The following is a 288,358-nucleotide window of genomic DNA, read 5'->3' on the forward strand; positions in this document are numbered from 1 at the left end:
GCCCCTATGCTTTGGCATATAGTTTTTACTTTTTTGTGGGCACAGATTGCAATACCAAAAAGTTGTTTTATTTAGTTATTGTTTTATTGATACTGTGATTTATTGTTACCATTGTTTCCTTTTCAGGTACTCAATTCAGCTGCAGCACGCATTTATTTATTTTGACAGCAACAGGGATTGCTCTCACAATACGTAAATCTGTGACTCCAGCGCTGTAGGAGGTGATTTCACCACCACAGTTAAAAAAAGAGCATATATGCTGAAGCATAGGGGCAGGGGTGGACGTTTCGGTATATATTTTTATATTTATTGTATGCCCATAATTAAAAGTGGGTGGATGCAGAGCAATATTCTAATGGTGGGGATACCATGGATCAATCGATCTGAATGGAGAAAGGCTGCATGAAAAAAAAGAACATTACAATATATGCCCAACAAGGACCACCAACATACTGGTATGTTGCTGGACTTTGAGTGATTATACCAGAATGATGCCCACAGGTTTAGTTATCATCTTGGTAAAGTTTCTTTTAGCCAGCGGTCGGCTTTTATGTAAAATCAATCCTAGTGGCTAAATATGGTAGACTGCTTTTACAAGCAATGGGAGGGAACGTCTCCCCTCCCCCGCCGTCTTCCATGGTTTTCTCAGGCTCTCCTGTCCCACCGGTGAACCTGAGAATGCAGCCGGTGGTTCCGCCATCTAACCATAGAGCTGATTGGAGACCAGAATGGCTCCAATCAACTCTATGGCCTAAAAACCGGAAGCTACGAGCATTTCATGACTTAGGTTTTGCCGGATATAAATCAGTGCCATTGGGAAATTGGCAAAGCATTTTATCACACCGATATTGATGTGGCAAGATGCTTTGAGGGCTTAGGAGAGATCTAGGGTCTAATAGACCCCTTTTTTGTCAAAAAAAGATACCTGTCACTACCTATTGCTATCATAAGGGATATTTACATTCCCTGAGATAACAATAAAAATGATTAAAAAAATGAAAGGAACAGTTTAAAAATAAAGAAGAAAGCAAAATAAATAATAAAAAAAAATTAAAGCACCCCTGTCCCCTCGTGCTTGCGTGCAAACAAAGGCGAATGCAAGCATCATGTATATCACTGTGAATGTCAGATTGAGGGCAGTAATTCTAGCAGCAGACCTCTGTAAATCTAAAGTGGTAACCTGTAAAGGCTTTTAAAGGTCTTTAAAAGTGTATGAAGTTTGATGCCGCTGCACGGATCTGCATAAGTTTAAAGCATGTCATGTTTGGTATCTATGTACTCGGTATAAAATCGTCTTTTTTTTACCAAACATTCGGGCACAATGGAGTGTTTTTGTGCATTAAAATTTAAAAAAATTGAAACACCAACCATTTTAATCTGTAGGGCCTCTGCTTTTAACAAATATATAATATTTGGGGGTTCAAGGTAACTTTCTAAATATTTTTTTCATGTAAACAAAAAGTGTCAGAAAGGGCTTTGTCTTCAAGTGGTTAGAAGAGTGAGTGATGTGTGGCATTAGCTTCTAATGTTGTGCATAAAATGCCAGGACAGTTCAAAACACCCCCAAATGACCCCATTTTGGAAAGTAGACACCCCAAGCTCTTTGCTGAGAGGCATGTTGAGTCCATGGAATATTTTATATTTTGCCACAAGTTTTGTGAAAAAATAAATAAATAAATAAATAAATAAATATATATTTATTATATATATAAATATATATATATTTCTCCCAAAATACATTCTGTTGCTTCACCTGAGTATGGGGATACCACATGAGTGAGGCTTTTTGGGAGCCTAGCCACGTACAAGACCCCGAAAACCAATCACCACCTTCAGGCTTTCTAAGGGAGTACATTTTTAATTTCACTCCTCACTACTTATCACAGTTTTGGAGGCCCTGAAATGTCAAGATAGCACCCCCCCCCAAATGACAGCATTTTGGAAAGTAGACACCCCAAGCTATTTGCTGAGTGGCATGTTGAGTCCATGCAATATTTTATATTTTGCCACAAGTTTTGAAAAAAGTTTTTTGTTTTTTTTTCCACAAAGTTGTCACTTAACTGATAAATTACTCAAACATGCCATGGGTGTATGTGGAATTACACCCCAAAATACATTCTGCTGCTTCTCCTGAGTACGGGGATACCACATGTGTGAGACTTTTTGGCAGTCTAGCCATGTACAGGACCCCCAAAACCAATCACCGCCTTCCGGGTTTCTAAGGGCGTAAATTGTTGATTTCACTCCTCACTACTTATCACAGTTTCGGAGGCCATAAAATGCCAAGATAGCACAAACCCCCCAAAATAACCCCTTTTCGGAAAGTAGACACCCCAAAGTATTTGCTAAGAGTCATGGTGAGTATTTTGCAGCTCTCATTTGTTTTGGAAAACGAAGAAAGAAAAGGATTTTTTTTTTCAATTTTCAAGCTTTGTGACAAAAAGCGAGATCTGCAAAATACTCAACATGCCTCTCAGCAAACATTTTGAGGTGTTTACTTTCCAAAAAGGGATCATTTGCGGGGGTTTGGTGCTATCTTGGCAATCAATGGCCTCTAAAATTGTGATAGGCAGTGAGGAGTGAAATCAACAATTGTTGCCCTTAGAAAGCCTGAAGGCAGTGATTGGTATTCGGGGTCCTGCAAGCTGCTAGGCTCCTAAAAAGTCTCACACATGTTGTATCCTCATACTCAGAAAAAGCAGCAGAATGTATTTTGGGGTGTAATTCCACATATACCCATGGCATGTGTGAGCAATATATCATTTCAGTGACAACTTTGTGTACATTTTTTTTCTTGTCATTTTTCAAACACTTATGACAAAAAAATAAAGTATTCAATGAGTATTCAATGAGCTCAACATGCCTCTCAGTAAATTCCCTGGGGTATCTACTTTCCAAAAAGGGGTAATTTGGGAGGCGTTTTGTACTGCCCTGCCATTTTAGCACCTCAAGAAATGAGATAGGCAGTTGTAAACTAAAAGCTGCTTAAATTCCAGAAAAATGTACCATAGTTTGTAGACGCTATAACTTTTGCGCAAACCAAATAAATATACAGTTATTTAATTTTTTTTTTACCCAAGACATGTGGCTGAATACAGTTTGGCTTAAATGTATGACTACAATTGAGTTTAGTAGTTTTCCTTTATAACAAAAAGTAGAAAATATCATTTTATTTCAAAATGCTCTGTCTTTTTTTGTTTATATCGCAAATAATAAAAACCACAGAGGTGATCAAATACCACCAAGAAAGCTGTGTATAGTTGGCACCCCATGTTTGTAAAACCTGAATAAAAATATACCATTCGTTTGTGCCGCGTTTGTGCTGATTTGTGCCGCAAAATATGAGCGTTTGTGCCAGTTCGGTTTCTGAGATATTAAACTTTCAATTCAATGCAAGCCCCACCCACTTTGCACCCCATGTTGTTGAATTTTAAAAACCAATGCACCATTCGTTTGTGCCACGTTTGTGCTGGTTTGTGCCACAAAAAATAAACGTTTGTTCCGCTTTGGTTGCGGAGATATTGTGCGTTATATTTGCTGAAACCCCGCCAACTTTGCTGAAACCCCATGTTGCTGAATTTTAAAAACAAATATGCCATTTCTTTGTGCCACCTTTGTGCTAGTTTGTGCCGCAAACATAAACATTTGTGCCAATTTGGTTTCGGAGATATTGAGTGGTATATGTTGTCAAACCACACTGACTTTACACCTCGTTATGAAATCTTACATACACCTAGATTTATTTGTTCGAGGTTTGCGCAGATTTGGTGGATATTGTACATGATGTTTTACTTCACATGCGTAGTCTTGCCACCCCCACAGGGATCCCCCCTTCCGATTCTTTAGCGCTAACTGGAAGAAGAGACAGAGGAGGAAATCTGGGGAGGGGGCAGGCACAGCTGGCTCTGGCTCTAGTGAGGCAGAACCAACTGTCAATTAGGCGGCAGGGTGGATCTCGACAGTATTGTTGGGATCTGTCCTGGCTGCATCGCGGCTCTGCGCTGTCAGGATATAGTGGGTAATAGCCTGCCACATGCACATGAGTTTTTTTTGTCACAGGAGAACATACTATATGTCATCTTGTGAACAAAAAGAGAACTAAGGCCAAAAAAGGTTGGGCCATAGTTTTCTTTTAACAAAAGTTTAAACCAGGTGTTAACCAAGCAAAACAGCACTCCAGCAAATTCTCTTATATAAGTCATTTCTTTTTTTGATTGCTTTTTTTGAAAAACATTGATGTCAGTAAACATTCTTTTCCTGACAGACTCCATGGCAGACTACTTTTGGGTTAACCCCGCCTACTTTCCATTGCTATAGGACCCCACTCCCATAAATTTGAGCTCACCACTAGAGACTGTGTAATTAGCCAACTCATGACCAAAGGGTGGGAATTCTGTCTGCCAGGAAAGGAAAATTAAGGTAAGTATTTGATAATAAATTTTCCTTTTTCCTGACAGACTTAATGGCAGGCTACGTGTGGGAAATAGCCAAACCACATGGGTGGGTATGCTGATAAAAAGAAGTTTAATTCTTCCTGTCAACTGACTGGATTCTTAAACCAAAGATTGAAGAGGATAGAGAAGCAGGTTCTATGCAATAGTGTGACATAAAGGTATTAATGGAGGCCTCTGAAGATGCCTTGTAGATGACATCAGGAGCCACATGCCTCCATACCCCTGATATAGTGTGCTGTCACCGCCTCTGGAGGAGTCAGGCCCTTAGCCCTATAAGCCTGCTAGATAGACTGGATGAGCCAGGTCGCAATCGTTCTGGATGAAGCCCGTTTCCCCTTGTTGTTGCCGGAGTGTAGAGCAAAGAGGAAGTCGGAGCATCAAAAGGAGGAAGTAACTCGTAGGTATTCCTTCAGCATTTCGCCTACATCCAGAGGATGAACTTCAGAGGAACTTGGGGTTCTGACTGTAGGTAGGACAATTTCTTGGTCCTCATGGAACACTGAAGAGACTTCAGATTTGAGCCGAGAATAGGGATGAAGGTCAGAAATGGTTCTTCGTGACTCAAGGACCCAATCTCAGAAACAATTTTAGCTGAAGTAATGGCTACTAGAAAGGCGACTCTTGCAGAAAAGTCCTTAATAGAAAGCGGGGCAGATCCCGCACTGCTTAGCCCAGACAGTGAGTCGAGGACCAGGGGAAGATCCAATCTGGGGAATCTTGGTCTTCTTTGGGGCCTGAGTCTTGTACCCCACAGAAAAACTGCAGAGTTAGATGGTGAACAGCCCATGATGTACCAGAGAAGGCCGGCTTGGACCCTGAGAGAGCTGATGGACAGAGACAGATCTAGACTGGATTGAGGAAAGCTGAGAATATCCTGGGATTCCCGGATCCCTGAGAGTAAGAGGTAGCAGGTCCCGGAAGCTGACCTGGGTCAGGAGGGGAAACCATGGCCTGTTTGGCCAGTAAGGTGCTTTTATCACCACCTCGACCACCTCCACTTGAAGCCTCCGTAAGAATCTGAGGATGATCGGGAACGGAGAAAGGTGTACACCCTGTTGAAGCTTCCACTGATCTGTCAGGGCATCTATTCCGAAGGCCTGGCTGCAATGGCCCCGAGTGTAATAGTTATTGATTTTGAAGTTGCAGGGGGATGCAAATAAATCTACTTCGGGATTGACTGCCAAGTACAGGATCCACTTGAACGTCTGCGCATGCAGTAACTACTCGTTGTTGTCCAGCTGAGTGCGCGACAGGAAGTCTGCTTTGACATTCTAGACTCCAGGGATGAAGACTGCTGAAATATTGGCCAGATTTTTCTGAGCCCAGGACATGATGGACTTGACATCTTGGAGCAGAGTAGAGCTCCGAGTGCCCCCCTGTCTCTTCACATATGAGATCACTGTGGTGCATTGTCCATCTACAGTAAAACTGACTTCCCCTTCAGGAGATGAGTGAAAGATTGGAGGGCAGGCCAGGCTGCCCATAACTCCAGGACATTTTGGCCTGGGTTGTGAAGATGGGTACCCCACTTGTCTTGAGCAAGTTCTGTCCTGCAAAGGGCTCCCCAACCAGCACCACTGGCATTGGTCAAGACTGTGACCCACGAGATGGGGGTGATGGAGTGGCAGGTGAGCAGATTTCTGCACTGGAGCCACCAGAAGAGGCTGTTCCTCATCACTGAAGTTATGTGAATGGACTGATTGTCATCCCCAAATTTCATTGTTGATGAAACCCTATCTGAAAAGGGCGTAATCTCTCCAAAGACCACTTGACCATGGAGGTCGTAGAGACCATTGTGCCAATAATCTTTAAGCATTGCAAGGCTTTTAGGTGTGAAGAGCTCAGAGCCCGTGAGATTCTTCCTTGAATGACTGGAATCTTTTCCACGGGGAGAGAGATGGAACTTTCTACCATGTGGAACTAAGTACAGTATATCAGGCTCTGGACTGGTTCCAGATTGCTTTTTCCCCAGACGTGCTGAAAGAGAAGCAGACGCGCCCCCACCCGACCCGCCTGGGCAGGCCCAAACTCAAAATGGCTTAGCCGTCTTTTGTCCACTGGATGCCTGGCTCTTAGCGGGCTTCTGGAAGGATGCCTGTCTTCTGCTACAATTCCTTCTGATATCTAGGCTGGGCCTGTAAGAGCGTGCTTCCCTTGAATGCTCAGTACTATGTCTTCTGTGCTGAGGCCTTTTCTGATTGAACAGATGCCTAACCTGAGCCAGGAAGCCCGACCTCCCACCTGTGGCCTGGGCTATGGCGCTCGTTATGAGTGTGAAACGCGTCAGCTGATCCCTGTACACTTCTGCTGTAGTGTTTTGTATTCTTCCATGATCCAGCTTTTTATCAATAAAAGCACTTATCAGACCGGTGTGCGGCTTCCAGTTTTCCTCAGTTTCACTGCTATGGCGCTATCCAGCTTGTCACCAAGCAGCGAGGATGCTTCAAGGGGATGCTACACCAGGCCTGCTTGGATGCTGGGTCAGCGAGCCAGGGGCGCAACCACAAGGCCCACTTGGCCATGACCGAGGACAGCATAGTCTGGGCCGACAGGCAGATAAGGTCGATTGAAGCCTCCCCCAGGAAGGCCACCGCCAGCTTCAGCTCCTGGATTACCGAGCCCCTGGCCAGTTCTTCTGAGACTCCTCTGATCATGGAGTCTACATTCTCCATCCAGACTTCCATGGTCTTGGACAAGGCCACAAGGGCCAAGGCGGGTTTGCAAGCCATCCTGACTGACCCATAAATCCACCCATAAATCCTTTTAAGATCTTGATCTATTCTTCTCTCAAGCCCATCTTTGAAGGATACCACATCTTCCATAGGAAGAGTGACGTGTTTAGCTAGTCACATCAGAGCTGTGTCTACCAGAGCAGCGTTTTCCAGATATTTCACTTCCTCAGCCTTGAAGGGGTATAACCTGGAGGTTCTACTTGACATAGAGGTCTTCCTATCTACCCTTCTCCATTCCTCATTAATAATATCCTTTAATTCAGAGAGGAGTGGAACATTGGAATTTTTTCTCTCCAGATGCTTAAAGAATTTCTTCTGTTTAGCCGGGGGGGAGTAAAAGAGTGTTCCCATTTAAGGGCCTCTTTGACCACTTTAATTAGTGGAGAAACCAGGGTGAAGTCAAAGCCTCTGACAAACTTATCTCCCTCCATTTAACTGTGCGAGGAATCAGGGGAGGAATCATAAGGCTGGAATGGGCCTGGATCCTCCTGGGCCTCATCAGCCAGGGAGCCAGATAATGTGGTGGACTGGCTGTACGTGTAAGATGTACCCCACTCTTTGGGGGATTGTTGCACCACCCGTTTGACCAGCGTCTCCATTTGCCGGCTTTCAGCAATCTTTTTCCCGAACGCCTTGGCATAACAAGGGTCACATAAGGACTTGACTTCCAGGACCCGGGTCCCACAACCCCAGCAGGATCTGTGATCAAAACGGCTGTCGTGGCGGTGGGTGTGGTGTTTGGAGGAGGAATGGGAACATCTCCTCTGTTGGGAGGAGGAATGGGAACATCTCCTCTGTTGGGAGGAGGAATAGGAACATCTCCTATGATGTTGGGTCCTAGACGGAGAGTCACATCTGGACCTTGATAAAGTAGGTGGGCATTGTGGCCTGGCAAGGTCCCTGTCATCTTGGACAGTAAGCTGATGGTCTGACCTGGAAGGGCTAAAAAAGGGAGAAGGGATAATGTGATGTTTAGGGAATCAGTCCATCTGCATGTGGACCTGGCCCTCCCCTTCTCATGCCCCACATACCTAGAGTGTGAGGGTTGGCCGCACGGAGGCGGTGATCTGTCCATGGAACCCTGGCAGATGAATAGGAAGCGATCCTGCAGCTTTGTAGGAGCACTTACATGTCCTGGAACAAAGAATTACAAATAGCAGTGCAGCTTCCCCTTTAAGAGGCATGTTAGCCCCCTTCCCTCTTTTACCATAGCCCCAGGCTAAAGCTAACCATGATCTGGGAACCTGGTGTCTGAGGAGCTGACGCAAGCTGCCTGTAGTAATACTTAGAATGACAGGGCTCTCAGGGATTCAAACATCCCCGCTGGAATGATGTCACCGTCATGCCCGGACTGTACCTGTGCAGTGGCGACCTGCCGTAGAGTGCCTGCACTGCCGCCGGGACCCCTGCTGTACCACGCATGCACAAAACCAAGCCTTGGCTTCGTCTGAGGATCGCACATGCGCAGTAACGAGCAGGGGCTGCGACCCAGAAGAGGGAGCCGAACCCTGGAACCCACTTGCATTCCAGGCGTCATAAAAGCAAAAAGAAAAAGAAGACAGTGAGGCACATGAGGGAAAAACAAACAGGGAGCTTTTACAGACAAAAACTGCTGCCATGGAGAATCTTCAGACCTGCCAGCCATTCCACCGAGCCCGGGCATATGAAGGCCATCCCCACCACAGGACACAGGGGCCTGGAGCCACACACCCGCCCATGGCTGGGCCCTGGGCTATCTTGAAACTGCCCGGCATCAACTTCCATGATCAATTTTGGACATCCATAAACGTAAGTGCATTGACTTGTACATTTAATGAGGAGGACAAAAAAGGAACGCAGTCTCTAGTGGTGAGCTCAAATTTATGGGAGTGGGGTCCTATAGCATTGGAGAGGAGGCAGAGTTAACCCATACGTAGTCTGCCATGGAGTCTGTCAGGAAAAGAATCTTTACTGTCGTAGATGTTTTTAAAAAAAAAGCAATTAAAAAAGGAAGTGACTTATATAAGAGAATTTGTTGGAGTGCTGTTTTGATCTTGGTTAACACCTGGTTTAAACCTTTGTTTAAAGAGAACTATGGCCCAACCTTTTTTGGCCTTGGTTCTCTTTTTGTTCACAAGATGACATATAGTATGTTCTCCTGTGACAAAAAAACTCATGTGCATGTGGTGGGCTATTGCCCACTATATCCTGACAGCGCAGAGCCACGATGCAGCCGGGACATATCTAGACAATACTGTCGAGATCCACCCTGCCGCCTGATTGACAGCTGGCTCTGCCTCACTAGAGCCAGAGCCAGCTGTGCCCGCCCCCTCCCCAGATTTCTTCCTCTGTCTCTTCTTCCAGTCAGCACTAGAGAATCAGAAGGGGGGGATCCCTGTGAGGGTGGCAAAACTACTAAAATGTGAAGTAAAACATCATGTACAATATCCACCAAATCTGCACAAACCGTGAACAAATAAATCTAGTTGTATGTAAGATTTAATAATGAGGTGTAAAGTCAGTGTGGTTTGACAACATATACCACTCAATATCTCCGAAACCAAATCGGCACAAACGTTTATTTTTGCTGCACAAACACGTCAAAAATGAATGGCGCGGGGCATGGCCGACCGGAGAAGAAGATGGATGCTTAAGATCACAGCTCGTCAGCCAGGGGAAACAATCCAGTGCAATAGGCCACTATCACAACCCCATTCACAACCATCCTTGCTCCAAGCATTAGGAGATCAAAATGCAGTCGTCCAGAAAAAGATTTACAGACCACAAGCCCCAGAAACTCACAGAATTCGCCTACAAGACGGCGAGCAGTGAATCCCAAGATGGCGCCGACCGGCCGCGCCGCAAGATTCCTATACGGACCTCCCGGAGCCATCCCAGACGAACGACCAGTTACAGGTACCGCTGGTGAGCTCTCCCATCCCCCAGAGTGTGACCCTCTCCCTGGCAGCCCAGCAAAAGCTAAAATGTGGCTGGATACGCCGCCGCAGCGGACACGCAGCGCCCGCAAATTGAGGCCCAGGCTCTTATTCACTTCTCCCTTGACCAGGCCTTGCACTTCTCCATGGCCTCCTTCCCTACCTCAGGCCAGCCAGTCATGGACACTACCCTGAATTACATGCTAATCTCCTTGCAGACCTCCCTCATGACTGACCTCTCTTCCCTGTTTCACAAAATCACCTCTGACATCCACTCACTAGATGACAGGGTGACTAATGCTGAGAGAGGCCTAAATGCTTGTACCTCCACAGTGAATGAAGTCATTGATACTTATGATGCTGCTAAAGAGGAACAGTCGTGGATGTGCCCCAAGCTGGCCGATTTAGAAGACAGGTCCCGCAGGAACAATGTCAAGCTGAGAGGCATCCCCGAGACAATACTACCTGCGGACCTACCACACTATGCAAAAGAATTGATGCATATCGTAATACCTGAAGCGTCTCCGCGGCATGTTATAATAGACAGGATTCACAGAATCGCTAAACCAGCCCCCCTAGCAGCCTCGGTCCCCAGAGACATACTGATGAGGGTCCATTTCTACCACATCAAAGAAAAACTCCTCATGGGAGTCAAAGCTAAATCGCCCTTACCAGTTCCCTACACAGGGATTCAATTTTTCCGTGACCTGTCTAAGTACACCCTCCAACTGAGACGTCAGATGAACCCAATTACCAAGGGCCTGCAAAACCACAAGATACAATATAAATGGCGATACACAGCTACCATCCTCATTGTGCGAAACGGGCAAACTCACACAATCGGAGATCTTGACAAAGGCGCCTGAAGCTCCTCCACTCCTGGGGTATAATTCCAGAACTACCCAAATCAGCTCCACATGACAGAGGATCAACTACATCCCGCAGACATCTGGACCGCAATTTCAACCTCTCCTTCCTGTGTTAATAACTTTTTGTACCCCCATCTAGAGGTCACCACGGTGCTTAGCACCCCCTCTAAGTTCCTTCTTGTTGAACCAATATCAACATTTGCACTGAACCCTCCACTAACGGATCACTCTACAAGTTTCTTTTTTTATTGTTTCTTTTTATCTCAGTGTTTTCTCTTTGACTCTCACTGTTTTGAGACCTAACATATTGTTCTATTCGCAGTCTCCCAGTCCACCCTACTTTCAGCCCTTCGGACAGCCACAAGCCTACTACTGAATCTCTCTCCCAGGAACCTTTAGAACCAAACTACAACGTCTAACTGTAAGTGTTGTTGCATAACACTCACCATTCTCACACCCCGAAGATGCTGTTCACTATTCTTTCACTAAACGCCAATGGGCTTAACCACCCTGCCAAATGCCACTCACTCTGGAGAACCGCCACGGCCCTCCACAGTGACATTCTCTGCGTCCAGGAAACCCACCTATTATCCTCAAACTCCCCTCTTTGTAACAACAAACAGTTCCCTCATATTTTTCATGCATCCCACTCTACTAAAGCCAGAGGGGTCATGATTGCGATTAAAGATACAGTGGAATTCCACTTCCTACATGTCATACCGGACCCTGAAGGTCGCTTCATAATCCTTATCTGCACCATCAACCGAGTATCCTACACCATTATCAATACTTATGCCCCAAACACCCACCAAATGAAATTTCTACGCAGAGTGCTACGCACCGCCAGACCCATCCAAAAAGGCCACCTAATTCTCTGTAGTGATTTCAACCTGGTTCCAGACTTGTCCATAGACTCCACCTCAGCAGCAAAGAGGCGTCCCTCACCTCTAAAGAAATTCATCTCCTCCCAAGATCTATACGACGTATGGCATTGTCACCATGGCGCTGAATGAGACTTTACTTTTTTTTCCTCTAGACATCGCTCGTATTCGAGAACAGACTTGTTTTTAACCGACAAATGGATATTACAGAAAATCTCTGTGTCTGCGATCCACACCATGACATGGTCGGACCATGCTCCGACCTCAATTACAATACAAGACTCCAACCTACAAAGCAACACCTTTCTCTGGTGAGTAAACAACTATATTATTCAACACGCCAAATATAAGCCAGAAATACATGAGAGGAATGTTAATTAAATGAAGTTCTTATCATAAACGAAAGAGGACGCAGCGATTAGATGATCTGACAGCTCAAATAGCAGCCCTAGAAACGAGACATAAAACAGACCCTGGTGACCCACAGACGAACCAACTACTATCCCTAAGACAAGAACTGAAAACCCTACTTCTCCACTCCTATGAATTCCTCCATAGGAAAATGAAAGCGACTACATACTCCACCTCTAACAAAGCGGGCAAAAAACTTGCACAACGCCTTAAAGGCACACGTGCCGAAACTAAAATAACCCAATTAATCCACCCTCACATGACTACCCCACTAAGCAATCCACAAGACATAGCTGACGCATTCAGCGCCTACTATGGAGACCTTTATAACCTGAAACGAGACCCCCATACCCCACAACCCACAGAGGATGACATTGACAATTTTCTCAGCAACCTTGACCTACCCAAACTGACTAAAGAACAACTAACTGCCCTTAATGCCCCATTCACGGAACTCGAAATTAAGACATCTATTGACTCACTACCTAATGGTAAAGCACCAGGCCCTGACGGTCTGACAGGGGAATACTACAAACAATTCACCACACACCTCACCCCATACCTTACTGAACTCTTCAACCACGCTGCCTCCTCTTCCACCTTTTCGAAAGAATACTTAAAAGCATTGGTTATAACGATACCGAAGCTAGAGAAGGAGTCGAACGTCCCCCTAAATTTTCACCCAATCTTATTACTCAATCTTGACCTCAAACTATACGCTAAAACGATAGCAACTAGACTAAATTACATTATGCCCATCCTTATCCGCCAAGACAAGACGGGGTTTACAAAGGGTAGGCAAACCTCAGATGCCACTAGAAGGATGATCAATCTCATTCACCACACAGAATCCACTGGAATGCCTTTTCTGCTCCTGTCTCTGGATGCAGAGAAGGCGTTCGAAAGGGGAAACTGGTCATACCTCAAGACAGTCCTCCAAAAATTTGGGTTCCAAGGCAATATCCTGAGCACCATTATGGCACTATATTCCAACCCCGAGGCCCAGGTGTACACAGAAGGCATGCTTTCCTGCCCATTCCCCATCACAAACGGCACGCGTCAGGAACACGTCCGTTCTCACCCCAACATTTCAGGCCTTCAAATTGGCACCTCGCACCATAAAATCAGCCTATTTGCTGATGATGTCATCCTCATTCTTACCGATCCAACTTCCTCCCTGAAACACACCAGTAGTAAAATTGCGCTTGCTCCAAATGGTAAGCCGCTAACACCGCAAAAAGAATAATTGCCAAACAAATCAATAGAAACCAAAACGTGTAGCGCTAAATGAAAGACACACCTTCAAACTAATGAGGTGAAGAGCTAGTGCTCTAAATAAAATTTAGCCAAAAAAATATAGATAAAATGTCCATCACTTGAAGAAATTGAATATAAATAATAAAGTCCGTGAATATAGAGACTCTAATAATCACCACTTGTGAGTGATGTGTAAAGTACCATCACCAGCGTATAGCTATAAAAGTCTTAAAAAGATAATGCACAGCTGGTTCCTAAATAGTCCCACATATATATGTTGAATAGTGCGTGGATGGACCAACTTTTAAACATCACACCACGGTGTCTTAAAAAATGTGCAATTCCCGCAGCCAGTGAAGATGGGGGCTTACCGGAGGGTTTGAACCCAAGACAGTATATACTGTGAGGGTCAAACCGGCTTTTATTGCTCACTGGCAATAGGAGGAAGACCTTAACAGCCTGGAGATGAAGGGATCACAGGGGGCTTCAAAGACGTGTCTTCTCCAAATGTAACGATGGATCTCCCCACATATGGCTCATACAGGATAGAAAAAGGGCCACATAGTGTGATACCGTAAACAACGTATTTTATTGTAAAAAGAAATACACTTACATTTTAAGATGATAAAAAGCGCTTGTACATAAAAAGAAGGCGGCAGTGGAGTCCTCCCGACGCGTTTCGTCTAACAAGACTTCGTCCAGGGGTATCCCTCCACTGCAGCCTGACTCCCTAATATAGGTACTGTAATCCTCATGATGTGACTCCAGCCCATTCAATTCCGTAGATTGGCACTTCTGGGTTGCCCAAGATGGCGGATCCGCGTGCGTTCCAAGCCTCAGTTTCATGGGTGTACTGTGCGTTCCACCTCCCAGTAATGTGGCCCAATATTCCCAATATACCAAATATTGCTAAGGTTCCTATTAGTATAGTATGACAAGAGTGATGTTAGATTCTATGTCCGCTCATATCTGGTGATTGAAGTGTTGATTGTCTCCTAGTATGTACGGAGACGAATCCCAGCAAATCCCGCGATATGACGTCTGAGAGAACCTGAGAGAGAACCTGACGGGAAGTTTGGGTGGGCCATGTTGACAGCTTTATCAACACAGCATAGACAAATCAAAAATATTATGAGGAAACATTGGGGCATCCTTAAGCAAGACAATATTCTGGGCCCACTTATCCCAGAAGAAGCCAAGGTTATTTTTAGAGGTGTACCATCAATACAGGGTCAGATAGCCCCTAACATCATTAATGCCCCCACCCGTCCCTCTTTCTTTCACGATTGGACTGGCTTTTTTCCATGCAGGAAGTGTGTGGTATGCCAGCATAACACCGTGAGGACGCGTAAAGTGACGGAGTTCACCTCCATGGCGACGGGAAGGAGATACACTATAAAACCATTCTGCACGTGCAGCACCAAATATGTAGTGTATCTCATCACCTGCCCCTGCCACAAACAAAATATAGGTCGCACCACCAGGACATTCTCCATTAGAGTGGGGGAACACATTGCCCTAATTAAAAGCAGAGACCCTAAACATACGGTCCCGAGGCATTATAAAGAATTCCATGGTGGAAATCCAGACGGATCACAGTTTGTCATTATTGACAAATATACACCACCATGGAGAGGGGGTGCCAAAACAAGGGGGGTATCTCGTCTGGAAATGTTCTGGGCGTATGAGCTACAGACATTTGCCCCTCTAGGGCTAAATGTCGAGATAGATGTCAACGCTTTTCTAGATCAATCATAATGTATTGAGTCTGTGGTTTGCTGGTACATCTGTATGTTCTGATTGTAAGTGGGTTCTATATTGGATAGTAACCACAGATGTGAATTATGTATACTTATGTGAATCCAGTTCATTGAATTCCCTGTGCTTAGGATGCTGTATGTGTTACATACATATGCAGCGTTTCATATATTTTTATATATAACCTGGTTATGCCCATCCGGCTATCGATATAGCCAGGATTTTTGTCCAGATTATCTGTGATTTCAATTTATTAAAACGGGAATATAGAGAACATACACCCATACATATGGGGACATATTTGGGTTAATTCTCATTATTTCCCATAGTTGGAACGCAAGCCACCTTAGAACAAGGCTTATAGAAGCGCACTTCCGTTCCCGCGTCGTGACGTCACGACGTCATATCGCGGGATTTGCTGGGATTCGTCTCCGTACATACTAGGAGACAATCAACACTTCAATCACCAGATATGAGCGGACATAGAATCTAACATCACTCTTGTCATACTATACTAATAGGAACCTTAGCAATATTTGGTATATTGGGAATATTGGGCCACATTACTGGGAGGTGGAACGCACAGTACACCCATGAAACTGAGGCTTGGAACGCACGCGGGTCCGCCATCTTGGGCAACCCGGAAGTGCCAATCTACAGAATTGAATGGGCTGGAGTCACATCATGAGGATTACAGTACCTATATTAGGGAGTCAGGCTGCAGTGGAGGGATACCCCTGGACGAAGTCTTGTTAGACGAAACGCGTCGGGAGGACTCCACTGCCGCCTTCTTTTTATGTACAAGCGCTTTTTATCATCTTAAAATGTAAGTGTATTTCTTTTTACAATAAAATACGTTGTTTACGGTATCACACTATGTGGCCCTTTTTCTATCCTGTATGAGCCATATGTGGGGAGATCCATCGTTACATTTGGAGAAGACACGTCTTTGAAGCCCCCTGTGATCCCTTCACCTCCAGGCTGTTAAGGTCTTCCTCCTATTGCCAGTGAGCAATAAAAGCCGGTTTGACCCTCACAGTATATACTGTCTTGGGTTCAAACCCTCCGGTAAGCCCCCATCTTCACTGGCTGCGGGAATTGCACATTTTTTAAGACACCGTGGTGTGATGTTTAAAAGTTGGTCCATCCACGCACTATTCAACATATATATGTGGGGACTATTTAGGAACCAGCTGTGCATTATCTTTTTAAGACTTTTATAGCTATACGCTGGTGATGGTACTTTACACATCACTCACAAGTGGTGATTATTAGAGTCTCTATATTCACGGACTTTATTATTTATATTCAATTTCTTCAAGTGATGGACATTTTATCTATATTTTTTTGGCTAAATTTTATTTAGAGCACTAGCTCTTCACCTCATTAGTTTGAAGGTGTGTCTTTCATTTAGCGCTACACGTTTTGGTTTCTATCAACTTCCTCCCTGGCTGAAGTACAAAAAGTGCTCCATTGGTTTAGCTTGGGTTCTTACTACAAAGTCAACACGACCAAATCCTTCATACTAGAAATCAATATTGATGCCACCATGAAGAACCTCCTATAACTACAATACCCATTTACATGGGCAAGTAATGATATATCCTACTTAGGCATTTGACTACTGAGAAAGACCAAAAATCTCTTCTGTAATTTCCTTCCTCTCCTTCAGACCATCCAACTAACTTCACAACATATAGCAAAACATGAACTCTCCTGGACAGGAAGGCTTGCGGCCTTTAAAATGATATGCCTCACCCAAATATTGTACTTCTTCAGGACTCTACCCATTCCACTACCCACCACATTTTTCAGGTCCCTGCAAACAATATTTAACAAATGTCTCTGGAATGGCAAAAGACCTAGATGCGCCCATCTAACACTGACCAAACATAACCTAGCGGGAGGCATAGGTTCTATAGACTTCATAGATTATTACTTAGGAGCCACCCTAGCTCAATTACCCAGCTGGTTCCAACCCTTCCCGACCACATTATGGGGACAAATAGAAAATTTCTCTCTCACCCGACCCAACCTGAAAAATTGGCTACTAAGCAACCCTCTTGGCGCTCCGATCCCAATCTATTTCTCCGACCACGAAGGCCTCAGCCCATGCGTGGAGGAAATCAATCACCCTCCAAGCATACACCCCCACCAATCCGCAATTTAATATTCCTTTGGACACCCTCCTGCATCTGACACCTGACCTCCTACTAACACCTTGGACCCACAAAGGGATTCACTCCCTACAAAACTTGCTTCAAGGTAACCACATTAAACCCTTCTCCCAACTTCAAGCCAAATACTCCCTTCCCGCATCAGAATACTTTACCTTTTTACGCATACACCATTGCATCCGTAATTCACCCCTTCCCCTATACAGCATACACCCCAAGACCTGGGAATATCTCACCAATCCTGCCACAAAAACCAAGGGTATCTCCTACTTCTATAATAGTCTTCACCAAAAACGCACCTTCTCCAAGCTAAACTCACACCACAGGTGGGACATTGATCTCGCATGCACCCATATGGACGCACAATGGCAAACAGCACTCCAGACAGTTTACAAAGTCACCAAATGCGCGGCACTCTGGGAACTCACACAGAAAATATCCTTAAGCTGGTATATCACTCCAGCCAAAATGGCATCCTTTGATCCCTGAAACCCTAACACCTGTTGGAGATGCAAATCTTCCACAGGCGACATTCTCCAGATCTTCTGGACATGCCCCAACCTACAAAAATATTGGGACGACATCTTCAAACTAATATCAACCATAACTAAAATCACGATGCCCCTCGCCTGCACTTGCAATCCTAAACCTAACCATTGACAACATCCCCCATCCACTCAGACTTGTAGAAACTCATGTACTCCTGGCAGCCAGACTCAACATAACCAGACCAAGGAGGTCTGATAAAACCCCGACCATATCCCAAGTCATCAACATAATAGCCCTACACTTCAGCTATGAAATCACAACAGCCTCCAGTAATGGTTAAATGGCAAAAACCCACGTAAACTGGCAACCATGGTCTGACTGGGTGGACACTGCGCCTGTCACCCACATCCAAAAAAACACAGACCTCTTCCTCTTGACCGAGCAATACCAGTAATTTTCTTAACAGTTATGTGTTAAATGCTCTAACAAGTTACTACTGGGAATTTCCAATTAATATGCAAATTATGGTGACGGGGTCCTCTCCTCTCCTGTGACACTAATGCTCCCATTTGGGGTGCCACACTAGGGGAGGGAACTGTCCAAGCCCCCAGGAAATTCCAGACTGCACGTTTTCTAATTGTTATGTATTAAACCTGTTAGTGGATTAAAGTTAAAATGTTGTAATATGCACACCGATGTCGTTACATGGTGCACAATGCTTAATTGTACATTGTATTGTATATGTAAAACCAATAAAATATATGGACAAAAAAAATTAATGGCGCGTTTATTTTTTAAATTCAGCAACATGGGGTGCAAAGTGGGCAGGGTTGCAGCAACTATAACGCACAATATCTCCGCAACTAAAGCGGCACAAACGTTTATTTTTGCGGCACAAACCAGGACAAACTTGCACAAACAAATGGTGCATTTGTTTTTAAAATTCAGCAACATGGGGTGCAAAGTGGGCGGGGTTTCAGCAACTATAACGCACAATATCTCTGAAACCAAAGCGGCACAAACATTTATTTTTGCAGCACAAACCAGCACAAATGCATCTGAAACGCAGCACAAATGAATGGTGCATTACTTTTCAAAATTTAGCAACATGGGGTGCAAAGTGGGCCGGGTTGCAGCAACTATAACGCACAATTAGGGATGAGCCGAACACCCCCCTGTTCGGTTCGCACCAGAACATGCGAACAGGAAAAAAGTTCGTTCGAACACGCGAACACCGTTAAAGTCTATGGGACACGAACATGAATAATCAAAAGTGCTAATTTTAAAGGCTAATATGCAAGTTATTGTCATAAAAAGTGTTTGGGGACCCGGGTCCTGCCCCAGGGGACATGGATCAATGCAAAAAAAAGTTTTAAAAACGGCCGTTTTTTCAGGAGCAGTGATTTTAATAATGCTTAAAGTCAAACAATAAAAGTGTAATATCCCTTTAAATTTCGTACCATGGGGGTGTCTATAGTATGCCTGTAAAGGGGCGCATGTTTCCTGTGTTTAGAACAGTCTGACAGCAAAATGACATTTTGAAGGAAAAAACTCATTTAAAACTACCCGCGGCTATTGCATTGCCGACAATACACATAGAAGTTCATTGATAAAAACGGCATGGGAATTCCCCAAAGGGGAACCCCGAACCAAAATTTAAAAAAAAAAATGACGTGGGAGTCCCCCTAAATTCCATACCAGGCCCTTCAGGTCTGGTATGGATATTAAGGGGAACCCCGGCCAAAATTAAAAAAAAAAAAATGACGTGGGGTTCCCCCTAAATTCCATACCAGACCCTTCATGTCTGGTATGGATTTTAAGGGGAACCCCGCGCCAAAAAAAAAAAACGGCGTGGGGTCCCCCCAAAAATCCATACCAGACCCTTATCCGAGCACGCAACCTGGCAGGCCGCAGGAAAAGAGGGGGGGACGAGAGTGCGGCCCCCCCCTCCTGAACCGTACCAGGCCACATGCCCTCAACATTGGGAGGGTGCTTTGGGGTAGCCCCCCAAAACACCTTGTCCCCATGTTGATGAGGACAAGGGCCTCATCCCCACAACCCTGGCCGGTGGTTGTGGGGGTCTGCGGGCGGGGGGCTTATCGGAATCTGGAAGCCCCCTTTAACAAGGGGACCCCCAGATCCCGGCCCCGCCCCTGTGTGAAATGGTAAGGGGGTACAAAACTACCCCTACCATTTCACTAAAAAACTGTCAAAAATGTTAAAAATGACAAGAGACAGTTTTTGACAATTCCTTTATTTAAATACTTCTTCTTTCTTCTATCTTCCTTCATCTTCTGGTTCTTCTGGTTCTTCTGGCTCTTCTGGTTCTTCCTCCGGCGTTCTCGTCCAGCATCTCCTCCGCGGCGTCTTCTATCTTCTTCTCCTCGGGCCGCTCCGCACCCATGGCATGGGGGGAGGCTCCCGCTCTTCTCTTCTTCTTCATCTTCTTCTCTTTTTCTCTTCTTCTCTTCTTCATTTTCTTCTCCGGGCCGCTCCGCATCCATGCTGGCATGAAGGGAGGCTCCCGCTGTGTGACGGCGCTCCTCGTCTGACAGTTCTTAAATAACGGGGGGCGGGGCCACCCGGTGACCCCGCCCCCCTCTGACGCACGGGACATGACGGGACTTCCCTGTGGCATTCCCCGTGACCTCACAGGGAAGTCCCGTCAAGTCACCGTGCGTCAGAGGGGGCGGGGTCACCGGGTGGCCCCGCCCCCCGTTATTTAAGAACTGTAAGACGAGGAGCGCCGTCACACAGCGGGAGCCTCCCGCCATGCTAGCATGTGTGAGGAGCGGCCCGGAGAAGAAAATGAAGAAGAGAAGAAAAGAAGAAGAGAAGAAGATGAAGAAGAAGAGAAGAGCGGGAGCCTCCCCCCATGCCATGGGTGCGGAGCGGCCCGAGGAGAAGAAGATAGAAGACGCCGCGGAGGAGATGCTGGACGAGAATGCCGGAGGAAGAACCAGAAGAGCCAGAAGAACCAGAAGAACCAGAAGATGAAGGAAGATAGAAGAAAGAAGAAGTATTTAAATAAAGGAATTGTCAAAAACTGTCTCTTGTCATTTTTAACATTTTTGACAGTTTTTTAGTGAAATGGTAGGGGTACTTTTGTACCCCCTTACCATTTCACACAGGGGGGGGCCGGGATCTGGGGGTCCCCTTGTTAAAGGGGGCTTCCAGATTCCGATAAGCCCCCCACCCGTAGACCCCCACAACCACCGGCCAGGGTTGTGGGGATGAGGCCCTTGTCCTCATCAACATGGGGACAAGGTGTTTTGGGGGGCTACCCCAAAGCACCCTCCCAATGTTGAGGGCATGTGGCCTGGTACGGTTCAGGAGGGGGGGGGCGCACTCTCGTCCCCCCCTCTTTTCCTGCGGCCTGCCAGGTTGCGTGCTCGGATAAGGGTCTGGTATGGATTTTTGGGGGGACCCCACGACGTTTTTTTTTTTTTTTTTGGCGCGGGGTTCCCCTTAAAATCCATACCAGACATGAAGGGTCTGGTATGGAATTTAGGGGGAACCCCACGTCATTTTTTTTTTTTAATTTTGGCCGGGGTTCCCCTTAATATCCATACCAGACCTGAAGGGCCTGGTATGGAATTTAGGGGGACTCCCACGTCATTTTTTTTTTTAAATTTTGGTTCGGGGTTCCCCTTTGGGGAATTCCCATGCCGTTTTTATCAATGAACTTCTATGTGTATTGTCGGCAATGCAATAGCCGCGGGTAGTTTTAAATGAGTTTTTTCCTTCAAAATGTCATTTTGCTGTCAGACTGTTCTAAACACAGGAAACATGCGCCCCTTTACAGGCATACTATAGACACCCCCATGGTACGAAATTTAAAGGGATATTACACTTTTATTGTTTGACTTTAAGCATTATTAAAATCACTGCTCCTGAAAAAACGGCCGTTTTTAAAACTTTTTTTTGCATTGATCCATGTCCCCTGGGGCAGGACCCGGGTCCCCAAACACTTTTTATGACAATAACTTGCATATTAGCCTTTAAAATTAGCACTTTTGATTTCTCCCATAGACTTTTAAAGGGTGTTCCGCGGCATTCGAATTTGCCGCGAACACCCCAAATTGTTCGCTGTTCGGCGAACTTGCGAACAGCCAATGTTCGAGTCGAACATGAGTTCGACTCGAACTCGAAGCTCATCCCTACGCACAATATCTCCGCAACCAAAGTGGCACAAATGTTTATATTTGTGGCACAAACCAGCACAAAAGTGGCACCAACGAATGGTGTGTTTGTTTTTAAAATTCAGCAACATGGGGTGCAAAGTGGGTGGGGTTTCAGCAACTTTAACGCACAATATCTCCGCAACCAATGCAGTACAAATGTTTATTTTTGCGGCACAAACCAACAAAAAAGCGGCACCAACGAATGGTGTGTTGGTTTTTAAAATTCAACAACATGGGGTGCAAAGTGGGCAAGTTTGCAGCAACTATAACGCACAATATCTCTGCAACCAAAGTGGCACAAACTTTTATTTTAGCAGCACAAACCAGCACAATTGGCGCATTTGTTTTTAAAATTCAGCAACATGGGGTGCAAAGTGGGCGGGGCTTGCATTGAATTGAATGTTTAATATCTCAGAAACCGAACCAGCACAAACGCTCATTTTTGCGGCACAAATCAGCACAAACATGGCACAAATGAATGGTAAATTTGTATTCAGGTTTTACAAACATGGGGTGCCAACTTCACACAGCTCCAAAAGAAAGCTCTATTTGTGGGAAAAAAGGACACAAATTTTGTTTGTGTACAGCATTGCATGACCACGCAATTACCAGTTAAAAACATTGCAGTGACAAATTGCAAAAAGTGCTTTGATCATTAAGGGGTAAAACTTTCCGGTGCTGAAGTGGTTAAGGGGGGATATGATCTACATGTATAACTACATAAGTGGTCCATATAGTGAAATTGGTGTAGAGTTATTCACCTTAAGGTCATCACAGAGGACAAGGAACACTCTGTACATCTAGAGGAAAAGAGATTTAATCTCCAAATCCGGAAAGGCTTCTTCACAGCAAGAGCTGTGAAAATGTGGAATAGACTCTTTCAAGAGCTGGTTCTGGCCAGATTGTTTTAGAAAAGCAAATTGGATCATGCTTTATATGGGGGGGTTGCCTTCCTCTGTTCCTCTGGATAACTTGAATTTTTTTTTGCTAAACTTTACAGTCACTTTAAACTGTGTACAGTTTGTGTTATATTCGCTGTTCTTCTTTAAAATAATAAAAAAATATTTGAACAAGAAAAAACGAAAGTGTCCAAAAATAGAAGTCCTTTGTAAAGTCACACAAATAATGAAGAATTTTCAAATGTGAAATACTTTAATATTTTGTAATCAGGTACCACCACCTCTTATGGGTACATAATCACTTTATCTTATTGATCTCTAAAATAAATTGTCTTATGAGCAGATCTCTTTTAGAGCCTGGATAAGGCTGTCACTCCATCGATGTTTCCAGATCGAATCAAGCATCAAGGATCAATACATATAACTGGCTCAAAGAGATACAAAAGGAAACACCATAGCGCTCTCTGCTAATCAAAATATTTACTGAATAATAATGAACAAAAATGCACTTTAAATAACATACGCTGAGAAGCCATACTTTGGGGGAGATGATGAGCCTGCCACTGCTAGAAGTGATAGTCTGATTCCCAGCCATGTAAGTGAATGGGTTGGGTGATATCAGTGGTTGGTTAGAACGCAAGTAGTAAGTAAGCTGCTGCTTCCTTAACAACCATTGAAAGATGGGATAGCGGTGATATCATTGCATAAATATGGTCATGTGATCATATTTAGGCAATCATGTAACCCGCTCTGTTCCTCCATCCATTTACCTATATGGCCTAAAAGTGAAGCCATATAAGCCATATAAGTGAATAGGTTGGGTGATGCCTATAGTTAATAAATGACTGCTGCTTCCTTAGCAACTATTGCTAGCCACAAGCTGTCACTTTCAACCACGCTGAATGCCCTAAATGTTAAAGGGTAACTTCACTTACATGGGAAAAAAATATCAAGTAAAAAAAATTTGTATAGCATATAAAATTGCGCCTTAAGTCATATTGTAATTGAATGTTATTAAAAATAATCTTTTCTTTTCAATCTGCAGCTCTGTAATCTTCTGTAAAATGCAACGTAATATGGCTACCTGGAGGTGTTCTGTACACAGAATGTGTACAGAATGCCCCCCAGAAACATAATGTCCTGCTTGTGTGATTGGCTCACTGATTTTCCCAGACATCTACACTAAGATACAAGTCAGATTTCAGGCATCCTCTGCAACAAAAATGACATTTTTGGTAAGATACTCCCAATAGGAAATCACGACTAAAGGTATGCAGACCCTGCAATTTTCCTCATTAGTGCCCTTCAGGTGCAGCAGCTGATTGAAAATTATGAAACCACTCCCATACAGAGTCACTTACTACATGAACCCAAACACACAATGATTCTTTCAGGATAACAAAAGGTAGGAATCTGCAACAGGGTTTGTTAAAATCCTTATAATGTACATAGATCACTCAGAGGGGGATGTTTTTTTTTTTCAACAAAAGCAGAGTTGCTGTTTTAACGTTTGGACAAAAACTAAACTCATCCATACCTGCTACCTATGCTATGGCAGTTTATAAGATAATATAGCAGTGGTAGTAGCAGAAAGACTGTTCTAAGAAAATTCAGGAATAGTGTGACTAAACTGCATGCAATCTGTGATGAAATAGGTTGTGAGTTTCCTAAAAAAACAGAACACTCACTTTTGGTTATGTGTTGTTTTGAGCTGACATATACTGTACCCCTTGTGAGGAAAAAAGCCACAAAGCCTTCTTTACACTAGCAGTTGTGGGGTGGTAAAACCACATGGTTAAGCTGAAGTTTTGCCTCCCCTCCATCCACTCCCCTTCTGGCTGCAAAGGCAGTGGAAGGATATATGTATATTCCATGATTGCGATGCTTTGCATCACAGCATGGCAAAAAATATCCCGGCTGAATGGTGGCGCCCAAAACCACCCCGCAACTGCATGCAATGCTCGTGGTTGCAGTGTGCTAGTGTGGGATTCAGTTGGTTAAAGCATGTGTTGGAGAGGTGATACAATGCCTGCTCACTGCATGCTAAATGCTTTATACAAAGCAACTACTAAAAATAGCCCTAAAATTTACTTTTTCCATGTAAATATACAGTATATACTTAACATATTAAAGGTATTGTAGATATCAGATACTTTTCTTTTACTTTCTGATGGAAAATGTGTGATAGGACCTTGTTGTCGGAAATTCCAACCGTGTGTGGGCTCCATCACACATTTTCCATCGGAATTTCCAACACACAAAGTTTGAGAGCTTGCTATAAAATTTTCCGACAACAAAATCCGTTGTCGGAAATTCCGATCGTGTGTACACAAATCCGACGCACAAAGTGCCACGCATGCTCAGAATAAATTAAGAGACGAAAGCTATTGGCTACTGCCCCGTTTTATAGTCCCGACGTACGTTAGAACGACGTACGTTAGAACGATCAGATTTTCCAACAACTTTGTGTGACCGTGTGTACAGGGCATTAAAGTGTTATTAAACCCAGTAATGAAAAGAAAATAGTTTATCTGTTCCCCCAAAGTGCCCATAGCTTATAAATCCACGGATACATGATAAACTGCAGAGTTTCTCCAGTGCTGACAGTTCAGGAAGGAGGAGATTTCCACTGCAGCCTGTATACATGCCCATATGTGTGATGTCAATATCATGTGACCTAGCTAGCTCTGAGAACAAGAAAATGTTCTCTCCACCATAAAAGACACAACTGAGCATGTGCACGTAGGCTACCCTGTGTTAGCTGGCCTTCCCCAGATAGACCATGCAGGAGGGGAGGATCTGTGCATACAGGATAAAACAGCCTTTTTACACAATGCAGAGGATTAACCCCTTAAGTGCCACAGTTAGTATAACAAACATGCTGTGCTGCATATACAGACTGATTTTACTGTTGTGGGTTTAGTAACACTTTAAGCTCTTTTTATTTACTGTGTGGTGGCTGTACACTGGTTTATTTCCTCATTAAATACCACTTGAATTCATCCTATATACAAAATGAGTTGTAGTCAGGTGAAATGTTGTCATAGCTAGTGAATGCTATTATACATCTCCTAACAATCAATCATCCATAGCAGTGATTCTCAACCAGGATTCCCCCAAAGTTTGCTAGGGCTTCCTTCAGCATTGGGCAATTTCTGCCTCTCAGATAAGTTCCCACTGACACCATTGATCTTTTTAGCTATCTGTAAGGAGGTAATTCTTCCCAATGATCACAAGTGTAAGGACCATTCTTCCCACACTATTGTATCATGAGTTGTAGATTTCTAATTTTTAGCAGGGGTTCCCTGAGACTGGAGAACTATTTCAAGGGTTCCTCTGTGTTGAAAAGGTTGAGAAAAGCTGATCCATAGCATGGCTGATTTAAAAAAAGCGCTTACACTTGTATTATTTAAATTCTCCCACTGAACCTAATGCCCTGTACACATAAGCGGACTTTTCGATCAGACTGGTCCGACGGACCGAATCCGGCGGGCAATCCGAACATGTGTGGGCTTCATCGGACCTTCAGCGGACTGTTTCTGTTGAAAATCTGATGGACTTTAGATTTGGAACATGTTTCAAATCTTTGTCGGAACTCCGCCGGACCCAGTTCCTATAGAAAAATCCGCTCATCTGTATACTAGTCCGACGGACGAAAACCAACGCTAGGGCAACTATTGGCTACTGGCTATGAACTTCCTTATTTTAGTCCGGTCATATGTCATCACGTACGAATCCATCAGACTTTGGTGGGATCAGGCAAGTCTGTTCGTTCGAAAGTCTGTCGGAAGTCCATCAAAAGTCAGTCGAAAGTCCGTCGGAAAGACTGTCGGACCTTTGTTGCCTAAAAGTCTGCCCGTGTGTACAGGGCATATGGCTCTGAGAACTGTGAATAACTAACACATTTAATAAGTAAAGATGTTAAACTCCAGGATGAGCAAACATTGTCTAAATACAAGAGGCATGTATATTCTTACTTGAATCTTGGTGATCTTGTGTATTGCTTTCAGATCTGTGCAGTAATTCAGTGCAAAACTTTGCCTTTGTGCAGGAGCTTCCTGTAATAAACACCAGTCACTGCTCTCTCTCCTTGGGTTAATGGTCTTGTCTCCGCCACCTCCTGTAATTTTCTGCAGGCAATTTGTAGTGGGTATGTCTGCTGGGCCACTTCCACAGCTCTGCTTTCTGCACAGGATCATGTCACTGCTACGTTTGCAAGGTAATAGCTGGGCTTGCAAGGACATTTGGTAAACACAAAGTTGATTTATATCCATTGTGGCTATGGATGAATATATTTATATGAAAGGTTGTGTGCTCCAACTTTAACTTTAACTAAAAAGAGTTGACTTTTGTACAATTAAATTGCAAATAGTGCCTGGTTAACCAAAAGCCAGTGTACATTTGTTCTGATGGGTTACATTTTACTGTCTAAATGCAATTGTTTTCCAAAGATTAGGATGGTGCTAGGTTCTAGCACCATTTTACCAAGCAAGTTTACACACATGCATGTTTAGCTGATACAAACATTCACCTCAATCATTCTGTTTTTAAATATTCCAACCACCATCACTTTTAGTACAAAGAGCTAATGCGTATTAAAAACAATTATTCTATGTTTAAAATTATTTTCAATAGAGTAAAGGTATAACCTTTTACCGTTTCTTTTTTTGTTTGCTTTTTTTTTTTTATTGCTGTTTGTGTCTCCACTGTCTCTCTATACTGATTTTCATTGCAGATGGAACAGACAATGAGGGAAAAATCTAAAATTCAATTGTCACTGGAGCAGGGATCCAGAGGGTATCTTCCACTGTTGTCATTTGACAGTTATTTAAGAAAGGATTTACCTTACTTTGGAGATATTTCCTCAGTTTCTGTTGTATCTCCAAATAGGGCATAAAGGGAAATCATGCCAGTGGAACACAGACAAAAAGAAGAAAAAAAATAGAAACTTGATCATTTTATACTCTATGCAAAAACAAAACAAACAGAACAATTTATCTTTATTTATGTGCTGCTCACCTTAAAGAACCATTGAATGTTTATTGTAGTACGGCGATGCACCAACATACCTTAGAGGTTTTCTTTTTAAACATTATCATTATTTAACCCTCAGTCTACCGGATTTTTTGTACCACCTTGCACCGCCAGGGTCCAGTGGGTCCTGTATTATAGTTTGGTACATATAATGAATAATCGTTGGAACACATAATGAATAATGCCGCGTACACACGGTCGGACTTTTCGTCTACAAAAGTCCGACAGCCTGTCCGACAGACTTCCGGCGGACTTCCGGCGGACTTTCGGCGGACTTGCAGCAGACTTTCTAACGAACGGACTTGCCTACACACGACCACACAAAAGTCCGACGGATTCGTACGTGATGACGTACACCGGACTAAAATAAGGAAGTTCATAGCCAGTAGCCAATAGCTGCCCTAGCATGGGTTTTTGTCCGTCGGACTAGCACACAGACGAGCGGATTTCGGGGTCCGTCGTAGTTACGACGTAAAGATTTGAAGCATGTTTCAAATCTAAAGTCCGTCGGATTTGAGGCTGAAAAAGTCTGCTGAAAGTCCGGAGAAGCCCACACACGATCGGATTACCAGCCAGCTTTAGTCCGTCGGCGTCCGTTGGACTTTTGTAGACGAAAAGTCCGACCGTGTGTACGCGGCATAAAAGTTTTAGTATGATTATTTGTATTGTGAAACGGGGTAATTATGAATTTGGATTATAATTTTAGCTAGTAAAATAACGAATGACCATGAAATACTAAGTAATGCTTACTCATTTGGTAATTACAGACATCTCAAATCTCCCGCAAATAGAGGGAGACTCCCCTATTTGGATGCGGGCTCAGGGATACCCACAAGCGCCGGGTGATCTCCTGGCTGAGCCTTTCACTCAGAAAGGCAGAGCAGCCTGAGCAGCAGAATGTTACTGAGCTGACACGCAGCCGCTTCCCTTCCCAGTGTTATCAAATAGACAGCACCCCTGGCTTCCCTCTAGATGTGCACTTCTCCCTTCCTGCCACTGGGGGCTGCTTGTATATGCAGGTAAATTGGAATGTGATTTTAGAGCATCCCCAGTTTGCTCTAGCCGAGTCTGACTGTTCTTCATGTCCTACACCCCAAGGTATGCCACTGTATGACACTGTAATGTATATTGCAAATATAAGTTTTCAGTAGATTATGCCAAAAGTCTTTATAATATTTGATGTTACAATGGCAGTCCTAGTGGATTCCTCTGTGAAGAGCAGATTGCTGGGGATATGGCAGGAGAACATAATATGACATTATACATTTTATTGCAAATTTAACTTGAAGTTTCCATGTTCCAGTACTTACAGTTTTGCACTCTCCCTTCTCTCTGATGCAATCAGTACTCATTCAAAAAACATTTAGTGTGCTTTCACACTGAGGCGTTGGGGGCGTTGCGCTGCTATTTTTAGCAGCACTTTACCGTTATTTTGTCGGCGCTATTCAGCCGATAGTGGGGTGCTTTTAACCGCCGATTAAAACCGCCCACAAAGCGCCGCTGCAGCGACGCTTTGCCGGTGGTTTGGTGGTGCTTTGCTGGTGCTGCCCATTGATTTCAATGGGCAGGGGCACTTTAGGAGCGGTGTATACACCGCTCCTACAGTGCTGCAAAGATACGGCTTGCAGGATTTTTTTTACCGTCCTGCAAGCGCACCGCTCCAGTGTGAAAGCACTCGGGCTTTCACACTGGAGACACAGGAGAGGCTCTTTACAGGCGCTATTTTTAGCGATATAGCGCCTGTAAAGCGCCTCCGTGTGAAAGCAGCCTTACTAGTAAAAAAGAAAAATAAGAGACACAGAATTCCTATGTATGTCAAAAATGGCAAACTTTAATACTTTAATTGATACTGATCAGGCTGCATTTAATTGGGGGGGGCGCCGGCGCGTCACCTCCCTGAAATGAGTTTGCCACCTCCCTGAAATGAGTTTTTGCAGGTTGGGATGTCTGTGATAATAAAATGTATTCTCCATATTTTGAGCACTAACTGTGAAGAGTATTTCGTCTTATATTATCTTGCACATAAATTCACAGATAACAATAAAAATGATAAAGTAATTGTCAATTGAGAGAAACATTACATTGTGATATGTAGGTGTAGGACATAGGTGGTTAGAAAAGTTATGCTAATTTGATGAAAAAGTTTCACTGTCCACAGTTCAAACACACCACTTTCAGATGTTCTTGACATACATTTTTTTTACGTCAGGCCCCTCAGATACTCCAGTCAGTGCTTTCCCAAGATCTGTAAGGAAAACCTTCTTTTTGTGCAATTTACTTGCATTCCAGTCTGGTTTTAGCAATATCCAGGTAATGTAGGCATTGATAGCACTATCATCCAACATCTAATAAAATATAACCATTGGCCATCTTCTGGTCATTTGTTTAGTACTGTAAGTACGAACCATCTGGTCCAACGTATCAAGGCCTCCTTTTGTCTCATTGTATGACTGAATTATCTCTGGGTTTTTGTCTTCTTGGTTTTGACCAGTAGGTTGGGAATGCATTAAGCTCAAGAGGGTAACAACTTTGTTTTTCTTGGGACAATATGATGCAATCATCACCTTTCATCACCTTGCCATCATCTTTATGGAAACCAAACAGAGTAGAGTAGACATTTCGTTTTTTTGTGATCATGAATTGTAAGTACACGAGTGCTGTGATTGCACATGGGCTGCGAGTGCACGTATGCTGCGAGTGCATGTGGTCTGCAAGTGCACATAGGCTACGAGTGCATGTAGGCTCCGAGTGCACATGGTCTGCGAGTGCACATGGTCTGTGCGTGCACGTAGGCTGCAAGTGCACGAAGGCTGTGAGTGCATGTGCTCTGCAAGTGCACGTGATCTGCGAGTGCACGTAGGCTGCGAGTGCACATGGGCTGTGAGTGCACGTAGGCTGCGAGTGCACGTGGGCGGAGAGTACCTGTGTATTGTCTTGTTGAGTATGTGTGTATTGTATTGTTGAGTATTAGTGTCAGGAAGCTAGTTGTTAAGTAATTTGGACAAGGTATAATCCCCAATCCTCATCAAATTAGTAGGTACGATGCCCAGTTGATGTGGAAATGCGACTCGGTGTACATCTTGCAACATGTATGAGTTCCTTGATCATCTGATCAAGGGCGAATACTGCTGTGCAAAATGTAAGCACATTGTTTCCCTGGAAGCCCAAGTTCTGAATCTAGGGAAGCAACTGTCAGCACTGAGAAGACCCTCCATACTAAAGGAGAGCTGGGAACGTACTTGGCAGGTGTCAGAAGGGGCCAGCACAGAGGTGGGTGAAGACAAAGAAGTGTAGGCACTAGAAACAAGTAGATGGGTGACAGTCAGGAAGGATAGAGGGGGAAGTGTCAGGGAGGCCAATCCTGGGCTGGAGCATCCCAATAAGTACGCTCCATTGAGTGACATTGGTGAAACCGGTCAGGGACCAGTGCTGCTGGGGCTGAGGGACTCTCCTAGCTATCAGGGGAAGAACCCCTCCAGTGAGAGTGGGAGGGAAGCAAAGGGAAAGGATGGACAGATTAGGGAAGTAAACAAGTGGCTGAGGAGCTGGTGTAGTAAGGAGAGGGTTCCTGGAGAACTGGGCCGACTTCTCAGTCGGTCACCAGTTCTATAGAAGGGACGGACTGCACCTAAATGAGGCGGGTGCAGATCTGCTGGGAGTGAAGATGGCCGAAAAGTTAGAGGGGTTTTTAAACTAGGCGACAGGGGGAGGGTCCAGAGGTAGAGATAGTTAACAATGAACATATTCCAGAGGGTAGTCATCCCAATAAGTACGCTCCATTGAGTGACATTGGTGAAACTGGTCAGGGACCAGCACTGCTGGAGCTGAGGGACTCTCCTAGCTGCCAGGGGAAGAACTCCTCCAGTGAGAGTGGGAGGGAAGTGAAGGGAAAGGATAGACAGATTCTGGTGGTAGGGGACTCAATTCTTAGAAGGACAGGTAGGGCAATCTGTGACAAAGACCTGAAGCGCCGAACTGTATGCTGTCTACCGGGCGCTCGGGTTCGGCACATCACGGATCTAGTGGACAGATTACTGGGAGGGGATGGGGAAGATCCGCCTGTCATGGTGCATGTTGGCACCAATGACAAAGTCAGAGGCAGATGGAGTGTCCTAAAGAACGATTTTAGGGACTTAGGAGTCAAATTGAGGAAAAGGACCTCTAAGGTAGTATTCTCAGGAATACTACCGGTACCTCGAGCCACACCAGAAAGGCAGAGGGAGATTAGGGAAGTAAACAAGTGGCTGAGGAGCTGGTGTAGTAAGGAGAGGTTTGGGTTCCTGGAAAACTGGGCTGACTTCTCAGTTGGTCACCAGTTCTATAGAAGGGACGGACTGCACCTAAATGAGGAGGATGCAGATCTGCTGGGAGTGAAGATGGCCAAAAAGTTAGAGGGGTTTTTAAACTAGGCGACAGGGGGAGGGTCCAGAGGTAGAGATAGTTAACAATGAACATATTCCAGAGGCTAGTCAAAAAATTCATGCTTTCAGATTTATAACTGTCTAATTAGCAGTAAAAAAAAAAGTCAAAAGTTCTTATTAAATAATAATAATAATTTCCATTAGAAAAACACAATACAAACTACCTACAAGGTCCATTTTATCCTGCCGGTAGACTGAGGGTTAAAAGTTACAAAGAATATAACAGAATATGTAAAAAGGAAATCAAGACTGCAAAAATTGAAAGACTGCAAAAATATTGTAAAACAGGTTGCAAATAGACAAACCCCCCAAAATTATTCAAAAATAATAAAAATGTCAGGTCTGAGCATGTATCCCCTTTATCAGGTAATTTTGAGTTTGTTACTGGAGACATAGAGAAGGCACATTTATTAAACAGCTTTTTTTAGCTTTGTGTAGAAAAGGAAAATGGGGAAGCTCAGGTTGGAGGATTATTGGGGATACTATGGACATAACCCCAAATTCACCTCAATGGCTCAAAATTGACATGGTCCTGAAACATTTAGACAAAATTAGGGTGGATAAAACACCTGCACCAAATGGCTTACACCCAAGGGTCCTCAAAGACTTAAGCTCAATTAAATATAAGCCATTGTTTCTAATTTTCAGAGCATTTTTAATGACTGGCATGGTACCACTAGATTGGCGTATTGGTGCCCATATTTAAAAAGAGTTTAAAATCTTTACCAAGTAGCTACAGACGAGTTAGTTCAAACTCTAAAGTCAGGGGAAGATAATTGAGATTTTATTAAAAGTTTTTGCTAGAAAATAATCCTTTAAGCAATAGTCAGCATGTATTCACAAAATACTGAAGTTGTCAAACAAATCTGATCTCTTTTTATGAGTAGGTAAGCAAAAATGTAGACAAAGGAGTGGCTGTGGATGTAGTATACTTGAATTTTGTCAAAGCGTTTGACACAGTTACCCACACCACACAGCTAATGTGTAAATTAAAGTCCACAGGCTTGGAAAAATCACTTTGTAAGTGGATAGAAAACTGGCTAAAAGACTGTGTTTAGAGAGCAGTGGTTAATGACTCATACTCTGAAAGGTATTGGGACCCTTGCTTCTTAATATATTTATAAATTATATAGGGTCTAGTATTAAAAGTACCATTTCAGTGTTTACAGATGACACCAAGCTATGCAGTGGAATTACTTCCTTACAGGATGTGTGTAACTTACAAGCCAACCTTAATGCACTTAATTGGGCAACTATGTGACAAATAAGATTTAATGTTGATAATTGAAAAAATATGCACTTGGGGGCTAAAAGTGTGCATGCATTATACATACTAGGAGGAGAACTTCTGGAGACATCAATAGTGGAGAAGGATTTGGCTGTTCTGGTAGACAGACTTAATAATGGCAAGCAATGCTAAGCTGCAATTTCTAACACTAACAAAATATTTTCTTGTATTAGAAGAGGTATAGACTCCAACAAATCTTTAGTAAGACCTCCTTTGGAATATGCAGTTACATTTTGGCACCAGTTCACAAAAGGATATCAGTGAACTGGAGAAAGTGCAGAGAAGGCCAATCAAACTGATAGGAGGCATGGAAGAGCTCAGCTCAGCTATGAGGAAGGATTAGCTGAACTTCATTTATTCTCTCTTAAAAAGAGGAGATTAAGAGGGTATATGATCAACGTGTATAAATACATAAGTGGTCCATATAGTGAACTTGGTAGAGGCATGGATTTCAATTTTTTTTTTTTTTTTTTTGAAGCACATGATTAGAGCCTGAGGCTCTTATTGGCTTAAAAAAATGGTAAGCTTGGGGCGCAGGGCACTGTGCCCTGAGCCCATCCAGATGTGTGACAATAGCGACTTAATATTCACTATTATCTTCCTGCTTCTCTTCCCGGCCAATCAGAAAGCGGGTCTTAAGACCTGATTGGCCTAGAGGAGAAGCGATCATATTGGTCCCGAGGAGAAAGCCGCCAAGGAAGAGGAGACGCAGAGTGAAGCCACCAAAGAGGAAGACACCAAGGAGGAGGAGACTCAGGAAGGACCCGAAGCTGCCTGTGACCTACTGTAGATGGGGTAAGTAGTGGTCGGATGAGCGAGCAACGGAGGTGTGGGGGGTTTGACTGATCAACCGACCGAGCAGGGGGTGGCGGGTGATTTTTTGCCGCCTCCACCCAAAAAATGGAGCACCAGCCATCACTAGAACTTGGTGTGTAGTTTACAGAGGACAAGGAGGGCACTCTTTACCTCTGGAGGAAAGAGATTTAACCTCCACATAAGGAAATGCTTCTTCATGAAAGAACTGTGAAAATGTGGAATATTGTCCCTCAAGAACTGGTTCTGGCCATCTCAGTGTTTTTTTTTTTTTTTTTTTAAAGCCTAATGCATTGCTAAATGCACAAAATATAACAGAATATTAATATTTAGAGGTAATGATGACATGGGTAGTTGATCCAGGGAAAATCTGATTGCCTCATGTGGGATCAGGAAGGATTTTTTTTTTTCCACTGAAGTGAATTGGATCATGCTTTAGCTTTATTGGGTTTGTTTTTTGCCTTCCTCTGGATCAACTCTGGGTATAGGATGGTGTATTTGGAGATTGATTCTCTTGGTTTTCTTGAGATATTCTTTTTTATTGGTTGAACTAGATGAACTAGTGTCTTTTTTTCAACCCGACTAACTATGTAACTATGTATAGCAATGTAGGCTATCCCATGTCCACCACTGTTTCTGTGCTCCATGTCTGCTTTTAGTTTTACTAGTTTGATGCACCCAATATGTATTTTCAGATCATGTGCACCTATGAGGTTGGATCAGACTTTGTTTTAAACAATTCTATGACTAAAGCTGTTTGCCAAAATATGGAAGCTTCTCTTGCTGTAATTTTACCGGTTGTGCTAATAAAAGCTATGTTTTAGCAAGGACATACAGTACATCGAGTGTGTGCCTTCATATCTTGGATTAGTACCGCTTGGTGCAGATCAGTACCCAGGGCTGCAGCACTGATCTCTATACTTACCGTGTACCTGGCTTCAGAAGTGGAGCCTGGTTTTGGAACTGCTTGAAATAAAGAAACAGAGAAAGAAAATAAGTTGCTTATGTACATTTCAGTTTGTTTGATAATACTATTTTATCTAAGAAAGATCATTTGGGATGATTTACTGAAAGAGTTGAGGGTTATTCGCAAAATAAATAGTGGAAATATTAATTGCAATTACCCAATTATGTTTGTATGAAATAGGTAAACAGGAATTTGCATTTCACATAATTGAATAATTCACATATTGTGTAAAGATTCTAAACTTTTTCATAAATTAGTCTCATGTGGCATTTCTTGATCATGTTTATTTGATTTCCTTGAGGTTAAAATGAAAAAAGATCCAGTCTTATGGGTTGAATATGTTGATTGTTTTCATTGAGGTGGCAGCATGTGAAGTCTAGTCTATTCTATTTTCAATGTAATATTTTATGGCATAAAGGAAAAAAATCACTTGAATTAAGATTTCCTGAAACAGCTATAGTTTGTAATTGTAGTCTTAACTTGAGTTTATTTACACTGATTTACACTGAAGTACCTGTTTGCAGCATGTCAAAACCTGTTTGGGACATGCTAAATAAAATAAAAAATGAACTGAGTGAAATGCTCATGAAATCTAAAAAGAAGTTGATGCAAATGTGATTTGTGTATTGACAGATTTCCATGTAGTTTGGGTTAGGTTTATTAATAGTTAGCAGTTAAACTAAATATCAGTGATCTGTTTGACATGGAAAGTTATTGTTAAGACCCCTACTCCTGGGATTTCTGGCTAATGTTTTTGAATAGGGCATCTGCTCTGCATTATTTCTGGGACCCCTTGTTCTTGAATTGCCAGCCTTATGCTGATTTATGGGCTGACTGGCATTGCAGAAGGCTCACAAAAGATGGGGAGAGATACTAATCTGCCAATTTTATGAGATGCCTTGTCTTTGTATTTTTTTTTTTTTGTTTTCTCTTTTTCACTTAAACTTAGTTTTTTTTTTAATAACAAACATGTTATATTTACCACCTCTGTGCAAGGGTTTTGCACAGAGCAGCCCTGATCCTCCTCTTTTTGGGTGCCCTGTCAGCGCTCTTGGCTCCTCCTCTTCATCGGGTGCCCCATGGAGACCCCTATTTCCGGGGGACACCAGTGTGGATGCGCTTATGAGTCCCGCTGCTGCATCCATTGACACAGACAGCAAGAAAAAAGGCCCCACCTCCCGCTCCCGTGTCACTGGATTTGATTGACAGCAGCGGGAGCCAATGGCTCCCGCTGCTATCAATCTATCCAATGAGGTTGGAGACAGTGGCTGGAGCTACCGGGCTCGGGTTTGGCACTGGAACAATCAGGTTCAGGTAAGAAAAAGGGGGTCTCTGCGGGCCAGCTTCAGCACAAAAAGGTTTTTCACCTTCATGCAAGAATGCATGAAGGTGAAAAACCTTGAAACTTTACAACCCCTTTATGGCATTATTTTCCAATCTGACTTTTATCCCCTGTGTTCCTGTCTCTCCTGCTATTCGTGGTGCTATATGGATACTGCCTTGAATAGTCTCATTCATCTTTCTTGTGTTTTGCTTTATATTCTGTGTTTTATATCTTGTTTTCAGTTGAATATTTTATTTATATTATTTGCAAATCTGATTTTAGGAGCATTTTCTCATTAGGTTGAACATGTTAAGGGAACTGTGACACCTTTTTTAATATAATTCATAGCTTTATTATACTTAGAATGATATGCTAAATATACAACCCCTGGCAAAAATTATGGAATCACCAGTCCCTGAGGATGTTCCTTCAGTTGTTTATTGTTGTAGAAAAAAAAGCAGATCACAGACATGGCCAAAAACTAAAGGCATTTCAAATGGCAACTTTCTGGCTTTAAGAAACACTAAAAGAAATCAAGAAAAATAATTGTGGTGGCCAGTAACAGTTAGATTTATAGAACAAGCACAGGGAATAAATTATGGAATCACTCAACTCTGAGGAAAAAATTATGGAATCATGAAAAACAAACAAACAAAATAACACTCCAACACATCCCTAGTACTTTGTTGCACCACCTCTGGCTTTTATAACTGCTTGCAGTCTCCGAGGCATTGACTTAATGAGTGATAAACAGTACTCTTCATCAATCTGGCTCCAGCCTTCTCTGATTGCTGTTGCCAAATCATCTTTGCATGTTGGAGCCTTGTCATGGACCATTTTCTTTAACTTCCACCACAGATTTTCAATTGGATTGAGATCCGGACTGACGTTGACCTTATGTGTCTTTCTTCAAGGAATTTTTTCACAGTTTTTGCTCTATGGCAAGATGCATTATCATCTTGATAAATGATTTCATCATCCCCAAACATCCTTTCAATAGATGGGATAAGAAAAGTGTCCAAAATTTCAATGTAAACCTGTGCATTTATTGAAGATTTAATGACAGCCATCTCCCCAGTGCCTTTACCTGACATGCAGCCCCATATCATAATTGACTGTGGAAATTTGCATGTTTTCTTCAGACAGTTGTCTGCATAAATCTCATTGGAACGGCACCAAACAAAAGTTCCAGCATCATCACCTTGCCCAATGCAGATTTGAAATTCATCACTGAATATGACTTTCATCCAATCATCCACAGTCCACAATTGCCTTTCCTTAGCCCATTGTAACCTTGTTTTTTGTGTTTAGGTGTTAGAGATGGCTTTCTTTTAGCTTTTCTGTATGTAAATCCAATTTCCTTTAGGCGGTTTCTTACAGTTCGGTCACAGATGTTGACTCCAGTTTCCTCCCATTTGTTCCTCATTTGTTTTGTTGTACATTTTCTATTTTCAAGGCATATTGCGTTAAGTTATCTGTCTTGACGCTTTGATGTCTTCCTTGGTCTACCAGTATGCTTGCCTTTAACCACCTTCCCATGTTGTTTGCATTTGGTCCATGTTTTAGACACAGCCGACTGTGAACAACCAACATCTTGTACAACACTGCGTGATGATTTACCCTCTTTAAGGAGTTTGATAATCCTCTCCTTTTTTTCAATCGACATCTCTGATGTTGGAGCCATGCTTCATGTCAGTCCATTTGTTGCAACAGCTCTCCAAGGTGTGATCACTCCTTTTTACCTACATACTAACAAGCAGATTTAATCTGATGCAGGTGTTAGTGTTTGTAATGAAAATTTACAGGGTGATTCCATAATTTTTTCCTGAGAATTGAGCGATTCCATAATTTATTCCCTGTGCTTGTTCTATAAATCTAACTGTTATTGGCCACCACAATTATTTTTCTTGATTTCTTTTAGTGTTTCTTAAAGCCAGAAAGTTGCCATTTGAAATGCCTTTAGTTTTTGGCAATGTCTAATCTGCTTTTTTTCTACAACAATAAACAACTGAAGGAACATCCTCAGGGACTGGTGATTCCATAATTTTTGCCAGGGGTTGTAGGTACATGCAGAAACAAAATAAAATGCAGCTAATAGACTTAGATAAAATTATAAAATAGAGGGTTTTTTTTCATTAAATAATGGCAGAATGCATCAGATGTTAACAATCTTCCATAATTTATAATCTTAAAACTGAATCCATAATTAGGGGTAAGAATTTCAGTCATCACTTGCCCTCTTGTCTCTGTCCTTAATCTGGGAAAAAGGAGGGCTCATCATGATAACTGGAACACACATGCAGTGCTGCAATTATTTTCAATTAAAAAACTAGATGATCACATGCAAATCACATGAAAATAAGCTCTATTGTTGGAAGATGCTGGGTGAAGGTCAGTCTGTTACAAAGGCAGAATTTATCAATGCACAGAGTGATTTGAGCTAATTAAAAAGCAATTCATGAAATTCATTAACTAGACATTTAAAGCAGAGCGAAACAGAGGGTAAGGAAAAACTATAGTCTTGTGAAGTTAAATGTATTTTTGAATGTATTTTTATAGTGTTTCACATACTCAGTATAAGCAAATATGTTTTATGTTTTATTGATACTTTTATCCATTATTAAAAAAATATTAATTTATGCAGATTTTGCTGTTTTTTTTTGCATAAACATTTTATTAAATGTTTAAAGGAGGTGCAACAAGACAAAAAACACAAGCTCCACATACATTGCACAATCATATAAATGGGATATGGCTAACCCAATAAGTCAAGAATTTAAAAAACCTACCACATGGTAGGAGGAGGGTCTCGTACTAAGAAGGCCCCTCAATAGGAGTATGGCGTACTTATGTTAGCATTACTAACATCTGACCCAGAATAATGGAACCAGCACCTGAGACAGCTGGGAAATGACCACTATATAAACAGTGAGAAACATATCCTTTATGTAAGGGTAGAGTGATCACTCAACGGTAAAGAACATGGACATAGTAAGCGTCTATCTTAGGCCTTTCCAGCTTCTCCTGTTTTTAGAACTAGGTAATTTATTTCTAAAAAAAAATTACAGCTGGTTTGGTTGCTTTGGGTAAATATTGTATATCAAAAACCATAAGTGCAGCGCTAAAATTACATAAATTAAACGTACTGTACAGAGCAGTGTAGTTTTTACTGTATTAAATTAAATGTACTGTACAAGCAGTGTAGTTTTTAAATAAATATGCACAAATCAGTGTGCACCACCATGTGTTCAAATCAAAGTCCACATTAGCTTGAAAAAATTAATGAAAAAGAATCCATAATTGAAGAAAAACAGCTCAGCGATAGCAGTCATCCAATCATAGGGAAAGAGGGGATAAGTGTAGATTTCCAAACACCACCAACTTGTCTCCAGTTGCAAAAACCACACAACACCTTACAGAGTGTGTTATTCTCTAATGGCCAGGTATACTTGAAACCACATGTCAAATGAGGATGCTGTATTGCTGCCAAAAGATTCTAAGCACACATACTAATGGCTGGCAGCAAATTTTTGTATCTCAGTCAGCTCTTGAAGAAGTCTATTCCACAGCTCTTACTGTGAAGAAACCTTTCTGTATTTGGAGATTAAATCTTTTTTCCTCTAGACGTAAAATGTGCCCCTTGTCCTCTGTGATGACCTTAAAGTGAATAACTCAACACCAAGTTCACTATATGGACCACTTATGTATATGGACCACTTATGTATTTATATATGTTGATTATATACCCCCTTAATCTCCTCTTCTCAAGAGAGAATAAATTCAGCTCCTCTAATCTTTCCTCATAGCTGAGCTCCTCCATGCCTTGTATCAGCTTGGTCTCCCTTCTCTGCACTTTTTCAAGTTCCGTGATATCCTTTTTGTGAACTGTTACCCACAGCTAAACTGCATATTACAGATGAGGTCTTACTAATGATTTGTACAGGGGTAAAATGATCTCTCTCTCTCTCTCTCTCTCTCTGCTGTCCATACCTCTCTTAATACAAGTAAGGATGTTGCTCGCTTTGGAAACTGCAGCTTGGCATTGTATGCTATTATTAAGCCTATGATCTACCAGAACACCCAGATCCTTCTCCACCACTGATTCCCCCAGTTGTACTCCCCCTAATATGTATTATGCATGGATATTATTAGCCCCCAAGTGCATAACTTGACATTAATCAATATTTAACCTCATTTGCCATATAGTTACCCAATTACCCACTTCAGCCCCAAAAAGGGTAACCCTTATTGACCAGGCAATACGGCACTGCGTTACTTTAACTGACAATTGCCGTGCGATGCTGTACCCAAATAAAATGTTTGTCCTTTTTTCCCGACAAATAGAGCTTTCTTTTGGTGGTATTTGATTTATCAATATTTAACCTAATTTGCCATATAGTTGCCCAATTAACCACTTCAGCCCCGGAAAGGATAATGCCGCATACACACGATCGGAAATGCCGCCAGCAAAACTCTGATGAGAGCTTTTTGTCGGAAAATGTGACTGTGTGTATGCTCCATTGGTCTTTTGCTGGCGGAATTCCAGCCAGCAAAAAATTGAGAGCATGCTCTCTGTTTTTCGGTTGGGGAAAGTTCCTGTCCAAAAATGCAATCGTCTGTATGCAATTCAGACACGCAAAAATCACACATGCTCAGAATGAAGTACGAGATGGAAGCGCTCGTTCTGGTAAAACTAGCGTTCTTAATGGAGATAGAACATTCCTCATGCTGTCAAGATGCTGTCAAGAGAGCATGCTCTCTGTTTTTCGGTTGGGGAAAGTTCCTGTCCAAAAATGCAATCGTCTGTATGCAATTCAGACACGCAAAAATCACACATGCTCAGAATGAAGTACGAGATGGAAGCGCTCGTTCTGGTAAAACTAGCGTTCGTAATGGAGATAGAACATTCCTCATGCTGTCAAGATGTCCTGTTTTTTTGATTATTTTAAAATTATTTTCTTGTGCTCTCCATATTTTTTTTTTGTGTCAAGTTTCCACAACAACACTATTATATAGGAGGTTGGTTGTTGTCCCTTGTTAATTTGACATTGTATTGTTGAAATGTACCTGCCTACTCACAAACAAACTGTCCTTTTTGAAGAAAAACACATAGGCAAGTATTTTCATATAAAAAAATCTACATTTATTCTGGCTCATAACAAAATAAAGAGGAAGGCAATGCTGGAGAAACTGCTTGAATATGCAAAGCCTTTGTACCCCAGGGCACACATTTACTCTTTGTAACTAAAAATTGGTAGCCTGAGAAGTCCATATAATAGGGAGCACAATCTGGTCCAGGACTCCCAGAGATCATGAACAGCAGCAGATGACATATATGTCCCCAGGCTGTGGTACTACCACAGCCTGTGTCTTCTGCAGCCTTCCCTCTATGCTTCCCTGCAGCCTTACCTGCAGCCTTACCTGCAGCCTTCCGTGGAGGCTGTGGCTCTGGAGGTGGACTTCTGGCAGGAGGAATAGGAGGAGGATGGGTGAGCACACATAAGTGCATGTTCTCACCAATTTGGCCCCTAAACCCCTTCCGAAGGGACTGAATAAGATTCTCACACATGAAGCGTTGGCCCTCCTCCATTTGATGCAATTTTGCAGCTACATAGCAGGCCTCTTCAGCCTTGGGGGGTGTTTTCAGGGCTGCATTAGCCTCCTTAATGAGGCCCAGTGCTGCCTCCTCCAAGTTACTCCCCTTCCTGACCCTTTTTGTTGTAAGGTGGAGGGGAGGCACCTGGGATTGGGTGAGGCTACTGGGCCTGGCCACCTTCTGGCTGACACCACCGCCTCCTCCTGGCTGACACTTACCCCCGCCTCCTCCTGGCTGACACTTACCCCCACCTCCTCCTGGCTGCCATATTCCAGAGCCTCATCCTGGCTGAGGTCTTCCTGTGTATGAAAAAGGGACAGTAGTTTTTGGTTCATCAATCACACACAATTTTCAGCTCATGACTGTTGCAAATTGAATGTTAATAAACTATTATGCCCCGTACACACGGTCGGATTTTCCGATGGAAAATGTCCGATCGGAGTGTGTTGTCGGAAATTCCGACCGTGTGTGGGCTCCATCGGACATTTTCCATCGGATTTTCCGACACACAAAGTTGGAGAGCAGGAGATAAAATTTTCCGACAACAAAATCCGTTGTCGGAAATTTCGATTGTGTGTACACAAATCCGACGGACAAAGTGCCACGCATGCTCAGAATAAATAAAGAGATGAAAGCTATTGGCCACTGCCCCGTTTATAGTCCCGACGTACATGTTTTACGTCACCGTGTTTAAAACGATCGGATTTTCCGACAACTTTGTGTGACCGTGTGTATGCAAGACAAGTTTGAGCCAACATCCGTCGGAAAAAATCCTAGGATTTTGTTGTCGGAATGTCCGAACAAAGTCCGACCGTGTGAATGAGCTCAGCATCATTCATTTGTTAGCATTAATAACATCTAGTTAACACCAATAATTTTCGGACAATAAATATGTTCAAAAATACTATACATGGCTCCAGCTGGGCTCCTCAATTTTTTCCAGGATGGAAGGGCCTGGTTGGTCCTTGGAAGCCTCAGCTGGGCTTGAGGGAAGGGTGGATGAAAGTGTAGAAAGTGATTCCCTGGCTTCAATCTGGTCTTCCAGAAACCACATCCTGTTGTAGTACCACAGACTGGGTACATCCTTTACTGCTACTCCTGATCTCATGGAAGCCTGGACCTTATTAAGCTCCTTCCTATACGTGCTTCTCAAGCTACCAATTTTCTGATCCACAAACTCGATGTCTGCGTCGGGGACCTGTGTCTTCACAAATTGCAGCAGTTTCTCCAGCAATGCCTTTCTAGCTGGTTTATTTTGATATAAGGGGTTTTTAACCTTCCACAAGTTTCTCATATCTCTGTACCTGTCTATGAACTGGCCCATGAATTCAGGGTCTTTGAATTGTTTCATATTTGCTGCAAGACAAAACACAAGACAAAAACACTAATATCAGGTTAAACTCTCCCAATCTTATCCCAATGTAGCTGTCAAGTTAGTCTCGGGGCCGGCTGGCCTGAGGCGTAGCTACTAAAGATAGGCTCAAAAGTCTTGGGGTCTACCAATCCAGGGATGGTCCTGTGCTGTCTTGACTGCAGGAAGAAGCCAAGCAACTGGAGAATCCAGGGGAGGACTTTTCAGGAGAGGACTGTGCGGTAAGGCCGGTGCCTCTAGAAGAGCCTGGAGACTCAGTTGGAGGATGCATCCCAGGTCACATACCACACAGTTCCGTAAGTTCGGAAGAAGGGAACTGGTATTGTGTGATCAAGCCTTTGATATTGCAACAAGTCGCTAATTACCCAATCCTGTGGCAGAGGGTTGTGTAACAGTTACACCAAATCTTAAAGTCTGTGGCAGAGACTATGACCGAGCATCACATCGGCTGCTAGGTCAGTGAGAGAGGCCTGTCCGGTGGTTGCTGAATCCAGTTGTGGATGCTATTGCCCTCTGGATCAAAGAGTGTTCCTGATCTGCAATTTCAAGGTACCTGAATTCTCCCTAAACCCTCCATCCCTCCATTGCAAGAATCTTTCTTAAATAAAGCGTTTAAGAAAGAGACTGTGTGTCGGAGATGAAATTACTAAAAAGAACTCTTTAATGGGACCCCTATGACGGATATGGTGACAATATGGTGACAACAATACAGGAACGTTAAGACCCAATTTAAACCAGCAGCTCCTTTCGGGGGTAAGTGCTACACCAATATAGGCCTCAATCTCGAATCAGTATAGACCACTGATGTCCCAAGTTAAAATGTTACCTACGCATAGGCGTGCCCACGGGGTGTGCCGGGTGTGCCTGGGCACACCCTAATCCCCCCAGCACTGTTTAGCCCCATGCTGTCTGTATCCGATGTGCAATGTGTACCCTGCACTGCCTGTGAGTCAATATAACATTGTGCCGATATTGGGGCTTGAAAGATCCGCTCAGTGTGACACTGTCCTGTATGCAGAGAGAGAGAGGAGCTGTCAGATTTCATGTATGATGTCGGGGTGGGCGGGACCAAGCAGGTATCTGAACACAAGCCAATGGGATGGGGCCACTATGTGTATGTAGCCCCGCCCCTTTCTCAAGCTGCTCGATTATTGGCTGATGTTCAATAGATGCTTGGTCCTGCTCGGATGTCACACAGGCACAGCGAGCAGAGTGAAGCTGCCTCCCCCTCCAGTGTTTATGTGTACACAGGGGAAGGGGACCTGCTGTGCCTGTGCCACGCTGATCTGAGGTACTGAATGGGATGGGGGATCTGTCTTTGCTGAATGGGGGGGATCTGTCTGTGCTGAAGGGGAGGGTCTGTGCTGAAGGGGTGGGGTCCATCTGTGCTGAAGGGGGAGATCTGTGCTGAAGGGGAGGGTCTGTGCTGAAGGGGGGGTCTGTGCTGAATGGGGGGGCCATCTGTGCTGAAGGGGGGGATCTGTGCTGAAGGGGGATCTGTGTTGAAGGGGGGGATCTGTGCTGAAGGGAGGGTCTGTGCTGAATGGGGGGGGCATCTGTGCTGAAGGGGGGATCTGTGCTGAAGGGGAGGGTCTGTGCTGAATGGGGAGGGTCTGTGCTGAATGGGGGGGCCATCTGTGCTGAAGGGGAGGGTCTGTGCTGAAGGGGGGGTCTGTGCTGAATGGGGGGCATCTGTGCTGAAGGGGAGGGTCTGTGCTGAAGGGGGGGATCTGTGCTGAAGGGGGATCTGTGCTGAAGGGGAGGGTCTGTACTGAAGGGGGGTCTGTGCTGAATAGGGGGATCTGTGCTGAAGGGGAGGGTCTGTGCTGAAGGGGGGGATCTGTGCTGAAGGGGGGGATCTGTGCTGAAGGGGGGATCTGTGCTGAAGGGGAGGGTCTGTGCTGAAGGGGGGGTCTGTGCTGAATAGGGGAGATCTGTGCTGAAGGGGAGGGTCTGTGCTGAAGGGGAGGGTCTGTGCTGAAGAGGGGGGATCTGTGCTGAAGGGGGGGATCTGTGCTGAACGGGAGGGTCTGTGCTGAATGGGGGGGGTCCGTCTGTGCTGAAAGGGGGGGTATGTGCTGAAGGGGGGTAAGTGATGAAGGGGGGTCTGTGCTGAAGAGGGGGGTCCATCTGTGCTGAAGGGGGGGGTCTGTGCTGAATGAGGGGTCTGTGCTGAGGGGGGCTGTGTAATGAAAAGGGGTCCAGAGGTGTAGGGTGCTGTCTAATGTAAAGGGGTACAGTGGTGCAGGGTGCTGTGTGATGTAAAGGGGTCCAGTGGTGCAGGGTGCTGTGTAATGAAAAGGGGTCCAGTGGTGCAGGGTGCTGTGTAATTTAAAGGGGTCCAGTGGTGCAGGGTGCTGTGTAATGTAAAGGGGTCTAGAGGTGTAGGGTGCTGTCTGATGTAAAGGGGTCCAGTGGTGCAGGGTACTGTGTAATGTAAAGGGGTCCAGTGGTGCAGGGTGCTGTGTAATGTAAAGGGGTCCAGTGGTGCAGGGTGCTGTGTAATGTAAAGGGGTCTAGAGGTGTAGGGTGCTGTCTGATGTAAAGGGGTCCAGTGGTGCAGGGTACTGTGTAATGTAAAGGGGTCCAGTGGTGCAGGGTGCTGTGTAATGTAAAGGGGTCCAGTAGTGCAGGGTGCTGTGTAATGTAAAAGGGTCCAGAGGTGTAGGGTGCTGTGTGATGTAAAGGGGTCCAGTGGTGCAGGGTACTGTGTAATGTAAAGGGGTCCAGTGGTGCAGGGTGCTGTGTAATGTAAAGGGGTCCAGAGGTGCAGTTGTGGAGAGGAGGTACACAGTAGTGACAAAGAGATATTGAAAGATGCAGAGGTATGCAGGAGGCACAGTGGGGTGTTTTTACATTTTAACGTGGGGTGGGGGGTTCCAGATATAGGATCCGTCCCGGGTGCCAAATGCTCTAGGTACGCTCCTGGAACCCCCCTCTCCTCCCCTCTCCTCTGTCAGTGCCTCCAACTGCCACCTGTCTGTGCCAATCAGTGCCAGTGCCGCCTGTCAGTTTGTCAGTGCCAATTAGTGCTTCCAGTCAGTGCCACCTATCAGTGCTTCCAATCAGTGCCACCTGTCAGTGCCAATCAGTGCCAGTGCCACCTGTCAGTGCCAATTAGTGCTTCCAATCAGTGCCATCTGTCAGTGCCAATGAGTCCCAATCGGGGACAATCAGTGCTTCCAATCAGTGCCACCTGTCAGTGCCAATCAGTGCCAGTGCCGCCTGTCAGTGCCAAATAGTGCTTCCAGTCAGTGCCACCTGTTAGTGCTAATGAGTGCCAAGTGCTTCCAATCAGTGCCACCTGTCAGTGCCACCTGTCAGTGCCAATGAGTGCCACATATCAGTGCTTCCAATCAGTGCCACCTGTCAGTGCCAATCAATGCCAGTGCCACCTGTCAGTTGCCAATTATCAATGCCAATCAGTGCTTCCAATCAGTGCCACCGAGTGCCAATCAGTGCCACCTGTCAGTGCCAGTGCTTCCAATCAGTGCCATCTGGCAGTGCCAATCAGTACTTCCAATCAGTGTTACCTGTCAGTGCCAATCAGTGCCAGTGCCACCTGTCAGTGCCAATGCCGTCTATCAGTGCCAATCAGTGCTTCCAATCAGTGCCACCTGTCAGTGCCAGTCAGTTCCACACCAGTGCAAATGAGTTCCACCTGTCAGTGCCAATCAGTGCCGCTTATCAGTGCTGTTAATCAGTGCCCATCAGTGCACTGAGTGCAGGGAACGGGGTGATGAACTCAGCCGCCAGGCACATTGTCCCATGGGGGTGCCGGCCTGGTGGGGCACAACTGAAATCTGTTGTTTATTAATGCCACATGCTGATTTTAGTATAACAGGTAATTACCACACTACTATTTACAATAAACTACTGGAGGTAACAAAAAAAAGTGTAATTGAAAGGCTTGCCACTAAGCACTGTTATGTGTTCCCACACCACACAATAAAAAAAAAAAAAAAGTGCAGCGCTAACTTACTGATCAATAACTTAACAATAATGGTGGAATTCTCTAATGTATGGAAATCTCAATAAACTTCAATATTATCACAATACCGATCTCTGTGATACGCAACTTCACATAATACACATCAAGCTGAAAACAAGACATACTGTATAAAAATAAGCTTAGCAGGGATGGTGGAAACCCCTCCTATAGATATTTACCATACAGATTAATCTCAAGTGAAACAACCTTTTAGTTGGGAGGTTCCCACCATTATAGCACTTTGGAATTTTTATTTTTTTAGATTGTTACACTTAATTTTAGATGTTTTAGTTACTATTATAATGTGAATTTTTGCACTTAAAGGTAATTTTCCACCATCCACGTCTTTATGGACCTTGCTTTGTGCACTGGTGCGCAGTCATGTTGGAACAGGAAGGGGCCGTCCCCAAACTGTTCCCACAAAGTTACTGACACCTTAAGAGTTCCCTTCACTGGAACTAAGGGGCCAAGCCCAACCCCTAAAAAACAACCCTCCACCATAATCCCCCCTCCCCCCCCGCACCATAATCCCCCCTCCACCAAATAATTTGGACCAGTGTACAAAGCAAGTTACATAAAGACATGGATGAGTGACTTTGGGGTGGAGGAACTTGACTGGCCTGACTTCAACCCGATAGAACACCTTTGGGATTAATTAGAGCGGAGACTGCGAGCCAGACCTTCTCAGACAACATCAGTGCCTGACCTCACAAATGCACTTCTGGAAGAATGGTCAAACATTCCCATAGACACACTCCTAAACCTTGTGGACAGCCTTTCCAGAAGAGTTGAAGCTGTTATAGCTGCAAAGGGTGGGCCAACTCAATATTGAACCTTGTGGACAAAGACTGGGATGTCATTAAAGTTCCTGTGTGTGTAAAGGCAGGCGTCCCAATACTTTTGTCTGTTTGAGCTTTGGGGTGCACACCCTAATGCAATAGGCTGCGCACGCCTGTGTACCTACGTTATAACGTTCAACGCTTCCTCCACTCACAGATCGTACGTACGACACATGCGTGTTGGCTTTATATACACTGCGCATGCATGAAACTCCGCCCGCGTTGCCGGCCCCTGACCTTCTTTCTCGAATATTCCCCGCCCCTTCTCTTTCGTTGCAGTGGGAGAGGAACATGGCGGAGACACAGCAAGTGCATAATAGCAGTAACGAGGAGGAGGAAAGCCCGAAGCCCGAAACGTCCCGATCCCGCAGGAGATTTAAGGCCTCAAATATGGCCTTTGTAGAGATGGTGGACATCTTGAAGAGGGCGGGAAGTATGGACCGCACCTAAACCCAAATGTGAGAAAGGCCAAGATCATGACTAAAGTTGTGAAGAGTCTACACAGGAATTATGGGGTATGACGATCCAAGGAGCAATTGAGGAAACGCTGGTCAGACCTCAAATTGAGGGAGCATTATCAGTACAGAAGGATCAAGAAAGTGCTTCTAAAAAAGTAAGTAGTTGTTGTGTGTTTTGATTATTATTATTACTTGCATGCTGCCCCATGTTCTTTTCTTTACTGTTGTACAGTTTAAAATGGCTACTTTCATGTTCATGGGCACAGTAATCGGTCGTAGGAAACATTGTTCGTTTGCCAACTAAATATGATGGTTTGGGCAGATACAGGGTTAACTACATTTGGTCATGCTAATTTGTATTAAAAGAAGTTTAGGACATTGTCGTCTAGATGTGTTTGAAACTAGAAAGAATTGTAAACTTGATTCAGTGTAATGTAAGGAGAGGACACTCAGCAGCTGTTTACACATCTGGACTCAGAAGCACTAGTGTGGGACACAAGAACAAACTTTTTATGGTGTCCCACACAGGTACTCCAGTGGATACTAGGGGTGTCTCCATGTGTAAAACTTGTTCAAAAAAGGTAAGTATTCCAGCTTTGGTAAGTGAAAAAATCATGTCTTCAGCTTGGAACTCTGCCAAAACAGACAATTGTACCCCACTTCCAAACAATGTTTCATATTTCTATTTCTGGCCTCAAATATCTGTGTGCTAAGTATACCTTTTGTTTAATTCTCATAGGGGAGAAAAGACTCCGGACGTCTGAGAACACCAGGAAACCCCCACCTCCTGAAGAAGGGGAACAGAGGACACCACAACCTGAGGATGTGGAGGAAGGAGAGGTGGTTGAGATTGTCACCACAACAGGTGAGTGTCTGACACCACAGATTCAGGTAATAGATGTATGCCTGCATATTTATAATACATGATGTGTATTTTTTCTTTTAGGTGATGTGCATGTTGTGGAAGAACAATCTACTCATTTCATGACTGACAGTGCACAAAGGCTAATCCAGGACATAATGTTTTGTAGTCAGAATTTAGACCTCATCAAGCAAAAAACAAATGACATAGAACAAAAACTGAAGATCATGACTGATGTACTGGGAAGAATGTAAAGAACAACAAAATGACACCATTTTCTACTTTTGGAGACCAATTTTTTTTCTATTTTGTAACATATTTTAAAAGCCAAATTTTAAAGATGCACACAGTGTGTCAACTTGTGCTATCTGCCATCAGAGGATTTCAATGTACGCGTTTTGTGGGTGCAACCCCTTCCTCGTAACTCAAGTAGGTGAGAGGAAGTGGTTGCACCCCCAAAACACGTCCATTGATCCCCCATGATAGAAGATAGCACATGTTGTCATTAGGCATGGGATCAGGAGGGAAATCCCCAGTTTGACTCCCAATTTGTGTGCATCTTCAAAATTTGGCTTTTACAGGGGGACATCATCCCATCTGATGAAGGCAATAGCAACACATTTTTGACACTATAATGTCTGATATTGCCTTCAGTTTTTCAATGTTGAACTTTGTAAGTTCCTGAGTTGTGTATGTTATGTTTTGAAATATTCCTGTTTATGTACTAAAAAAATATTTTCAAGGTAAAACTTAAAAAAAAAAAAAATGTTTTAAAAAAAAAAACTTACAACGCACATGTGAATGTGCACAGAGTAAAAGGTTTTATACTCAACAATGTGTGGCTTCTTCTTTTAAAGCTCAATACCAATGACAATGGGTGTGTCAGGGAGCTTACCTCGGCAGGCGGAGCGTCCGCGGTGGTGTGCGTCTGGGCGCGTCGGCGCGCGTTGGCGCGCGCGTTCTCGCGGACCTCGCCGTGCGTGTTCCTCGCGGCACCGGCGCATGTGTTCAGGATCGTTCCGTTGTGCGCGCCGGTGTGCGGGGGCGCGCGCCCCGGCACACACAGGCACGCGCGCCCGCCAACGCCCGCGCGCGCGCCCCCGCACACCGGCGCGCACAACGGAACGATCCTGAACACATGCGCCGGTGCCGCGAGGAACACGCACGGCGAGGTCCGCGAGAACGCGCGCGCCAACACGCGCCGACGCGCCCAGACGCACACCACCGCGGACGCTCCGCCTGCCGAGGTAAGCTCCCTGACACACCCATTGTCATTGGTATTGAGCTTTAAAAGAAGAAGCCACACATTGTTGAGTATAAAACCTTTTACTCTGTGCACATTCACATGTGCGTTGTAAGTTTTTTTTTTTAAAACATTTTTTTTTTTTTTAAGTTTTACCTTGAAAATATTTTTTTAGTACATAAACAGGAATATTTCAAAACATAACATACACAACTCAGGAACTTACAAAGTTCAACATTGAAAAACTGAAGGCAATATCAGACATTATAGTGTCAAAAATGTGTTGCTATTGCCTTCATCAGATGGGATGATGTCCCCCTGTAAAAGCCAAATTTTGAAGATGCACACAAATTGGGAGTCAAACTGGGGATTTCCCTCCTGATCCCATGCCTAATGACAACATGTGCTATCTTCTATCATGGGGGATCAATGGACGTGTTTTGGGGGTGCAACCACTTCCTCTCACCTACTTGAGTTACGAGGAAGGGGTTGCACCCACAAAACGCGTACATTGAAATCCTCTGATGGCAGATAGCACATGTTGACACACTGTGTGCATCTTTAAAATTTGGCTTTTAAAATATGTTACAAAATAGAAAAAAAATTGGTCTCCAAAAGTAGAAAATGGTGTCATTTTGTTGTTCTTTACATTCTTCCCAGTACATCAGTCATGATCTTCAGTTTTTGTTCTATGTCATTTGTTTTTTGCTTGATGAGGTCTAAATTCTGACTACAAAACATTATGTCCTGGATTAGCCTTTGTGCACTGTCAGTCATGAAATGAGTAGATTGTTCTTCCACAACATGCACATCACCTAAAAGAAAAAATACACATCATGTATTATAAATATGCAGGCATACATCTATTACCTGAATCTGTGGTGTCAGACACTCACCTGTTGTGGTGACAATCTCAACCACCTCTCCTTCCTCCACATCCTCAGGTTGTGGTGTCCTCTGTTCCCCTTCTTCAGGAGGTGGGGGTTTCCTGGTGTTCTCAGACGTCCGGAGTCTTTTCTCCCCTATGAGAATTAAACAAAAGGTATACTTAGCACACAGATATTTGAGGCCAGAAATAGAAATATGAAACATTGTTTGGAAGTGGGGTACAATTGTCTGTTTTGGCAGAGTTCCAAGCTGAAGACATGATTTTTTCACTTACCAAAGCTGGAATACTTACCTTTTTTGAACAAGTTTTACACATGGAGACACCCCTAGTATCCACTGGAGTACCTGTGTGGGACACCATAAAAAGTTTGTTCTTGTGTCCCACACTAGTGCTTCTGAGTCCAGATGTGTAAACAGCTGCTGAGTGTCCTCTCCTTACATTACACTGAATCAAGTTTACAATTCTTTCTAGTTTCAAACACATCTAGACGACAATGTCCTAAACTTCTTTTAATACAAATTAGCATGACCAAATGTAGTTAACCCTGTATCTGCCCAAACCATCATATTTAGTTGGCAAACGAACAATGTTTCCTACGACCGATTACTGTGCCCATGAACATGAAAGTAGCCATTTTAAACTGTACAACAGTAAAGAAAAGAACATGGGGCAGCATGCAAGTAATAATAATAATCAAAACACACAACAACTACTTACTTTTTTAGAAGCACTTTCTTGATCCTTCTGTACTGATAATGCTCCCTCAATTTGAGGTCTGACCAGCGTTTCCTCAATTGCTCCTTGGATCGTCATACCCCATAATTCCTGTGTAGACTCTTCACAACTTTAGTCATGATCTTGGCCTTTCTCACATTTGGGTTTAGGTGCGGTCCATACTTCCCGCCCTCTTCAAGATGTCCACCATCTCTACAAAGGCCATATTTGAGGCCTTAAATCTCCTGCGGGATCGGGACGTTTCGGGCTTCGGGCTTTCCTCCTCCTCGTTACTGCTATTATGCACTTGCTGTGTCTCCGCCATGTTCCTCTCCCACTGCAACGAAAGAGAAGGGGCGGGGAATATTCGAGAAAGAAGGTCAGGGGCCGGCAACGCGGGCGGAGTTTCATGCATGCGCAGTGTATATAAAGCCAACACGCATGTGTCGTACGTACGATCTGTGAGTGGAGGAAGCGTTGAACGTTATAGCGTAGGTACACAGGCGTGCGCAGCCTATTGCATTAGGGTGTGCACCCCAAAGCTCGTCGTTTGGCGCCAAGAGCCCCATTTAACCCGGTGTGTTCTTGTGTCCTGTGCTGCCTAATCAACAGCTAGTCGTCCTAGAGCCTGATTCGTATCTCTCCTGTTCCTGAAATACCTACTGACCCGGCCTTGTCCCCCGATCTCTCCCTGAACTCTGCCTGCATCGACCCCTGCTTGTTTGACCATCCGCTTGCCTGTTCCTTTGTACCTTTGCTGACCGTCTGTTACCAAACCCGGCCTGTCTCCTGACCATCCGTCTGCCTGCTCCCTTGGATCCTATCTGCTGGTCTGCTTACTTCCAGCCTGTTGTCCTTGCAAAGCCTGCTCAGCTCTGTGCCTGTGTTCCAGCCTCCTTCAGCCTACTCACCTGTTAACCCTGCACTGTCTGGACTGCTATACTGGGACTACAATACAGGCCTTCATACCACTCCGTACTTTCGTACCCGTACTTACTCTACCAGGGGGCCGATAGTCGGAGGGTAAGGGAGCCTCCTCTCTGCCCGACAGGACTCGCCGGTCTGGTAAGTAGGAGCCTGATAGTATTAGGCAGCCATGACCGAGTCCGGGCAGGGGGCTTCCCCCATGGACGAACTTTGCCGACATTTGGCGGGGTTAACCCAGGCAGTGAAGAGCCTACAAGAGGGATACTCCAGCCTGGAAGAACGTGTACAGGCCTTGTCCGCACCTACCGGTCCACCAGGGTCCGCAGCAGCCACCTCAGCACCCTCCGTGGTCATGTTACCTCCTGAGCCAAAAGTACCAGTACCTGAAAGATTTCTCGGAGACCGAAGTAGGTATCGTGCCTTCCGGAATGCCTGTAATCTCTACTTTGCCCTATTGCCACGCACGTTCTCCCTTGAAGCCACTAAGGTGGGCTTCGTTATTTCTTTACTTTCTGGTGAACCACAAACATGGGCTCACCGACTTTTGGAGCAAAAGTCAGTCATCTTGGATAGCCTGGAGGCCTTCTTTGGTGCAATGTCCCAACTATACGAAGACCCTCAGCTTACCGCCACCGCAGAAGCCTCCCTGCAGGCCCTTCGTCAGGGCCGTCGAGCAGCAGAAGACTATGCCGTCGAGTTCAGACGATGGAGTTCTGACACTGCGTGGAATGACGCCGCGTTGCGCCATCAGTTCAGGATGGGGTTATCAGATCCCCTCAAGGATGAATTGGCACGGGTAGGGGTACCACAGACCCTGGAGGAGCTTATCAACCTGTCCATCCAAATAGACCGAAGATTACGAGAGCGACGTGCTGAAAAAACCACCAATACCTTTCGCCCCACCTGGATGATTCCACAAGTACCCTGTCCTCCCAGCAGATCTCTCGCTCCTCCACCTGCCACAACCAATGAAGCGCCAGAACCTATGCAACTCGGTCTATTCCACCCTTCTTTAACCCCTGAAGAGAAGACACGCAGACGGGCACACAATCTCTGCCTCTACTGTGGGGAATCCGGGCACTACGCCAACGGCTGCCCCAACAAGACACGTAAGTGTCGCTCTGCTGATCGTATCTGTGCTACTGTTGTACCCACTGTTGGCTCGCATCTAACCATTTCTGTCACTTTACAGCTTCCCGGAGAGGCCATCCAAGTCCCAGCTATCATTGATTCCGGAGCCTGCAGCTGTTTTATCGACCGGACCTTTGCCTCCCAACATGCCATTCCACTCCAACCCAAAACTCAAAGCCTAGCTGTTCATCTTGCAGACGGATCTGCTCTCTGCTCCGGTCCGGTCACTCATGAAACTATCCCTTTAGAAGCCATCATTGGCCAACGTCACCGAGAATATCTTTGTTTGGACGCCATCTCGTCCCCCCTTTTTCCTGTCATTCTCGGAATGCCTTGGCTGCAGGTGCACAACCCTCAAATCAACTGGGCTTCTGGTAATGTCAAGTTCCTCTCTGGATATTGTCTTCAACACTGTTTACAGGGGATTGGCCGTGAGGGTACCCAACTCCTCGGTCTACTTCCGGATGTTGATCTGCTTCAAGCTATCCCTGAGCCTTATCAAGACTTTGCGGACGTGTTTAGTAAAAAGGGGGCAGAAGTACTACCTCCACACAGGCCCTATGACTGCCCAATTGAATTACTTCCAGGTACCGAGGTACCCTTTGGCCGGATCTTCCCCCTGACTGAGCAGGAGCTGGGCACCCTGAAGCAGTATCTAGATGAAAATCTGAAGAAAAAGTTTATCCGCCCGTCCACCTCCCCGGCCGGTGCGGGCTTATTCTTCGTGGAAAAGAAAGACCATTCTCTGCGGCCATGCATTGATTACCATGAACTAAACAAGATAACTATTAAAAATCGTTATCCACTCCCTCTGGTACCTGAACTATTCCAAAGGCTGGGCACTGCCAGAATCTTTACTAAATTAGATCTTCGGGGTGCTTACAATCTAATCCGCATCCGAGAGGGTGATGAGTGGAAGACAGCGTTTCGCACTCGCTTTGGACATTTTGAGTACCAGGTTATGCCCTTCGGTCTCTGTAATGCCCCAGCAATGTTCCAGCACTTTGTAAACGATATCTTTAGAGAAATCTTGGACCTCTACGTCATTGTCTATCTGGACGACATACTCATCTTCTCCTCTTCTTTGATTGATCACCGCAGGCACGTCAGGAATGTTCTTGCCCGGCTCAGGCAGCACGGCCTATACGCTAAACTGGACAAGTGTGAGTTTGAACGTCGGAGTATTCAATTCTTGGGACTCATTATTTCGGTAGATGGAATTAAGATGGATCCACAAAAAGTGTCGGCCATCCTGGACTGGCCTGCTCCTACAGACAAGAAAGGGGTCCAACGCTTCGTAGGATTTTCTAATTTCTACAGGAAGTTTATTAAAGACTTCTCTAAGATCATTTCACCAATTACTGAACTTACTAGACAGGGGGTACGATTCTGCTGGTCGCCCCGGGCACAGGCAGCTTTCGAGAAATTAAAGGGACTGTTTACTTCTGCTTCTATCCTCAAACACCCGGACCCTGCACTACCGTTTGTGCTGGAAGTGGATGCATCGGAGATCGCGGTAGGGGCGGTACTTTCTCAACGCCAGGGTCCCAAAGCCCTCCTGTTTCCCGTAGCATTCTTTTCCCGTAAACTCTCATCGTCTGAGAAGAATTATGACGTGGGAGATCGGGAACTGTTGGCCATCAAGGCGGCTCTGGAGGAATGGCGCTATCTGTTGGAGGGTGCTGTACATCCGGTTCTCATCTTTACCGATCATAAGAACTTGGAATATCTAAGGGCAGCCAAGCGACTTAAACCACGACAGGCTAGATGGGCACTTTTTTTTTCCCGCTTCTCCTTTCATATTACGTACAGACCCGGATCCAAGAATGGAAAACCTGATGCCCTATCACGAATGTTTCACGATTCCAAGGAAATTGCTCCTCCCGATACTATTTTGCCAGCAGGAAACTTCTTACTCCTCCAGGAAGATTTAATTTCCAGGATTAAACAGGCCTCCTCTGAAATTCCCCTACCTACCGGAACCAGTTTAAATGACGGGTTGCTCTGGCATGAAGGCAAGATTTTTGTACCTGAAAAACTTAGAGTGCTGATACTGGAACTATGCCATGACCACAAGCTGGCGGGTCACTTCGGAGCTCGGAAAACTTCGGAATTGGTGTTACGCACCTTTTGGTGGCCTTGTCTCCTGGAGGACTGTAAAAGGTATGTGGGTTCTTGCCACACCTGTGCCCGGAATAAATGCAACCGCTCAAGGGCTTGGGGTTTATTGAGGCCCTTACCGATTCCTGATAGACCTTGGAGAATGTTGTCTATGGACTTCATTGTGGAGTTGCCCCCTTCCGAAGGTTTCTCAACCATCTTTGTGGTGATCGATAGGCTATCCAAGATGGCACACTTCCTCCCTATGAAAGGCACTCCCACAGCCGTAGAAACGGCGAAAATATTAATCAAAGAAATAGTGAGATTACATGTTGTATCCGATCGGGGTGTCCAATTCACCTGTCCAATTCACCTCCCGGTTCTGGAGAGCACTGTGTGCCGCCCTGGAAATTGAATTAGCGTTTTCCTCGGCCTACCACCCTCAGACGAACGGCCAGACTGAAAGAACTAAGCAGACGCTGGAGCAATACCTCCGTTGTTTTTCTATATTTTCGCAGGACGACTGGGTGTCCTTGTTACCGGTCGCTGAATTCTCATATAATAACTCCCTGCATTCTGCCATTAACCAGACTCCTTTCTTTGCAAATTACGGATTCAATCCTTCTTTCCTTCCCAGTTCTATTCCGGAATGTACCCTACCCGCAGTAACGGAAACAATGGAGTTCTTCTCTAGTAACTGTAAAATCCTGCAGGAAACCATGGCCCAATCTCAGGCATCCTTCAAAAGGATGTTTGACAAGAAAAGGCGAGGAGAACTCGTCCTTGAGCCTGGCAACCAAGTGTGGCTCTCCACAACTAATCTAAAGTTGGCCTGTCCCTCCAGGAAGTTGGGACCTAAGTTCCTGGGCCCGTTTCGGGTGAAAAGAAAGGTGAATGATGTTGCCTTTGAACTTTGTCTACCAGAGTCTCTTAGAATTCACCCGGTCTTTCACGTGTCATTATTGAAACCAGTTGTACCTGATCCCTTTCCTGACCGTAAGGCCAAGCCACCGGAGTCTGTTTTGGTCAACAATGAGGAGGAGTTTGAAGTTGAAGCAATCCTGGACTGTAGGAAGAGGCAGAATCAGCTCCAGTACCTCATTAAGTGGAAGGGGTATGGACCCGAGGATAACTCTTGGGAACCCGAGAGTAACCTTCATGCTAACGAACTGTTACGTGCCTTTAAGAGCTCCCATGCACCCAGGTTGGCCCAGCTGGGCATCCGGAGGCTGCCCTTGAGGAGGGGGCACTGTCAGGGAGCTTACCTCGGCAGGCGGAGCGTCCGCGGTGGTGTGCGTCTGGGCGCGTCGCGTTCCCGCGGACCTCGCCGTGCGTGTTCCTCGCGGCACCGGCGCGTGTGTTCAGGATCGTTCCGTTGTGCGCGCCGGTGTGCGGGGGCGCGCGCGCGGGCGTTGGCGGGCGCGCGTGCCTGTGTGTGCCGGGGTGCGCGCGTGCACGTCGTTTGGCGCCAAGAGCCCCATTTAAGCCGGTGTGTTCTTGTGTCCTGTGCTGCCTAATCAACAGCTAGTCGTCCTAGAGCCTGATTCGTATCTCTCCTGTTCCTGAAATACCCACTGACCCGGCCTTGTCCCCCGATCTCTCTCTGAACTCTGCCTGCATCGACCCCTGCTTGTTTGACCATCCGCTTGCCTGTTCCTTTGTACCTTTGCTGACCGTCTGTTACCAAACCCGGCCTGTCTCCTGACCATCCGTCTGCCTGCTCCCTTGGATCCTATCTGCTGGTCTGCTTACTTCCAGCCTGTTGTCCTTGCAAAGCCTGCTCAGCTCTGTGCCTGTGTTCCAGCCTCCTTCAGCCTACTCACCTGTTAACCCTGCACTGTCTGGACTGCTATACCGGGACTACAATACAGGCCTTCATACCACTCCGTACTTTCGTACCCTCTGTTTACTCTACCAGGGGGCCGATAGTCGGAGGGTAAGGGAGCCTCCTCTCTGCCCGACAGGACTCGCCGGTCTGGTAAGTAGGAGCCTGATAGGGTGTTATTTAATAATGGAAAAACCACTTGGCACTACAAGTGCACTAGGAGAACCTAGGAGACAGCTAAAAGAAACACAAGCAGTAAATAAAAATCAAGATTTCACAAGATCAAATTTTTTTTTAATATCTAAAATAATTACAAATTTGCTGGCATAGCAATGGCCCCCCTACCCATAAAATAATCAACATATTTTTGATGCACTTCACGGGCTTTTGGGGGGGCAAGCCAGGATGGCCAGTTTCCAGGGCCGTCAGTGGATTATTTGAAAATCCGGCCTCAGGCCCAAATGAGGCAACATAATTCGGAGCATTTCTCTTCAAAAAGTTGTGAAGTATGCAGAATGCTAGAACTATGTGGCTAAGTTTGTACTTTGCCATATTTATTGCCGTAAGAAATAGATGGAACCGGCTGGTCATTATCCCAAAGGCTTTCTCCATGACTCTTATGGCTCTGGCCAGCCGGTAATTAAAAACCCTCTTCTCCGGGGTGAGGGTCCTCTGGGGAAATGGCCTCATCAGGTGATCACCCAGAAAAAATGCTTCATCAGCAATAAAAACAAATGGGAGTCCTTCCACGTTCTCTTCCGCAGGTGGCAAACCCAAGCCACGAATCTGGAGACGTTGGTAGAACTCGGACTGGGCAAAGACTCCACCATCCGACATCCGGCCATTCTTCCCCACGTCCACATAGAGAAACTCGTATGTCGCCAACACCACCGCCATCAACACTATATGAAACCCCTTATAGATAAAATAGTATGACCCTGAGTGGGATGGTGGGATGATGTGGATGTGCTTCCCATCAATTGCCCCTCCGCAGTTGGGAAAGTCCCAACAATGAACAAATTGGGAAGCCACAGTCTGCCATTCCTGTGGCATTGAAGGAAACTGTGGATTCAAAAAAGAAAAAAAAAATATTAGTACTTTTGCACATAACATTGCAAGCAGATTAAACACAAACATTCTTGGCCAACATCAGTATAACATTTATTTTAGGAGTATTTAAAGACAAAAATATAAGGTCCACTTATCAGATTCCTCACCCCATCTTATGGCCCTTTGGAAACATTTTGGGGGGGAGGGTTATAAATGAGTTTTATACCCAAAAAAAAACCTCTGGCACTCTGCCTGAATTTAAGGACAACAATAACATTTGTACACATTTTAGGGGGTGTTTAGGGTAAAGCACTACAATGGAGCTGACAAAATACATTGTTAAGTGACTAGGTTAGGTGTATATGGGCTCAGGATAGCATGCTGGGGATGTTAGTGAAGGCAAATATGCATGAAGGACAAAAAGGAGCATTAAAAGCTTACAGCATGCATGAGGACAAAGGGGACATTCACAGCATATTCCAATCATGGTAATTAGGGAATGATGAAAGAAATACAATACATTAGCATACATTAAATACATAGAACGTGATGTTAAAGGAGAAAACTTAGCCTAATATAGTCCTTATGCAGGACCTGTATGATGGCAGAATAGGTCTCTGGGATAATTATCTCCAGAGCTTGGGGAGATGCCTGTAGAGAACTTGAGGTCCTGTAGACTTCTCCCCGTCGCCAAGTACCGCAATGTGGCGACTAGCCTCTGCTCCGGAGTGATGGCTTGCCGCATGCAGGTGTCCTGCTTCGTAATATAAGGGGACAGCAAAGCCAACAGACTGTGAAAAAGGGGGTCCCTCATCCGGAGAAAATTCCTGAAATCATCAGGGTTAGTCTCCTGGATCTCATGCAGCAAAGGCATATGAGAGAATTGGTCATGCTGGAGCAACCAATTCTTGGTCCATGAACTCCTCCCCACCCTGTTCATGGACTGGGCTTGAGTCAAAGCAAGAACCCCAACACCAAGCTCCCGCACAGCGTGAACTCTACAATGAGCACATACCCGCAACATGGCTTCAAAATGGTCGGCTGGTCAGAACGAACTAACAGAACGCACTGAAGAACAGAAAGGCCTGTGAAGAGCGAGCTGAAAATCAGAAACAAGCGGACAAGAACGCACTGAGGAACAGATACAAACTGACTACACGCACTGAAAAACAGATACAAACCCACAAGCACAGACTGAAGAGCAGTAATGGACTGAAAAGCACGAAAGCTGAAAAGCGGGAATCGTCTCTCATCAAACTTCTACTAACACGAGATTATCAGAAGGAGCCCAAAGGGTAGCGACTGGGTATTGAACTTACATTTTCTAGTCCCGCCGTACGTGTTGTACATCACCTCGTTCTTGACAGTCGGAATTTGGTGTGACCATGTGTATGCAAGGCAAGCTTGAGTGGAATTCCATCTGAAAAACCATCCAATTTTTTTCGGACGGAAATTCCGATCGTGTGTACACGGCATAACCCTTAATGCCCAGGCCATTTTTTGTGATACGGTACTGTGTTACTTTAGCTGACAATTGCGTAGTCGTGCAACACTGTATCCAAATAAAATATTCTTTTTTCCCCACAAATAGAGTTTTCTTTTTGTGGTATTTGATCACCTCTGCAATTTTTATTTTTTGTGTTATAAACAAAAAAGACCGACAATTTTGAAAAAAACATTATTTTTATTTTTTTATTATTTATAAAACATACCCAATAAAAAAAGTTTAAAAATCAAAATTCCTCATCAATTTATGCCAATATGTATTCTGCTACATATTTTTAGTAAGAAAGAACCCCAATAAGCGTATACTGATTTATATACGATATTGACATATATATTGAAGCGTATATTTTTTTTACTAGTAATGGCGGTGATCAGCGATTTTTAGGGGGCCTGCAACATTGCAGCGGACAGACCGGACATTTAACTGACATTTTTGACAGTAGTTTTTTGGGAACCAGTGACATTATTACAGTGATCAGAGCTAAAAATATGCACTGACACTGTACTAATGACACTGGTAGGGAAGGGGTTAACTTCAGGGGCGATCAAAGGGTTGACTGTGTTCCCTCAGTGTGTTTACTAACTGTATGCGGGATGGGCTGCTTGGGACAACACACAGATTCATCTTCCTGCATAGCAGAAAGACAGGATCTCTGTGTGATCCCCTGTCAGAATGGAGATTTGCCTTGGTTACACAGGCAGATCCCTGTTCTGTCTCTGTGGGGAACAATCGCGGGCGGCCGGCAGACATAAAGTCCGCCGGACCCACTGATTGGCTCACCCGCTGGCCAATGGGCACACGTGTGCCCATAGATCACTGTGTACGAGCCCGATGTACACCTAAGGCGATTCGTGCAGCCGAGCCAACCTGCCACAGTACAACTGTGGCGGATGGTCAGCATGCGGTTAAACAGTGCATTGAAGTCAGCTTGTAAGTTGGAGACATCCTGTAAGGACGTTATTCCACTACATAGCTTGGTGTCATCTGCAAAGACTGAAATTGTACTTTTAATCCCAGACTCTATATCATTTATAAATATATTAAAAAGCAAGGGTCCCAACATTGAACCTTGAGATAATCGCTGATAACACTAGACCATTCAGAATAAGAATCATTAACCACTACTTTCTGAATATGGTCTTTTTGCCAGTTTTCTATCCATTCACAAACTGATTTTTACAGCCCTGTAGACTTTGCCTTAAACATTAGCCATGTGTGGGGAACTGTGTCAAACGCTTTTTCAAAATCCAAGTATACCACATCCACAGCCACCCCTCTGTCCAAATTTTTACTTACCTCCTCATTAAAAGAAATCAGATTTGTTTGACGGGGGGCAGGAGGCGGAGCCTAGCGGAGCAGACATGCATTGTTAGAGCTCCACACCGCTGAGGAGAGAAGAGAAGGACAAAGCGGAGCCTGCAGACTCAAAAGGTATCCATTTGAACCTTTTTGCCCCTGGGAACAAACTGTGAAAGTTTGGGCAGGAAATATGGTACTGGGAGGAAACCGTGGCAGAAATAAAAATCACCTCACAAAGAGCTCACAGGCACTCACTGCAGCTGAAGCAGCTCCAGTCACCTCACAAGATACAGCATCAGGGCGCTCTCACAGACAGAAAATGTCACAGCAAGACTCTCCATTTGAGTCAGATACAGAACAAATCCTCTCACAAACTTCTCCACAAGCCTCCTCAGTATCCCCAGTAATATTATTACAATTTCAAAAGATGCTTCATAAGGCTTTAAAACAAACCTCAGACCAAATAACAAAAAGCCTAACCAAAGAAATAAGAGAGCTGGGAAACCGCACCGCAGCCTTAGAAATAAAAATGGATGAAATTGAAATTACAACCCAAGAAAATATAACAGAATTGGAACAATTAAAAAAAGAGAATTTATACTTCAAACTAAGCTCGAAGATTACGAAAATAGAGCCAGACGTTCAAACTTGCGCATAAGGGGAATACCTGAAACTGTGACAGACCTGCAATCTACTATTACTGCTCTATTACAAGAACTAAAGCCAGATATCCCTATTGAACGTTTAGAACTGGACAGAGTACACAGAGCCCTCACAGCCAAAAAGAAAGATGGACCCCCACGTGATATAATCACAAAATTTCATTATTACAGAACGAAAGAACAAATACTAATTGCTGCAAGAGAAAAAAAGGAACTTAATTTTCATTGACACAATTATCAAATTTTTGCTGACCTATCCCAACTTACTATTACTAAAAGACGATCCATGAAACCCCAACTAATGGAACTGCAACGCCACAACATTATGTATCAATGGGGCTTCCCCTTTTCAGTCAGATTTAACTACCAAGGTACAATTTACAGAAGCAGATCAGCAGATGAACTACAACAAACCCTTTTAAAATTAAATCTGACAGAACCCACAAGCAGCAACACTCCTACACGCAGAAAAATGGCATCATCTTCACCTTCAGGCAGCACTCAGAAAATTTCAGAACAAAATAGGAATCATCATTCTCACAAAAGAGGCCGTTATGCCACATCATCCATGGACCAAGAAGATTCAATGGACTGACATCCTAATTCCTGATATCTCTTCATTTATTATACTAAGAGATGGTTCTCTATAAAAAACCTGTATTTATAACTGAATGTAACTGCATTCTGATAGTCACACACTGTGTGGGATCATGTTACATTCCAGTTATATTTCTTATTACTTCTGATTCATATAGCCTTTGAATATATAAGTGAAATAAGGAAATTCTTGTTCAGTTATATATTATCAGGTAATAATAATAGATTTATTACTTTTTAGGACAAATATGTTCAATAATCCAGAAGTAATGGAAGCTTTTTCTTTCTTTTCTTAAAGCAAATATATTATTACCTAACTAGCTCCTAGAATTATGTTTTTGTTTATTCTAATCTGAAGCAATACAACCTCAATTTTATGAGTTAACATATCTAAACAGTTACATATGAATAAAATATATAATTATTTACTCTAAAAGGGTTAAAATCCCAAAATAATTCAAACTATCTTCATCAATACCAAAGTTATTAACAGTACCTTTCTAACTGAATTATTTAGCCTAGGGCAAGACTAACCATATACAACCACCCTGGAATAAATAATTTCAACAAAAACTATATTCTGCACTCCAATTAATGAAACATCATTTTGATGTCTTTTGACATAGCACTTCTCTCCTGTAAGCGGAAGATCCGTGTACCCCCATTAGCCCTCCTCATTCTCCCAACCATATTATGTGGGAGTGTGACGAAGGCACTTATTCCCCTGAGAGAGATATTTATTCTCTTTCACGGGTAAATTGTGATTACTTGCAAAAAATAATTTATACAATGTATCATCTAATCTCATATGTTTTTTGTTTACTCTTTACTCCAGAATTCACTGGTTTCTTTTCTATCTATTCATCTCTTCAGTTCACACAGGTTGATCTGCGCAGTCAGCTCTGCATAACAAAAAGTAAGTCAAAACTATTTGATCTATTGCCATGGCACCACTGAATATACTTTCCCTGAATGTTCAGGGAATAAATGTCCCTCAAAAAAGGACCAAAGCCTTCCGTACTTTCCATAACAAGAAGGCTCACATAGTATGCCTCCAAGAAACACACTTCACCAAAGATTCTACTCCAAAATATATTTCTCCTTTTTATCAACAAATTTACACGGCTTCTGCCTGTACCAAGCAAAGGGGAACTCTAATTGCATTTCACCGATCCACACCATTCACCTTATCATCAGAAATTAAAGACCCAGAAGGTAGATACCTGATACTCATGGGTTATATAATGGATACAGCAATCACGGTGATTTCCTACTACGCTCCTAACAAACAACCTACACCATTCCTCTCACATATATTACAAGTGATTAATACACACAAAATAGGAACAGTGATAATGTGTGGGGATTCGAACCAGATCCTCCTCCCATTTCTAGATAAATCACCTTTTACACCATCCAAAATAACCTCTAGATTACCTTTTTTCTCAACTTCTTTCCAAATACAATCTGGTAGATTCGTGGAGAGAAAGTAACCCAATGAAAAAGAAATTCACTTATTTCTCGCACCCTCATCAAACCTTCACCAGAATAGATCATATTTTTCTAACAATAGGAATGATACCAGAAATTATTGCATCAGATATAATTCCGATTCCGTGGTCTGACCATAATGCAGTATACACTACTATAGCCTCAGCCATACCAAAAGCGCATGACCCAACGTGGTACTTACCGGACATAATGCTCAAACACCCACTACATCAGATGGCCATTGAACAAGCTTTAAAGGAATACATATCAATTAATAATACAACAGACATCTCCCCAATAACACTGTGGGAAGCTCATAAGCCTGTCTTGCGTGGTACAATACAAAGACAAATGGCACTATTTAAACGGGAACGCAAAAATCTAGCAAAAAAACTAGAACTCAATTTTAATGCAGCCTACATATCATTTCAAGATAATCCATCTCAGAGTACAAAATCTCATCTGGAAAAATCTAGATTGGAATACGATCTATTTCTCACTGAGTCAGTTGATAAATCCCTCAAACGCTCCAAACACAATTTCTACATGAATACAAACAAACCAGGTACATATTTGGCTCGGGCATTAAATTCAACTAACAAATCTTTCAAACCAATACGTTTGAAATTATCAAAAAATGTTTACACTTGTAATCCAGTTAAAATAGTCCATAAATTTCACTCACAACTTTATACAAGACAAACAATGAATTTAATCCTACAGAGGCTGAATCCTTCTTCTCAAAAATAACCTTACCTGAGTTATCTCAGAATCAAAAAAGCAGTTTGGATGAGCCTATAACTATAGATGAAGTTGCTAACGCCATAAAAGACCTAAAACTTAACAAAAGACCAGGCCCAGACGGCTACTCGGCTTTATACTATAAAACATTCTCAGAAATACTTTCTCCCATTCTCACTAAAACTTTTAACAAACTTCTAGATGGACATTCTTTTCGGCAAGAAACACTAATGGCAATTGTTTGTATGATCCCAAAACCCCTTTCTGATGATACTTCCTGTGTGAATTATCGGCCTATCTCTCTGTTAAACCTCGATATTAAATTATTAGCAAAAATAATAGCAAAACGCCTCAATAGCATTATAGGAAAATTAATACATAGAGATCAAGTAGGCTTCATGCCAAATAGACAGGCAGGCGATAATATACGCAGGGCAGTGTTATTGGCACATATTGCTAAAAAACAGAAAATCCCTTTATGTTTTCTATCTCTCGATATTAAGAGGGCATTTGACACAGTATCCTGGCAATATATGCAATATTCATTACAAAAATGGGGTTTTGGACCCCACTTTTTAACATGGATCAAAGCATTATATAATAAACCCAAAGCCTATATAAAATATGCTGGATACAAATCTGAAGCCTTTAATATCGAAAGAGGTACCCGACAGGGTTGCCCATTATCTCCCTTATTATTTGCCCTTATACTCGAACCCATGGCCCAATACATCAGAACAAACCAAACTATAACTGGCATTGAAGTAGGAGGTATTACACACAAATTATGTATATTTGCAGATGATATATTACTTTTTCTATCATCACCACAGGTCTCTGGTCCTAACTTAATACCAGCTCTTGATGGATTTGCAGCCCTATCCGGCCTTATGATTAATCCTAAGAAATGCCTAGTGCTTAATATTTCACTCACAAACATGGAATTGATCCCGGCTAGGGCTGCACTCCCATTCACATGGGCAGAAAAATCAATCCCATATCTTGGAATTCATTTAACAGCATCTCATTCTGACTTATTCTCAACCAATTATCCTCCTGTATTAAGACAGATCACAAATCTAATAAAACAATGGTCGCAACTTCCTTTATCCTGGATGGGGAAGATTAATGCAATCAAAATGACTATTCTACCCAAACTGCTTTATCTATTCAGAGTCCTCCCTATTCCAATTCCTTCCTATTTTTTGAGAATAGTACAAAAAAGAGCAACTTCGTTTATATGGGGCTCTTCTAAACCATGTATACCTATACACACACTACATCTTCCCAAACATAAAGGAGGCCTGGGATACCCTAATTTTACTAACTACTACAGAGCAGCACATTTGGCCAGTCTGTCCAAATACCATGCAAAACAGGAAATCCCATTATGGGTATTTATAGAGGCTTCAGAAAATGACCCTCTGTTAATATCAAATTTATTATGGCTTGATCCTAAAGACCGCTTTAAAATTCATAATCCCATAACTAAACACTTCTTATCTCTCTGGGATAAACTAAAAACCAAATATCAGTTACAATCTCCACACAATCCTCTCCTTTCTTTTATCAGAAATCCGGCCTTTTATCCGGCATGGATCTACCCAAATTCTTTTAAAGCTTGGACAACATCAGGCATTCAGACACTAAATGACTTCATAGCATCTAAATCATTCCTTTCATTCCCATCGCTTAGAGAAAAATATGATCTACCAAACTCTGAGATATTTAGATATCTCCAAATCAAAAATTTCTATACACCATTCCTAAAGGGGGATACACCATTATCCCAATTATCCATTTTTGAATCAATCTGTACAAAAGATCCATTTGCTAAAGGTACAATTTCATCACTTTATAATCAATTATATGGAGTAGCAAATCTTAATAGACCCTCTTACGTTCAGAGGTGGGAGGAGGACCTGGGATGAACTTTAGAAGACATGGACTGGTCTAACATATGGCTCACATCTAAGTCATCTTCACCCAACATCTTAGCACTGGAGACAAATTATAAAGTCCTAACTCGCTGGTACCTTGTACCCGCTAGAGTGGCAAAATATTCACCTAATACCTCAGCTCTTTGTTTTCGAGGATGCCCAGAAATAGGCACATATTTACACATATGGTGGACGTGCCCAGTAATCCAAACCTTCTGGAAGGAAGTCTTCGTGATTGCATCTAAAATATTTCAAAAAATAATACAACCAGATCCATATTTAACTTTACTTAATCTAAAACCGGAATGGTTAACACTCTCTCAATTCAAACTAATGATCCAACTAATAACGGCTGCAAAACAAACAGTGGCCAAGGCATGGAAATCTCCTACACTGGTACTAGCAGAAACAATTCACAGAATGAATAATACAATGTCCCATGCTAAGATGGTAGCCATCGATCAAAATCAAATTCCAAAATTTGAAAAACTTTGGCATCCTTGGATAAAACAACAGTTCCTGTCAAACTTCAATGACTCTGTCATGTTGCCATGGTAACAGATTAAATGACTTACAGAGACACCCATTCTAAGGCTTCAAAGAGAACTAAAAAGAATAATAAACTGACGAGCGGGACAACCTTGTGGACCATACCTCTACCTTTCAACCCTTTTTCTTCTTTCTCTTTCCTTTTCTCCACCTTACGATTAAAGCTCATTATCAGAATTTATTTGACCTATATACACTCTACTTGTAAACAATATGTATAGTAGGTATAAATCATTTAAATACCTACAAAAGTAACTAAGGAAATTATATATATCTTTAATTTAGGTTTACGTGAACCCAATGTTTAATATTTGAAATTTCATGATGTTTACCTATATAAACCCTACTGTAAAACAATGAGCTTACTTTATAGATCCTTGTAAACTTACTTTATGTATCTTTATAACATTGTATACTCAATAAACTTCTTTTGACAGATTTGTTTGACAACTTCTGTCTTTCATTAATCCATACTGTCTGTTGCTTAAAATATTTTTTCCAGCAAGAATTAATCTATGTGGTCTTTTATTAAGCTATCCAGTATCTTTCTGACTATAGAAGATAAACTAACAGGTCTATAGTTACTTGGTAAAGACTTTGATCCCCTTTTAAATATAGGCACCACTTTAGTCTTACGCCAACCCAGTGGTACTATTCCAGTCATTAAAGAGTCCCTAAAAATAGAAACAAGGGCTTTGAAATGACAGAGCTCCAAGGGCCTACATGCTCATACCTCACCTTTTTGCTATTAATATATTTGAAGAATATTTTGAGTTTTTTCCTACTATCTTTTGCAATCTGACATTCATTTTGAATTTTTGCAGACTTTATTTCCTTTTTACATATTCTGTTATATTTTTTGTAACATTTAAATGATGATAGTGTTCCTTAATTTTTATATTTTTTAAAAGCTCTTTTCTTATTATTTATAGATTTTTTACCTCTGGCCATGAGCCACATCGGAATATATTTTGCAGTGTGTTCACATACAGTCTTTTTGAAGAATTCCCATTTCTGTTCTTTGTTCATTGATACCAATATTCTTTCCCAGGTTAAAGTCTAGTACACACAAGCTGAACATTGCGCAACATCGGCTGATTGATTAAAAACTGACTGACATTCAGCCGTACCTACTGAAGCCACCCAAATTTGGCCGGCTTCTGTCGGACAAGCATGCTGGAAAACCAGCTGCCAACTGGCTCCCAATTAGCATGCTTAGCCAGTGGCTGAGAGCGCTGACCGTAGTGTTCTGGCAGGGTGCATCAGAACAAAATAGCTCAGCAGGGGAGATCATTGTACTAACATTGGATTGTTAATACAGTGGCTCTGCCTGGAGCTGTTGTTTATTTTTTCATTCAACCCAAAAAAACTAGTGGTGTGTACTAGTCTTAAGTCTTGCAGAGCAGCTCTCATTCTTGGAAAATTTGCTCTCTTAAAGTTTACTGTTTTAAGTTTCAATAGATTTTTATTAAAGTTTATACCAACAGGTAAAGCAAAAAAAAAAAGAAATACCATACAGGTAGCAATCATATACATAGAAATTTGCTATTATTATTTCAGGTACAAAAATATTTACATGGATTACTTCTTGGTTAGGTCTTAGCTGGAATTATATATATATATATAAGGTAGCAAGACAGGATTGATTTTTGGTATATTTCTAAATGTGCACCTCCTCCTTCCTGGCACCCCAATGGGAACACTCTGTGCCCTGGTGGGTGAATGCACATTCTATTAATATCTTCCTATCTCTATTACCCCCATATGGACCTAGTTGCGTATTTGAGATGTAATTGTACTAAGGTGATGTTATGCTCCAACTGTATGTAAAATAATAGATATAGGGAGAGGTGGTAAAGAGGCAGTTTTACTTAAAGAAAGATATCTAGAATAGATATATAAGGGATGTATGAACTAGGGATGGGATTGGGATGTGGCAGCGCCTGCTTGTGGGGTATGTGTACTTTTGAGTTTTGGGTTTCTAGTGGTCTATAGAACATAGTGGGAGATTTTCACGTGGTACCAAATTTTTTATACCAAATCTGTCCATGGTTTCCAAGTCAGACTTTTGGATGTGTAAGCGTTTTGGGAGGCCGCAAACATAAGTTCATATGAGATGTGAAAGTTAGTGGTTCTGATCATATCTCTGAGAGTTGGTGTTTCAACTTTCAACCATCTTCTCGTCAATTCGAGACGAGCGTTGGTAAGGATCTGGGTGACTATATTTCTAATAGAGTGGGGTAATGTGTCTATTCCTAATGATAAAATAGGCATGTTGGAGTTATGATAGAATTGGGCTTTAGTAATACGCTCTATGAGACGGAAGACATCTGACCAATAGTTTCTCAATCGTGGACATGACCAAAATATGTGTATAATGGAACCTCTTTGGCCGCACTTTCTCCAGCATAGTGGAGATATATGAGAGTTGAATCCCGCCAACCATGTAGGGGTTAAATACTATCTCAAGAGTATCTTTTGGTGTAATTCCCATAAGTTAACACTTCTGGTGGCTTTGTATATGGACGAGATTGCTTGTTTCCATTGCTCTAGAGTGTAGGATGTATTAAATACATTTCCCAAGTCCTCATGGAAGTTGTCTTGCTGAATATTGATTTCTGGTGTAGAAGGTTATAAAATGCCTTTGATAGAGGTCTTAGGATTTGTGAAGTATAGATAAACCTTCCATAAAATATTTGTATTGGTATCACCGATGGAAAGTTTACTGTTTTTAACTTTGCAAGTGTTTGTTGCTTATAGCTTACATTAAATGAAATCATGTTATGGTCACTGCTACACAGATGTTGTTTTGTATGAAAATTAGTAATAAGCTCTGCATGGTTTGAGATTACCAGGTCCAGCAGAGCATCATTCCTAGTCGGGGCCTCTATGAACTATACCTTCAAATTGTTTCGTAATAGGTTTCTAACCACTTCAGCCCCGGAAGATTTGGCTGCTCAATAACCAGGCCATTTTTTGCGATATGGCACTGTGTCGCTTTAACTGACAGTTGCGCGGTCGTGCAATGCTGTACCCAAACAAAATTGATGACTTTTTTTCCCACAAATAGAGCTTTCTTTTGGTGGTGGTATTTGATCACTTCTGTGGTTTTTATTTTTTGCGCTATAAACAAAAGAAAAGCGACAATTTTGAAAAAAAAAACACAATATCTTTTACTTTTTGTTATAATAAACAGCCCACATTTTTTTCAAAAATGTTTTTTCCTCAGTTTAGGCTGATATGTATTCTTCTACATATTTTTGGTAAAAAAAAAAAATAAATCGCAATAAGCGTATATTGATTGGTTTGCACAAAAGCATCTACAAAATAGAGGATAGATTTATGGCAATTTTATTATTATTTTTTATCGGGACTGCGATATTGCGGAGGACAAATTGGACATTTTTGACACATTTTTGGGACCATTGACAATTATACAGCGATCAGTGCTATACAAATGCACTAATTACTGTTTTCCCGATAGGAATTGGTTCCGTTAGAAATATTTAGAACGTGTTCCATTTCCAGGTCCATCAGAATTTTCGAAAAAAAAAGTCAGATGAGTCATACACACAATCGGAATAGACGATGAAAAGCTTGCATCTGACTTTTTCTGTTGGATATTCTGCTTGTGTGTACGCGGCTTAAGGTGAGCATACACACATTAGGGGGGAGCACCTGAGTGAACACGCAAACATGAGTTGTATCACCAGCACAAGCTGTGAATAATTTTGGAATGGACTTTATTATTTAATGATGTTATTATTCATATGAAATGTTTTCATATCTGTTTGCACGTAGCACTTTTTGTCACCGGATCACTTTAATTATTTTCGCATGTATTTGGATCACTATATTTGATATATGAAGTTTTTGATCCTATATTGTATGAAATTTTTAGAGTTTGCATGATAACACTTTATTTGTTCATTTATTAACACTAAGGCCCTTTATATATTCTAGTATATATTTGTATTATAAGGTTTATGATGTTTTGATTACATGCTTTATGGTAAAAATATTCTTTTGCACACAAACATTTTATTTATTTTGTGTTATTGCAATAAGGCACTTATGCTAACATCCAGATAGCGCAGCATTTCCTTTATAAATATTGCTTTTGCACGGTCGTATGGGACGTGATCAGTGCTAGCAGCTGTCCTGAGAGGAGGTGTTACATATTTACATATGGTAGCTATCAAGATTTATTTGTTTTAGAATTAAAATCTCCCCATTAATATCACTGTCCCAGCCCTTGCAGCCATTTCTTTCTGTGCAAGAAGCCAAATCTCCACCTCCTCATTAACACTTCCACCTCTCCACCTCCTCATTTAACAAACTCAGATGATTACTTTTGTAGTACGCACATCTATATGCAGTTCCACCTCATCACACTGTCCATTAACTAGGTCCTCATTCACACTCTCTTTGAGATCACTTCTCACATTGAGACAGACGCCACCACCTCTCTGTTTTACCCCGTCTCTCTGAAAGAGAGCATTGTCAGTAATATTAATAGCCCAGTTATGTTAAGAATGAAGCCAAGATTCAGCAAAACCAATTAAATCATAGTTCTCTTTATACACTAAAGCTTCCAACTCACCTATTTTGCTTGGCAGACTTCTGGCATGTCATTGTCACATTTTGCACACGTAGTTCGCATATTTGTTATTTGAGTACAATTAGTACCATTTCCAATGGTTGTTTGTAACATGGGGAACTTCTTATCACCTTCCATATGCCCTCTCCTATCTTTCCCCATTCCACTCACCAATAGGGACTGGCCCCTGTCTGACCTGTCTGCCTCATTATCATTTCCTAGCTAGGTATAAAAGTCTTGTGAGGGCAATGTACACATCAGGGGGGTACAGTTCCTCAGTGAGACTCCACAACAGACACGTCAGCGGGTTCACCTCCAGTTGAACTTGGTATGTTTTGTTAATTTTGGTGACAATTATGTTCCAATATCTCGCCAGCTTGGGACATCTCCAAAGCATGTGGATGAGGTCACCTGGATGAGCCTGATATTTCAGACATATGGGAGTTTCTTGTCTACCCTGTTTATGTAGCTGTGCAGATGTATGATACATTCGGTGCAATATAAACAGGTGTGAAAGTCTCTGAGCCACGGATACCGACACCAGTGGCCCCACCCCAAGAATTTGATCCCACTGTTTGCCATCAATGGGACCAACATCTCTCTCTCATCCCTCCCTGCAGGGTAAAAGGTTAGGGCTTGTATATGCGATAAGAGATGGGTGTAGATTTGAGAGATGATACCCTTTTTCTCTGGGTCAGTGTATATCAATTTCCTATAATGTGGAGTCCTCTAACTTCAGATTAGAGTATCTACTCTGGCATCGCACAGCATGCTGTAGCTGTATGTATTGATAATGATGACCTTTCAGCATTGGGAACTCCCGACTAAGCTTAACATATGTTTTCATGACAGAGTTATTTAGTATTTGGGTGATGTATCTAATCTCTACCCTTTCCCACACTGGTTGTTTAACAACCTTAGCTAGATCTTTGTAAATGCAGTTCTGCCATATAGGCATTTGACGAAGAAACCCAGTCAATCCCAATGTATAGGTTCAAGAAAAAAAGTTGCACTTTAACATTTCAAGCTACAAAATGTTCATACAAAATGTCACATATTTATGTGAAAAATGTCATACATATTTACAATATTGAGGTCCCTGCTAAAATAGCTGAGATAGCTGAATATATATATTCAATAAAGTCTTATGCAGTGGAGAAAGAGATGCAGAGCCAAGGTGGTAAAGGGGTAGAACCCCAACACCATAAACAAAAATGCCTGCTTACCAGATAGTTATAGACCTATAGAAAAGCAGCTGACCTTTTCTATAGGTCTAACTATCTGGTAAGCAGGCATTTTTGTTTATGGTGACGGGAACACGTGGTGACAACAACACATGGATTTCTGAAAGTTGTGGACCTTGATTGGGATTAAGGAGTGTGGCGTTTCTACCCTCTTACCACCTTGGCTCTACATCTCTTTCTCCACTGCATAAGACTTTATTGAATATATATATATATATATATATATATATATATATATATATATATATACACATCTCTGCCATTTTAGCAGGGACCTGAGCAACTTTTTTTCTTGAACCTATGCTTTTATTGTGATATCACATATGAAAGTTGCTGCTTATTATTCTTGTTTTCATGTTATCTTATTCATCTAATTTGTAAGTGCGGTCTTTCCTCCTACTAACAATCCCAATGTATGCTTGACACTTTTCCAGAGTTTCATCAATAGCTGAACTGTGGGGATATGAGATGGGACCATAGAGAAGCCCATTTCCATATGGGTTTAGGCTAAATATCCTGTGTCAGAGCCAAGTAGCAGATCCCTGGAAGAGTCTACCGCTGCAGTGAGATCCCAGACTTTAAAGTGTTGTAATTGGGCTGCAAAGTAGTACATTTGTGAATGTGGAACAGCCAATCCAACCTGATCTTTGGGAAACTGAAGTGGCAAGTTTAATGCAAACCACTCCACCTCTCCAAATGAGAGCGCTGAATTGCAAGTCTATGTGTTAGAACCAGTACTGTAGTATCCAGATCAGGCGTTATGCAAAATGTACAGTAATTGCGGGACTCAGATCATCTTTATGATGTTTACACGTCCGGTAACTGTGAGCAGTAGTTTATGTTTAAATTTTTGAAGTATGGGTTTCAGAGTCAAGGCAATGTATTCCCATGGGTCCCCGGTCACTATTATAACCAGAGACCTGAATGAAGTAACTACCTGTATTTAAGATACATCCTCTGGCAAAGGTGCCATAAGAGGATCCAACAGGAAAAGAGCTGACTTGTGCTAATTTATGGTGAAGCCTGATAAGTGCCCAAACTGATCAATCAGGTGCATCACCGCCCTTAAAGAGTCCCCAGTATCTCTCAGATACAACAGAGTGTTGTCTGCGTACAGGGAGATGTTGTCCTCCCTCTGTCCTCTCCAAAAGCCCACAATATTCGAGGAGGCCCACACCATAGCTGCCTGGGGTTCCAATGGAAGGGCAAACAGCAGGGGCGACAATGGGCACCCCTGTCGCGTACCACGAAACAAAGTAAAGCATTATATATATCATTAATCCGTATTCATGCCGTGCTTGTAGCATATAAAAGGTTTTTTGTTTTTTTTTCAAAAAGATTATTGAATTTTCAGGTTTTACAAACAAGAACAACAGAACTGTAATCATTACATCAGGTATACGTAGTCGTACAATCGACTGCAGAAACATCAATACATATCACGTTTCTCATGCAACGCTCATTTACACTTGATAGGATAGAAATAAAGATAATTCCGCGCTTAGGATAAAATAGGTATGCAGCCTCCCATAATTACACCCCCCCAAAAATAGGGGGTGATATATAAATAGATAAATGAAGGTATGGGGTAAGTGGCACTCCCTAAACTAGTGGGAATGTAATCCCTATGTAAACACAGACATAGATTCACCACATAAGTGTGTAGTGCTCTAAACCACCTAAAGTAATTGGGGTGAAATAAATAAATGTAATAAAAGGTAAATAATACCACAATGACTGTGTATCAGTGAATAATTATCAACAATGCATCAAGCTGTAATAGTATTGCAATGTGTACAATACCGCTACGGTAATGTATTCAATAATGTATAAAAAATCCTGCTAGCAACAAGAAAAAAAAAAAGAAAAGTAGGGGAAATATCACCCAAAAAATTCCTCTAATATCAGCAGAGGTATTGACAAACAAAAAAAAAAAAAAATGACCGTGAGTGACAAATATAGTTCTAAGTGCTATATGTCCAACTCAGCAATGTAAAAAGCAACAATGTGAAAAAACCAAGCAAAAAATATATATAAATGACGAATAGAAAAAAAGCTCTAAAATGGCAAAGTGTTCATGCAGGAAGGTGACTCTTGTGCTTCATCAAAATCCAGTGACTTCTGTGATCCCCCTTAAGGGTCCCCACTCAGCAGCTCTTGATACCCTTACAGGGGTGATGGGCATGTATCAATAAAGGTGGATGGCCTCCTGTGTCAAATCAGAACGTCCACATGGATCCTCTATTCAGCACAGCCTCCAACACCATATCCAGAAGATGGTACACTGTCTTCTTATAGTCACATCCTCATAGGAAAAGACAGGGCTCCCATAGTGTAGTAGTTTAAAAAACTTTAATTTAAAACTAAATATAAAAACAAATAATTCCCACCAAGGGGACAGTCTAAAAATCACACACTATAACATATGGTAGATAGCGGTGTCCAGGGAGCGATCAGCGCAAACGGCTCTCAGCGTGTGCATCAGCTGTGCTCCAACTTGTTATCATGATGCCAACCCATGCTTAAGAGGTTTGCAACGCCTACATCTCATCCTGCAAATCAAAGGCCCAGGCTGGGTTATTAGCCACCTGCATATTTGGCTTACAATCTGGTAAGCATGTTTTTCACAAGGTGATGGTACACTTCCTGTGTTTATTCACTGGTGAACATCTATCAAATCTCCAGTTGGTCACAATATTTTGAACATTTTTTACCTATTCATGATTTTTCAATCACTATTTTTGAACTTCACTAGCGTGATTTTCTCGTTTTTTATCTGGGTGAGAAATGTTACCCTCCAAAAAGCCAGGAAGGAAATCGGGGTTTTGGTCTAGTGGGGTCATTGGACCAGGTGAGGGGTTCAGCTCCAGTATGTTACATGCTGCTTTGAACGTAAGTAGCATGGGGCCTGTAAGAGGGTGTGTAGAGTTTGCCTTGGGGATTGATTTGAAATCAATCCAAGGTAGGTGGGCAAGTGGTACTTGAGCAAAGGATTCCTCGATTGTAATCCAAACTTTAGTGGGTCTATGAATATGCCAATCCATTATTCTGGTAAGGTGACATGACCATTGATATCTGTGTATGTCAGGGAGTCCTAGTCCTCCTTTCGATTTGGGGAGGGTAATTTTTTCCCAGCTTAGTCTCAGAGATTTGGATGCCCAAATGAAATTTCTGCATAGTCGTTTGTAATTCATAAAGAAAGATAAGGGGTTTTTGATTGGGACTGTCTGAAAGAGGTATAGGATTCTGGGCAGGACATTCATTTTTAAAATAGCTAGTCGGCCAAACCATGAAAAGTGTCCCGAATTACATTTGTGGAGGTCCTGCTGGATAGTTTTGACTATAGGTGAGTAGTTCCTTTCGTAGAGTTCGGATAATTTTGCTGGAATTTGGATACCTAGATATGTAAGGGCGTGTGGTTCCCATCCAAAAGGGAAGTTTGCCTAACATTGTGAAACCACGATTGAAGGGAGGGAGATATTCAGGGATTTTGATTTTGCAAAATGTATTTGTAGGTTAGAGATAGAGTTGAAGTGGGCAAAGTCCCTAAGCAGGTTGGGAATGGTGGTTATGGGGTCAGAGAGGAAGAGAAGAATATCAACCACGTATGCCGCGATTTTGCAGTGTTTGTTTTGGATGTCAATGCCTTTAATGTCTGGGTTAGCCCTTAATTTGCGTAACAGGGGTTCCAGAGTGAGTACAAAAATCGGGGGGGAGGGGGGAATCCCTGATGTGTACCGTTCGTTATGGAGAAGGCGTTCGACAGGCGTCCATTGACTCTGATTCTGGCAGTGGGAGTAGAATATAGTGCCATTATCAATTAAGTGTGCAGGAAATCCCATATCCTGTAATTTAGCCGTCATGTAGTCCCACGCTACTCTGTTGAACGCCTTCTCCACGTCGATGGACAGGAAAAAGCCCTGTTTAGAGGTAGTCATGAACCAGTGGTGAATGTTGATAGCCTTTATGGTGTTATCACTGGCTTCTGGTCCAGGGATAAATCCTACCTGGTCCAAAGAGATCCGTTTGGTGAGTAGGGGTAGTATGCGATTGTCAAAAATTTTAGCATAAAGTTCCATGTCTACATTTAAGAGGGATATGGGTCAGTAGTTGGATACTATCGTGACATCTTTGCCTGGTTTAGGTATAAGTGTTATGTGGGCTTCAAAAATGTCTTAGCTTGGGAAGATGAAGATAAAGAATTAAAGGCCTTAGTGAAGTGGGGGGTGAGTATGTCAGAAAAAGTTTTGTAATAGCTCACTGTTAGGCCATCCGGTCCAGGGCTTTACCTGTTTTAAGTTATTTTAGGGCGGTTAGGGTTTTGTCTGTTGTAATAATGTGTTCTAATTCCGCAGAGTCTTCTGCTGAAATGGATGTTGGGCAGTACTGTTTTAAGAAGGTGTTAATCAACTCAATTCGGTCTTTGGTGTGTCCTGTTGTGTGTGTGGGGGGGCAAATTCTAGAGTTTAGAGAAGTACCAAACAAACTGGTCTGCAATATCTTCTGTGGTAACAAAAGTTTTGCCCAAGGGATCTTTAATCGTGTGTATGGTAGATGTTGCCTTTTTATGCTGTAGGGCTCTAGCTAACAGTTTCCCTGATCTATTCCCATATTCATAAAACAATTTTTGCGTTAGCAAATATTTGCGTTTCAACGTTTTGCCTAATTCCTCCAAAAGCTCTTCTCTGGCCTGCAGGAGGTCGACAAGGGGTGGCTAATGACCATTTGTGGGCACGTTCCAGGACCTGAATTTGTGTGGATAAATCAGCGATGCAAGCTTTTCTGAGTTTATTTCTTTTGGTAGCTAAGGAAATTAGTTCTCCCGGATTATGCATTTGTGTGCAGCCCAAATAGTAGCGGACGTGGAGTCTACCGTGTCGTTCTCTTTAAATTAGTGTGAAAGGTGTGCAGTAATTTTCTGAGACGCTTCTATGTCAGTCAGTAAAGAATTGTCAAGGCGCCAAATTGCGGGTTTTGTGTGTGTCGTCCGGAGGGTCAGCGTCATGGAGATGGGGTTATGGTCCGAGAGCACCATAGGGTCTATGGTTGCCTTGGATAGGAGTGTGAGATCATTTTGAGATAGAAAAAAGTAATAGATTCTGGAATACTTGTCATGTGCTGATGAATAGAATGTAAAGTCTCGTTCATTTGGGTGGAGCATGCGCCATGTGTCATGTAAGGCTAATTCTTTAAGTTGGGTTTTAATTGCACGTAGGGCTCTATTGGTCATGGAGGAAGCTCCTATGGAAGAATCCTGAGCTGGAGTGAGAGCTACATTGAAACCACCTCCTACAATTAATATACCTGAATAGAAAGATGTGAACTGTTGTAAGGTTGTACGAAAAAAAGGGTACTTGATGTTTGTTAGGTGCATACATATTTGCTAGTGTGATGGGTTTGTTGTGTAATGTCCCTTTTAGGAAAATTAATCTACCTTTGACATCGCGCTGGACATCCAGTACTTGAATGGGACATTGTTTTGATATGAGTATCGAAACCCCCTTGGTTTCTGAGTCTTCATTGGAGGCGTGGTAAACTGTTGGAAAATGGGTTTTGTATAGTTTGGGGATATTGTCCGATTGAAAGTGTGTTTCTTGTATAAAGGCTATGTGTGCCTTGGCTTTCTGCAATGTGTAGAGCAATTGAGATCTCTTTTCTGGGGTATTAAGCCCACGGATGTTGCTCGTGCACAATTTAACCTGGAAAGAGGGCGTGGCCCTATTAAGTTGTCAAGTTAGGGGTAGCTAAGTCTGCCATTAAGGAGAGGGGTGGTGAACTTTGCCAAAAATAAAGGGGGTCCACCAGATATTTAACCTATAGGCGAGGCCGTATAGGGTGGGGGGGAGAAAACTATCTAGCCTTCTCGATGACAAGACGGGCTGGTAAAGTACAGTGAGCTACCAGTGTGGGCCAACTTAACTGTAAGCCAACACTGTATTGCCCTACTGTGTGGGGGTTGATAAGGACCTAGCGGAGAAGAGTCTTCAAGGGTGTGGGGTGACCCACCGCTGTCAGGTCATGGTACTTATGGGTGGAGGTATAGACTTTGGGCAGGGGTTTCACTGCTGAGGTAGTCCAAAAGGAGTGGATAACAGCAGTGATATTGGATGCGTGTGTGACCTTTCGATGTGTGTGGTGAATGTTTGCAGCTGTGGCAATGAGACATATCCCTGTCTCTTTACCGTTGCTCCTAATCCAGGGTCTCTATTGTGTTCTGTGGCCTCAGTGTCACAATCTGAGTTCATTGTGGGATATTTAAGTGGTTCCTGCGTCTATTATGCTATAAAAATAAAAAAAGCACATTTCATACTGAAACTTAAACTTATATGTCAGAAGGAGAACCTCCAGTACGACCATGTAAAACAATAACATATTATTCCAAACTGAAAAATGGCAGAAATCTGCAACTGTAAGGTTAGTCACCTATGGGGTCATCAACCGTATAATGCTTAGAGACCTACAGGGCCTACAACCAGCCTGTCATGACAGTATCTCCCAGCGTCTGCCAGCACCTAACTCCAGTCATTTATAGAAAGGGCTTGGGCGAATGTCATTCCTTAGGAGTGCCCATGCAACATGTAGTGTCATGTAGGGAGAAATCTAAGGATTTGCTAGGGTTCTTAGTAAACCAATACTATTTACTAATCACCTGCACCGCCCATGAGGGGGCGACCTGTCTGAGTATAAATTCAATGTAGGGCCAAAGCAACTAATCGATTATGCAATTAATCAACAACGAATCGATTATGAAATTAATTGATTACTATTTTTATAATCGATTAATCGGGCCGTAACATAATAGGGTTAAAAAAACTAAAATTAGCCCTCTATAGTACAGAAAGAGCAAATAATTGCTACTGTAAATATTACTTTCACTGTTCCACAGCAAAAAAAGGAACCCCTTACAGTAGTGATCAGTCCCGCTGAGCTCTCCGGTATCTAGGGGAGTCGGTAGGGCTGGATCCACGGTTCAAGCCATGATGTTCAGCCTGGTGTCTGGGGCTGGACGGGGATCTTCTCCTGTGAAATCTGGTATCCTTAGCATCCATAGGTCCTTCTTGCGGGGAATTCCTCCTTGTAGCTAAATGGCGGAAGTTGGCATACCAGGCAGGGACCTCAACCATAGGGATCCCTAAGGTTTCACCTAATGGACGTAGGTCTTCAGGCACTTTCAGTAGAGCTGTGTGACCCTGGTATGTAGCAGAGAGGCAGATGGGGAATTCCCATCTGTACTGGATCCCCCTAGAGCGTAAGACGTCTAGGAGAGGCTTCAGATCCCTGCGGTGTTGGAGCGTGATACCGGATAGATCTTGAGAGATCTGGATGGTAGCCCCTTCATTCGTGAGTTGTTGTTTGCCCCTTGCCTGTCTCAGGATTTCCTCCTTCAATTCGTAATCCACAATGCAGCAAATTATGTCCCTAGGGGGGTCCGTCTCCCTCCCCTTGGGTCTAAGGGCTCTGTGTATCTTTTCCATCTTGATCGCAATTTGGGGCTGTCTGTTAAGCAGTCCATTGAACAGGCTTGTGACTGAGGAGGAAAGTTGTTCCGTGCCTATTGATTCAGGCAAACCACTGATTCTGAGGTTATAGCGGCGGGTTCTATTGTCAAGGTCCTCCATATGCCTCTGGAGTTTCCTCAGTTGTAGGGTGTGAGTGTCCACATTCCTGGTGGTCCTGCAGAGGACCGCTTCTTGGTGCGCTGTAACCCTTTCTACTTCATGGACCCTGTCAGCTAGCGTGTGTATATCCAGTCTCAACTCTGAAATGGCGGCTGACAGGGTATCCTTTATGTCAGCGGCGATGGTCCTCAGGTCCTGAATGCTGAGGTGTGGCTGAGGGGGATTGTCCCTGTCTCCTGACAATGAGGGGCTCGTCATGTGAGGTTCGGGTGGGGGTCCCGACAGTGATGGAGAGGTAGTCTGTGGAAGTCTATGGCGGGACGCTGCCATATTTCCCTTCTGTGTCCTGAACTTCTTGGGAATGTTCTGGCTCAAACCCCCATGTTGTTCGTGGGGGAGTGGGATCGTGAGGCCGAGGAGTGTAGGGAAGCCGTCCCCATGGTCTGGCTAGGGTCTGGGGTGTAAATACCTCCATGTGGAAAGAATAAAGGCTGACAGCGGCGGGAGCTCCAGGATTATGCGGCCATCTTCCTGCTTGGCCAAACCACGCCCCTCCAGCAAATAAAAGTTGTATCCAAGATATGAATCTTTTGCCTAGACTGAACTAACGCAGAACCGCCCATAGGTAGTTCCACTCAACTCTGTCAAAGGCTTTGGCAGCGTTGAGGGAGAATATAGCTCTGTTGCCCGGGTTGTCTGCAGGGATTTGAATGTTTAACCACATCAATACCGGGCCATGGTCAGATGGGATATCCCATCCTGGGCGGGCATCATACGATGTCCTTGGTTTCTGGCTGCTCTTGCGGGCCCCCAGGGGCCCACAGCGTGGTGATCGGGGATGAGGTGTGTGCCTCGGACACAGCCCATCCCAGATCCGTGTAAAGAGCCAATAAAAAATGGCTCTTTACCACGTGACCGGCACGCACAGAGAGGTGATCGGGGAAGAGGATTGTCACCCTGACACAGCCCAACCCCGATCACAGTAAAGTGCCAATGAAATTAGTTCTTTACCACGTGACCAGCTGTGTCCAATCACAGCCGGTCACAGAATGTCAACAAACCGTGGTAACGAGATGTTACCGGGTTCTCCTCCTCACACACCGATCGTGTGTGAGAAGGAGATTGCAGTAACATCTCGTTACCTCTTACAGTGTACACCATTCACACTAATTGCCGCCCCAATACCCCCCCCCAATAAAGAGTACCTGTCACCAGCCATCAAAGTACCTGTCACCACCCATCAAAGTACCTGTCACAATTCGTCTGAGTACCTAAGTACCTGAGTACCTGTCACAGTCCATCTGAGTACCCGAGTACCTGAGTACATGTCACAGTCCATCTGAGTACCTGAGTACCTGTCATAGCCCATCTAAGTACTCAAGTACCTGTCACAGTTCATCTGAGTACTCGAGTACCCGAGTACCTGTCACAGTTCATCTGAGTACCCGAGTATCTGCCACAGTCCATCTGAGTACCCAAGTACCTGTCACAGTCCATCTGAGTACCCGAGTACCTGAGTACATGTCACAGTCTATCTGAGTACCTGAGTACCTGTCATAGCCCATCTAAGTACTCAAGTACCTGTCACAGTTCATCTGAGTGCTCGAGTACCTGTCACAGTTCTTCTGAGTACCCGAGTACCTGACTACCTGTCACAGTTCATCTGAGTACCCGAGTATCTGCCACAGTCCATCTGAGTACCCGAGTACCTGTCACAGCCCATCTGAGTACCCGAGTACCTGAGTACCTGTCACAGCCCATCTGAGTACCCGAGTACCTGGTACCTGGTTTATGTAGAAAAATATGGGTGGCAAGAATATGAATGCAATCTATACACTGGAGGGAGAACCTCTGGGGGCATCTAGGATGGAAAAGGACCTGGGGGTCCTAGTAGATGATAGGCTCAGCAATGGCATGCAATGCCAAGCTACTGCTAATAAAGCAAACAGAATATTGGCATGCATTAAAAGGGGGATCAACTCCAGAGATAAAACGATAATTCTCCCGCTCTAAAAGACTCTGGTCCGGCCGCACCTGGAGTATGCTGTCCAGTTCTGGGCACCAGTCCTCAGGAGGGACGTACTGGAAATGGAGCGAGTACAAAGAAGGGCAACAAAGCTAATAAAGGGTCTGGAGGATCTTAGTTATGAGGAAAGGTTGCAAGCACTGAACTTATTCTCTCTGGAGAAGAGACGCTTGAGAGGGGATATGATTTCAATTTACAAATACCGGACTGGTGACCCCACAATAGGGTTAAAACTTTTTCGCAGAAGAGAGTTTAATAAGACTCGTGGCCACTCATTACAATTAGAAGAAAAGAGGTTTAACCTTAAACTACGTAGAGGGTTCTTTACTGTAAGAGCGGCAAGGATGTGGAATTCCCTTCCACAGGCGGTGGTCTCAGCGGGGAGCATTGATAGCTTCAAGAAACTATTAGATAATCACCTGAATGACCGCAACATACAGGGATATGTAATGTAATACTGACACATAATCACACACATAGGTTGGACTTGATGGACTTGTGTCTTTTTTCAACCTCACCTACTATATAACTATGTAACTATGTAACTAACTCCAGCAATTTCTCCAGCGCTGCCTGCCTCTTTTGTTTATTATTGTATTGGGGGTGTCTGACCTGCCACAGACAGGGCAGCTCCCTGTATTTGTCTATGAACAGGGAGAGGAAGTTGTGGTCATTGAAGCCATCCATTTTATCTGCAAGTCACAACACAAGACAAACCCTAATGTCAGGCGAAACGTTCCTAATCTTGTTACAATATAGGCCTCAATCTAGAAGCAGTATAGGCCCAAGTTTAGATCTTACCTTTGTTATCACGATCGGCGTCTCCGATACTCCTTCCTCTGCTCACAGATCGTACGTACTACGCGCGCATGTTACGCTTTATATACACTGCGTATGCATGAAACTCTGCCCGCCCCTGATGTTCTTTCTAGTCTATTCCCCGCCCCTTCTCCTTTGGCACAGAGGGAGAAGAGCACATGGCGGAGACAGAGCAGGTGTGTGCTAATTACAGCAACGAGGAGGAGGAAAGCCCGGAGCCAGAAACGTCCCGATCCCGGAAGAGACGATTTAAGGCCTCAAATATGTCCTTTGGGGAGATTTTGGAGATGGTCGACATCCTGAAGAGGGCTGACTATGACGGGAAGTATGGACCTTACCCCAACTCCAATGTCAGAAAGGCCAAGATCATGGCAAAAGTAGTCAAAAGTCTGCAGAAGAATTTTGGGGTACGACGATCCAAGGATCAGCTCAGGAAGCGGTGGTCAGAACTCAAAATCAGGGAGCACGAGCAGTACAGAAGGATCAGGAGAGTGCTGCAAAAAAGTAAGTAGTTGTCCTGTGTTCCTATTCTTTATTTTTATTATGTTTGTGCTGCTCCATGTGCTTTTCTTTACTGTTGTACAGTTTAAAATGGCAACTTTCATGTTCATGGGCACATTGTTCGTTCGTATGAAACATTGTTCGTTCAGCCTAGAAAACACCATTGTTTTGGCCATATGCATTTGAGTACATTTTTACTAGCCTACTTCTCTTAAAATAATTTTGGAGTCTAGATGGGTTTGGAACTAGAATGAAATGCAAACTAGATTCTGGGTAAGGAGAGGACACTCAGCAGCTGTTAACACATCTGGACGCTGGAGCACTAGTGTGGGACACCAGAACACCCTTTTTATTAGGGGACCCACACAGGTACTCCAGTATATATTATCAGGGTGTCTCCATCTGTGAAGCTTGTACAAAACAGGCAAGTATTCAAGCTTGACAAAGGAAAACAATATTTCTTCATCTTGGAACTCTGCCAAAATAGACAATTGTACCCCACTTCCAAGCAATGTTTCATATTCCTCTTTCTGTCATCAAATATCTGTGTGCTAAATATACCTATTTTTTTTTACATAGGGGAGAAAAGACTCGGAGGACACCACTCAGCAGAAGAGACAACAGACCCCCCACCTCATGAAGAAGTTGAAATCCCCCAAAGCCAAGCAGAGGAGGAAGGAGACGTGGTGGAAATAGTTTTATGGGGGGGAGATGTTTTGGACAGGTAACCATCGCCACTTCATTGAGAGATGAATTCCTAAATAATGTGTATTACTTTGGCCAGCCCCTCCTTACTTTACACTATTGGCAGCCCACTGCACAGGTAAGAAGTGTCATAATACAAAGATATAAATACACATTGTACACATTTTAGCACATTTTTACATTCTGCTATTACCTATCAAGATAATAATAGGATACAAAAACTTTAAACAGTACAATTTGAAATTATTCAGGCAGGCCCTTGCACTACATGCTTTGGGGAATTCATCCATACCACAAAAGAGGTGGGTATAGTGTGTATGGGTTTGACAAAGTCAGCAGATAGAGGATTGGTATCAGCTGAGTTAGCAGTTGGGGGGTAGGGAGGGTTCCAAATGATTTTGGGACACCAAAAAAAAGCCTCTGCCACTCTGCCTGAATTTAAAGCACAAATCACATTTTTACACATTTTAGGTGGTGTTTGGGCTAAAGCACTACTATGGAGCTGACAAAATACATTGTTAAGTGACTACACAAGGTGAATATAGGGCCAGGAGAGCATGCTGGGGAGGTAAGTGAAGGCAAATATGTATGAAGGACAAAAAAAAAAAACAGCATGCATGAGGACAAAGGGGACATTCACAGCATATTACAATCATGGTAATTAGGGAATGAGGAAAGAAATACAATATATTATCAAACATTAAATACAATAAAATGTGAAGCAAAGGCATATAACAGAATTCTTGGAATTCTTGGTCCATGAACTCCTCCCCACCCTGTTCATGGACTGGACTTGTGTCAAGGTAAGGACCCCAACACCAAGCCCCCACACAGCAAGAAATCTACGAGGAGTACATATACGCAACATGGCTAGAAAACGGTCGGCTGCTCAGAACGCAGTAGCAGAACGCACTGAAGAACAGCAAGGCCTGTGAAGAGCGACCTGAAAATCAATAACGAATGAACACGAACACAATGACAAGTCAATTGTACTTGCTGCACGCACTGAAGACCAGATACAAACCCACAAGCACAAACTGAACAGCAGAAAATGATCTGAAAACTAGACATGTGCATTCGTTTTCATCCGAATGCATTTTCGTCCGAAATTCAGGTATTTTCGTTATCGTTTTAACAAACGTAAGTGCAGAATCCGAAAAACGAAAGATCCAACATAAACAAATGCTTTATTTTCATTTTCCTTTCTACAACAGTTCGATATAGATAGGAGATTCGACATGATGATGACAATAACAATCTGTGTCCATCAAACCTGTGGTCGAATGTGCCTAACCTTAACTCTATTAGTCCAAGATTATTCTACATAGAGAGAAAAGATTCAACATAGAGAGAAAAGATTTGACGTAGGGGAGAAAAGATTCGACGTAGGGGAGAAAAGATAAATAAAAATAATGATTAAGATGAATGTTATTGGCTGATTGTAACCGAAGAGGAGGAGCAGTAAAATAGCTAGAACTAAGTACACATGTACTTTGGCTTATGGTGTCTGTTGAAAGTTCTAAGAAGATTCGACTGAGCAGGTAGACTATACGGCGTTGTACAGTTTAGCTGCTCCATCGAATCTTCTTTGAACATTCGACAGACACCATAAGCCTTCAATGACAGATTCGACCTTAATTTGGATTTTCGGACGAATGCAATTTTTAACGAAAAACAAAATAAGAAAAAACGAATTTCAGGAGTAACTAAATAAATTTATTTTTCGGACGAAAACAAAATTCCAAAACAAAATATTTCAGTGTGCACATGCCTACTGAAAACCACGAGTCTGAAAAAGCGCAAATCGTCTCTCACCAAACTTTTACTAACACGAGATTAGCAAAAGGAGCCCAAAGGGTGGCGCGCTTGGTTCAGAACTGCCCTTTTCTAGTCTCGTCGTACGTGGTGTACGTCACCGCGTTCTTGGCGATCGGAAATTCTGACAACTTTGTGCGACCGTGTGTATGCAAAGCAAGTTTGGGCCAACATCCATTGGAAAAAATCCATGGACTTTGTTGTCGGAATGTCCGATCAATGTCCGATCATGTGTACAGGGCATTACAGGTTTTTTCTTCAATGTCCTTTTGTCCTTTTTGTTTTTCCCCTATCAAGTGCACAAGGTGAGCAGCAGACCCTTCTCATCTCCTCAAACAGAGTCGCCAGATGGAAGTCCGTTCACATCCCTACCAGGCCCTGGTCTATGCCCAGGGCTTCCTGAGAGACTGTTTTTTCTCAGGCTTACAGAGTTTTGAACTCTTTTTTCTTTTTTTTTCTTTTGATTTTTCTTTTTTGGTTTTCTTTTTTACTTTTCTTATTCATGTCTAAAGATGTGTTTCACAGATTGAGATTCCATGGTCGTTATCACCTCATTTTAAAAGGGTTTCAACTTGGGGTTTGTATTCCAGCAGTCAGAGGTGAAAAAATGCTTGTTATTATCAATACCCATAAACTGCAATATATACACTTTTAATTTCTTAATACTTAAATGCTTATACTATCAGATGTTTCTACACTAGCACTACTCTAAATAGATCACAACCATGGCTCTGAAAATTATGTCCTGTGAAAGGCTTGGGCTCCATTAGTAAGCGCTGGATGGCCCTGAAGGATTTCAGGACCACGGGCGCAGATGTGGTGATGATCCAGGAGACCCACTTTTGGGCAAACGGATCATAAAAATTTGCCTCAAGGTTCTTCTCCACCTCCTTTCTTGCCTCTGACTCCACGGGCAGGGCGGGAGTGGCAATCTTGATCAGAAAATCGTGCCCTGTTAAGGTTAGGAGGTCTCACGTGGACCCTCATGGGAGATTTCTTATCCTAGAATGTGAATACATGTCTACCTCTTTTACACTGGTTAATTTATACGCTGCAAACACGGGCCAGATTGACTTCCTCAACAAACTTTTTGATACTCCCCAATATCGCTCACAACCTTTTATGATAGTTGGTGGGGACTTCAATCTGGTCATGTCACCCACTAGGGATAGACAAACCCTTTTCAGTACTGTCCCATCCAAAAGAGTATTGTCCCAAGCCAATGCCTTTCGTAAATGTATTAGGTCATGCAGACTCTTCGACTCATGGAGGATAAAACATCCCTCTGCTAAACAATTTATGTTCTATTCACCGGACCATAAAATGTACTCCCACCTTAATCACTTTTTTATCTCAGCTCCACTCATCCCTTATGTGGTTGAATCGGATATTTCTCCCATTACATGGTCGGACCATGCGCCCATTATGTTAGATCTTATGCTATCCCAGACTTATACCAAATCTTGTCATTGGCGTCTTAATGACCACCTTTTGCAGTCTGATGTATCCCACTCCATCCTAGCAAATGGCTTGAAAGAATATTTTTTACTCAACACTGGATCAGTGTCTCAGATTTCTAGACTGTGAGAGGCACACAAGGCTGTCTTCCGAGGTGCGTGTATAGCTGAGGGCTCTCGGCTGAAGAGAGATAGAAATAGTCTTTTACAGTCCTTAATGTCCGCTCTAGTAACTGCTGAGCAGGGGCTTTTGGGTGGTCCCACAGTGATGAGATTACATAAAGTCATTCATCTCAGAGAACAAATTAAATCAACAAAACTTAACAAACCAGCTAGGTCCATGCTGTGGACAAAACAAACATTTTATGAATTCTCCAATAAACTCCACAGGATGTTAGTAAACAAGTTATGCCCTTGTCCATTCAACTCATTCCCTGACTTTCTTCAACAGTCAGATGGATCTAGAACACACTGTCCCCGTGAGATGTCCAAAATTTTTGGCAAATTTTACAGCAAACCGTATAATTGCCTGACCCTGGAGAACCATTTTGATTTTACCCAAGAAAATTTTGAGTCCTTTTTTCCAATATAAAGCTACCGAAATTATCTACAATGGATTTGGAGAGTTTAAACGTAGCAGTGTCAGTTGAAGAACTCTTAGCTATAATTAAAAGTCTCCCATTACACAAATCTCCCGGTCCTGATGGCTTGCCCTACTCCTACTACAAATCTTTTTTTGACATTCTATCCCCTTCATATGCTAGCTTATATGTATATATATATCATATATATATATGATTCCCTCCTTAAGGGTACTCCTCCGCATTCACATTTCTCCCATTCATTTATTTCGGTTATCCCTAAGCCTGGAAAGGATCCCTCTATGCCAGATAACTACAGACCCATAGCCCTCCTAAATTCAGATTACAGAATATTTACTAAAATCCTCGCTTCTTGACTGTCCGGGCTCATCCCCAAACTGATACACAGGGATTAGGTGGGTTTCATGCTCGGTAGGCATGCGGGAGATAACACCCAGCATACAATAGACCTAATAGACCTTTTGGATAGAACTTCTCGTTCGGCATTGATTTTGAGTTTAGATGCACAGAAAGCTTTTGACAAGCCAAGTTGGCCCTACATGTTCGCCACTTTAAAAATATACAGTTTTAGCGGTCCTTTTCTAAAAGCTTTAGAGGCCTTATATTCAACTGTCACAGCACAGGTGCAAATGTCATCCTTTCTGTCTCCTGGCTTCCCCATGACAAATGGAACTCGGCAGGGTTGTCCTCTTTGGCCACTGCTTTTTATCCTGTGCTTGAAACCCCTAGCTGAGTCTATCCGTATACATCCAGATATACGTGGGGTGGTGATGAGACAGGGGGAATATAAATTATCATTATTTGCAGACGACATTTTGCTTACTATCACTAACCGGTTGATATCTCTCCCCTCGTTACATAAACTATTGACCTCTTTTAGTGCTATTTCTGGATATAAAGTCAACACTTCCAAAACTGAAGCCATTCCTATACATATTCCAACGCCATTATTATCCCAACTCAAAGAATCATACTCTTATAAATGGTGTAACACCTCTCTCAAATACTTGGGTATCCTACTTACCCCTTCTTATGCCTCCCTTTATAATACTAACTTTCCTCCTCTGATATTGGATATTAATAAGTCTCTGTCGAACTGGACCAAATATCCCCTGTCCCTCTTAGACAGAATCAATGTTTTAAAAATGTCTATCCTACCCAGACTGCTCTATTATTTTGAAACTCTCCCAGTAGCTGTACCTGCTTCACAACTAAAAGCACTTCACAGGATTTTTCTAAAATTTATATGGAATGGCAGGGCTCATTGCATAGCGAGCTCCGTGATGTTTTTCCTTAGATCCAGAGGAGGTTTGGGAGCTCCGGATATTACTAAATACTATCATGCCACTCATTTAAGGGCCATTACCTCTTGGACTTCCTTACATGCACCAAACCAATGGACTGCATTGAGAAAGGGGTACTCTATCCAGTCCACCCATGCTCCTTGGTTTGGGGAGCCCCCCTTCTTTGGATCCCATATATAAACATCAGCGCACTGGCCCAATGGCACTAACTTTAACCATTTGGCATCATTGCCTCAAACGCTATTCCCTTATGTCCCCCTGCTCTCCTCTTGTGAATGTATTATTCAACCCTCTTATTCCAGACAGTATGTCCCTAGGCAGGATTTTTCCATGGATAAATGTTCATCTCTTCCAGCTCCGGAACCTGGTCCATCCCACAACGAGGAAGCTGCATACTTTCAACACTTTAGGTGAAAAATTTGATATACCATCACACCTCTTCCACTTTTACCTACAGGTTAGACACTTCTTTCATTCTAAATCGCAAACCCTGACCCTAGATAAGCCAACTACTTTTGAATACCTGTGTGCTCAAGACCCTCATCAACTGCATTTAATTTCCTGTATTTATCGTATCCTCCATGAGTCAACTCCAATCACAGAGACCTTGCATCATTATATGAGCAGGTGGTCTCACTTAGTGGGCCGTCCTGTCACAATACAGATGTGGGATAGGACTTGGTCCTCTACTTTTAGATCTTCCAAATGTGTCACTCAGAGGGAGACATCCATTAAGATTCTCATGTTTTGGTATAGAACTCCTGATGTAATTCATAAGTATGGTCCCTCAGTCCCGCCGCACTGTTGGCGGTGTGGGACTGATATAGGCTCCCTATTTCACATCTTTTGGTAATGCTCCTTGATTCAACCCTTCTGGCGTGATGTACATTTTCTTATACAAAAGGTGGCTGGGGTGTCCCTTCCTATGGATCCTTTGAATTACCTATTGGGTCTGCCTTCTCTAGGTGTATCTAAAAACACAATCCCACAACGAGGAAGCTGCATACTTTCAACACTTTAGGTGACCTGCATTGGACCTGCATTGGATAACCAGGTCAATGGAATAAGCCAAGAGGCTTATTCCATTGACCTGGTTAACCAATGCACCTCCTTCGTGGTCTAGATTTCTACATTTGGTGGCTGAGATTCGGACAGTGGAGTTTCTAACGGCCTCAGTACATGACTGCATCCCCCAATTTAATAAAATATGGGAACCGAAGGACCTTTCGGAATTCGGTACCCCCATGCTACCAAATACGCACTAATCTTATATTGATTCTACATTGATTGTGTACATGGCTTAGATTGACCTAGAGGTTCTAGATTCTTATCCATAATGCGCTTATTACGTACATCACAAGGAAATGATCAAATCCACACTTGTGCCTAGTTTCTGTGAACACTTTTCTTTTTACTTATAATTGTTACATTCTATTTTGGTTTCCCTTTTTACTATGACTGTTTAAAATGCACTTTTATTGATAGTGTAATGTACATTTTGTTACATTTTTGTACTTGTTCTTTAATATCCCAATAAAAATACAATACAATTACAAAAAAATCCTGCCTGTTTTCACTTTTCTATTTTTGGCCTAAAGTTTCACTTTAAAGAACAGAATAAACACAGTGGTGACAAATCATTTTAATCTAACACAGAAACTTGACAGAAAAATGCAAATATATATTACTTTATATATACTGGATGTTTGGACTGGTCCTACATTGCTGAATACCAAATACATTTGTACAGAGCTCTCTGGCCATAGTGGAGAAAAAACTTTTTTTCCAGAAAATAAGAAGAATCCAATTCTTTTTTCTAAAATAACATGAAATTCACCAAAGCAATTGGTATCTATTGTGAAAAAATATGTGCAGCGCTTAGAGGTGTAACTATATAAATGGGAATATAACATGAAGTGACTAGTAAGAAATTCACTGTGAATGGTGAAAATAATCATACAATTGTGATAAAACAAACAATGCACAAAATTGTGAAATAAACAAGGAACGAAAACTCTGATTGTGCTTGTGAAACACAATAAAATGTGGTACCTAGTCCATATGCTGAATACATAAGCAATGGAGAAAGTTCTTATATCTCCGATTCCAGATGAACTTGACTGGAGTGTGGTCCTAGTGGACCAGTTGGTATGCCAATTAACCTTTTCCAGAGTATTTTCTGGCTCACCTTGTGCCGTTTATCGCATCATCTGCCCAACTTGGTAAGTGTGCTTGGCCAATCACTTTGAGTCAAAGCCTACTTATTTTACTCTCCTCTACATTGAGTATATTCTACAGGCAATTGTCGCATCTGTTCCTGACGAGTGAAGCTATTCACGAAACGCGTCGAGCTATTAGTTACATCAGATGCCACATTCATCAGTTACCTCCTGATATACCTGCATATCATGTGATCACAGACACAGTTATCGGGCATGCCACCTTTGGCATTTGTAGGCTATTCTATTGCTTTATATGCAACTACCCTACTATCATGTACCCATTATGATATGTGTTTCTTGATTGTACTCTGTATCTACCATGCCTATTTTTTGTGCTATCTATATGTGTGCATATTATATGAAATCTTTTTCAATTACTACTATGTTACGAATTAAATACTCTTTTACCCCTACCTCCACATTCCCACTGCTTCATTTAAAGTCCCAAACTTCCTTTGCTATGTATCTGAAATAGGGATGGAGACATTTCACCGTGCCTCATTTAAAGTCCCAAATCCCCCACATTATAAATTATATACAGGGATGGAAGCAGTTGGAAATTGGATTGACAGTGTTCCCCTGCCATCCACGTGTGAGGATTGCTCTTAAGATGTGCCACGTGCACACGGTCGGAATTTCGGGCCGCAAAAGACCGATGAGATTTTTTCATCGGAAAATGCGACCGTGTGTATGCTCCATCGGTCTTTTGCTGGCAGAATACCAGCCAGCAAAAAATTGAGAGCATGCTCTCAATTTTTCGGTTCGGGAAGAGTTCCTACCCGAAAATGCGATCGTCTATGGTAATTCTGACGCGCAAAATCCCTACACATGCTCGGAAACAATTCGACGCATGCTCAGAAGTATTGAACATCATTTTCTTGGCTCATCGTAGTGTTGTACGTCACCACGTTCTTGACGGTCTTAATTTCAGCGAACTTTTGCGTGACCGTGTGTATGCAAGGCAAACTTGAGCGGAATCCCGTCAATGAGAAAACCGATCGTGTGTACGCGGCATTACTCTTTGTATAATATTTTGTTCATCCAATAAAATCTTTATGGAAAAGGAAAAAGTGATCACAGATACAATAAAACCAAATAAAGCAATGTGGGAGGCACAAATGTGCTTGGGCTTGCACATTTGTGCCTCCCACATTGCTTTTATTCCGTTTTATTGTATCTGTGATCACTTTTTATTACTTATCTTGCAAGCTGTTGTAAGACGTTTAAGGCTCAATAAACCATAATTGTTTGATCTGCACCATATGGAGCACCTTTTTTTCTTTTTCTTTTTTTCTTCCCTTCTTCATTTTTTACTTCGCCACTTTTGACTACCTTTCCATCACCTACACGTGGATGCGCCTTGGATACCCTTGGCTGCTGGTCGTTGGTTCTTTCCGGTCCTGTGTCTTGGAGTTGCCTATCATCGCACCCAATGTGATACCCTCAGGAGGTTTACAAGCTCTTTTGACCCACTGCCGTATGGTACGTGTGTCCACCACAGTCGGTAAGAGTACCTTATCGTGTTTATCTTATCTCTGGAAAAAGGTTGGCATACCAACTGGTCCACTAGGACCACACTACAGTCAAGTTCATCTGGAAGCGGGTCTATAAGAACTTTCTCCATTGCTTATGTATTCAGCATATAGACTAGGTCTCACGCTTTATTCTGTTTCACCAGCACAATCAGAGTTTTCGTTCCTTGTTTATTTCACATTTTTTTGTTTTATCACAATTGTATGATTATTTTCGCCATTCACAGTGAATTTCTTACTAGTCACTTCATGTTATGTTCCCATTTATATGGTTACATGTCTAAGAGCTGCACATATTTTTTCACATGCCATTCTGAACTTTGTTTGTTTGAGTGTCAGCTGCTGTATAGACACTTATTAGTTTGCACTGAGGTTTAGCGCAGTATACCCCCCCCTTTTTCCACTAAATTGGTATCTATTGTTTATTTAAAATTTGATAAAACTTACATTGCTTTTGATAATTTTTTCTTCCATAAAGATTTTATTCAAAATTACAAGGTAAACATACCAATCACGCATAGATTTACACATCAATAATACACAAGGACATGAAAAAAAAAGAAAACGGGGGTAAAAATAGCAAGATACAGTAAAATTAAGCTTATGAAAGGGCCTCGTCCAGGGATACAGTAACAGGCTTTCCAGGTTTTCACATAAATCAAGCTTCTGAGGGCAGAGGACCCTATTTTCATATTTTCACCTCCCCCCTCCCCCCCGACTGAGGCAGGGGTAAGGAGAGCAAACAGAACATATTCCTGGACTCAGGCCAGCCTGATCATTGACTCAGTAAGGCAAACGGGGTGCTGGTGAGGGTACGTAAAACATGTTACATAGCAACCGAAGAGTCTGATTCCATCAGGTAACCAGAAGGTTTACCAACGAAACCAGGTAGATAGAAAGAAAAGAAAAGAAGTATTCAGAAAGAAAGAGAACTAGAGAGAGAATAAAAGGTAGAGGGAGGGGAAAGTAAGGGGATGTCTCCACACCTCACCCACCTGCCATGGGCTGCAAAAGGTTTATCATACCTGTCATATCTCGTCCATTATTGAGTGTATTGGCGATATCTATCTTTGGTTATGAAGTGGGTCCAACAAGCCCATATAATTGGAAATTTGTGTATTCTATCTTGAGAAATATGGATAAACTCCTCCATATCCCTTATCTTGGATATTCTCGTGAACCAATCCTTAATCGTTGGAGTGCATGTGGAACGCCAGTGTTTGGGGATGCATAACCTTGCTGCATTTACCATGTGCATGGCTAGTTATTTGTGGTAAGTTTTCCTAGGGAGAGAGGTGTGGTGTAAAAGGAATTGGGCTGGGTTATAGTCCAGAGAGAATGTAGGGACATGAGCAATGAGGTCATGGACCTGTTTCCAAAAAGGATGGAGTTTTTCGCAAGACCACCATACGTGTAGCATAGTGCCCACCTCCCTCTCGCAATGCCAGCAAGTATCAGGGATATCGGCAGAGAATTTATGGAGACGGGAGGGGGTCCTATACCACCTAGTGAGTACCTTATAGCCATTTTCCTGAATGGCTACATTCAGTGAGCCCTTGTGGGCATATTCATGGATTCTGGACCAGTCCTCATTTGTCAGCTGCGTTTGTAAATCTTCATTCCATGACACCTGTGACGGGGCTGGAGAATGGACCAGATCCTCCAAGAGGAGTGCGTAAATGAGAGAAATCAAGTGTCGTTGTGGAGATTTGCGGTGACAGAGGGCCTCAAAGGGGGTTAAAGGTCTCATCCAGCATGTCCGATGGGCCTGGGTTTCTAAAAAGTGTCTAATTTGTCTATAAGTCCAAAATGAAAATGAGGCTGAGATAGTCATCGTCCTAAGTTTATCTAGGGGAATGGGTTTATTATCACAGTAGAACTGAAGGGCTAATACGTCTTCAAAGGGCCAGTTGTTGCGCAGGAAATTATTAGGCTCCCCAGGGGGGGAATGCAGGATTCCCCCTTAACGTGGTCAGAGGGCTGGGATAGTAGTGAAAGTCACGTTCCGAGATGTCTTATTAAATGCTAGAAGAGAGGAGTAAATGAGGGCGTGGATAGCTAGTTCATGTGGCCAGGGTAAAAGGTGCAAGGGTCGAGACGAAAAAGCTTTTTCAAGGGTTACCCAGGCCTTATCAAAGGCATGTATATTTCAGTCTGCAATCCTGGTGAGGTGACATGCAGTATAATATTTATGCAAGTCTGGCAGTCCGATTCCTCCACTCTGTTTATGCAGGTAGGTGATTGCTTCCTTCTCCCAATGGAAGGGGAATGCCTCCCGAAAATGGGATATCTCCTGTGTTGGAAGAGTGATAATAAGGGCATGGGATTTTGTGTAGTTAATTTTGAGTATTGAGATTTTGCCAAATAAAGAAAGGTCTTTAAGGAGGTTTGGTAGGGAAGTTCTAGGTGATCTTAAGGAGAGCAAAATATCATCGGCAGAAGCAGCAACTTTGAATTCTCTCTCTTTCACAGTCACTCCCTGGATGTCAGGATTTAGTCTAAGCTTGTTAAGAAGAGGTTCCAAGGTCAATATATAGATTAAGGGTGAGAGAGGGCATCCTTGGTGCGTGCCATTGCTGATGGGGAAGGCGTGCGACAGGTAGCTGTTGACTTTCACAGCTGCAGAGGGTTTAGAGTATAGGGCCATGATAGACACGAGCATACGGCTCCCCAGGCCAACAGCTCAGAGGGCTTCCCTCATGTAGTCCCAGGCCACCCTGTCGAACGCCTTCTCAGCATCAAGTGAGAGTAAAAAACCTTGCGTTTTAGTTGATTCAAGCCAATGGTGAATGTTAAGGGTACGAATCGTATTGTCCCTGGCTTCCCTGCCAGGAACAAATCCCACCTGGTCTGAGGATATGAGGGTTGGTATGAATAGGAGTAGTCGGTTAGCTAGGATTTTTGCATAAATTTTAATATCAACCTTTAGGAGGGAGATCGGCCTGTAGTTTGTGACTAAGGATGGATCTTTGTCCTCCTTGGGGATTACTGTGATATGCACTAGAAGCATCCCATCTCATCGGGCTTGAGAGTCTGAGAGGCTATTGAGAGTAGTCAGAAGTCTGGGTTTTGGGTTTCAGGGAAAGATTTGTAATATTGAAGGGTAAAGCCGTCGGGACCCAGACATTTTCCCACCTTCATTTGTTTAACGGCTGTCTCTAATTCCGTGATAGACAATTTACTCTCTAGGTCACTCGCTTGTTGAGGCGTTATGGGAGAAGGGCTGTAATCAGTAAGAAAGTCTTTAATTAGCTTTGAACGTGTTGCAGGTGTAGTTTGGGATATATGATCGGTTTGTAAATTATAAAGCTTGGAATAGAAGATCTCAAATTCTTTAGCGAAGTCCTCATTCTTGACCAGGAGGTCTCCCCTGTTATTGCGCATAGAGTGAACTGTGGAGGGAATTTTAGAAGCTTGGACCGAGCGTGCCATCAGGCGTCCGCACTTGTTGCCATGTTCATAAAAGACCCTCTGGCCAAGAATGTAATGTCTTTAAGTACGTTTATCCAGCTCTTCCAAAAGGAGGGAGCGGGAATGCGTTAATTCCTGGAGAGTAGATTGTGCCTGGGTCTGTTTGTGGACCGTTTCGAGGGATTTAATAGACTGGAGAAGGGCATTGATGGTGTCTTGGTGCAATCTTTTAGATTTCGCAGCTAATGCCAGGAATTCACCTCGGATCATGCATTTATGTGCCTCCCACAAGGTGATTGGAGATATTTCTGGATTTGAGTTTTCCTGAAAATATTGGTGAATACGCGTGCAAATGTGTTCGATTGAAGGGGGATCTTTGAGAAGGGAAGGATTCAGACGCCAAATCTTCATTTTAGTATCTGATTCCAGAAAAGATAGTGTTACTGTGATCGGGTGGTGGTCCGATAAGAACATAGGTTCTATGGTAGTCTGTTGTAAGTATGGTAGATCTGTCTGGGAGAGGAAAAAGTTATCTATCCTTGAGTATTTTTGATGTGGGGCTGAATAAAAGGTGTAATCCTTAATCGATGGGGACATTGTGCCCCAAGTATCATGCAAAGTCAAGTGTTGAAGGTTTAATTTAATCTGTCTCAAAGCTCTGTAAGTTAGAGTGGAAGTTCCCATAGAAGAATCCAACAGGGGATTCAGGGGTATGTTGAAATCCCCACCCATTAGGACCAAGCCCCTCTGAAATGCTGCTAATTGGTCACATACTTTTTTAAAGAAGGAAACCTGATTGTCATTTGGACTGTAGATGTTGGCTAACGTTAGGGGCTTAGATGCGTAGGTGCCTTTGAGAAAAATGAATCTACCCTCCAGGTCTATGAGAGAGTCTGTGAGATAGAAGTTAGCGTATTTGGAGATTAAAATGGAGACGCCTTTGGTCTTTGCTTCGGCGTTAGTAGCATGGAATGCCTGTCGGTAGATATGATTTGATCATTTTGGGATGGCATCTGACCGAAAGTGGATCTCTTGTAGAAATATGAAGTGGGCTCTATGTTTGGAAAGCGATGAAAGAACCTGAGATCTTTTTTCAGGCAGGTTAAGGCCCTTTACATTAAGGGAGATGCACTTCAACGACAGAGGTACTTTGGTCTCCTTATTATACTGCATAGTTACAGGCGGAGGGGAGGCTCGGGCTGTTGAATTAGTAGTGTATTGGGCTAGACAAAAGGTAGTAGGGTGAGCACAGTGGATGGGTGGGCGAGGGTGGATCCAAGCAAGGAGGTAGAGTGGGAAAGGATGGGGGGGTGTAATTAGGTATGGGGCAGTTAAGACTTAGGGAGGGAAGGGGATCGGGGTAAGAAGAAAAAGAGAGAGAGACAGATAAAGCGAGGAAAGGTAGAGAGTAAGAAAAATTAGATCTAACCAGAGGTGGGTATAGAATCTCTAATCCACCTAAAGGGAAAAAGGTCTGGAAAGGCAGCCTGTGTCCTAGGTGGACAGCTGTATGGGGATGAAAGAAAGGACGGGAAACACAATACGTGCGTACCTTAAGGGACCAAAATGAGAATATTGTGTGGATGCACAGATGTGTAAACCACAAAAAGTGGATGGTGGGGGAGCCTGCATATGGCAAAAAAGAACAATGAACGAATATTAGCTTTGACATATAAACATATAAGCAACGAGGAACAATGTAGAAACCTGAGTGCTAAATAACAACTAGCTATTACTGGAATACAAAACATGTTACAAGTGGGCAAATGAGGATCATCTATGAAATACCAAGTGTATATTCAGTCCATTCCTCTGTGTGGCGGGGGGAAGGAAGGGAAGATAGAGGGGACAAGTAGGAGGAAAAGGGTTAGGAGCAGAGATAGCTCGTTAGGAGGGCGTTAAGGGAGTAGAGGGAGGAGAGTGGAAGAGAGGGAGGAAAGGGGATCTAGAAAGATAGGGGCGGAGGGTGCGACAGGGGATACAAAGGGGAGGGAAGGTGGGGTAGGGTTGAGGGGGCAGTGAAATACTATGGTAAGTGGGATAAGAAAGCACAAGAGGACTAGGGTGGTCCTCTACCGGAAGGGAGTTAAATATGAGAGGTAAGCATGCCCATCCTGGTAGTTTTAGTGCGGGGAATAGTCAAGTCAAAGTAGCTAAGTATACGTACGAATAAAGTAATGAAAACACATTGTTTAGAACTAGGGTTGTCCCGATACCGATACTAGTATCGGTATCGGCACCGATACCAAGCATTTGCCCAAGTACTTGTACTCGGGAAAATGCTCCCGATGCTTCCCCCGATACCTTGAGAGTCAGCTGTGATCAGCGCGTGGGGGAGTTACAAGATTCTCCCCCCTGCCGGCTTTCAGCTGCTTAGTGACATACAGCGGTGATCGCTCACAGCTGACTGTCACTGCATCCTCCTCCGTTCCTCTGTGCCTCTCCGCTGTCCCCTGCATTCCTCTCTCCTTATCTGTCCCCCTCCGTACTCCCCCTCCGTTCCTCTCTCCTTATCTGTCCCCCTCCGTACTCCCCCTCCATTCCTCTCTCCTTATCTGTCCCCTGCATTCCTCTCTCCTTATCTGTCCCCTCCGTTCTCCCCCTCAGTTCCTCCGTCCCCCTCCTCCTTCCTTTGTGTATGGATAGAGTCAGCTGACTCTGTCCATTCACATAACTGAAACATTGTAATCTCCTATGATTAGGATGTGTCAGTTTATGAATGGAGAGGAGCCGCTGTCTTCTCTCCATTCATTCTCAGTGCAGCTGACGCTGCAGAGAAAGGGACTGGGGAATCTCTATCCTCTGTCTCTTTCTCTGTCTCAAGGGGGAGATATCAGAGGTCTGTTAAGACCCCTGATATCTCACCAAAGCCCCCCAACAGGGCTGATTTAAAAAAAAAAAAATAAAGAATAAAAAAATATTATTGTAAAAAATAAAAATTGTAAAAAAAAACAAAAAAAAAAACACACACACATACTTTGTTCACCCCCCCCCCCAAAAAAAAAACTAGCAAAAAAAAAAAACTGTCACGTGACATTAAAAAAAAAGTATCGGTAATCGGTATCGGCGAGTACTTGAAAAAAAGTATCGGTACTTGTACTCGGTCCTAAAAAAGTGGTATCGGGACAACCCTATTTAGAACCATGTTTAGAGACTTGGGATGCGAGAATAAATTTGGGGCATCCTAGGTGTTCAGGGACCCCCCGCACCCTGATATTATGTCTCCGGCCCCTATTGTCATTTGGGATAGCTGGGAGTCATATGCTGATTGCACTTGACGAATGGCGGCCGCATGGGTTTGGGAAGTCTGCTCTACATTCTCAATGCGATGAGCTACCGCCTGAAAGTCAGTTTTAAGGTCTGCGACCGCAGCCGTCACTGAGCTCTTAATGTCTAACACAAACTTCTCCAGATCGAGAATACTCGGAAGTAGGTCCTGGCCCGTGGCAGTGTCCGATGGACCCATTGTTTGCGATCCGGTTGTCATGTTAGGCGATCACGGGGTCTTGGCCTGAGAGGCCACAAGTGCGGCTTGGCGCTGAGTCCGGAAAAGCTCCGGGATATTCTTGCTCAGTTGCGTACCTGGATCCATGATGACACGGGATGCAGATGAGCTTCTGGTGGTTCTGCTCATGCTGTTTTGGAGGTGCAGGCTCCCCTAAAAGCTGAGTTTAGTCCCCGGTACACAGGAGCTCACAAACTAAGCTGCCATCTAGTTCTCTACCCAGGCCACACCCCCTGCTTTTGATTTTTGATTTAACATTGAAAAAGAAAAAATAAAGCAAACAAACAAAAAAAAGAAAATGGCAGGAAGAAAAAAATGTTTGGACTATTAACCACTTCAGTCCCGGAAGGTTTTACCCACTTCCTGACCAGGCAATTTTTTGCGATACAGCACTGCCCCGCTTTAACTGACAATTGCACGGTCATGCGATGCTGTACCCAAATAAAATTGTATCCCTTTTTCCCCCACAAATAGAGCTTTCTTTTGGTGGTATTTGATCCTCTCTGCAGTTTTTATTTTTTGCACTATAAACAAAATTACCTTTTGCTATAAAACATATCCAAAAAAAATGTAAAAAACAAATTTCTTCATCAATTTAGGCCAATATGTATTCTGCTACATACTTTTGGTTAAAAAAAATCTCATGTGGGGGAAATGATTAAAAAATTGACATTTGTTGACCTTGGTTCGGACCCTTTGGGCTATCTCTTGCATTTAAACGAACAACCCCCTCACCACTATAGAAAGACGTTGTTAGCGCAAATGCTGGATGCTGCCTGGGCTTGTATTCCAGACTACACTTTCTGTGAAATACTGGTTTTCTAGGATAGACAAAATGAGGACAATGGAATTTTTGACAGCATCTCCCTATGGTAGAGAGGAGGAGTGTAGGGATACCTGGCAGCCATGGACCTTTTCGGGCACCCCTAATTATGTTGATTGCATTTCCGTATAAGTTGGGAGGGTGGATTCATAAGGATGAGCTGGGCCCTGATGGGGGAACACTGGGTGGGGGGGGGGGCAGCGAAGGTTCTGAGTTTGAGTTAGTTATATTTACTCCTTGTTTTTTCTCTCTCTTTTTCTCCATTATTTAGTAGATTTTGTCTCTAGACCCCCATTGATGGGGTCAGGAGAAAGGTTTCTCATTTTAAAGTAGTTAATGTATAAGCATATAGGTTAACAATTGCAGTAATCTATGCATATCAACATATTTTGGAGGTTATTATTTGATTCAAAGTGAATTTGCATTAAGGTGGTGTATTAATTTATATTCTAAATTAATCTCCTATCTCTAGTTTATATCTTTAGTTTATAAATTTAATAAGTGTCAGTGTTGTCCTATTAGATGTATATGCTTAGCGAACCTGGTTTTGTAATAGGTTTATTTCTTTGTTTGTCTTCTTTTTCTATATGATTGTTTATATTTGGAAAAATCTTTGAATAAAGAGTTATACGTAAAAAAAAAAATCTCAATAAGCCTATATTGATTAGTTTGCGCAAAAGTTATAGCATTTACTAAATAGGGGATTGATTTAGGTACTTTTAATTTTTTAACGTTTTTTTCTGGTAATGGCAGGGATCTGCAATTTTTAGTGGGACTGCGACATTGTGGTGGACATTTTTTGGGGACCAGTGACACCAATACAGTAATCAGTGCTAAATAAATGCACTGATCCCTATATAAATGGCACTGGCAGGGAAGGGGTTAACATCAGGGGCAATAAAGGAGTTAAATGTGTTCCCTGGAAGGTGCATTATAACTGTGGGGGGAGTAGATTCACTGGAGGAAAAGAGAGATCTTGATTTAGCTTAGCTGAAAAACGATCTCTCCTCTTTTCCTCCCTGACAGAGCAGCGGTGTGCCTTGTTTACATAAAAAAAAGAACCTGCTCCAGGTGTCTGGGCCACAAAATTCTCCTCCTCCTCAGGTACCGGTGCTGGCTCAGTATGCAAAGGAGCATGTAGAGAGAAATTCAATCTGGATGGCTGCACTCCAACAATAATTTCTTTGTTGATTAAAAACCATACAACAAGAGATGGAATCAACAGCTAACATGTTTCACACCATAACTACTGGTGCTTACACATAGCTGACTCTTTAAGCAAAAGACAAAAATTTATATACACATGCCAATGCGAATTAACAGAATAAACAAGGTGGGCTTAATTGAGTAATTGAGAGATCGGTACATTAGTGGATACTCGTTACACATGGCAACTCGACTCTGATTAAATCACATTTGCCGAGACCCATGTCTCACACGATGTTACCACTTTGATGCAATTTTAAATGATAAAGTCCAAATTGCTACTGAAGTGTGTACTTTTGATGGCTTATATATAGAACAATGATGCTCCTACCATAAGGCTGCCTCTTTGCATGTCTTTTCTAAGTTTCAACATGCTAATTTAAGTAATTGCATAAGGGGGAACACATGTGTATGTATATGTGAAAACATGAAAAAAGAAAAAAACAAAAAAGAAGAAAAAAAGGGACGATGAAAAAATTGCAGGCTTAATGAAGAGAGAAAAGAGGTGTCAGCATAAAAAGTGTTTTTTGCATGGATTCTGTATAGACAGATACACACGTGTATATGCGTGTACATATATATACATATGTATACTCCTCTGTGTGCATGGTGTGCCAGATAACCCTTAAAAATATATATATATACATTTTACCTTGCAATGTGAAAAGGGACTGGCACTAGCATACGCACAGGGTGGATTCTGAGAAGAAAATGATCGTTGCTACTTTTTAGGCAAACAATTGCATACTTTTAGGCTTTTTGTTGTTGTTAAGGAGACTGGTGTCATTGAGGAAAAAAGGGAAAGGGGGAAAGAAAAAAATAATAAATAAAATACAATTGGGGATGAACATGAATGTCATCACTCATAAAAATGAGTGACATCCCACTCAAAATTCATACCCGCTTGTATCCCGGTATTAACCACTTGCCGACCGCCTAACGACAATATACGTCGGCAGAATGGCACGGGCAGGCAAAATCACGTACCTGGTACGTGATTGCCTCCCCCCCCCCCCCCCCCGGTGCCAGAGGTGGTTGGCTCGAGTTCGCGGGCGATGAGAGGTGAGGGGGAGGCCATCCATTGTTGGCCACCCCCTCCCGATCGCTCCCAGCGAATGAAAATGCTTCCTCTCCCTCTGTAATGTAAACAGAGGGAGAGGAAGTGATGTCATCCCTCCTCGAGCCAGTCCTTTTGATCCGGCGCCGAGGAGAGAAGACATCAAGTAAGTCTGCACAACACTACACTTTCAGTAGAACACGCCAGGCACACTTTTCACCCCCCTTCACCCCCCGATCAGCCCCCGATCACCCCCCAATCACCCCCCTGTACCCCCTGTCACACTGACACCAATAGCAGTTTTTTTTTTGCATTGGTGTCAGTTTGTGACAGTTATAAGTGTTAGGGCAGTTAGGTTAGCCCCCTTTAGGTCTGGGGTACCCCCTTTAGGTCCAGGGTACCCCCCTAACCCCCCCTAATAAAGGTTAACCCTGTGATCACCCCCCGTCGCCAGTGTCGCTAAGCGATCGTTTTTCTGATCGCTGTATTAGTGACATAGGTGACGCTAGTTAGGGAGGTAAGTATATAGGTTCGCTGTCAGTGTTTTATAGCGACAGGGACCCCCATATACTACCTACTAAAGGTTTTAACCCCTTGATTGCCCCCTAGTTAACCCTTTCACCAGCGATCACCGTATAAGTGTTACGGGTGACACTGGTTAGTTGGTTTGTTTTTTATAGTTTATTATAGTTTTAGGGCATCCACCGTTTATTACCTTATAAAGGTTTAACCCCCTAATTGCCCGGCAGTGATATAAGTTAGGTTTTTAGGATCAGATAAGGTCTGCATCGCCCCAGGCAGCATCAGGTTAGCGCCAGTACCGCTAACACCCACGCACGCAGCATACACCTCCCTTAGTGCTATAGTATCTGAACGGATCGATATCTGATCCGATCAGATCTATACTCCCCAGCAGTTTAGGGTTCCCAAAAACGCAGTGTTAGCGGGATCAGCCCAGATACCTGCTAGCACCTGCGTTTTGCCCCTCGGCTCGGCCCAGCCCACCCAAGTGCAGTATCGATCGATAACTGCCACTTACAAAACACTAAGCACACATAACTGCAGCGTTCGCAGAGTCAGGCCTGATCCCTGCGATTGCTAACAGTTTTTGGTAGCGTTTTGAATCTGTCGCTCACAGTCAGGAGCTTTTTTGCATGTGAGTCTCACTAGTGTACCCCTAAATTTAGAGCCCAAAATGGCAAATCGAAGGTACACTAGTGAAGAGGCCTACACGTTTCTGAGCATGACAGATAGTGAAGAGGAAGTCACTCATCTGTCAGATTCAGGCTCAGAATACGATCCTGTAGAGGACAGCGGCTCCATGACAGATAGCTCTGATGATGGAGTTGTGGTCCCTGCTAAGGTCAGGCGTACCAGACCCCAAGCTTCTTCTGTCCTTGAAGTGCAAGAACCGCAGGGCTCTCATATGGAGCAGAGAAGTACTAGTGCCGCTATTCCTTCTGGTGAACTGGCAAGCACCAGCGGCTTAGTACACCCTGGTCGTACATCCAGCACTGCAGTAATACTTAGTGACGTGACGAGTCCCATAATTGCAGTTCAAGCTGGCGAGGTGGCAAGCACAAGTAGTGTCTCGCTGCCACCAAGAAGACGAACACAGGCCCGTTGTGCCCATAGTGCCCTTCCTGCTGCATTCGCCAATCCGAATTGGGTACCCACCACTTCTGCAGCACCCGTACATCCCCCATTCATTGGCCAACCGGGAATTCAGGTGGAAACAGTTGATTTTACACCACTGGATTTTTATTCACTGTTTTTCACCGAAGATCTCTTTAGATCTATTGTGGACCAAAGCAATTTGTACGCTGGTCAACACATCGCCGCTAATCCCCAGTCCTCCCTTGCCAGAGATTGGAAACCAATTACGGTTTCTGAATTTAAGATCTTTCTGGGCCTTTCCCTCAACATGGGCATAAATAAAAAGAGTGAGTTGCGGTCATATTGGTCCACTGACCCAATTTACCATATGCAGATTTTGCGGTTCATGCACTTCAACGACAATGAACTCTGTCGTCCTCGTGGAGACCCTGGATACGATCGGCTCTACAAAATTCGGCCCCTCGTAAACCACTTCAACCAACGTTTTGCAGACTTGTTTACCCCCCATCAAGTTGTCTGCGTTGATGAGTCCCTGATTAAATTTTCTGGCCGCTTGTCATTCAAACAGTACCTTCCCAGCAAGCGTGCAAGATACGGGGTCAAGATGTATAAGCTCTGTGACAGGGACACAGGCTATACATGTAGTTTTATGGTTTACGAGGGCAAAGATAGTCACGTAGAGCTGACAAACTGCCCTGACTACATAGGAAGCACTGGCAAGATAGTGTGGGACTTGGTGTCACCTTTATTCGGAAAGGGGTACCACTTCCACGAGCGTGCCACTTTTTAGCCACCTTTTTGATCATCAGATTGGAGCATGTGGCACCGTGCGACCTAATCGCCGGGGCTTTCACCAGCGGCTTGTAGATTCCCGTCTTAGGCTAGGGGAGAGAGCCTGCTTGAAGTGTAATAACTTGCTCGCTGTGAAGTGGAGGGACAATAAGAATGTTTTCGTTCTTACCTCCCTTCATGCAGACACGGCGGTCCAAATTCCTACGGCGACTGGTGTTGTGGAGAAACCCCTTTGTGAAAAGGAATATAACCTTAATATGGGAGGGGTGGACCTCAACGACCAGTTGTTGGCGCCGTACCTAATTGCCCGTAAGGCCAGACGCTGGTACTTATTTATTTCAATTGGCTTTGCTGAATGCTCATGTGCTATACAGAGCTTCAGGACGGACTGGATCCTTCCTTAAATTCCAGGAAGAGATCGTCAGAGCCCTTCTGTTTCCAGACGGTGCTCCACCTCACCTTCCCCAACCAAATGCAGTAAGCCGGCTGCATGAGAGGCATTTTCAATATGTCCTCCCGAGTACCCCTACCCAACGAGCCCCCCAAAAAAAATGTCGTGTCTGCAGCAAGCGTGGATTTAGGCGTAACACCCGGTATTATTGTCCCTTCTGTCCTGACAATCCTGGTCTATGCATTGGTGAATGTTTTGAACGCTACCATACACTAGTTGAGTATTAGCATAGGGTACAGCACTGCACAGACTAGGACACACTTTCACAGGGTCTCCCAAGATGCCATCGCATTTTGAGATGACCCAAACCTGGTACCAGTTAAAAAAGTTAAAGTTACAAAAAAAAGTGTAAAAAAAAAAAAAAAGTAAAAAAGAAGAAAAAAACACAAAAAAAATATAAAATAAAAAAACCAAAAATAGTTGTCGTTTTATTGTTCTCTCTCTATTCTCTCTCTATTGTTCTGCATTCTATACTGCAATGTTTTATTGTTATGTTTTTATCATGTTTGCTTTATAGGTATGCAATTTTTTTATACTTTGTTTTTTTATTGTTAACCGCTTTTTTGTTTTCAGGTACGCCATTCAGCTGCAGAGTGGATTTATTTATCTTGACAGCAACAGCGTGTGCTCCCACGATACATAAAGCCATGACTCCAGCGCTGTCGGAGGTGATTTCACCACCACAGTTACATACTTCAGCATATATGCCGAAGCCTGGGGGCAGCAGTGAGTGGAGGAGCGAGTTGCTCCTGCCTTTTGCGGGAGGATGCCCCCATGCTTCCGCATATACATATTTTAGGTAGGCACAGGTTGTGTTAAATGTTTTATTTTTTACTATTTTTTTTGTATTTGCTTTGCAGGTATGGTAAGTATTACTGTTATACTGTAATGCTACTTTGTTTTTTTGTTAACCATCATTTGCTTAGCAGGTACGCCATTCAGTTGCAGCGTGGATTTATTTATCTTGACAGCAACAGCGTTTGCTCCCACGATACATAAAGCCGTGACTCCAGCGCTGTCAGAGGTGATTTCACCACCACAGTTACATACTTCAGCATATATGCCGAAGCCTGGGGGCAGCAGTTGGTGGAGGAGCGATTTGCTCCTGCCTTTTGCGGGAGGATGCCCCCATGCTTCGGCATATATATACGGTGCATGTATGCCCATCATTAGAAGTGGGTGGATGAAGGGAGGTATTCTAATGGTGGGCATACCCACCGATCAATATCTTTTTTTCGTTCAGCCCACAGGCCCAACAAGGACCAGCAACGTACTGGTATGTTGCTGGACTTTGAGTGGTTATACCAGAATGATGCCTGCAGGTTTAGGTATCATCTTGGTATCATTCTTTTCATCCAGTGGTCGGCTTTCATGTAAAAGCAATCCTAGCGGTTAATTAGCCTCTAGACTGCTTTTACAAGCAGTGGGAGGGAATGCCCACCCACCATCTTCCATGTTTTTCTCTGGCTCTCCTGTCCCAACAGGGAACCTGAGAATGCAGCCGCTGATTCGGCCAGCTGACCATAGAGCTGATCAGAGACAAGAATATCTTCAAACATCTCTATGGCCTAAGAAACCGGAAGCTTCGAGCATTTCATGACTTAGATTTCGCCGGATGTAAACAGCGCCATTGGGAAATTGGGAAAGCATTTTATCACACCGATCTTGGTGTGGTCAGATGCTTTGAGGGCATAGGAGAGATCTAGGGTCTAATAGACCCCAATTTTTTCAAAAAAGAGTACCTGTCAATACCTATTGCTATCATAGGGGATATTTACATTCCCTGAGATAACAATAAAAATGATTAAAAAAAAAAAAATGAAAGGAACAGTTTAAAAATAAGATAAAAAATCAAAAAAATAATAAAGAAAAAAAAAAAAAGCACCCCTGTCCCCCCCTGCTCTGGCGCAAAGGCGAACGCAAGCGTCGGTCTGGCGTCAAATGTAAACAGCAATTGCACCATGCATGTGAGGTATCACCGAGAAGGTCAGATCGAGGGCAGTAATTTTAGCAGTAGACCTCCTCTGTAAATCTAAAGTGGTAACCTGTAAAGGCTTTTAAAGGCTTTTAAAAATGTATTTAGTTTGTCGCCACTGCATGTTTGTGTGCAATTTTAAAGCATGTCATGTTTGGTATCCATGTACTCGGTCTAAGATCATCTTTTTTATGTCATCAAACATTTGGGCAATATAGTGTGTTTTAGTGCATTAAAATTTAAAAAAGTGTGTTTTTTCCCAAAAAAATGCGTTTGAAAAATCGCTGCGCAAATACTGTGTGAAAAAAAAAAATGAAACACCCACCATTTTAATCTGTAGGGCATTTGCTTTAAAAAAATATATAATGTTTGGGGGTTCAAAGTAATTTTCTTGCAAAAAAAAAAAATATTTTCATGTAAACAAAAAGTGTCAGAAAGGGCTTTGTCTTCAAGTGGTTAGAAGAGTGGGTGATGTGTGACATAAGCTTCTAAATGTTGTGCATAAAATGCCAGGACAGTTCAAACCCCCCCAAATTACCCCATTTTAGAAAGTAGACACCCCAAGCTATTTGCTGAGAGGCATGTCGAGTCCATGGAATATTTTATGTTGTGACACAAGTTGCGGGAAAAAGACAATTTTTTTTTTTTTTGCACAAAGTTGTCACTAAATGATATATTGCTCAAACATGCCATGGGAATATGTGAAATTACACCCCAAAATAAATTCTGTTGCTTCTCCTGAGTACGGGGATACCACATGTGTGAGACTTTTTGGGAGCCTAGCCACGAACGGGACCCCGAAAACCAAGCACCACCTTCAGGCTTTCTAAGGGCGTAAATTTTTGATTTCACTCTTCACTGCCTATCACAGTTTCGGAGGCCATGGAATGCCCAGATGGCACAACCACCCCCAAATGACCCCATTTTGGAAAATAGACACCCAAAGCTATTTGCTGAGAGGTATAGTGAATATTTTGCAGACCTCACTTTTTGTCACAAACTTTTGAAAACTGAAAAAAGAAAAAAAAAATACATTTTTCTTGACTTTCTTCATTTTCAAAAACAAATGAGAGCTGCAAAATACTCACCATGCCTCTCAGCAAATAGCTTGGGGTGTCTACTTTCCAAAATGGGGTCATTTTGGGGGGTTTTGTGCTATCTTGGCATTTTATGGCCTTCGAAACTGTGATAGGTAGTGAGGAGTGAAATCAAAAATTTACGCCCTTAGAAATCCTGAAGGTGGTGATTGGATTTCGGGGCCCCGTATGAAGCTAGGCTCCCAAAAAGTGCCACATATGTGGTATCCCCGTACTCAGGAGAAGCAGCAGAATGTATTTTGGGGTGTAATTCCACATATGCCCATGGCATGTTTGAGCAATATATCATTTAGTGAAAACTTTGTGCAAAAAAAAAAAAAAAAAAGGTCACTTTCCCGCAACTTGTGTCAAAATATAAAATATTCCATGGACTCAACATGCCTCTCAGCAAATATCTTGGGGTGTCTACTTTCCAAAATGGGGTCATTTGGGGGGGGGGTTTGTGCCATCTGGGCATTTTATGGCCTTCAAAACTGTGATAGGTAGTGAGGAGTGAAATCACAACTTTACACCCTTAGAAATCCTGAAGGCGGTGCTTGGATTTCAGGGCCCCGTACGCGGCTAGGCTCCCAAAAAGTCCCACACATGTGGTATCCCCGTACTCAGGAGAATCAGCAGAATGTATTTTGGGGTGCAATTCCACATATGCCCATGGCCTGTGTGAGCAATATATCATTTAGTGACAACTTTGTGCAAAAAAAAAAAATGGTCACTTTCCCGCAACTTGTGTCAAAAAATAAAATATTCCATGGACTCAACATGCCTCTCAGCAAATAGCTTGGGGTGTCTACTTTCCAAAATGGGGTCATTTGGGGGGGGGGTTTGTGCCATCTGGGCATTTTATGGCCTTCAAAACTGTGATAGGTAGTGAGGAGTAAAATCAAAAATTTACGCCCTTAGAAATCCTGAAGGCAGTGATTGGTTTTCGGGGCCCCGTACGCCGCTAGGCTCCCAAAAAGTCCCACACATGTGGTATCCCCGTACTCAGGAGAAGCAGCTGAATGTATTTTGGGGTGCAATTCCACATATGCCCATGGCCTGTGTGAGCAATATATCATTTAGTGACAACTTTTTGTAAATTTTTTTTTTGTCATTATTCAATCACTTGGGACAAAAAAAAAAAAAATATTCAATGGGCTCAACATGCCTCTCAGCAATTTCCTTGGGGTGTCTACTTTCCAAAATGGGGTCATTTGGGGGGTTTTGTACTGCCCTGCCATTTTAGTACCTCAAGAAATGACATAGGCAGTCATAAACTAAGAGCTGTGTAAATTCCAGAAAATGTACCCTAGTTTGTAGACGCTATAACTTGTGCAAACCAATAAATATACGCTTATTGACATTTTTTTTACCAAAGACATGTGGCCGAATACATTTTGGCCTAAATGTATGACTAAAATTGAGTTTATTGGATTTTTATTATAACAAAAATTAGAAAATATAATTTTTTTTCTAAATTTTCGGTCTTTTTCCGTTTATAGCGCAAAAAATAAAAACCGCAGAGGTGATCAAATACCATCAAAAGAAAGCTCTATTTGTGGGAAGAAAAGGACGCAAATTTCGTTTGGGTACAGCATTACATGACCGCACAATTAGCAGTTAAAGCGACACAGTGCCAAATTGTAAAAAGAGCTCTGGTCAGGAAGGGGGTAAATCCTTCCGGGGCTGAAGTGGTTAAAGAAAAAGATCCAATAAACCTCATGTTTACACAAAAACCTGAATTTATCTCCTCCTCTGATAGGCAACACTATTTTTTCTACACCTTGGATGGCTAAACTGGAAACATCTTTCTAATGTATATTATTCCAGTGTCTGGCCACGTTGGTGTTGTGGTCTTTATATATGTCGTATAGATGGTCTTGAAACCAATCAATCAACCTGCCTGTCGTTCGACCTATTTACTGTATGTGACATGACTTACATGTGATAATGTATACCAAATATTTAGTGTTCTTGAAAATTCTTGAAAATTTATCTGAGGCCATTGCTTGTATAGTGTCTCACTTTAGAACATGTTTACAACATAGACACCAATTTGATCCTCAACAAAAGGTGCCTTTAAATTGCAACCAATGTTGTTGTGGGCGCTTATTTGTATATAGGCTAGATGACAAGGTCCTACCCAGTGTAGGGGCTCTGCGTGACATGGGTTTCACTCCTTTAGACAGAATTTCAGTGCAAATAGGGTCATTAGATAAAATTTGTAGATATTTCAAAATTATATTTTTTATCTTGTTGTACTCACTACTATAGGGGGTAGAAAAAACAGGGGTTGGGAGAGTGGAATTGGTGCGGGATCGATTTCTTTTTATATTGCTTATTTTATGTTTCAGAAGATGTTCTCGTGGGGTCTTTGCAGCAATATTCATAGCTCTATGTAGGATTATGCTAGGGTAACCCCTGTCTTTAAAACGTCTAAACATGACTTCCGCTTCATGTCTATAATCTTTGTCTTCACTGCAAATCCTCTTTAATTTCAAAAATTTCAAAAAATTCCTTTTAAGGTATGTTTTGGGTGACTCGAATCAGCGTGTAAAAGCATGTTACCTGTTTTAGGTTTGCTAAAAATCTTTGATGCCACTTTACCATGTTTCCCTCTAAATGAACATCTAAATAGTTTATGGAACTGCTGTCACCAGTGAATTTTAGATTTAGATCATTGTCATTCAAGTATGACAACCAATCATCCAAACTACCAGCCCTATCAGAGGCTAGAAATAGTAGGTCATCTATATAGCGACAGTAGAAGAGGGTATCAGTGCGACGGGGACTATCACATGAAAAGATGCAGGACCTCTCCTGCTTGGCTCCCATTGAGGCCCTGCATCTTTTCAGGTAATAGTCACCATCAAACATGAAGTAATTGTGCATGAGAAGATATACTAAACACTGTAAAATGAACTGCTGATAAGATAAAGAATAGCCACTGTAATTAGACAGGAAGAATGACACTGCTCTTAGTCCCAAGGAGTGGGGGATGCATGAATAGAGACTTGAGACATCCATCTATATCCATCATCCCACTTAAAATGGCCAAGTTTAATTAGGAGGTGTTTAGTGTCCCCTCAAATAACCTGGCAGTGCAACCAATAAGGGCTGTAATTGATGATCAATCCATTGGCCTAGACGTTCATTGAGTGAACCTATACTGGGTATGATTGGTCTGCCTGTTAGGGGACTACATCCTTTATGAACTTTAGGTACAAAAATGGAAAATAGGTTTGATAGGATGTTCTGGGATGAACATGTCTGCTTCCTTTTTTGAAAAAATGCCGACTGTGACCCCTCTATCCAATAGTGATGATAATTTTTTGGTGAATGATTGTGTGGGGTCGTCTTTATGATGTATGTATGTTGTGGGGTCAGATAACTGGTGAATGGACTCAATCCTATAAGCTTCGTTACCCATAATGACTACTGACCCCCCTTGTCTGCATTTTTAATGACTATACTTTCATCCATTTTTAAGGATTTTTAACACTGTATTCTCATCTGCAGTGAGGTTATCCTGCATGACCTGTGTTGCAGACTTTCGAGCAAGGTGAGTCAAATCCATCTCGATTAGTCTCCTAAATAAATTTATATCCTTGCCATGTGAACCTACTGGGTAGAAATCTGATTTCAGTTTAAATGGTATACATGATGAAGATCTAGGTTCAGTTTGGCAAGGATCGGATTCAGAAGCTAGTTCTGTTCAATACACACATGTCAATGAACAGACGTGGAGAAGGAGGAGGAGAAGGAGAGTGAAGTGACTCACCATTGGCCGTCGCATCATATGGGGTTTCTGGTACTTTAAAGTAGTGTTTCCTTCATGTTAGGGAGCGGACAAATTTGTTAACGTCCAAGATAGTGCTAAAGGAGTAAAAATGGTTAATTGGACAAAAATTAAGTCCTTTTGCTAGCAGAGTGACTTCTGCGTCTTTCATTTCTCGCTTGGATAAGTGTGCTTTGTTTACATCGGCACACTGCTGCCCCATCTCTCCTGTGAAGGATCGGCAGGTTGTGGTAGTCATCGCGGCCGCCAGACCCACTGTGTCCATTCACAGCGAGAACAGCGCGTCAGGGGCGTGTGCGCTCCTTCTAAACTGCATGAACAAAATCATGTACAGGTAGATTATTTTGCACACCCGGGCCACCCTGCCACAATAAATGTACGTGGGTCAGTCCAGAAGTGGTTAACCTAGCATTTTGTTTAGAGGAAATCACTGAGAACAAGAGGATTCAAATGTGGACTCATAGAAGACCATTTACAAATAGTCCAGTGTTTGATTCTTAGCCATGCTTGGGTGCTTTTAGTTGTGCGTTTTGAGTCCTGTTGGGTTGTCCATTGCCTGTGGCTGAGACAGAGCTTTGTGACCCTGGATAGTTTGTTTCATTTCAAAATTCCTTGATAATCATGAGACTATTGTTCCTTTAAATATTTAAAGAGGAACTGCAGTCCGATCACATAAATTGTAATTAAAACATCTTTGCCATTCTGAAGCTTCCCTTCAACCACTCTGCATATTATTTTATATATACTGTGATTCTGTACTTGCCAAATATGCTGCAGAAATCTCCCTCCACTGAGTCTGGCTGCAAACATTTTAACTGTGGGCAGGTAAGTTGCTGTCTGTTCACTTCCTGGATTTATACAGACACACCTCCAGCTCTGCAGCCCTGCAGCTCTCATTGGCTCTCAGCTCTCATTTCCCTCCCTTCCTGGCAAACTCTCATGAAAGTAATGCCCCGTACACACGGTCGGACATTGATCCGACATTCTGATAACAAAATCCTAGGATTTTTTCCGACAGATGTTGGCTCAAACTTGTCTTGCATACACACGGTCACACAAAGTTGACGGAAAATCCGATCATTCTGAACGCAGTGACGTAAAACACGTACGTTAGGACTATAAACGAGGCAGTAGCCAATAGCTTTCATCTCTTTATTTATTCTAAGCATACGTGGTACTTTGTGCGTCGGATTTGTGTACACATGATCGGAATTTCCGACAACGGATTTTGTTGTCTGAAAATTTTATAGCCTGCTCTCAAACTTTGTGTGTCAGAAAATCCGATGGAAAATGTGTGATGGAGCCCACACATGGTCGGAATTTCCGACAACAAGGTCCTATCACACATTTTCCGTCGGAAAATCTGACCGTGTATCCAGGGCATAAGAGAGAGCTGTGCATGATGTCATAGGCCTAGGCTAATGACTAGACAAGAAACAGGAGGTGGGCTGTATAAGGAATTTACTGGAAGAAAAAAAAATGTTTTACTATCCAAAGTTAAAACAAGGGCAGAAGATTTAATAGATGGAAAGATTAAAAAATTGACTGAAGGTACACTTTAAGGTACCCCATGTCTGCTGCACTAAAGCAGCCCCAAAACATAAATGAACCCCACAGTAGTTATGTAGTTATTTAAAAGCTTCATTGTTTTATCTGTAAACATAGTTGATGTGCCTTTCGAAAAAAAGCTTCAGTATTGTCTCACGTGTCCAAAGGGCATTCTCCCAGAAATGTTGTGGCTTGTCAGTATGCATTTTAGCAAATTAGTCTATTTTTTATGTTTCTCTGCCAACAATGTAGTCCTTATGTGTCTTCCTCTGAGTCCACTGTCACTCAAAAAACTACAGATGGTATGATCAGACACTGATGTACTGTATCTTGACCTTGAAGTTCAGATTATACATATTTTGAAGTTTTCCTTGGCCTTTTGTCTACAATTTACAGTATCCTGTCCAATCTGGAGTCAATATTTCTGCTTGCAGTAATGTCCAGGGAAGTTGACCACATTCCCATGGACCTTAAACATAATATTTGCAACTGTAGTCACAGGAATATTAAGCTGCTTGGAGGTGGAATTATAGCCTTTACCTTTGACACGCTAGTCTGTACCTTTTCGATCCCCACAATTTTCCCCTTTGTTTTCTCTGGTCCATGTTCAGTATGGTGCACAAAACTATATTAAACAGTTTAAGAACTATATTTATTCTTTTTAAATAGGCTGACTACCTTATTCCAAGATTGAAGATGTGTAATATTAATCAAAGACGAAACAACTGTTTGTTTGAAATACCATGAAATATCACTATGATCCAATTATTTGTTATGTATGTATGTAGGGACATCAACAAATTTTTTCTGGCTATTTTAGAATATCTTTGTAGTAAAAGATAAATGTAGTATATATATATATATATATATATATATATATATATATATATATATATATATATATATATATACAGTGTGTGTAGTGTGTGTGTGTGTGTGCATATATAGTGCCTTAAAAAAGTAATCATAGCCTTTAAAATACATATTTTGTTGGGGGGCGGAGCTGGCGAGCGAGGAGTAGGGCCGCCTAAGATCACTGCTCCCTACCATGCAGATCCTCTACAGTGACGAAAGGCACTCTGAGACAGCGGTTTTTCAGCCTATAAAGTCAGGAGCACCCACAGAGCATGCCGAGGAAGAGGAAGGAAAGTAGAGAGCCCGGTAAGATGACAGACTTTTAGACACTAGCCGCTAAGATGGAGCCAGCCAGACATCCATAATAGGATGGATGGCAAAGCAGCCTCCCCAGACTCGAGCTAACCAGAAACAGTCAGGATCGCAATCCTCCTCCTGCTCAAACAGCCCTGTTAAAACCAAGCAGAGAGTGACAGAGCACACATCCGCAGCCACTGAGGAGGGAGACAGATGCAATGCTTTAGATGACACTCTGGAATTCCAGGACGCCATAGCGGCATTCCCCATAAATAATCAGCCTGTCATAGACTCTACCTTAAAGGATATGCTAGTGTCTCTGAGGAGCGCAATCCATACAGACATGTTACAGCTTATGAAGCAGTGCAAGTTAGAGGTCAATGAAGTGAGTGAGAGAGTGACCCATATTGAAAGCAAAATGGGGGAATTCACCGAAACCTTTAAAAATATGGTTGATGCTCATAATGACCATGAGGACGACATAACATGGCTCAAGTCGCTGACCTCGAGGACTGTTCCAGAAGGAACAACATTAAAATCAGAGGCATCCCAGAAACGGCATCCCAGAAACGGTCAAACCATCAGAATTAACAGCCTTTCTGACAAACATAATGAAAGAAACCCTCCCTGATCTGCCCTTGGAGGAACTGGTCATAGACCGTATACATAGACTGCCTAAACCAAAGCACATCCCTGAAAACGTACCCAGGGATACCATCGCCAGGATTCATTATCACAGGGTTAAGGAAAAATGTAAAGAAACCCTCCCTGATCTGCCCTTGGAGGAACTGGTCATAGACCGTATACATAGACTGCCTAAACCAAAGCACATCCCTGAAAACGTACCCAGGGATACCATCGCCCGGATTCATTATCACAGGGTTAAGGAAAAATGTATGTACACCACTAGATGGGCGGAACATTTCCCTGACTGCATGCAAGGGCTGTCTTTCTTTGCTGACCTTTCTGCACATACAGTGCAAAGGAGGCGTAACCTCATGACCATTACAAAACCACTTAGAAACCACAATATTACTTACCGCTGGAATTACCCTACCAACTTGTTAATATCTAAGGGAGATCGTGAATTTTTGGTACTTACATTAGAGGAGGGCATTCAATTACTGGAGAAGTGAAAATTCCTGCCCAGAGAGGAAGATGAGGACCGAAATAATCAAGGTTTCCCTTCTGAACCCATACCATGACCCTAAGTTAATTAGAACACGTAGTGCCTTACCACTAATACTGGATTTAACATAATCCGGAGGATCTAACTGGTGTTAAAATGTATCTATATAGACCCCTAAATCAGCAGGTCAAATCCCTGCGTACAGTTTGACGCACTTTTGTTGTTTTTGTTTTTGTCATTTTTTGTCTTTTTTTGGTTTGCTGTTTCTCTTTCAGTCCAGGAAATCTGCAAGTTATACTGAATTATCTAAGAATCTCCTATCTACACCACGGACTCTTTCGTACCAACCAACAGATGCGAGGACCCACGTCTCTACAGCTTAAGTTTACCTCTACCAGCAAGCTCGCCGATATGGTAAGACACTTGGTAACCAACCAAGAAACACATTGCAAATCCCATTTGAGCGGCGACAAACTTCCTAGCCACGGCATTCAAAATCACCTCCCTGAATGTAAATGGCCTAAATAGCCCACAGAAGAGATACATGTTATGGAAGGAAGACCGCACCCAAAATTGCGATGTATTTTGCATGCAAGAGACCCACTTCAAAGCACAGAGCCATCCAAACTTAGTGCATAGTCAATACCCCCATACCTACTTTACATGTGCTTCGGCAAAAAAAAAGGAGCTGCCATCTTAATAAAGCACACAGTAGCATTCAAGCATACTTCCAGCCAATGTGATAAAGATGGCAGGTACAGGGGCGTGGCCTGGCCGCGGAAGATGATGGCCGTTTGATCACAGAGCTCTGTTCCTCCACGATCCTCCTCAGCCTCACCAGCCACAGCACAGCCTCCGTCTGCCCTCCAAGTAGAAGGGGGACACACAGGGCACCATACGGACTATGTCCAAAGTGAAACCTCAAAGGTCTCTGCAGACTGCTCGATTTCTACATGCAGCCCTTGCAGAAGAACCAAAATGGCGCTGGCCAGGAGTGTGAAGACTCGGAGCGCCCGCCGGACTATACAGCGGCAACAGAGAATCCCTCCATCGATATGGAGGACCCAACAGATCTCTTTTCTGAGCAGCTACCTTCTCCAGGAGACAAAGGTAAGCGGATTGCTGATTCCTCAGCACACTCCCCTGACAAGCAACCTCCTTTGAAAAAGCAATATGGCGCTGGGACCTGTGGTCCCACAGCAGAATGTTCAGTCACTCTTCCCCTAGCTGCCTACCCCACCTCTGACAACCCAGCATCTGAGCACTCCCTCAAGGCTATGCTGCTCTCCCTACAGGCAGATCTCCACCGTGAACTGAAAGTGTCCATTAATCAGCTACAGGACAAGGTCACCTGCCTAGAAGACCGTACCACACATATTGAGCAGCATTTATCTGAGGCCACTAAAGCTCACAACACATTAGTGCACACACAAGATGACCACTCTACAACTATTCAGATGCTCCGCCTAAAAGTCGCAGACCTAGAGGACAGGTCGCAATGCAATAACATTAAAATCAGAGGGGTTCCTGAGTCTCTGCCCCTGAAATAGTCCCATACCCACATCAGCTATTTCACAAACTCATTCTGTCACTGACAAATGATGTGCTGATCGACTGTGCACACAGGATACACAAGCCACAGCATTTACCGGCTTCAGTCCCCAGAGACATATTAGCGCAAATTCATTTCTTCCACATTAAGGAAAATATCATGCGTGCAGTGAGATCTCTGCGCACCCTGCCAGAGCCCTTTGCTAAAATCTTGCTGTACAATGACATCTCGGCAGCTACCTCCCAAGCACGCAAATCCTTTGCTCCAGTAATGGCAATAGTCAATGAGCATAAGCTATCCTATAAATGGGGTTATCCTACCAAGCTACTGGTCACGTACCACAATCAGCAAGTTTCCATACACACCCCCAAAGATGGGCTCAAGCAACTGAATAACTGGGGCATTATCTCTTGTGATCTCCCATCTACTCCAAAATCAGGGCCACCATCCAGAATCTCGAACCCCTGGGCATCGAAAGCTCTGCCATAAGGGTAACATGTCTTGATCCAACACCCTCCATAGAGGAGGGATCTATCTCAGGCTGGTTTATATTGTCGCTCAACAGAATTTACTAGTGGAGGAGTAGAACCACGTTTGGAACTCTCTCAACGCTTCTCAGTTTTAGTGTGCTAGGCACACTTATTTGTCACACTCATTTACTATTCTACACCAACAGTTTTGTATTAACAGTTTTATAAGTTACTTGTTTATAAATACGTCTCACCTTCACTGTTATTGAATAGCTGAGTTAGATCCTCTGTATCTTACAGACTCCAACCCAGACTATACCTATTGTATCAACTGTTTGAGTATCCACAGTAAACTTCCCTTGACCTCTTTCCCCCCTTCCTATCACCTCGGTACCAACAAGACATACGTGTCTAGTCCCTCACTATGTCACTGACGATTACCTCCTTGAATGTGAAGGGGCTTAATAGCCCTTTTAAGTGCTCACTATTATGGAAAGAGGCTATATCACAAAAAGCAGATATATTCTGCGTTCAGGAGACACATTTCTCAGAGGATAAGTCTCCCCAATGCTCCCACAAATTGTTCCCTCACTGCTTCCACGCACATGCTGATAAGAAAAAAAGAGGAGTCATGATAGCAAGTTGATCCTCCATAGCGTTTACCCTCAATCATCTCGAACAAGACCCCTTGGGGAGATACCTAATCTTATCTGCCTCCTTCAATAATCAACACCTTATTATTGTAAACATATACACTCCAAATATCCGCCAAAGGTCCTTTTACAAATCTATAATCCAAAAAATCCAACACTACCCCAGAGACCAAATTATAATATGTGGAGATTTCAACGAAGTCATAGAACCCCAGTTGGACTCCTCCAATAGCAAATGTAGAAAATCCACGGCCCTGTAATCTCTATTCTCCCTCAAAGACCTTTACGACCCTTGGAGATGTCAACGTGGTACTGAGAGGGACTACTCTTTCTTCTCAAACACCCAAAACTCATACTCCAGGATAGACTTGTTCCTGACCTCCAAGGCACTATTACAAAAAATCTCTCGATCTAGGATCGGAGTCATTACCTGGTCAGACCATGCCCCGGTATCCATTACTTTGTCCATTACCCCCACAACACCTACACACACACCATGGCTCTTGAATGCATCATTACTTAGTGCCACGGAGACTTGGGAACAGGTACGTTCTGAGATTTTTGCCTTCTTTAAATCCAACACAGGGTCAGTTTCCAACCCTGCGATCCTTTGGAATGCCCATAAATCAGTATTAAGAGGAATAATCCCAAAGTTGTGTGCCCAGGAAAAGAAGAAAAAAACTATGACCGTTAACTCCCTCCTTGACCGTATCAAAACACTTGAAGCCCTAAACAAACAAAATCCTACACAAAGCATCAATCAGGAAAGTAAGGAACAAATTAAGCTCCTACTTACAAAAAGGCTACGATTTCTATCTTAGGCACCTTCGCCTCTCTTGGTACTCCCAAGGTAATAAACCTAGTAAATTTCTAGCACAGCAATACAAACGTAGGGTCGCGCAAACCAGAATCCCATTCCTTTTAGACAAACGGGGACATAAAATGACAAACCCAAAAGGCATAGCTGACGGCTTTAGCTCATTCTATTCTAGGTTATACAACCTCTCGCAGTCCACATCCGAGCCAAATCCTACCTTCCAACAAATAAAAGATTTCCTAACCCCTCTCCAACTCCCTACCAATACTCCGACACAGCTCAAATGCCTTTCCCAACCATTCTCACATCAAGAAATCTCTAAAGCTATCAGAGATCTCCCCCTTCATAAAGCACCAGGACCAGGTGGCTTTATAAATAAATATTACAAATCCTTCCAAGACCAATTAGTACCCCATCTATGTAATACCTTTAATAAATTTCTAACAACTGGAGAAATACCATTGGAATCCCTTGAAACGGTGATAACTACCATACATAAACCTGGTAAACCCTTCCAAGATCCAGCTAACTATAGGCCCATTTCACTTCTAAACACCGACCTCAAAATTTACACCAAATTATTAGCCACACGTCTCGCTGAGTATATGCCCACCCTCATCCACCCAGATCAGGTAGGATTTATTCCTTATTCCTCAGATGCCACACGTAGGTTCATAGACCTCATACATTGGGCAGAGCATCACCAAACGCCTTCTCTGCTGATCTCTTTAGATGCAGAAAAGGCGTTTGATCGAGTTAACTGGCTATATCTATATTTGGTATTTCAGAAATTTAGCATACAGGGCCCCTTTCTCCAAGCAATTTTAGGCCTCTATTCTACACCTAGAGCGGAGGTATTGACCTCTGGCATGCTTTACACCCCTTTCCTTATTACTAATGGGACTAGGCAAGGGTGTCCCTTATCGCCCCTAATATTTGCACTTATCATTGAGCCGTTAGCTCACACCATAAGAATCCGCCACATCCTTGCACCTACCTTGACTTCACTCAGCACTCTGACCAAGGACCTCTTATCCTTCTTCAACCTAACCAATAACAAAACACGCGGTATCTCATACCGCTATAAAGCCTAAACAGGATGGAAAATCCTCAGTTATATCTCTCTGGGAATCCACCCTAAGATGTGAATTTCCTCCTTCCCTCTGGTATCAAGCTATAAGCACCCCCAGCATATATTCCAGAAACTTTTCTCATTTGGAGACCCTATTAAAAATCTTCTACTGCTGCTACTATACCCCGGTGAAATTAGCCCGAATGTTCACATCCCATTCCAGGAAATGCTGGAGGAACTGTGATATGGTTCGACATATCTTTCACGTTTGGTAGGAATGTCTGTCCATCACTATATTCTGGACGGATGTCTCCAACCTCATTAAAGATGTAACTAAAGTATCTATCACATTAACTTCTCAGATGGCTCTCTTCAGACTGGGACTATCAAACTGGCACCCAAAATTTCACCCCATTATCACACATATCCTAACTGCTGCTCGCCTTTCCATTGATAGGTTCTGGAAACAGACCAGTGCACCCACTTTGAACCATACTACTAATATCGTAAATGATCATCTCACAATGGAACTCCTATTTGCCAAATCACAGATGAAAGTGAATAAATTATGTGATCATTGGCAATATTGGCTGTCAGATCCCCAAGCTGCACCATGTTCTTAACCACTTGCATGGCCACCAGTTCCTTTTTATTGTCTGATGACCCTCCCTATGGAGGATCATCTATCTGCCGCATCGCTCGCCCCAAATTGAGTCATCCGGGAAAGTCCACTGCTTACTGTACACTATAGAGCATAAGATGATATTGCTAAAACTTGTGTAGCACTGGTAGATTTATGATCTACCATCTGATAGGTAAATTTAGTGAATTGCTCGTTATAGGAAGTTAGATTTTCCTCTGCTCCAGCTTGGCTGACGTTGCGTGTGGTTCCACATTGTGCCGGTGGGTGTCATTGTCACCATCGGCGGGTGTTGGAAAAGCAATGTGTTAAAGCAGATGAGTGCTCCTCTGACCCGGAGACAACTCGGTGGAGATGGTCCTCCGAGCTGCATTCTGGGAGAGGGTATTTATGGGACAGACACCATGTTTAGGGGTTCGTTTTCAGCCACCTGCTGGCCCTCCTGGCCGACAGGTATGTGTTAGAGTACCACCTCGTGGTCCTCCGTTCCGGAGGCCCGCATCACTGCGGCGCGTGGGTGGGCCCAGAAGCCTGTCTGGGGCCTACCACAGCAGCCGAGGAATGGTCCTGAGCTGTCTATCCAGAGTGAAGAAGCTGGACAACCGAGAAGATCCCAGGGGAGGACCCGTCATGGAAGGATCATGCAGACTGCTCGTCTGGAGAGGGGCCTGGTGACTCAGTTGGAGGACGTATCCTGAAGTAGTCTTATTGCATAGTACTGCCGGGTTGGCTTAGAGGTCCAAGTACTGTGTCTGATATTCATCGTGAACCAATACATCCTGTGGCAGAGGATCATACGGGTTTATTTCAAGCAAGTCTGTGGCAGAGACTTTTGTTCATGCTATGTATTAGCTGCTAGGCAAGTGAGAGAAGCCTATCCAGGCGGGCAAAGATCGTGTCCCACAATAGGGGATTGCATTCAATTACAGTATACAACTTTAAAGGATGTTCTAAAGAAATCTAAAGAACAGTATTTGAGCTTCCCTGCAGTTTTCCTCCTGCCTCTTTCCTGCTACTTCCATTGTTACTTGGTTCAATAAAGCATTGAAAATGTACTAAAGTGTTGCTGCTTATATCATCCAGAGGTAAACTCAACGGAACCCTAGACTCGGTGCCGGTGAAACAGAGGTATCGAGAGTGAAGGTAACAGCCCGCTTAAACCAGCAGCTCCACCGAGAGTTAGTGCTACATGTGGGGGCTCGTCCGGGATTTGTTGACCATCAATTCTTGCAACCCAGAGAGGTGTTTCACCGGGAGTTTACGATGAGAGCTGGACTTTGTCAATTTTTCAGGAAGAGAAGAGGTTAAAAGTTGCAGGACTTTATTTCTGAATGCGTAGGCGGTGGGCGCTAGTAAAAGCCCGGGAGCTATGTGATCAGAAGAACAAGTGGGAGGAGCCTACCCTACTTGATACCGCGTGGGACACGTGTATGTGTTTGGCGCCAGAGAAGAAGAGAGGCCTCGTGATCGTGCTGAGAAGATCAGAGTGTGGCCATGTCTTTTTCAGCGATGCAGCCAATTATGGGACCAGTAATGTTCCCTGCAAGCACTGTGTCGAGTATTGTACTGACTGGAACCCCGCTTACTGACACTGGTGTTCGTCTGAAGCTGCAGGGGAGGTTTGTTCTGTATACTTCAAGAGATATTGAAGGACTAGGCATGATCTGCCACCGATGTGAAGGACTGGCCGTACATCTCCGTCCATTTGGCCAATGTCCACAATGTGGAGAGTATTTGTTTGTGGTGGAGCAACCTACCATGTCGCCCCATGCTTATCGAATGGATTGGGCAACAGGTATCGCCACAGTAGAAGCTGATACTACTACGGAGAGAGAACGGCAGGCCACCACTTTGCCTGTTGTTGCCGAGAATGTTCTGGAGAGAGGCACTGCTGTTGCCGTCTCATCAGCAGACATTGCTTTGAATTCTGTGTCCACCACGTCTGTCTCTGTTGTGCCTGTCCAGAGGAAGGTGGGATATGTGAAGGCTTCCCGCGGCCGTGGTCAAGGCCTACCCCAGAGACTACCCAAACCGGATCCAACAAAGTCCATGACGGGAACGGGTAAGCAGCCGATGGGGAATGTATCTGGGACTGTAAATAAGTATCTGCCAGCAGAAGAACTGGGAGATTCGGAAATAGAATCCTTGTCTGATCTTTCTGGTGATGATGACCTATTTGAGACTATGTCACAAGAGATGTTATGGGCACAAGGCGAAGATGCCGCCTCTGCTATGACTTTCCCTGAATGGATAGCCCTGAGTTCTGGGAAGACATCACCCTGTGTGGAGCCACACAGCACTGTAAATGAGACATTGTCAAAAGTTGTTAGTTCACTTCAGACACCGGCTGGGTCTATGGTGAGAAAATCATTGGATGCATGTGTGCCTCCTGGCATGGGGAAAAACAGATCCATGCCCAAACTTGCACGTTTGCAGAGAATGTTGAACAAGCGTGTAGCTACGGAATATGGCTTGGAGTTCCCTTATGTCCCTCAGGACATAATGCAAGTGAGTGAAGTTAACCGGAAACTTTGGTACAGTGAAGCTGTTTGGGACTATTTGTCTGTGCCTAAGCCTTTCCGAAAGATTGGATGTTCTGTTAAAATGAATGAACGTTTTAGTGGATGTTTTAGGCACTGGAACTTTGGTCGGCACATCTATGCTGACAAAGTAGTTATCTGCAGGCCCGGAAAAGAGGACGTTGTATATTTCATTACTACAGTGGATAAACTGGGAAAGACACTGACCTTGCCAGATCCCCGGTTTTATTGGTGATTATGGACAAAAGAACTTTGGAGTTAGTTAGTTAGTTAGTGTCAGTATAAAGAGATCTTCATGGTCAATATCTGGATATTCATCTCAGTGTTTCAAATCCAAGGACTTCTTTTTGCTAGCCGGATTTCTTTCATTTGAAGGGAGAAAAAAAATGTATACAGGGATGGACTCCTAAAGATTATTTTGATATAGATTATGGGAAGAGAGTCTCATTTTTAAATGAGGCTTTGCTCATGAAGTTGTACAGGATATATGTGTGTTAATATGCTTTCCTTTTCAGGAACCATTTGATCCTCTATCAAGCTGTTAGGATTTTCAGCTAGATAGACAGTGAGATTATGTACAGTCATAGGATGGTTTTGTTTACGGACGTGAACATATTGTTTTACAGATGTTAATCTTATAATGTCTTTCCTTCTTCTTTATCTAATCCAAGTTTTAAGCTCAAATACCTACTCCCAGGCTTGGGAGTTATTATCATTATTTTTGGACAGACTTTGGGGACAACGTCTATTGTAGTGGTGGGAGTAGGTAGCGCTGGTAGATTTATGATTTACCATCTGACAGGTAAATTTAGTGAATTGCTCATTATAGGAAGTTAGATTTGCCTCTGTTCCAGCTTGTCTGATGTTGTGCGTGGTTCCACATTGTGCCGGTGGGTGTCGTTGTCACCATCGGCGGGTGTTGGAAAAGCAACGTGTTAAAGCGGATGAGTGCTCCTCTGTCCCGGAGACAACTCGGTGGAGGTGGTCCTCCGAGTTGCATTCTGGGAGAGGGTATTTATGGGTCAGACGCCATGTTTAGGGGTTCGTTTTCAGCCACCTGCTGGCCCTCCTGGCCGACAGGTATGTGTTAGAGTACCACCTCGTGGTCCTCCGTTCCGGAGGCCCGCGTCGCACGTGGGTGGGCCCAGAAGCCTGTCTGGGGCCTACCACAGCAGCCGAGGAATGGTCCTGAGCTGTCTATCCAGAGGGAAGAAGCTGGACAACTGAGAAGATCCCAGGGGAGGACCTGTCATTGAAGGATCATGCAGAGTGCTGGTCTGGAGAGGGGCCTGGTGACTCGGTTGGAGGACGTATCCTGAAGTAGTCTTATTGCATGGTACTGCCGGGTTGGCTTAGAGGTCCAAGTACTGTGTCTGCCATTCATCGTGAACCAATACATCCTGTGGCAGAGGATCGTACGGGTTTATTTCAAGCAAGTCTGTGGCAGAGACTCTTGTTCGTGCTACGTACTGGCTGCTAGGCAAGTGAGAGAGGCCTATCCAAGCGGGCAAAGATCATGTCCCACAAAAGGGGATTGCATTCAATTACAGTATTTAACTTTAAAGGATGTTCTAAAGAAACCTAAAGAAAGGTATTTGAGCTTCCCTGCAGTTTTCCTCCTGCCTCTTTCCTGCTACTTCCTTTGTTACTTGGTTCAATAAAGCATTGAAAACGTACTCAAGTGTTGGTGCTTATATCGTCCAGAGGTAAACTCAAAGGAACCCTAGACCCGGTGCTGGTGAAACAGAGGTATCGAGAGTGAAGGTAACAGCCCGCTTAAACCAGCAGCTCCACCGAGAGTTAGTGCTACACTTGCTAAAACCTTTGCACGCTGTCTCACTCCATTCTATTACCACTTTCCTGATCTCCTTCTTTCCCCTCCCCTATCCCTATTACCCCTCCCGTTAAAGAAAAAATTACCCTACATACTAGACCCTTACTATTTTGGGTCAGACCTGATATTGTCAATCTCTTTGTATTGTTTGCTGCAACTTCTCTGCTACAATTGTTGTACCATAACTAAGTGGCTCAATAAAGAACATATTAAAAAAAAAAAAAAAAATGGCAGGTACATTATACTATCATGCAAGATTAACAATGTAGCCTACACCATAGTTAATGTATATGCACCAAATACCAGGCAAATACATTTCTTAAACAAGCTTTGGAGGAAGGTCAAACAACAAAATTCTGGCCACGTTGTCCTATGGCATGATTTCAATGCCATCTCCAATCATCAATTAGACATATCAAACACATCAAATAGAAAGAGTTTCGGAACAACTCTATCCAGCTTTACTATCTCGACCAATCTATGTGACGTTTGGAAAAGCCATCACTCAACCGAGAAAGACTATACCTTCTTTTCTCAAATCCATCTATCATACTCAAGGATAGATATGTTCCTATTGGATAAATTCTTACTACAAAAAATCTCAAAATCAGAAATAGGCAACATCACATGGACTGATCACGCTCCGGTGTCTATAACTGTGGGGAGCCATGGTTTTTCCACCTGGGCTAACAGATGGAAAAACAATGTATACTTTTTCTTGGATCCAGTAGTCACATTGGACATTGAAAACTCACTAACAGAATTCTTTAACAAAAACGACAATGAGGAAGCGACCCCATTTGTCTTGTGGAATGCCCACAAGGCATTTATTAGGGGATTACCAATGAAACATAGGGCCTTATTAAAGAGGAAGAGGAGGCAGCAAATGGACACTATCTTAAAGGACATCTCGAGCCTAGAATGCCAAAATAAACAAACATCTTCTGTGAGTATAAGCAACAAGCTTGCAAAGGCTCGAGATGATCTTCGGACTCTACTTCTCTCACAACACATACAAAATACTCACAAATTCAGGGCTGACTTCCACACCCATGGTAATAAAGCAGGCAAATAACTGGCAAATCAGATTAAAGACAAAGTAATTCAACAAAAAATCCCACACCTGTACCACCCCAAAAGTGGGTGCAAACTATTTAACCCCAAAGAAATAGCTGATGCTTTCAGCAGTTATTATAGGAGCCTATATAATTTAAGAGAGGATACAGAATTTCTTCAGCCTACCCCGAAATGAATAGAGAGTTTTTTATGAGATATTTCCCAACCTACATTGACTCCATTAGAAATAAAATCTTGAAACTCTCCATTTTCTGTGTTGGAAATCATGGAGACTATATCTAACCTACCAAACAACAAATAACCAAGCCCCAACGGGTATTCCTCAGAGTACTATAAAAGATTTGCCATAAAACTGTCACCAATATTGTAACGGGTGTTCCAGGCTGCTGCCCCCTCTGCCTCATTTCCACCAGAAACGTTACAAGCTACGGTAGTTACATTGCCTAAACCAGGGAAGGAGCCGGACAGAGCACAAAATTTCAGACCTATATCACTTTTAAATGTTGATCTAAAAGTGTATGCCAAAATATTAGCAAACAGAATAGCACGGCTACTTCCAGTACTGATAAAACCTGATCAGGTTGGGTTTGTGGCAGGCAGACAAGCCACAGATGTAACCAGATGAATAATAAACCTAATGCACTCAGCGGCCGAACTTAAGCAGCATTCAGTTCTCCTGTCATTGGATGCTGAGAAGGCCTTTGACAGGATCCACTGGGGCTATCTTTCACAAGTTCTTACAAAATTCGGATTCACTTGCCAAATATACTCAGCTATAACAGCTTTATATTCCAGTCCCTCAGCTAATGTGTTTACTGAAGGCATATTTTAGGAGCAGTTTTCTATCACTAATGACACAAGACAGGGGTGTCCTTTATCGCCCCTGATCTTTGCTTTTGTGATGGAACCTCAAGCATTTTAAGCTTAGCAGTAGACCACAAGACCAAAATTCAAATTCAAAAGTCATTACCGTATCCTTGGGCGAAGGACGCAATTCAATACCTAGGTATTACGCTAACTAATCCACTCTCACAACTATATAATTCCAACTTTGAACCCCTGATAAACAGCTTTGCACAAGAAATGCATAGGCTTAAGAAGTTTTATCTTTCCTGGTCAGGCAGATTAGCAGCATACAAAATGCTTCTACTCCCTAAGTTGTTCTATTACTTTAGAGCACTCCCAATCCAAATTCCATCCTCGTTTTACATAAATATGCAATTATCCTTATCCAAATTTATTTGGGAGGGAAAAAGAGCCAGATGCTCTCACAACATTCTTATGAAACACAGGAAACAGGGGGCGCGGGAGTTCCAAATATCAAAGATTACAATATGGCGGCAGTGTTGGAACAGGTTAAGTCATGGTTCAACACTTCCGATCAAATCCATTAAAGACCTACTGCTCTCAACAACTCTAACTAAGCAATTGAACTATAAGCATCACCCGACCATAACAGCTACACTACAAGCATGGGATTATTTCATGAATAATAAAGACCCCCATGTTAACCATAAAAAGGTACCTATCCCTATAACAGCACTTTCGTTCCTATTTCCAGACCTGAATATACAACAATGGAGGAACTATGGTATTAGAAACATATCAGACCTGATTAGCCAGGACCGCATTAAACCATTCTCAGAGTTACAATCAACAAACTCCTTACCAGCAAGAGAATTTATGGCCTATGCAAGGGTAACTAGTATCTTAGCCTCTGACAAAGCACAATATTTAGCAATCCCAGAGTCTATAGACAATATGTGGAATTCCAACCCCACACCCAAAAAAGGAATAACAGAATTTTACAACTTATTACACAGTAAATTGCACTTCAAAACCCCAAAACAGCTTCTAAAATGGGAATTCGACTTAAACATAACAGTTTCTCAGGAGCAATGGAGTTATGCGATAAAAACCAAACTATACCCACAACAAATGTTCTAATTTCAGGGAAATAGCCCAGAAGATACATTTCAGATGGTACAGGACCCCATACGCACTAGCAAAATTTATGAACAACTTCTCTAATTTGTGCTGGAGGGAATGTGGATAGGTGGGCAATTTAGCTCACATGCTCTGGTTCTGTGTATCTCTACGTAGCTTCTGGGCTGATTTGTAAATGTTATTTTGGAGAATTGTAAACTCTAATGTTTGCACATGTTATTTTTCTGCCTAAGTCTGAGAAGAGATAAATTACTAAGCATGCTCAGACCTGCAAACAACTCTCCTTTTAACTCCCATGGCTTTTTTACCAAGAGTTATAGTAAATACCAAAATGAGCGCTGGGTTAAAGAGAGTTATATAGCCCAATGCAAGTTTCAGCCATTGGTTGTATTGTATTTTGATGTTTTTTTTTTTTTTGGGCTCTTTAAGTTACTTTGTTATCTCCTTCATCATTGCATTGATAATGTTATGATTGCTCACATTATGTACTTTGAATCAGGATGCAAGCATCCATATCGGTGGATTGAATCCTTTCTGTTCCCAGCCGGATATGTTGCTTCCCTGACATTTACCTGTGTTTCATCTTTCTGCATGCATTACAGGCTCCAACTATTATCACGGCGTGAGGAGTTTATTCTCCCTCTAGAGGCGGGCATGCGACTCTCCGGCGGGGGCTTGGCTTCCCTTTTTGGGCATCCCCCCCCCCCGATCCCCTAACGGCGACGCACGCAGCGCCACCATTGTAAGGGCTATGCACACGCGCAGGAGCTATCCATGCATGCACAATAGAGGTGAGTCGGACCCGGTGACAACAGCGCTTGATGTGCACGGCGCCGTACGTCTTCTGGGTTGGGGGTATATAAGACAGTCGTCATGGCTGCTTAATTGTGGACGGCGGACACCGGATGTTTTTTGACTGACCAGCAGACCCACTGTAAGTGCCTGCAGACAGCTAGCCACTTGGGCGGCTTCTCTGCCTTTTCTCTTACACACCTCTCTGGATGGATGATGCAGCAACCATGGCTGAGTTCTCCCACGGGGGGCCCTGTGGGTGCATCATCCCCCAGATAGAAACTTTTTTCTAATGTTATGCTTTTTATTCCAAGGACTGTTCCTTGTCTATCTATACTACAGCGTTCCCTGAAGTGGTCGCTGGAAACCAATAACCATCTCTGGGTGCCAGGAACAATAAATTTACCTTTTTCATCCAATTGTTGGTGGGTTATACTTTATATTTATACTACTCTGTGAGTGCCTCACAAGTGTTTATTATTATTAATTTGTTACGTTCCATTCTTTTAGATATGGCATTCGTTATTTAGGATAATTTGTAACTTCGGATAACTTCATATTCGTTACGTTCACTAACAGCCAAATTTGAAAGGAAATTCCAATACCTATAATTTAATAGTTAGTAATAGTTAAGTTATTATTAGTTAGTTATTATTTAAGATTTTTAGGTTTTCGGAATTTCAAATTAACGAATATTTGGAAAGATTTGTTAAACGTATTTTTTGTTAATTTGGATATTTCTTTTTTTTTTTTGTCTTAAATAATCTTTATTAACAATTCTTAATTTTACATACACCATATTAAAACATCCACAAATTCATGCAGACATACTCCGCTAGCAAGGGGGCCGTATGTCCCTCATCCGTTCCTCCCCATTCCCATTACATCTACATACTTATCCAACAGGTAAGCTTCGTACGGTACATTAAGGTGACAGGAAGCTATTTTCCCCTAGCCCTCCCTCCTTTCCCTTACTCTCCTCCCACCCTGAGCCAGATCCTTCCTTTATTCCTGACACCCTATGCTTACTAACCAAGGGTTCCACATCCTTTCGAATTTTTTAAGATTCCCTCTTCTAATATATAGGGCTCTCTCCTTCCATATTACATCATTTACTATTTTAACCCACTCGTCAACTGCCGGGGGAAGGGCTGTTTGCCATCCTTGCATAATAAGTTTCCGGGCCTGGTAAAGGCATCTCAAAACTGCTATTTTAACCGCTGCCTCCTCCAAGCTCCACGCCCTATATCCAAGAATGCAAAATCTGACGTCTGTCTCCAGGGAAATCCCCCATTTGCCTCCAATAGAGCCCACAACCCCCAGCCAGTAACGTACTAGTTTGGGGCACCTCCATACCATGTGTATCAAGTCGCCCTCCTCCCCACACCTAGGACATTTGGCGTCAGGTCTTACACCAAAACGGAATAATTTTTTTGGTGTATAGTATGCTCTATGTAGCAACATTAAATGAGAGAGTCTCTGTGCAGGTGAAACTGAAACCTCTTGTCCTACCTCCAGTATTTCCCTCCATTGTGTATCTGTTAACTTTCCCACATCCTTCTCCCACCCCTCCCTGCAGCCAAGATGCTCTGATCTAACAATAGTTTCCTTGCACAGTTGCGCATATATTCCTGAAATAAAACCCTTTATCTTCCCAGGTTTAATCACTCTCTGAAGCAGTGCAGCATCTGTCCAAACTGGGGGACCTACCCTGAATTGTACATCCAAAGCCGCTCTCATTTGTAAATACCTGAAGAATGTTTGTCTTGGAATGCTATATTCCTTTTGAAGATCCTCAAAAGTTTTTAATACGTTCCCTCTGTACAGCTGGGATAGTCTATTTATACCCCACCTCGCCCATTCCTTAAATTCCCCCATAGCCACTATCTCCTGTAGGTTCCTATTATGCCAGAGGGGAGCATATTCTGTAAACCCAACATATCCCATTAAGGTCTTTATTACCTTCCAAACTTTTATTATTAACTTGGTTGTGGGACTGCTACCAGATAGTGAGTCTGCCTCCAATGCCTCCACTACAGTTTTATGGGGTGCCTCCAGAGTTAACAAACCACTGTTGGCACTTCCACCCCCTATATGCTGCAACTGTGCTGCCAGAAAGTAGCACCTCGGGTGCGGGAGGGCCATTCCTCCTTCTTTAACTGGTAACTGTAGGTTCTGAAGGCTGATCCTGGCCTTCCCCCTCCTCCATAACAGCTCCCTAAATAGCGAATCGATCTTTTTAAACCACTTTTTATTCACCCACACCGGTGAATTGTGTAACAAATACAGCAGTTGAGGCAACCAAACCATCTTAATTAGGTTGCCCCTCCCTGCTACAGACAGGGGCAGCCGGTTCCAGATATCTATTTTACACTTAAATTTACCCAGTAGTGGATCTAAGTTATCTACAATATACTGGTTGGGATCTTTTGACATATTTATGCCCAAATAACGAATCATTGAAACTACTTTTAAATGTGGAGTTCCCGACAAGACCGGACCATTAAGGGTGTCTAATGGCAATAGTGCAGACTTCCTCCAATTCACCACCAGTCCTGACACATTGTCGAACCTCTCCATTATATCCATTACCTGCCTAAGAGAGCCTCCCATATCTCCAAGAAACATGAGGACGTAGTCGGCATACAGGGCAATCCTCTCCTCTCCTATTCTTCTTACGAACCCCTCAATCTTTGAGCTGGACCTAATATGAATTGCTAATGGCTCCATGGCGAGGGCAAAAAGCAGGGGGGACAGGGGGCACCCCTGTCTTGTCCCCCTCTCTAAGCGTATTTTCCCTGAGAATTCTTTATTAACCCTAACCCTCGCACTTGGGCCCCTATACAGTATTTTTATCCACTTTCTAAAGACAGGACCCAAGCCATACTCCTCCAGAACCCGCCAGAGATAGGGCCACTCCAAACTGTCAAAGGCCTTAGTTATGTCCAGGGACACTACTGCTCTTGATCCCATATTCTCTGTCGGGGTCTGGAGATTCATATATACCCTCCTGATGTTCATGCTCGTGGTCCTATGGGAAATAAATCCCGTTTGATCCACGTGGATAAGTTTATGCATAATTTTGTTAAGCCTGGCAGCCAACACCCTTGCCAGGATCTTGGCGTCTGTACACAACAGAGATATTGGCCTGTATGCTGACGGTTCCAGCGGGTCACCCCCTTCTTTATGAAGCAAGATAATATTTGTTTCGGTCATAGAGACAGGCAAACACCCTCCCTGTAGAGCCCAGTTCAGTGTTTTCAGCAATTCTGGCAGGAGGATCTTCCCGTATTGCTTGTAAGTCTCTACCGGAAGACCATCCGGCCCCGGAGATTTTTGGTTTGCCATTCCATTTACAGCTTGTTGTAGTTCAGCTAGTGTATTTGGCGCATCTATACCCTCTCTATCCTCTTCAGTAACCATGGGGACCCGTATATCCTTAAAAAAGTTTTCCATGTCCTCCTCCCCAACAATCCCCTGCGACCTATACAGGTTTTCATAATACTTCTCAAATGTGTCCGTAATTTCTAGACTCTGAGAGGATATCTCACCATTTGGAGTCCTAATTGCCGGGATCGTCGAGGAGGAGGAGTTGGTTTTTACCAAGTAGGCCAACATACGTCCCACACTTTCTCCTTCCCCAAAGGTCCGTTGTTTCTGGAAAAGTTACTTATTTTCACCCCTCTTCAGGACTGCTGTTCTATAAGCCTCCTGTTTATCCTCCCACAGTTTCTGCTTCTCTGGTGTAGGACCCTCTATAAATTGCTTCTCTGCCAACTCCAGTTCCCTCCTGATTCCTTCCTCCCACTCCCTTGCCCTCCTCTTGACTCCTGCCACCCCCTGGATCAGAATGCCCCTAAGGAATGCCTTCAATGTGTCCCATTGTACACCTGCTGTAGTTGAACCTTCATTGAATTTTAGAAAATCTTCTAACTTTATTATTATCCTCTCTGGTTCCCCCATTAACTCCAACCAATATGGGCTTAACTTCCAAAACCCTCTAGCCTCCCTGTCCCCTATACCCACTGAGGCCACCATCAGGGAGTGATCCGAGACCCCTCTCGGGAAGTATACTACATCCTTTATTATTGGTACTGCCTCCGCGTTCCCCAGGGTCATATCAATCCTGGAGAAGGTGGAGTGGGAGGCAGAGAAGCAGGAGTATTGCCTTACTCCAGGGTTCCGGGCCCTCCAAATATCCAACAGGCCTGCCTCCTCTAGGAATTGACCCAACCGGCCCCCTGCTACACTGTTTGCTTGGACTCTCGGTGGAGATCTGTCCAGCTCTCTATTCAACACCTCATTAAAATCCCCTAACACTATCACCGGGGTGTCTATTTTATCCAACATAAACTCCATTAGGCTGTACTACACTTCCAATTTAAAAGGTGGGGGGATATAGATGTTAGCAATGACATACATTCTATTTTCAATAGAACAGTATAAAAAAACATAACGACCCAAACTATCTATCCTGGTCTGCCTACAGGAGAACATCATACTTCTTGTTACCAATATACTCACCCCCCTAGAGTAGGAGGAGTAAACCGAGTGGTATTGGGCCTGAAACCTCCTACTTGGGAGACATTTCATCGTGTCCTTTGTCAAGTGTGTCTCCTGTAGGCAGACCAAACCCACCCCCCTTATCTCCAGCAGTGAAAAAATGGCGGCCCTCTTATTTGGGTTCCCCATCCCCCATACGTTCCAGGAGCCTATTTTAAGAACCTTAGACTGCATCAAACTAACGACAGGCAAGAATTGGCCCCTAGAAAACCAAAGACAATGGGCGCCTTAAACTTGGTATATTGCCTTGTGCCAAAAAATAACACCTCCTTACCCATTATAACTCCCAAAAAACCCGTAGGGTAGCTAAAATGAGACCCCTCTGTTAATACCATGCTGTGCACTACGTATAAAAAGAAAAAAGAAAAAGAAAGAAGAGAAAGAGTTCCCTTAGTTACCCTCTGTGCTTTAAGGCCCATAGGGCTTCCTTACTATTATTTTCCTTTCTAGTGAACATTCTAAGTGTCCCCCTTTTTTTTTCCATGTTCCTATTTATAGTGTTTGTATTTACCACACATGTACTTAATCCTACATCCCCCCTCCCCCCCTTTTCCCTAACTACCCCCCCAAGTGCTAAGTGCATTTTAATTCCTCTTTGACATAAATTTGCAACCCCCCTTCCTCTCCGCCACCCCCTCCCCCCCCCCCTCCCCCCCCCCCCTCCCCCAGCTTACCAGGTTTGCCCATGGGGCTTTATTCGTGACCACCTCATATATTCCTTTCAAAATATCCCTTCCTAACATCCCCCCTCCCTCCACCAATAGTATCCACATGTGCCAAATTTTAAATGTGATATCCTCCTCCTCCCCCATTCCTACTCTACCATACACCATCCCTCTTCCTCTCTATACCAAGTCCATATTGCTTCCCACAGTCCGTGTCTTCTTATCTTCTTATCGGGTACCCTAACTCTCTGGGCTCCATTCTTTGAGTTTCAGTCTTTGTTTGTTTTCTTCATACCAGCGTGTTACTCCTACCGGGGAATCGAAAAAAAGAACCTCCCCAATTGCTTCTACCCGTAGCCTAGCTCGGTACAATAAAGCATACTTGACTTCAAATTTTTGTAGGGTGCGTTTGATCTCCACTAAACCTTCCCTGCGTCTCTGCAGCTCCGGTGAGAAGTCCGTGAAAAATGAAACTTTTGCTCCGTTGTAGAGGATAAGCCCCTTCTCTCTGGCTCTACGTAATAAAATTATCTTGTCACAGTGGTTCAGAAATTTCATTAATAAGGACCTGGGGCGCCCTCCAGGGAGCAGAGCCCTGAAGGGGACCCGGTGGGCTCTCTCAATCGCAAACTGTGAAGAAAATGCATCTCTTCCAAATATTTCTGTAAGCCATCCTTCCAAAAAGGCAATAGGACTATGCCCCTCACATCTCTCTGGGAGACCCACTATTCTTATATTGTCCCTTCTCAGGCGGTTTTCCATTTCATCCATTTTTTCATTAATTCTACCCAGTTGCTCCTTCATGGATTTAACATCTTGCTGTAGGGGAAAAACATCATCCTCCATTTGGCTCACTCTTCCCTCTAAGCCAGTTATCCTGTCTACTGCCTTTTGCAACTCCTGCTTTATTAGTAACAGTTCATCTTTAACCTCTTTAATTTGGCAGCTTAACCCCTCCACTGATGCTTTACAGGAATTAATCGCTTGTAATACTTCCCTCAGGGTAGGTTCTACCTCTGTAACGGAGACGGTAGTTGGTAGTGGTAAATGAGCTTTTTCCCCTGCCCCTGTGCCTTTATTAACATTCGGGTTTTTATGCCCTGCTCCAGCTGGGGTTGATGATGCCTGTCCCTGACTTTTCCTATCCCCGGTGGTCTTAAGTTGCGGTACTTGCCCGTTTTTGGTGGGGGTCTGTTCAGGGGTATGTGCAAACCTCTCCAGTTTTGCTGCTGCTGCTGTCGCCGGGTTCCCCTTCTCCTTTGCTGACCGCAATGACTGGGGCCCCAAATTCTCCATATTAACTGGCTCCTCCCCTCTCCTCCTTGACATTGCCATTGTTAGCTTTATATACCCAGATACCCAATGCCACCAGAGGAAAACGAATAGTGTAAGAGGGGAGCCAGGGAATAGGAAAAGGGTTGGCCGGGATTACACAGGCAAGTACTGTCCCTTTAATGCAAGGATCCATCTACAACCCTGCAATCTCCAGTCGGCCGGTGTTCATATTCAACAATTTGGATATTTAGTACACTAATCAGATATGCCACGGGTGCCCGTTCACTCCTCCATCCCCCTGTTGTAGTATAGGGCCACAGGGTCACAACATACTGTCCTTTAGCCAAGCACAATGAGCTGTAGTAAGTTGACAGGGTTTAAACCCTCTTTCCAAGTCCCGCTCACCTGCTCCGGTCCCCGGGATCCCAGGACCCAGCGTCCAGCCCCTTACCAACCTCCACAATGTATCACAGTCAGTTTGGCATAGGTTCACCGCAGGTCCTCAGTTCCACAGTCACCCGTCCACCTCTCCTCCTCTCTCACCGCTTCGTAGCGGCATGCTGAAAGCCGCTCCACTAGTTCCCGGGCACGCAGGCGCAATAGCTACCGCGGCTCCAGTGAGGGTACCTCAATGCAATTAGCTTGTTCAGGTAACAGGCGCCGGCTTCTCCATCTAGGGACACTTCCTCGCCTGCCCACCTCGCGTCGACCACTCCGAGCCCCAAGTACCAGGCTGCCTAATGGTAGCAGCCGGCCCTACGCTCCGACACTCCGATATTGGCTGGTAGACGGTGAGGTAGGGAGACTCTCAACACGCTACTCGCTCCTCTCCACACTCCATCCACACCCTCATCCGGTCACGCCCCCTAATTCGGATATTTCTGAATTAACAAATTTGTCTAAATTTGTTAAAAAACAAATTTGGAACTAAACAAATTGCACATGTCTAGAGGAGAGACAGCAGAGAGTAGAGAGAGAGGAGAGACAGCAGGGAGTACAGTTAGACGGGTTTAGGTATTGCTTATTTCAATTTCTGCTGTGATGACCAGCTTTAGGCCCCTTACATGCAGGCGCTTAGCTCATATGTGTTGATTAGCAGATTTGGAGCTCATTCAGACAGGCACTGTCTGACCCATATGCCCTGTACACACGGTTGGATTTTATGACGGAAAATGTGCGATCGGAGCTTGTTGTCAGAAATTCCGACCGTGTGTGGGCTACATTGGACTTTTTCCATCGGATTTTCCGACACACAAAGTTTGAGAGCAGGCTATAAAATTTTCTGACAACAAGATCCGATCGCGTCAATTCCAACCGCGTGTGGACAATTCCGACGCACAAAGTGCCACGCATGCTCAGAAGAAATTCCGAGACAGAACTGCTCGGTCTAGTAAAATTAGCGTTCGGAATGGATATAGCACTTTCGTCATGCTGCAATGTTTTAAATAGTTTAATGCAGCGCATTCTCTTCTTCTTTATAATGTTAGAAGAATGAAGTAGTTTTGCTGCTCATATTCACACAGACTTCTCACAAACGTCTTTCTTTATTACTTATCGTGATTTTTTTTTGGTTTGTATTTTTTTCAAGCCTGATCTTCATTTTTTTTTTTTTAACTCCAAAATATTTTTGGGTGTGTTTTGTGTGCCAAATTACCACAACACCATTATTATCTTGTATTATTTAATCTCAAGGAGATTGCTTGGTGTTGGTGTCTCTTGTTAATTTCACATTGTATTTTTGAAATGTATCTGCCTCCTCACAAACAAACTGTCCTTTTTGAAGGAAAACACACATAGGCAAATATAATTGAAACAAAAATTCCTTTATTAAGGGCTCATAACCAAACAAAGAGGGAGGCAATGCTGGAGAAACAGCAGAAATTGGTGAAGCCTTTTGCCCCCAGGGCACACATCAATTATTTCCAGGCAAAATAGATGGCCTGAGGAGTCCATATATAAGGGAGTGCAATCTGGTCCAGAAGTCCAAGAGATCATGAACAGCAGCAGATGACATGTATGTCCCCAGGCTGTGGTGATACAAGAACTTGCATCTTTTGCCAGACCAGACTGAACCCAGGTCATCACTCTCTGGTCTTCCTTACACGCTTCCTTCCCGGCTGTGGCTCTGGTGTTGGAGGTGTGGCAGGAGGAGGAGTAGGACCTGGAGGAGGAGGAGGACCTGGAGGAGGAGGACCATGGGTGAGCTGAAAAATGTGGCTTTCCCATGTGAGTTGGCCCCTCAACCCCTTATGTAGAGCTTCTAAAATGACAAACTCACATAAGAGGCGTTGGCCCTCCTCCATTTGCAGCATTTTGCAGGCTGTTAGGTCAGCAAAATCCTCTTCCACACTGCGGGGTGTTCTGAGGGCCTCAGTAGCCTTCCAAAATAGGCCAATTGCTGCCTCCTCCAGGTTACTCCTCTTCCTGCCACTTTTTCTTTGAAGGCGGAGGGGAGGGACTTGGGTATTGAGCAGCCTGGCTGAGACTTCCCTGTGTATGAAAAAGGGACACAATCACAATCAGAAATTAGTAATCCAAAATAACATCTATTTAACATCATTAATTTGACAAGCAGAAATATTTTGAAGAATGCTATACCTGACTCAAGCTGGGCTCCTCCACATGTTGCTGCCTGGAAGGCCCAGGTTGGACGTCAGAAGCCTCAGCTGGGGGGGAAGGAAGCGTGGAAGGAAGACTGGAGAGTGCTGGCCTGGGTTCAGTCTGACCTGACAGAAAATGCAGTCTGTCATAATACAACAGCCTGGGGAGATAAATGTCATCTGCTGCTCCTGATCTCTGGGAATCCTGGACCTTCTTGTGCTCCCTTATATGTGCTCCTCATGCCACCAATTAGGGCCTTCAAATAGGGGGTGTCTGCCGTGGGGATCACCGGCTTCACAAATTGCAGCAAATTATCCAGCGCTGCCTTCCTCTTTGTTTGGTTCTTATAATCAGGGTGGTTCACCTGCCACAGACAGGGTAGCTCCCTGACCATATCTATGCATATGCTGATAAACTCCTGATCCTTCAAGATATCCATTTTCTCTGCAAGACACAACACAAAACAAACCCTAATGTCAGGCTAAAGTCTCCTAATCTTGTCACAATACAGGCCTCAATCTAGAAGCAGTATAGGTCCAATTTAAAATCTTACCTTCATTATCATGATCAGAACCTCCGATACTCCTTCCTCCACTCACAGATCGTACGTACTACGCACGCGTGTTACGCTTTATATACACTGCGTATGCATGAAACTCCGCCCGCCCCTGATGTTCTTTCTAGTCTATTCCGCACCCCTTCTCGTTCTGCGCAGTGGGGAAGAGCACATGGCGGAGACACAGCAGGTGCGTGCTAATTACAGCAACAAGGAGAAGGAGGAAAGCCTGGAGCCAGAAACGTCCCGATCCCGGAGGAGAAGATTTAAGGCCTCAAATATGTCCTTTGGGGAGATGTTGGAGATGGTGGACATCCTGAAAAGGGCCGACTTTGAGGGAACTATGGACCTTACCCCAACCCCAATATCAGAAAGGCCAAGATCATGGCGAAAGTAGTCAAGAGTCTGCAGAAGATTTTTGGTGTACGACGATCCAAGGATCAACTGAGGAAGCGGTGGTCGGACCTCAAATTAAGGGAGCACGAGCAGTACAGAAGGATCAGGAGAGTGCTGCAAAAAAGTAAGTAGTTGTCCTGTGTTCCTATTCTTTATTTTTCTAACGTTCGTGCTGCTCCATGTGCTTTTCTTAACTGTTGTATAGTTTTAAAATGGCAACTTTCATGTTCATGGGCAAATTATTTGTTCGTATGAAACATTGTTCGTTCGGCATAGAAAACACCATGTTTTGGACGTATCCATTTGCATACATTTTTGCTAGCCTACTTCTTTTAAAATAATTTTGGTGTCTAGATGGGTTGGTAACTAGAATTAAATGCAAACTAGATTCTGTGTAAGGAGAGGACACTCAGCAGCTGTTTACACATCTGGACACTCTAGCACTAGTGTGGGACACCAGAACACCCTTTTTATTAGGAGGCCCCACACAGGTGCTCCAGTGTATACTATAGGGGTGTCTCCATCTGTGAAGCTTGTACAAAACCGGTAAGTATTCAAGCTTGACAAAGGACAAAAAAATTTCTTCATCTTGGAACTCTGCCAAAGCAGACAATTGTACCCCACTTCCAAGCAATGTTTCATATTCCTATTTCTGCCATCAAATACCTGTGTGCTAAGTATACCTATTTTTTTTTACATAGGGGCTAAAAGACTCGGAGGACACCACTCATCCGAGGAGACCACAGACCCCCCACCTCAGGAAGAAGGGGAAATCCCCCAAAGCCAACAGGAGGAGGAGGAGGGAGACGTGGTGTAAATAGTCACCACAACAGATGAGTGTCTGCAACCACAGGCTCAGGTAAGAGATGGATGTCGGCAAATTTATAATACATGGTGTGTTTTTTTTATATATATTATTAGGTGATCGTGATGTTGTGGATGAAGGTCATTTCACCAGTGAAAGTGCCCAGATCCTGATCGGAGAGATCATGGGGTGTAATAGGGACTTGGAAAACATCCAGAAAAACATCAATGATGTTAAAAACAAAATGAAGAACATCATTGATATTTTAGGGAGAGTTTAAAACCCCTTGAAATCCCTAATGTAGTTGTCATTTTTTCCTTGTCAAAAGAAGTTTATTGAGTATACAATGTTATAAAGATACATAAAGTAAGTTTACAAGGATCTATAAAGTAAGCTCATTGTTTTACAGTAGGGTTTATATAGGTAAATATCATGAAATGTCAAATATTAAACATTGGGTTCACGTAAACCTGAATTAAAGATATATATCATTTCCTTAGTTACTTTTGTAGGTATTTAAATGATTTATACCTACTATACATATTGTTTACAAGTAGAGTGTATATAGGTCAAATAAATTCTGATAATGAGCTTTAATCGTAAGGTGGAGAAAAGGAAAGAGAAAGAAGAAAAAGGGTTGAAAGGTAGAGGTATGGTCCACAAGGTTGTCCCGCTCGTCAGTTTATTATTCTTTTTAGTTCTCTTTGAAGCCTTAGAATGGGTGTCTCTGTAAGTCATTTAATCTGTTACCATGGCAACAGGACAGAGTCATTGAAGTTTGACAGGAACTGTTGTTTTATCCAAGGATGCCAAAGTTTTTCAAATTTTGGAATTTGATTTTGATCGATGGCTACCATCTTAGCATGGGACATTGTATTATTCATTCTGTGAATTGTTTCTGCTAGTACCAATGTAGGAGATTTCCATGCCTTGGCCACTGTTTGTTTTGCAGCCGTTATTAGTTGGATCATAAGTTTGAATTGAGAGAGTGTTAACCATTCCGGTTTTAGATTAAGTAAAGTTAAATATGGATCTGGTTGTATTATTTTTTTAAATATTTTAGATGCAATCACGAAGACTTCCTTCCAGAAGGTTTGGATTACTGGGCACGTCCACCATATGTGTAAATATGTGCCTATTTCTGGGCATCCTCGAAAACAAAGAGTTGAGGTATTAGGTGAATATTTTGCCACTCTAGCGGGTACAAGGTACCAGCGAGTTAGGACTTTATAATTTGTCTCCAGTGCTAAGATGTTGGGTGAAGATGACTTAGATGTGAGCCATATGTTAGACCAGTCCGTGTCTTCTAAAGTTCGTCCCAGGTCCTCCTCCCACCTCTGAACGTAAGAGGGTCTATTAAGATTTGCTACTCCATATAATTGATTATAAAGTGATGAAATTGTACCTTTAGCAAATGGATCTTTTGTACAGATTGATTCAAAAATGGATAATTGGGATAATGGTGTATCCCCCTTTAGGAATGGTGTATAGAAATTTTTGATTTGGAGATATCTAAATATCTCAGAGTTTGGCAGATCATATTTTTCTCTAAGCGATGGGAATGAAAGGAATGATTTAGATGCTATGAAGTCATTTAGTGTCTAAATGCCTGATGTTGTCCAAGCTTTAAAAGAATTTGGGTAGATCCATGCCGGATAAAAGGCCGGATTTCTGATAAAAGAAAGGAGAGGATTGTGTGGAGATTGTAACTGATATTTGGTTTTTAGTTTATCCCAGAGAGATAAGAAGTGTTTAGTTATGGGATTATGAATTTTAAAGCGGTCTTTAGGATCAAGCCATAATAAATTTGATATTAATAGAGGGTCATTTTCTGAAGCCTCTATAAATACCCATAATGGGATTTCCTGTTTTGCATGGTATTTGGACAGACTGGCCAAATGTGCTGCTCTGTAGTAGTTAGTAAAATTAGGGTATCCCAGGCCTCCTTTATTTTTGGGAAGATGTAGTGTGTGTATAGGTATACGTGGTTTAGAAGAGCCCCATATAAACGAAGTTGCTCTTTTTTGTACTATTCTCAAAAAATAGGAAGGAATTGGAATAGGGAGGACTCTGAATAGATAAAGCAATTTGGGTAGAATAGTCATTTTGATTTGTTAGAATATCAGAATTTATGAATGGTTGAGTTCTTGTGATAATTGAATTATATATATAAATATATATATAAATATATATATATCTTTTATGTATGGAAAAGGTGAAGTTATATAGGTTTTTATACTCATGAAAGTTTATGCTGGTATAGGCTTAGTATGCATTTCTTGGGAGAGATTCAACTCACATATGGATGCAATTTAGTGTAGACTATTTCACCTCCCCCATTGTAAGAGATTAGATTACAGTCTTTCCAAAGACACAAAGTTTCAGTATGTTAATAATATAAGCTGTTTCTTTACATTACTATATTTCTTGATTAGGGTATTAATAAGAACATTGCATTTTACATATATGTATACTAATATGTAGGATTTTATATGTTTAAAGGAAATGTATATATTGTAAGTTAAATGATTCTTTAAATGATAGCTTTTTTCACATAGTTCATAGCCCCGCCCTTAGGAATGTTGGAAGGAGTAATTCAAATTTCCCGGTCTTTTCTATGGGACTATAACGAACCGTTTTTAAGCCAGCCTCTTTGGGAAAGGTGGGGGTTAATTGTAGGAGTACAGACAGGCTGTGGGGAGAAGACAGATGCACTGCAGCTCTCCATCAAGACACACACACACAGATCTCAAGATTTACACACAGACATATCTGATTTAAACTTTATTTTAAGAATAATCTATTTTTGCATTCTACATTTTGACATTGTTTTTGTAACATTTTGCTAATTGATCATTAAATCAATTTTGGAGGTTTTACACAAGAACTTAACAGATTTTTCTTGGAACTTTTCTCATCAATATGAATTATTGAAATATAGTTATTAATACAGTAAATAACTCGATTTTTACATGATTGCATTAATCTTCCCTATCCAGGATAAAGGAAGTTGCGACCATTGTTTTATTAGATTTGTGATCTGTCTTAATACAGGAGGATAATTGGTTGAAAATAAGTCAGAATGAGATGCTGTTAAATGAATTCCAAGATATGGGATTGATTTTTCTGCCCATGTGAATGGGAGTGCAGCCCTAGCCGGGATCAATTCCATGTTTGTGAGTGAAATATTAAGCACTAGGCATTTCTTAGGATTAATCATAAGGCCGGATAGGGCTGCAAATCCATCAAGAGCTGGTATTAAGTTAGGACCAGAGACCTGTGGTGATGATAGAAAAAGTAATATATCTGCAAATATACATAATTTGTGTGTAATACCTCCTACTTCAATGCCAGTTATAGTTTGGTTTGTTCTGATGTATTGGGCCATGGGTTCGAGTATAAGGGCAAATAATAAGGGAGATAATGGGCAACCCTGTCGGGTACCTCTTTCGATATTAAAGGCTTCAGATTTGTATCCAGCATATTTTATATAGGCTTTGGGTTTATTATATAATGCTTTGATCCATGTTAAAAAGTGGGGTCCAAAACCCCATTTTTGTAATGAATATTGCATATATTGCCAGGATACTGTGTCAAATGCCTTCTTAATATCGAGCGATAGAAAACATAAAGGGATTTTCCGTTTTTTAGCAATATGTGCCAATAACACTGCCCTGCGTATATTATCGCCTGCCTGTCTATTTGGCATGAAGCCTACTTGATCTCTATGTATTAATTTTCCTATAATGCTATTGAGGCGTTTTGCTATTATTTTTGCTAATAATTTAATATCGAGGTTTAACAGAGAGATAGGCCGATAATTCACACAGGAAGTATCATCAGAAAGGGGTTTTGGGATCATACAAACAATTGCCATTAGTGTTTCTTGCCGAAAAGAATGTCCATCTAGAAGTTTGTTAAAAGTTTCAGTGAGAATGGGAGAGAGTATTTCTGAGAATATTTTATAGTATAAAGCCGAGTAGCCGTCTGGGCCTGGTCTTTTGTTAAGTTTTAGGTCTTTTATGGCGTTAGCAACTTCATCTATAGTTATAGGCTCATCCAAACTGCTTTTTTGATTCTGAGATAACTCAGGTAAGGTTATTTTTGAGAAGAAGGATTCAGCTTCTGTAGGATTAAATTCATTGTTTGTCTTGTATAAAGTTGCGAGATGTGAGTGAAATTTATGGACTATTTTAACTGGATTACAAGTGTAAACATTTTTTGATAATTTCAAACGTATTGGTTTGAAAGATTTGTTAGTTGAATTTAATGCCCGAGCCAAATATGTACCTGGTTTGTTTGTATTCATGTAGAAATTGTGTTTGGAGCGTTTGAGGGATTTATCAACTGACTCAGTGAGAAATAGATCGTATAGATCTTCTGCGTGGGAGTGTTGCTGCTTGTGGGTTCTGTCAGATTTAATTTTAAAAGGGTTTGTTGTAGTTCATCTGCTGATCTGCTTCTGTAAATTGTACCTTGGTAGTTAAATCTGACTGAAAAGGGGAAGCCCCATTGATACATAATGTTGTGGCGTTGCAGTTCCATTAGTTGGGGTTTCATGGATCGTCTTTTAGTAATAGTAAGTTGGGATAGGTCAGCAAAAATTTGATAGTTGTGTCCTTGAAAATTAAGTTCCTTTTTTTCTCTTGCAGCAATTAGTATTTGTTCTTTCGTTCTGTAATAATGAAATTTTGTGATTATATCACGTGGGGGTTCATCTTTCTTTTTGGCTGTGAGGGCTCTGTGTACTCTGTCCAGTTCTAAACGTTCAATAGGGATATCTGGCTTTAGTTCTTGTAATAGAGCAGTAATAGTAGAATGCAGGTCTGTCACAGTTTCAGGTATTCCCCTTATGCGCAAGTTTGAACGTCTGGCTCTATTTTCGTAATCTTCGAGCTTAGTTTGAAGTATTAAATTCTCTTTTTTTAATTGTTCCAATTCTGTTATATTTTCTTGGGTTGTAATTTCAATTTCATCCATTTTTATTTCTAAGGCTGCGGTGCGGTTTCCCAGCTCTCTTATTTCTTTGGTTAGGCTTTTTGTTATTTGGTCTGAGGTTTGTTTTAACCACTTGCCGACCGCCTAACGCATATATACGGCGGCAGAATGGCACGGGCAGGCAAAATCACGTACCCATACGTGATCTGCCTCCCGCGGGTGGGGGGTCCGATCGGACCCCCCCCCCAGTGCCATAGGCGGTCGGCTCTCGTTCGCGGGCGATGAAAGGTCAGGGGGAGGCCATCCATTGATGGCCACCCCCTCCCGATCGCTCCCGGCGAATGAAAACGCTTCCTTTCCCTCTGTAATGTAAACAGAGGGAAAGGAAGTGATGTCATCCCTCCTCGAGTCGGTCTTTTCGTCCCGGCGCAGAGGAGAGAAGACATCCAAATAAGTGCACCAACACTACACTTACAGTAGAACACGCAGGCACACTTGTCACCCCCCTGTCACCCCCCGATCACCCCCCGATCACCCCCCTGTACCCCCTGTCACTCTGACACCAATAGCAGTTTTTTTTTTTTTGCATTGGTGTCAGTTTGTGTCAGTTTCAAGTGTTAGGGCAGTTAGGTTAGCCCCCTTTAGGTCTAGGGTACCCCCCCTTAGGTCCAGGGTACCCTCCTAACCCCCCCTAATAAAAGTTAACCCCTTGATTACCCCCCGTCGCCAGTGTCGCTAAGCGATCGTTTTTCTGATCGCTGTATTAGTGACACAGGTGACGCTAGTTAGGGAGGTAAGTATATAGGTTCGCTGTCAGTGTTTTATAGCGACAGGGACCCCCATATACTACCTGCTAAAGGTTTTAACCCCTTGATTGCCCCCTAGTTAACCCTTTCACCAGCGATCACCGTATAAGTGTTACGGGTGACGCTGGTTAGCTAGTTTGTTTTTTGTAGTTTATTACAGTTTATTATAGTTTATTATAGTTTTAGGGCACCCGCCGTTTATTACCTTATAAAGGTTTAACCCCCTAATTGCCCGGCGGTGATATAAGTTACGTTTTTAGGGTCAGATAAGGTCTGCGTCGCCCCAGGCAGCGTCAGGTTAGCGCCAGTACCGCTAAAACCCACGCACGCAGCATACACCTCCCTTAGTGCTATAGTATCTGAAGGGATCGATATCTGATCCGATCAGATCTATACTCCCCAGCAGTTTAGGGTTCCCTGAAACACAGTGTTAGCGGGATCAGCCCAGATACCTGATAGCACCTGCGTTTTGCCCCTCGGCCCAGCCCAGCCCAGCCCACCCAAGTGCAGTATCGATCGATAACTGACACTTACAAAACACTAAGCACACATAACTGCAGCGTTCGCAGAGTCAGGCCTGATCCCTGCGATCGCTAACAGTTTTTTGGTAGCGTTTTGAATCAATCGCTAACAGTCAGGAGCTTTTTTGCCTGTGAGTCTCACTAGTGTACCCCTAAATTTAGAGGCCAAAATGGCAAATCGAAGGTACACTAGTGAAGAGGCCTACACGTTTCTGAGTATGACAGATAGTGAAGAGGAAGTCACTCATCTGTCAAGTTCAGGCTCAGAATACGAACCTGTAGAGGACAGCGGCTCCATGACAGATAGCTCTGACGACGGAGTTGTGGTCCCTGCTAGGGTCAGGCGTACCAGACCCCGAACTTCTTCTGTCCTTGAAGTGCAAGAACCACAGGGCTCTCGTATGGAGCAGAGAAGTACTAGCGCCGCTACTCCTTCTGGTGAACTGGCAAGCACCAGCGGCCTAGTACACCCTGGTCATACATCCAGCACTGCAGTATCACGTGGTGACGTGGCGAGTCCCATAAGTGCAGTTCAAGCTGGCAAGGTGGCAAGCACAAGTAGTGTCCCGCTGCCACCAAGAAGAAGACGAACACAGGCCCGTCGTGCCCATAGTGCCCTTCCTGCTGCATTCGCCAATCTGAATTGGGAACCCACCACTTCTGTAGCACCCGTACTTCCCCCTTTCACTGGCCAACCCGGAATTCAGGTGGAAACAGTTGATTTTATGCCACTGGATTTTTATTCGCTGTTTTTCACCGAAGATCTCTATAGATCTATTGTGGACCAAAGCAATTTGTACGCTGGTCAACACATCGCCACTATTCCCCAGTCCACCCTTGCCAGAGATTGGAGACCAATTACGGTCTCCGAATTTAAGATCTTTCTGGGCCTTTACCTCCTCATGGGCATAACCAAAAAGAGTGAGTTGCGGTCATATTGGTCCACTGACCCAATTCACCATATGCCCGTGTTCTCTGCCTCCATGACCAGGGCACGATACGAGCAGATTTTGCGGTTCATGCACTTCAACGACAATGAACTCTGTCGTCCTCGTGGAGACCCTGCATACGATCGGCTCTACAAAATTCGGCCCCTCGTAAACCACTTCAACCAACGTTTTGCAGACTTGTTTACCCCCCATCAAGTTGTCTGCGTTGATGAGTCCCTGATTAAGTTTTCTGGCCGCTTGTCCTTCAAACAGTACCTTCCCAGCAAGCATGCCAGATACGGGGTCAAGATGTATAAGCTCTGTGACAGGGCCACAGGCTATACATGTAGATTTATGGTTTACGAGGGCAAAGATAGTCACGTAGAGCCGATCAACTGCCCTGACTACATAGGAAGCGCTGGCAAGATAGTGTGGGACTTGGTGTCACCCTTATTCGGAAAGGGGTACCACTTGTACGTGGACAATTATTATACGAGCGTGCCACTTTTTAGTCACTTGTTTGATCATCAGATTGGAGCATGTGGCACCGTGCGACCTAATCGCCGGGGCTTTCCCCAGCGGCTTGTAGAGTCCCGTCTTAGGCTGGGGGAGAGAGCCTGCTTGCAGTATAATAATTTGCTCGCTATGAAGTGGAGGGACAATAAGAATGTTTTCGTTCTTACCTCCCTTCATGCAGACACGACGACCCAAATTACTACGGCGACTGGTGTTGTGGAGAAACCCCTCTGTGTCCACGAATACAACCTTAATATGGGAGGGGTGGACCTCAACGACCAGTTGTTGGCGCCGTACCTAGTTGCCCGTAAGGCCAGACGCTGGTACAAAAAAGTGTCTGTTTATTTATTTCAATTGGCTTTGCTGAATGCTCATGTGCTATACAGAGCTTCAGGACGGACTGGATCCTTCCTTAAATTCCAGGAAGAGATCGTCAGAGCCCTTCTGTTTCCAGATGGTGCTCCACCTCACCTTCCCAATCCAAATGCAGTAAGCCGGCTGCATGGGAGGCATTTTCCTTATGTCCTCCAGAGTACCCCTACCCAACGAACCCCCCAAAAAAGATGTCGTGTCTGCAGCAAGCGCGGATTTAGGCGTGACACCCGGTATTGTTGTCCCTCCTGTCCTGACAATCCTGGTCTATGCATTGGTGAATGTTTTGAACGCTACCATACACTAGTGGAGTATTAGCGTAGGGTTCAGCACGGCACAGACTAGGCACACTAACACAGGGTCTCCCAAGATGCCATCGCATTTTGAGAGACCCAAACCTGTTACAGTTAAAAGTTAAAGTTACTAAAAAAAGTGTTAAAAAAAAAAAAAATAAATAAAAAATAAAAAAATAAAAATACAAAAAAAATATAAAATAAAAAAACCAAAAATAGTTGTCGTTTTATTGTTCTCTCTCTCTATTCTCTCTCTATTGTTCTGCATTCTATACTGCAATGTTTTATTGTTATGTTTTTATCATGTTTGCTTTATAGGTATGCAATTGTTTTATACTTTGTTTTTTTATTGTTAACCACTTTGTTTTCAGGTACGCCATTCAGCTGCAGAGCGGATTTATTTATCTTGACAGCAACAGCGTTTGCTCCCACGATATATAAAGCCGTGACTCCAGCGCTGTCGGAGGTGATTTCACCACCACAGTTACATACTTCAGCATATATGCCGAAGCGTGGGGGCAGCAGTGGGTGGAGGAGCAATTTGCTCCTGCCTTTTGCGGGAGGATGCCCCCATGCTTCGGCATATATATATTTTAGGTAGGCACAGGTTGCGTTAAATGTTTTATTTTTTACTATGTTTTTTTTTTGTATTTGCTTTGCAGGTATGGTAAGTATTACTGTTATACTGTAATGTTACTTTGTTTTTTTGTTAACCATCATTTGCTTAGCAGGTACGCCATTCAGTTGCAGCGCGGATTTATTTATCTTGACAGCAACAGCGTTTGCTCCCACGATATATAAAGCCGTGACTCCAGCGCTGTCGGAGGTGATTTCACCACCACAGTTACATACTTCAGCATATATGCCGAAGCGTGGGGGCAGCAGTGGGTGGAGGAGCAATTTGCTCCTGCCTTTTGCGGGAGGATGCCCCCATGCTTCGGCATATATAAATGGTGCATGTATGCCCATCATTAGAAGTGGGCGGATGAAGGGAGGTATTCTAATGGTGGGCATACCCACCGATCAATATCTTTTTTTCGTTCAGCCCACAGGCTGCATGAAAAAAAAGTTTACAATACAAGGACCAGCAACGTACTGGTATGTTGCTGGACTTTGAGTGGTTATACCAGAATGATGCCTGCAGGTTTAGGTATCATCTTGGTATCATTCTTTTCAGCCAGCGGTCGGCTTTCATGTAAAAGCAATCCTAGCGGCTAATTAGCCTCTAGACTGCTTTTACAAACAGTGGGAGGGATTCCCTCCCCCACCGTCTTCCATGTTTTTCTCTGGCTCTCCTGGCCCAACAGGGAACCTGAGAATGCAGCCGGTGATTCGGCCAGCTAACCATAGAGCTGATCAGAGACCAGAATGGCTCCAATCATCTCTATGGCCTAAGAAACCGGAAGCTACGAGCATTTCATGACTTAGATTTCGCCGGATGTAAACAGCGCCATTGGGAAATTGGGAAAGCATTTTATCACACCGATCTTGGTGTGGTCAGATGCTTTGAGGGCAGAGGAGAGATCTAGGGTCTAATAGACCCCAATTTTTTCAAAAAAGAGTACCTGTCACTACCTATTGCTATCATAGGGGATATTTACATTCCCTGAGGTAACAATAAAAATGATAAAAAAAAAATAAAAATGAAAGGAACAGTTTAAAAATAAGAAAAAAAATTTAAAAATGAATAAAGAAAAAAAAAAAAAGCACCCCTGTCCCCCCCTGCTCTCGCGCAAAGGCGAACGCAAGCGTCGGTCTGGCGTCAAATGTAAACAGCAATTGCCCCATGCATGTGAGGTATCACCACGAAGGTCAGATCGAGGGCAGTAATTTTAGCAGTAGACCTCCTCTGTAAATCTAAAGTGGTAACCTGTAAAGGCTTTTAAAGGCTTTTAAAAATGTATTTAGTTTGTCGCCACTGCACGTTTGTGCGCAATTTTAAAGCATGTCATGTTTGGTATCCATGTACTCGGCCTACGATCATCTTTTTTATTTCATCAAACATTTGGGCAATATATTTTTTTTTAGTGCATTCAAATTTTAAAAAGTGTGTTTTTTCCCCAAAAAATGCGTTTGAAAAATCGCTGCACAAATACTGTGTGAAAAAAAAAAATGAAACACCCACCATTTTAATCTGTAGGGCATTTGCTTTAAAAAAATATATAATGTTTGGGGGTTCAAAGTAATTTTCTTGCAAAAAAAAATAATTTTTTCATGTAAACAAAAAGTGTCAGAAAGGGCTTTGTCTTCAAGTGGTTAGAAGAGTGGGTGATGTGTGACATAAGCTTCTAAATGTTGTGCATAAAATGCCAGGACAGTTCAAAACCCCCCCAAATGACCCCATTTTGGAAAGTAGACACCCCAAGCTATTTGCTTAGAGGCATGTCGAGTCCATGGAATATTTTATATTGTGACACAAGTTGCGGGAAAAAGACAATTTTTTTTTTTTTTGCACAAAGTTGTCACTAAATGATATATTGCTCAAACATGCCATGGGAATATGTGAAATTACACCCCAAAATGCATTCTGTTGCTTCTCCTGAGTACGGGGATACCACATGTGTGAGACTTTTTGGGAGCCTAGCCGCGTACGGGACCCCGAAAACCAAGCACCGCCTTCAGGCTTTCTAAGGGCGTAAATTTTTGATTTCACTCTTCACTGCCTATCACAGTTTCGGAGGCCATGGAATGCCCAGATGGCACAAACCCCCCCCAAATGACCCCATTTTGGAAAATAGACACCCAAAGCTATTTGCTGAGAGGTATAGTGAGTATTTTGCAGACCTCACTTTTTGTCACAAACTTTTGAAATTTGAAAAAAGAAAAAAAAAATATGTTTTTCTTGTCTTTCTTCATTTTCAAAAACAAATGAGAGCTGCAAAATACTCACCATGCCTCTCAGCAAATAGCTTGGGGTGTCTATTTTCCAAAATGGGGTCATTTGGGGGGGGGGTTGTGCCATCTGGGCATTCCATGGCCTCCGAAACTGTGATAGGCAGTGAACCATCAAAAGAAAGCTCTATTTGTGGGAAGAAAAGGACGCAAATTTCGTTTGGGTACAGCATTGCATGACCGCGCAATTAGCAGTTAAAGCGACACAGTGCCGAATTGTAAAAAGTGCTCTGGTCAGGAAGGGGGTAAAACCTTCCGGGGCTGAAGTGGTTAAAGCCTTATGAAGCATCTTTTCAAATTGTAATAATATTACTGGGGATACTGAGGAGGCTTGTGGAGAAGTTTGTGAGAGGATTTGTTCTGTATCTGACTCAAATGGAGAGTCTTGCTGTGACATTTTCTGTCTGTGAGAGCGCCCTGATGCTGTATCTTGTGAGGTGACTGGAATTGCTTCAGCTGCAGTGAGTGCCTGTGAGCTCTTTGTGAGGTGATTTTTATTTCTGCCACAGTTTCCTCCCAGTACCATATTTCCTGCCCAAACTTTCACAGTTTGTTCCCTGGGGCAAAAAGGTTCAAATGGATACCTTTTGAGCCTGCAGGCTCCGCTTTGTCCTTCTCTTCTCTCCTCAGCGGTGTGGAGCTCTAACAATGCATGTCTGCTCCGCTAGGCTCCGCCTCCTGCCCCTAGTTGTCATTTTTTCAACCAAAAATTGTTGCACCTTTTTTTACCTATTGTCAAAAAGCCAAATTTTGAAGATGCACACAGTGTGTCAACATGTGCTATCTGCCATCACGGGAGATCAATGTAGGCGTTTTGGGGGTGCAACCCCTTCCTCACTAATAAAGTAGCTGAGAGGAAGGGGTTGCACCCCCAAAACACGTCCCTTGATCCCCCATGATGGCAGCTAGGATGCATTAGCATAGGATGCATTAAGGTGAAAAAACACGAGGGTTTACAACCCCTTTAAATCTAAAGGATCATAGAAATTTCACATAAGATCTGTAGTACACTTACATGTCTTAACACATAGAACAACAGCTTATAGGATAGGTGGTTGTACCCAGAGAGATATGGTCTGACCTTGCAGAATGCAGCTGAATAATAATAAAATAAAGAACTTTTATATTAACAATAACAACTACTACTATGACTATTCCTCACTTGCTGTTCTTAGGATCTCTGCTTTTCTATTCCCTGCCGACGTGCTCTAACAACTTCAGAGGATATTGGTCAGATTATAGGTATTTATCCAAACTTCTCACTTGCGTTTGAAGGTGCCTCTATTGCCATGAATAATGGCATATGAGTGTTCGTAAGTACAGTGTACATTTACCCTCGAAACAACTTCTGCAAGAGTAGGAGCCACATCTTTTTTCCATTGACACAGTATGGTCAGTCTAGTGGTTATTAATATATGTATAACTACTGTTCTATAGTTGTTTGTAAAATTGTCCATAGATAGTCCTAATAGTGCCATTGCTGGTGAGGGGTGGGTAATGATCCCTGTAATTGACAAGATCAATTTGAAAACAGATTTCCAAAAGCTGGTTACTGATCTACAATACCAAAGTATGTGTAATAAGTTCCCAAGTTGCCCACAGTTACGCCAGAAATCTGGGGAGTGTTCTTTATATATTTTAGATAATTGGACTGGCATTAGGTACCAACTATAAAGAATTTTATAAACATTTTCCCAGTGAGATACACAACGAGAAGTGCCTAGGTTAAATTTAATTGCTTAATTACATTCTAGCACTTAATATCTTTTACTTAATTCTTGTTCCCATTTCTTTATAGTAGGTGTTTGTGCTATTGGAGTTTTGGCTTGCAATAAAGAATAAAGAAGGGATATGTACAGAAGTGTCTGTACAATAGTGTTCCCATATGTGTGTATCCAAAGATATAGTACCAGAAGTTAGTGTATGATTAAAATGTTGGATCTGGTACATCTCTGCACTTGATTTTTTCTGAAATTTCTTTTATAGGGCGTACACACGGTCGGACTTTGTTCGGACATTCCGACAACAAAATCCTAGGATTTTTTCCGACGGATGTTGGCTCAAACTTGTTTTGCCTACACACGGTCGCACAAAGTTGTCGGAATTTCCGATCGCCAATCACGCGGTCACGTACACCACGTACGACGAGACTAGAAAAGGCCGGTTCAGAACCAAGCGCGGCACCCTTTGGGCTCCTTTTGCTAATCTCGTGTTAGTAAAAGTTTGGTGAGAGACGATTCGCACTTTTTCAGACTCGTGGCTTTCAGATCGTTTTCTGCCGTTCAGTTTGTGCTTGTGGGTTTGTATCTGCTCTTCAGTGCGTGCAAGCAAGTTCCGCGTGACTTTAGGTAGTCATTGTATTCTTGTTCGTTCGTTACTGTTTTTCAGGTCGCTCTTCACAGGCCTTGTATGCGTACTCCTCGTAGAGTTCGTGCTGTGCGGGGGCTTGGTGTTGGGGTCCTGACCTTGACACAAGTCCAGTCCATGAACAGGGTTAGGAGGAGTTCATGGACCAAGAATTGGTTGCTTCAGCATGACCAGCTCTCTCATATGCCTTTGCTCCGTGAGATCCGTGAGAATAATCCTGATGATTTCAGGAACTTTCTCAGGATGACGGACCCCGTGTTTCACCGTTTGTTGGCTTCGCTGACCCCCTGTATCAGCAGGCAGGATACCTGCATGAGGCAAGCCATCACTCCGGAGCAGAGGTTGGTCGCTACCTTGCGGTATTTGGCCACAGGGAGAAATCTGCAGGACTTGAAGTTCTCGACAGGCATCTCCCCCCAGGCTCTGGGGATCATAATCCCAGAGACCTGTTCTGCCATCATACAGGTCCTACAGAAGGAGTATATGAAGGTAAGATTTTTATCCTTTTATATCACATTTTATTGTATTGAATGTTTGCTAATATATTGTATTTCTTTCCTCATTCCCTAATTACCATGATTGGAATATGCTGTGAATGTCCCCTTTGTCCTCATGCATGCTGGATTTTTATGTAATTATTATTTTATGTCCCTCATACATATTTGCCCTTCACTAACCTCCCCAGCATGGTGTCTCCTGGACCTATATTCACCTCATGTAGTCACTTAACAATGTATTTTATCAGCTCCATAGTAGTGCTTTACCCCAAACACCCCCTAAAATGTTTGGAAATGTTATTATTTATTTAAATTCAGGCAGAGTGCCAGAGGCTTTTTTTGTGGTGTCCCCAAATAATTTTTAGTAACCCTCCCTCCCCCCAACTGCTAAGTCAGCTGATTCCAATTCTCTATATATCCTCAATCATCTATCTGCTGACTTTGCCAAACCCATACACACTATACCCACCTCTTTACTGGTCAGATTTATGGATGAATTCCCCAAAGCATGTAGTGCAAAGGCCTGCCTGTATACTTTCAAATGGTACTGTTTAAAGTTTTTGTATCCTATTATTATCTTGATAGGTAATAGCAGAATATCCAAATGTCCTCAAATGTGCACAGTGTGTATTTATATCTTTGTATTATGACACTTCTTACCTGTCCAGTGGGCTGCCAATAGTGTAACTAAGGAGGGTCTGTTCAAAGTAATACCCATTATTTATGCATTCATCTCTCAATGAAGTGAAGAGGGTTACCTGTCCAAGATTTCCACACACCCCATAATGTTAGAAATGGCCCATGAGAGGGGGGGGGGATATGATAGGTGTACCTTATACTTTGGCCTTGTTAAATTCCCCTTACTAAATGCTATCTGGAGGTTGCCCCATAATGTTTGTGTATAATCTGCTTGCCATGTTTCTGTGAAAAAATAGTAATGCTTATTGTTTTTTCCTCAACAGTTTCCTTCCACGCCACAGGAATGGCAGACTGTGGCCTCCCACTTTGCCCAGCGGTGGGACTTTCCTAACTGCGGAGGGGCAATTGATGGGAAACACGTCCACATCATCCCTCCACCCAACTCGGGGTCGTACTATTATAATTACAAGGGGTTCAATAGTATAGTGATGTTGGCGGTTGTGTCGGCTAATTACGACTTCTTGTATGTGGACGTGGGGAAGAATGGCCGGATGTCCGATGGTGGAGTCATCGCCCAGACAGAGTTCTACAGGCGTCTCCAGAATGGCAGCTTGGACTTGCCAGCTCCAGAGGACAATGTGGAAGGACTCCCATTCGTGTTCGTTGCTGATGAAGCGTTTGCGCTGGGGGACCACCTGATGCGGCCATTCCCGATGAGGACCCTCACCCCAGAACAGAGGGTTTTTAATTACCGGCTGGCCAGAGCCCGAAGAGTGGTGGAGAACACATTTGGAATCCTGGCCAGCCGGTTCCGACTATTTCTGACACCCATCCATATGGCGGAGTATAAACTGAACCATATTATACTGGCGTGCTGTGTTCTCCATAATTTTTTAAGGAAACATTCGGCCAACTATGCTGGCTCAGTTGGGCCTGAGTCCGGAATCCTACATCAAACCACACTGACGGCGCTTGAAAGTGGCCGTCCTGGCTTGCCCTCCCTGAGTGCCCGTGATGTCCGGTTACGCTACCTGGAGTTCTTTGCGGGTAGGGGGGCTATCAATATGCCAGACAATATGTGAAGCCTTTTTATAATAAAAAAAAAAAAGAAATTCTTTGTGGACATTTACTGCTTGTGTTTGTTTTAGCTGACCCTGACATAAATGTTTTGAGTGCAGAAAATGTCGTGATTGGGTAACCTTATACAAAGCACTGTTGGCTGTTATTTCCTAAATGCAAAAACACATTTCACTACAAGTGCACTTGCAACTGCACTGAAACTGCACTTGTAGTGCAAAGAGGATTTGCCCTTAGGAAATAACCCCCATTTTTGCATAAAACAGCTATTACATCACCCCAAAAGTGTTGTAGTGTTGAGACAATAATCCACACATTCTTGAGTAAGCCACTTTTTTATACCTGCACAATCACATGTGCATTTACCAAAGGTTTTTAAAACAAACCAACATGTTTGTTGTATAACAATTTTTGCAGTAGCATTATCAAAAATCGAAATGTCCATTTCAGATAAAACAGGCCTGTGTAAAACCAACAAGAAAGCCAAAAAACTTGAACTTACAAAGTTCACATTAGGTAAAACCTGAAGGCTATATCAGACATCAGTATTTAGGAACTGGGTTTGCTATAGCGTTCAGATGGGGGGAAATCACCCCTGGAAAAGCCAAATTTGGAAGATGCACACCAATTTACGAATGTCAACATGTGCTATCTGCCATCAGGGGGGGGATCAAGGGACGTGTTTTGGGGGAGCAAGCCCTTCCTCAACGCTACTTTATAATTGAGGAAGGGGTTGCACCCCCAAAACGCGTCCATTGATCTCCCGTGATGGCAGATAGCACATGTTGACACACTGTGTGCATCCTCCAAATTTGGCTTTTCAAAACATTGCAAAAAGATTTTAAAAATTGGAACACAATCCCAAAAATATATTTTGTGGGGTTTTAAATTCGCCCCAAAACATCAATGATGTTATTATTTTTTTTAATAACATCATTGATTTTTTGCTGTATGTTGTGCAATTCGAGATTACACCCCATGATCTCCCCAATCAGGATATGGGCACTTTCTGAAGTAAAGCGTTCGGGATCCACAACCTCACGATCACCTAAAAATAGAGAAACAAAACAAAAACAGGTATCAAAAATCTGCCACCATCCATCTTTTACCTGAGTCTGTGGTCGCAGACACTCACCTGTTGTGGTGCCAATCTCCACCACATCTTCCTCCTCCTGCTCTTCTTCGTTTGGGGGTATTTCACCTTCTTCCATAGGTGGGGGGTCTGTGGTCTCCTCGGATGAGGGGTGTCCTCCGAGTCTTTTCTCCCCTATGTAAAACAAAAATGGTTTAATTAGCACACAGATATTTGATGGCAGAACTAGAAATAGGAAACATTGCTTGGAAGTGGGGTACAATTGTCTATTTTAGCCGAGTTCCAAGATGTATATTTTTTATTGGCCTTTGTCAAGCTGCAATACTTTACCTGTTTAGTATAAGCTTCACAGATGTAGCCCCCCCCCTATAGTATACACTGGAGCACCTGTGTGGCCCCCTAATAAAAATGGTGTTCTTGTGTCCCACACTAGTGCTCCAGTGTCCAGATGTGAAAACAGCTGCTCAGTGTCCTCTCCTTACACACAATCTAGTTGGCATTTCATTCTAGTAACAAACCCATCTACACAAACAAATATTTGGCATCCAAGTAGGCCCCAAAAAAATGTGGGAAAATGCATGTGGCCTAAATAATGATGTTTTAGAGGCCGAAAGAAAAATGTTTGATACGAACGAATAATGGGCCCATGAACATTAAAGTTGCCCTTTTAAACGTTACAATTAATAAAAGCATATGTAGCAGAACGAACGGAATAAAGACAGAAAGAATAGGAACACAGCACAACTACTTACTTTTTGCAGCACTCTCCGGATCTTTCAGTACTGCTCTGGCTCTCTTAACTTCAGGTCCGATCACCGCTTCCTGAGCTGATCTTTCGATCTTCGGACCCCGAAATTCCTCAGAAGACTCCTGATCACTTTCGCCATGATCTTGGCCTTTCGTATATTGGGGTAAGGCCCATACTTCCCGTCATAGTCGGACTTCCTCATGATGTCGACCATCTCCAACATCTCCCCAAAGGACATATTTGTGGCCTTAAAACGTCTCCTTCTGGATCGGGACGTGTCCTGATCCAGGCTTTCCTCCTCCTCCTCCTCGTTCCTGCAATTATCACGCACCTGCTGTGACTCCACCATGTGCTCTTCCCCCACTGCGCCGAACGAAAAGGGGCGGGGAATAGAATAGAAAGAACGTCAGGGGCGGGCGGAGTTACACGCATGCGCAGTGTGTATAAAGCGTAACACGCGTGCGTATTACGTATGATCTGTGAGCGGAGGAAGGAGTATTGGACGCGCCGATCGTAAGAACGAAGGTAAGAGACAAACTTGTGCCTATACTGCTTCTAGATTGAGGCCTATATTGTAACAAAATTTGGAGAGTTTTGTCTGACATTAGGCTTTGTCTTGTGTTGTGTCTTGCAGTGAACATGGATATGCTACTCAAAGATAATGACTTCATGTCAGTAATCGTAGAGATGCTAAGGGAGCTGCCCTGTCTGTGGGAGAATAAACACCCCCATTGCAAGAACCAAGCAAAGAGGAAGGCAGCACTGGAGCAATTGTGTGAAATTGTGAAGCAGGTGATCCCCACAGCAGACATCACCTATTTAAAGATATTAATTGGTTGCCTGAGGAGCACATATGTAAGGGAGCGCAAGAAAGTCCTGGATTCACAGAGATCCGGAGCAGCAGATGACATCTATGTCCCCAGGATGTTCTACTACGACAGGCTGCATTTTCTGGCAGGCCAGACTGAACCCAGGTCATCACTCTCCAGTCTTCCTTCCACGCTTCCTTCCCCCCCGGCTGAGGCTTCTGACGCCCAACCTGGGCCTTCTAGGCAACAACACAAGGAGGAGCCCAGATTGAGCCAGGTATAGCATTCCTCTAAATATTTCTGCTTGTCCAATCAATGATGTTAACTAGATGTTAGTTGGGAGTACTAATTTAGGATTGTGATTGATGATGCAAAACATTACAACCATGTCCCTTTTTCATACACAGGGAAGTCTCAGCCAGGAGGTGGCCGGGCCGAGCCGGCTGGCTTCCCCTGAAAAGAGAAAGTGGCAGTAGGAGGAGTGCCCTAGAGGAGGCTACCGGAGGACTCTTTGGGAGGGCTACAGAGGTCCTGGGAGCACGACAGACCATGGAGGAGGACATTGCTGCCGTCATTGCATATAAAATGCAGAGGATGGAGGAGGGCCAACAAGCCATGTGTGAGGCCCTCATATTGGAGGCTCTTGAGAAAGGTATGAGGGGCCAAATGACACCTCAGACACACCTTTGCGATGGTCCTCCTCCTCCTCCTGCAGGTCCTCCTCCTCCTCCTCCCTCTCCTCCAGGTCCCCCCAGTCCTCCTCCAGGTCCTCCCAGTCCTCCTCCTCCACCAGGTCCTACTCCTCCTCCTGCCACATCTCCAACTGCACAGCCACAGCCTGGAATGAAGCGTGGAAGGAAGACCAGAAAGTGAGGACCCTGGGTTCAGTCTGGTTGGACAAAAAATGCAGCCTCTTGTGGTACCACAGCCTGGGGACACATGTCATCTGCTGCTATCCGGATCTCTGTGAATTCTGGACCAGACTGCCCTCCCTTACATATGGACTCCTCAGGCCACCAATTTTGATGTTCAAGAATTGATGTCTGCCGTGGGGGTCCCAGGCTTTGCTAATTTCTCCTGTTGATCCAGTGTTGCCTTCCTCTTTGTTTGGTTCTGATCCCTTAATAAAGGATTTTTGTTTTGAATTATACTCTCCTATGTGTTTTACTTCAAAAAGGACAGTTTTTTTGTGAGGATTCAGGTACATTTCAAATATACAATGTGAAATGAACAAGGGACACCAACACCAAACAATCTCCTTGAGATTAAATAATACAAGATATCAATGGTGTTGTGGTAACTTGACACACAAAACACACACAAAAATATTCTGGAGTAAAAATAAAAATAACATTGAACAAAGATCAGCCTTGGAAAAAATCCAAACATTAAAGAAAAAAAAAGGCTTAAAATCCAAAAAAAAAATACATAAAATAATATAAAACTGTCAGATGTGACAACTAATAACAATATATTCAGGGAATCCCACTAAAAAAACACAAATAAAACTTTGTGAGAAGTGTGTGTGAATATGAGCAGCAAAACTACTTAATTCTTGTCACATTATAAAGAAGAAGAGAGTGCGCTGTATTAAACCATTTTTAACATTGTAGCGTGACGAAAGTGCTGTATCCATTGCGAACGCTAAGTTTACCAGAATGAGCTGTCCCGTCTCGGAATTTCTTCTGAGCATGCGTGGCACTTTGTGCGTCGGAACAGGCCACACACGGTCGGAATTGACGCGATCGGATTTTGTTGTCGGAAAATTTTATCTCCTGCTGTCCAACTTTGTGTGTCGGAAAATCCAATGGAAAATGTCCGATGGAGCCCACACACGGTCGGAATTTCCGACAACACGCTCCGATCGGATATTTTCCATCGGAAAATCCGACCGTGTGTACGGGGCATTACAGTGGAGTATCCAGATTCTAACCATGTTTTAACCAAGAGATCTAGAATTAAGAGCTCAAAAGATTGAAGTGGTATGTCATATAGAGGTATATGAGTGTGTGCATTGCTCCTTTCTAGAAGACCTTTCCAAGCTGTAAGAGATGTGGAGTTAGAAGTGTGGCCTGGTATATGGCTTGGTTTACTAGTGGCTGATGCTATCAATAATGCTTGTAGGTTAGTACTATTACCATAGCTTGCTCCAATAAGACCCACTGCTTTACTGAAGATGGATCAAACCACACTTTTAGCTGGTCTAGAAGTGTCACCCTATAGTACTCTTTAAGTACTGGAACCCCCATGCCTCCATTAGATCTATGTTTTACAAGGGTAAAGGAAAGGAAGGAAATTCTTGCTCTAGTTCCTTTCCAAATAAATGATCTAAGAGAGGCGTGTTAAAAAAATGATCTGGTAAGGAAATTGGCACCATCCTAAAAAGGTAGAGGATTTTTGGTAAAAAAAATTTTGAAAGTTGCAATCCGTCCTAACCAAGAGACGTCATATTTGCTCAAATGTGAAAGTTCAACCTTAACATAGTGTAGTAGTCTATTATAGTTTGTATTGTATAGTCTACTGGATTTAGCAGTTAGGTGAATCCCTAGATATTGTATTTTATCATTATCTTAGTTGCAAGGAAATAGTGATTTCATTTTGATGTGAATGTTATGATTAAGATTAGTTGCCAGAACCTGGCATTTAGATACATTCATTTTATAGTAGCACCAAAGGCCTCAATTGTCTTGCATACTGTGGGCAAGGAGGATTCCAGCTCTGAAAGTGTCAGAATGACATTGTCTGCGAATAAGCCAATCTTATACTATTTACCAGCTACTGGAATGCCTTTTATAAATGGAGCATCCCTGATAGCAGCTGCAAAAGTTTCCATTACTAACATAAAAATGAGGTGAGATGAGGGGCATCCCTGTCTAATACATATATTTGTAATATTAAAGGCATCAGAGAGTACAGAGGAGGCAAAAACTTGTGCCGAATGTTTCGTATATAAAATAGCTGAGAAAATAGGTCAGTTGAATCCAAATTTGTTTAACCACTTGCCACCCACCATATAGCAAAATGACGGCGGCAAATTGGTTTCAATATCCTGACCAGACGTCATATGACGTGATCATGACATTAAGCCGCTGCGTGCCCCCAGGGCGCGCATCGTGGAGATCGTTGTTGAGGTGTGACAGTCTGACACACCGCAACTCCGATCTAGGTAAAGCGTCTCTGACGGAGACTCTTTACCATGTGATCAGTCGTGTCCAATAACGGCTGATCACGATGTAAATAGGAAGAGCCGGTGATCAGCTTTTCCTCACTCGCATCTGACAGACGCAAGTAGAGGAGAGCCGATCGGCTGCTCTCCTGACAGAAGGGGTCTGTGCTGATTGTTTATCAGCACAGACCCCACGCAGATCCCACCAAGGACCACAAGGGAAGCCGCCCAGGACCACCAGGATGGCCATTCACACTGGACCAACAGGTATGCCCCCTAGACCCCCAGGGAAATACTAATCTGTGCCCAGGCAGCTGCCAATCAATGCCCAGGCAGCTGCCAATCAGTGCCCATTCACAATTCTTACCACTGCCAGTGCCACCAGGGATGCCTATCAGTGCCTCATATCAGTGCTGCGTATCAGTGCCCATCAGTGCCACGTATCAGTGCCCATCAGTGACCAGCAGTGCCGCCTATCAGTGCTCATCAGTGCCCAGCAGTACTGCCTATCAGTGCCCATCAGTGCTGCCTTTCAGTGCCACCCATAAGAACCCATCTTTGCAGCCTTTCAGTGCCCATCAGTGTCATTTATCAGTGCCCATCAGTGCCCATCAGTGTCCACCAGTGCCACCCAGTGCCACCCATGAGTGCCCATCAGTACCGCCTATCAATGGCCATCAGTGCTGCATATCAGTACCACCCATCAGTGCCGCCTACCAGTGCCCATCAGTGCCGCATATCAGTGCCCATCATCAGTGCCCGTCAGTGCCCGCTCATTGGTGCCACCTCATTGGTGCCGCCTTATCAGTGCCCATTAGTGAAAGAGAAAACTTACTTATTTACAAAATTTTTTAACAGAAACAAAAGCAAAACTTTAATTTTTTTCAAAATTGTATTTGTTTAGCAAAAAATAAAAACCGCAGAGGTGCTCAAATACCACCAAAAGAAAGCTCTATTTGTGGGAACAAAATGATAAAAATTTAGTTTGGGTACAGTGTAGCATGACCGCACAATTGTCATTCAAACTGTGACAGCGCTGAAAGCTGAAAATTGGTCTGGGCAGGAAGGCGTATAAGTGCTCTGTATTGAAGTGGTTAAAGTAGCTTGTAAATACCCCCAATGTATCCTATCAAAAGCCTTTTCTGTGTCTAATGCCGCGTACACATGAGCGGACTTTACGGCAACTTGGTCCGGAGGACAATTCGATTGTGTGTGGGCTCCAGCGGACTTTTCTTCCCCAAAAGTTGGATGGACCTAGAAATGAAACATGTTTCAAATCTTTCCGATGGACTCGAGTCCGTTCGAAAAGTCCGCTCGTCTGTATGCTAGTCCGATGGACAAAAAACGACGCTAGGGCAGCTATTGGCTACTGGCTATGAACTTCCTTGTTTTAGTCCGGTCGTATGTCATCACGTACGAATTGGTTGGACTTTGGTTGATCATGTGTAGGCAAGTCCGTTCATTCGGAAAGTCCGTCGTAAAGTCCGTCGAAAAGTCCGCCGGACAAAGTCTGCGTAAAGTCCGCACGTGTGTACGCGGCATTAGGCTAGGAAGGCAGTGGGAAGTTTGCGACTTTCAGCTAAGCAAAGTAAGTTTATAATTCTGAAGGTAATATAAATACTAAAGTGCTGATATGGTTTAAAAAAAACTGATAAAATAAAATAAATTACAACAAGATTACAAGATGACATCAGATGCTACCATTCAAAAAGTGATCTGACACTAATAAAGTAATATGCTATGTGATAATAGTGCGCTAATATCAACCTACTAATAATTGCACAGTGCCCTGTAACATATGCACATAAAAATAAATGCACATAAACAATTGTGACAAAAAATAAAAAATAGAGATAATATAAATAACAGTGGTAAATATCACAATATAAACAAATCCTCCATATGTGAATAAATAAATAATAGTGCACATTCACCTTCCAAGCTAGGCACAAATTGTCACTGAAATTTCCACATACATGTAACAATCTGACTCCAAAGTACGGTATTTAAAAGTGGAATTTACTTGCCAAGAGAACTTGTTGCTTCTCCGCTCTTTCTGAAGGTGCCTGAAGACCTTTCACAAATCCCACTTGGTCAGGGGCTATTAACCACTACAATACAGGGCACTTAGACACCTTCCTGCCCAGACCAATTTTCAGCTTTCAGCGCTGTCGCAGTTTGAATGACAATTGCGCGGTCATGCTACACTATACCCAAACTAAATTTTTATCATTTTGTTCCCACAAATAGAGCTTTCTTTTGGTGGTATTTCATCACCTCTGCGGTTTTTATTTTTTGCTAAACAAATAAAAAAAGACTGAAAATTTTGAAAAAAATAAAAGTTTTGCTTTTGTTTCTGTTAAAAAAAATTGTAAATAAGTAAGTTTTCTCTTTCACTGATGGGCACTGATAAGGCGGCACTGACAGGCACTGATACAGCGGCACCGATGAGGTGGCACCAATGAGCGGGCACTGATGGGCACTGACGATGGGCACTGATATGCGGCACTGATGGGCACTGGTAGGCGGCACTGATGGGTGGCACTCATATGCAGCACTGATGGGCATTGATAGGCGGCACTGATGGGCACTGATAGGTGGCCCTGGGTGGCACTGGTTGGCACTGATGGGCACTGATAGGCAACACTGATGGGCAATGAAAGGCGGCACTGCTGGGCACTGATAGGGTGGCGCTGACAGGCAGCACTGATAGGTGGCACTGCTGGGCACTGATAGGCGGCACTGATGGGCACTGATATGCGGCACTGATGGGCACTGATGGGCACTGATACGTGGCACTGATGGGCACTGATATGAGGCACTGATGGACATCCCTGGTGGCACTGGCAGTGGTAGGCATTGAAGTGGGCACTGACTGGCAGCTGCCTGGGCACAGATTGGCAGCTGCCTGGGCACACAGTGGCATTTCCCTGGTGGTCTAGGGGCATACCTGGTGGTCCAGTGTGGATCGCTTCCCTGGTGGTCCTGGGCGGCTTCCCTTGTGGTCCTGGGTAGGATCTGAGGGGGGCTGTGCTGATAAACAATCAGCACAGACCCCCCCTGTCAGGAGAGCAGCCGATCGGCTCTCCTCTACTCGCGTCTGTCAGACGCGAGTGAGGAAAAGCCGATCACCGGCTCTTCCTATTTATATCGTGATCAGCTGGACACGGCTGATCACGTGGTAAAGAGTCTCCGTCGGAGACTCTTTACCTAGATCGGTGTTGCAGGGTGTCAGACTGACACCCCGCAACAACGATCGCCGCGATGCGCGCCCCCGGGGCCGCGCAGCGGCTCGATATTCCTGATCACGTCATATGACGTCCAATCAGGAATATCAAACCACTTTGCCACCGTCATTCTGTAATAGGGCGGGCGGCAAGTGGTTAATGTTGGTGTTACTTTGGCTATTCTATTGGCGATAACCTTTGCATATACCTTGAGGTCTATATTAAGAAGTGATATAGGCCTAAAGTTCTGTGAAATAGTAGGTTGCTTCCCTGGTTTAGGCAGCATAACAATTAAGGCCTTGAGCATTTCCGCGGCTAATGAACCAGAGGAGGTCGCTGTGTTGAAGACTTCTGATAAATGGGGAACTAGGGGGTAGGTTAACATGATCTAAAAATTTGGTAATGGTTTCCATAGAAGGTTGGGGGATATTTGGGACAGAAATTAAATTATAAAGATTACTATAATAGTCTTTTAACCACTTGCCTACTCAGTGAAGCTGGCCCCCCTACAATCAGCACAAATAAAAACTCAAGTGTGTTTCTTTAGTGCTACGTTTGTGCTGTTTTGTGCCTAAAAATTTACATTTGTGCTGCTTTTATTTTTAAGATATTAGCAATTGTTTTTTCCAGACTATGACATCACCTAGCCCCCCCTACAACAGCCAAATGGCACAAAACTGGTCTCGTTGGTTAGTACTACATTTGTGCTGTTTTTTGCTGCTAAAATTTCCATTCTATCTTTTATCATTTTTGCGTTATTAATGATTTATTAACCACTTCAGCCCCGGAATGATTTACCCCCTTCCTGACCAGAGCACTTTTTGTGATTCGGCACTGCATTGCTTAAACTGACAATTGTGCGGTTGTACGATGTGGCTCTGAAACAAAATTTTTTTCCCCACAAATAGAGCTTTCTTTTGGTGGTATTTGATCATCTCTGCGATTTTTATTTTTTGCGCTATAAACAAAATAACAGCGACAATTTTGAAAAAAATGCATTAATTTTTACATTTTGCTATAATAAATATCCTCAAAAAATATATAAAAAACATTTTTTTTCCTCAGTTTAGGCCAATACGTATTCTTCTAGATATTTTTGGTAAAAAAATCGCAATAAGCGTTTATTGATTGGTTTGCGCAAAAGTTAGTTATATCGTTTACAAAATAGGGGATAGTTTTATGGCATTTTTATTAATAATTTTTTTTTACTAGCAATGGCGGTGATCAGCGATTTTTATTGTGACTGCGACATTATGGCGGACATGTCGGACATTTTTGACACATTTTTGGGACCATTGTCATTTATACAGCAATCAGTGCTATTAAAATGCACTGATTCCTGTGTAAATGACACTGGCAGTGAAGGGGTCGGGGAGGGGTTAAGTCAGTACTAGGGATGTGTTATAACTGTAGGGGGGATGGGCTGTGTGTGACATGTCACTGATCTCTGCTCCCGATTACAGGGAGCAGAGATCAGTGACACTGTCACTAGGCAGAACGGGGAAATGCTGTTTACATCAGCATCTCCCCATTCGTCCTCTCCGTGAGATTGCGGGTATCCCCATGGCGATCGAGTCCACGGGACCCGCGACCTGACCCATGGAGCTCACGGCAGGCGTGCACACGCGCCGCTGACGGTGAGCATGCACGCACACAGCGGCAAATTCAAAGTAACGTACGGGTACGTTACTTTGCACAGTCGTGCCATTTTGCCGTCGTATATCTACAGGAGCTGGTCAGGAAGCAGTTAAAGTTCACCAAAGGTCACTTATCCCCCCTACAATGCCCAAATGACACAAAACTGGTCCCGTTGGTTAGTGCTACGTTTGTGCTGGTTTGTGCTGCTAAAATTTTTATTTGTGCTGTTGTGGTTTTTAAGTTATAACAGTTTTTTTTTTTTTCAAACCCCACTCACTTTGCCCCCTCTACAATCAGCACAAATAAAAACTCAAGTGTGTTTCTTTAGTGCTACATTTGTGCTGTTTTGTGCTGCTAAAATTTCCGTTCTATCTGTTATCATTTTTGCGTTATTAATGATTTATTAAAGGCACCAAAGGTCGCTCAGCCCCCTACAATGCCCAAATGACACAAAACTGGTCTCGTTGGTTAGTGCTACATTTGTGCTGTTTTTTGCTCCTAAAATTTCTGTTCTATCTTTTATCGTTTTTGCGTTATTAATGATTTATTAAAGGTCACTGAGCCCCCCTACAACACCCAAAAGACACGAAATTGGGCTGCTTGGTTAGTGCCTCATTTGTGCTGTTTTGTGCTGCTAACATTTTTATTTGTGCTGTTATGGTTTTTTTAGTTATAACAGCTTGTTTATATTTGATAACACCCCACCCACTTTGCACCCCATGTTATTAAAGCTTAAAAACAAACATACTATTTGTTAGTGCTACCTTTGTGCTTTTATATTTTTAAGATAATAGCAATTTGTTTTTTCCAGACGATGACATCACCCCACCCTCCTGCCACGTACCTGACTAGTGAGCTCCTGGTTAGACAGCAGCCATGGGAGCACAACGAGGTATGAGTGCCTGTGATCAGTCCAGTAGACTGCGTGGTGGCTGCAGTCAGCAGGTGGATGTGGCAGCAGAACCGGCTGGTGGCAGATGAGCTGGCACTAGCTGTGTGAAGTTGGCACCCCATGTTTGTAAAACCTGAATAAAAATATACTATTAGTTTGTGCCGCGTTTGTGCTGATTTGTGCCGAAAAATTAGCGTTAATGTAAGCCCCGCCCACTTTTCACTCCATGTTGCAGAATTTTAAAAACAAACACGCAATTCGTTTGTGCCGCATTTGTGCTGGTTTGTGCCGCTTTGGTTTCAGAGATATTGTGCATTATAGTTGCTTAAACCCCGCCCACTTTGCAACCCACGTTGTTGAATTTTAAAAACAAACACGCCATCCATTTTTGCCGCGTTTGTGCTGGTTTGTGCCGCAAAAATACATTTTTGTGCTGCTTTGGTTTTGGAGATATTGTGCGTTATAGTTGTTAAACCCTGCCCACTTTGCAACCCATGTTGTTGAATTTTAACCACTTGCTTACAGGGCACTTAAACCCCCCTCCTATCCAGACCAATTTTTAGCTTTCAGCGCTAACGCATTTTGAATGACAATTGCGCGGTCATACAACGCTGTACCCAAATGAAATTTTTATCATTTTTTTCCCACAAATAGAGCTTTCTTTTGGTGGTATTTGATCACCTCTGCGGTTTTTACTTTTTGTTAAAAAAATGTAAAAACCTGAATTTTTAAAAAAAAAAAAAAAAATTTTTTTTATATTTTGTTATAAAAAATTTTTAATGGGTACTTTTTCTTCTTCATTGATGTACGTTGATGAGGCGGCAGTGATGGGCACTGATAGGTGGCAGTGATGGGCACTGATGGGTGGCAGTGATGGGCACTGATGGGTGGCAGTGATGGGCAGCACTGACAGGTGGCACTGATTGGCACTGCAGGTGGGCATTGGTAGGTGGCACTTGTTGGCATTGATAGGTGGCACTTGTTGGCATTGATAGGTGGCACTGTGGGCACTGTTAGGTGGCACTGTGGGCACTGTTAGGTGGCACTGTGGGCACTGTTAGGTGGCACTTTTGGGTGGCACTGATGAGGAATGTGTTGTGCTTCCACTTCGGGACCGACGTCCCTGACATCTGAGCCGGTGATCGGCTTTTTTCTCTACTCGCGCTGTCAGCGTGAGTAAAAAAAAAAACGATTACCGATCTTCCTGTTTACATCATGTGATCAGCTGTCACTGGCTGACAGCTGATCACATGGTAAGGGGCCGGGACCGGCCCCTTACTCAGATCGGTGATCAGCCGAGTCTCAGTGACTCGGTGATCACAGCGCGCCCTGCAGGGCGCGTGCAGGGAGCGTGCACAGGGGAGGACGTCATATGACGTCCTCCCGGGAATGCAGGTCCGCGCTGTGGCCGTCATTCAGCCATAGCGCGGATGTCTAGTGGTTAAAAACAAACATGCCATTCGTTTGTGCTGCATTTGTGCTGGTTTGTGCCGCAAAAATAAACTTTTGTTCCGCTTTGGTTTCGGAGATATTATGTCTAATGTCTGCTCACCTGGCCCCCCAAAACACATAGGAGTATCCAGACAAGGCCCATCACACCACCTTAAAGAGAAGAAACAACACCACAAATAACACCAAACAAGCACGCAAACACAGGCTTACCAACACAGAACACTCACAAAATGACCTACCCCCCAATCAGACAACAGATGAGGATAAACATATAGCTGGAACCTTTTGGATTCCCACCTACCAATACGCTTGGCCGCTTCGTCATCCAACCCACACCTGGCGGCTTCCATGGCCGCCCCAATTCGGAATGAGTGCAAGATGAATTCTTTCTCCTCCAAACTCAATGCCCTTAAACATTTACGGAAAATGGATATGAATTGAAATCTGGACAAGGGAGACCCATCTGCATGTAACAAAGAGGACCCAGCCAAATCCGGGTGCACTGTGAGAAACTCTCTGACAGCATCCGCCGGACACAAGGGCAAAGCCGGCACAGCAAAAATCTGAACCCTTCTGCCCCTGCCAGCCTGATCCATTTTGGACCATCGCAAAAGCAGGGTCCTCCCCACAGGTGACCTCCTGATCCAACATACCCCCCTCTTGAAAGGGCTGACTAGTTCGCTAATATGAAAAGCTACAAAAAAAGCTAGAGAGAAGGCCGTTTTAAACAAAGAGACCTCGTAGGCTGAGGAACACAGGGAAACCAACTGGCCTAAAACATTTTGCAGAATATCAAAAGAAACAGGGTGCCTGGAATCCCTGCACTTCTGAGACCTACGATACCCCTTTAGAGCCCATCAGACCCAAAAATCTTTTGTGAAATCACTACAGCCCTGCAATTTGTAGAAAAATGCTAATCCTGCCAATTTGCGCTCCACGACTGACACCAACACCCCCTCCTCAAGGTTCCGTGAGACAAGGTAAAGGACCAGCAACCTCACCTTCGGGCCCTCTTGCTCCACCACAGCCTGCTGCAGCAAAGACAACCACTCTTGCCATAATTTATTATAGGCTGCCCACATCATGTCACACACTGACCGTCTGATCCATCCAGAGACGACCCCAAGGCAATCCTCCACAGCCATTCGGGACAAGGGACCCTGCGTTGCTCCACTGCTGGTGCCAACTCCTGGAACCTGCCCCACTGAAAGCAAGACAATGCATCAGCTAAGCCGTTCTCAACTCCCGAGAGGTGAACAGCATAAAGAAAAAATTTAACTGTAGACAATGTAACACTAGGTGCTGAAGAAGTCGGACCACGGGTGGCGACGAGGTTGTGACATGGTTGATGACCTGTACCACCCCAAGATTGTCACTGTGAAAACACACTTTAAGGTCCTTCTTAGGCATGACCCCCAGGGGCGAGATCACCAAATCCACTAAAGGCTGCAAGGGGAAAGGGCCACCCATTGCGGCCCAATGCAAGATCCTTCCGCAATTTCTCAGAAATCACTGCAGGATGTTGCAAGGCCGAGCGCAAGTTCTGGGACACTGGTAGAACAGAGGCCAGGGAATAAGGTATACAAAAGCCTTTGGAGAAACCCACCCCTAACAACCAAGCAGCCTCCTGATCCAGATATCTATCGAGGAAACGCTGCATCCTTTCCACCCTCACTAACGTCCTTCCCTTTTGTTAGCAGACTCACCGGCATGGCCCTTCCCCTGTTTGAAGCAGCGGGACAAGTGATGCAAACATCCGCAGCCGGAGCACTCGTGCTGGTAATGGCAAACCCCCCCAAACTTGCAGGAGCCCTCATTATACTGCCAGCAGACACCCCTTTTCTTTGCGGCAAGTTGTCCGGGGGTAGATGTGCCACCGGCCCCCTTGGAAAGAACTGATTAGGGGCCCGCGCTGAGGTCCTAAGTTGCATCCACAACTAATGTTCTTGTGGTCTCACCGCAAGGACAGGCGGATAGATCTCTGCTGCCGGAACTGCTCGTCATACCTCAACCATGCGGATTCCCCATAGACCCTGTAGACCTCCCTGATGACGTCATGATAATAGAAGATCGCCGAACAGTGTTCCGGATTCTTCTCCCCAACTACACTTGCCATAATGGCAAAAGCCTGCAGCCAATTAGGGAAAGTCCACTGGATAAGCCTGTACAGCCGTTTTTCTTCACCCTTCTTTTTGCTCTCCTCTGGCTTGACCCTATCCAGATAAAATTTTTCAGGGGTAGCAGAGAGAATATCCCCACATACTCACCCTTCCAAATTTTTTCGCAGAATTCCGGCTTCAGGTGCGCATCCAAAGGCCCCTCAAAACAACCGTAAACCTCACATTTTGCAGAGTCGGCCAATCTGACTGAATCCTGTTTGGTAACAGCCTCCCTCGACGATTCAGGCTTGTCCCTCAATGCCAACTTGTGCCTGGGGGCCGTAGCAGCACGATTCCCCTGCTGAGGCTCTGCCCCCGCTGACTCATCGCTGGGGGAGAAGCCCACCTGTTCCTGATCCTGATGCCGGGCAAGCCGGGGAAAGACACAGACACCCCCAGAAGCCCTGCCCCGACGATGAAGGGGATTCCTTCCAGGAGCAGGCGATCGCTTTGCAGATAGTCCTGAAGGGGGCCGCATGGGACTCTGAATGTGGCACTAAGCTCTGGGGGAGGAGACCGGAAGAAGCGCTCCCGGGCCCGAGACCTCCGAGCTCGTACGGACTCCTGCCCCCCTGTCCCTGACCCAGAGACTCAATCTCGCAGGACAGATGAGAGCTGCTCCTGCAGCCACTCTGCTCCTCTGGATGCCGCCTCCGCCCTGAGCTGGGAAAGCAGCCTGTCCATGTCTGACATCTCGTCCAGCAACCGCAGGGGATCCAAGTTGCTACCCGTGCTGTGAGATCCCCTGGACGCGGGGCTTCAGCAACTATAACGCACAATATCTCCGAAACCAAAACGGCACAAAATTTTATTTTTGCGGCACAAACCAGCAGAAACACGGCACAAATGAATGGCGTGTTTGTTTTTCAAATTCAGCAACATGGGGTACAAAGTGGGCGGGATTTCAACAACTATAACGCACAATATCTCCAAAACCGATGCGGCACAAACCAGCACAAATGCGGTACAAATGAATGGTGTGTTTGTTTTTAAAATTCAGCAATTTTGGGTGCAAAGTGGGTGGGGCTTACATTAAATTGAATGTTTAATATGTCAGAAACCGAACCGGCACAAACGCTCATTTTTGCGGCACAAACCAGCAGAAACGCGGCACAAACGAATGGCGTTTTTTTTTTTTAATTCAACAACATGGGGTGCAAAGTGGGTGGGGTTTCAGAAACTATAACGCACAATATCTCCGCAAACAAAGCAGCACAAACACTCATTTTTTGCGGCACAAATCAGCACAAATGTGGCACAAACAAATAGTATATTTTTATTCAGGTTTTACAAACTTCACACAGCTAGTGCCAGCTCATCTGCCACCAGCCGGTTCTGCTGCCACATCCACCTGCTGACTGCTGCCACCACGCAGTCTGCTGGACTGATCACAGGCACTCATACCTCGCTGTGCTCCCATGACTGCTTACTAACCAGGAGCTCACTAACCAGGTACGTGACAGGAGGGGGGGTGATGTCATCGTCTGGAAAAAACAAATTGCTATTATCTTAAAAATAAAAGCAGCACAAATTTGTATTTTTATGACACAAAAAAGCACAAAGGTAGCACTAACAAATAGTATGTTTGTTTTTAACATTTAATAACATAGGGTGCAAAGTGGGTGGGGTGTTATCAAATATAAACAAGCCGTTATAACTAAAAAACCATAACAGCACAAATACAAATTTTAGCAGCACAAACCAGCACAAATGAGGCACTAACCAACCAGCCCAATTTTGTGTCTTTTGGGTGTTGTAGGGGGGCTCAGTGACCTTTGGTGACCTTTAATAAATTATTAATAACGCAAAAACGATAAAAGATAGAATGAAAATTTAAACAGCACAAACGTAGCACTAAAGAAACACACTTGAGTTTTCATTTGTGCTGATTGTAGGGGCGGGACAAAGTGGGTGGGGTTTAAAGTAACAGTTATAACTTAAAAACCATAACAGCACAAATAAAAATTTTAGCAGCACAAACCAGCACAAACGTAGCACTAAAGAAACACACTTGAGTTTTTATTTGTGCTGATTGTAGGGGGGGGAAGTGAGTGGGGTTTGAAAAAAAAAAAATGTTATAACTTAAAAACCATAACAGCACAAATAAAAATTTTAGCAGCACAAATCAGCAGAAATGTAGCACTAACCAACGAGACCAGTTTTGTGACATTTTGGCATTGTAGGGGGTCTGTGTGACCTTTGGTGACCTTTAATAAATCATTAATAACGCAAAAACGATAAAAGATAGAACGGAAATTTTAGCAGCACAAAACAGCACAAATGTAGCACTAAAAAAACACACTTGAGTTTTTATTTCTGCAGATTTTAGAGGGGGCAAAGTGAGTGACAAATGTAGCACTAACCAACGAGACCAGTTATGTGTCATTTGGGTGTTGTAGGTGGGCTGAGTGACCTTTGGTGACCTTTAATAAATCATTAATAACGCAAAAACGATAAAAGATAGAATGGAAATTTAAACAGCACAAACGTAGCACTAACCAACGAGACCAGTTTTGTGCCATTTGGCTGTTGTAAGGGGGCTAGGTGATGTCATAATCTGGAAAAAACTATTGCTAATATCTTCAAAAGGAAAGCAGCACAAATGTAATTTTTTACGGCACAAAACAGCACAAGCGTAGCACTAAAGAAACACACTTGAGTTTTTATTTGTGCTGATTGTAGGGGGGCCAGCTTCGCTGAGCTCTTGCCTACAGGGCACTTAAACCCCCCTCCTGCCCAGACCAATTTTTAGCTTTCAGCGCTGTCACACTTTGTATGACAATTGCACGGTCATACAACACTGTACTCAAATTCAATTTTTATCATTTTTTTCACACAAATAGAGCTTTCTTCTTGTGGTATTTAATCACCTCTTGGGTTTTTATTTTTTGCTAAACAAACAAAAAAAGACAGAGACTTTTGAAAAAAAAAAAAGTTTCATAGTTTGTTATAAAATTTTGCAAACAGTTAATCTTTCTCTTTCATTGATATTCGCTGATGAGGCTGCACTGATGAGCACTGATGAGCCCTAATGGGCTGCACTGATAGGCACAAATAAGGCAACACTGATAGGCACTGATAAGATAGCACCAATGAGGCAGCACTGTTGGACCCTGATGGGTGGCACTGATGGGTGGCACTAATGGGCACTGATAGATGGCACTGATGGGCACTGGTAGGTGGCACTGATGGGCACTGGTAGGTGATACTGATGGGCACTAGTAGGCGGCATTGCTAGGGAGCACTGGTGATGAGGCACTAATTGGTGACATTTATAGGTGACACTGTGGGCACTGATAGGTGACACTGTGGACACTGATGGGTGGGACTGTGGATACTGGTAGGTAGTGCTGGTGGGCACTGGTAGGCAGCATTGTTGTGCACCGGTTGTGCACTGGTAGGTGGCATGGCAGGTGGCACAGGTGGGAAAAGATGACTCTGCAGAGCCTCTCCACATTCGGGACTGATGTCCCTTTCACGACTGTCGGTGAATGGCTTTTTTTCATTGAATAAATGCTTCATGCAGGCCGTAAGCCATATACAACCACCAAGGAAATTCTTGTTCCCTTCATGGGACCTAGGCTTGGTTCTGAAAGGGCTCATACAGGCATCCTTTGCTCCAAAAGCTTAATTTCCATCGCGGTCCCTAATGGTAAAACTAGTTCCTCTGACAGCAGTTGCTTCAGAAATAAGGATGTTGGAGGTTGCAACACTTTCCTGCAAAGATCGCTTTTGTGTCTTTTTTAGTGATACTACAACCATCTCCAAGTGGTATCCAGTTTCCAGGAAAACCTGGGGGTAGTCCCTCCAAGCATTCACATGGAGTTACTGAGTATACAGCAGGAAGACTTCAGGTTCTTACACAAGTTGCTAACAGTGTACATGCAAAGATCAAAGAAATGAGGAAAGTGGACAATCCTTTTCATTTTGCCATCAGGTTCTTGAGTCATCTTCTATTGGTTCACCAGGGTGATTAGATTGGCATGCAGGAAGTGGGCTTTTCTGCTCAGGAACAGGGGCAAGCTCCTTCAAACTGAGGGGTGGCAGCTTTCGGGGCAGTTATGTCAGGATGTCAGTGAAGAGTATATGAGAGATTGCTAGCCCTTCATTCACCTTTACAAGCTATATGGACTGCCCTATATATATATATACTCTGAACTGTATTATATATACTATACGGACTGCACTATATACTCTGAGCTGTAATATATATATATACTACACAGGCTGCACTATATATGCTGAACTGTAATATATATATATATATATATATATATATATATATATACTACACGGACTGCAACTGCCTTTTGCAGGCAGGGATCGTCCCTTTTTAGTGTAGTAATGAACTGTATTATATATGCTATACAGACTGCACTATATAATACTTTGAACCATATTATATATACTATACAGAATGCACTATATACTCTGAACTATAATATATATACTACACGGACTGCACTATATACTCTGAACTGTATTATATATACGACACAGACTGCACTATATACTCTGAACTGTAATATGTACTACACTAACTGTATTATATATACTACAAAATATACTCTGAACTGTATTATATATGCTACACTAACTGCACAATATACTCTGAACTGTATTATACAGTATATATACTACACGGACTGCACTATATACTCTGAACTGTATTATATATACTACACTGACTGCACTATATACTCTGAACTGTATTATATATACTATACGGACTGCACTATATACTCTGAACCGTATTATATATACTATACGGACTGCACTATATACTCTGAACTGTATTATATATACTAAACGGACTGCACTATATACTCTGAACTGTAATATGTATACTACACAGGCTGCACTATATACCCTGAACTGTATTATATATATATATATATATATATATATATATATATATATATATATATATATATATACTATACGGACTGCACTATATACTCTGAAATATATATATATATATATATATATATATATATATATAATACACAGACTGCACTATATACTCTGAACTGTAATATATACTGTATACTATATGGACTGCACTATAGACTCTGAACCGTATTATATATACTACACGGACTGCACTATATAGTCTGAACTGTATTTTCCTGGCCAAACCTCATGTCAGCACACAATGGATTAACGTCTCATCTGGCACCCACAGGACCACCTCTTCCTAGCTAAATAAAAGACAGCCCCTCCGCCACTGACGTGTTCTTTTTTTTTTTTTTTTGGTCATGCTCCAGGCCATCTGTGGATTGCAGGTAGTAAGTACTTTGCTGCAAGGATATCCCCCCTATTGCACCGCCCCTCCATGTTCATGGAGTTGGAAGACCCAGAATGTTGGATGTAAACCCTCCCAAAACTGTGTATCCCTTGTGCCAAGACACGGGCAATGTTGCTTAGATAGCACAAATATTGTACAGGTGTGGTATCAGTAAGCTCTGCAATGTCACCATTGGCCTCTTCCTTTGGGTTATTTCCTGTCTCACTCCCCTGGCTTTGTCTTCAGTCTGAGAGCAGAGATGGATGATTTCACAGAGGGCAGGGAGACGGGCAATCACCAAGCAGTAGCTAAACAGTCTTAAAGCTGGCAGAGGAATTGGTTTGTCTGCTCTGCCTGCAGTCCTGACAATTTTCTCCTTTGAGGTACAGACTTGTCACTGTTTACTCCCCTGCTGTGCTGTGTTCCTACGGGTTAGGCAGTCTGACTGGTTTTTGTTTCAGATTCTGTGTCTCCTGTCTGCCTCTGGAAGGCTGTCTGACGTCACTTGCTGCTGCTTCTGAAGTAATGTAAGCACATGGGTCTTAAAGGGACAAGGTACCTGTTTTTTCTTGGTGAAAGAATTATGTGTTTTTTTCCATATTTTTTTTGCAGATATGAGCTCACCACACCTGTCAGTGGCACAAAAGACTAGCATAGGTATGAGGGGGCAGTGTGGGACATGTTTTAAAAAAGAGTGCTCAAGGAATGCTCAAGGAATGCAAAGTATAGTGTTTAGCATTATTACTTATTAGCATAGTGTTTAGTAGGGATGAGCTTCGTGTTCGAGTCGAACCCATGTTCGACTCGAACATCGTCTGTTCGCCCGTTCGCTGAATTGCGAACGATATGGGCCGTTCGCGCCAAATTCGTGTGGCACGTCACGGCCCATAATTCACTGCGGCATCGCAGTGCATTGCTGGCTGATGATTGGCCAAGCATGCACTATGACCCGCATGCTTGGCCAATCACAGCGCCGTCAGTAGAGAGAGCTGTAATTGGCCAAAGCAAGGGTGGCTTTGGCCAATTATGGCTCGGGGGGTTTAGAACACGCCCCACACTATATAAGGCCACCTGCACGGCGGCCCTGTGTAGTGTGTGTTCCGGCGTTGAAAGAGAGATAGATAGACAGACAGTGTCATTTCATTTGAGTTAGATAGATTAGGCAGGACAATCAGTGAGTTAGCTGCACTTACAGTGTATTGTGTATATATATGCATCCCAGGTGTTGCATATAAATATATACACTGTATTCAGTTTAGCTAGATCCGTTCCTGTTATCTTCTTACTGACAGGCAGGCTTGTTTTGTTACAGTATTTACAGCTATCTGAAGAAAATTGCTGGTGTTCTTTTGATCCTATTAGTACAACAGTCAGGCAGCTAGACTATTTACAGTTAGTGTAGTGCGCCCTCCTCACAGTGTTCAGTTAAAGCTACAAGTTAATTTAGTGTGACCTCTGCACAGTGTTCAGCTAAAGCTACAAGTTAGTTTAGTGTGACCTCTACACAGTGTTCAGCTAAAGCTACAAGTTAGGGTAATGCGTCCTCCTTACAGTGTTCAGCTAAAGCTACAAGTTAGTTTAGTGTGACCTCTGCACAGTGGTCAGCTAAAGCTACAAGTTAGGGCAGTGCGTCCTCCTCACAGTGTTCAGCTAAAGCTACAAGTTGGTGTAGTGCGTCCTCTTCACAGTGTTCAGCTAAAGCTACAAGTTAATGTAGTGCGTCCTCCTCACAGTGTTCAGCTAAAACTACAAGTTAGTGTAGTGCGAATTCTGCACAGTGTTCAGCTAAAGCTACAAGTTAGTTTAGTGCGTCCTCCTCACAGTGTTCAGCTAAAACTACAAGATAGTGTAGTGCGACCTCTGCATAGTGTTCAGCTAAAGTTACAAGTTAGTGTAGTGCGTCCTCCTCACAGTATTCAGCTAAAACTACAAGTTAGTGTAGTGCGTTTTCTGAACATTGCTCAGCTAAAACTACAAATTAGTGTAGTGCGTCCTCCTCACAGTGTTCAGCTAAAACTACAAGTTAGTGCAGTGCGTCCTGCTCACAGTGTTCAGCTAAAACTACAAGTTAGTGCAGTGCATCCTGCTCACAGTGTTCAGCTAAAACTACAAGTTAGTGTAGTGAGACCTCTGCACAGTGTTCATCTAAAGCTACAAGTTAGTGCAGTGCATCCTGCTTACAGTGTTCAGCTAAAACTACAAGTTAGTGGGGTGCGTCCTGCTCACAGTGTTCAGCTAAAACTACAAGTTAGTGTAGTGAGACCTCTGCACAGTGTTCATCTAAAGCTACAAGTTAGTGCAGTGCGTTCTGCTCACAGTGTTCAGCTAAAACTACAAGTTAGTGCGGTGCGTCCTGCTCACAGTGTTCAGCTAAAACTACAAGTTAGTGCAGTGCGTCCTGCTAACAGTGTTCAGCTAAAACTACAAATTAGTGGGGTGCTTCCTGCTCACAGTGTTCAGCTAAAACTACAAGTTAGTGCGGTGCGTCCTGCTCACAGTGTTCAGCTAAAACTACAAGTTAGTACGGTGCGTCCTGCTCACAGTGTTCAGCTAAAACTACAAGTTAGTGGGGTGCGTCCTGCTCACAGTGTTCAGCTAAAACTACAAGTTAGTGCGGTGCGTCCTGCTCACAGTGTTAAGCTAAAACTACAAGTTAGCGCGGTGCGTCCTGCTCACAGTGTTCAGCTAAAACTACAAGTTAGTGTGATGCGTCCTGCTCACAGTGTTCAGCTAAAACTACAAGTTAGCGCGGTGCGTTCTGCTCACAGTGTTCAGCTAAAACTACAAGTTAGTGTAGTGAGACCTCTGCACAGTGTTCATCTAAAGCTACAAGTTAGTGCAGTGCGTCCTGCTCACAGTGTACACCTAAAACTACAAGTTAGTGCAGTGCATCCTGCTCACAGTGTTCAGCTAAAACTACAAGTTAGTGCGGTGCGTCCTGCTCACAGTGTTCAGCTAAAACTACAAGTTAGTGTAGTGAGACCTCTGCACAGTGTTCATCTAAAGCTACAAGTTAGTGCAGTGCGTCCTGCTCACAGTGTTCAGCTAAAACTACAAGTTAGTGCAATGCGTCCTGCTCACAGTGTTCAGCTACAACTACAAGTTAGTGCAGTGCGTCCTGCTCACAGTGTTCAGCTAAAACTACAAGTTAGTGTAGTGAGACCTCTGCACAGTGTTCATCCAAAGCTACAAGCTAGTGCAGTGTGTCCTGCTCACAGTGTTCAGCTAAAACTTCAAGTTAGTGAGGTGCGTCCTGCTCACAGTGTTCAGCTAAAACTACAAGTTAGTTTAGTGAGACCTCTGCACAGTGTTCATCTAAAGCTACAAGGTAGTGCGGTGCGTCCTGCTCACAGTGTTCAGCTAAAACTACAAGTTAGTGCGGTGCGTCCTGCTCACAGTGTTCAGCTAAAACTACAAGTTAGTGCGGTGCATCCTGCTCACAGTGTTCAACTAAAACTACAAGTTAGTGTGGTGCGTCCTCCTCACAGTGTTCAGCTAAAACTACAAGTTAGTGCGGTGCGTCCTGCTCACAGTGTTCAGCTAAAACTACAAGTTAGTGCGGTGCGTCCTGCTCACAGTGTTCAGCTAAAACTACAAGTTAGTGCGGTGCGTCCCGCTCACAGTGTTCAGCTAAAGCTACAAGTTAGTGCAGTGCGTCCTGCTCACAGTGTTCAGCTAAAACTACAAGTTAGTGCGGTGCATCCTGCTCACAGTGTTCAGCTAAAACTACAAGTTAGTGCGGTGCGTCCTGCTCACAGTGTTCAGCTAAAACTACAAGTTATTGTAGTGAGACCTCTGCACAGTGTTCAGCTAAAGCTACAAGTTAGTGCAGTGCGTCCTGCTCACAGTGTTCAGCTAAAACTACAAGTTAGTGCGGTGCGTCCTGCTCAGAGTGTACAGCTAAATCTACAAGTTAGTGGGGTGCGTCCTGCTCACAGTGTTCAGCTAAAACTACAAGTTAGCGCGGTGCGTCCTGCTCACAGTGTTCAGCTAAAACTACAAGTTAGTGCAGTGCGTCCTGCTCACAGTGTTCAGCTAAAACTACAAGTTAGCGCGGTGCGTTCTGCTCACAGTGTTCAGCTAAAACTACAAGTTAGTGTAGTGAGACCTCTGCACAGTGTTCATCTAAAGCTACAAGTTAGTGCAGTGCATCCTGCTCACAGTGTTCAGCTAAAACTACAAGTTAGTGCGGTGCGTCCTGCTCACAGTGTTCAGCTAAAACTACAAGTTAGTGTATTGAGACCTCTGCACAGTGTTCATCTAAAGCTACAAGTTAGTGCAGTGCGTCCTGCTCACAGTGTTCAGCTAAAACTACAAGTTAGTGCAATGCGTCCTGCTCACAGTGTTCAGCTAAAACTACAAGTTAGTGCAGTGCGTCCTGCTCACAGTGTTCAGCTAAAACTACAAGTTAGCGCGGTGCGTTCTGCTCACAGTGTTCAGCTAAAACTACAAGTTAGTGTAGTGAGACCTCTGCACAGTGTTCATCTAAAGCTACAAGTTAGTGCAGTGCATCCTGCTCACAGTGTTCAGCTAAAACTACAAGTTAGTGCGGTGCGTCCTGCTCACAGTGTTCAGCTAAAACTACAAGTTAGTGTAGTGAGACCTCTGCACAGTGTTCATCTAAAGCTACAAGTTAGTGCAGTGCGTCCTGCTCACAGTGTTCAGCTAAAACTACAAGTTAGTGCAATGCGTCCTGCTCACAGTGTTCAGCTAAAACTACAAGTTAGTGCAGTGCGTCCTGCTCACAGTGTTCAGCTAAAACTACAAGTTAGTGTAGTGAGACCTCTGCACAGTGTTCATCTAAAGCTACAAGTTAGTGCAGTGCGTCCTGCTCACAGTGTTCAGCTAAAACTACAAGTTAGTGAGGTGCGTCCTGCTCACAGTGTTCAGCTAAAACTACAAGTTAGTTTAGTGAGACCTCTGCACAGTGTTCATCTAAAGCTACAAGTTAGTGCGGTGCGTCCTGCTCACAGTGTTCAGCTAAAACTACATGTTAGTGTGGTGCGTCCTGCTCACAGTGTTCAGCTAAAACTACAAGTTAGTGCGGTGCATCCTGCTCACAGTGTTCAGCTAAAACTACAAGTTAGTGCGGTGCGTCCTCCTCACAGTGTTCAGCTAAAACTACAAGTTAGTGCGGTGCGTCGTGCTCACAGTGTTCAGCTAAAACTACAAGTTAGTGCGGTGCGTCCTGCTCACAGTGTTCAGCTAAAACTACAAGTTAGTGTAGTGAGACCTCTGCACAGTGTTCATCTAAAGCTACAAGTTAGTGCAGTGCGTCCTGCTCACAGTGTTCAGCTAAAACTACAAGTTAGTGCAATGCGTCCTGCTCACAGTGTTCAGCTAAAACTACAAGTTAGTGCAGTGCGTCCTGCTCACAGTGTTCAGCTAAAACTACAAGTTAGTGTAGTGAGACCTCTGCACAGTGTTAATCTAAAGCTACAAGTTAGTGCAGTGCGTCCTGCTCACAGTGTTCAGCTAAAACTACAAGTTAGTGAGGTGCGTCCTGCTCACAGTGTTCAGCTAAAACTACAAGTTAGTTTAGTGAGACCTCTGCACAGTGTTCATCTAAAGCTACAAGTTAGTGCGGTGCGTCCTGCTCACAGTGTTCAGCTAAAACTACAAGTTAGTGAGGTGCATCCTGCTCACAGTGTTCAGCTAAAACTACAAGTTAGTGCGGTGCGTCCTGCTCACAGTGTTCAGCTAAAACTACAAGTTAGTGCGGTGCGTCCTGCTCACAGTGTTCAGCTAAAACTACAAGTTAGTGCGGTGCATTCTGCTCACAGTGTTCAGCTAAAACTACAAGTTAGTGTGGTGCGTCCCTGCTCACAGTGTTCAGCTAAAACTACAAGTTAGTGTAGTGAGACCTCTGCACAGTGTTCAGCTAAAGCTACAAGTTAGTGCAGTGCGTCCTGCTCACAGTGTTCAGCTAAAACTACAAGTTAGTGCGGTGCGTCCTGCTCAGAGTGTTCAGCTAAATCTACAAGTTAGTGGGGTGCGTCCTGCTCACAGTGTTCAGCTAAAACTACAAGTTAGCGCGGTGCGTTCTGCTCACAGTGTTCAGCTAAAACTACAAGTTAGTGTAGTGAGACCTCTGCACAGTGTTCATCTAAAGCTACAAGTTAGTGCAGTGCGTCCTGCTCACAGTGTTCAGCTAAAACTACAAGTTAGTGCAGTGCATCCTGCTCACAGTGTTCAGCTAAAACTACAAGTTAGCGCGGTGCGTTCTGCTTACAGTGTTCAGCTAAAACTACAAGTTAGTGTAGTGAGACCTCTGCACAGTGTTCATCTAAAGCTACAAGTTAGTGCAGTGCGTCCTGCTCACAGTGTTCAGCTAAAACTACAAGTTAGTGCAGTGCATCCTGCTCACAGTGTTCAGCTAAAACTACAAGTTAGTGCGGTGCGTCCTGCTCACAGTGTTCAGCTAAAACTACAAGTTAGTGTAGTGAGACCTCTGCACAGTGTTCATCTAAAGCTACAAGTTAGTGCAGTGCGTCCTGCTCACAGTGTTCAGCTAAAACTACAAGTTAGTGCAATGCGTCCTGCTCACAGTGTTCAGCTAAAACTACAAGTTAGTGCAGCGCGTCCTGCTCACAGTGTTCAGCTAAAACTACAAGTTAGTGTAGTGAGACCTCTGCACAGTGTTCAGCTAAAGCTACAAGTTAGTGCAGTGCGTCCTGCTCACAGTGTTCAGCTAAAACTACAAGTTAGTGCGGTGCGTCCTGCTCAGAGTGTTCAGCTAAATCTACAAGTTAGTGGGGTGCGTCCTGCTCACAGTGTTCAGATAAAACTACAAGTTAGTGCGGTGCGTCCTGCTCACAGTGTTCAGCTAAAACTACAATTTAGTGTGGTGTGTCCTCCTCACAGTGTTCAGCTAAACCTACAAGTTATTTTTTTGCGAGCTCTGCACAGTGTTCAGCTAAAGCTACCTGTAGAAGGTTGGTGGTGTTTTCCTGATCCTATCACTACCGCAGGCAGCTAAAAAGCTACAAGTTATTTTTTTGCGAGCTCTGCACAGTGGTCAGCTAAAGCTACCTGTAGAAGGTTGGTGGTGTTCTCATACTACAGGCAGGCAGTTGATTTTGCTAGCTGCAGTATCAGTACATATATATATATATATATATATATATATATATATATATATATATATATCCCAACTTAGTGCAGCTACAGGTCGAGTGGATGACCAAGCCGTCCTCATCCACCTCATCCTCTCTCACCCATGCCCAGGGTACTTTGTCTGGCAAAGCAGTGGCCTCTTCCCTCAGCTCAATGTCATCATTGACTCCTTCCCTAGCCCCACCATGTCCTCCTGAGGAGTCCCTCGAACTGTTTCACCACAGTGTTGGGTACATGCTCCAGGAGGATGCCCAGCGTTTGGAAGGCTCTGATGATGATACTGAGCTCGATGAGGGCAGTAACATGAGCATGGACAGAGGGGGTGCCCAAGAAGGACAGCAATCTGGCAGTCATGCTCCCCCTGCTGCAGCATACTGCCAGGTTTGCTCCAGTGATGAAGAGGGAGGGGATGATGAGGTCACTGACTCAACGTGGGTGCCTGATAGGAGAGAGGAGGAGAAGGAGGCGGCACATCACCAACGAGGCAGGATGCCCTCCAGGGGCCAGCCTAAGGGCAGCACATTGACTGCATCACACCCCAAAGCTCCACATGTGCAGGGCGCTGCAGTCTCTGCGCGTTATTCAAAAAGTTCTTTGGTGTGGGCCTTTTTTGAGACGAGTGCATCAGATTGCACCGCTGCTATTTGCAACGTGTCTCAAGCATATCTCGCGTGGCCAAAACATCTCCCGCTTGGGTACAACATGCTTGACCAGACATATGTTGACCTGTTATGCAGTTTGTTGGCAAGCGTATCTAAAAGACCCACACCAAAGAACAAAGAGGATCTCTCCTTGCTCCTCATCAGCTGAGATCTCCAACCCCACTATACCTTCAGTCCTCTCTGAGTCCTGCACTGAGAGGAATGAAGGTGTAGAATTAGGTATGTCACAGCCAAGTACTTGTGGGCAATCTGCTTTTGGTACACTGACCTCAGATTGTACCAGGCAAATTTCCCTGCCCCAGCTGCTGCACCGCCGAAAGAAGTTTGCTCCCAGCCATCCACATGCCCAGCGGTTGAATGCTAGCTTGGCAAAATTGCTAGCACTTCAACTGCTGCCTTTTCAGTTGGTAGACTCTGCCCCCTTCCGTGAGTTTGTGGAATGTGCGGTTCCTCAGTGGCAGGTACATAAACACCACTTTTTCTCATGGAAGGCGATTCCGGCTCTCTACCGGCATGTGGAAGGCAATGTCCATGCCTCGCTGGACAGGGCGGTCAGCGGTAAGGTGCATATTACCGCTGACTCATGGTCCAGCAGGCATGGACAGGGACGTTACCTAAGTTTCACGGCGCATTGGGTGACTCTGCTGGCAGCTGGGAAGGATGCAGGACAAGGTGCAGTAGTATTGGAGGTTGTTCCGCCACCACGCCTCCAAAATGCTAATGATTGTGACACACCTCTCTCCTCCACCCCATCCTCTTCTTCTTCCTCCATGGCCTCTTCCTGTGCTTTGTCCTCGGAACCAGCGGTGCTCCGTAGCCGTTCAAGGGGCTACGCAAGTACGTAGGCCAAAAAATGCCATACGGTGCTTGAGCTGGTGTGCTTGGGGGACAGGAGCCACACTGGGGCAGAGGTTCTGTCAGCTCTGCAGGGGCAGGTTCAGAGGTGGTTGACGCCACGCCAACTTAAAGCAGGAATGGTGGTTTGTGACAATGGCACCAACCTCCTCTCTGCCCTCCGACAGGGACAAATGACCCATGTGCCCTGTTTGGCTCACGTCCTTAACTTGGTGGTGCAGCGGTTCTTGGGCAGGTACCCGGGCTTACAGGATGTCCTGAGGCAGGCCTGGAAAGTCTGTGTGCATTTCCGCAGGTCATATAATGCCAGTGCTCAACTGGCGGACCTCCAAAAGGAGTTTAACCTGCCCAAGAACCGCCTAATCTGTGACATGCCCACCAGGTGGAACTCAACGTTGGCCATGCTGCAGCAGCTGCACACGCATCAGAGGGCCATCAATGAGTACCTGTGCGACTATGGCACCAGGACAGTGTCAGGGGAGCTTGTTTTTTTTTCCCCACGCCAGTGGGTCATGATCAGGGATGCATGCACTGTCCTGTCACCATTTGAGGAGGCCACGAGGATGGTGAGCAGTGGCAGTGCATGCATCAGTGACACTGTCCCCCTTGTCCACCTGTTGGAGCACACGCTGCGTGGATGAATGGACAGGGCACTTGAGGCAGAACAGAGGCAGGAAGAGGAGGACTTCCTTAGCTCTCAAGGCCCCCTTTATCCAGACAGTGTTCCTGCGTGCCCGCCGATCACACAGGAAGAGGACGAGGATGAGGAGGAGGAGGAGGAAGATTGTGTCAGTATGGAGGTGGAGCCTGGCACTCAGCATCAGCAGCAGTCTTTAAGGGATCAGTCCCAAGAAATACATGGACTTGTACGTGGCTGGGAGGAGGTGGCTGCGGACCATGTCGTCCTTAGTGACCCAGAGGACTCCGGACCGAATGCCTCAGCAAACCTACGCTGCATGACCTCCCTGATCCTGCAAAGCCTGCGTAAGGATCCTCGTATTCGTGGTATCAAGGAGAAGGACCAATACTGGCTGGCAACCCTCCTTGATCCACGTTACAAGGGTAAGGTTGCGGACCTTATCTTGCCATTGCAGAGGGAGCAGAGGATGAAACATCTTCGGAAGGCCTTGCAGAAAGGTCTGTGCAACGCGTTCCCAGAGACTGGGAGGTTACAAACTCCTGTTTCTGGACAACGTGTTGCTGAGGCTTCGGTCAGTCAAAGAAGGAGCGGTGGAGAAGGTGGCCGTCTGACCGATGCGTTCAGACAATTTTTTGGTCCGCAGCCCCAAGGTATGATCGGTTCCAGCAACCATCGCCAGCGTCTGTTTTACATGGTGCAGGAATACCTAGGGGCAAGATCTGACTTGGACACCTTTCCCACCGAAAATTCTCTGGGTTACTGGGTCTTGAGGATGGATCACTGGCCAGAGCTTGCACAGTATGCAATTGAACTACTGGCCTGTCCTGCATCCAGCGTTCTTTCGGAATGCACATTCAGTGCTGCTGGAGGCTTTGTAACCGATCCCAGGGTGCGTCTGTCCACCGACTCGGTCGATCGACTGACCTTCATAAAAATGAATCAGTCTTGGATCACCACCAGCTACCAAACACCTGATGCTGATGTAACCGAATAATTTTTTTTGAAATCTCAGATCCCTTCAAAGACTGCCTATGCTGATGCTGAGTGACTATCCCTGAGTAATTATCCTCTTCCTCCTCAATGATCACGCTGAAAGCTTGTAAAAACATTTTTGGTTCTGGGCGCCACCACCAGTGCCTAAGGCCCAATTTTTCAGCCCCTGTTTAACAGGGGCATGTAATTACAATTTTTGATGCAATACTTTGCAGCAGGGCTCGTTTCTGCGTTACAACTAGAGTATCTGTGAGGGGTTGCAGTGTTGTGGCACCAGCACCAGTGCCTAAGGCCCAATTTTTCAGCCCTTGTTTAACAGGGGCGTGTGGTTAAAATTTTTGATGCAATACTTTGCAGCAGGGCTCATTTCTGCATTCCAACTAGAGTATCTGTGAGGGGTTGCAGTGTTGTGGCACCAGCACCAGTGCCTAAGGCCCAATTTTTAAGCCCCTGTTTAACAGGGGCGTGTAATTACAATTTTTGATGCAATACTTTGCAGCAGGGCTCGTTCCTGCGTTCCAACTAGAGTGTCTGTGAGGGGTTGCAGTGTTGTGGCACCAGCACCAGTGCCTAAGGCCTAATTTTTCAGCCCCTGTTCAACAGGGGCATGTAATTACAATTCTTGATCTAATATTTCACAGCAGGGCCCATTTCTGCACCCACCAAGAGCGAGTGAGGACTTACAGTGTTGTGGCACCAGCATCACCACCACCACCACCAAAGGCCCAATTTTTCTGCCCTTGTTCAACAGGGGCATGTAATTACAATTCTTGATCTAATATTTCACAGCAGGGCCCATTTCTGCGCCCACCAAGAGCGAGTGAGGACTTACAATGTTGTGGCACCAGCACCACCACCAAAGGCCCAATTTTTCTGCCCCTGTTCAACAGGGGCATGTAATTACAATTCTTGATCTAATATTTCACAGCAGGGCCCTGTGAGGGCTTACAGTGTTGTGACCACAACAACACCTAAGGCCCAAATTTCTGCTGAGTATATAGGGCAGGCCCCTACTTTCAAACATCTAACTTACAACCTACTTGCAAACGGAAGGAGACAACAGGAAGTGAGATGAAATCTACCCCTAGGAAGGGAAATTCTCTCCTGTAAGAGTTAATATGGGAAAAACATTTCTCCTTTCCACTGATGCTTTCCAATCCTTATTCCACAAAAAACCCCACATTTTCAAAAAACATTTGTCATTTTGACAAAAAGTGAGGTGAAATCTTCTGAAGAGGAGGACAGACAGCAAAACAAATGTCACAGGGGTGATAACCCTTCCCTATGTTTTCCAAAAAGCTTAAAAAAGATTTTTTGGCTGGAGCTAAACACCTTAAAAATGTACCCGTTCAAAATTACAAACAGATTCTACTTAACAACAAACCTACAGTCCCTGTCTTGTTTGCACCGCCTGTATACTGCTGTTCAGAGTATATAGGGCCTGGTGGCCCCACACCTTTCCTTATTTTAATTTGGGTGCGGGGTTCCCCTTAATATCCATACAAGACCCAAAGGGCCTGGTAATGGACTGGGGGGTACCCATGCCATTTGTCTCACTGATTTTCATCCATATTGCCAGGACCCGACATTACATTAAACCCGCAAGCAGTTTTAAATGAGATTTTTTCCTTTAAAAATGACATTTTGTGCAGTGACTGTTCTAAACACGGGAAACACGCTCCACTTTACAGGCATACTATAGACACACCCCAGGTACGATATTTAAAGGAATATTTCACTTTTTTTTTTTTTTACTTTAAGCATCATTAAAATCACTGCTCCTGAAAAAACGGCCTTTTTTAAAAGTTTTTTTTGCATTGATACATGTCCCCTGGGCAGGACCCGGGTCCCCAAACCCTTTTTAGGACAATACCATGCAAATTAGCCTTTAAAATGAGCACTTTTGATTTCGAACGTTCGAGTCCCATAGACGTCAATGGGGTTCTAACGTTCGTGCAAATTTTCGGTCCGTTCGCAGGTTCTGGTGCGAACCGAACCGGGGGGTGTTCGGCTCATCCCTAGTGTTTAGCAGGAGTAGAAACCCTAAACGCAAACACTCCAGAAAACATCAGACCCGCCACTGGTCATCTCCTGACCAAGACAATCTGCATTCCTCACATTCCCACACAGGGCGGCTTTCATGCTCCTCAAGCCGCTCACGTGGCAATGATTCACATGCGTTTAAATCAGCACAATAGAAAATGCCTTGCCCAGCCCTGCATGCATATTGTCCAATAATTGGCATGGGTTGCCTCAAATGCCAATGGATAAGGAAGCGGATGCACAAATTTCAAAGCCTAGAGGCTGTAGCAGAAAGTATGTGAGAGATATCCATGCCACAGGCAAGATGCAGGTCCAACCATCACAAACGCATGCAGATATTTCCAAATGTGAAAAAGGAAGACCTTTTCCCATAATGATGGAGTTTAACCACTTGCGGACTGCCCACCATCATTATACGTCGGCACTTTGAAGAGGAGTATCGTTGTTATGGCAGCAGATAGCTGCCATATCCTCTTCTCCAGCAGACAGTTCGCTTTCAGATAAAAGGGGTCTCTGCGGTAGATTCGCCATGCTCCAATGGTCTCCACTGCTTACCGGAGCCGCTAGTGGCGGCAGGGACAATTGTGTCCTCTCCACTCACAGGTTGGCTACTGAGTGAGAGAAGATGGCCCCCCACTCGGCTCCATAGCATTGACTGGCAGAAGCGACGTCAAATGTCACTTCCGCCCAATGCTTTTAAAGGAGATTTTTTTTTTTAAGTTACATTTTTTTATTGCATTTTAGTGTAAATTTGAGATATTAGGTCTTTTTGACCCCAGATTTCATATTTAACCACTTGCTTACTGCGTACTTAAACCCCACTCCTGCCCAGACCAATTTGCAGCTTTCAGTGTTCTCACACTTTGAATGAAAATTACTGAGTCATGCAGCACTGTACTCAAATGATTTTTTTGCCCTTTTTTTCATACAAATAGAGCTTTCTCTTGGTGGTATTTGATCACTTCTGAGTTTTTTTATTTTTTGCACTATAAATGAAAAAAGACCGAAAATTTTGAAAAAAACGCATTTTTCTTAATTGCTGTGATCAAATTTTGCAAACTAGTAACTTTTCTGTTAGCTTCTCCTGAACTATGAGGAATCAACAAGGGGTTCTGAAGGGCATAGGGAAGGCTGGCATGGGTCATAACCCTTTGGGGCTGAGGTGACACCCCACTGGTACTTGGCCTTTCTTGCCAAGGCACTGCGGTGCTGGTGGATGGCACTGCGGTGCTGATGGATGGCACTGCGGTGCTGGTGGATGCCACTGCCTCCTCACCAGAACACCTTCGTTTGGTGGGCAGAATATCTTCCTTCTCTGAGTCTGTCAGTGTTCCACTACTGAGGACTGGCTCATAATTTCCATCAGACTCAGAATCCTAATTGGAAAGGGGATCCGAAAAAGAGAGCTCTCCGTTTCTCTTGTCGGCCGTGGAAATTAATTGGTACGCCTCCTCGGCGGAAAAGCATCTTTTGGACATGGTTGCTGGTGGTGATGAGACTGCACAGGTGTGTGCTGAGCCTGAACTGATAGGCACTGATGAGGTGGCACTGATGAGAATAGATGTGCACTGATATGCACTGATTGATGGCACAGATGTCCACTGATGAGGCCGCACAGACGGGCACTGATTGATTGCACAGATATGCACTGATGAGACTGATGAGGTGGCATAGATGGGCACTGATGAGGTGGCACAGATGGGCACTGATGAGTTGGCACAGATGTACACTGATGAGGCAGCACAGATGTGCACTGATTGATTGCACAGATGTGCACTAATGGGGCGGCACAGATGGGCACTGATGAGGTGGCACAGATATGCACTGATGAGGTGGCACAGATAGGCACTGATGAGGTGCACAGATGGGCACCGATGAGGCAGCACAGATGGGCACTGATGAGGCGGTACAGATGTGCACCGATTGATTGTACAGATATGCATTGATGAGGCGGCACAGATGGGCACTGTTGAGGTGGCACAGATGGGCACTGATAAGGTGGCACAGATGGGCACTGTTGAGGTGGCACAGATGGGCACTGATGAGGTGGCACAGATGTGCACTGATGAGGTGGCACAGATGTACACTGATTGATTGCACAGATGTGCACTGGTGAGACGGCACAGATGGGCACTGATGAGGTGACACAGATGGGCACTGATCACTGATGCCACAGATGGGCACTGATGTTACAGGTGGGCATAGATGGGCACAGGTGGGCACAGATGGCACAGATGGGCACCAATTATTGATGGCACAAACTGACACTGATGATAATTGGCACTGTGGTACTGATTGGGCACTGATTGGGCATTGTTTGGGCACAGGGGGTTGATTTATATTCACTGTAATATTGTAGAATCACTCACAAATGACTCACAGATCCTCGCTCTCCTCACACGCGATCTCTGTGTGAGGAGGGAGGGCTGTCGATGAGAGATGATCTCATATGTTTACATTTGAGATCATCTCTCATTGGCTACGCCAATCGCGTAGTAAACGGCCGCTGTGATTGGCCATTTACAGCGATCTGTGATTGCCTGTGTCCAAGGGACAGGGCCAGCACAGATTTTCCCTGATGCACGCTTGTGAGTGCGTGCGGGGAGCGAGGAAAGGGGAGGATGTCTATTGACGCCCTCCTGGCAATGTAGGTCGGTGCTGTAGCCGTCATTCGGCTATATCGCGGACGGGAACTGGTTAAGAGGTCCTGTCATGTTTACATTCCTTGTAATAGGAATAAAAGTGAACCTTTTTTTTTTAAAAAAGGACAGCGTCAAAATAAAAAATAAAAAGTAAAATAAATAATAAAAAAATATCAAGCGCCCTGTCCCAACAAGCTCGCGCGCAGAAGCGAACGCATATGTGAGTAGCGCCCGCACATGAAAACGATGTTCAAACCACACATGTGAGGTATCACTGTGATTATTATGCCGCATACACATCATCGCACATTCCGACAACAAAATCCATGTTTTTTTTCCGACGGATGTTGGCTCAAACTTGTATTGCATACACGGTCACACAAAGTTATTCGGAATTTGCGAACGTCAAGAACGTGGTGACGTACAAAACGTATGACGGCACTAGAAAGAGGAAGTTCAATAGCCAGTGCGCCACCCTTTGGGCTCCTTCTGCTAATCTCGTGTTTATCTCGTGTTAGTAGAAGTTTGGTGAGAGACGATTCGCACTTTTCAGACTCGTGCTTTTCCGATGGTTACTGTTCTTCAGTTTGTGCTTGTGGGTTCGTATCTGGTTTTCAGTGCGTGTAGTCAGTTCGCATTTGTTTTTCAGTGTGTATTTTACAGTATTTGAATTTGCAGGGCATTCTTGTCCGCTCGTTTCTGATTTTCAGCTCGCTCTTCTCAGGCCTTTCTGTTTTTCAGTGCATTCTGTAATGCCCTGTACACACGATTGGACATTGATCAGACATTCCGACAACAAAATCCATGGATTTTTTCTGACGGATGTTGGCTCAAACTTGTTTTGCCTACACACGGTCGCCAAGAACGCGGTCACATACACCACGTACAACAAGACTATAAAAGGGCAGTTCAGAACCAAGCACGGCACCCTTTGGGCTCCTTTTGCTAAACTCGTGTTAGTAAAAGTTTGGTGAGAGACGATTCACGCTTTTTCAGACTCGTGGTTTTCAGATCATATTTCTGCTGTTCAGTTTGTGCTTGTGGGTTAGTATCTGGTCTTCAGTGCGTGCAGCGAGTTACCCTTGACTCTGTCATTGTGTTCTTGTTCGTTCGTTACTGGGTCGCTCTTCACAGGTCTTGATGTTCTTCAGTGCGTTCTGTTACTTCGTTCTGAGCAGCCAACCGTTTTCTAGCCTTGTTGCGTATATGTACTCCTCGTAGAGTTTGTGCTGTGTGGGGGCTTGGTGTTGGGGCCCAGTCCATGAACAGGGTGGGGAGGAGTTCATGGACCAAGAACTGGTTGCTCCAGCGTGACCAGTTCTGTCACATGCCTTTGCTCCGTGAGATCCGTGAGAATAATCCTGGCGATTTCAGGAACTTTCTCCGGATGACGGACCCCGTATTTCACAGTTTGTTGGCTTTGCTGACCCCCTATATCAGCAGGCAGGATACCTGCATGAGGCAAGCCATCACTCCGGAGCAGAGGTTAGTCGCCACCCTACGGTACTTGGCGACGGGGAGAAGCCTGCAGGACCTCATGTTCTCGTCAGGCATCTCCCCCCAGGCTCTGGGGATCATTATCTCAGAGACCTGTTCTGCTATCATTCAGGTCCTGCAGAAGGAGTATATGAAGGTAAGATTTATCCTTTAACATCACATTTTATTGTATTTAATGTTTAATAATTTATTGTATTTCCTTCCTCATTCCCTAATTACCATGATTGTAATATGCTGTGAATGTCCCCTTTGTCCTCATGCATGCTGGATTTTTATGTAATTTTTTATTTGTCCTTCATACATATTTGCCTTCACTTACCTCCTCAGCATGCTCTCCTGTGCCTATATTCACCTTGTGTAGTCACTTAACAATGTATTTTATCAGCTCCATAGTAGTGCTTTACCATAAATACCCCCTAAAATGTTTAAAATTGTGATGTGTGCTTGAAATTCTGGCAGAGTGCCAGAGGCTTTTTTTGGGGTTCAAAAAATCTTTTTGAACCCTCCCCCCCAACTGCTAACTCAGCTGATACCAATCCTCTATCTGCTGACTTTGCCAAACCCATACACACTATACCCACCTCTTTTGTGTTCAGATTTATGGATGAATTCCCCAAAGCATGTAGTGCAAGGGCCTGCCTGAATACTTTTAAATGGTACTGTTTAAAATTTTTGTATCCTATTATTATCTTGACAGGTAATAGCAGAATGTAAAAATGTGCTAAAATGTGTACAAAATTCATATCTTTGTATTATGACACTTCTTACCTGTCCAGTGGGCTGCCAATAGTGTAAAGTAAGGAGGGGCTGGCCAAAGTAATACACATTATTTATGCATTCATCTCTCAATGAAGTGGAGAGGGTTACCTGTCCAAAACATCACCCCCCATAAAATTTTACAAATGGGGGGGGGGAGGAATCTGATAGGTGGACCTTATACCTTTGTCTTTGAATAATCCCTAAAATAAATGTTATACTGATGTTGGCCAAGAATGTTTGTGTCTAATCTGCTTTCCATGTTTATGTGCAAAATGATTAATTTTATTTTCTTGTTTGACTCCACAGTTTCCTTCCAACCCACAGGAATGGCAGACTGTGGCCTCCCACTTTGCCCAGCGGTGGGACTTTCCTAACTGCGGAGGGGCAATTGATGGGAAACACGTCCACATCATCCCACCACCCAACTCGGGGTCATACTATTACAACTATAAGGGGTTCAATAGTATTGTGATGTTGGCGGTGGTGTCGGCTACTTATGAATTCCTGTATGTGGACGTGGGGAAGAATGGCCGGATGTCAGATGGTGGAGTCATCGCCCAGACGGAGAGAGACAGAAGAGAATGTGGAAGGACTCCCATTCGCCTTCGTTGCGGATGAAGCATTTGCGCTGGGGGACCATCTTATGCGGCCATTCCCGATGAGGACCCTCACCCCGGACCAGAGGGTTTTTAATTACCGGCTGGCCAGAGCCAGAAGAGTGGTGGAGAACACATTTGGAATAATGGCCAGCCGGTTCCGCCTATTTCTTACACCCATACATATGGCAGAGTATAAACTCAATCATATCATCCTGGCTTGCTGTGTTCTCCACAACTTTTTACGGAGAAATTCTGTGAACTATGCTGGCTCATTTGGGCCTGAATCCGGAATTCATGTAAATGAACCAACCCTGACTGCGCTTGAAGCTGGCCGTCCTGGCTTGCCCCTCCTGAGTGCCTGCGAGGTCTGTCTAAGATACATGGAATACTTTGCAGGTAGGGTGACCATCAATATGCCAGACAATGTCTGAGACATTTTTTAAATAAAAAAAAATTTTAACTACTAAAATATTTGCTGACATTTACTGCTTGTCTTTCTTTTAGCTGACCCTGACATAAATTTGGGGAGTCCTGAAAATGGCGTGATTGTGTAACATTAGAAAGCACTGTTGGGTGTTATTTACGAAAGGAAAATACAATTTGCACTACAAGTGCACTTAAGCCTGCATTGAAACTGCACTTGTAGTGCAAAGTGGATTTGCCCTTAGGAAATAACCACCATTGTCACAGAAACCACCAATTTTACCACAAAAAAAGTTTTGGAGCATTGAAAGAAGAAGCCACACATTGTTGATTATCAATCTTTTTAATACAAGCACAATCACATGTGCATTTATCAAAGGTTTTTAAAACAAACCAACATGTTTGTTGTATAACAATTTTTTGGGTCACATTAATAAAAGTAGAAATGTCCATTTAAGGTAAAACAGGCATGTTTAAAACCAACAAGAAATACACAACTCTGGAACTTACAAAGTTCAACTTTGGTAGAAATTGAAGGCAATATCTGACATGAGTATTTATAAACTGTGTTTGATATTGCGTTCAGCAGATTGGGTGAAGTCACCCCTGGAAAAGCCAAATTTTGAAGATGCACACAAATTGCCGAATGTCAACATGTGCTAGCTGCCATCACGGGGGATCAAGGGACATGTTTTGTAGGTGAAACCCCTTCCTCTCAGCTACTTTATTATTGAGGAAGAGGTTGCACCCACAAAACGCCTACATTGATCTCCGTGATGGCAGATAGCACATGTTGACACACTGTGTGCATTTTCAAAATTTAGCTTTTTGACAATAAGTAAAAAAAGGTGCAACAAATTTTTGTTGAAAAAATGCCAACTACATTAGGGATTTTGAGGGGTTTTAAACTTTCCCTAAAACATCAGTGATGTTCTTCATTTTGTTTTTAACATCATTGATGTTTTTCTGGATGTTTTCCAAGTCCCGATTACACCCCATGATATCCTCGATCAGGATCTGGGCACTTTCACTGGTGAAATGACCTTCGTCCACAACATCACGATCACCTAAAAATATATAAAAAAAACACACCATGTATTATAAATATGCAGGAATCCATCTTTTACCTGAGCCTGTGGTCGCAGACACTCACCTGTTGTGGTGACAATTTCCACCACATCTCCCTCCTGCTCCTGTTGGCTTTGGGGGATTTCCCCTTCTTCCTGAGGTGGGGGGTCTGTGGTCTCCCCGGATGAGTGGTGTCCTCCGAGTCTTTTAGCCCCTATAAAAAAAAAAATAGGTATACTTAGCACACAGATATTTGATAGCAGAAATAGGAATATGAAACATTGCTTGGAAGTGGGGTACAATTGTCTGCTTTGGCAGAGTTCCAAGATGAAGACATTTTTTTGTCCTTTGTCAAGCTTGAACACTTACCTGTTTTGTACAAGCTTCACAGATGGAGACACCCCTATAGTATACACTGGAGCAGCTGTGTGGGCCCCCTAATAAAAAGGGTGTTCTGGTGCCCCACACTAGTGCTCCAGCGTCCAGATGTGTAAATAGCTGCTGAGTGTCCTCTCCCTACACAGAATCGAGTTTGCATTTCATTCTACTTACCAACCCATCTAGACACCAAAATTATTTGAAGAGAAGTAGGCTAGCAAAAATTTATTCAAATGCATGTCCAAAACGTGGTGTTTTCTATGCCAAACAAACAATGTTTCATACGAACGAATAATGTGCCCATGTACATGAAAGTTGCCATTTTAAACTTTATAACAGTTAGGAAAAGCACATGGAGCAGCACGAACGTTAGAAAAATAAAGAATAGGAACACAGGACAACTACTTACTTTTTTGCAGCACTCTCCTGATCCTTCTGTACTGCTCGTGATCCCTTAATTTGAGGTCTGACCACCGCTTCCTGAGTTGATCTTTCGATCGTTGTACCCCAAAATTTCTGTGCAGATGCTTGACAACTTTCACCATGATCTTGGCCTTTCTGACATTGGGGTCGGGGTAAGGTCCATACTTCCCGTCATAGCCGGCCCTCTTCAGGATGTTGACCATCTCCAACATCTCCCCAAAGAACATATTTGAGGCCTTAAATCGTCTCCTCTGGGATCGGGACGTTTCTGGCTCCGGGCTTTCCTCCTCCTCCTCCTCATTGCTGTAATTAGCACGCACCTGCTCTGTCTCCGCCATGTGCTCTTCCCCACTGCGCCAAATGAGAAGGGGCAGGGAATAGACTAGAAAGAACATCAGGGGCGGGCGGAGTTTCACGCATGCGCAGTGTATATAAAGCATAACACGCGTGCGTAGTACGTACGATCTGTGAGCGGAGGAAGGAGTATCGGAGGCGCCGATCGTGATAACGAAGGTATAATTTAAACTTGGGCCTATACTGCTTCTAGATTGAGGCCTATATTGTGACAAGATTAGGAGAGTTTAGCCTGACATTAGGGTTTGTCTTGTGTTGTGTCTTGCAGATAAAATGGGTGGCTTCAATGACCAAAACTTCCTCCCCCTGTTCATAGACAAATACAGGGAGCTGCCCTGTCTGTGGCAGGTCAAACACCCCCAATACAATAATAAACAAAAGAGGCAGGCAGCGCTGGAGAAACTGCTGGAGTTGGTGAAGCCGGTGGTCCCCACAGCAACCATCCCCTATTTAAAAGCCAAAATTGGTGGCCTGAGGAGCACTTATCTTAGGGAGCGCAAGAAGGTCCAGGATTCCCAGAGATCAGAAGCTGCAGCAGATGACATTTATGTCCCCAGGCTGTGGTACTATGAGAGACTGCGATTTCTGTCAGACCAGACTGAAGTCAGGGAATCCCTCTCAACCCTTCCTTCCACTCTTCCTTCCACCCCAGCTGAGGCTTCCGATGTCCAACCTGGGACTTCCAACCAGGAAGAACTGGAGGAGCCCAGCAGGAGCCAGGTATAGCATTCTTTTACAGATTTATTGGTAAAACATAAACGATGTTTACTAGATGTTATTAGTGATCACTAATGGCTGATTTCATAAAGTGTTTTACATATCAATAGACAGTAGTGGGCTACAATAATTGGGACAAGAATGAAAAATGCTGGGCTCAGAATGATAGTCTTTTATATTTCTTAACATTCAATTTTCAACAGTCATGAGATGAAAATTGTGTGATTGATGAAGAAAAAACTAAAACTATGTTCCTTTTTCATACACAGGAAGACCTCAGCCAGGAGGAGGCTGTGGAATGTGGCAGCCAGGAGGAGGCTGTGGAATGTGGCAGCCAGGAGGAGGCGGGGGTTAGTGGCAACCAGGAGGAGGCGGGGCTAAGTGGCAGCCAGGAGAAGGCTGGGCCCAGTAGGTGCCTGACAGAATTGCAGGTCCCTCCCCTCCACCTTCCAAACAAAAGACCCAGGAAGGGGAGTAACGTGCAGGATTCAGCACTCAGGCTGATTCAGGAGGCTTCTGCGTCCCTCAGAGCCTTCCCCACTTGTGAAGAGGCCTTTGCGTTCATGGCTGCCACAAAACTGAAGGACATGCAGGAGGGCCAACGCCTCATGTGTGAGGACATTCTTTATAAAACCTTAACTAAGGGGGTGAGGGGCGAAATCACACCCAATACCCACCTGTGTGAGTTGGACCATCCTCCTCCTCCTCCTGCCACAGCTCCACCACCACAGACACAGCGTGGAAGGAAGCATGGAAGGAAGACCAGAGAGTGATGACCTGGGTTCAGTCTGGTCTGACAAAAGATGCAGGCTCTTGTATGACCACAGCCTGGAGACATGTATGTCATCTGCTGCTGTTCATGATTCTCTTGGACTTCTGGACTAGATTGTACTCCCTTAGATAAGGACTCCTCAGGCCACCAATTTTGCCTGGAAATAATTGATGTGTGCCCTTGGGGCCAAAGGCTTCGCCAATTTCTGCTGTTTCTCCGGCGTTGCCTCCCTCTTTGTTTGGTTATGAGCCCTTAATAAAGGATTTTTGGTTTCAATTATACTCGCCTATGTGTGTTTTCCTTCAAAAAGGACAGTTTGTTTGTGAGGAGGCAGGTACATTTTAAAAATACAATGTGAAATTAACAAGAGACACCAACACCAAACAACCTCCTTGAGATTAAATAATACAAGATAATAATGGTGTTGTGGTAACTTGACACACAAAACACACCCAAAAATATTCTGGAGTTAAAAAAAAAAAAAAAACACAAGAGCAGGCTTGAAAAAAATACTAACAAAAAAAATGAAAATTTTTGAGTCAGATGTGACAAATCAAAATATATCGATGAAATCATGATAAATAATAAAGAAGTTTGTGAGAAGTCTGTGTGAATATGAGCAGCAAAACAACTTCATTCTTCTAGCATTATAAAGAAGAACAGAGTGCGCTGCATTAAACTATTTAACCACTTCAGCCCCGGAAGAATTTACCCCCTTCCTGACCATAGCACTTTTTGCGATTCGCCACTGTGTTGCTTTAACTGACAATTGCGCGGTCATGCGACGTGGCTCCCAAACAAAATTGACGTCCTTTTTTTCCCACATATAGAGATTTCTTTTGGTGGTATTTGATCGCCTCTGCGGTTTTTATTTTTTGCGCTATAAACAAAAATAGAGCGACAATTTTGAAAAAAACGCATTATTTTTTACTTTTTGCTATAATAAATATCCCTCAAAAATATATAAAAAAATGTTTTTTTTCCTCAGTTTAGGCCGATACATATTCTTCTACATATTTTTGGTAAAAAAATCGCAATAAGTGATTATTGATCGGTTTGCGCAAAAGTTATAGCGTTTACAAAATAGTCATGTATACAGCAATCAGTGCTATAAAAATGCACTGATTCCTGTGTAAATGACGCTGGCAGTGAAGGAGACCCGCGACCCGACTCACGGAGCTTGCCGCGGGCGCATGCCACCTCTTAAAGGGCAGCATACAGGTACATGGTTTTTCCTGTACAAGCCCTTCTGCTGCAGTATATCTGCGTGAGGCGGTCGGCAAGCGGTTAAAACATTGTAGCGTGACGAAAGTGCTATATCCATTTCAAACGCTAATTTTACCAGATCGAGCAGTTCCGTCTCAGAATTTATTCTGAGCATGAGTAGCACTTTGTGCGTCTGAATTGTCCACACATGGTCGGAATTGACTTGATCGGATTTTGTTGTCGGAAAATTTTATAGCCTGCTCTCAAACTTTGTGCGTGGGAAAATCCAATGGAAAAAGTCAGATGGAGCCCACACACGATCGGAATTTCCGACAACAAGGTCTGATCACACATTTTCTGTCGAAAAATCTGACCGTGTGTACAGGGCATAAGTTCGTTCTGACCAGCCGACCGTTTTGAAGCCATGTTGCGGTTAAGTACTCGTCGTAGAGTTTGTGCTGTGCAAGGGCTTGGTGTTGGGGTTCTTGCTTTGACCCAAGCCCAGTCCATGAACAGGGTGGGGAGGAGTTTATGGACAAAGAATTGGTTGCTCCAGCATGACCAATTCTCTGATATGCCTTTTTTGCGGGAGATCCGTGAGAATAATCCTGATGATTTCAGGAATTATCTCTGGATGACGGACCCTGTTTTTCACTGTTTGTTGGCTTTGCTATCCCCTTATTTTAGCAGGCAGGATACCTGCATGTGGCAAGCCATCACTCCCGAGCAGAGGCTAGTTGCCACGTTGCAGTACTTGGCAACGGGGAGAAGTCTGCAGGACATCAAGTTCTCAACAGGCATCTCCCCCCAGGCTGTGGGGATCATTATTCCAGAGACCTGTTCTGCCATCATTCAGGTCCTGCAGAAGGACTATATTAAGGTATGTTTTATCCTTTCCTCTTTATCCTCATGCATGCTTGAATTTTTTAAACTTCCTTTTTTGTCCTTCATGCATATTTTCCTTCACTAACCTCCCCAGCATGCTATCCTGGGCCCATACACACCTAGCTTAGTCACTTAACAATGTATTTTGTCAGCTCCATTGTAGTACTTTACTCTAAACACCCCCTAAAATGTGTAAACATGTTATTTATGTGCTTAAATTCATGCAGAGTGCCAGAGGCTTTTTTTGGGGTCCCAAAATCATTTTGAACCCTCCCTCCCCACAACCGCTAAGTCAACTGAAACCAATCCTCTATCTGCTGACTTTGCCCAACCCATACGCACTATACCTACCTCTTTTGTTGTCATATTTATGGATGAATTCACCAAAGCATGTAGTGAAAGGTCCTGCCTGAATACTTTCAAATGGTACTGTTTAAAGTTTTGTTCTCCTATTATCTTGATAGGTAATTGCATAATGTAAAAATGTGCTTCAATTAGGACAGTGTGTATTCAAATTTTTGTATTATGACACTTCTTACCTGTCTAGTGGGCTGCCAATAGTGTAAAGTAAGGAGGGGCTGGCCAAAGAAACACACATTATTTATGCATTCAGCTCTCAATGAAGTGGAGAGGGTTACCTGTCCAAAACATCTCCCCCCCTAAAATTTTTACAATGGGCCTTCAGAGGGGGTGAGGAATCTGATAAGTGGACCTTATATTTTTGTCTATAAGTACTCCCTTAAAATAAATGTTATACTGATGTTGGCCAAGAATTTTTGTGTCTAATCTGCTTGCAATGTTATGTGCAAAAGTACCATTTTTTTTTCTTGTTTGACTCCACAGTTTCCTTCAGTGCCACAGGAATGGCAGACTGTGGCATCCCACTTTGCCCAGCGGTGGGACTTTCCCAACTGCGGAGTGGCAATAGATGGGAAACGAGTCCACATAGTCCCACCCCCCAACTCGGGGTCATACTATTATAATTACAAGGGGTTTAATAGTATTGTGTTGTTGGCGGTGGTGTCGGCTTCTTATGAGTTCCTGTATGTGGACGTGGGGAAAAATGGTCGGATGTCGGATGGTGGAGTCATCGCCCACACAGAATTTTGCTGACCACTCCAGAATGGCAGCTTGGGCTTGCCACCTCCAGAAGACAATGTGGAAGGACTCCCTTTTGTCTTCATCGTGGATGAAGCATTTGCGCTGGGGGACCATCTTATGCGGCCATTCCCTATGAGGACCCTCACCCCCAGACCAGAGGGTTTTTAATTACCAGCTGGCCAGAGCCAGAAGAGTAGTGGAGAATGCTTTCGGGATAATGGCCAGCCGGTTCCGCCTATTTCTGACACCAATCCACATGGCGGAATGTAAACTCAACCATATTGTGCTTGCCTGCTGCATTATGCACAATTTTCTTTGAAAAAATGCTACAAACTATGTTGCCTCAGTTGGGACTGAGGCCGGCTTTCCTGTTCCTTCAACCCTGATGGCACTTGAAGCTGGCCGTCCTGGCTTGCCCTCCCAAAGCGCCCGAAAAGTGAGACAAAAATATCTGGAGTACTTTGCGGGTAGGGGAGCCATTGATTTGCCACACAATCAAGAAACATTTAAAAAAATTTTTTTGGATAAACAGAAATAATATTTCCTTGTATTTGCTGCTTGTGTTTCTTTCTTTTGCGATTTTTTGGTAGTCATGAAAGTGGCATAATTGTAGCAAATTAAAAAGCACTGTGGGAGTTATTTACTAAAGGAAAATCCACTTTGCACTCCAAGTGCACTGCAAAATTGCACTTGAAACTGCAATGAAAGTGCACTTGTAGTGCAAAGTTGATTTGCCTTTAGTAAATAACCCCCATTGTCACTTTAAACACCAACTTACTTCACAAACTGCTTTTGAGCATTGAAATAAGAAGCCACGCATTGGGGGTTATTTACTAAAGGCAAATCCACTTTGCACTACAAGTGCAAATTACAAGTGCAAAGTGCACTTGAAATTGCACTAAAAGTGCACTTGGAAGTGCAGTCACTGTAGATCCGAGGGGGACATGCAAGGAAAGCAAAAAAAAAACAGCATTTTAGCTTGCACATGATTGGATAATAAAATCAGCAGAGCTTCACCTCATTTCAGATCTACCCCTCAGATTTACAGCGACTGCACTTCCAAGTGCACTTACAGTGCAATTTCAAGTGCACTTTGCACTTGTAGTTTGCACTTGTAGTGCAAATTGGATTTGACTTTTGTAAATAACCCCCCATTGTTGAGTAGAAAACATTTTACTCAAAAGCACATTCAAATGTGTGTTAGAAAAGGGTTTTTGAACAAACCAACATCTTTGTTGTATAACATTTTTTTTGGTCACATTAGAAATAGCCTTTTTTTGGTCCAACAGGCATGTTTCCAAACAGAACATACACAACTTAGGAACTTACAAAGTACAACTTTGACAAAGTGAAGACAATATCAGACATTAGTATGTCCAAACTGTGTTAATATTGCCTTCATAAGATGGGGTGATGTCACCCCTGTAAAAGCCAAATTTTGAAGATGCACACAAATTGGGATTCAAAATGGGGATTTCCCTCCTGATCCCATGCCTAATGTCAACATGTGCTAGCTCCCATCATGGGTGATCAATGGACGTGTTTTGGGGGTGCAACCCCTTCCTCTCACCTACTTCAGTTGTGAGGAAGGGGTTGCACCCACAAAACGCGTACATTGATATCCCGTAATGGCAGATAGCACATGTTGACACACCCGTGTGAATCTTCAAAATTTGGCTTTTAAAATACTTTAAAACTTGTTTTTAAAAGCAAAAATACACAATGAGGGTTATTTACGAAAGGCAAATCCACTTTTCACTGCAAGTGCACTTGGAAGTGCAGTCGCTCTAAATCTAAGGGGTAGATCTGAAATGAGTGGAAGCTCTGCTGATTTTATCATCCAATCATGTGCAAGTTAAAATGCTGTTTTTTATTTTCCTTGCATGTCCCCCTCGGATCTACAGTGACTTTACTTCCAAGTGCACTTGCAGTGCAAAGTGGATTTTCCTTTAGTAAATAACCCTCATGGGGGGTATTATAAATATGCAGGCATACATCTATTACCTGAAGCTGTGGTCTCAGACACTTACCTGTTGTGGTCACTATTTCACCCACTTCATAAAGGTCTCCCTCCTCATCCTCTGCTTGTGGTTTTGGGATTTCCCCTTCTTTAGGAGGTGTGGAGTCCCTGGTGTCCTCAGATGTCTTTTCTCCCCTATGTGAATAAAAAAAAGGTATACTTAGCACACAGGTATTTGAGTGCAGAAATAGGAATATGAAACATTGCTTGGAAGTGTCGTGTACAATTGTCTGTTTTGGCAGAGTTCCGAGCTGAAGAAATTTTTAGTTCCTTTCTAAAGCTGGAATACTTCCCTTTTTTGTACAAATTGCACACATGGAGACACCCCTAGTATCCACTGGAGCACCTGTGCGGGACACCCTAAAAAGTTTTTTATGGTGTCCCACACTAGTGCTCCTGCATCCAGATGGGTAAACAGCTGCTGAGTGTCCTCTCCTTACACTGAATTCACTTTCTATTTCATTCTAGTTACAAACCCATCTAAACAACAAACTTCTTTTAATACAAATAGGCCTGAGCAAATGTAGTTAACCTGCATCTGTCCAAAACATCGTATTTTAGTGGGTTTCCTACAACCGATTACTGTACCCATGAACATGAAAGTTGCCATTTTAAAATGTACAATAGTAATGAAAAGCACATGGAGCAGCATGCAAGTAATAATAATAATAGGAACACACGACAACTACTTACTTTTTTGAAGAACTCTCTTGATCCTTCTGTACTGATTCTGCTCCCTCAATTTGAGGTCTGACCATTGTTTTATCAGTGGATCCTTGGATTGCCGTACCCCAAAATTCCAGCGCAGACTCTTCACTAGGGATGAGCTTCGCGTTCATCGTCTGTTCACCCATTCACCGAATTGCAAACGATACGGGCCGTTCGCGCCAAATTCGTGTGGCGCATCATGGCCCATAATTCACTGCAGCATCGCAGTGCATTGCTGGCTGATGATTGGCCAAGCATGCACTATGACCCGCATGCTTGGCCAATCACAGCGCCGTCAGTAGAGAGAGCTGTAATTGGCCAAAGCCAGGGTGGCTTTGGCCAATTATGGCTCAGGGGGTTTAGAACACGCCCCACACTATATAAGGCCGCCTGCACGGCGGCCTTGTGTAGTGTGTTCCGGCATGCTTAGAGAGAGAGAGAAACAGTGTCATTTCATTTGAGTTAGCTAGGTTAGGCAGGACAGTCAGTGAGTTGGCTGCACTTACAGTGTATTGTGTATATATATATGCATCCCAGGTGCTATATATATATACACTGTATTCAGTTTAGCTAGATCCGTTCCTGTTATCTTCCTACTGACAGGCAGGCTTGTCTTGTTACAGTATTTACAGCTACCTAAAGAAAATTGCTGGTGTTCTTTTGATCCTATTAGTACCACAGTCAGGCAGCTAGACTATTTACAGTTAGTGTAGTGCGTCCTACTCACAGTGTTCAGTTAAAGCTACAAGTTAGTTTAGTGTGACCTCTGCACAGTGTTCAGCTAAAGCTTCAAGTTAGGGTAGTGCGTCCTCCTCACAGTGCTAAAGCTACAAGTTAGTTTCCTGTGACCTCTGTACAGTGTTCAGCTAAAACTACAAGTTAGGGTAATGTGTCCTCCTCACAGTGTTCAGCTAAAGCTACAAGTTAGTGTAGTGCATCCTCCTCAGTGTTCAGCTAAAACTACAAGTTAGTGTAGTGCGACCTCTGCACAGTGTTCAGCTAAAGTTACAAGTTAGTGTAGTGCATCCTCTGAACAGTGTTCAGCTAAAACTACAAGTTAGTGTAGTGCAACCTTTGCACAGTGTTCAGCTAAAGCTACAAGTTAGTGTAGTGCATCCTCCTCACAGTGTTCAGCTAAAACTACAAGTTAGTGTAGTGCAACCTTTGCACAGTGTTCAGCTAAAGCTACAAGTTAGTGTAGTGCGTACTCCTCACAGTGTTCAGCTAAAGCTACAAGTTAGTTTACTGTGACCTCTGCACAGTGTTCAGCTAAAGATACAAGTTAGGGTTGTGTGTCCTCCTCACAGTGTTCAGCTAAAGCTACAAGTTAGTGTAGTGCGTCCTCTGAACAGTGTTCAGCTAAAACTACAAGTTAGTGTAGTGCGACCTTTGCACATTGTTCAGCTAAAGCTACAAGTTAGTGTAGTGCGTCCTCTGAACAGTGTTCAGCTAAAACTACAAGTTAGTGTAGTGCTACCTCTGCACAGTGTTCAGCTAAAGATACAAGTTAGTGTAGTGCGTCCTCTGAACAGTGTTCAGCTAAAACTACAAGTTAGTGTAGTGCGACCTCTGCACAGTGTTCAGCTAAAGCTACAAGTTAGTGTAGTGCGTCCTCCTCACAGTGTTCAGCTAAAACTACAAGTTAGTTTTTTGCAAGCTCTGCACAGTGTTCAGCTAAAGCTACCTGTAGAAGGTTGGTGGTGTTTTCCTGATCCTATCACTACCGCAGGCAGCTAAATAAGCTACAAGTTAATTTTTTGCGAGCTCTGCATGGTGTTCAGCTAAAACTACAAGTTAGTGTAGTGTGAGCTCTGCACAGTGTTCAGGTAAAGCTAACTGTAGAAGGTTGGTGGTGTTTTCCTGATCCTATCACTACCGCATGCAGCTAACTAAGCTACAAGTTAGTTTTTTGCAAGCTCTGCACAGTGTTCAGCTAAAACTACAAGTTAGTGTAGTGCGAGCTCTACACAGTGTTCAGCTAAAGCTACCTGTAGAAGGTTGGTGGTGTTTTCCTGATCCTATCACTACCGCAGGCAGCTAAATAAGCTACAAGTTAGTTTTTTGCGAGCTCTGCACAGTGTTCAGCTAAAGCTACCTGTAGAAGGTTGGTGGTATTCTCATACTACAGGCAGGCAGTTGATTTTGCTAGCTGCAGTATCAGTATATATATATATATATATATATATATATATATATATATATATACACTGTATATATATATATATATATATATATATATATATATATATATATATATATATATATATCCCAGCTTAGTGCAGCTACAGGCCATTAGTATGTCTGAAAGGCCAACAAGGAGAGGCAGACAGTCACAAGCCAATAAAAGAGGGCAAGCAGGCTCTGTGTCTAGAAGCAACAGTGCTGGTCATGGAGACGGTGCATCCTCATCAGCACATGGCCGTGGGACACGCTTGGCCTTTTTTTCGGCAGCTGACCGTGTTGAGCCGCAACATGCGGAAGACTTGGTCGAGTGGATGACCAAGCCGTCCTCATCCTCTCTCACCCATGCTCAAGGTACTTTGTCTGGCAAAGCAGCTGCCAATGCGGCCTCTTCTCTCGGCTCAATGGCATCAGTGACTCCTTCCCTAGCCCCACCATGTCCTCCTGAGGAGTCACTCGAACTGTTTGACCACAGTGTTGGGTACATGCTCCAGGAGGATGCCCAGCGTTTAGAAGGCTCTGATGATGATACTGAACTAGATGAAGGCAGTAACGTGAGCACGGACAGAGGGGGTGCCCAAGAAGGATAGCAATCTGGCAGTCATGCTCCCCCTGCTGCAGCATACTGCCAGGTTTGCTCCAGTGATGAGGAGGGAGGGGATGATGAGGTCACTGACTCAACGTGGGTGCCTGATAGGAGAGAGGAGTAGGAGGAGGAGGCACATCACCAACGAGGCAGGATGCCCTCCAGGGGCCAGCCTAAGGGCAGCACACTGACTGCATCACACCCCAAAGCTCCGCATGTGCAGGGTGCTGCAGTCTCTGCGCGTTATTCAAAAAGTTCTTTGGTGTGGGCCTTTTTTGAGACGAGTGCATCAGATCGCACCGCTGCTATTTGCAACATATGTCTCAAGCGTATCTCGCGTGGCCAAAACATCTCCCGCTTGGGCACCACATGCTTGAGCAGACATATGTTGACCTGCCATGCAGTTCATTGGCAAGCGTATCTAAAAGACCCACACCAAAGAACAAAGAGGACCTCTCCTTGCTCCTCATCAGCTGAGATCTCCAACCCCACTATACCTTCAGTCCTCTCTGAGACCTGCACTGAGAGGAATGAAGGTGTAGAATTAGGTGTGTTACAGCCAAGTACTTGTGGGCAATCTGCTTTCGCTACACCGACCTCAGATTGTACCAGGCAAATTTCCCTGCCCCATCTGCTGCAGCCCCCGAAAGAAGTTCACTCCCAGCCATCCACATGCCCAGTGGTTGAATGCTAGCTTGGCAAAATTGCTAGCACTTCAACTGCTACCATTTTAGTTGGTAGACTCTGCCCCGTCCGTGAGTTTGTGGAATGTGCGGTTCCTCAGTGGCAGGTACCCAAACACCACTTTTTCTCACGGAAGGCGATTCCGGCTCTCTACCGGCATGTGGAAGGCAATGTCCATGCCTCGCTGGACAGGGCGGTCAGCGGTAAGGTGCATATTACTGCTGACTCATGGTCCAGCAGGCATGGACAGGGACGTTACCTAAGTTTCACCGTGCATTGGGTGACTCTGCTGGCAGCTGGGAAGGATGCAGGACAAGGTGCAGTAGTATTGGAGGTTGTTCCACCACCACGCCTCCAAAATGCCACTACTAATGATTGTTAATGATTAATTAATGATTGGCCTCTTCCTGTGCTTTGTCCTCGGAACCAGCGGTGATCCGTAGCCGTTCAAGGGGCTACGCAGGTATGCAGGCCAAAAGATGCCATGTGGTGCTTGAGCTGGTGTGCTTGGGGGACAGGAGCCACACTGGGGCAGAGGTTCTGTCAGCTCTGCAGGAGCAGGTTCAGAGGTGGTTGATGTCACTCCAAATTAAGGCAGGAATGGTGGTTTGCGACAATGGCACCAACCTCCTCTCTGCCCTCCGACAGGGACAAATGACCCATGTGCCCTGTTTGGCTCACGTCCTTAACTTGGTGGTGCAGCGGTTCTTGGGCAGGTACACGAGCTTACAGGATGTCCTGAGGCAGGCCAGGAAAGTCTGTGTGCATTTCCGCCGGTCATATAATGCCAGTGCTCGGCTGGCAGACCTCCAAAAGGAGTTTATCCTGCCCAAGAACTGCCTAATCTGTGACATGCCCACCAGGTGGAACTCAACGTTGGCCATGCTGCAGCGGCTGCACATGCAGCAGAGGGCCATCAATGAGTACCTGTGCGACTATGGCACCAGGACAGGGTCAGGGGAGCTTGGTTTTTCCCCACGCCAGTGGGCCATGATCAGGGATGCATGCACTGTCCTGTCACCATTTGAGGAGGCCACGAGGATGGTGAGCAGTGACAGTGCATGCATCAGTGACACTGTCACCCTTGTCCACTTGTTGGAGCACATGCTGCGTGGAATAATGGACAGGGCACTTGAGGCAGAACAGAAGCAGGAAGAGGAGGACTTCCTTAGCTCTCAAGGCCCCCTTTATCCAGACAGTTTTCCTGCGTGCCCTCCGATCACACAGGAAGAGGACCAGGAGGAGGAGGAAGAGGATTGTGTCAATATGGAGGTGGAGCCTGGCACTCAGCATCAGCAGCAGTCTTTAAGGGATCAGTCCCAAGAAACACATGGACTTGTACGTGGCTGGGAGGAGGTGGCTGCGGACCATGTCGTCCTTAGTGACCCAGAGGACTCCGGACCGAATGCCTCAGCAAACCTACGCTGCATGGCCTCCCTGATCCTGCAAAGCCTGCGTAAGGACCCTTGTATTCATGGTATCAAGGAGAAGGACCAATACTGGCTGGCAACCCTCCTTGATCCATGTTACAAGGGTAAGGTTGTGGACCTTATCTTGCCATCAAAGAGGGAGCAGAGGATGAAACATCTTCAGGAGACCTTGCAGAAAGGTCTGTGCAACGCATTCCCAGAGACTGGGAGGTTACAAACTCCTGTTTCTGGACAACGTGTTGCTGAGGCTTCGGTCAGTCAAAGAAGGAGCGGTGGAGAAGGTGGCCGTCTGACCGATGCGTTCAGACAATTTTTTGGTCCGCAGCCCCAAGGTATGATCGGTTCCAGCAACCATCGCCAGCGTCTGTTTTACATGGTGCAGGAATACCTAGGGGCAAGATCTGACTTGGACACCTTTCCCACCTTAAATCCTCTGGGTTACTGGGTCTTGAGGATGGATCACTGGCCAGAGCTTGCACAGTATGCAATTGAGCTACTGGCCTGTCCTGCATCCAGCGTTCTTTCGGAACGCACATTCAGTGCTGCTGGAGGCTTTGTAACCGATCACAGGGTGCGTCTGTCCACCGACTCGGTCGATCAACTGACCTTCATAAAAATTAATCAGTCATGGATCACCACCAGCTACCAAGCACCTGATGCTGATGTAACCGAATATTTTTTTTTTTAATCTCAGATCCCTTCAAAGACTGCCCATGCTGATGCTGAGTGACTATCCTGAGTAATTATCCTCTTCCTCCTCAATGAGCATGCTGATAGCTTGTAAGAACGTTTTTGGTTCTGGGCGCCACCACCAGTGCCTAAGGCCCAATTTTTCAGCCCCTGTTTAACAGGGGCGTGTAATTACAATTTTTGATGCAATACTTTGCAGCAGGGCTTGTTCCTGCGTTCCAACTAAAGTATCTGTGAGGGGTTGCAGTGTTGTGGCACCAGCACCAGTGCCTAAGGCCTAATTTTGCATCCCCTGTTTAACAGGGGCTTGTAATTACAATTTTTGATGACATACTTTGCAGCAGGGCTCGTTTCTGCATTCCAATTAGAGTATCTGTGAGGGGTTGCAGTGTTGTGGCACCAGCACCAGTGCTTAAGGCCTAATTTTTCAGCCCCTGTTTAACAGGGGCGTGTAATTACAATTTTTGATGCAATACTTTGCAGCAGGGCTCGTTCCTGTGTTCCAACTAGAGTATCTGTGAGGGTTTGCAGTGTTGTGGCACCAGCACCAGTGCCTAAGGCCCAATTTTTCAGCCCCTGTTCAACAGGGGCATGTAATTACAATTCTTGATCTAATATTTCACTGCAGGGCCCGTTTCTGCACCCACCAAGAACGAGTGAGGACTTACAGTGTTGTGGCACCAGCACCACCACCACCACCAAAGGCCCAATTTTTCTGCCCCTGTTCAACAGGGGCATGTAATTACAATTCTTGATCTAATATTTCACAGCAGGGCCCTGTGAGGGCTTACAGTGTTGTGGCCACAACAACACCTAAGGCCCAAATTTCTGCTGAGTATATAGGGCAGGCCCCTACTTTCAAACATCCAATTTACAAATGACTCCTACTTGCAAACGGAAGGAGACAACAGGAAGTAAGATGAAATCTACCCCTAGGAAGGGAAATTCTCTCCTGTAAGAGTTAATATGGGAAAAACATTTCTCCTTTCCACTGATGCTTTATCACCAATCCTTGTTTCACAAAAAAACCCAGATTTTCAAAAAACATTTGTCATTGGGACAAAAAGTGAGGTGCAATCTTCTGAAGAGGAGCACAGACAGCAAAACAAATGTCACAGGGGTGATAACCCTTCCCTATGTTTTCCAAAAAGCTTAAAATAGATTTTTTGGCTGGAGCTAAACATGTTAAAAATGTACCAGTACAAAATTACAAACAGATTCTACTTAACAACAAACCTACAGTCCCTGTCTTGTTTGCACCGCCTGTATACTGCTGTTCAGAGTACAGAGCCTGTATACTGCTGTTTCCTTTTTTAATTTGGGTGCGAGGTTCCCCTTAATATCCATACAAGACCCAAAGGGCCTGGTAATGGACTGGGGGGTACCCATGCCATTTGTCTCACTGATTTTCATCCATATTGCCAGGACCCGACATTACATTAAAGCCGCAAGCAGTTTTAAATTACCTTTTTCCTTTAAAAATATCATTTTGTGCAGGGACTGTTCTAAGCACGGGAAACACGCACCACTTTATAGGCATACTATAGACACCCCCCAGGTATGGTATTTAAAGGAATATTTCACTTTTTTTTTTTTTTTTACTTTAAGCATCATTAAAATCACTGTTCCCAAAAAAACGGCCTTTTTTAAAAGTTTTTTTTGCATTGATACATGTCCCCTGGGGCAGGACCCGGGTCCCCAAACCCTTTTTAGGACAATACCATGCAAATTAGCCTTTAAAATTAGCACTTTTGATTTCAAACGTTCGAGTCCCATAGACGTCAATGGGGTTCTAAAGTTCGTGCACATTTACGGTCCGTTCGCAGGTTCTGGTGCGAACCGAACCAGGGGGTGTTCGGCTCATCCCTACTCTTCACAACTTTAGTCATGATCTTGGCTTTCCTCACATTTGGATTTAGGTAAGGTCCATACTTCCCATCATAGTCGGCCCTCTTCAAGATGTCCACCATCTCCACCATCTCTTCAAAGGACATATTTGAGGCCTTAAATCTCCTCCGGGAACGGGATGTTTGTGGCTCCTGGCTTTCGTCATTGCTGCTCTCTTCTGCATGCACCTGCTGTGTCTCTGCTATGTTCTTTACCCACTGCGCCGAAAGAGAAGGGGCGGGGAATAGACTAGAAAGAATGTCAGGGGCGGGCGGAGTTTCACGCATGCGCGGTGTACATAAAGCTTAACACGAGTGCGTCATACGTATGATCTGTGAGTGGAGGACAGAGTATCAGAAGCGATGATCGTTATAACGAAGGTACAGTTTGAACTTGGTGCATCAGTGGCCTATACTGCTTCTAGATTGAGGCCTATATTGGGTCAAGATTAAGAGAGTTTCGCATGACATTAGGGTTTGTCTTGTGTTGTGTCTTGTAGAGAAAATGGATGGGTTCAAAGACCACAACTTTCTCCCAATATTCATAGAAAAGTACAGGGAGCTGCCCTGTCTGTGGCAGATCAAATACCTACGTTATAATAACAAAATAAAAGTAGGCAGCACTGGAGAAACTGCTGGAGTTGGTGAAGCTGCAGGTCCCCACGGCAGACATCACCTATTTAAAAAAAAAAAAAATGGTAGCCTGAGGAGTACATATAATCGTGAGCATACTAAGGTCCAGAAATCCATGAGATCAGGAGCTGCAGCAGATGACATTTATGTCCCCAGGCTGTGGTACTATGACAGACTTCATTTTCTGGCAGACCAGACTGAAGTCAGGGAATCCCTTTCAACCTTACTTTCAATGCTTCCTTCCACCCCAGCTGAGGCTTCCGACGCCCACCCTGGGCCTTTCAGCCAGTGGAGTAGCCCAGTTTGAGCCAGGTATAGCATTGTTCAACATATTTCTTGTCGTAAAATAAATTATGTGAAATAGATGTTATTGTTGATCACTAATTGCTGCTTTAATAAAGTGTTTGATATATCAATAGACAGTAGTAGCCAAAAATATTTGTGACAAGAATGAAAAATGCTGGGGTCAGAATGATAGTCTTTTCTATTTATTAACATTCAATGTTAATAAATATTAACTACTGAATACAACAGTCATGAGCTGAAAATTGTGTGTGATTGATGAACAATAAACTAAAACTATGTCCCTTTTTCATATACAGGAAAGCCTCAGCCAGGAGGAGGCTGTGGAATGTGGCAGCCAGGAGGTGGCAGAGGAATGTGGCAGCCAGGAGGTGATGGGGGAATGTGGCAGCCAGGAGGGGCTGTGCCAAGTAGGAGCCTCACAGAATCTCAGGTCCCCCCCCTCTGCCTTCAAACCAAAAGGGCCAGGAAGGGGAGTAACATGGAGAAGGCAGCACTCAGGCTGATTAGGGAGGCTAATGAGGACTCAAAGCCAACCCCACTCTCCAACAGACCTTTGCATGCATGACTGCATACAAAATGCAGCAAATGGAGGAGGGCCAATGCCTCTTGTGTGAGGAAATTATGGTCATCACCCAAAATTAGGGGTTGAGGGGCCAACTCACACCCAAAACACACCTGTGTGAGTTGGACCATCCTCCTCCTCCTCCACCTCTTGCCACACCTCTAACACCACAGCCTGGAAGGAAGTGTGTAAGGAAGACAAAAAAGTGATGGCCTGGGTTCAGTCTGGTCTGGCAAAAGATGCAGGCTCTGGTATGACCACAGCCTAGGGACATACATGTCATCTGCTGCTGTTCCTGATCTCTTGGAGTCCTGGACCGGATTGTGCTGACTATTATATGGATTCCTCAGGCCACCAATTTTGGCTGGCAAATAGTTGATGTGTGCCCTGGGGTACAAAGGCTTCGCCAATTTCAGCAGTTTCTACAGCATTGCCTTCCTCTTTATCTTGTTATGACCCCTAATATATGGATATTTTTTTCAGAAATACTTGCCTCTGTGTTTTACTTCAAAAAGGACAGTTTGTAACTAGGTAGGTACATTTAAAAAATACAATGTCAAATTAACAAGGGACACCATCACCAACCAACCTCATTGAGATTAAAAAACAGATAATATTGGTGTTGTGGTAACTTGACACACAAAACGAGAAAAAATATTAGGGAGATCACTATAAAAAAATAAATAAATAAATAGTAGATCTTGATAAAAAAACAAAAAAAAAATTATAAACATTATTACGGAGATCTGACAAAAAAAAAATATGATATTTCGCGTGATCATGAGATCACGAGAAATAATAAAGAAATCAGGTTGTCAAAACTCTGTGTGAATATGAGCAGCAAAACAACTTCATTATTCGAGCATTATAAAGAAGAAGAGAATGCCTGCATTATAATATTTAAAAAATTGCAGCGTGACAAATGTGCTATCTCCATTACGAACGCTAAGTTTACCAGACCGAGCGCTTCTGTCTCGTAATTTATTCTGAGCATGCGTGGCACTTTGTGCGTCAGAATTGTGTACACACAATCAGAATTTACAAGAACGGATTTTGTTGTTGGAAAATTTGAGATCCGGATATCAAATTATGTGCCACGGAAATTCTGATGGAAGATGTCCGATGGAGCCTACATACAGTTGGAATTTCCGACAAAAAGCTCCCATCGAACATTTTCCATTGGAAAATCCGACCGTGTGCATGAGGCATTAGAGCAAGAGTAATAATTCTAGCCCTAGACCTCCTTTGTAACTCAAAACTGGTAACCCATAGAAATTTTTAAACAACACCTATGCATATTTTTAAGGGTAAAAGTTTGTCGCCATTCCACGAGCTGGCACAATTTTGAAGCGTGACATGTTGGGTAAAATAAATTTATTCGGCGTAACATTATCATTCACACTATAACTTTACTGTTGTTTTATTTTTTAATTCAAAAAAGTGTATTTTTTCCACAAAAAGTGCGCTTGTAAGACCGCTGCGCAAATGCGGTGTTACAGAAAGTATTGCAACAACTGCCATTTTATTCTCTAGAGTGTTAGAAAAAAATGTATAATGTTTGGGGGTTCTAGGTAATTTTCTAGCAAAGAAAAACTGATTTTAATTTTAAGGTCTCCAAACTTTATCCAATGAAGCTGGCTGATGCATGTTTAAGCAATGCACTTCCAGGAGTGGATGGGGCCTGCCAGCATCTGGTGCGCAAGTGTCTTTGCCTTTCAATACCTTTAGGAATCCTACGGATTGAAAAGTAGACTTAAGGCTGGTTCACACCAGATACAGTCCAATGCATTTTTATTCGAGTCAAGAATGCATGAACAGTGTTTACCATGGGTTCCAATGGCCTACGCCACACCGGTGCAGTGTATTCCAGTACAGTCAACTAAAGGAGAACATGTTGCATTTTTTCTCTATGGAACGCATCTGTAACATGGCAAAACACATTGAAAAAGCACCTCAAAGATGTGCATGCAGAAAGACCCCATCAACTCAGAAATTGTGGTGAACTTGCCCACAGACTTGCAGAAAATATATACTGTGGCGGGTTTTTTTACCTGTTGACTAACAACAGCGTAAACTGTGATGTTGAAGCATTAAGAAATGGCCTTTCATGGTTTCTTTCATGTGTTCTCTCCCACCCATTTATTCAGCTAGTTAAATCCCATTGTGTGCTGACGTGGGGTATGGCCAGAAATATGGAAAATTGATATCAAATACTTACAATAATTTTCCTTTCCTGGCCTATCCTCAAGACAGCACAGGACTCCCTCCCTAGTGGCCTGTCACAGGCTAGTTATCAAACATGTCAGTGGGGGAGGGGCTGTCTTTTATTTAGATAGGAAGAGGTGGTCCTGTGGGCGCCAGACGAGGCATTAACCCACTGTGTGCTGACGTGAGGATAGGCCAGGAAAGGAAAATTACGGTAAGTATTTGATAACAATTTTCCTTAATATATACTACACGGACTGCACTATATTCTCTGAACTTAGGGGTGTACTCACTTTTGGTTGACAGTGATTTAGACAATAATGGCTAATAAAGTGTGTTGAGTTATTTTGAGGGGACAGCAAATTTACACTGTTATACAAGCTGTACACTCACTACTTTACATTGTAGCAAAGTGTCATTTCTTCAGTGTTGTCACACAAAAATGTGAGGGGTGTACTCACTTTTGTGAGGTACTGTATATATACTACACTGACTGACTGCACACTACACTACCTGCCTAATCTCTATTTATTCACTATATACGGCCGCCGTGTAAGCAGGAGCCTTATATTGTGGCGTGGACTTAGCCCCTGAGCCATGATTGGCCAATCATGGGTCTTATAGCACATCGTGCTGTGATTGGCCAAAGCATGCAGGTCAGGTGCATGCTTTTGCCAATCAGCAGCTGTCAATGCGCTGCAATCTCGCAGTGCATTATGGGGAGCTCCGCAGTGGGCGAATTTGCCACGAGCGCCCCATATGTTCGTTTGTTCTATGAACTTATGTTTGACTTGAACATCGGGACAATCCCTACTTACTTATGGTAATTAACAACTTGCCACCCAGGCCATTTCTGACACTTCTCTCCTACATGTAAAAATCATAATTTTTTTTCTAGAAAATTACTCAGAACCCCAAACATTATAATTATTTTTTTAGCAGACACCTTAGGGAATAAAATGGTGGTCGTCACAACTTTTTATGTTACACAGTATTTGCGCAGCAATTTTTCAAACGAGTTGGGGAAAAAAAACTGTTTTATGAATATAACAAATAAAAAACACTAAAGTTAGCCTGATTTATTTGTATAATGTGAAAGATGATGTTACGCCAAGTAAATAGATACCTAACATGTCACGCTTTAAAATTGCGCACACTCGTGGAATGGCGCCAAACTTTGGTACATAAAAATCTCCACAGGCGACGCTTAAAATTTTTTTTACAGGTTACATGTTTAGAGTTAGAGGAGGTCTAGTGCTAGAATTATTGCTCTCGCTCTAACATTCGCAGCGTATGTAACCTGTGTGTATCTGGCTCTGATACTAGCCAGTGCCTCACCAGCCATTGACCTCATTGTATTAATCATTGGGAACACTCGCAGGAGATAATAGCTAGGTGGTACAGAACTCCACACCAACTAGCAAATTTTACCCTAATTTATCCCCCCTTTGCTGGAGAGAATGTGGCTACCCCGGCTCCATCCTCCATATCTTCTGGTATTGCAAAAACTTGACTAGTTACAGGAGAAAGATTTTGCAAATTATTGTAGACATTACAGGAATATTACTGTCTCCAGATCCAGTATTAGCGATTCTACATTTTAATAGAGACCAATACCCTCCTGTATACCGCCCGCGTAGTAGTCATTCACATCCTACTGACAGACAAATCGAGTATTGCCAGGCACTGACACAGGTTAATCTCAACTATCAAATATGAAAGATTGCTAGCTATCAGGAGAACCCCCCACCCAGTCTTTGAGGAGAACTGGAAACCCTGGGTTGACTAGCGTTATCACGGACACGGTGTGTTGGAGTTTGTAACTTGCTGAGGAATCTCTTATATAGTTTATGTCCTTGTATGCATACTTTCTTTGATTGTTAATTTCAAACCATACGTGATTCTTCCAACTGTATGTATCATTGTACTTGCAAGCGGTTTTATACATTTTATATACCTTGTATGCCTTATAATCCTTATTCACCTTTATGCCTTTTCATACTAATTTCTAGAGACGGGCCGAATGGACCCCTGTTCAGTTCACACCAGAACATTTGAAACCCCGAATAACGAACCCCATTAGAGTCAATGGGACCCGAATGTCAAAAATCAAAAGTGTCTATTTTGAAGGTTTATATGCAAGTAATTGGGCATACATTGGTTATAGAGGTCCGGGTTCTGCCCCGAGGGACATGTATCAATAAAAAAAAGTTTGTGAAAAATGTCATTTTTAAATGTGCAGTGATTTTTTGATTTTTAATGTGAAAGCATAAAAATGAAAAATTCCTTCCAATATAGTGCCTGGGGGGTCCCCTTAGTCTACCTGTAAAGTGGCATATCTGTACCATGTCTAGAATCTGCTGCAGCAATAATTGCATTTATAAAGCCAAAATAAATGAAATTTTCCCTGAAAGCTGCCTTTATTTTGCTCAACAACAGCTGTGTATGATATAAATGTGTATGATGAGGCAACAATGTAGTGCACTGGGAACAAGATTAGAGATCTTTGGACACATTCTGGTGTCACTTTTACTTTGGATAGAAGTAATGGGTGTGAAAAATTTGGTCTTTGGGTGTCGGTGGCGCCTTCCCACCATAGATCTATAGAGGTACTTCTGATGAAAGCAAGAATTGGCCATGCTGTAAAAAATTGCAATAAGATGCACCTGACAAACAGGTGTAGAAAAATTGGTCTTTGGGTGTTGGGGGCACCTTCCCAGCGTAACCCTATAGAAGTACTCTTGATGAAAGCAACAATTGGCCCTGCTGTAAAATATTGCATAGATATGCACCTGTCAAACAGGTGCTGAAAATTTGGTTTTTGGGTGTTAATTGTGCCCATGAAACCTATTCCAAAAACATTCTTCCAGATTAAATGATTGAACACCCTCAAAGCTAGGCAGCCTCAAAGTCCTGCAGAGATTCCACATCCCAAAAAGGCTTAATCAGTGACATCAGCATCAGGGGCTTCATAGCTGGTAATCCAGGACTGATTCATTTTTATAAGAGTCATACAGTCCACGGAGTCTGTGGACAGACGCATTCTATGATCAGTAACGAAACCTCCTGCAGCCATGAATGCCCGTCTTGAAAGCATGCTGGATGCAAGGCAGCCCAACAGCTCAATAGCAGACTGGGTAAGTTCTGGCCAGTGGTCTATTCTCATGACCCAGTAAGTCAGTGGATCATCAGCTGGAAAGCTCTCCATCTCTATTTTGGCCCCGAGGTAATCATCCACCATGTGATGCAGACGCTGCTGATGGGATGTGGAAGTTGACAGCCCTGAGCGGCAAGGACTAAAAAAATTCTGAAATGCCTCACTTAGGTGGACGCCTTCTCCAACGCTCCTCTCTTGACCAACAGAAGACTTAAAACGATGTTTTCCATGACAATGTAACCTACTGGAGTCAGGAAAAACATTCAAAAAAATCTGTTTTAACATGCCCTCAAGAGATTTTATCTTCTACACTCTCTGTGGGGACAGGATGAGTTCTGAGACCTTCTCCTTATAACGGTGGTCAAGGAGGATGCCAACCAGTAATCATCCTTCTCCTTTATGCCATGTATTCTTGGGTCTTTTCACAGGCTTTGAAGCATGAGGTTGCCAATGTGCCTCAAATTTGCAGAGGCTTGAGAAGCAGACTCCTCGGGGTCATATAGGATGACAGTATCTGTAACTTCCTTCTCCCAGCCACATACTACTCCCAAGGGTCCTGGGGTTGGAAAGCCATCGTTTACACATTGATGCATGTCTTCCTCTTCTTTGAAGCCTATGAAAGTGCCAGAATCCTCCTCCTCATCCTCCTCCCATCTCTCCTCCTGTGTGTTCAGTGACAGTGAGATAGGAATTATGGTGTCTGGATAAAGTGGGCCTTGAGAGGAAAGGAAGTCCTCCTCTTCCTTCTGCTGCTCTGCCTCCAGTGCCCTGTCTATAATGCCACCCAGAGTCTGCTCCAGCAGGAACACAACAGGGATTGTGTCACTGATGCATGAACTGTCACGGCTCACCATCCTTGCGGCCTCCTCAAATGGTGACAATACAGTACATGCATCCCTAATGATCAGCCATTGGCGTGGGGAAAAAAACTGAGGTGGCCTGAGCCTGTTGTCATGCAGTACTCGCACAGGTACTCATTGATGGCTCTCTGCTGCATGTATAGCCGCTGCAGCATTGCTAAAGTCGAGTTCCACCTGGCGGGCATGTCACAAATCAGGCGGTTTACGGGCAGGTGGAATTCCTGCTGAATTTCAGCTAACAGAGCACTGGTTGTGTATGACCACCTGAAATGGCTAAAGACTCTTCTGGCCAGCTTCAGCCTGGGTACGTCTTTAGGAAACACTGCACCACCAAATTGAGGACATGTGCCAGGCATGGCACATGTGTCAACTTTCCCTGTCTAAGGGCGGACAGGAGGTTTGAGCCATTATTGGACACCACCATTCCTGGCTCCAGCTGGCATGGTGTGAACCATCTCTGGGCCTGTCCCTGCATAGCTGCAAGAATCTCTGCTCTGGTGTGGTTCCTGTCCCCTAAACACACCAGCTGAAGCACTGCATGGCACCTTTTAGCCTGACTCATGGAATAGCCCTTTGAACGCTTAGTGGGTACCTGATGTTCATAGGACAATTCTGCAGTTGAGGCCATGGAGATGGCAGAGGAGGAGGAGGAGGAGGGGGTAGAGCTCACAGGTCTGGCATCATCACCACCAGTTGTATGGAGACGTGTGGGCACAACAAGCTGCAGCACCAAGCCCTGCACTGCATCCTTTCGAGTTGCAAGCAGCGTTACCTATTGTGCTGTGAATTAAATATATTGTCCCTGCCCATGCTTGCTGGACAATGTGTCAGCAGTAAGGTGGATTTTATGGCTAACTGCCTTGCCCAACGATGCCAGAACATTCCCTTCCACGTGATGGTAGAGAGATGGAATGGCCTTACGTGAAAAGTAGTAGCAACTGGGAACCTGCCATTGTGGTACAGCGCATTGTGCAAGTTCACGGAAGGGGCAGAATCCACCAGGCTGAAAGGCAGAAATTGGAGAACCAACAGCTTTGACAAGCTTGCATTTAAACACTGGGCGTGTGGGTGGCAGGGACTGTATTTTTTTTTCTGTTGCAGCAGATGGGGCAGAAAAACTTGCCAGCTACAGTCTACAGCTGGTGGTGTGCTGCTAGGACCTGGGACACTCTGTGCTATACCATCATCCCTGTCAGTGGAGGCTGCTGAGAGGTAATGACTCTGTATAGCAGGGGCAGACTGAAGTGGGTAAGGAGTAGGAGGAGGAGGGACAGATTTGGGCCCCTTTTTGTGTGGCTTTTAGGCACGAGCTGAGTGGTTGGACATTAAATGCCTTACTAAGCATGTGGTAGCCAAATGGCTGATGTTTTTGCCACGTTTGATGTGCCTGAGACAGTTTGCAGATAACAACAGTGCGATCTGCTGCAAATGTGCTGAAAAAGGCCCAGACAGCTGAGCTTTGGGGAGTGGGCCAGGAGATAACAGCTGCAGAATGTGATGGAATAGAGTGGCTGCTCTCTACTCTCTTGATGTCGGCCTCCTTGGGGTTGTGCCGTCTCACCTTCAGTTTCCTCCTCTGCTCTATCTGGTACCCAAGTTGCATCAGTGACCTCATCATCATCATCTTCATCATCATCACCATCATCATCTCCATCTTCTCCATCTTCATCATCATCATTACCACTGGAGATAACTTGGCAATACGCTGCGACTGGGGGAACATGAATGCCAATTTGTCTACCAGTGTTCTCCCCTCTCTCTAGGCTCATGTTCCTGTCATCCTTAACCTCAGAACCAACATCTGAATCCAGTAATGGCTGGGCATCATTAAGTAGTAAGTGGCTGATGCTGTGGTCAAATAACTCAGCTGACTCCTCCATGGCTGATGTCGGGGCTTTGGCAGGAATAGATGTGGACAAGGAGGCAGGATTATCCACTCTGGCAACTGCATGGGACTGCACACTTGTCTCTGCTTGTGTGACAGAGGATGAAAAGGATGAGAAAGGTTTAATAAGCCAGTCCACCACCTCCTCTGCATGCTGTGGCTGGATAGCATGGGCAAACTCACTAAACAGATGAAATTATACCATGCCTGAGGACTGACCACCACATGTAACTTTGCCTGTAGACACATTTGTTGCTGGCCCTCTTACAGTGCCAAGGGAACGTCTGTCTCTCCTTGTCCTCCCAGGCATTATTGGGAGGGAGGGGCAGTGCTTATAAGCAAATGTAAAGAAGAAGTGGAAATCTGTATGTAGATGCACTTTAATCAATGTAAAGAGGTGTTTGGTGCACTTTAATTTGAGTAATCACACTACACAGACACACTCCACAGGTACACTATAATATACTGCAATATAATGTGCCATATCTCTTATCTCGTTATGTTTAAAGTAATATTTAACTAAATCTCTCTAAAATGGAGCTGACAATATCCCCTCCCGTGCCCTCCTCCATAACTTTTTCATCAAGGTCAATAATGCAACCATCAATACCTTCCCTCACGCCAGGGTACTAATTGTAATCCTAGACTCTGACCTGTCCTTTCAACCCCAAACCCAATCATTGTCAAAAGCTTGTAGACTTCACCTCTGTAACATCGCTAAAATTTGCCCCTATTTAAATAATGAAACCACCAAGCTACTCGTCTTGACTATTGAAACTCCCTTTTCATAGGCCTACTTCTCCATAGGCTATCCCCTCTTCAGCCTATCATGAATGCTGCTGCCAGACTCATCTACCTTACCAATCAATCAGTGTCTGCCACCCCTCTCTGCCAATCCCTACACTGGCTTCAGATTGTCTAGGGAATGAAATTCAAAATATTAACAATATACAAAGCCATTCACAACTTTGCCCCAAGCTACATCACCAACCTTGTGAAAAAAGGGGGGATTGGGGAGCGCTAGATAATTGTCAAAGACGCTAATGCACAAAAAAATCCCATTAAATGTGAGCTAAAAATAATACTAACAAATAATGAAAACCAGCCTGCCTGTGTGCATAGAAATTGGATAAACAAAATCATAAACCTGGAGGCAAAAAATAATTGTGTTCAATAATAATTGTGCAACCGTAACATATGATGTCAAATAAATATCAGATGTGTAATATAATAAAAAAGTCCATCAAAAATAAAAAATAAATTGTATAGAATCCTGATATGAATCTTGATATCAAGACGTGAGCAGCAAAATCCCTTCACCATCACTGAAAAGCACCAATGTGTTCATGGAAATGGATGTCGGCTTACCAGATGAGGTTGACCAATTTAATGAAAAAGAGGTCAAATAGGCTTTAGCAAGATAATGCTTGCTGCAATGGATAAAACTGAACCAAACTCTTGTCCTCACATCACAGGGTCTCAAGCATGGGATATAAAATAGATGGAGAGGAACCAAACATAGTGTAACATCATTTATTTAAAAATTGAGTAAAAACAAAGCATAGCCAAGTGGCTACTCACATATAAGGTGCCATCGCCCGGCACTGAGGCTAGGAAGCGTATCTTATGAATGGGGGAATCCGCTCTGTAGGAGAAGTTCCCAGATGATCGCGGCAACGGCGTGCGTTCCACCCTCGACAGACAGACGAACCACGGAAACCGGATGTGATGTAATTGCGTGACCAAGTGCCACCTTGTCTTCAAATATCACCCAAATCGTCCTCTCCACTCCTCTCAAGACCTCCTGTTCTCAAGCTCCCTAGTCTCCTCCTCCCATAATCATCTCCGTGATGCCTTTTTTGTTTTTTCACTTTTACACTTGTTTTGCCCCATCATCAGTCAATCCCACATCATGCACTTTCACTTCACTAATCACATCACTACACCCCATCCCCCACCTAACCTTTCTTCACTACTAGCCAACCCTTTTTATAACCAATCCAACCAACGAATAAACTACGCTATGTTATGTATAACTTGATTAATTTTTCTATAACATGAATCCACTAGTGACCAAATAACAACCAGCCTACAGCCGACAAGCACTTCTATACACTCCTCCAATATTATCCAAACGACTACTTACAAAAAGTCTTTGCATGTCCATCTGCAGGTGTTTTACCCCCCATCCTCCTCTCCGGGTCCTAGAACGTGGCCCCCTGCAAGCTCAGTGGACTATGTGCCCACCCGGAGGATGCGGGGGGGATGTGCGGCAGGGATGGGATCTTTGGACATCTTCATGTCTTCATCCACCCATTGGTAACTATACCTCTATGTGTATGGAGATATAATTTTGCTCAATTCGAAATGCTATATTTACACATTTTTTATATATATTGTCCAATGACTTTAATTAGATACTTTGATATTTTCCTAGAATATAAATCCCCCTGAAGAGATCGCAAGGTTCGAAATGCATCGGGGTTTTTCATGTGGATACATACGTCATAAATACAATTGGCAAACCATGCTCGTACATGGGGTGTTCCTTGCTATGAGTGATGTTCCATGTTTGTTTTTGTGTCCCACTACCTATTTGGATGATTCATTATTGTTCATTTAAAATTATTATTGTCTGTTAAATAAATGATTTTTTACATCAACTACTTTTTGTACAAATTCTCTGCTGCTAAAAAACCCCTGGGGAAACTTCCTATTTTTTAGCTGCCTTTAGGCAATCCCAAAAAACTCATCTCTTCAGGGAAGCATATCACGCCTCCAACTAATCTTTTATCACTGCCATCAGCTCATCCACCACAGTTACAACCTTTTGTACCACTTGCCCCACCCTATTAGATTGTAAGCTCTTATGAGCAGGGCCCTCTTAACCCTCTTGTATATTATTGAATTGTAACTGTACTGTCTCCCTTTTATATTGTACAGCGCTGTGTAACCTGCTAGCGCTATAGAAACCCTGTATAATAATAATATTGATAACTCAAAAGCAAACATTTATTACGTTGCAGCTTACTAATTCTTAGATGTGATGGCTGCATTTGTTTTCTTGTTTAGGCTTTTTTTTTCACCTGGTGATCTGGCACATAAGTTGTTTTTCAAAAGAACAAGCACTCTGGCAGATGTATCAGTTACAGGAAGGAAACAAACCATTCAACACTGACAAGGGTGCTGACAATGATCCGTTTTATTGATGTTAATTTTTTTATCCCAAAAGGAAAGAAAAAAGTTTGCTGTAACTGCTTATAAAGTGTAAGCTAGAGTTTGGCTTCAATTTGTTTTGTGAAATAGTGTACTGTGTGCTCTGTATACTGGAATCAAACTGCTAACAGAGAGGGCTACCAGTTTACCTTACACTTCTAATTGTCTAACAACTGACAAAGGCGGTTATTTACGGAAGGCAAATCCACTTTGCACTACAAGTGCAAACTGCTTCCCCTCATTTCAGATCTACCCCTCAGATTTACAGCAACTGCACTTCTAAGTGCAATTTCAAGTGCACTTTGCACTTGTAGTTTTCACTTGTAGTGCAAAGTGGATTTGCCTTTCGTAAATAACCCCCAAAGACACATGGAGGGAGCTTTAATAAAACTGGACTGTGCAGGATCTGGTGCAGCTCTGCATAGGTATCAATCAGCTTCCAGGTTTTATTGTCAAATTGAACAAGCTGAAATTAGAAGCTGATTGGCTACAATGTACAGCTGCACTAGATTCTGAGTGCTCCAGTTTTATCAAATCTACCCCAAAGTTGCTTTGCCCTCAGTTTCAGCATGTCTTAAATAGCTAAGATATTTTTAGAGTGATACTAAGGCTAGCCAATCAACTGAGCTAGGTAGAAGAAAGTTCAAGACTGGGGAAGGGGAGGGGGCAGGTAGCATAAATATGGCCTTGAGTCTAAGCCAAAGCAGGTAGCTATGCAAGATGGAGTTTGGAATCATGATTGTAAATCTTGCAGGCCAAAGGTAAACACCAGAATATCAATCGGCAACAAGGCAAGACTAATGCTGGCCATACACTATACGAAAAATCGGCCGAACACATTTTCAAAAAACTAATGTTCGACTGTGACCGCAAATGATCGTGCCATCATGTAATGACCGATAAATCGTTCAGTGGACATAAATAAATAATTTTTTGTTTCTTTTTTTACATATACCTAGTGCAGACAGTTCGGACAGGAAACACATTAACCTTGCAATTTATCGTACGTTCGGCAGAAATTTTCCAAACTTGCCGTTCGTTTTTTTTCCACAAAAACGTCACAAACGATTATCGATTTGTGCCCATTAACTTGCCGAAAAACGAATGAAGTGTCTATATGAACGTTTTTTCGGCCGATTTTTCGTATAGTGTATGGCCAGCATAACAATATAACATAAAAACAGCACTACATGTAATAAAACATTTTGGACTGCTGCTACTCATAAAAGGTGTAATATCCCTTTAAAAATAAAACTATATGGGGGTTATTTACGAAAGGCAAATCCACTTTGCACCCCAAGTGCAAAGTGCACTTGAAATTGCACTGAAAGTGCACTTGGAAGTGCAGTTGCTGTAGATCTGAGGGGGACATGCAAGGAAAGTAAAAAACAGCATTTTAGCTTGCACATGCTTGGATAATAAAATCAGCAGAGCTTCCCCTCATTTCAGATCTACCCCTCAGATTTACAGCGACTGCACTTCCTAGTACACTTTCAGTGCAATTTCAAGTGCACTTTGCACTTGTAGTGCAAAGTGGATTTGCCTTTTGTAAATAACCCCCTATGTGTTACAAAAGAATATTTTAACATGAAAAAGTGCTCAGCCTAGGGGGTTATTTACTAAAGGCACTACAAATGCACTGCATGGATTTCATTTTTATTGTTTCACTTTAAGCATTAAAAAAATCACTGCTCCCGAAAAAAATGACTGTTTTTAAAAAAATTAAAAATTTGCATTGATACATGTCCCCTGGGGCAGGACCCAGGTCCCCAAACACTTTTTTATGACAATAACTTGCATATAAGCCTTTAAAATTGGCACTTTTGATTATTCATGTTAGTGTCAGATAGACTTTAACGGTGTTCCAGCGGCTTTCGAATATGCCCCGAACACCGCTTATTGTTCAGTGTTCGCCCGAACATCCGAACAACCAAAGTTTGGCCCGAACTTATGCTCGGGCCGAACCGTTCGCCCATCCCTAGTAAATAAACCCCCTAGTGTCCTTAGCAGATCTTCTGTTTAACACCTATTACAAAAATAGAAATTCTTTGTGCTCCCAACCTCAATGTCTGTTCCACAAAGCATCCATTGGGAAGTGTGAGGTGTGGTGAGAATATCAGGTAAAAATAATCATTTTAAGGACTACCGTACACCAACAACACTAATCCTATTATCCAAAGGCTTGCAGAAGTCTGTCCTGCACAGTTGCTGTTTAGGAAGGTAAATTAACCACTTCAGCCCCGGAAGGATTTACCCCCTTCCTGACCAAGCCCTTTTTTGCGATACGGCACTTCGTCCCTTTACCTGACTATTGCGCGGTTGTGCGACATTGTACTTAAACAAAATTGACCTCCTTTTTTCCCACAAATAGAGCTTTATTTTGGTGGTATTTGATCACCTCTTCGGTTTTTACTTTTTGTGCTATAAACAAAAAAGAGCGACAATTTTGAAAAAAAAGCTATATTTTTTACTTTTTGCTATAATAAATATCCCCAAAAAAATATAAAAAAAACAAATTTTTTCCACAGTTTAGGCCAATATGTATTCTTATGCATATTTTTGGTAAAAAAATTGCAATAAGCGTATATTGATTGGTTTGCGCAAAAGTTATCGTGTCTACAAAATAGGGGATAGATTTATGGCATTTGTATTATTATTTTTTTTATTAGTAATGGCGGCGATCTGCGATTTTTTTTTTTTTTTTTATCATGACTGCGAAATTGTGGCAGGCAGATCGGACACCTTTGACGCTATTTTGGGACTATTGACTGTTATACAGCGATCAGTGCTATAAAAATGCACTAATTACTGTGTAAATGTCACTGGCATGGAAGGGGCAAACACTAGGGGGCGATCAAGGGGTTAAGTGTGATCCCTCAGCGTGTTCTAACTGTAGGGGGGATGGGATAACTAGAACATGACAGAGATCACTGCTCCCGATCACTGGGAGCAGTAGATCCCTGTCATGTTGCTAGGCAGAATGGGGAAATGCCTTGTTTACAAATGCTTCCCCCTGTCCTGCCTCTCCATGCCACGATTGCGGGCCACGAGTCTGGTGCACCATGGGATGGTGGTAACATACTAGAGGTTGGTCGCAAAGCCTAGGAGAACCCTCACAAAGACCATTTCTTCCCATCCATGCAGAAGTGGAATGTCAAAAAGCTGGTTGAGACTCCTATAGCCATATGGTTATGGTGTCAAAACCCTCTGGTGTGTGGAGAATCACATTCAGAGGGGCACAGTGCACGTGTGAAGTTGCTGAAAAAAGGAAGTAGGAGAGCTGTAAGATTCACTGTTTAGGCATGGAGCACAAGGATGCATGATTTGTACAGCACGTTATAAAGATTACACAATATATGAATTTCTATTTTTGCAATAGGTGTTAAGCGAAAGGAGAAGATCCACTAAGGACAAGAGGTTGAGTACTTTTAAATATGCTAAAAAAAATGTTTATGTTGCATATAGTCTTATATTTGTTACATTTATATATATTGGTGTTAGACCTTTTTCGAGGAAAGAAATGTCTTTTAAAATTTTTAGATCATGAGCCCCAGGTATGGGAGGTGAACTAAGGGTCACCATGACTTCATTTCCCAACTTTCAATAGATAACCTACACTAAATAATGCAAACAAACAAATTGGGGAATTCCCCTCCAGGAACATACCAGGCCTTTAGGTCTGGTATGGATGTTAAGGGGAACCCCCTACGCTGAAAGAACGGCATGGGGGTCCCCCCAAAATCCATACCAGACCCTTATCTGAGCATGCAGCCTGGCTGGTCATGAAAGGGGGTGGGAATGAGTGAGTGCCCCCCTCCTGAACCTTACCAGGCTGCATGCCCTCAACATGGGGGGTGGGTGCTTTGGGGAAGGGGGCGCCTTGCACCCCCCCACCCCAAAGCACCTTGTCCCCATCTTGATGAGGACAAGGGCCTCTTCCCGACAACCCTGGCCGTTGGTTGTCAGGGTCTACGGGCGGGGGGCTTATCGGAATCCGGGAGCCCCCTTTAATAAGTACATCGTACCCCTACCCATTCACCTGGGGAAAAAGTGTCTTCCGACTTCGGGGGTCTCTTCCAACTTCTCTGCTCTCTTCGGCCTCTTCTCCCGCTCTCCGGCCTCTTCTCCCGGTGTCCGGTTCTTCTCCCGCTTTCCAGTTCTTCTGCCAGGCTCCCCCGCTATCTTCTGCTCTTTTGCCGCTCTCTTGCTAGCGGTGGCCTGGTCTTCTCCATTGTCTTGTTCCCTCTTCTCTTCTTCCAATGTTGACACGACGCTCTCTCTCACTGTAAATGCTGTGTACGCGGTGCGCATTGACTTAAATATGCATGGGGCGTGGTCACCAGGTGATGTCACCCAATGGCCCCGCCCCTTATGATGTCACGGCCCGGGGCATGATGGGAATGTGACATCATAAGGGGCAAGGTCACCTGTTGAAATCACCCAGTGACCACACCCCATGCCTATATAAGTCATTGCGCACCACGCACACAGCATTACAGCAGGAGAGGGCGCCGTGTCAACATCGGAAGAAGAGAAGAGGGAAGAAGATGATGGAGAAGACCGGGCCACCGCCAGCAAGAGAGCAGCAAAAGAGCAGAAGATAGCAGAGGACCACGGCAGAAGAACAGGAGAGCGGGAGAAGAACCGGACACCGGGAGAAGAGGTCAGAGAGAGAGGAGAAGTCAGAAGAGACCCTTGGAGCTGCCTAATAAATTACTTTAAAAACCTGTGTAGTGTGTTTTTTTTTGACACTTTTTTTCCCCAGGCGAATGGGTAGGGGTATGATGTACCCCATATTCATTCACATAGGGTGGGGGGCTGGGATCCGGGGGCCCCCTTATTAAAGGGGGCTCCCAGATTCCGATAAGCCCCCCGCCCTCAGACCCCGACAACCAACGGCCAGGGTTGTTGGGCATAGGCCCTTGTCCTCATCAACATGGGGACAAGGTGCTTTGGGGTGGGGGGGCCGCAGGGCGCCCCCCTTCCCTTAAGCACCCACCCTCCATGTTGAGGGCATGCAGCCTGGCACAGTTTGGATAAGGGTCTGGTATGGATTTTTCGGCATTGGGGGTTCCCCTTAAAATCCATACCAGACCTAAGGGCCTTGTATGCTCCTGGAGGGGGAACCCATGCCGTTTTTTTATTTAAAATTTGGCATGGAGTTCCCCCTCATAATCTTCTTTTTCCTGTAAAGTCGCTTCACTATAGATGAGGATCCGACTTGGAGGCGACTTCCATTGAATTCTATGGGTACAGGTCACCTTGAAGTCGCCTTGAAGTAGTACAGGAACCTTTTCTGAAGTCGGAGCGACTTCAGTAGTGTACATTAAGATGGCTCTCATTGACTATAATGCAATTCCCAATGTCAAGCGACTTGGGGCGACTTGAGGGCTGACAAGTCGGATCCCAAGTCGATGTAGTGTGAACCGACCCTTATGGTTGGAACCCTATGGCCGATACGAATATGAACAAGATAGACTTACCATAAGACTTACAACATGAAATGGACCTGAAGTGTGCCCTGGTCTGTTGGACAGTATGCCAAAAGAAGGGGTCATACCCAAGATTAGAAATGAATATTTTGTGAAGAGAAATGAATTTGAGAAATGCCCTGAAAAAGAGGATGGGAGGGTGGGTATCGCGCACCAGAAACTGACGAACACCACAGGCGAGCGGGCTGGTTAAATACCCCCCGGAGCTCCCCCCATAAATTTAGGCCACCATACTGGCCTTCTTACTTATGGTTGGAGCCCTATGGCCAAAACGGATATGAACAAGATAGACTTACCATAAGACTTACAACATGAAATGGACCTGAAGTGTGCCCTGGTCTGAGGGACAGTATGCCAAAATAAGGGGGCAAAAACATTCAGGTAGGGGTGTAGTATTATTAGTTTTCAGTGTTATTCATTGAGCAAGTTTGGTGAATACTTGTGCAATTTCCACCTGTGGATTGGGGGATGTATGAAGCAGAAGCAGGCAGACTTCCACCTGTCTAGTGTCTAATTGACATGAACTGGGACCTCATGCCGAGACTTGGTCAAGCTTGCTCCGATACAGAAAAAGTGATTAGAGTACTGACTGGGGATGAGGTGTAGGTTGTGAAAAAGAATCCTCACGTGTTTGACGAACTGGCAGGCACTCAAGGGTTTGGTCAGAAAAGGTAGTAAGGGGCTAGAGTTTGACTGTTCCGGTAGGAGTGACAGGAGTGACCCTGGAGCCTGATTGCTGGGTTTTAGATACTGCAAAGTGAAGGATGAAATGGTCTTGGTAGCGAGTCAGGTGACGTCTACGCAAAACTTGGCCGGCAGGGGTTGCTGTGAGTAAACTTGCTAGGCCGCAAGAACCCAGTGTAAGCTAGGTAGATGGCCTTTGTATGACCAGGCTGGGGAGAAGGCCAAATGGCGAACTAACAAGGATAGTAGACATGTCCCAGAAGATGGCATTTGTTATAGGCAGACGTTTGGCCTTGCTCATGGATTGTCGTTTTGGATGCCGCATAAGATGACTTGGATCGTATGGGATGCGACTAAAGATGGTTTTGGGGATCTGGTAAGGCTAGAAAGTGCTGGACACTGGCTAAGTATATTTAGGGGTATCTCTGAAGGCCATGGTCCTGTAAACCAATGGTGGCCAAAAATTTCAGGGAAGCCTGTGGAGGCTGTGGCATGTGTCACTACCTGAGGTGATAGGGGCGATATTGACGGTATAAATATTGATACACCGTTCCACGTAGTACAGAACCTTCCCACATTGATAGATCTGCTACTGCCGCGGTGTCTAAGATAGGATCTGATCGGGGTCCTGTGTCTAGGAGAGGAAGACTAGGAGGCGTGACACTAAGATCGACCCTGGGGAATGATCCGTATTGCAGAATTGAGCATTCTCAAAAGAGACCGAAGCTGCTTCTTAGTACACCCCCATGTATGGGTGAAGTCTTGGGGGACTGAACTGATGGGCATCAGCTTGTCAAGGGGAGGCTGGCCTGCATGGAGTTGTTAGTTCGAAAGAGGTTAATGTAGACCTCGGGTCCAGATTGTTGGGTTTTTTGAGACCGCAAAATGAAGGACGTAATGGTTTTAAAAGCGGGTCAGGTGGTGTCTATATAGTACCTGGCTGCCAGTGCCACCGAAGATGAATTCGCTAGGCCATAGAAAACTGTAAAGGGCCAGGTAGATGGCCACTTGGATGACTAGACTAGGGAATGTGCGAGGATTTTTGACATGTCCCTAAAGATGGCAGTTGTGATGGGAAAGCGATTGCAGTTGGCTATGGGCTGATGCTTCTGGATGCCACATAGAAGGCATCTTACTGTATGGGTCATAACCACAGACGGCTCTACGGGGTCCTGTAAGGACAGAAAATGCTGGACGCTGGCTAGGTGTAGCCTGATAGTGTTACGAGAAGAAGCCAGCTGGGTGTGGCAATACGATACCTAGTGCTGGACGGAAGCTGAACTCAACTGTCCTAAGTGAGAAATGACGGATAGGAAATGGTGAGTGGCTCATATGAAAATGCCACTGGAGACAAGTGGTCAATTAGGTGCCACTGAAAATGATGTGTGGCTGTTTGTGTGCCTCTGGGAATGTGCTTGCAATGATTGCAAGAGTTGTGCTTAAATGTGTGCTTGCAACGATTGCAAGCTTATATATTTTTTTTTTGGAGTTTATGTCAGTGGAGATGTGTTTGTAGTGACTGTGAGAAGTTCGTATTACTGCATGTGCTTGCGAAGACTGCAAGAGTTGTACTTAAATGTGTGTTTGCAACAATTGCAAGGAGTTATGTTTGGATGCGGATGAAATTAATCCGATATGGATCGGTTGTAAGTATGAAATGAATCTGATACGAACCGGTTGTAGAGTGTATGAATTTAATCCAATATAAATCGGACTGTGGAGAGTATGCAATGGATCCGATACGAATCGCTGTGCCGTCGACGCGACTGGATTCGAATCGGGCTTTAGCATGTATGAAATGAAACCGATACAAATCTTTTGTAAATTGTATGTAATGAATCCTGATACAAATTGGTTGTAAAGTGTATGAAATGAAACCAACATGAACTGGATTGTGTGACTATAGGGGGAAGTAGCAGTGAGGCGAAGGTTTTAACGAATGAATCGAGACCATGACTGAACTTCGAAGGAAGACAGGGTGAGGCATCAGAGATTGAACATCCATGGAGCTGTGTTTAAGAAAATAGAAAATTCATGAAGGATTCGATATGAAGTGACTGCCGGACCTGAGGGAAATGACAGGCAACATGCAAACAATACCTGTAAGGCTGAAATGATGGGTGCGGATCGATGCGTTGGTTTGAGTGGGTTAGACTCAAGCGACAAGTGTGTGAAATGAAATGAGTGAAATGTTTTGCCGTGATATAGGCAGGAATCGGTATGCTGCGACTGCGACAAACGACGAGTTGGACTGTGGAGCACTGAATGAAATGAGGCCAAGACAACTGGGGAGCACGAAACATGACAACCGGTGAAGGGTTTTACTACCTAACTAGGAAAAATGACTTGTAATGTGTTTGGCGACAGGTGCATGAAATGAAATAAAATGAGTGAAATGTTTATGCCTTGATAGAGGCACGATCAGTGTGTGCCGCGACTGTGACAAGTTACAAATCGAACGGTGGGGCACGGTATGAAATGAGGCCAGGTCAGCTGGGACCTACCGGGATGAATCGATGCCTCATGAATGCCCTAGGATTCGAATCGGGGCACGGCATGTGACGATGAAATGAATGAAATGTTTGCCTTACAGTGAAATGGATGAAAAATGTTTTGCCATGACAGAGGCACGAATCGGTCATGCCACAGCTGAGACTGACAGCGAAACGGACTCTGGAGCATGTACTGAAATGAGGCAAAGAAAAACATTAGTGCATACCGAAACGAATCGGTGCATCACGACTGCGACCGGATTCGAATCTGAGCTGCGGTACGTAACAGTGAAATGAATGAAATATTTGCCCTGACAGAGGCACGAATCGGTCGTGCCGTGACTGCGACTGACAACGAACTGCACTCTGGTTCAGGCACTGGATGAGGCCAAAACAACTAGGGCACACAGTAACGGATCGGTGCATCTCCGATGCGACTGTATTTGAACTGGAGCGCGATATGTGAGAGTGAAATGAATGAAAATTATTTTGCCATGACAGAGACATGAATTGGTGAACCGCAACGTGCGACTGACAAGGAACGTGACTCTGGAGCATGTACTGAAATGGGGCCGTAAACAACTGGGGCACACCAGAACAAATCAGCACATCGTGGATGTGACTGGATTCGGATTGGAGCACGGTATGTGGCAAAGAAAATGAAATTTGATTGCCATGATGGAGGCACAAATAGGTCATGCCACTGTTGCGACTGACAACGAACCGGAGCATGTACTGAAATGTGGCTGAAATACCTGGGGCACGCCGGGAAAAATCGGTGCATCTTGGATGCGACCGGGTTCGTATCGGAACATGATACGTGACAATGAAATGATGTGCCGCAACCTGCAACTGACAACAAACGTGACTCTGGAGCATGTCCTGAAATGAGGCCCTAAACAACTCGGGCACACCGGAACGAATCGGTGCATCATGGATGCGACTGGACTCGAATCGGAGTGCGGTACGTGAGTGAAATTATTGAAATTATTTGAAATGGCTTGAAATGTTTTTTAAAATGGTTTAGCCTTGATATGGCATGGATCGGTGTACAGAAAATTTGCGACTGACAACGATCTATCTATGCAGCATGGTACAGTGATAAATAGTGAGACACGCCTAAACGAAGCGGTGTCTTCGCATCGGAGTGAGGTACGTGGTAATAAATGGTATAATAACGGTACGAGTGATTGGCAGACGTTTACTGCTATGTGTAGGGTTTTTTCCGAACAATTTGTGAGTTTGATATTGAGGTTTAGTGACAAGATATCTAACAATGCACGAAATGAAAAGGCAACCGAAAACCCTACCTGCGACAGCCGAGCCAGACACGTTGTACGAAAACTGCGAATGGGAACGAGAGCCTCAAAAAACTTCGAACACGGGAACTCATGAACGCTACTGAGTCTCGAATAGTTGGCCTAGTGACATGGTATAGTGCACAGAAAATGGCCGTATCGCACACCAGAAACCGATGAAGACCACAGGCGAGCGGGCTGGTTAAATTCCCTCCCGGGCTACCACCATAAATTTAAGCCACCATACTGGCCTTCTTACATATCTATTGTGACCGTAATTATATAATATCCACATAGCATGTGTCTTTACCTAGATAAATAAGTACTCATAGGATCTACAAAAGTAATACATTAATCCATATACCATAATTTAATCTGACATTGATGATTAAAATTATACTGGTTGTATTGTACATTGCACTGGTTACCAGAATCCCTGAATATTATATATATATTCATCAGCACCACTATACAAACAGATACATATTATTAAAATGTAATATAATACTTAGAAAATATGTCAGAACACATATCTCTATATAATTGGATAGTTATCAAATTGGACCTCTGGCAAACTTTAGCACTTTAATTTTTGCATGAACTTTTTAATGTAAACCTGCATTTTTTTCTTACATATCAATGAGTGTTTTTTATGTATGTCATAGGTTTTCAGTATATGGATTAATTGCATGTACTGTAATTTTGTTTTGTAATTTATTATATGCAATATTTACCTATTGGAATTCATTTAGGTGAATGCATTGGGTTAATGTTATTGTATTGCCAGCAATTTAAATGTGATTTCATGTATTTTTTTTCTTTAATGTAATTTTTGCTGCAGCGTGTTCTATACATGCTACAGATGAGCCACTTTAAAGGCAGACTAAGGGGACCCCAAGGCACTATATTTAAAGAAATTTTTCATTTTTATTGTTTCACCTTTAAGCATCATTAAAATCACTACTCCTTTAAAAAACATCTTTTTTTAAATATTTTTTCGCATTAGTACATATCCCCCAGGGCAGTACCTGGGCCGCCATAACCTTTTTATTGCCAATAGCTTGTATATAAGCCTTCAAAATGGGGACTTTAGATTTTTCAAATTTAGGCCTAATAGACTGCAATGTGGTTTGCGCTTTGTGTCTGAACTTCTGCGATATTCAAGAGTTCTGGCGCAAAACACCGGGGATGTTTGGCCCATCTCTACTGACCTCATACCTTCTGTTCACTGTACTGACCCTGGCTTGCCTCCTGACAACATCTCTGATCCTAATGGTTACCTGAACTTGTCTCTGATGGGACTTCTGAATAGTCTCCCTACCGTTACATCCAAGGTCCATCCCACAGGTGCAACCCCCCGCCACTGCGGATCTACAGACTGCCAACCACATTTTTCTCCTGGTGTGTCTCCACCACTGCTGGCTACAGTCTGAATATCATGTCTACCTGGTCCAGCTGCACCCATGCTACTTTGTGCTTTGTGCCTCTGTCTACATATTCACGGGTGCTCAGACCAGAGCCACAAGGGAAACCTTGTTACTTCGGTGTTCAACCAAGGTACATGACAAAATTATCAAATTATGTCTGAGGCTGAAAGAGATCCTACCCGATTAGAGACTTTGTGTCAACAGATTGTGGGCCTTACTCAAGCCATTAAGAATCTGCAGAATTTTTATTTTCAGCTCAAGGGTCAGATACAGATCCTGTCTACCACCACCACCTCTTCAGTTCCTGGTCTGTCAGTGAGTGCACCATTTTCTACCTCCAAAAACTCTTAAACTGTAAGTCCTACTGTCGTAAAATCACCACTGGAACCCCGGATGCCAACCCCTGAATGATTTTCAGGTCATCATAGGAAATTCAGAGCATTAAAAATGCATGTGAACTGTACTTAAAGGATAAGTTCACCTTTGGGAACTTGTTACATGTTCCATCCGATTTTAGGGTGGAACATGTAACATGCTGCCTGCTGCCCCCTCCCTTAGTGGCTGTTGGCTTGTAGTTCTCAATGAACTACCATGGTTCTATGGAGTGCTGTGGTAGTTCATTGAGTCTTCCTGTCAGCGAGTATCGGCTTACCTGTATGAGATGTATGGGCAAGCAGATACACTGAGAGTGTGCAGGAGACCTGCATGGCATCCTACTACAAAAAATACACTATAAAAATTAATAAATGCATTTTTTTTACCTGCAAAAAGATGTGCATGTATTATTTTTTGTAGAAAGGTGAACTTATCCTTTAACCTTTCAACCTCAAACTTTTTCTCTGAAGTCAGTGAAAGTAGGTTCCATCATATCCCTGCTGACCAATGAACCCCTTGGGCTTAGGCACATCACCTCCTGGAGCAACCAGCCCTGTACTCTTTTTGAGTTGAAGAGAATCCATGCATGCTCTTCAACAGGACTGGTGCCTGGTGGAGGACTATACCAGCGAGTTTTGCAGATGGGCAGCAGACACAGACTGGAATGATTCTGATCTGAAATACCAGTATCATTTTGACCTATTAGAGACTCTCAAATATGAGCTTGCCTGGGTCGAGACTCCTGATTCTCTGGAGTATCTGGTACAAATTGCTATCCAATTGGATTGTCGACTTTGAGAATGACAATCAGAAAAGGACAGTTCTTTCAGACCAACATGGATAATGCCCAAAGTCCAAGCTGCTACATATACCAACCCACTGTCCCAGCCAGCAACTGCCTCTGAAGTCTACCAAATGCAAATTTGTCTCCTTTTTTCTGATCTGCCCCCCAAGGTGACAAATATACTTTGGATGCCTGATTGAATCTGTCCTCCTTGCCATATATATTCCTTGCAAGTACCCGGGTCACCTGGAGTTGCGTTATTAACAGATATCATCTAGGATCCCCACTTTTACAAGCTTGATTGACACAGTGAGTGTATACCCATCTGTGTCCAATCTTTCCGGTAAGCCCCCTTTAAGAGCGGTGGTGGATCTTCTATCAACACTCCATAATTTCTTTACACTTCCTGGTGTTATATATTTCTCAGGACTTTATTGTTTCACGGACTTATTTTATTTAGAACACCAATTAATAGTGTGTCACAAAACATCTTTTTGTGTCATGGACACAATGTATACGATTTAGAATGTTCACCATATGATATCATATACTTATGGACTCTATGCACCAATATATATTATTCGTTGTATGATATGAATTAATGTCATCCACTATCTTTTCACTTTGTAGCGCTGCACTTTTCTCTATACAATTTTAATTACAGGATTAGATCACTTGTTTGTGTTAGCTGCTTACATTTTTATGACAGCGCGATATTTACACATATTTTTCTTTGCAACTTTATGCCTTTACTGTTGGGAGCCCAGCCATTTTCAAGTCAACTGTCTCATTTGGCCAAGTAAGTCTCTCTGGAAATTCTGCTCATCTTCAGGTCTTGATGCAAGTGACTGGAAGGAAAAACAAGTTCCATACCATTGTTGATTCAGGGGCTTGTAGCTGCTTTATCAATGTCACCTTTACAAGAGATTTACAGATCCCTCTAGTTGATGAGAGACTGCAGTAAATAATCAATTTTGCCGATGGTATGCATTCAAAATTTGGGCTCGTCACCCAAGAGTAGACATGTGCAATTAGTTTCAGTTTAAATATAAATTCAGACAAATTTGTGGTTATTCAGAGATTCAGATGTATCCGAATCTCCAAATGAAATAGTAATAAATTCTGTTGTGTATATAGATATGGTAGTAGTGTGCTGTCACCTAGTGATAGAAATTAAGAATTACAGGGTACAGCTGCTGCAATCGCCAAATGTGTTCCCACATCCGCATTAAATCAATACTAAAATGTGTGATCGTGCTGCCTCTAAATCAAGATTAAAATAACTAAAACGTGACAATAAATGACTAAATAGTTAAGTGTTTCATATATATATATATATATATATATATATATATATATATATATATATATATATATATATATATATATATATATGCCAGTGCAAATTAAATCCATAAAAAAACATATAATGCAAAAATACCAATGCAATAAATAATAAAGCTTCTTATAAATTGTGCAATCAAAAAAGTCTGTTTGATAAGGTGCTTCATAGAGATGACAGCACCGTGTAACGTCAATTGTCCACTCGTGATCCTTTCACCAGGTGAAGTGCAAGCTCATTATAGACCTCTAAGGGTTAACAAAGCATGTATGCAGATCAATATGATGGACCAAACTCTGGTGTTCAGGTTCCTTTAAGCACAATGGAATTCCCTCTCCAAGATGGCTCTACACAGCCAACACATAGGTCATAGGCAACAAACAGAAAAACAACCTCCAAATAGTACAGTACCTAGGTTATTAGGCTCAACACGCCACACAGAACCCTCTTCAAAAAATGCACTCACATTTATTAGGTAAAAACCAAATTTTCCCTCCAGATGAAGCCACGTGTGTTGGTGGCGTAACGTGCAGAGGGAGTTGCATTGGGAGTTTTCACTGGAGTACATGAGATGCTGGATTTTATTATATGCTTGTTTTTTACTTAATAAATGTGAGTGCATTTTAGGAAGTGGGTTCTGTGTGGTGTGTTGAGCCTAATACCCCATGTACTGCACTATTGGAAGTTGTTTTTCTGTTTGTTGCCTATGACCTATGTGTGAGCTGTGTGGAGCCATCTCCAAGAACCAATAACTTTTATGCTTTGATGTCTTGAGTTCCTTCAAGTTTTCAATAATTCTCAGAATACCATAGTTACAAACACTTAATCAAGTGTTGGATCTGAGTAAAGGAATTGTGACGTTTCAGTCAGCTTACTGTTGGCAACATTGCTTTAGTGCACACCCCATCAACCCTACATTAAGTGGGGGTAGTGACGATGACCTTGTGGAGGAAGACAGCATCATTGGCACATCCACTCTTTTAAACAATATATTAGAAATGAAATGAACCCCTTTGGGTTACGCATTCAAATTTTTCCTACCCTGGATGATATGAGCACCACTTTTAAAACTGAGTGGGAGAAAAATCTTTCGAAATGCTCCAAGGGTATGATGTCACTTTTAATAGACGAATATCAACGAAAGTTGACTGATATAGAAAAAGAGTTGGAACCTCTAAATAAGCAACTAATTTTCTTTTTAGGGTCATGCATTATATGATCAATATGACAAGGACCTTAATGAGTACTTGGAACACTATAACAGGGAAATTTTGATCAAAAAGGACAAAAAGTTTCATAGAGACAAAACTGCCTTTCAGGAAACTAGGCGCTCTACCTGCCGGATGCTGGGATGCGTGGTCAGCCGAATTTGCAAACAAATAAATCAAGGGTTGCCTCTCTCGGCCCCAGTATATCGCATCCGGGTTGGGCGGTGGTAGGTGAAACTATGTACCTCCTTGTGGAGACTTGTTGTCTATCAATATCTAGCTAAAACCATAATCATCAAGGAGCAGCATCTGTACCCACAAAAATACACCTGCTCACCATCCCTCCCAGTACATCTTGCTTTTTCATGTGGTTTTTAAAGCTTTCCTCAGAGTAACCAATGAAACATTTTCAGATGAATCCCTCTTTTCAATTATGCCCCTGAAGAAGGACTGAAATATTAAAGCGGGGGTCCACCTATCTATTGTTTTTTTTTTTTTTTTGAGTTCATTCACAAACTTTTCTTCTCAGCATTACATACTCACATATTGTGTGTAATATGTCTGCCTGTGTCAGATTTCGTCAGAAAGAATAACTTATATTATTCACTGCAGGCGGTTTCCATCTTCATTGTGGGCATTTGAAGCCCACAAGCATTTATTTCCTGGATGTGGTGAATGCTGTGCTCCCAGCATTCACCGCTCGTTCCCGCACATGCTCAGTGGCATCCTGGGAAGCCTGAGACTAGCTCCCAGGAGTCTGGGAGAGGCTAGAAACACGCCTACTCCCACGGGAGGAGAACCAGGAAGTGCAAAGAAGAATAGAAAAATAAAAGGTAATTACGGCGATTTAAATTTTTTTAAACAGCATGTCAGCATCTAGGCAAAGAAGAGAATACATACAGATAGTGTTCAAAATTTGGGTGGAACCCCGCTTTAAGTACCCTGAAACGCGTTGGGCTTGAAAAGAGTTTCTCTGTATACAATATCATTGTTTACTGATTGATGTAAACTATGCCAACCATGTAATATGTTTTTGCTACTTATGATATCCACAATGTTTTTAGAAAATGCAATTCTTTATTAAATAAAAAATATTCGGGGGCGTGTCCTGAACATGGAGCTGTGAGGACGTGTCTGGTCCGTGCTCCGCTCCCGCCGCTACTTATCCAGCAGCATACCCACGATCCTGGGCCCTGACACGGCCCAGGACATGTCACAACGGCGGCGGAATACAGCCCACAACTCCGGGACAGAGGACGCTCAACGGGGGCAGCTAGATTCATACTTTTCCGGGACCCGCGGCAAGGCCCTGGAAAAATCTAAGATGGCGCAGGTCAGTAAGACGGGGAAACAGCATGCGCCGGCACAGAAGCAAACCATGCCACCCGCGCTATCCCCACAGCCATCATCCGGATCGGTGAGTGACTCTGTACCCCCGACATCCCCGGGATCCACTGTGTCCAGGGCAGGGGGATCGGACATTGCTGACCTTATAGAGGAAGGGGACATTAAAAAGCACATCTGGTCCCTCCCCACTAGAGAGGATTTGGAAAGATTCACAGCCAGGGTGGAAAAGGCATTCACAGAGGATATAGCACAACTCAAGGAGGACACCACACACCTGGGCAACAGAGTGGAAGCTATAGAGCAAAGGCTAGATGAGGCTCTTCCCACCATGTCAGCATTACAGCCCAAGATCAAAAGCTGGACTTACTATTGTCACAACATGACGACTTTGAAAATCGCAGCAGAAGGGCAAACATCCGTATCCGAGGTATGCCAGAAGCAACAGCCCCCAGGGATATTATCCCTTCCCTGCAAGGCATATTCAGGGAAATCCTGGACTTACCAGACACAGAACCCATTGAGATTGACCGCGCCCACCGAGCCCTGCGACCACCATCCCAAGATGCTGACAACCCACGAGACATAATATGCAAGTTGCATAAATATACTCTTAAAGAACGAATAATGCAAAAAATGTGCAACAGACCTTATTTTGATTTCGATGGCGCCCACCTCTGTTTCTTCCAGGACATTTCCAGACGCACGCTAATGCAACGTCGAGCCCTAAAACCTGTCTTGCTGGCTCTCCAAGAGGCTGACCTCACGTACCGCTGGGGCTTTCCCTTCTACTTACAAGCCTTTAAAGATGGACGTTCAGCCACCCTGCGCACCAGAGATGACCTCCCACACTTTCTCTCTGCCCTGGGACTTGGTAAAGTTGACTTTCCGGACTGGCGAGGGGACCATGCGATGATGAACTTTCCAAACATTGAACTCCCCCAGCCCTAGACGCAGATGCCTCAACGCCGAGGCCGAAGACGCAGTCGCCACCAGCAAGAGTCAGATGCTTCCCCTGGCCCCACTACACTAAGAGACTGATGGTAACACTAAGATCCCGAATTGAGTCCTTACTCCCCTGTTTCGGAGGCACTCTTTATTATCAGATCATTCACAGATCTGGAACTTCCTTTATAGTTTGATTGTTGCTGGGCCTGGTCTGACTTGGTTCCGATAACGAACTCTGACTACATATAGCTGGACAAGGCTCTCACCCGCATCCTGGAGAGACACAGTTGGAGGTTGTTTCCAGACCACCTTAGCTGCTAGTTTTGCCCTCCCCAAGACTTCCCCAATTATACAAACCCCCCTAACTCCCCCGATCAACGGGCCATTTACACCCCCCCGATCAACGGGTCACAAAGCAGCATTTATGAGGCGAGAGCGGGGCGGACCCTCTCTCCCTTCTCCCCTTCATGTCGGCCCACGTTCCCCCAGTAGGCTGCCCATGTTCGGGTATTAATCCCATTTGAGATACCAGACCTGGACAAAATGGGTCCCCTGAAGAAAGGGGGCACATTGGGCCCAGTCTGTGCCTATACAGAACCATTGTTAGGTTCTCTTTACATTTGAATGTTGCATATGGTTATGCTGACGTTAATGCTTGTTTTAATTTTGTCTTTTCACTTTCCTCCTCTATTCTCTCTTCCCTCCCTGGCCTCTTTCTTGCTCTCCTCTTCCCTAACAGGATCTATTCGGTTGCCGTCGCCCGCTCCGGACTCCGCCAGCGGGACCGCAGCCAACCTACAACACCATTCTTCAATGACAACGGTTAAGGTATTCTCTTATAATGTCCGTGGTCTTTGCTCACCCTGTAAGCGGAGCAAGCTGTGGTGGGAACTGAAAAAACTCAGGGCGCAGATAGTTTTCCTACAGGAAACGCACTTCACACACCATTCCATACCTAAACTACCGACACACATCTATAGTCAGTGGCACCATAGTACCTCCCCGGTCAACAAGTCCAGAGGCACCTCCATAGCTATCCACAAAAACTGTCCCTTCCAATACTCAGACGCCAAGATTGACCCCCTGGGACGATACATCTTCCTGAAAGGGACCATTGCAGGTGCTAAATACACCCTCGCCAATATCTACTCCCCCAATTCAAATCAATTGACCTTCCTTGATTCAATCATAGAGCAACTAGAGGAGTTCAGAGAGGGGTCCCTAGTTTTAGGTGGTGACACTTCACACAGCAGGCCCTCCCACTCACACGCATTCCTTAGGCACTTTCGAAAATCCCTTGAGATGGTGGGCCTAGTGGACTGCTGGAGAGCCCTACACCCCACAGAGAGGGACTACAGTTACTATTCAGTGGTACATAATGTCTACACACGTATAGATTTGATCTATTTCAACCGCCCGACTTTGGAGCTCCTTCAAAGCGCTTCCATAGGAAACATAACCATTTCAGACTATGCCCCGGTTCAGGCCTCTTTTATCATTCCAACAGGCTCCCGGAAAGCGTGGAACTGGCGCCTCAACGAATACTTATTAGATGACCCCGTAGTGAAAGCCCAGGTCTCAGACACGATAAAAAACTATTTTCGAGAGAACACTTTAGGAGATTTGAGTGAGGGTACAATATGGGAATGTCACAAGGCCGTTGTGCGAGGCGAGCTTATTGCACAGGGTTCGAGATTAAAGAGAGAACGGCAAGCTGACTATAATAGAGTTCTAAATGCACTTCAGCAGGCGGAACTTAAACACAAAGCGGGGGGTTCCTCAGAAGCCCTACGAGAACTAACGGAACTCAGAGACATATTCTCACGGCTGTTAGAACGACAGGCGCGTAAACAACTGCGACATCTATCCCACCGATACTACGAGAATGGTAACAAGTGCGGACGCATGCTCGTAAGAGCACTTCGTGCAAAACGGGCCCAAATGCAAATACACAAACTTCGCTCCTCTACAAGTGATATGACATTCCACTCCTCCAAGATAGGAGAGGGGTTCTGTGACTACTACGCTGAACTCTACAACTTAGATGCAAACACTTACCCAAGAAGCTAAAGAAAACAGACTGACCAAAATTCGAGACTACTTATCCACTAGCGGACTGCCCTCCCTGACTGAAGACCAACTAGCTGACTTAGAATCCCCCATCACTACCACTGAACTTGAGTCCACCATCAAATCTTTACCCAACGGGAAAAGCCCAGGTCCTGATGGGCTTACTATAGCATATTATGCCAAATTCTCCCCGCTCCTTACGAACCACATGTGTAAGTATTTCAATTCCCTTGTAAAGGGATGCAGAATCCCATCTGAGGCCCTTTTAGCACACATCTCGGTTATACCGAAAGAGGGCAAAGACCCAACTGTCCCACAGAGTTACCGCCCCATTTCCTTACTGAATACGGACGTAAAAATCCTGGCGAAAATCCTAGCAAACCGACTGAAAAACCTTGTCCCCCTTATAGTTCACCCAGACCAGACGGGCTTCATTGTAGGGCGCGAAGCTCGAGATAACTCAATCCGTGCGATTCAACTTATACATTGGGCTAAAACTAAAGAAGTATCCCCCCTTACCTAATACTCTCCACCGATGCCGAGAAGGCGTTCGATCGCATAGATTGGTCCTATCTCAGAGAGGTCTTAGCCTCAATGGGGTTGGGCCCAAATATGCTAGCCTGGATACTAGCCCTTTAGTCGGAACCTAGTGCACAGGTTAAGGTTAATGGGATTCTCTCATCCAAGTTCCCGATCGGGAACGGCACGAGACAGGGGTGCCCACTCTCCCCCCTCCTCTTCGCCCTGGCCTTAGAACCACTGCTACGTAGAGTGAGAGCAAACACAGATATTACAGGGCTGACTGTAGACGCTGTGGAGCACAAACTCTCAGCCTACGCAGATGATGTTCTGTTTCACCTAACTAATCCCCTGATCTCGCTGCCGGTCCTAATGCGGGAACTCAAAAACTTTGGTACACTTTCTAATTTTAAAATCAACTATAATAAATCGGAAATTCTACCTGTTAATCTGTCTACCCCCATAACAAATAGCTTAAAAGCGGCATTCCCCTTCACGTGGACTAACTCTTCCCTACGCTACCTAGGCATACAACTGACGGATAGCTTTGATACTCTATATACCACAAACTTCCCCAGACTCTTGACAGAAATTAAACAAGACTTAATACGTTGGACGAAGATAGCTTTTACATGGATAGGCAGGACGAATATAATAAAAATGAACGTACTCCCCAGAATTCTGTTTTATATGCATATGCTTCCCATACACCTGCCCAAAACTTTTTTTAAACAAGTTTCCAACTTGATCACCACCTTCATTTGGAACTCGAAGAAACCGCGGATTGCTATGAGGGTGCTGAGACGTTCTAAACAATATGGAGGGCTGGGAGTCCCGGACTTACAGCGATATTGCCAGGCTATTGCCCTACAGAGAACTCTGAATTGGCACTTCCATGGACATTCCAAACTATGGGTGTCCATGGAAAAATATATGGCGGGCAGAAACTTGTTCTACGCCCTGTGGCTTTCACGGGACCAAAGGGGATTATCAGAATCTACGTCCCCACTAACGATATCCATGCTTGACATGTGAGATAGAGTAAACAGAAGGCTGAATTTAGCCCCCCCTGTGTCCCCGTTGGCTCCATTGGGCGGATTCCTCTGGTTCACACCGGGGGAACGTGCAGGCTTTTTTGAAGCCTGGGTAGACGACAAGAACGCCAGCTGTGGCAAACTACTGAGAGATGGGAGACTTCTGCCCTTTGAGTCTCTGGGAAATAGGCCAGGCAGCCCACACCTTAATTTCTGGAAGTACAGACAATTGCACCACTTTTTTGCAGTACATGGCAACTCTATTAGAGATATCTCAACACTCTCGCCTTTTGAGGGAATGTTTATATTGGAAGATCCGGTCCCGCACATGATTTCCGAACTTTATCAATTACTGGGGTCCTCGGCCTCGGCCTCTAAACCTACTTATATAAGAGCCTGGGAGAAAGACCTTGGGAAGGAGTTTTCCAAGTCTCAACTAACATGTATGTACCAATTCACACACTCCAGCTCGATGGACTCTAAGATGCAGGAGACATCTGACATGGCACGGATTTACCCTGCTAGTTCAGATCGGTGTTGGCGGGGATGCGGAGGCCGAGGCACCCTCCTACACTTGTGGTGGGAGTGCCCATGAATAACGACGTATTGGCAGATGATTAAGGACCAGATTAAAGATATTCTCGGGATAGAGATCCCCTTCTCCCCAGAACATTTCCTCCTGCATATCCCTCCTGTACCAGTTAGTCGCTACAAATAAAGCGCACTACCTCACTTGCTTATCGCCGCTAAACATCTACTGCCTATCTTCTGGAAGAAAGAGCAGATACCGAGCAAAGAGGAGTGGATACGCAGGGTTAATGCAATAAGGGAAGCAGAGGAATGGGTGGCAGTGGGCAAAAACACTACAGTAAAGCACACAGCCATATGGTCAATATGGCAAGAACACTTTCAAGATACTTCTTATGTACCCTCTAGCCTGGACATGTCCCTACTTAAATTAGCGGACCCCAATTTGGGTCACAGTGCCCACCCTAAATAGCCCCCGCCTCGGTTTCTCCCAAGGACTGAATATAGATTGCATATGGATTCATGTGTCTTTGCCAGAACTAGAAGGCTGCCTGGGGCCGGATAGTCGGGAGTGGATGATCAGAGATCCACCTACTCTTCTCCTTACCCCCCCCCCTTTTCTACTTTCTGCCCTTTTTACCTCTACTCTTCCTATTCTATCAAGTGATGTTAGTAATGGCACTGTTTGTTGATTGCACAGAGTGTTAGCAACTAATACAACTTACCAGATAAAGTCGAGAAGGAGATGCTCTCCTGACCGGGGGGGGCGTGTGGGCGGGGACGAGACCGTGGTCCCGGGGGTGCGCCGGGGGAGGACAGATGGAGGCCTTATGCCCCCCTCCTCCGGCGGGCACACCGGACAGTGGCGGCTCAGACTAGCCGCGGCTTACCTCTCCCCGGTCTGGGAGATCACTATAGCTCAGGCTGTGGGGTCTGCGGTGGGTGGAGGCGACAGCTGGTTTCCGCCCCCGAGGACCTGTAAACCTCAATATAGCATATACTGGTACCACTGAAGACACTAATTCTCACGGTCTCAACAGATATCTTATCACAGCCCTAGAATATCCACCTCCCCTCTCTTCTTTTTCCCCTTGTCATTTCTTCCCATCCCCTTTTTTTCTTATGTTGATAGGGTTACGGATTTGATTCAGAGTTCTTACTTAAATTTAATGCCTACGTGTAAAATAGTCTGTTGAAATGCCTGCTTTGCAGCTGTTATGAAATTAACCTTCGTCTGCTGATACATTATTCCCGATGAAACTGTTTTTATTGTAACCTTTGACTGCTGATACAATCATTATCTGTCGAAACTGCGTTTATTATGTTGCACTTTGATACTTGCATTTATTGTAACTAATCATATAAATATATTCAATAAACCAAGACAGTTCAGATGAATACGGGACACCAGGGCTCGTAGATTGATATACAGATACTCTGTTTCTGTGTCTATTTCTTTAATAAGAGCTTAAATTTGACAAAGCAATATAAACTTAAAGCAACTTATTTAAAGTTGAACCTAACATTTTTGGCGCCCGAATAAGCAGGGACACACCAAGATACTACAAGAGGTGGCTGAGCTACGCTGACGGAACAAAAGGACAGGCATTCCGGGAACCACAGATTGAAAAACCTGCGCAGGTAAGAAAAAGCTTTATTTTTCTTATATTCTGTGCTCCCCTGATTTGTGCCTATCCGTTCTGTCAGTTATGGTTCTCCTGGTTTTAAAACACCAGCCTCTGTAGTGGTGAGTCTAGAATTACTGCATATTGTGGTTTATATTGCTGGCATTATTTGTTGTTTTATTGTCTGTCTGTCTTGTTGAGAAAGTGAACGAGCCTTGCCTAGGTTGGTATGGATTGAAAGAATATCATCCCAATGAGCAGTGGAATGCGCCCTTAACCTCGCAAGAGGACTTTGGGGGTCTGCCGCTTAAGTTGATATTCAATTTAGTTCATAAACCATAGACGGGTTGAAAGTATAAGCCCTGTCTGCTCCAAAAAAAAAAACAGGGATAAGAGTGTATAAGAGGGACCCTAGATACGGGGAGGGTAATGAGGTCTCCATAAAGCCTGGAGATCTAGTCGGATACCTGGTCACTTTAAGGAATGCTTATATATGTTGTAGCCGTCAGTCTGATCATAAAATTTTGTCAGTTGGCTAGCATATAAAGTAATTCGGTTTCAAGAATCTCATATAGGAGAGGTTTTTAGTATTCTGGCATCCTAGGAGGAAAAGGCAACGAGGAACTAGTGTAACTTGGTTAAGTGTTTTATATTGTACACTAAGTGTCCCACACGCTACCTAGGCTGGACTGTCAGAATGGGCCAGAGGAACACAAAACCCCGTCAGGGAATTGTAGCACATTACACGGTGCCACAGATAATTACAAACATCTGTGGGGAAGATGAAGAGCGGGACTTAAAGGATGTCCTTTGTAAATTTAAGGTGAAAGGAGCAGCGGGTTTAGACCCGGATGTATGAAGTGAAATAAAAATGGACAGACAAGGAGAGGTGTTAGAGAAGCAATGGATGCGTCAGGTTCAATGCTTAATTAAGGTTTCAAATAGAGCGAAAGAAGGGGGGGGTGGAAGTATAATCCAGATTGTGATCGTTGGGATATGAAAGATAGAAGAACAAAAAATGTTGAAATTTTAAATAATCTTAGTTCAACCATCCCACCCCCATATACTGACATAGAACGTAAACCACACAAGTTATATCCAGTACTTCTTGGGAGAATGGGTACCATCAGATTCTTGTGTATTGCTACAATATGTGGATGATTTATTGTTATGCTGCCCGGACAAGGAAACTTGTTTGGATACCACCCTTAATTTGTTGGGATTTCTAGCAGAAAAGGGTTGCAAGGTTAATAGGAACAAATTACCAATGTGTCAGGAAAAAGTTATCTTTTTGGGACATTGTATATCACAGGGTACAAGACATCTCACTGAGGAGAGGGTTCAAGTGATAAAGGGAATGTTACCCCCACGGAATTTCAAACAATTGCGTATGTCTTTAGGTATTGTGTTATATTGTAGACAATGGATACCACACGCTAGCGCTTTGATGCAGCCATTATACGATTGTTTGAAAATTGTACCGTATATGCTTACAGAAGTAGCTTATGAGTCGTTTATCACTTTAGATTGTACTAAGACATTTAATCTGTACATTGCTGAGATCACTGGACACGCCACAGGTGTTCTGACACAGGCACATGTAAAACAAAGACCAGTCGCTTACTTTTCAGCAGCATTAGATCCAGTATCTAGAGGTTCACCGTCTTGTGTACGGGCGGTAGCAGCAGTGTCAATTATAATAGATAAGTCATCAGGGATTGTTCTAGACAATCCAGTTGTAGTGCACACCACACATGACATACATGCAATCTTGTCTCAAGTTCAGCCCAAACACATTTCAATGGCTAGGCAATTAAGGTTACAGTGTACTTTACTTTTACCTCCAAATGTCACTTTTCAGCGCTGTACAACTTTAAATTTGGCCACCTTTTTGCCTCTTCAGTCATCAGATTTGGCAAGGGGGAATAATAGTACTAGTGAGAAAGGAAATGAGGTACCTGACACTCTTTTGTTTAAAGAAGTAAATGAACATGATTGTTTTCAGCTCATGGAACAGGAGACAATGGGATTCCCACATGTTACAGATACACTGATTTTAAATGCTGAGCACACTTTGTATATAGATGGCAGCAGGTTTGCTGATGACAAGGGTAAATATCACACACACAGGGTATGCCATAGTGACTGATACACAGGTGATTTAAGCATAGCCCTTACCAGCCCACATGTCAGCACAAGAAGCAGAATTAAAAGCTTTAGAACAATCTTCAAAAGGTTAAAGGAGTGGCCATTATGAAGATAGCGGCACACACGAGCGCAAAAACAATTGAGGCAAAAGGAAATGCATTTGCAGATTTGACTGCAAAACAGGCAGCTCTAGGGGAAGGAAGCTCTGAGACCTTAGCAGCAGTAGAGGTGAGTATCCCAGAACCAACATGGCAGCAGCTGAGTAAATTACAGGAGCAAGCAGGAGAGAGCGAGAAAGATAAGTGGGTCAGAATGGGAGCAGCACCAGACCTTGACAATGTATGGAGGGAAGGGGGCAAAATATGCCTGCCTGCCTCTCTGTACCCAGCAATGGCAGCAGCAGTTCACCTACCCACACATGTTAGTTCCAATTCCATGTATAGGATTGTGAACCAAGGATGGCTCGCCCCTGGATTCAGTAGTACTGCAAGAAACTACTGTGCAGCCTGCCAAATCTGTCTCCTGAATAACCCAGGACAGAGAGTAAAAACCCCACGGAAACACCAGGTTCGGGCCCAATACCCCTTTCAGAGACTGCAAATTGACTACATACAAATGCCCAAGAGTGGCCCCTTTGAATTTGTCCTCGTGTGTATCGATTTATTCTCAGGTTGTCCTGAAAGTTATCCAGTAAAAACAGCTACAGCAAAAGCCACAGCTAAGAAACTGATCACTGAGTTAATACCTAGGTTTGGTCTTCCTGAAACCATAGAATCAGATAGAGGAACACACTTTACAGGAGAGATCATGCAGAATGTAATGACCATGTTAGGGGTTCAACAAAGTTTTCACACCCCTTACCACCCACAGAGTTCGGGATCAGTGGAAAGAGTAAATGGGACAATAAAGTTAAAAATACAAAAGGCAATGCAAGGGTTAAACAAGCCATGGCCTGAATGTCTGCTTTTGGTTTTATTCTCTATAAGGTACACTCCAACAGGAAAAACAGGATTATCCCCATATGAAATACTTTTTGGTAGTGCACCTAGATTAGGTCTATGCTTTCCACAGAGTATGCAATTGCAATGTGATAGTTTGACTGCATATGTAATACAATTACAACAACGTCTAACTAAGATCCACAAAAGTGGGTATTCTTCTCTTCCAGACCCTAATTCAATAGCAGGTACACATACTCTGCTACCAGGGGATTATGTATATGTAAAGAAACACACCAGAAAGACATTGGAGCCAAGGTTTGAAGGTCCTTATCAAGTGCTTCTTACCACAGCCACTTCAGTAAAGCTGGAAGGAAAACCTACCTGGAAACACGCATCACACTGCAAGAAACAACCCGAGAAAACAACATGATGAAATATCTACTTACATATTTTCTGTTGAAAGTTGTTGTTTTACAAATACATGCATGGACTCCTGGTATTAATGTCATTGAGGTAGAGGAAACAGCAAATTTTCAAATGGGTTATAGATGATCCTAAAGTAGCAAATGATTCAGGATATGAGATGAATAAGTATTATGATGTAGGTAATTACACTGTTAAAGGACACAGGCGACCATTTCATATAGATGTAGGTATTGCATGGATACAGGCAGACCCACTCTCAGAAGTAACTATAACTTTCCAGTGGAATGACAATATGCGCTTTCCTTTCAATAACAGTAAAAATCATAGGTGCCATAAAATATCCCTTTCACAGACGTGGAAACAAGCACGGGAACGGGTGGTAGGACAAATGTACCAAATATTAGTCCATAAAGCAGAGGGAGGAAATATATCAGAAGGGATGTTCAATCTAGCAGATATTACCGTTAATCAATCAAGCACCTTTCTCTGTGCCTCCTGGTGGAGAGAAAACAGAACGGACGGGTGGTATTGGAATGCACAGTCCTATGGGTTTCGCATACAGATGGAGGAAGAAGTAGTTTCCACATTTGAATCTTCCATATTAACACCCGTGCCCCACACTTGTATCAATGTATCAGTATCACAACAAAAGACAAAAGTCAAATTTAATGTAACTTTTCCTGAAATTCCAAAATGTAGGTACTGATGAGCATGGTATGACACTTTACTAATAGATGGAAACATGCAGGAGGACACATAGCCGATAGTCTGGTAATTACAAGTAAATGGCTACCCACAGCTTTTGAAACCCAACTGTAAGAAATACCCCTATTACAATTTTTGGGAGGGTTAATAAATCACACTATAGGAGCAGAGCTCCAGCTGTGGAATCAAAGTCAACAGTTTGTAAATTTCACACAGTGCTCTTTTAACCTCTTGTCCTATCATAAACAAATAAATAGGGCCAGAACTGAACTACAGTTGGGAAATTATCATACCTGGATGAAATATTTTAAAGGTCTAACTGACGATGGTGTATGGTTCCAAGTAAAAGGGGATAAGGTAGAATGTGAGGATAAATGGTGTGTAGGAAGGTTTGAAGCATACCGGGTAGAAGATGTAATGGAAATGTGTAAAATAGTGGTCATGCCACTAGTAATTAAAGACGAGTTTTAGTATCTAGAAATATATGGGAAATATGTAGATAAAGGAAACAGAACCCATGATTTAACTCTATGTGAAGGAACTAATAAGGGAATGGTATGTGGCAGAAGTTCCCCAGTATATGAACCTTGCTTGTTAAAATACAAAACTAGCATATGCAAAATGCAAAGAACACCAATAAATGTGAACAATAGATTCATGGAAATAGGACCCCAACATATTTGTATCATTACAAACAATAATCGTATTATGTGAGCAAAAATGACACATATCTTTTTGAATTAGACGCCGATAAGGTATTCTCTTCAGTCTATGAGGTACATAATCTCACTGACACTACACCCTTTATAATTTCTTTAGATCCACTAAAACAGGTTTTGGAACAATCAGAGTTGTTAAGACGACACATAGAAACACTAGAACATACCCTACAGAATAACCTCGTATCTGCAATAATTGACAAAGGAAGACTAGTGCATCTTTCATCACAGATACAACAGGATACTGCACCACATTGGTGGGATATATTTAGTGGAATGTCTTCTACAGCGACCAATACCTTTCACTGGTTGTTAAGTCCAATGGTTATTATTATTATTTCAATATTAATTTCACTTACAATCACAAATATATGTGTATATAGGAAAATAAATAGGAAAATTAGGAGAATAGACAGGGCATACTGATAAATGTGTATTGACATCACCCTACTCCTACAAAACTCCTCTTCTTGAATTTAAGATGTTAGTAATACCTAGGGGGATGGGTTTTACCCCTCTGACAACTCGCGGTCAGGGAAAGCACTCTGGGGAAAACTGACTAGAACTTATTCATGAGGACCCAGGGGGAAGGAGAGGATGATGTCAAAGGGGGAAATTGATAGGGTTACGGATTTGATTCAGAGTTCTTACTTAAATTTAATGCCTACGTGTAAAATAGTCTGTTGAAATGCCTGCTTTGCAGCTGTTATGAAATTAACCTTCGTCTGCTGATACATTATTCTCGATGAAACTGTTTTTATTGTAACCTTTGACTGCTGATACAATCATTATCTGTCGAAACTGCGTTAATTATGTTGCACTTTGATACTTGCGTTTATTGTAACTAATCATATAAATATATTCAATAAACCAAGACAGTTCAGATGAATACGGGACACCAGGGCTCGTAGATTGATATACAGATACTCTGTTTCTGTGTCTATTTCTTTAATAAGAGCTTAAATTTGACAAAGCAATATAAACTTAAAGCAACTTATTTAAAGTTGAACCTAACAATGTTAAATACAAATATGCAGGTTATTGCTAAATGTTGATATGAGAAAAATCTGTCACCAACGAATTTGTATTGTACTGTATTTGTTGAGATGTGATGGACAACAATAAAGAAAGTTTAAACTAAATAAAAAATATTCTTTTATTCTTTATATTATTTTGTACTTTTCTACATATTCAATTTATGTGCAAGTGCTGGGAAAATCCACTTAGGGGAACCTCCTTTTTCTATTTTTGACCTTTCAGGAATCTAGGGCATATAATTGGAAAAATGTGACAACAAATAAAAGCAAAAATCGCTATGTTAAAAATGCCGATGCTATGTCTGAGGCCTCATCTATGTCTTCTGTTTCATCTAAGGGATCGTTTAGACAGAAATCATCACAAAAGACTAAAAGGAACTCCCAGGAGAATGGGTCACACAAAAAGAATCCCAAAAAGCGTATTACCGATTCTCACGCAACGACCGATCTCCCCAGTCCTCACGTGGTGACAGGTAAAACAGGCGGTGCTGGGTCTGCTCCATTTGCGTCCTTGGAGCCCAACACTGTCCAAATGGAACACACAAGTAGTGGGATCCAACCGCCTAGAACATTACCAGATAATTTTTTAGTAAGTCCAACCGACAACTCCACAATTTAAACCATTCTGATTCCCATGTAACATTTCCTCCAGTAGAGAATAAGCACAATCTCAATGTGGTGAATCTTTCTTCTTATACTTTAAATGAGGCTGAGCTTTCTGTCTTGGCTCGCGGTCTAAGCTTTTGCCCGGACCAAGATCTAAACAAGTTTGAAGTGACAAAGGATATTCAATTGTTTGCACGCAAGCTTATCCTGAAACAATTATATTCCAAACAGACACCCAAACAACCCAACTTTAAATCACAAGAACTTCAGGCATTGGATAATCTAATATCACTATTGGATGACAATGAACTCCCAGATTTGATTGACCAGATCGACCTTGAGCAATTGCTCGGCCGATTTGATAAATCGGATCTTCCTCAACTCCCTACCAAATCCTTTAAGAAAAAATAAGACAAATTTCCCGCATTACAAACAAACTCCAACGTACTGGCCTTCGTCCGATTGACATGCAGTGAAATCCATAAAATTAACATCACTTCAAAGCAACAACATAATCTCACCCCAAAAGAAGGCAAAGCTCTAAAAACACTGGCCTCCAATCCCTCCATCACTATAAAACTTTCTGATAAGGGGGGAAACATTGTTATATTGGACAATGACCAGTATGTTGCGATTTGCAACAAAATATTGTCCAATCAACAATGGTACTGTAGGATCTCATCCAATAAGATTGAAAAGTTCAACAAGGAATTTTACAGACTCTTGGATGAATCATATGCCGCCAATGTGCTCACTAAATCAGACTATGACTTTGTTAGAACCATCTTACCCCGCACCCCAACCATTTATGCTTTACCAAAATTACATAAAGATATACTTAAACCATCAGGCTGGCCAATTATTTCGGGCAACGGTTCCCTTACCGAGAAATTGAGCCAATACATAGATGAATATCTGCGACCATACGTGCTAAGTATACCCAGCTACGTAAAAGATACTATGCATCTTCTGCAGATCATAGACAACATCCATGTTCCACCAAAATCATTATTGGTGGCCCTGGATGTTGAAGTATTGTACAGCTCTGTCACGGAACGCCCCACACTCCACTTGAGTGCTTCCGTCATATACCGCTTCCTAAGTTCTGGAACACGAGTCCAATGGATCTGGCCATAGGAACCCCAAGAACTAGACAACACCAGTCTTGGAGTACATCAGAACTGTTTTTTATTTGAGATATCACACACATTTATACACCAGGCTGACTCAAAGCTAACCTAATTAACATGAGCTAATTATCTCATCCTTTATACAGCCTAGGTGGCTGAGACATGACCTTTCGCCCAGACTTGTGGTCACCGAGCTTCACACAGGAATATAAACACAATAGCTGGAGCTAATTACAATTAACAATACAAACATAACCTAATTAACCTAATTAACATGAGCTCCAATAGGAGTCGTCCCGTCTCCTACATTGTATAGAGGACAATGTGATCAGCTCATTCAATTAACACACATTACCATAAACATCAACACAGGGTTAATTAGAACAAACAACAATGAGTTGAATACCTTTAGAACCTAGACTAAACTTATTTACATTAAACCCATTATAGCTGACATCAGACAGGTGAGTGGAGATGATGACAGGATGTGTCCCAACAGTATAATTCAGTCTTATCATTCTAATATGGCATATAACGGGTTCCAGAGTCTGTGTGTTTTGGGGGGACATGGAGCTGAATCCAAAGTAACACCAACCCCAGGGTCCCCAGACATACAGCTCACAGAGAGCACCATTCCCCCAAATGCTAGGGCCCATAATCGGTGGGCAACAGGCTTGCATACAGTCCTCTCCAACAGCCTCTGTTCTGGCTAGGTCTGTGACATTTCTCCCCTTTCGGCAGGAGACTAATACAGGAGGTGACCCCAGACGGGTTGACTCCGAAGTTAGTAAACAGCTCCAGTCCTCTACTGCCTGTACCCACACAGTACCCCAAATAAATTGTTCCAAACAAAGCATTACTCACCCAGCCAACCTCTGCCTCTCTCAGAGAACATATCTGCCGCTGGGGAGAGGCCTGGACTGGCCTTTCTCCCTGGAATCCTTTCTGCCGCTGGAGAGAGGACAGGGTGTCTGGGCTCACTCTGTCATGCTGTTGAGGATCTGGGCCCACTGCCCAGCATCCCTGGAGTATACAGGTGGAGACTGAAGTCCCATCCACCTTCACAGGAAATCCATCCTCTGTTAGTTGAGGGCAGAGTCCAGCAGTCCTCGGCCCTGTTGCCAGCCCTTCTGCTGGAAACCCCACACCATCTGTTGCGGCTAACTGTTGGAGAGGGAGGCCGACTGCCCCGCCTCCCTGGAACTCTGTAGTTGTTGCCGGTGCTGGGAAGAGGTTGGTAGCACTCTGCCCTGTTGCCAGCACTTCTGCTGGGGACTCCGCATCCTCTGCTCCGGCTAACTGTTGGGGCAGGAGGCTGGCTTCCTCCACTCCCAAACTGTGTAGCTGCCATTGGGGAGGTGAGCCGGCTGCTTCCTTTTCCATTCCCTCATCTGGCTGCTGGGACGACATGTCGATGGTACTGTCTCCCAGGTACACGGATCTTTGCTGGGGAGGAAAGCCCACTTCCTCCACCCTGGCCAACTGTTGGGGAGGGACAACACACACCTCCTCTCCCTTCTCCCCCTGTATCTGCTGCTGGGAAGTGATTGCCATCTTCTCAGCCTGAGCCTCCACAATTGCTGCAGGTGTGGGGCAGAGGTCTTGGACCCTCTGTCCGGTTGCCAGCACTTCTGCTGGGGGTTTGCCAGGTGGTTCCTCCTCTACAGAAACGTCTATTAAATCCCCAGTCTCTGGATTTGGTAAAAGTGTGGGACAGAGGTCTTGGACCCTCTGTTCAGTTACCAGATCTTCAGCTGGTATTTCCTGATAGTCCCAGGCAAAGGGAGCCCAGCCCTGGCACTGAGCAATGTCTAGCAGCCGTCTGTAGGCGATCTCTAGCTCCCATTCCTGAACGGCCAGAAACTCCAAATCTTCCTGTGCCCAGTGCATTTCCGAAATGTTCAGTAGCCCTTCTCTGAAATCCATGATTTCGTCCACCCGCCGCTCCAAATCACTCCCAAAGTTAGGGTCCCCTGTCAGCTTCACAAACAACAGTCCCAAGCCGCCGTAGCTTAAGCCTTCCGTTGGGCTGTCATCCGCTATCCAGGGACATGCTTGGGATACATGCCACCGGAGGGCTCTGTAGCTCTCATCCAGCTTTATCTCTGCCCAGACCAGCCTGCTTAATTCAGCTGTCTGCTTCTTGTGTGGTTTTTCTCCCAAAAACCGCACCCGCAGTCCATACTGCGACCAGTACCTTTCCTCGATGGAAGGGAGAACTTTTCCCTGGTGTCGCTGCTCAAGGGCTAGCGCTTCCTTCCAGAGTTTGCAGCGAATAGAATCACACCATCCCAGCAGGACCTGCTCCGATACTGGTCCTCTGTGCTGTATCTGCATCTCTCGCAACCTCCTTCTGAATTCCTCATCCATGGCGGCTGGTATCTGTACCTCTCCTCTCCTGCTATCTGGACCTTGGATCCAGATGGAAGTTTGGATGTCCCAGACTGTAGGAAGCTTTCCCGCTGCTTGCCACCAATGTCACGGAACGCCCCACACTCCGCTTGAGTGCTTCCGTCATATACCGCTTCCTAAGTTCTGGAACACGAGTCCAATGGATCTGGCCATAGGAACCCCAAGAACTAGACAACACCAGTCTTGGAGTACATCAGAACTGTTTTTTATTTGAGATATCACACACATTTATACACCAGGCTGACTCAAAGCTAACCTAATTAACATGAGCTAATTATCTCATCCTTTATACAGCCTAGGTGGCTGAGACATGAACTTTCGCCCAGACTTGTGGTCACCGAGCTTCACACAGGAATATAAACACAATAGCTGGAGCTAATTACAATTAACAATACAAACATAACCTAATTAACCTAATTAACATGAGCTCCAATAGGAGTCGTCCCGTCTCCTACATTGTATAGAGGACAATGTGATCAGCTCATTCAATTAACACACATTACCATAAACATCAACACAGGGTTAATTAGAACAAACAACAATGAGTTGAATACCTTTAGAACCTAGACTAAACTTATTTACATTAAACCCATTATAGCTGACATCAGACAGGTGAGTGGAGATGATGACATTAGCATCTCCTCACAGGATGTGTCCCAACAGTATAATTCAGTCTTATCATTCTAATATGGCATAAAACGGGTTCCAGAGTCTGTGTGTTTTGGGGGGACATGGAGCTGAATCCAAAGTAACACCAACCCCAGGGTCCCCAGACATACAGCTCACAGAGAGCACCATTCCCCCAAATGCTAGGGCCCATAATCGGTGGGCAACAGGCTTGCATACAGTCCTCTCCAACAGCCTCTGTTCTGGCTAGGTCTGTGACAAGCTCAATACCTCATGATAGGGGACTGGCCTGTATTCGGCAGGTGTTGTTACGCGATGCCTGTGTGGGTGATAACAAAAGACATTTTTCTGATTGATGCTCTAGATTTCATCTTAAACTACAACTATTTTACATTTAACGGTGACGTTGATATGGGGACGTCTTGTGCCCCATCTTATGCAAACCTGTACCTGGGGGAATGGGAAAGCTGGTTAAAACAGTCTGTATCCACACGTCTCCACAATGATAATGTGGTGATGTGGCGTTGGTACATAGACGATATTTTGTTAGTTTAGGATGGCGCCTTGGACAATCTCCAAACCTTTGTGCATGAATTAAACACCAATCCATTCAATCTTACTTTCACCATGACATTCCATGAACAGGAGATTACTTTTTTGGATGTGACCATCCATAAGCAACATGATGGTTTACTAACTAGCTTCTTATACCGTAAACTGTCATCGGGAAATTCCATCCTACACGCCACCAGCTTTCACCCCCAACCACTGATCCGTTCGATTCCCTACAGTCAGTACCTATGGGTCAGGAGGAACTGTACTGATGACATTGTATTTAAAAGAGAGGCTGACAAGCTAAAAGAGAGACTCCTGACATGTGGGTACTCTAAAAAAATGTCTAAAGAGGGCTTTCAGACGGGCATGCTTGAAACCTAGACATACACTAATTTTTAACTCAGAATCCAAGAGTAACAAAACCAACCCAATTTGGATTATAACTAGGTTTTCCAATCAACACAAGATTGTTAAGAACATTGTTGAGGGGGAGGGTGTCATGACGTGAGACGTCGGACGGGAAGGGAAGAGAAGGAGGCATGTCATCCCGCAGACGCTCTGGCGGGCTCTCTCTCCCTTCTATAGGGCGGGATGGCTGGATGGAGCTAACAGAGAGGGTATGGGAGAGACACTGCTCCGGGAGAACTGAGAGGTGTTGTGTGTGCTGGGAGCCTGAGGAGCCTGCTTCCAGCGCGGAGAACCGAGGAAAGAAGACAGAGCGATAATTCCGGCCGCCCGCTCGGGGATCCCCGCTCCCCCTCCCCCGATCCCCGCCCCCCCTCCCTGCGCGGAGAGGCAGCTCATGAGTCAGGTATCGATCTGGACGCTACAGTGAGAGACACAAGACAGGAGCTGCATAGCCCTGAGAGCGGCAAGTAAACTCAACACTGGATTCTTCCACAGAAAGCAGGTCGCTGGGATAGAAGTACATGTGGTGGTGGTAAGAGATTCAATAAAGTTTAACAACCCCAAAGGTAAGAGTGCACTAGAAACAAGCCTGGAGAAGTAAGTCGGTGGTCTGTAAAGAGGAAAACTTAGTAAAGTAGCCTGTGTGTGGTAATCTCTTTTGAGCCTGTAAACCGGTAGAGGGACGATGGGAACCTTGGTTATATATTATATACTCTCCACATCATGAACTGTTCCAAATTCATTATAACATAAATAGAGCACGGTAACTTGGGGTTGTAATTGAATAGCTGGCACTCTGTGGTGGAACAGTGGGTTGACTGATTTCGCTGAAATGTAAAAACACTCATGACATGTCTAACGTTGCTAGTAAGTCTATATACAGGTATCTCAGCATCCATATAGGAGGGAATGCTGGGACATAGATAACCAATCCAATACACTAATTCAACCCCCTCATATCTTCTCCCCTAGCCTAGGGGAAAATTTAACACTGGGAAAGTGGACACGGCGACTCTCAGGGAGGGAGAAAATAGATATGAGCGACTCCCCAGTAAATATTCACAGAAACACATACTTTGAACACCTAAGCGGCCTGGAGGGTGGTATATTGTAGGCACAAGGCCAAGAGGCGGGATTTAGAGCATAAATACCACACTACAACCGTCTATCAGGCCATTTACTCGCCATTTCCGTATTTAAAGTAGGGGACGCCTGACACCGGCCAGCTCACAGTAAAGCGAACCTAGGAACCCTATATTATAGCAATACGGGTGTTTTTGGACAAAAGGGGGTAAAGCCGGAAGACATCCCGGAAACAAATTTTCTGGATTCTGAGATACGTTTTCAAACCTAGACCCATTGAGGCTCACTCCAGGTGCCTACACTAGATCACCACCACATTGGTACCTACATTCTGAACCCAACTTTATTGGTCAGTTAAATGGTGATAGCTGGACCTTGGCCCATCACTGTCAACATTGGATACACTGACTAAAATCAAGTGTATGGACAGTAGGAAGAGAAGCATGAGTCGGAACGCATCTAAAACCGGGAAGGGGGGCCCACCGAAAACCCCAAAAGACAATCTTGCAGGCAGCACTCCTGCAAGCACAAGCACAATTAAGCAATATATGGTGAAAGGGGGGAGCCCGGGGAGTTCCCATCAAGAGTCCCAAAAATTAAACATGGCAGAGAAAAAGAATAAGGAACTAAATGAGAGGAAAGACCTGACCCCAGACCACTCTAGAGAAGAGGTGCTAGCTGAAAACACACTGGAGGCATCTAGAATTGACGCACATAGGGAACGAGGTACAACTACCCTCGAAAAACGACCTGGCAGAAATGCTCAAAGCCCTTGAGACATCAATTAAAGCTGAAATCACCATGTTAAGGTCAGATCTAGGCAACCTACTGACCAGAGTGGAAGGGGTCGAGGATAAGATGGACAAACAAGAGCGGGAGATCTCTGAACTAAAAGAACAACTTAAAACAACCCAACAAAACCAGATAAAAACATGTTACAGGTTAGAAGACCAAGAAAACAGAGATCGTAGACAAAATTTGAGACTCAGAGGGGTCCCAGAAAATAGGGGAGAAGATTTGAGGAGGACTGTGGCGACTATTTTCAGCCCACTCATGGGACCGGGCGGAGAAGACTTCCCAAAAATTGAGCGGGTGTACCGGGTGGGTAGGCTTGATACTAGACGGGCAGAGAGAAGTCGTGACATAATTGTGAGGTTTAGATTTTATGAGGATTATGAAAAAATCTGGATCAAACTTAAGGGACATACCCCACTTCAGTTTGAAGAGGCAAGGGTCCAAGTCTTTGCGGATCTGGCCAAAGGTACACTGGCGAGGAGGCGACATTTAAAACCCCTATTGGAACAGATGGTGAATCAAAATATAAAATACACATGGGGATTCCCAGCCTGCCTGGTAGGCAACAAAGATGGGAGAGCTGCAAGATTAAGATTTCCGGGAGAATTAGAAGAGTTCTGTGAGAAATTGGGCATGCAAGTGCCCCCAATGCTGGACTGGTCCATGGAACGCTGGATAGATCTGAGTGTGGGATAGGGGTGAGGCTTCGGGGGGGAGGGGGGGAGGTGGGGGGTGGGCGAGTTAAAGGTTATTATTAACTAAAATTTAATGAAGAAGGAAGCTCCGTCGGGTGAAGCCCAGAATTCCCGGTTATTAAGGCAGTGCAGACTGGAGAGACGACACGCCTAAGACTCCACCTTTGGAGGAGGAGACCAATGGTGGGACACTACAAGTGTGACCCTCACTGGTCCAAGGGTTCGGTAGGGACCAGGGGGGGGGTGTGGGGGGAGAGGAGGGTGGAGTGGGGGGGCATGAGGAGATGGGGGATGGGGGTGGGATAGGGGGGAGCAATAGGGAGAGGGGAGGGAGGCAGGGGGGTGGAGCTGAGAGGGGTGGGGGGAAGGAGTGGGAGGGGGGAGGGGAAATGGGGAAAACTCTCCAGGGTCTATGGCTAAGGGAGATCTCAGAAGTATGGAAAAAGGGCCATGGTAACAATAAAATTTACAACATATAATGTCAAAGGCTTAAATACTCCCAAGAAAAGACTTGACATTTTTAACGAGCTAAAAGTATTGGGACCAGACGTGGTGTTCTTGCAGGAGACACACATCTCACTTCAATCGAGACTTAGATTATTCTCACATGAATACCCGGTCTGGTTCCAAGGAGATACTATCTCTAGTAGGTCACGGGGAGTAGCTATTGGCTTTGCAAAGAAAACAAGGTTTGTGCTGGAGGAAAGATTAGTGGACCCAGAAGGTAGATACCTGTGCCTCAGAGGTAGATTAAATGAAGGGGAATTTACATTAGCCAATATCTACGCCCCTAATAAAAACCAGATGAAATACTTGGCAAATATTTTGGGAAAAGTAAAGGAGTTTACGAGAGGGTACTTGATATTAATGGGGGACTTTAATTTCTGTCTTAATCCAAGTATAGATAGTACGGCCCGTTCCCAGGGGAAGAACTGCACCCAACTGAAAGAGATAAAGCAAAAACGTTCCACTTGGCAACCGGTAGATATTTGGAGAGTCCAACACCCAACCATAAGGGACTATACGTTCTATTCCCCTGTGCACGGGTCTTACTCTCGGATTGATTGGGGTATAGTCGAGCATAGGGCGATCGATAAGATACTGGAGTCCACGATAGGAAACATAACCTACTCTGACCATGCACCTATGACCATTGAAATGACAACAGGTAGAGGCCAGGCCGAGAGGGGGCAGTGGAGATTAAACGAGGAGCTGATAAGGGAGGTGGAAGGGGTCAATAGAATTAGACAGGAACTAGAGAACTTCTTTGAGGCAAATGACACTGGGGATGTATCAGACGCTATACTCTGGGAGACACATAAAGCCTATATTAGAGGTGTCTTGATTGAAATGGGGGCGAGGAAGAAAAAAGACAGATGGGAAAAAATCCAAAAATTAACGGTTGAACTCACAGGGTTAGAACAAAAACATAAAAAACACAAGGGCCAGCTACCCCAAGAGATACATCATCAGATGGTTATCAAAAGATCTGAGTTAAAAACAGCATTGGAGCAGGAGTCCAGAGCATCACTCAATAAGATAGCCTGGGAGAGATATAGATGGGGTAATAAACCTAGCAAACAGTTAGCAAAAATGGTACAAAAGAAGAAAGCTAGGAATTTCATAGAAAGAATCCAGACTAAAGAAGGCCTCATGGAGTATTCAACCAGGAAGGTGGCGGATATTTTTAAGAACTATTATAAAGAATTATACTCAGTCCCCAAAAAAGACACCTTCTTAAAAAATAGGACATTGAGATATAACAACTATATAAAAAAGGCAGCGCTCCCCAAGATCTCTGAGGAAGGCAGAGACTTATTGGAAAGACCAATCACTGAAGAAGAAATAAGTAAAGCATTAGCGGGAATGGCCCTTGGGAAAAGTCCTGGCCCGGACGGCCTAACAACACTTTATTACAAAACATTTAGAGAAGTATTAGTACCTAGGTTGTGTCGTTATCTGAATGGGTTGGGAGACAGCTTTGAGATGAGTAGAGATGCATTGAAAGCATCCATTACCATTATACTGAAAGAAGGTAAAGATAAAACATTGTGCTCAAGCTATCGCCCAATCTCCTTGCTGAATAGCGACACAAAACTATACACAAAAGTGCTAGCAGAAAGATTGAAGGAATTTATGAACTCATTGGTCAACCCAGATCAAGTAGGGTTCGTCCCCAATAGGGAGGGGAGGGACAATGGAGTTAGGACTCTTCTCTTGTTGGGAAAAATGAAGGAGAGTGGGCCCCCAGGACTACTTCTGTCAATCGACGCCGAAAAGGCTCTTGACAGAGTAGACTGGGGGTTCATGATCCAGACTTTAGAGGCCATGGGGCTGGGCCCTAAAATGATCCGGAGGATAAAAACGTTATACCACCATCCAACTGCCACAATAAAAATTAACGGGTTAATATCTCTACCATTTGAGATGGAGAATGGTACGAGACAGGGGTGCCCCCTGTCTCCGCTGCTCTTCGTTTTGGCTATGGAACCCTTTTTGGCATAAATTCGAAGAGATCCCGAAATCAGGGGTGTTACGGTGGGAGGGGAGGAACACAAAGTCGCAGCATTTGCGGACGACGTGTTATTCTTTGTAACGGACTCGGTTACGACTATGCCCAACCTTATAAAAGCAATAAGGAAATATGATGAGGTATCTAACTTCCAAATAAATATGAATAAATCAGAAATATTAAACATAAATGTAAGCAAGTCAGTGGTTGAAACCTTGAAAAAAGAATTTACCTTCAAATGGACTAAGGAACTAAAGTATCTGGGTATTAAACTAACTAACTCAATCAAGAAGATGCTCACTATCAACTATTTGCCCTTACTTGATTCGGTTAGATTGGATTGTAATAGATTCTCCCGCAAGGCCCTTTCCTGGATAGGACGTATTAACGTCATTAAAATGGTCGTATTACCCAAAATTATGTATCTTTTCCAGATGCTACCAGTGCCCCTCCCCAGTACTATATGAGGAAGTTAAGGAAAATAATCACGACCTTCATCTGGAAAAACAAAAGACCGAGAGTCTCTTTTCAGATGTTAAAACAAAGGAAAATAGATGGTGGCCTGGCAGTTCCCGATGTGCAGATTTATTATAAAGCCATAGTACTTTCTAGGGTAGTAGAATGGGCAAGGAAATAAAAGCAAAAAAAATGGGTGAATATAGAAGAAAATTTAAGTAAATCACAATTAGGCACCATTATTTGGAATCCCCCACATTTTAGATTATTAGAGAACAGTACACATGTAATAACACGAAATGTCTTTAAAATTTGGGATGGGGTATATAGGAAAGTAAATGGAGAATATAATTCACTGTTGATTACACTAATAGATAACATATTTTTCACACCAGGAATGGAGGGCACAGGAGGAAAAGAGGTACTTTGGGGGAAAACACAATTGAGAGAAATTATAAATGAAGGTAAAATTATGTCACTGCAGCATCTTACACGTGGGAGGAAAACACGGGGATTGGATAGATGGCGATATCTCCAATTAAGTCATTTCGTAAATAAATTACCACAGCCGATCAGGACCGGGAAACAATTGACAGACTTCGAAAGGTTGTGGGATAAGGAGGCTTCAAGAAATATAATTTCTATATATAAAATCTTGATGACCTCAGAAAAATTGGAAATACCGCCATTTCTGGTTAAATGGGAAAGAGATTTAGGGACTAATAAGGATACTGATACAATTAAAAGAATTTTGAAAATGAGCGCCAACTCAGCAATAGACACCCGAACGGCAGAAATGAACTACAAATGCATCAGCAGAAGCTACCTTACTCCAGAGATAACAAGTAAATACCAAAAAGGGTCACCCACGTGTTGGAGAGGATGCCAAGAAGTTGGTACAATGGGACACTTGTGGTGGAGTTGCCCCAAAATTAAAAACTTCTGGAGAAAAATACTAGACCTTATAAAGGAAATCACGGAAATAGAGGTTGTAGAAGACCCCTGGGTGGTCCTGTTCCATGGGGGGGCGGGGGACCTAAATAATTACAAGCAGTCTCTGGTCCTGCAGCTTTTGAACGCGGCAAAAAAAACGATTCCGAGGCAATGGCAGAGGAGGGAGAGCCCAGAGATATGGGAGTGGTTTGATGCTATAGAGGAGAGCTGCAATATGGAGACACTGGGGAGTATGCTTGAGGAAATAAGAAGTGTGAATATCGGTAGGTGGGACTGCTGGAAAAAATTCAAAAAAACATGGAGCTATGCTAAAGAGACCAAAGCCTTAGTCTAAAGAAGGAGACTAGAAGGAAAATTAGACCCTGGAGAAGTGGGATGGGGACGATATGGGGGGGGGGGGTTACGGGGGGGGGGATTAGAAGTAAAGGGAAAAGGGATTTAAAATTTTGATATTTGGGAGTGATAAAGTGAAGTAGTGGGAATTGTAAGAAATTATGTTTTTCTCTTTTTTTTTTGTATAACACACCCCTACCATTTGTCCTTTTCTCTTCAGTTTCGTTTTTTTTTGTACGGCAAAAGGCCACGATGATGAGACATTGGAGGATCATTTAAATCAAAATGAACTGTAAAGTTGATTTTAGTCCCCCAAATAAAGGTCGCCTGAAGTGGCAAAAAAAAAAAAAAAAAAAGAACATTGTTGAAAGATATTGGCATGTCCTCAAACTAGATCCCATAATTGGCCCCTTTGTGCAGGATAAGCCTTCCTTCACCTTTAAGTGGGCCAGATCCATCAGAGACAATTTAGTATCTAGTGAATTTTCAGGGGGGGGTGTGGGCAAACGAGATCCTTGCAAACGCCCAGGCACCTTTCGGTGTGGCGGATGCCCCGTACTGCCAGTACATGAGCACCAAACCTAACATCAAACTTCTAAATGGTCACAAGTATGCTCCCAAGCACTTTGCAAATTGCAAGACAGTGGGTGTTGTATACCTACTGATTTGCGATTGTGCATGCTACTATGTGGGCAAAACCAGCCAGGAGTTCTGGCAGCGGGCATACCGCCACATAGCCTCCATGAAATCCTGCAACCCCAGCTTACCGCTGGGAAGACATGTCTCAGCGTTTCACGCAGGGAACTTCCCCAAACTGTCTTTTTTGATTTTGGATCGTGTCCATCCAGGACTACGTGGCAGGGATTGGAACAAAATTTTGCTTCAGAAAGAACTGAAGTGGATTTATCGCCTGCAGGCTACTAAGCCTCCTGGCCTGAATGATGCTATTTCCTTTCGACCCTTCCTAGAGGGCTTTGCCTCGGGGGGGCCCAAATGGGATCCCCTGAGGTAAACATACCTCAGTTTTGGTAAAATCCTCATAAACCATGTTCCTAATTATATGCGCATGCTTTTCTTGAGAGGTTACAATCCACAAATTTTCTGTTTGAATATTTAGTGGAAGTGGCAGGCTGGTCATTTTCAGACCTTATAGCAACGCGAGCCAATAAGGCAGGATTTACATCTGGTTTTCTAAACCATGCTCCTAATTATATCCGCATGTCTTGAAAAGTTATAAGCCACTAATTTTCTATTTGAATTTTGGTGGAAGTGGCAGGCTGGTCATATCAGACCTTACAACAATGTGAGTCAATAAGACAGGATCTATTATTTGGTCCTCCAAGTAAACTATATATGTACATGGTATGATTGTAATATAGGCCTGTGATATATACCTGTCTCGATCTGTGACTCTGGTAGCTTTGTCGTTCTTTTTGCTTTTCTTTCTCCTTTTTTGCCTTTTTGTCTTGCAGCCTAACAGGTATTGCATATACAATCCTTTATATATATGGCTATTGGCATTACTATGTCTATTTGCTGCTCTCCCTACTTCTTCCTGTGTCTCCCTTCATTCACCAATCCTGCTTTCGTGAATTCCTATTCATTTATATCCCTTCTCCCTTCTTTCAGAGTCCTGGGCACAGATGTTGTGCACTGCTGTGGATCTGGCCCCTGGATTGATGCCGCGCTGGAGGAATGGTCGGTATGTGCCCCAGCAGTCCACTCGGCGCACGGGGGCCAATGTGCCATTCCTTCTTGGCGCTTTTGGCCTCCCGTTCCCATGATCGCTCTGGGCCGTGACAATGCTTTGTTCTGTTACCAGGGCGACCACGCGCCACGGGTCCCTGACGCGGACGCCGGTTCCCTCCCAGCACGGGTCATTTGTTGTCAGAGCTGGATGTTTCCTCCCTCTGCACTTTGATTTGTGTGTGTGATCCAGGGGGCGGGCCTGCGCACCGGGGATTTGGAGGGCGACCCCTCCCACTGCCTATGATGCTCACCTGTATGCCAGCTGTTACTGATACTGTTAGTAATGAGCGGCACTAGATAAGCCACTTGCTGCAGACACCCTTCCACCACATTGGTCCTGTAACTGCCTCATAGAGCTGCTCCCTGGGGCAGAAATTCCCTTTGGCCACATCGTCCCCCTGTTCAAACTGGAATTGGAAGCTCTCTGACAGTATATTGATGAAAATCTTGAGAAAGGATTTACCTGCCCTTCATCTTCACCAGCGGGAGCCAGTATAATCTTTGTAGAAAAGAAAAAATCACTCCCTTCAGCCATGTGTGGACTATTGGGAGCTCCACAAAATTAATGTTAGAATCGTTACTTGCTCCCCTTAATTCCTGAGCTCTTCCAAAGGTTCCAGTTGGCCTGGGTATTTTGGTCCACATCAGAAAGGGGGGGGTTGGAAGACAGCTTTTCAGACCCACTTTGGTCATTTTGAGTATCTGATGATGCCTTTTGGTCTGTGCAATGATCCTGCTAGAACACCATGACCTCTTCCTAGTTGTATACTCTACTTTGATGGCATCCTGGTCTTCTCTCTTTCCCTGGAGGTACACTGTTCTTATGTGAAGAAAGTCTTGGTTACTTGAGGGAACACAGACTTTGTGAAAAAGCAAAGAAATGGGAATCTGAAAAACAGTCCATCCATTTCCTGGAACTGGTGATTTTAACAGAAGGAACTACTATGGACCCTCAGAAGGTATCCATCATTTTTTAATTACCAGCACACATCGACAAGTAGGGAATTCAGAGATTTTTTTTTTTTCTTGTGGCCTTTCTCTCCTAAAAGTTGTACTAATTCAAAAAAATGACATGGGTGACAGGGAGTTACTGGCAATCAAATTAGCATTTGAGGAGTAGAGGTTGAGAGGTATTATATATAGTAAGAGTTATGCCTTAATGCATATAATAAATGTTATGTTCTGCTTTATCTACTGCTCAGTAGGGATGAGCTTCGAGTTCGAGTCGAACTCATGTTCGACTCGAACATTGGCTGTTCGCAAGTTCGCCGAACAGCGAACAATTTGGGGTGTTCGCGGCAAATTCGAATGCCGCGGAACACCCTTTAAAAGTCTATGGGAGAAATCAAAAGTGCTAATTTTAAAGGCTAATATGCAAGTTATTGTCATAAAAAGTGTTTGGGGACCTGGGTCCTGCCCCAGGGGACATGGATCAATGCAAAAAAAAGTTTTAAAAACGGCCGTTTTTTCAGGAGCAGTGATTTTAATAATGCTTAAAGTCAATCAATAAAAGTGTAATATCCCTTTAAATTTCGTACCTGGGGGGTGTCTATAGTATGCCTGTAAAGGGGCACATGTTTCCTGTGTTTAGAACAGTCTGACAGCAAAATGACATTTTGAAGGAAAAAACTCATTTAAAACTACCCGCGGCTATTGCATTGCCGACAATACACTTAGAAGTTCATTGATAAAAACGGCATGGGAATTCCCCAAAGGGGAACCCCGAATCAAAATTAAAAATAAAAAATGACGTGGGAGTCCCCCTAAATTCCATACCAGGCCCTTCAGGTCTGATATGGATATTAAGGGGAACCCCGGCCAAAATTTAAAAAAAAAAATGACGTGGGGTTCCCCCTGAATTCCATACCAGACCCTTCAGATCTGGTATGGATTTTAAGGGGAACCCCGCGCCAAAAAAAAAAAAAAACGGCGTGCGGTCCCCCCAAAAATCCATACCAGACCCTTATCCGAGCACGCAACCTGGCAGGCCGCAGGAAAAGAGGGGGGGACGAGGGTGCGGCCCCCCCTCCCTCCTGAACCGTACCAGGCCACATGCCCTCAACATTGGGAGGGTGCTTTGGGGTAGCCCCCCAAAACACCTTGTCCCCATGTTGATGAGGACAAGGGCCTCATCCCCACAACCCTGGCCGGTGGTTGTGGGGGTCTGCGGGCGGGGGGCTTATCGGAATCTGGAAGCCCCCTTTAACAAGGTGACCCCCAGATCCCGGCCCCCCCCTGTGTGAAATGGTAAGGGGGTACATAAGTACCCCTACCATTTCACGAAAAAAGTGTCAAAAATGTTAAAAATGACAAGAGACAGTTTTTGACAATTCCTTTATTTAAATGCTTCTTCTTTCTTCTATCTTCCTTCATCTTCTGGTTCTTCTGGTTCTTCTGGCTCTTCTGGTTCTTCCTCCGACGTTCTCGTCCAGCATCTCCTCCGCGGCATCTTCTATCTTCTTCTCCTCGGGCCGCTCCGCACCCATGGCATGGGGGGGAGGCTCCCGCTCTTCTCTTCTTCTTTTCTTCTCTTCTTCTCTTCTTCATTTTCTTCTCCGGGCCGCTCCGCAATCCATGCTGGCATGAAGGGAGGCTCCCGCTGTGTGACGGCGCTCCTCGTCTGACAGTTCTTAAATAACGGGGGGGCGGGGCCACCCGGTGACCCCACCCCCCTCTGACGCACGGGACATTACGGGACTTCCCTGTGGCATTCCCCGTGACGTCACAGGGAAGTCCCGTCAAGTCACCGTGCGTCAGAGTGGGGCGGGGTCACCGGGTGGCCCCGCCCCCCCGTTATTTAAGAACTGTCAGACGAGGAGCACCGTCACACAGCGGGAGCCTCCCTCCAGGCCAGCATGGATTGCGGAGCGGTCCGGAGAAGAAAATGAAGAAGAGAAGAAGAGAAGAAGATGAAGAAGAAGAGAAGAGCGGGAGCCTCCCCCCATGCCATGGGTGCGGAGCGGCCCGAGGAGAAGAAGATAGAAGATGCCGCGGAGGAGATGCTGGACGAGAACGCCGGAGGAAGAACCAGAAGAGCCAGAAGAACCAGAAGAACCAGAAGATGAAGGAAGATAGAAAAAAGAAGAAGCATTTAAATAAAGGAATTGTCAAAAACTGTCTCTTGTCATTTTTAACATTTTTGACACTTTTTTCGTGAAATGGTAGGGGTAATATACCCTTACCATTTCACACAGGGGGGGGGCGGGATCTGGGGGTCACCTTGTTAAAGGGGGCTTCCAGATTCCGATAAGCCCCCCGCCCGCAGACCCCCACAACCACCGGCCAGGGTTGTGGGGATGAGGCCCTTGTCCTCATCAACATGGGGACAAGGTGTTTTGGGGGGCTACCCCAAAGCACCCTCCCAATGTTGAGGGCATGTGGCCTGGTATGGTTCAGGAGGGAGGGGGGCCGCACTCTCGTCCCCCCCTCTTTTCCTGCGGCCTGCCAGGTTGCGTGCTCGGATAAGGGTCTGGTATGGATTTTTGGGGGGACCCCACGCCGTTTTTTTTTTTTTTTTTGGCGCGGGGTTCCCCTTAAAATCCATACCAGACCTGAAGGGTCTGGTATGGAATTTAGGGGGAACCCCACGTCATTTTTTTTTTTAAATTTTGGCCGGGGTTCCCCTTAATATCCATACCAGACCTGAAGGGCCTGGTATGGAATTTAGGAGGACTCCCACGTCAGGTTCGGGGTTCCCCTTTGGGGAATTCCCATGCCGTTTTTATCAATGAACTTCTATGTGTATTGTCGGCAATGCAATAGCCGCGGGTAGTTTTAAATGAGTTTTTTCCTTCAAAATGTAATTTTGCTGTCAGACTGTTCTAAACATGGGAAACATGCGCCCCTTTACAGGCTTACTATAGACACCCCCCAGGTACAAAATTTAAAGGAATATTACAATTTTATTGTTTCACTTTAAGCATTATTAAAATCACTGCTCCTGAAAAAACGGCCGTTTTTAAAACTTTTTTTTGCATTGATCCATGTCCCCTGGGGCAGGACCTGGGTCCCCAAACACTTTTTATGACAATAACTTGCATATAAGCTTTTAAAATTAGCACTTTTGTTTATTCATGTTCGTGTCCCATAGACTTTAACGGTGTTCGCGTGTTCGAACAAACTTTTTTCCTGTTCGCATGTTCTGGTGCGAACCGAACAGGGGGGTGTTTGGCTCATCCCTACTGCTCAGTATTAGAGATGAGCCGAACACCCGCCTGTTTGGTTCGCACCAGTACATGCGAACAGGCAAAAAATTTGTTCGAACACGCGAACACCGTGTAAGTCTATGGGACACGAACATGAATAATCAAAAGTGCTAATTTTAAAGGCTTATATGCAAGTTATTGTCATAAAAAGTGTTTGGGGACCTGAGTCCTGCCCCAGGGGACATGGATCAATGCAAAAAAAAAATTTAAAAATGGCAGTTTTTTTGGGAGCAGTGATTTTAATAATGCTTAAAGTGAAACAATAAAATTGTAATATTCCTTTAAATTTTGTACCTGGGGGGTGTCTATAGTATGCCTGTAAAGGGGCGCATGTTTCCCGTGTTTAGAACAGTCTGACAGCAAAATGACATTTCAAAGGAAAAAAAGTCATTTAAAACTACCTACGGCTATTAATGAATTGCCGGTCCGACAATACACATAAAAGTTCATTGATAAAAACGGCATGGGAATTCCCCACAGGGGAACCCCGAACCAAAATTTTTTAAAAAAATGACGTGGGGGATCCCCCTAAATTCCATACCAGGCCCTTCAGGTCTGGTATGGATATTAAGGGGAACCCCGGACAAAATTTAAAAAAACATGGCATGGGGTCCCCCTCATCTATATCAGACCCTTCAGGTCTGGTATGGATTTTAAGGGGAACCCCGCGCCAAAATTTAAAAAAAAATGGCGTGGGGTCCCCCAAAAATCCATACCAGACCCTTATCCGAGCACGCAACCTAGCAGGCCGCAGGAAAAGAGGGGGGGACAAGAGAGCGCCCCCCCTCCTGAACCATACCAGGTCACATGCCCTCAACATTGGGAGAGTGCTTCAGGGTAGCCCCCAAAACACCTTGTCCCCATGTTGATGGGGACAAGGGCCTCATCCCCACAACCCTTGCCTGGTGGTTGTGGGGGTCTGTGGGTGGGGGGGCTTATCGGAATCTGGAACCCACCTTTAACAAGGGGACCCCCAGATCCTGGCCCTCCCCCTGTGTGAAATCCTACCATTTCACAAAAAACTGTCAAAAATGTTAAAAATGACAAGAGACAGTTTTTGACAATTCCTTTATTTAAATGCTTCTTCTTTCTTATATCTTCCTTCGGTTTCTTCCTTCATCTTCTTCTTCTTCTAGTTCTTCTGGTTCTTCTGGTTCTTCCTCCGGTGTTCTCATCCGGCATCTTCCTCCGCGGCACCAATGTCTTCTTCCCTTCGTCTTCTGGGCTGCTCCGCATCCGACCATGATGGGAGGCTCCCACTGTGTCCTCTTCTGACAGTTCCTTAAATGAGAGGAGAAGCATCACACAATGGGAGCCTCCCATCATGGTCGGATGCGGAGCGGCCCAGAAGATAGAAGACGCCGGCGCCACGGAGGAAGATGCCGGACGAGAACACCGGAGGAAGAACCAAAAGAACCAGAAGAACCAGAAGAAGAACATGGAGGAAGAAACCGAAGGAAGATAGAAGATAGAAGAAAGAAGATAGAAGATAGAAGAAAGAAGAAGCATTTAAATAAAGGAATTGTCAAAAACGATCTCTTGTCATTTTTGACACTTTTTTGTGAAATGGTAGGGGTACTTTTCTACCCCCAAGATCTGTGGGTCCCCTTGTTAAAGGGGGCCTCCAGATTCCGATAAGCCCCCGCCCGCAGACCCCCACAACCACCGGGCAAGGGATGTGGGGATGAGGCCCTTGTCCCCATCAACATGGGACAAGGTGTTTTGAGGGCTACCCCAAAGCACCCTCCCATTGTTGAGGGCATGTGGCCTGGTACGGTTCAGGAGGGGGGGCACTCTCTCATCCCCCTCTCTTTTCTTGCGGCCTGCCAGGTTGCGTGCTCGGATAAGGGTCTGGTATGGATTTTTGGGGAGGCCTCACGCCATTTTTTTAAAAAATGTTGGCGCGGGGTTCTTCTTAAAACCCATACCAGACCTGAAGGGTCTGGTATAGATTTTGAGGGGGACCCCAGGACCCCACGCCATTTTTTTTTAAACTTTGGCCGGGGTTCCCCTTAAAATCCATACCAGACCTGAAGGGTCTGATATAGATGAGGGGGACCCCACGCCATGTTTTTTTAAATTTTGTCCGGGGTTCCCCTTAATATCCATACCAGACCTGAAAGGCCTGGTATGGAATTTAGGGGGATCCCCCACGTCATTTTTTTAAAAAATTTTGGTTCGGGGTTCCCCTGTGGGGAATTCCCATGCCGTTTTTATCAATGAACTTTTATGTGTATTGTCGGACCGGCAATTCATTAATAGCCGCGAGTAGTTTTAAATTACATTTTTTCCTTTGAAATGTCATTTTGCTGTCAGGCTGTTCTAAACACGGAAACATGTGCCCCTTTACAGGCATACAATAGACACCCCCCAGGTACAAAATTTAAAGGGATATTACACTTTTATTGTTTCACTGTAAGCATTATTAAGATCACTGCTCCTGAAAAAACGGCCGTTTTTAAAACTTTTTTTGCATTGATCCAGGTCCCCAAACACTTTTTATGACAATAACTTGCATATAAGCCTTTAAAATTAGCACTTTTGATTTCTCCCATAGACTTTTAAAGGGTGTTCCGTGGCTTTCGAATTTGCCGCGAACACCCCAAATTGTTCGCTGTTCAGTGAACTGGCGAACAGCCGATGTTCGAGTCGAACATGAGTTCGACTTGAACTCGAAGCTCATCCCTACTCAGTATCTGTCCTAACAGAGTTGGACAAACGTTTTGGCCAACATTGCCTGTTAGCTCGTACGACAAAGACCCGAATATTCCGGGCGTTTTGATTGTTTGCCCAGCCTGCCGAATAACCACAATGCACTGCTTCGCTGCACAGTGCATTGGAAGCCCTGATTGGCTAAGACAATGAAAGCACTGTCAAAGCAATGATTGGAGAAAGTAATTATAATTATTCAATCATGGCTCATTGCTCTTAGTCCCGCCCCACACTATAAAAATATTCTCCCCATAGCGGCCATTTCCAGGGTGATATTGGCATGCAGAGCGATAGAACAGGGTTCTGTTCAGTGCTACTAGCGAGTTAGTGTGCTATAGTGTACTATAGTGATTTTTTATGTCAGTGTAGAATATCAGTTTAGTGTGAATCTAGTAACAGTGTAGTGTGAGTGTAGTTTGATCATTCATTTTTACTTTAGCGTCAGTTTATTTTTTCAGGGCAGGTTTCCTGCAGTATATTTCAGTGCAATACTGCACATTTAACGCAGTGTATTTAAGTACATTACTATACATTTAACAAAGTTTATTCAGTGCTTTACTGCACATTTAACACAGTTTATTTCAGTGCATTACTGCTAGTTTAATGCAGTACATTTCAGTGCTTTAGTGTATGCTTAACTAAGTATATTTTAGTTTGTTACTGCACGTTTAATGCTGTACAATATATTTCAGTGCGTTACTGCATGTTTAATGCTGTATAGTTCAGTGTGTTTACCAAAGAATATTTCAGTGCGTTAGTGTATGTTTACCACAGTATATGGCAGTGAGTCAGTGCAGTTTTACTGCAGTATATTGTAGTGTGTCAGTAGAGTGTGTCTGTGGGTACTCAAGTTAAAGTGTACCAAGCACCACTTTCCATTGATTAAAGTGCATTGACATACACATTTCCACATCTTTATTACATTTTAAATAAACTCCCCCATCATGTTTGGGAGGCCAATAAAGAGAGGCAGACATTCCCGTGGCACTGTGAGGTGGCCAGCAGCGTATGTGTCCACAGGCAAAGGTGGACGTGGTCCATCCACAAGCAGCGCATAATTTCCTCTGTTTAGTGATGTTGCCTGTGCCATTCAGCCACAGCATGCAGAGGAGGTGGTGGACTGGCTTACTAAACCATCCTCCTCCTCCTCATCCTCCTCATCCTCCGTCACCCAAGCAGAGACTAGTGCGCATTCAACTGCAGCTGCCAGAGTGGCTTATTCTGCCTCCTTGTCAACAGCTACTCCAGTCATAGCCCCAGATTCAGGCATGGAGGAGTCAGCTGAGTTATTTGAGCACAGCATCAGCCACTTGCTCCTTGACGATGCACAGCCATTACTTGATTCAGATCTTGGTTCTGAGGTTGAAGAAGGTAGGAGCATGAGCCTACAGAAAGGGAAGAACACTGGTAAACAACAAATTGGAGGTAATGTTCCCCCAGCCACAGCGTATTGCCAAATTGTCTCCAGTGATAATGAGGATGGAGGGGATGATGATGATGATGAGATCACTGATGCGAATTGGGTCAAAGAGGAGGAAAGTGAGGGTGAGGCATAACCCCAAAGTGGCAGCTATCATGGAAGAGTGGAGAGAAGCCACCCTATTCCACCAGATTGTGGAGCTGTTACCTCCCTGACCACTTCCCACAGCTCAGCTGTTTGGGTCTTTTTTAGCACATGTGCAGCCAATCGCACTGATGCAATTTGCAAACTTTGCCTCAAGCACATCAAGCCAGGCAAAAATACCAGTCATCTGGGTACCACATGCCTGACAAGGCATTTCAGCTCTTTGGCAGGAGCACCTGAAAGCCACACAAAAGGGGCGCAATTCTGCTCCTCCTCACTCCTTACCTTTCCGGTGAACCCCTGCTATACCTTATGACCTCTCAGCAGCCTCCACTGACAGGGATGATGATATAATGCAGGGTGTCCCAGGTCCTTACAGCATGTCTGCCAGCACACCACCATCTGTAGACTACAGCAGGCAAATTTCTCTGCCTCATTTGCTGCAGCGAAGAAAAAAAAATACAGTCACTGCCACCCACATGCCCAGCATCTAAATTCAAGCTTGTCAAAGCTGCTGGCTTTACAACTCCTGCCTTTCTTTCTGGTGGATTCTGCGCCCTTCTGTGATTTTGCAGAATGTGCTGTACCTGCCACAATGTCAGGTTCCTAGTAACTATTTCTTTTCACGTAAGGCTGACACGTGGTCCAGCAAACATGATCAGGGACAATATATTTCATTCACAGCACACTGGGTAACTCTGCTTGCAACTCGGAACTTGGATGCTGCCACATCTCCATACAGCTAGTGATATTGCAAGATTTGTCAGCTATACCCTTTCCTCCTCCTCCTCCTCCAAGCCCTCCTCTGTTGAATTGTCCTCTGAACCAAAAGTACCCCTAAGCGTTCAAGGGGCTATTCAATGAGTCAGGCTAAAAGGTGCCATGCAGTGCTTCAGATGGTCTGTCTAGGGGACAGGAGCCACACTGGAGCAGAGATTCTTGCAGCTCTGCAAGGACAGGACCATAGGTGGTTGGCCTGGAATGGTGGTGTGTGATAATGGCACACACCTCATATCCACCTCCTGTCCACCCTTAGGCAAGGAAAGTTGACACATGTGCCATGCCTGACACATGTTCTAAAAATTCAAAAAATCCTAGTGGCCGGCCCATCATTTCGGCGAACGGTTCCATAACCAAAAATCAGTCATCTTGATTTTTTGTTGCCAACCTATTTACATATACTAAAGACACCATTCACCTGTTACAAAGCTTAGAAGGATTACATATCCCATCCCATTCTCTTTTAGTGGCTATTGACATGGAAGCGTTATATAGCGCCATCCCTCACAATCTGGGTCTTTCAGATATAAAACACATCACATCACAATCCCACGATGATGATCGAAAGCTATACTCCTTTCTGTTAGAAGCACTGGAATTCATCCTAACGCACAATGTTTTCTCCTTCAATGGATCCCACTACTTCCAGGTGCAGGGGGTTGCGATGGAGACATGTTGTGCCCCATCGTATGCCAACCTGTACCTGGGGGAGTGGGAACAATCTCTGCTATCTGATGACAGTCTATTACCCTATACCACCCACGTGTTGGCATGGTTCAGATACATAGATGATATACTTATGGTATGGGACCGCACACCAGAGAACCTAGCAGACTTTATATGCGTTATGAACAAGAATGTGCTTAATTTGTACATTACCATGTCCTTTAGTGATACTTCCATCACATTCCTTGATTTACATATCACTAAATCAGCAGATGGTTCAATATCCAGCAGTCTCTATCACAAAGAGACTGCTGGAAATACCATTCTGCATGCGTCCAGCTCACACCCTAGTTCAGTCTATTCCGTATGGACAGTATCTGAGGCTCAGATGCAACTGCTCTACGGACATAGAATTCATCCGTGAATCAAACCTACTGAAAAATTGACTCTTAGAGCGAGGGTACTCACCCACCTGCCTTAAAAAGGCATTTAAACGCACACGGACAATTAAGGCAAGATGTACTCTTCTCCAAACAGATACCAAACAACTCAAAACCAATCATTAGATTTATAACCACCTACAACAAACAACACAAAGCTATCAAGAAAGTTTTACAAAAGCATTGGCATCTGCTACAAATTGATCCAAACTTAAAGTCACATATATCTGCAACTCCTACTATAACTTTCAGATGAGCACGTTCACTAAGAGACCATTTGGTCAAAAGTGAGTACACAGGCACCTTTCGATCTGACATCTGTAAGAGACCTGGGATCTTCACATGTGTGGGTTGCACGTGCTGCCGATACATGAATACACAGTCAGAATTTGTACTACCCAATGGCAAACTGCACAGACCCAAACATTACACCAACTGCAAAATACCTGGAGTTATCTATCTACTAACCTGCCAATGTAAATGTTTTTACATTGGTAAAACTAAACTAGAATTTTACAAAAGAGCAACACGAGACATCACCAGCATGAAACATGCAAACCCGGACCTCCCTCTGGGGCGACATGTACGAGACCACCATGCGGGCAAGACTCCCCACTTTCTTTTCACCATCCTCGACCGGGTTCACCCGGATACCAGAGGTGGTGACTGGAATAAAATCTTGCTCCAGAGGGAGGCCCGTTGGATTGATGACCTTAATGCAACCTCTTTCCCAGGACTCAATACTCAATTAAGCTTCCATCCCTTTCTAGAAGGGTTTGTTTCGGGAGGAGGTGAAAAGGACTAATCATCTGGGTATTCTCTGTCTGTTCTTGGGGTTATCTATATGAACCATTATGAACCATTACTTCCTGGGCATCTTTGGTAAATGTAGTTCATTAATTAATATTCAATATGTTTTGCATCTATTCTATCTGTGTTTTATGCTTTTGGTAAGATGAGTACTACAAATAACTCACATTGTTGTGCCAATTGAGAACACTGTAATATATACTTATGCTGTAAGAAGCCGATCCATATCTGTATGCCTCTCATGCCATCTACCTCAGCTCCATATAATGTATTTGACCATGCCTGCATGCTTGCCATCATATATTTAAATTTATTAACTTTTGCTTAGCATTTCTTTTATGTTTTGTGAATCAATATCAATTATTAACATTCTACAATTTTGCCACCATTCAACCTCCCGTCTGTTTCTTCCCCCCCAGGGAGCTCAGTCCATCCCCGCCTGGCGCACAGGGGCCCGTCTTTCCCCTCCCTCCTTATAGGTCTGGGTTGGGGTGGTGGGCCGCTGTTACATGCTGCATGCCCTATCGGCCCTGGTTGATTTGTGCATTTGCAACTGTTTTTGCGCCGGAGGGCTTGATCTGCAAACTGTTTTTTGGCAGTGGGGGAGAGCAGTGCATTCTGTGCCCTGGGGGTCCCCTTTATGTGCTTCCTCATAGCCCTTCCTTTTTGGACTTTGAGTCCCCTTCCCCTAATTGTATTCGTTTGTTGCTTTATGTTCATCGGTCACACTTTATGTGTGTTGACTGTTGCCGCGGGGACGGCCGACAATGCTTTCCCACTCTGGCCCGCCCACTAGGATGACTTACTCGGGAGCATGTGTTTTACCCATTGTTTTGTTTTGAGTCGCCGTGTGATGACGTCATCGCGTCACCGTATGCGACGAGGTCGCACAAACTAACATACCTTGCTTTCACCAACACTGCGCATGCGCCAGAGCCTTTTTAAACCCTCAGCTGGTGCAATTCTCAGTCTAAACCTTGAGATCCAACAATCCAGCTACGAACAGTCATATACTCATCACCAGCAAAGAAAAAGGTTTGTTTCAGCCCATTAGTGCCTTTCTATTCTGTCTTCTTTTTATAGACATTCTATTTATTTTTCAAACATCAGGAAACATCATAATTTACCCTGTCTATCCGGGTTTTTCCTCTCTCCTCCCCCCTTCTTCTCCCCTCCCCCACCTGTCTTCCCCCTTCCCTCCCCCCCCCCTTTTTTCAGACAATTACAATCTATTTATTTATTTATTTTTTAATTTTTAATTTGCAAAGTTCACGAAAGTGCTCAAGCAAACTGCCGTAGCAAACATCTCTTGATGGTAGACAAAGGCCGTTAAATTCATTTAGTAACAATTTTTAATTTCTTTACAAAAAATATCTATCCAATATATATTTTTGATATATATTTCAATACAACCTTTACATATATATATATATGTGTGTATATGTATACATATATGTATATACACTCAATCTTATTAAGATATTCCACTACTTTCTAGGGCCTTCTTTGTGGCTGTGTTGTGGTGGCCGTTCTGCGGGGACCCTTGTGAGGGCTGTTCTGAGCAAAGACAGGGTCCATCGTTCTTGTTGGACTATCAGTGGCAAAATCTTGGGTTTCCAAGCAAAATTGTCTTCTTTTTAAACAAAACCAATATATATATATTTTTTTCATATATTTCACAATTGGTACATATGCTGGATATGCTCATACATTATTTTGTCGTATAATGTCGATGTGACTTTGAAAGTTGCTGTGTCTAAACCATTCCAACCCTCTTTTTTCATAATATACTATATCATCTCCTACAAATGCCTCTGTGGAAGGGATTTTTCCTGAAACATGTCAGGCTATGTGGAGGAAAACTATATTCATCTTTGGAATATGTAAACAATATAATGTGATGAAAATGTATTTTTTCTGTGATGCACCAATAAGTGCTGTAGTAATCGTCATGTGTTCTTTTATACATACTTTTTAAATCTTTCTAATAAATGATATTTCATGATGCACCAATATAGTTTTTGTTTGCCCTTAAAGTCCCGCTGTACCGGGGGGGTACTAGTGCCCCTATTTAGGGTCCTAATATAATCAATTTGGTAGTGCATCGTTTCTTAAGTAGGTACCCAGGGTTGGAAGATCTGCTAAAGCAGGCCAGAAGAGTCTGAAGCCATTCAGGTGGTCATACATAGCCAGTGCTCGGTTGGCTGAAATTCAGTGGGAATTCCACCTGCCCATAAACCGCCTGATTTGTGACATGTATCAAGCCCCTGATGCCGATGTCACTGATTAAGTGCTTTCTGGATCTAGAATCTCTGAAAGACTGTCTAGGTTGCCTAGCTTTGTGGGTGTTGATTTCATCTGGAAGGAATTTTTTGGTGTAGGTTTCATGGGCACAATTAACACCCAGGGACCAATTTTTCCACACCTGTTTGACAGATGTATATCATTAAAATTTTTGAGAGCAAGGCCAATTCTTGCTTTTACCAAGAGTACCTCTATAGGTTTACTGTGTAAAGGCACCACCAACACCCAAAGACTACATTTTCCACACCTGATTGACAGGTGCATATAATTTCAGTTTTTGACAGCAAGGCCAATTCTTGCTTTCATCAAGAGTACCTCCATAGGGTCACATTGTGAAGGCGCCACCGACACCCAAAGACTAACTTTTTAGCCACTGGTTTGCCAGGGCATATCATTTCAATTTTTGACAGCAAGGCCAATTCTTGCTTTTATCAAGAGTACCTCCTTAGGGTTACTGTGGGAAGACCCCACCACTACCCAAAGCCCAAGTTTTCCACATCTTATACTTCTATCCAAAGTCTGCGAAAGAGACACCAGATTTTGTCCAAAAAATCTTGTTCTGAGTGCACTGAATTGTGGCCTCATCATACAAACTAGCTCCCAAAGCCATTGTTTACAATATAAAGAAAGCTTGCGGGGAAAATTTCATTTTTTTGGCTTTATTAATGTCATTATTGCTGCAGCAGGTTCTATACATGGTACAGATGTGCCACTAAGACTAAGTGGACCCCCCCCAGGAACTATATTTAAAGGATTTTTTTCATTTTGATTGTTATTTCTCATTTTTTTTGTTTCACTTTAAGCATCAGTAAATCACTGCTCATTAAAAATTATGTACTTTGTTTTCATTGATACATGTGCCCCAGGGCAGTACCCAGACCACCATAACCATTGTATGCCCAATTATTTGCATATAAGCCTTCAAAATTGGCACGTTTGATTTTTCCAGTTTAGGTCCAATAGACGTCAATGGGGTTCGTCATTCGGTTCCGAACGTTTGCAATGTTCGAATGTTCTGCCGCAAACCAAACATTGTAAGTGCTGTACATGATCTATATACAGTAAATCCTTTTATGTGCCTTTTGAATGATTGGTTGGAATTGTGCCTCTTTTGTTTGTGTGTGTATATGTATATATATAATATAAGCTGACTGCTCATCTGTAATAAAACTGAATATTGGTCCATGGCACTCTGTTGTCACAGTTCTTTATTCCCGAGAGTACTCAGAGGACAGACCCCTGACACACAGTACAGATCAGAGGACAGACCCAGGGATTAACCCTTTCAAAGGTACCTCCAAGCGTAGCTGCTGACAAAACAATATGACAAAATTGTGTAAAGGTGAAAGTAAAAAGTGCAGCGCTGATATACAGTAAAATTCAATGTGAGTTAAACCGACACTATAGCAACGTATAAGTGACAAGTATTGGATAGGTGTGTACCAATATTAAAGTGCATATGTGCTGAAACATATCATACATGAAAAATCAATTGCTAGTGACACAATGGATAAACAGTAAACAAAAAAAAAACACTAATCAATGAAGCTCTGCTAAAGATGGAATGCTTTCTGACATCAACAAATAAAAGTTCATAGGGAAACTGAACAAATGTGGAAAAAATAAAAAATCTTGGAAAGAGTCTGTTCAATGAAGAAAGTGATAGATAATCATCTGTTACAGGATCACCAGGGATTGTGCGTCCACCACCCAGGGGTAGGGGTAGGTACTCTTACAGGAGAATGTGGACTTGCATGCCAGTGGCAGTGAGCCAAACAAGCATGAGGAAAGAGACAGGAACTCTAATGAACCGTCACTGGAAATCCAGATGCAATGTGCCAATGTCTTGTCCAGCTGATGAGCATGGATTAGATCATAAGGGAAAAAGAAAAAAGGGCCTCCGCATAGCATAGATCAGAAATGTATGGATTTATTTAAAAAACATAAGTACAAACATCAAGGCTGATGTGTATAAAATAAAATCAAAGTGATCACAATGAATTCTAATGAACGCAATGTATGGAGCGGGCTCTCTGCAAACCGACACGTTTTGTCCTAATGGACTTCCACTGGGGTATGGGCTGGCTCCCCCACATTGAGCAAATATATAGAACATATAGGCAATAAATCTTCCAATTAGCATTAAACACAATGCCAATCAATTCAAGGCACTCAGACGTGTCCATCATGACTGATGATGTGCGCCCCATGCCTCATACTCAGTGCCAGTGAGTGGAAAAGGCGATGATCATGTGATATCACATATGATGCCCAAGCCTCACTTTCACCAAGCAAGAAAACATCATCAACGTCACCCTGAATATGCTTGCCAAGCCTCGATATGGAAGACTTTAGACAGCTGCGATATTGCGATAACAAAGCTGAAAACGAAAAAAAATTATAGAACTGAGCAGGCCCTTTATGGCCGTTTCAGTTAAAACACTAACAGTCCAAATATTCCATTGGTCAGGCAAGGCCTGGGCTCTCATACACAAAATCATTTAAGATGCTAACCTGACATAAATATATATAAAAATACATATGGAAAATAGCATAATGACTTGACATGTGTGACCATGACAATTCGCATTGGTGTAAATATGTGACATTAAAATAAAATAAATGACATTATAATAAATAAATTGAACAGCCATATACACTCAGAGATGAACAGAAGAGCGAATGACATAAAAATAAAATGAAAAGAAAAAGAAAAACGGACGCTGCACTCGGTTAATAAAAGCATTAATGTCCCAGTCAACATTCATGCCGAAGGGAAATTTATTCCCCCCAAGAAACTTAATGGCTGTGCATACAGGCCTTTCAAATCCATCTCTTTTCAACCCTCTGGGGCCTATAGTTCCTTCTATCAATGTATTCCATGACTTGGATTTGAGGGACCTTGATCAGTTACCCTATAAATTAACACATGGACACTCAGGCATTAAAATATGCCTTAAACAGTTATGTTCAACAGAAAGTATGACCATTTGCACTGCCGATAAAGGAGGTGGCATTGTGATACTTGATAAAATGTATTATTATAATGAGATGTTCAGTATCCTCAATGACGAGAACACCTATAGTCAACTACAGAAATATCCCACTTTTGGTTACAAGAAATCTTTGGTAGAACTTGTTGACAAGGGCTGGGGTTGGGCATTTTGGATAAAAAAGAACAAACGTATTTGGTCCCACTTGTCCCCTGCATACCTGTTATGTACTATCTCCCCAAAGTACATAAAGATCCTGTACATCCCCCTGGAAGTCCTATAGTAAGCGGTATCAATTTGGTCACATCTTGCATAGGGCAGTACATAGATTTCCATCTACAACCCCTTGTAAAATTGGTTCCTTCGTATCTGAGGGATACAAAGGATACCATTAGATTATTAGAAAAGGTTGACTACCGTGATGATTATTTGCTTGTAACAGCAAACATTGCAGTCTTATACACTTACATTCCTCATCTGGGTTTTGCTGCCGTTAGGCATTATTTGTCCAAAAGTGATATCCCTCCCTTGGTCTAACAGGAGTATATTATGGAACTCATGGGGTTCGCAACTAAACACAACTATTTTTGGTTCAATAACAAGTTTTTGCACTAAAAGGGAGTCGCCATGGGGGCTAAGTTTACCCTCAGTTTGGCCAACTTATTTATGGCCCAGTGGGAGGAGGATGTTGTCTATGCCCTTAAGAGACCAGAATTGGTCCTTTGGGCTAGGTATATAGATGACATCCTCCTTCTATTGAAGGGTAACCTGGATTATCTACAGAAGTTTATGATAGAACTCAATAATAACAATAGAGGTATTTCATTAAGTTATGAGGCTAGTATTGCAACAATCCACTTTTTGGACCTTAAAACTAACTAAGGTCACCAATCATCAGCTGGAAATTAAGACCTATTTCAAACCTACCAACCGGAATGGATCCATTCCGGTCGATAGTTGTCATCATAGCTCGTGGTTAAAGGCAGTTCCTTGGAGTCAGTTTTTATGAGTTTGACGTAACTGCACCAATCTATCTGACTTTAAGTTCCAGTCCAAAATTTTGAA

The sequence above is a fragment of the Aquarana catesbeiana genome, linkage group LG03 (genome assembly GCF_042186555.1).
Source record: "Aquarana catesbeiana isolate 2022-GZ linkage group LG03, ASM4218655v1, whole genome shotgun sequence".
Classification (NCBI taxonomy): domain Eukaryota; kingdom Metazoa; phylum Chordata; class Amphibia; order Anura; family Ranidae; genus Aquarana; species Aquarana catesbeiana.